The 288,358-nt window shown below is 37.3% G+C and overlaps 1 protein-coding gene across 1 annotated transcript; it reads right to left on the reverse strand.

Moving 5' to 3' along the window:
* Positions 1 to 206,728: 206,728 nt before the first annotated feature.
* LOC118892887 (cytochrome c) lies at positions 206,729 to 207,183 on the reverse strand. The gene has a single exon (XM_036847920.1). The coding sequence runs from the start codon at positions 207,136 to 207,138 to the stop codon at positions 206,821 to 206,823; it is 318 nt and encodes a 105-aa protein (XP_036703815.1). The 5' UTR covers positions 207,139 to 207,183; the 3' UTR covers positions 206,729 to 206,820.
* Between the last annotated feature and the right edge of the window lie 81,175 nt (positions 207,184 to 288,358).

Below are 288,358 nucleotides of genomic sequence, written 5' to 3' on the forward strand. Positions count from 1 at the left end.
CACGGGACCCTGGCTGTGGCGGGCTGCACAGGCTCCCAGGAGGGGAGGTGTGGATAGTGACCTGTGCTTGCACACAGGCTTCTTGGTGGCTGCAGTAGCAGCCTTAGTGTTTCATGCCTGTCTCTGATGTCTGCGCTGATAGCCGCAGCTTGCACCTGTCTCTGAAGTTCATTTAGGCAGTTTTCTGAATCTCCTCTCCTCGTGCACACCGAAACAATGGTCTCTTGCCTCTTACGCAGGTCCAGAGTTTTTCCCAGACTCCCTCCTGGATAGCTGTAGTGCACTAGTCCCCTTTAGGCTGTGTTCACGCAGCCAACCCCAGTCTTCTCCCTGGGATCTGACCTCTGAATCCCGAGCCTCAGCTCCCAGCCCCCACCCGCTGTGGCAGGTGAGCAGACAAGCCTCTCAGGCTGGTGAGTGCTGGTCAGCACCGATCATCTGTGTGGGAATCTCTCCACTTTGCCCTCTGCAGCCCTGTTGCTGCGCTCTCCTCCGTGGCTCTAAAGCTTCCCCTCCGCCCACCCCCCATCTCTGCCAGTGAAAAGGGGCTTCCTAGTGTGTGGAAACTTTTCCTCCTTGACAGCTCCCTCCCAGAGGTCCAGGTCCCATCCCTATTCTTTTGTATTTTTTTTCTTTTCTCTTCTGCCCTACCCAGGTATGTGGGGAATTTCTTGCCTTTTGGGAAGTCTGAGTTCTTCTGCCAGCATTCAGAAGGTGTTCTGTAGGAGTTGTTCCACGTGTAGATGTATTTTTGATGTATTTGTGGAGAGGAAGGTGATCTCCATGTCTTACTGCTCCACCATCTTGAAGGTCTCCCTAACTTGCTTTTTCAAATGTAAATACACATTGTTAAAACTTTTTAATGGATTTAAGTTTTATTTAATAGCATTATTTTTAATGGCCACATTAATACTTTTGCTTCATAAATTTATTCAAAAATATTTTTTGAACATCTACTGTGTGTCAGGTGATGAGGATAAGGCAGTGAACGGGAGAATAAAACTTCTCATCTTCGTGAAGCTCACATGGTATTTCTTTATACAGATGTATTATAACTGTCTTAATCATCACTTTTTTGGTCTATTAGATTCTTCTTTTTTGTTATTATAAATTATAAATCATGTTTAATTGAACATCCTTTTATTATAGCTTTATGCAGGTCATGATTGTGTCATCAAGCTAAGTTCTTCAAAATGAAATTATTAATTGATGGCAATTATTAATTGCCAATTTCTGTCTAGAAGAGCTAGGTCTTCCCAAACTCTTACCGCTGGTTGTTATCACTTAAAATTATTTTTCTATTTCTTTCTTAATTAAAGCAAGCACTCTTTCTTTCTTGACTTCCTATCAGATGAAGGACTGTTTACATCCTATATATCCTATATATCTCCTGTATTTTTAGTTACACATCTCCACAAGATAGTAGCAAACCCAACCATAACCTTAGTTGAAAGAGCAAACTGCTAAAAAAGTAATTTGTGTCAATGGCTTTAAACTGATAGTATTTGTTTCTGTATCACTAGAAACTGGCACAAGGCCTGGTATACAGTAGGCATTCAGTAAGTGTTGACTTTAACCTGCATTCTTATTATTAAATATTGGTTCTGCTTTAAATGAAAGAAACTCGCAGTGTTTAGTCTCATTCTTTTGTTTCTTTACCTAGGAATGATTTATGAACAGAGTTTGATATTACAGTTCATTACCATGGTAACAATCATAATCTCACAAACACCAGTCTTTTAAAATGACACTTAATAACTGACAAAAGGGCTGAAAAAGCTTTTCATTTGTATAGTATCATTAGCAGTGATAGAAAAGGAAATCATGTAGATATTCAGATAAAAATATGCAATTTTGACTACTTTTTGAGCCATGGGAGATTTTTTGAATCACTGGATTGCAGATATATTTGACTTATCTACAATCGATAAAACATTGTATAATAAAAATGGCACAGGATTTATAGGATTTAGAATCGCGAGACCTGAATTTTAGGTTCCTCTCTGCAGTGAATTAATGTCATCATTTAATATTTCTGAGTTTTAGTTTTCTCATTTATAAAATATGGACAGTTTTCTCCTTATTATAGCATAGGGTTGTATTGGGATTACCTAATGAACTCATTGATGTGAATGCATACTTTAGAGTATGATACAAATTATAAGATATTACTGTCCTTATGGAAGCTGATTTACTGTAATTTTGCATGACCTGAGTATGATGGAGATTGGATCCTTGGTTTGCAAATATATGTCACTCTACCTTGAAATGGAGTTTTTAATAAATGTTTTAAAATTGATTATGGTGATCATTGTGCAGCTCTGTGAATATAATAAAAATCACTGAGTTGTACCCTTTAAATGGAGAACTGAGTGGTATATTAATTAATTCTCAATAAAGCTGTTTTTTTTAAAAAAGCCCATCAGTATACCTGCCACTGAAGAATTTTAGCTGGACATCTTTTCATGTGGAGCTCAACTATCTGGTCATAATAATGGGTTTCCATTCTTAGCCTTCCCTTTTGCTGTCTTTCAAAAAATCAGACCCTCCGACTTGATAAAACAAAAGGATTCTGCTTCCTTTAGCCCCTGAGAAGGCAATCCAATGTACTGGTTAAAAGCAAGGGTGTTGGAGCCTGGGTTCAAACCCTAGCTTTGTCACTTTAAACTGTGTAATGATGATGTTCTGGTTACTCTCTCTGTAGTGAGGATGATAGGAGTAACTCTTCCATAGGGATGTGGTGTGCATTAAATGAGTTAATATAGTACAGTCCTTAGAGCACTGCCTGCCAAATAATGGGTATCATTTAAGAGCAGCTCTTACTATGATGATCTTAATCTAAACTGTGGCCCTACTTGTCGTATCCTCAAACTCATTAAGGTGTTCTGGTAAATAAAGAGCTCTCCCTTGAGGACTCCATCATTTAGTAGTAGAAAACATGGATAGACAATTTGAAATGAAAACATTTCCTTTTATGTTTGCTCTGATTTCCTTTTCCTTTCATGTTTCCTCTTATGTTCGCTTAGATTTTCTTTTATGTTTACTCAGATTTTTATTCAAGGATATCTTTCTCTGATCCAATGTTTCCTATAGAAGGAAGAAACAGCTATAGTCCTTTAGTTGTTTACTTTTGTGTATGTGTGATGGGAGAATGTTTGTATGTGTTAAATAACCATATTTTCCTTTTTGATACATAATACATATTATATGTATAAAATCTCCAGTGTAGACTTTGTGTGTACCCAAATGAATGTGCCTGGCACACAGTAGTGTTCAATAAATCCTTGAAAAACTAAGTGGATGAATGGGCTCAAATAATATGAAATTATCTTCAGTTTCACTGAGGTCATGCCGTGGTGCTTAGCAGCAAACTGGCTGTGATGTTATCACCATCACCTGTGTTTATATATTGCATTTTTCTTTCCAAAGCACATTTATATCTTATTTTGACAATAGCATAATACACGTAAATATGTATTTTGTGATTCCAATTATACATATTATAATTGAATATGCTTTTGTAATGCATCTTGCTTAGAAACATTTCCACAAGTTGTGTATTAACTCATTTCATCCTCAGAACAATTTTATGAGATAGATTGGACAGGTAACACAGACTTTCTTTTCAAAGGAGAAAAAAATTACTGCACAACTTTAAGGAACTTAATAAAAGAATTAGACAAGTTGTGGAGTTAAGACAAGAATGGAGACTTAATGCTTCACTTTGACTTGGTTTATATACCCATTCTGGTACCAACCTCCATGGCCTAAAGGAGATAATGTTTTAATTGTCCAGACCTGGCACTTAGGCTCTCTGTGGAACTTTTGAACTACATAGACTAAGAGAGAAGGAGGGAGAATTCTTCAATTGAAAATGTGGTTCTGTTTTCAGAAGAGGGATTGGAGGCTGGGTTGGCAAAAACAAGAGCTGAATGTTGTGACATCTATCCAGCTTTTTACCACAGTTGCCTGTGATTTAGCTTTCTATTTTCTATAAACGCTTGTTAGTGAAAGGTCAGTTCCAAGTTGTTTTATCACCCATTCCTTTCCTCTAATGTCCCTGATGGACCATATCCTGACTATATAAAACATTCTCATAGATTTGGAGCAGTCATGCTTGCTGAAACCTTTTTTTAAAAAATTGAAGTATAGTTGATTTACAATGTTTTAAGAATGAAATAATGCCATTTGCAGCAACGTGGACATTGATGGAACTAGAGATTATTATACTAAGTGAAGTAAGCCAGAAAGAGAAAGACAAATACCATATGATATCAGTTATATGTGGAACCTAAAATATGAAGACGTTTTTAACTTAAAAAATTTATTTTAATATCTTCAGCAAATTTAAATTTTGCAACCAGTAAATTTGTTGTTTTTCAATTAACAAACAAACAAAATAACGTGTGAGAGCAAGTGGGTAATTTTTTAAAATGGTGAATGGAGTAGAAGTACAATGGCTGGGATCTTTGAGACGTAAAGAGAATTCCAAGTCTGTTTAAGAGAGCTAAAAATTCTCAAATAGTACGTGTTATACTGGATTGAATGAGCAACAAAAATAGCAGAAATACTTCACTACATAAGATCATAAAACTCACATATATGTTTAAAAATCATTAGGACTGGCTGCCTGGGCGGGCTCCCACCTGGGTGGGCTTGTGCGCCGCAACCGCCAGCTTGACTGGCTCTTGCAACCCAGCTGCTGCCTCTGCACGCTCCTGTGCCAACCGCTGCCTTGGTGGGCCCCAGGAGCAAATGCCCGCAAGTTGCCCACTTGCAGAGGCAGGGATGAAACCACAGCTGAGCCCCAGGGGTCGAGTGACTTAGGAAGCAGGGCTGAAATCTCTCCCCACACCTGCATGAGCCACAGATTTATACCTCCACTGCCGACTTTGTAAATACAGCACCCGCACAAACAGCCAACGGATGCTCCTGCAGCTGAGACAGGTTGGCCTTAGCAGCTGGGGGTTTTGTGGGTGTGTGCATCTGGGGGCCAGGCCAGGATCTGAGCTGCCTCCATAGCTCTCACAGCAGGTCCAGGTGCATGACCACTGTGGTCCTGGGACCTGGCTTCAGTGGATCTGCACTGGTGGCCTTGTGAAAAAAATGCCTGAGGGACACCAGGGCTAATTGTTGGCATTCCCACAATTGAGGTGGGGCCAAGGGCAGTGCCAACAGCAGTGTACTTTGTAAGCCAGCACAAAGGGTGAAAGGTGATACAACAGAGCACACTCACCAGTGAACGGCTCTGGCAGAGGAATATTTAGTGGCTCTTCTCCCAGTGGGACTGTTCCATTTCCACCTACCTCACATTGCAGCTAAGAAATGGATCTGGGGGCTTCTACTCCAACAACTAGGGAGCAGACTCTTCCCCTAACAGGGCAGTGACAACCACAGAGCAAAGAGGAGGCCCTGGGCTTCCCTGGTGGTGCAGTGGTTGAGAATCTGCCTGCCAATGCAGGGGACACGGGTTCAAGCCCTGGTCTGGGAAGATCCCACATGCCGTGGAGCAACTGGGCCTGTGAGCCACAACTACTGAGCCTGCGTGTCTGGAGCCTGTGCTCTGCAACAAGAGAGGCCACGATAGTGAGAGGCCCGCGCACCGTGATGAAGAGTGGCCCCCGTTTACCACAACTAGAGAAAGCCCTCACACAGAAACGAAGACCCAACACAGCCAAAAATATAAATTAATTAATTAATTAATTTTTAAAAAAAGTTGTATTTAAAAAAAAAAAGAGGAGGCCCTGCTCGATATCCAGTGCAGGCTCTGGTCACCACAACACCAGTCACACCCCCTATCAAGGGGATAATGGCGAGCATATACTGAGGAAAGAGACAGCAGGCATCCATACTAAAAACAGCCCTTGCACCAAAAATACTAAACCCATGCAGGCTACACAGGGACAGATGCTCCCACATAAAAATAACCCTCCAAGACCACAGTAGATAATTGTTTCTCCTAAACTCATAGAGTGAGAGAAATAAAGGTAAAATGAAGAAGCAGAGGAACCACTTCCAATGAAAAGATCAAGAGAATTCCCCTGAAACAACAAACAATGAAACAGACTTCTTCAGTATAATAGACACTGAGTTCAAAAAGGAGACAATGAAAATACAGAAGGAATTATGAAAGGCTATCGACAGAAGTGCAGATTACTGTAAAAAGAAACTAGAAACTATAAGGAAGAACAAAGAAAAAGTAGAAAATTCATTTACAGAGATGAAAGCTGAACTAAAACCAATGAATAGCAGAATGAATAATTCAGAAGAACAAATAAGTGATCAGGAAGATAGAATAATGGAAATCACCCAATTAGAACAGCAGACAGAAACCCAAATGAAAAAAGAAAGAAAAAGAAAACAATATAAGAGACCAATGAGGTAATATAAAGCATGCCAATCTATGCATAGTAGTGTTCCCAGAAGGGAAAGGAGATTGAAAATATATTCTAAGAAATTATGACTGAAAACTTCCCAAACCTAAAGAAGGAAACAGATATCCATTTACAGGAAGCATAGAGGGTCCCAAATAAGATAAATACAAACAGACCTACACCAAGACATATTATAATGTAAATGGCAAACGTTAAAGATAAATAGAGGATTCTAAAGGCAGCAAGAGAAAAATAAAGCATTAGTTACAAGGGAACCCCCATAAGGCTATCAGCTGATTTCTCTACAGAACGTTGCAGGCCAGAAGGGAGTGACAAGGTATATATTGATACAAAGTCCTGAAAGGGAAAAATCTGCAACCTAGGATACTCTACTCAGCAAGATTAACATTTAGAAAAGAAGGAGAGATAAAGAATTTTCAGACAAGCAAAAACGAAAAGAATACAGCAATACTAAACCTATAAAAAAGGAAATATTGAAAAGTTTTCTCTAAATAGAAAAGAAGTAAAAATCTATAGGACAGAGAAAATCACAATTGAAAAGTAGATCACTTAAATAAGCCAGTGTGCAGATTAAAAACAAATTTTGTGTGTGTGTGACAGCAATGATAACCACAATGAACAGCAAAAGGATGAACATGAAGATATAAACGAGGGCATCAAAATCATAAAATGTGGGGAAGAAGAGTAAGAAAATGTAAATTTTTTTTTCTAGAATGTGTTTGAGCCTATATGACTACCAGTCTAAAGCAAGTAGGTATTGAAAGGGTTTAACATACTTGAAAAACAGGGCAACCACAAATCAAAAACATACATTAGATTCACAGAAACCAAAAAGATGAGAATATAAGCATAATACAAAAGAAAATCATCAAACCACAAAAGGAAAAACAAAAAAGAAAGGGACAAAGAAGAAATATAAAATCCAGAGGAAAACAAGGTTTAAAATGGCAATAAATACATATCTATCAATAATTACCTTAAATGTCAATGGACCAAATGCTCCCATCAAAAGACACAGAGTAACATTGGATAAAAAAACAAGAGCCTAAATGCTCCCATTAAAAGACACAGACTGGGTGAATGGATACAAAAACAAGACCCATATATATGCTGTCTACAAGAGACCCACTTCAGACCTAGGGACACATACAGACTGAAAGTGAGGGAATGGAAAAAGATATTCCATGCAAATGGAAATCAAAAGAAAGCTGGAGCAGCAATTCTCATATCAGACAAAGAGACTTTAAAGTAAAGTCTATTACAAGAGACAAAGAAGGACACTATATAATAATCAAGGGATCAGTCCAAGAAGAAGGTATAACAATTGTAAATATTTATGCACCCAACATAGGAGCACCTCAATACATAAGGCAAATACTAACAGCCATAAAAGGGGAAATTGACAGTAACACAATCATAGTAGGGGACTTTAACACCCCATTTTCACCAATGGACAGATCATCCAAAATGAAAATAAATAAGGAAACACAAGCTTTAAATGATACATTAAACAAGATGGACTTAATTGATATTTATAGGACATTCCACCAAAAAACAACAGAATACTCATTTTTCTCAAGTGCTCATGGAACATTCTCCAGGATAGATCATATCTTGGGTCACAAATCAAGCCTTGGTAAATTTAAGAAAATTGAAATCGTATCAATTATCTTTTCCGACCACAACGCTATGAGACTAGATATCAATTACAGGAAAAGATCTGTAAAAAGTACAAACACATGGAGGCTACACAATACACTACTTAATAACGAAGTGATCACTGAAGAAATCAAAGGGGAAATCAAAAAATACCTAGAAACAAATGACAATGGAGACATGACGACCCAAAACCTATGGGATGCAGCAAAAGCAGTTCTAAGAGGGAAGTTTATAGCAATACAAGCCTACATCAAGAAACAGGAAACATCTCGAATAAACAACCTAACCTTGCACCTAAAGCAGTTAGAGAAAGAAGAACAAAAAAACCCCAAAGCTAGCAGAAATCATAAAGATCAGATCAGAAATAAATGAAAAAGAGATGAAGGAGACAATAGCAAAGATCAATAAAACTAAAACCTGGTTCTTTGAGAAGATAAACAAAATTGATAAACTATTAGCCAGACTCATCAAGAGAAAAAGGGAGAAGATTCAAATCAATAGAATTAGAAATGAAAAAGGAGAAGTAACCACTGACACTGCAGAAATACAAAAGATCATGAGAGATTACTACAAGCAACTCTATGCCAATAAAATGGACAACCTGGAAGAAATGGACAAATTCTTAGAAATGCACAACCTGCCGAGACTGAACCAGGAAGAAATAGAAAATATAAACAGACCAATCACAAGCACTGAAATTGAAACTGTGATAAAAAATCTTCCAACAAACAAAAGCTCAGGACCAGATGGCTTCACAGGCGAATTCTACCAAACACTTAGAGAAGAGCTAACACCTATCCTTTTCAAACTCTTTCAAAATATAGCAGAGGGAGGAACACTCCCCAACTCATTCTACGAGTCCACCATCACTCTGACACCAAAACCAGACAAAGATGTCACAAAGAAAGAAAACTACAGGCCAATATCACTGATGAACATAGATGCAAAAATCCTCAACAAAATACTAGCAAACAGAATCCAACAGCACATTAAAAGGATCATACACCATGATCAAGTGGGGTTTATTCCAGGAATGCAAGGATTCTTCAGTATACACAAATCAATCAACGTGATACATCATATTAACAGATTGAAGGAGAAAAACCATATGATCATCTCAATAGATGCAGAGAAAGCTTTCGACAAAATTCAACACCCATTTATGATAAAAGCCCTGCAGAAAGTAGGCATAGAGGGAACTTTCCTCAACATAATAAAGGCCATATATGACAAACCCACAGCCAACATTGTCCTCAATGGTGAAAAACTGAAACCATTTCCACTAAGATCAGGAACAAGACAAGGTTGCCCACTCTCACCACTATTATTCAACATAGTTTTGGAAGTTTTAGCCCCAGCAATCAGAGAAGAAAAAGAAATAAAAGGAATCCAAATCAGAAAAGAAGAAGTAAAGCTGTCACTGTTTGCAGATGACATGATACTATACATACAGAATCCTAAAGATGCTACCAGAAAACTACTAGAGCTAATCAATGAATTTGGTAAAGTAGCAGGATACAAAATTAATGCACAGAAATCTCTTGCATTCCTATACACTAATGATGAAAAATCTGAAAGTGAAATTAAGAAAACACTCCCGTTTACCATTGCAACAAAAAGAATAAAATACCTAGGAATAAACCTACCTAAGGAGACAAAAGACCTGTATGCAGAAAATTATAAGACACTGATGAAAGAAATTAAAGATGATACAAATAGATGGAGAGACATACCATGTTCTTGGATTGGAAGAATCAACATTGTGAAAATGACTCTACTACCCAAAGCAATCTACAGATTCAATGCAATCCCTGTCAAACTACCACTGGCATTTTTCACAGAACTAGAACAAAAACTTTCACAATTTGTGTGGAAACACAAAAGACCCCGAATAGCCAAAGCAATCTTGAGAACGCAAAATGGAGCTGGAAGAATCAGGCTCCCTGACTTCAGACTATATTACAAAGCTACAGTAATCAAGACAGTTTGGTACTGGCACGAAAACAGAAACATAGATCAATGGAACAGGGTAGAAAGCCCAGAGGTAAACCCATGCACATATGGTCACCTTATCTTTGATAAAGGAGGCAAGCATATACAGTGGAGAAAAGAAAGCCTCTTCAATAAGTGGGGCTGGGAAAACTGGACAGGTACATGTAAAAGTATGAAATTAGAACACTCCCTAACACCATACACAAAAATAAACTCAAAATGGACTAAAGACCTAAATGTAAGGCCAGACACTATCAAACTCTTAGAGGAAAACATAGAACACTCTATGACATAAATCACAGCAAGATCCTTTTTGACCCAACTCCTAGAGAAATGGAAATAAAAACACAAATAAACAAATGGGACCTAATGAAACTTAAAAGCTTTTGCACAGCAAAGGAAACCATAAACAAGACGATAAGACAGCCCTCAGAATGGGAGAAAATATTTGCAAATGAAGCAACTGACAAAGGGTTAATCTCCAAGATTTATAAGCAGCTCATGCAGCTCAATAACAAAAAAACAAACAACCCAATCCAAAAATGAGCAGAAGACCTGAATAGACATTTCTCCAAAGAAGATATACAGATTGCCAACAGACACATGAAAGAATGCTCAACATCATTAACCATTAGAGAAATGCAAATCAAAACTACAAGAGATATCATCTCACACCAGTCAGAATGGCCATCATCAAAAAATCTACAAACAATAAATGCTGGAGAGGGTGTGGAGAAAAGGGAACCCTCTTGCACTGTTGGTGGAAATGTAAATTGATACAGCCACTATGGAGAACAGTATGGAGGTTCCTTAAAAAACTAAAAATAGAACTACTCTATGACCCAGCAATCCCACTACTGGGCATATACCCTGAGAAAACCATAATTCAAAAAGGGTCATGTACCAAAATGTTCATTGCAGCTCTATTTACAATAGCCAGGATATGGAAGCAACCTAAGTGTCCATCATCGGATGAATGGATAAAGAAGATGTGGCACATATATACAATGGAATATTACTCAGCCATAAATAGAAACGAAATGGAGGTATTTGTAGTGAGGTGGATGGAGTTAGAGTCTGTCATACAGAGTGAAGTAAGTCAGAAAGAGAAAAACAAATACAGTATGCTAACACATATATACGGAATCTAAGGGAAAAAAAAATGTCATGAAGAACCTAGTGGCAAGACGGGAATAAAGACACAGACCTACTAGAGAATGGACTTGAGGATATGGGGAGGGGGAGGGGTAAGATGTGACAGGGTGAGAGAGTGGCATGGACATATATACACTACCAAATGTAAAATAGATAGCTAGTGGGAAGCAGCCGCATAGCACAGGGAGATCAGCTCGGTGCTTTGTGACCACCTAGAGGGGTGGGATAGGGAGTGTGGGAGGGAGGGAGATGCAAGAGGGAAGAGATATGGGAACATATGTATATGTATAACTGATTCACTTTGTTATAAAGCAGAAACTAACACACCATTGTAAAGCAATTATACTCCAATAAAGATGTTAAAAAAAGAAAACAAGATCCTTCAATATGCTGCCTACAGGAGACCCACTTTAGGGTAAAGGACACACATAGATTGAAAGAGATATTTAATGCAATGGAAATGACAAGAAACAGGGGTAGCAACACTCATATCAGACAAAATAGACTTAAAAACAAAGGCCATAAAGAAAGATAAAGAAGGACAGTATATAATGATAAAAGTATCAATACAAGAAGAGGATTTTACACTTATCAACATATATGCCTCTAATATAGGAGCACCCAAATACATAAAACAAATACTGACAGACATAAAGGGAGAAATTTACAGGAATTCAATAATAGTAGGAGACTTTATCACCCCACTCACATCAGTGGACAGATCTTCTAGACAGAGAATCAATAGTGAAACAAAGATCCTAAATGATACAATAGAACAGTTACACTTAATTTATATTTTCAGGACATCACATCCAAAAAAAACAGAATACACATTCTTTTCAAGTGTACATGGAACATTCTCTAGACTTGACCACATACTACAGCACAAAACAAACCTCAACAAATTTAAGAGTATAGAAATTATCTCAAGCATCTTTTCTGACCACAACAGCATGAAACTAGAAATCAACCACAGAAAAAGAAATGAGAAAAAAATAATTACATGGAGACTAAACAATATGCTACTAAAGAAACCAGTGGGTCAACAATGAAATTAAAAAATACCTTGACGCAAATGCCAATGAAAACAAAACCATATAAAATCTATAGGATGCAGCAAAAGCAGTTCTTAGAGGGAAGTTCATAGCGATACAGGCCTTCTTTAAGAAACAAGAAAAATCTCAAATAAACAACCTAACCCACCACCTAAAAGAATTTAAAAAAGAAAAATAAACAAAACCCAAAGTAAGCAGAAAAAAGGAGGTAATAAAAATCAGAGAGGAAATAAATAAAATAGAGATTAAAAATCATAGAAAAAATCAATAAAACCAAGAGCTGGTTCTTTGAAAGGGTAAACAAAACTGACAAACCTTTGGCCAGGCTCACCTAGAAGAAAAGAGAGAAGACCCAAATAAACAAAATAAGAAATGAAAGAGGAGAAATCACAACTGATACTGCAGAAATACAAAAAACCATAAACGAATGCTATGAACATTTATATGCCAACAAATTTGACAACCTAGAAGAAATGGACAACTTTCTAGAAACATACAGCTCACCAAAACTGAATCAAGAAGCATTTAAAGCATTTAAAGCTGAATCAAGAAGAAATACATAACTTTAACGGACTGATCACTAGTGAAACAGAACCTGTAATTTTAAAAAATCCCTATAAACAAAAGTCCGTGACCAGATGGCTTCACAGGTGAATTCTACCAAACATACAAAGAACTTATACTGATCCTTCTCAAACTCTTCCAAAAGACTGGAGAAGAAGGAAACTCCCAAAGACATTCTATGAAGCCACCATCACCCTTATACCAAAACCAGATAGACACTACCAGAAAAGAAAATTATAGGCCAATATCTTTGATGAATATAGATGCAAAAATTCTTAACAAAATATTAGCAAATAACAACACATAAAAAAGATCATACACCACGACCAAGTTGGATTCATCCTAGGGTCACAAGGATGGTTCAACATATGCAAATCAATCAATGTGATACACCACATTGACAAAAGGAAAGACAAAAACCACATGATCATCTCAATAGATGCAGAAAAAGCATTCAATAAAATTCAACATACATTCATGATAAAAACCCTTATGAAAGTGGGTATAGAGGGAATATATCTCAACATAATAAAAGCTATTTATGACAAACCCACAGCCAATATAATAGTCAACAGTGAAAAGCCAAAAGCCTTCCCACTAAAATCTGGTACAAGACAAGGATGCCCACTCTCTCCATTTCTCTTCAACACAGTATTGGAAGTGATAGCCACAGCAATCAGACAAGAAAAAAGAAATAAAATGTATTCAAATTGGTAAGAAAGAGGTAAAATTGTCATTATATGCAGATGATATGACACTATATAGAGAAAACCCTAAAGACTCCACACAAAAACTAGTAGAACTGATAAATGAATTCAGCAAGGTAGCAGGATACAAGATTAACAGACAGAAATTGGTTGCATTTCTTTACACTAACAATGAAATATCAGAAAGGGAATGTAAACAAACAATCCCTTTTAAAACCACATCAAAAAAAAAAGAACTTAGGAATAAACCTCACCAAGGAGGTGAAAGACATATCCTGAGAACTACAAACATTAATAAAGGAAATTGAAGATGATTCAAAGAAATGGAAAGATATCCCATGCTCTTGGATTGGAAGAATTAATATTGTTAAAATGGCCATATTACCCAAAGCAATCTACAAATTTAATGTGATCCCTATCAAATTACCCATGACATTTTTCACAGAACTGGAACAAATAATCCTAAAATTATATGGAACCATAAAAGACCCAGAATTGCCAAAGCAATCCTGAGGAAAAAGAACAAAGCAGGAAGCAAAACCCTCCCAGATTTCAGACAATATTAAAAGCTACAGTAATCCAACGAGCATGGTATTGGCACAAAAACAGACATACTGATCAATGGAACAGAATAGAGAGCCCAGAAATAAACCCACACATAATCTTTGACAAAGGAGACAAGAATACATAATGGGGAAAAGACAGTCTCTTCAGCAAGTGGTGTTGGGGAAGCTGGACAGCTGCATGTAAATCAATGAAGTTAGAACACTCCCTCACACCATGCACAGAAATAAACTCAAAATGGCTTAAGGACTTAAATATAAGGCAAGATACCATAAAACTCCTAGAAGAGAGCATAAGCAAAATATTCTCTGACATAAATCGTACCAATGTTTTCTTAGGTCAGTTTCCCAAGGCAGTAGAAATAAAAGCAAAAATAAACAAGTGGGACCTAATCAGACTTATAAGCTTTTGCACAACAAAGGAAACCATAAACAAAACGAAAAGACAACCTATGGACTGGGAGAAAATATTTGCAAATGATGCAACTGACAAGGGCTTAATTTCCAAAATATACAAACAGCTCATACTATTTAGTAACAAAAAAACAACCCAATCAAAAAATGGGCAGAAGACCTAAATAAACATTTCTCCAAAGAAGACATACAGATGGCCAATAGGCACATAAAAAGATGCTCATCCTTGCTAATTATTAGAGAAATGCAAATCAAAACTACAGTGAGGTATCACTTCACATCAGTCAGAATGGCCATTATTAAAAAGGTAGACTTTTTGGACTTCGCTGGTGGCTCAGTGGTTAAGAATCCACCTGCCAATGCAGTGGACACGGGTTCGAGCCCTGGTTTGGGAAGGTCCCACATGCCACGGAGCAACTAAGCCTATGCTCCACAACTACTGAGCCTGTGCTCTAGAGGCCGTGAAACACGACTACTGAAGCCTGTGTGCCTAGAGCCAGTGCTCCGCAACAAGAGAAGCCATCACAATGAGAAGCCCGCGCACCACAATGAATAGCCCCTGCTCACCACAACTAGAGAAAGCCCGTGCACAGCAATGAAGACCCAATGCAGTCATAAATAAATAAATAAATAAATAAATTATTTTTAAAAAGATAGACTTTTTAATAAGTAATAATAAATGCTGGAGAGGGTGTGGAGAAAAGGGAACCCTCTTACACTGTTTGTGGGAATGTAAGATGGTGCAGCTGCTATGGAAGACAGTATGGAGGTTCCTCAAAAAAATAAAAATAGAGTTGCTATATGATCCAGCAATCCCACTTTTGGGCATATACCCAGACAAAACTGTAATTTAAGACCCAGCACAGCTTATACAAATAAATAAATAAATATTAAAAAAAAGAAATAATGCCATTTACAGCAACATGGATGGACCTAGAGATTATTATACTAAGTAAAGTCAGACAGAGAAAGACAAATACTGTATGATATTACTTATATGTGGAGTCTAAAATATGACACAAATGAACATATCTACGAAACAGAAAGAGACTCATAGACATAGAGAGCAGACTTGTGGTTGCTAAGCGGAAGGGGGTATGGTGGAGGGAAAGATTGGAAGTTTGGGATTAACAGATGCAATCTATTATATATAGGATGGATAAACAACGAGGTCCTACTGTATAGCACAGGGAATTATATTCAATATCCTGTGATAAAACATAATGGAAAAGAATATGAAAAAGAACATATAACTGAATCACTTTGCTGTACAACAGAAATTAACAAAACATTGTAAATCAACTATACTTCAATAAAAATTTAAAAAAATCATTAGGACTGGAAAAAATTATTTAGTTTTAGAAAATTGGTCACATATAGATTCAAAGCTCCATCTGAATCTCTGAAATGTAGGCTGGCTTTTTACTACTTCAAGTAAGAAGAAATTAGAATAGAGCAGAAATAACCATAAGCAGCCAAAAATCTTGATTCCAGTTCAATTTCTCCCTCTTGGCAAAACCACAGAAGTTTTCTGGGCTTTGAATGGATGGGGTTGGGTAGTGTTGGCTCTCCTTGAACTCTGCAATTCTAAGTAGTGTTTTTGAATTTACAGTTGGAAAGGATGTTAAAGACCATGTGTTTTATCCTCTTCATCTTACAAATGTGGAAACTGAGGCACAGAGGCATTAATTGACTTATCTAAGTGAGTATGTAGCTGGTTATTTTTAAAACTGGCTAGCAAATTGCCAAAAACAATTGATGAAAACTTGATACAAAGGGGAAGAATAAAATGCTTCTCTCTCACCTCTTCAGCCCAAACGTTCAACCATTTATGTCTCACCACTTGTAGAGAAAAGGGATCATGTAAAAAGGAGGAGGAGGGCAACCTAAGGAGAAAAGACACAGCAGGAGAATGTGAGGGATGCTGGAAAGGGCTCATCCCCTGATGTGATAAAACAATGAAGCTCTTTCCAAGGAATTAGAATAGTCTTACCTTGTGCCCCTTGGTCAAGATTCAAACTGTAAGCTTTATTTGCCTCATAAGTATACTTTCTGATGGTGCTTGATAAATAGCTCTTAGGAGATACTTTGAGCTGTATTCTCATATAATGCTTCCTTATCTTGGCTTATCTTGGAAGCCTATTGGAGTGAAAAACTATAAATATATTTCCAAAACATTTTCAGATTTTTGAAACTGTTTGAAATGAAGATTTATACTTTTCTTTTCTCCACAAGTTACTGAATCACTGAGCTAATGTTCTCTAACCACTGGAGAAGAAATCTCTCCTCTTGTTCTCAGCCCTCCATCTGAACATTTTATTGAGTACTGGCTACTTTTCAGAGAATAGTTCTCTCAACTGTTGGAGAATTTTGCTTTAGGATATTTTTATTATTGCATCTTAAGGAAGAGTATTTCCTCCACAGTCATTCCAGCTGCAGAGAAATTGATCGAATATTCTTTCTGTGCTGTCATCTCTTCCTCACCAATAGGGGACACCTGAGGATTTGAACCAAACCTTTTAATCCATTTCTGTTCCAAAAAGTCATTGGCCAAGTTGTATCTAGTTTTAACCCCTTTGGATTCCTCATTCAAAAAAAATCAACATATAAAATATATATATATATATATATATATATATATAAATATGACCCTCTGTTTCCTATCAGTAAATTCTCAACCCCTTAGCTTGGAACTGAGGACCCTCTGTGATCTAACATTTCCTGGTGAAGCCCTGCTTCTCTACTCTTCCATGCTTATCAAGTGCTGTCATGTAACGAGTGTTCCAAATGTTTGGCACTTTTTGTATTTCTGCACTTCAGTGTCTTTTACCTTGGCCTGAAGCACTGCCCTGAGTTTTCGTGAAATTGAGTCATGAAATCACAGTTCAACTTGTACTTTTCTATCATCTCTCCACTGAGAAGTACTGGCATCTGTACTTAATGTCATAAACAATTTCTAAGTCAGAAGCTCTGCATGAAAATGCTAATCCAGAGTTTATTTCCCATTACGTTAAAGGAGAAAAATTGTAATGTGTTTTATATCACACCCAAATCCCCCAATCAATTTTCGAAAATGTTGCTATAATATAAATGCCTATGTATAAGCAAGAAACTATATTAATATTTGAAACACTTAAACCAAATAGTAGTTACTTTATATGAAATAACATGTGTAATATACTGTGATCCAAACACCTTTACAATATGGAGGGGCAAATAACACACAGCAATAAATAAATTTGTTATAAAAGCACAGACAAAAATTACACAGAAAACCAGTCAACTTCCTGTGTGAGTTGATATTTACCAAGTGATATATAAATATAGCATTTAAAGAAAGTTGAGAAGGAAGCAAAGAAGAAGGATTGTAATAGCCATTGTTCAGCACCGGTTGTACAAAGTGATAGTGCTGACAAATTGGGTAGTGATGGAGAAATTTCAGACAAGCCATCAATGTCAGAGAAATTAACTGAATCCCACTTACATTGGTTTTGCTGAAGAAACACAAAGCAATGCTTTGGTAAATCTTCATAAGAGGTTGGTCAAGGCTTTAAGGTTAAACATTTGCAAAATGGAGCTTTGTTTACACTCCTAAAGTTCATGTTGATAAAGTTTTTTTTCTATTTGTTTGTTTTTGTTTGTTTTGTTTGTAGCTTGTTATGGATTGAATTGTTTCCCTTGCAATTCATATGTTGAAATCTAAACCCTCAGTACCTCAGAATGTGACATTATTTGGAGATAGGTCTTTACAGAGGTAATCAAGTTAAAATGAGGTCATTTGGGTGGGTCCTAATCCAATACGACTGGTGTCCTTATTAAAAGGAGGAATTTGGACATGCATAAAGAGATATGCATAAAGGCAAAATGATGTGGTGAGACACAGGGGAAAGATGGCCATCTACAAACCAAGGAGAGAGGCCCCTCCCTCACAGTCCTTAGAAGGAAAAAACCCTGCCAATCTTAATTTTGGACTTCTAGCCTCCATAAATGTAAGACAGTAAGTTTCTGTTGCTTAAGCCACCTAGTTTGTGTTACATTTTTACAGCAGCCCTAGCAAACCAGTACAGTGCTCTAAGAGACTGAAAGCTAGTTTAAAACAAAAAACTTATCATCTTGTCATATCAAATATGACACTGTTGTGTCTCTCAGGCACTATATGTAGATGTGATTCTGAGGCCCTAGTTATTGTATTTGAATGTAACTTGAGATTTTTTTTCTGCACATCCTTTTGTTAAAAATGTCATTTGGAGTTTTGAGGATGTAAATATGAATGAATAGAAAATACAAATATTTTCTGGAATAGAGATTGGTAAACTTTTTCCCTAAAGGGTAAGATAATAATATTTTAGGCTCTGTGGCCATAAGGTCTCCATTGAAACTACTCAGTTCTGCCACTGTAGCATGAAAGCAACCATAGATAATACATAAATCAATGAGCCTGGCTGTGTTCCAATAAAACTTTGTTTATGGACTCTGAAAGTTGAATTTCATATAATTTTCATGCATTCTTATGATTTTTCCCCTATTCATTTAAAAATATAAAAATAATTAATTTTTAACTTGTGAGTTATACAAAAACAGATGGCAGGCTGAATTTTGCCTGTGGGCTATAGTTTGACTATGTTTCCTATAAAGACCATCTGTGAAGTTTGGTGGTAAATTTTATGTGTCAACTTGGCTAGGCCTTGGTACCCTGATATTTGGTCAAACATTATTCTAGCTGTTTCTGTGAAGATATTTTTTAGATGAAATTAGCTTTTAAATCAGTAGACTTTTAGTGAAGCAGATTGTTCTCCATACTGTGATTGGGCCTCATCTAATCAGTTGAAGGCCTGAAACAAAAAAAATACTGAGCCTCACTCACCCCTCCCCAAGAAGAGAAATTCTGTCAGCAGGCTGCCTTCAGACTTGAACTCTAACTCTCCCTTGGGTCTCCGGCCCGCTAGCCTACCCTGAAGATTTTGGACTTGCCAACCTACACAGTCATGTGAGCCAATTCCTTAACATAAATCTTTCTTTCTCTTGATATATGTGTATACATATATATGTACACCCCCCCCCACACACACATATCCTATTGGTTTTGTTTCTCTGGAGAACCTTTACTAATACGTTTAGTCACTAAAAAAAAAAAAAAAAAAAAAAAAGCAGGTATTCTACCAGGAAAATGTTTATTAGAGAGATGGTTTGAAGGGTAAGTCCTTCTTCCTCTGAATTTTTATAGCTTGTACCTATTTTATGATACGAATTTCCTAGAGTAGTGTTCCATTACACTTTACACAAGTCATTTACTTTACACAAATTAATGGGCATAGTTTAGCAACAGTTTCACAGTAAAAATTCAACAGAAGGTCACTGTAAAAGGATCTTTTGCTTGTTTGTTCTTTATTACATTTCATATATTAATGTTATATTGTGCATTTTAAAACACTGCAATTAAACTGTGTATGCTGTACCTTTTGGATAATTTAAGAGCTTTTCAAGATATATTTTGACTACATTTTTACTTTCACAATCTAGGAATTGACTTTAAATTCTAAGCATCATGTGAGTTGTAAAGAGCCGCAACTGACTTATGTTAAAATTATTTTAAAACTATTATCCACTCCCTAAGATTATAAATTTGCAAACTCCTCAGGAGTGGAAATCTATATTATTCTTTCTATTCATCATATGAAACATTCAGTAACTATTTACTAACTGAATATAATCCATGGATAAGTGTTACATCTGAGAGGAAATTTTTATATTGTAAATATGCCTAGATGAATCCCCCCAATCACTTTCTTTATCTACTTATCTTTCACAGGTGGTCAATACAAATAGTTTTAATGCAACATTCATTTTCACCTAGAGCTAATGAACATGATTCTTAGGTAGTCTAACTCATTAGGCATTAATAGTCTTACTTATAATATATTGGATTGGTCAAAAAATTTGTTCGGGTTTTTCCATAACATCTTACAGAAAAACCTGAACGAACTTTTTGGCCAGCCCAATACTTAAATGTTATTGTGAAATTATATAATATTGTATCTTTTCAAACTTAAATAGCAAATCCATTCCACTGGTTGAGTGGAATCAATACATAGTAGACTTTCTTCTAGGTGGTCCATTTATTGGCATATACTTGTTCATAGTAGTCTCTTATGACCCTTTGTGTTTCTGTGGTGTTGGTTGTAACTTCTTTTTCATTTCTGACTTTATTGACTTGAGCCCTCTTTCTTTTCTTCTTGATGGGTCTGGCTAAAGGTTTATCAATTTTGTTTGTCTTTTCAAAGAACCAGCTTTTAGTTTCATTGATCTTTTCTATTGTTTTTTTTTTTTTAGTCTCTATTTCATTTATTTCTGCTCTGATCTTTATGATTTCTTTCCTTCTACTTGTTGTGGGTTTTCTATGTTCTTCTTTCTCCAGTTCCTTTAGGTGCAAGGTTAGGTTGTTTGTTTAAGATTTTTTCTTATTTCCTGAGTTAAGTGTGTGTTGTTATAAACTTCTCTCTTAGAACTGCTTTTGCTGTGTCTGGTAGGTTTTGGATCATCATGTTTTTGTTTTCATTTGTCTGTATGTACTTTTTAATTTCCTCTTTAATTTCTTCAGTGATCCTTTGGTTGTTTAGTAGTGTATTGTTTAGCCTCCACATGTTTGTGTTTTTTGCAGTTTTTTTCTTGTAGTTGATTTCTAGCCTCATAGCTTTGTGCTCGGAAAAGATGCTCAATATGATTCCAATTTTCTTGAATTTACTGAGGCATGTTATGTAACCTAGCATGTGATCTATCCTGGAGAATGTTCCATGTGCACTTAAAAAGAATGTGTATTCTGCTTCTTTTGGCTAGAATGCTCTCTATATATCAATTAAGTCCATTTGATCTAATGTGTTACTTAAGGCCTGTGTTTCCTTTTTGATTTTGTTTCTGGATGATATGTGCATTGATGTGAGTGGTGGTGTTAAACTCCCCTACTATTATTGTGTCACTGTTGATTTGTCCTTTTATGGCTGTTAATATCTGCCTTATATATTTAGTTGGGTGCATATATATTTACAATTGTTGTATCTTCTTGGATTGACCCCTTGATCATTATGTAGTGTCCTTTTTTGTCTCTTGTAACAGTCTTTATTTTAAATTATTTATTTATTTAATTTTATTTTTGGCTGTGTTGGGTCTTCGTTTCTGTGCGAGGGCCCTCTCCAGTTGCGGCGAGCGGGGGCCACTCTTCATCGCGCTGCGCGGGCCTCTCACTATCGTGGCCTGTCTTGTTGCGGAGCACAGGCTCCAGACGCGCAGGCTCAGTAGTTGTGGCTCACGGGCCCAGTTGCTCCGTGGCATGTGGGATCTTCCCAGACCAGGGCTCGAACCCGTGTGCCCTGCATTGGCAGGCAGATTCTCAACCACTGCGCCACCAGGGAAGCCCAACAGTCTATTTTAAAGTCTACTTTGTCTGATGTAAATATTGCTACTCCAGCTTTCTTTTCTTTTTTAAAAAATTTAATTATTTTGTTTATTTTTATTTTTGGCTTTGTTGGGTCTTCGTTGCTGTGTGCGGGCTTTCTCTAGTTGCAGTGAGTGGGGGCTGCTCTTCGTTACGGCGCGCAGGCTTCTCATTGTGGTGGCTACTCTTGTTGCAGAGCATGGGCTCTAGGCGCACGGGCTTCAGTAGTTGTGGCACATGGGCTCAATAGTTGTGGCTCATGGCCTCTAGAGCGCAGGCTCAGTAGTTGTGGTGCACAGGCTTAGTTGCTCTGCGGCATGTGGGATCTTCCTGGACCAGGGCTCAAACCCGTGTTCCCTGCACTGGCAGGTGGATTCTTAACCACTGTGCCACCAGGGAAGCCCCTCCAGCTTTCTTTTGATTTACATTTGCATGGAGTATCTTTTTCCATCCCCTCACTTTCAGTCTGTATATATCTCCTGATCTGAAGTGAGTCTCTTATAGGCAGCATATATACGAGTCTCATTTCTGTATCCATTTGGCCACTCTGTGTTTTTGGTTGGAGTATTTAATCCATTTATATTAAGGTAATTATCCATATGTATGTTCTTATTGCCATTTTGTCAATTGTTTTGGATTTGTTGAAATTAGAACACTCTCTAATACTATATACAAAAATAAACTCAAAATGGATTAAAGACCTAAAAGTAAGGCTAGATACTATAAAAATCCTAGAAGAAATCATAGGCAGAACACTCTTTGACATAAATCACAGCAGTACTTTTTGGATCTATTTTTTAAAGTAAAGGAAATAGAAGCAAAAATAAACAAATGGGACCTAATTAAACTTAAAAGCTTTTGCACAGAAAAGGAAACCATTGACAAAATGAAAAGACAACATACTGAATGGGAGAAAATATTTGCAAATGATATGACTGATAGGGGATTAATATCCAACATATATAAACAGTTCATACAACTCAACATCAAAAAAACAAACAACCCAATTAAAAAATGGGCAGAAGAACTGAATAGACATTATTTCCAAAGAGGAAATGCAGATGGCCAACAGGCACAAGAAAAGATGCTCAACATCGCTAATCATCAGGGAAATGCAAGTCCAAACCACAATGAGAGATCATCTCATACCTGTGAGAATGGCTATCATCAAAAGAATACAAATAACAAATGTTGGCAAGGATGTGGAGAAAAGAGAGCCCTCATACACTGCTGATGGGAATTTAAATTGATGCAGCCACTGTGGAAAACAGTATGGAGGTTTCACAAGAGACTAAAAATAGAGCTACATTATGACCCAGCAATTCTACTCCTGGGTATATATCCGAAAAAACCAAAAACGCTAATTTAAAAAGACACATGCACCCCAATGTTCATAGCAGAATTATTTATAGTTGCCAAGATATGGAAGCAAACTAAGTGTCCATCAACAGATGACTGGATAAAGAAGATGTGGTATAAATATATGCAATGGAATACTACTCAGCCATAAAAAAGTGAAATTTGCCATTTGCAGCAAGGTGGATGGACTTGGAGGGCATTATGCTAAGTGAAATAAGTCAGACAGAGAAAGACGAATACTGTATGTTATCACTTATATGTGAAATCTAAAAAATACAACAAACTAGTGAATAAAACAAAAAAGAAGCAGACTCAGATATGAAGAACAAACTAGCCATTACCAGTGGTGGTGGTGGGGGGGGAGGGACAATATAGGGGTGGAAGAGTGGGAGATACAAATTATTGGGTGTAAGATAGGCTCAAGGATGTATTGTACAACACGGGGAATAGAGCCAATATTTTGTAATAACTGTAAATGGAGTGTAACCTTTAAAAACTGTACAAAAAATTTTAAAATTAAAAAAAATTAAATAAAATTAAAAAACAAAGTAAACTAATCTCAAATATTTCTAGAATTGGGTGGTGATAAGGGCTGCTCTCTGGTTAGTATTCACACATGAAACAAGATCCACTCAAGCCAGTTTCCTGTTTCTAGTCATTTGCCTGTATTTGGTACCATAAGAAACTTAACAATTTGGAGTAGCCATTGAGAAGGGGAAGAACAGCCAGAAGGAAAGGAAAAGAATGAATAATGGACTTGAGAAGAATCACATGAAGATGACTTTAACTAGAAAACAATGAGACATTGTGGTGTTACTGCTAAATTATTGCTAAGAGATTTAGAATTCCAAGAAGCTGGAGTCTACTGGGTAATGTGTGAATAATAAGAAAGAAATTGGTCACATATTGGCTCAGGGATAATTTCAATTAATGATGCAACAAAGTCAATAGGTCATGGGCGTTCCATTATTTTACATTCAGCTGACCTCTTTTAATGAAGAGCTAAGTATTGACATAGGCCTAATCAAGGATGCATGACTGATCCTTTTTTAGAGTTTTTGGGACTAGACATACCAGCTTGATTTCTTTTTGTTTTCCCTCCTCATCCCAGAATAGGCAAGTCTGTAACTAGAGCTACTAGAAGTAAATTTGGGCAGACTAATTGAAAATCTTTTCAGATAATTTGTTTTGATAATGCAGTGTGTTCAGGGCTGGATCCCTTTCCAGACCTCTGGGCCCCAGTTATTTGTCCTGATTTCTTCCATCCCCTTCATGATACTGACTGTGACCCCTAATACTCTGTGCCCTGGGACTTTGTACTTTGTGTCTATAGACATATCTAACTAAGTGAGAGTCTCATAGGAACCATGAGCATTGTCCTGGTGATATTACTTTGTTGAGGCGGGGGGGTCTCTTTTTGTCCTACTGTCCAAAAGAGCCTTGGATTCCTAGCATGGATTTTATTATTCAACATTAGTATTGTTATATTTTTTCTAAAAAAAATTACCACAGAATTTCTGCTCGAATTTCTAATGTGTGATATGCAGCATTTTTGCTTTTAGCACTCCAAGTTTCTAAATATGTAGTAGTAACTATAGAACTAAGCTGATCTCTGTTCCTACACTGTCTCAGATTGATGGGAGATCCTGAGCTAGCTCCACCTATAATGTCCTACGTCAGACAGGGGCTTTCTTTCCTTCCCATATTACTATCAGTTGTGCAGAGCTCTGCCCTTTTTTCTAGGGAGATACAAAGATCCTGAGCTGCTGAAAGGGAGATTATTCTATATAGAATAGTCTATACAGAATAATCTATTATAGAATATAGATTATGGGTTGGATGGGGATTGAGCAAGTTTTGAAAGCATATAGGTATCATTCTTGCTGGATTTCCAGTGGGTAACCTGCTCTCTACCATCAATCAGAAGAGCAACTAAAGCAGTGCTTCAGGGCAGGTGTTGTGCCGTTCTGAGAACATGCAGACTATATTGTTTTCAAGCACTTAACGCCTGATCTGGCCACTGACTCTGCTTCTAGCTGCTTCCTGTTCTCCCAGTCCATGTGACAATCGATTCCCTGCAAAGCATTGCCCAGGCCAATAGTTCAGTGTCTACACTTCAACTCCTGTACTCCCATCACTTCCCGTCTCTCTATCCTCCACCCGTGGAATCTTTACCTAGTTTGAGAATCTGTGTGTGTTGGAGAGGAAACTTGAATCTTTTAACTATTTTCTGCCCCTCTTTTGTACTTTGACTGTGGAAATTGAAAGCCAAGAATTTGTTACCTTTCTTCTCTGATTCCGAACTGCCAGGGCTAGGGATACAAGTGACTGCATCATAGCAGGCTGAATGGTGCTCAACAGTTAACATTTCAAAATGGTAACACCTTCTTCTTTATTTTCTGACTTTAAATAAAGAGACTACTATATTTAATTGTTTGCTTGTCATTCTTCCTCCCACAACAGACTAAATGTTTCTTTCTTTAAAGCTAAAATTTTTAAAGTTGTGGTAAAATATACATAACAGAAAATTCACCATTTTAACGATTTTTAAGTTGCATTTCAGTGGCATTAAGTAGATTCACATTATTGTGCTACCATCACTACCATCTCTCTCCAGGACTCTTTCATCTTCCTAAACTGAAACTCCATACCAATTGAACCGTAACTCCTCATTCCTCCCTCGCAGCAGCCCCTGACTACCATCATTCTACTTTTTATCTCTATAAAGTTGACTAGTCTTAGTCATTTTTTATAGGTGAGATCATACAATATTTGTCCTTTTGTGACTGACTTATTTCACTTAGCATAATGTCTTTAAGTTTCATCCATGTTGTCACATGTCAATTTCCTTGCTTTTTAAGGTGGAATAATATTCCATTGTATGTATAAACCACACTTTGTTTATTCGTTCATCTCTTGATGAACACTTGGGTTCCTTCCACCTTTGGCTATTGTAAATAATGCTGCTATGAACATAGGTATGTAAGTATCTGTTTAAGTCTCTGTTTCAATTTGTTTGGGTATATACCCAGGAGTGAAATTGCTGGTAAGTCATTTTTAATTTTTTGAGGAACTGCCATACCATTTTCCACCAGTGGTTACACCATTACACATTTCTACCAGCAATGTACAAGAATTCAATTTTCTCACATCCTTGCAGCACTTGTTTTCTTCTTCTTTTTAAAATAATAGCCATTTTAAGGGGTGTGATAAAATGATTTTTGATGGCTGGAATAATGTCTTCATCTTCATACTCCCACCATTTGGCTCATGTGCCTGACTCATATAGGTATTAAATAATTATTTATCAAATTATTATTAGATGATTATAGCTGATATTCATTATAATAAGAAACTATATTATTCATGGATTTGGGTTAACTCTAAGGAAGGATGTCCTGGGTTAACTCTAAGGAAGGATGTCCTAATAAACTTTCTGACATATTCTCACCTCTAATTTAAGTCCCATTCCTAGGTAGGATGTGTACAATAAGGGAAAATTTTAAGATTTGTTAATTAAAGATATGACCATGTCAAATTTGCCAATGGCTTCTTTCACCTATGGGTATACATTCTTTGTTTTGGGAAGGATCACTTAAATTCTTTCTTTTACATATGTGGATGTGAAACAATTAAGCACTTTCAGGAAGCAACAAATATCATTTTTCTCAAATGACTTAATATGCTAAGCTCAAAATAAGTTGGGGAGAAATTCAGAAAAGTTAGTAAATTTACATAGGAGTCAAATAGGCCTCAAGAGGAAAGGTGCAGAGACACTGGATTGCTTTTTCCTTGAAGTTCAACATAATTAGAAACTCTGATGGGTTCAGGAACTCTAACTTAGAGAAACTGTCAAGAATTAGACACCAGGGTCTTCAAAAGGAATTCATGGCTCTGTCTTTAACAGGTGGTCTGGGCATAACTCCAGGGACTAGTTTGTCCTGGGAGAAAGCTGGAAACCCTGGCTCTACAAATGCTTCTTGAGTAAAATGAGAGTGTGTGCGTATGTGTGTGTGTGTGTGTGTGTGTGTGTGTGTACATGTGTCTGTGTGTCTGAAAGATCCATGTTACTAAAGAGCTGTAACATTGGATGCCCAGGCTTGATGCAGAGACATACTCTGAGAAATTTGTGTTTTTCCAGTGAGAGTGGAGAGGGGAATCTTTTATTAGGCACTGTGTTCAGTGAGTTGGGACTCCTCTATGATCTGAGCCCCTAGATTTTGGTGGCAATGAATTATGAGTTTGGAAAGCAAACCAGGACTGTGTTGGGTTTCTACAATGTTGTGTCGGGGGTCAGGCACGCCTTATGTCACCACTGGACTTCCAGCAGAGAACAAGGGTTGCAGTGGGTTGCTTCACTGCTTGTTCCCAGCAGCATCACCAGATGCCAGAGCTGTCCATAAGGACAGAGGCATCAGGGTGCCAGAGACAAAGAAGGAAAAGGTCTCTAAATCTAGGTGACTTGTGTGTAACTTATGACTCTCGACTTTGGTGTCTTCATAAGAAAAATGGGTATGATGATAGCTCCTTCTCATAGGTTTGTTGTGAAGATTAGATACATTAATGCACGTGAAAGACTCACAGTGGTGCCTACAATAAAGCAGTGCTCAGTAATGTTAGGTAGGAGAAGCAAAGAACAGAAACCCTATAGGGAATTGACTAAATTTTCCACTTTTTCTCCATAAGTATCTAGAGTCACACCTGAGACTGAATGGTTTATTATGGATTCAAGATTGTGAGAGGAGAGAAGACTCTGTAGTTATTTGATTCAAATATTAAAAGGAGGATGAATGCCACTTTTTACCCTAATTTGGTGAAATTGAACATATATTTTCATATTTCCACATAGGTGTCCTTATCAGTTCTTCTAAAGTACTTCTCCTCAAATTGTCTTGTTGGCTGGTATTTCCATCAAGTAATAATAACCATTCCCAAACCACTCAGGCTAAAAGATTTGGATCTTGCGTTAAGTCCTTTTTCTTCCTTGGTATCCACCCAGTCAGTCCCCATACACTCTCAAATTTTCCTTCATAATGATCCTTGAATCTGTCCTTTCCTCTCCATTCTCACCTTTATTTGTCCAACTAGTCCAGAAAAATTCCCATTAAGCTGCATATGCTCAAGTGCCACAGGACAGAAATAGGTTTTATAAGCTTGTGCTGAGTTGGGAGCAAACAGGGCTGTACCCTGGCAAAATGTGAAGTAGGTAAGGTTTGGCTTTGACACCTCACTCTTTGCCAGCCTTTCCCCAGAGGTGAAGAAAGCTGACGTGGCTTCTGGCCAGTACTGCACATCAGCAAGGAAATTCTCCATGAATTCAATGCTAGCTAATGACTTCCTACTCAACTGCAAAAATAAGGCAAGAATCTAAGATTTGTCTATAAGCTTCCCTCCAAGACCATATGCTCCATGAAGAAAGACTATATAGCTTTTTTTTTTTTTTACCACTGTAGCCTAATCATATTATAGGATAACTAGATGGAATTACAAGGAAGACAAAAATATCAAGACTGCCAGTGTCTTTAGAAAGACAGAGATTTGACTTACTTGGCTGAGACAAGTGTGGTTTCTTTGTTAAGGAGACGTAATGAGGAGACTTCCCCACGTCACCCTCACCCTGCTTCTGTACCCTCACTTCTCCATGCTTGGGTCTAGGACTTTTGATTTGTTCATTGTGATTTTTAACATTCTGGAGAGAACTACACTTATTACTTCCTGCAGCTTCTGACCCTACATATACTGACATTCTCCTTATCTGTGGGTATAATATTTGAGAATCATTTTCAGTAACTTGTCCTATAAAAAAAGTATATTTGTGAAATGTGAATATAAAATAATTTTATATTGTTGAATATGCTTTTAAAAATTCCCATCCTTTCATTCTGCATATTCTGACATATATCTCTAACTGAGAACAATTTCTTTAAAGCACATAGGCATTTTAGGTTCAAATAGGTCTGAATTAAAATCCCAGCTCCACAATTTTGCTGGAACTCTAGAGTTCCTTCAGCATGTTATTTAACCTCTCTGCATCTGTTTTCTACCCTACTTCATTAGGTTTTGTTGTTGTTAAACAAATAACATATGTAAAATGCTTTAGCTCAATGCCTGGCACATAAAGAGCCCCCAGAAAAGAAAGTTCAATGTTTTAGCTAAAATGGATCTTAGTTATCAGTTCACCTAAGCCTGCCCTTTTTCAGATGAGGAAAATGAGGTTTGGGACTAGAATCCACCTTATGACTCCCTACAAGCTAGTTGGTATTCATCAGAGAGCATGGGTTGGGAACCTGAAGGATCTGAGTTTAATTCTAGATTTTTCTGATCACCTCACTAACTTTAACTTTTCTCAGCCTTAGTTTTTTCATCAATAAATCAGGAATAAAAATATCTCCTCTGATATGTCATATAAAAAACACTGAGATAATTCTTGGCACAATGTGAACATACAAAAATCTTAGTTTTCCCCAGTGGCATACCAAGGATGGGGCAGTAGGCACGATGTGCTCCAGGTACAGACAATAAGGGGTGGGGGAGTATTATCTGTAGAGGATTTAGAAATGGGAATAAAACCAACTATAAGTCTTATTTTTATTATCATCACTATACATAGCAACACTAAACAATGTGATACCATTATCAATAAATATTCTTCTCTGAAAAAAATCTTTTGTTGGTCTGAGTTCTAAACAATTGTTGAAAATACTGTTGAGATTAATTTTGTGTGTATAGACTTCAAACTGGCATGTTTTATTACTTTTCCTTAAAAAAATTGTATTCTACATTGAACTTAATTCAGAGAAGAGCTGGTCCTTGAGACATACAGATGATGTTACGATTGTTCATTTTGAGAGTGATTTTGTAATGAAGTAGCCTTTGCCTTCTTCATACTCAAATCAACCCATACCTTCAGGTTGATGATGCTCCCAATTTATTAGATACACTCATATTTATCTGAATCTCTTATCTAAGCACAAGTGTGCTAATATGACACTCTCCAAATGTCAATTCTACTACAGGCAGAGGCTGGGAAGAAGATTCAGTTCTTGACTCTTTCTACTCTGGCAGGCTAATGGTCAGAAGGAATATGACTAAACTGATATTGCCAGAGGGAAAAGTATGCCATGGAAACATAGGACTGAAGTGTGTTTTTGGAAATAATAGGAGAATGGAGAGTCTGATCTCATGAGAGTCTGTTTTGAAACAAGTGACTGAAAACATCTCAAGTGTGATAAACCATTTGGAATGTGGTGACCACCTAGTATTTATATTAGAAACAGAGACTGACTTGTCCTCAAAGTGATGGCACAAAACAAAGCCAAGCAAGTTAAAAGGGAATGGCTAGGATGCACTCAGTGAATCAGGAGAAACATTAAAAGTGTGTTTGGATAGAAATATTAAGTCCTATTAAGGAAGAACTGATATCATCTTGGGGAGTACAAAGGAAAGATGGAAAAAAGCAAATACATTAATCAATTAAAATAAAAATAGAGCAGTGAGCCAGGGAAGTGTTAGTTTACAATCTGTTAGCCATTCCCAATCCCCTTTTCCATTGCCCACCTCCAGCTATAGAGGCTGAAAAAGAGATACTTTCTTCACCTTTCTTGCAGCCAGAGGTGGCATATAACCCAGTTCTGATTAATGGGATAAAAAGAGAAATATGTTGGGGGTTCTGCAAAAGATAATCCTCACTGCTGAAAGGAGAGAGGTCTAGGAGGAAAGCTCTATTTACCCCCATCTTTATCTTTTCTCACTGGTATGCTGTTACAGGTTTGCATGATGCTTAGAACATCAATAGCCATCTTGCATCCATAAGAAGAGACATAGTTGAAGCATCAAGGGTAGCAGAGTAGAAAACTAAAAAGTCCTGGATCCTTCTTGGCATAATCAAACCACAAACCAACCTTGTAGTCACCTACCTAGGGACTTCTTTTTATATTTTTATATAAACAATATTTTTATTTTGTTTATTAGTGATACAGAAACATATTTTCACTAATATGTTAAAATGTTATTAACACAAAACATTTTAAGAAATAAAAGTTGAACATGCAACTTTTTTTGAAATTCTTTTTTAAACATTTTTTGATACAAAAATTTAATGGTCAGATTGTAAAGTCATATTATTTTAATATTTTGTTGTAATGGCTGTTATATTTGAAAAGGATAACAATAGAAGAGCTGTACAGTTGGCTCTGGTTACTAAATACTGACACTCAAACCTTTTCTTTTTTATTCAACCTTCTTCACTGAAATAAAGGTCTTTATATTTCAGGAATGTTAGTCAGATAATGTGTTACTTGCAGCCAAAAGTATTCTAACTGCTAAAAAGACCAATAAGAAATCAAAGCAGGAAATTGATTAAGAAGCAATGTTTAGACAGTGTTTGAAATGATACTATTTTTTGCTCTACACTCCAAGCAATAGAAAGACCAGAAGGAAAGGTGTCTTTTTTGTTAAAATTAATTAGTTTATTTTTGGCTGTGTTGGGTCTTCATTTTTGCTCACGGGCTTTCTCTAGTTGCAGCGAGCAGGGGCTACTCATTGTTGCAGTGCATGGGCTTCTTATTACAGTGGCTTCTCTTGTTGCAGAGCATGGTCTCTAGGCATGTGGGCTTCAGTAGTTGTGGCACACGGGCTTCGTTGCTCCGTGGCATATGGGATCTTCCCGGACCAGGGATCAAACCCGTGTCCCCTGCATTGGCAGGCAGATTCTTAACCATTGCGCCACCAGGGAAGTCCCTGGAAATGTGTCTTTTATCTCTAGTTCATACTGGGAGACATGAAGAAAGCAATTTAGGATCTTCCTATTCACCAAAAAAAAAAAAAAAAAAAAAAAAAAAAAAGGGAGAACTAGTTGATTCTAATTTATTTATGTCCACTAGAGACTGAAAATAGCTGTGCCATATATGCCTGAGGGAAATGGAAGCAACCACCCTAGAACACAGTCTGTCATCATACTTCCACCTGGCATGGGGCCTCAGGCCATGCAATTCTTAAAAGTCTGCAAATGGTGTCAGGACAGGCATCAGATGCTGAAAACCAAGCATGTGTGACACAAAAAAATAAAAATATAGATAAGTGCAAAAATACTGGTAAAATATTAGTGAATTAAACTCAGAAGTCCATTAATGAATAACATAAAGGAATAAAAGTAAAATATTAGTAAAATTCTCAATGCAATTAACTAGGTTAACAGTTAAACAGGGGAAAATTATATGATTATCTTAATAGATGCCAAAAATAGATGTCTATTACTTCCATTTTCTGTTGTTTTAAAGTGTAGCAAGAATTTAAGGAAATTTACCAGGCAAAGGAGTACAGAATTCTTCTATAATTTTATAGTATTTTTCCAAACATTTACAGTCATCTTGCCCACCTGTAAATCAATGGGTTTTTTAAAGCGGTTTTCCTTTATAAAATTTTCCAAAACAATGAACATTTTCATGTTTATTTTTCACCGTTATTTTGTAATGTTGATTGAATTGCACAATTACAATAATAAAAACAAAGAGATCAAACAGATTTTGTAACAATACAACTTCATCTTTGTAAATATAAGACTCAACTGGTGGGGAAAATGCTGCTACTGCTACCAAAAGGTAGATTTTTAGCTATATTCAACTTCTTGTCAGTCAGTATGGTGAATAGAGAAAATAGAAAGCTTTGGTTAATCACATTAATTTATATCTATGCTGTCCAAAACCATAGCCATTAGCGACATGTGGCTATAGAGCATTTGAAATGAGGTTAGTGTAAGAAAGGAACTGAATTTCGTATGTAATTTAATATAAATAAATTTAAAGTTATATTCAAAAAGTAATACCCGATTCAATCACTGAAAAACTTTTAAGTATATTTGGAACAAGTTGGGTATTTGAATCTACTTTTACAACTACAAATATATGAACTTTAAATATAGATCAAGTATTTTCAACAAAAATTTAATGTCTATTCAGGGTCTTTTGAGTTTCCATACAAATTTTAAAATGATTTGTTCTAGTTCTGTAAAAAATGCCATTGGTATTTTGATAGGGATTGCATTGAATCTGTAGATTGCCTTGGGTAGTATAGTCATTTTGACAATATTGATTCTTCCAATTCAGGAATATGGTTTATCTTTCTATCTGTTTGTGTCATCTTCCATTTCTTTCATCCGTGTCTTATAGTTTTTGGCGTACAGGTCTTTTGCCTCCTTAGGTAAGTTTATGCCTAGGTATTTTATTCTTTTTGATATGGTGGTAAATGGGATTGATTTCTTAATTTCTCTTTCTGATACTTTGTTGTTAGTGTATAGAAATGCAACAGATTTCTGTATGTTGATTTTGTATCCTGCAATCTACCAAATTCACTGATGAGCTCTAGTAGTTTTCTAGCAGCATCTTTAGGGTTTTCTATCTGTAGTATCATGTTATCTGCCAACAGTGACAGTTTTACTTCTTCCTTTCCAATTTGAGTTCGTTTTATTTGTTTTTCTTCTCTGATTGCTGTGGCTAGGACTTCCAAAACTACGTTGAATAAAAGTGGGAAGAGTGGGCATCCTTGTCTTCTTCCTGATCTAAGAGAAAGTGCATTCAGCTTGTCACCATTGAGTATGATGTTAGCTGTGGGCTTATCATATATGGCCTTTATTATGTTGAAGAATGTTCCCTCTATTCCCACTTTCTGGAGAATACTTTTTATCATAAATGGATGTTGAATTTTATCAAAAGCTTTTTCTGCATCTATTGAGATAGTATTCTTCAATTTTTTAACGTGGTTTATCACTTTGATTGATTTGTGGATATTGAAAAATCCTTGCATCCCGTGATCCCCACTTGATCATGATATATGATCCTTTTAATGTATTGTCAGATTTGCTAATGTTTTGTTGAGGATTTTTGTATCTGTGTTCATCAGTGATATTGCCTGTAATTTTTCTTTTGTGTGTGTGGTATCCTTGTCTGGTTTTGATATCTGGGTGATGTTGGCCTTACAAATGAGTTCAGAAGTGTTCCTTTCTCTGCAGTTTTCTGGAATAGTTTCAGAAGAATAGGTGTTAACTCTTCTCTAAATGTTTGGTAGAATTAACCTTTGAAGTGATCTGGTCCCAGACTTTTGTTTGTTGGGAGTTTTTAAAGTACGGATTCAAATTCATTCCTGGTAATTGGTCTGTTCATATTTTCTATTTCTTCCTGGTTCAGTCTTGGGAGATTGTATCTTTCTAAGAATTTGTCCATTTCTTCTAGGTTGTCCATTTTATTGGCTTATACTTGTTCGTAGTAGTATCTTATAATCCTTTGTATTTCTGTGGCATCAGTTGTAACTTCTCCTTTTTCATTTCTGATTTTATTGATTTGGGCCCTCTCCCATTTTTTGATGAGTCTGGCTAAAGGTTTATTAATCTTGCTTATCTTCTCAAAGAACCAGCTTTTAGTTTCATTGATCTTTTCTATTTTTTTTTTAGTCTCTATTTTATTTATTTCTACTCTGATCTTTATTATTTCTTTCCTTCTACTAACTTTGAGCTTTGTTTGTTCTTCTTTCTCTAGTTCCTTTAGGTATAACATTAGATTGTTTATTTGAGATTTTCGTTTCCTGAGGTAAGCTTGTATTGCTATAAACCTCCCTCTTAGAAATGCTTTTGCTGCATCCTGTAGGTTTTGGATTGTCATTTGCAAATGATAGGACCAATAAGGGATTAATATCCAACATATATTAACAGCTCATACAACTCAACATCAAAAAAACAAACAACCCAATTAAAAAATGGGCAGAAAAACTGAATAGACATTTTTACAAAGAGGAAATGCAGATGGCCAACAGGCATAAGAAAAGATGCTCAACCTTGCTAATCATTAGGGAAATGCAAGTCAAAAACACAATGAGATACCACCTCACAACTGTCAGAATGGCTATGATCAAAAGGAACACAAATAACAAATGGCAGCAAGGATGTGGAGAAAAGAGAGCCCTCATACACTGTTGATGTGAATGTAAATTGGTGCAGCCACTGTGGAAAACAGTATAGAGGCTTCTCAAAAAAATAAAAATAGAACTACCATTTGACCCAGCAATTTTGCTCCTGGGTAGATATCCAAAAAAGCCCCAAAACACTCATTCAAAAAGATACACACACCCCAATGTTCATAGCAGCCTTATTTACAATTGCCAAGATATGGAAGCAACCTAAGTGTCCATCAACAGATGAATGGATAAAGAAGATATGTTATATATATAGACAATGGAATAGTAATTAGCCATAAAAAAGAATGGAAATTTGCCATTTGCAGCAAGATGGATGGACTTGGAGGGTATTATGCTAAGTGAAATAAATCAGACAGAGATCACTTATATGTGGAATCTAAAAAGTACAACAAACTAGTGACTATAACAAAAAAGAAGCAGATTCACAGTTATAGAGAACAAACTAGTGGTTACCAGTAAGGAGAGGGGAAGGAGGGGCAATATAGAGGTGGAGGAGTGGGAGGTACAAACTATTGGATGTAAGATAGGCTACAAGGATGTATTGTACAACATGGTATAGCCAATATTTTGTAATAACTGTAAATGGAGTGTAACCTTTAAAAATTGTATAAAAAAAATTCAGCATCTGAACTAAGATGTACTATAAATGTAAAATACATAATAAAATTTGAAGACTTAGTATGATAAAAGGATAAATATAAAAATACCTCATTAATAATTTTTATGTTGGTTACATGCTGAAATGATAATATTTGGGGCACAATGGGTTCAATAAAACAGATGCTGAAAATTAATTTTACATGTTTCTTTTTTTTTAATTTATTTATTTGGCTGCATTGGGTCTTAGTTGTGGCATGTGGGATCTTTGTTGGGACATGTGGTATCTTTTGTTGCAGTGTGCGGGCTCTTCATTGCGGTGTGTGGGCTTCTCTCTAGTTGTGGCATGCAGGCTCTAGAGCATGAGGGCTCAGTAGCTGTGGCATGTGGGCTCTCTAGCTGTAGCATGCAGGCTTCTCTCTAGTTGTGGCACATGGGCTTAGTTGCCCCGTGGCCTGTGGGATCTTAGCTCCCCGACCAGGGATTGAACCTGTGTCCTCTGCATTGGAAGGCAGATTCTTAACCACTGGACCACCAGGGAAGTCCCTTTTATCTGTTTCTTTTAATATTTTGATGTGGCTACTAGAGATTTTAAAATTATATATTTAGATTTCATTATATTTTTTTGGATAGCAAGAAACAGAATTTTATCTGGGAGAGTTTCTACTATATCTTTTAACATGTATAATCCATTTATATTTTGACTAGAGAATTTTTATCCTACAGAAAAACTTATGTACCTTTACAAATATAACATACTGGGTATTTATTTTACTAATGTTATGGCAAATGATAGGAAACAATCTCAATGATCTTTCAATCGGGTTAAATAAATGTTGTTTCAAATACAAATGGAATGCTAATCATCAATTAAAGAAAATAAAATACATATATATACAGAGAGATGGAAAGATGGCCATAACACCTCAGGAAGAAAAATGCCATGGAACAATATATATAATGAAGTACTATTTCTAGTAAATAATTAAAACTCTATAAAAAGAGTATGCACATTTTCGCTATTTTCTATAGATTTCTATGTTCTTTTCATTTTCAAAAAGCATGTATTATAGTTAAAAAATGATTAAGTATGTAGAGGAGATTGGTTCAAGATGGTGGAGTAGAAGGACGTGCGTTCAGTCCCTCTTGCAAGAGCACTGGAATCACAACTAACTGCTGAACAAGCATCGACAGGATGACACTGGAACTCACCAAAAAAGATACTCCACATCCAAAGACAAAGGAGAAGCTGCAATGAGACAGTAGGAGGGACGCAATCACAATGAAATCATATCCCATAACTGCTGGGTGGGTGACTCACAAACTGGAGAACACTCATACCACAGAAGTCCACCCACTGGAGTGAAGGTTCTGAGCCCCACATCAGGCTTCCCAACCTGGGGGTCTGGCAAGGGGAGGAGGAATTCCTAGAGAATCAGACTTTGAAGGCTAGCGGGATTTGACTGCAGGACTTTGACAGGACAGGGGGAAACAGAGACTCCACTCTTGGAGGGCACACACAAAGTAGTGTGCACATCAGGACCCAGGGGAAGGAGCAGTGACCCCATGGGAGACTGAACCAGACCTACCTGCTAGTGTTGGAGGGTCTCCTGCAGAGGTGGGGGGTGGATGTGGCTCACCGTGGGGACAAGGACACTGGCAGCAGAAGTTCTGGGAAGTACTCCTTGGTGTGAGCCCTGCCGGCGTCAGCCATTAGCCCCACCAAAGAGCCGGGTAGGCTCCAGTGCCTCAGGCCAAACAACCAACAGGGAGAGAACCCAGCCCCACCCATCAGCAGACAAGGGGATTAAAGTTTTACTGAGCTCTGCCCACCAGAGCAACATCCAGCTCTACCCCCACCACCAGTCCCTTCCATCAGGAAGCTTGCACAAGCATCTTAGATAGCCTCATCCACCAAAGGGCAGACAGCGGAAGCAAGAAGGACTACAGTTCTGCAGCCTGTGGAAGGAAAACCACATTCACAGAAAGATAAACAAAATGAAAAAACAGAGGATGATGTACCAGATGAAGGAACAAGATAAAATCCCAGAAAAACAAATAAATGAAGTGGAGATAGGCAACCTTCCAGAAAAAGAATTCAGAATGATGATGTGAAGATGATCCAGGACCTCAGAAAAAGAATGGAGACAAAGATCAAGAAGATGCAAGAAATGTTTAACAAAGACTTAGAAGAATTAAAGAACAAACACCTAGAAGAATTAAAGAACAAACAAACAGAGATGAACAATACAATATCTGAAATGAAAAATACACTAGAAGGAATCAATAGCAGAATAACTGAGGCAGAAGAATGGATAAGTGACCTGGAAGACAGAATGGTGGAATTCACTGCCACAGAACAGAATAAAGAAAACGAAATGAAAAGAAATGAAGACAGCCTAAGAGACTTCTGGGACAACATTAAATGCAACAACATTCGCATTATATGGGTCCCAGAAGGAGAAGAGAGAGAGAGAAAGGACCCGAGAAAATATTTGAAGAGATTATAGTAGAAAATTCCATAACATGGGAAAGGAAATAGCCACCCAAGTCCAGGAAGCACAGAGAGTCCCAGGCAGGATAAACCCAAGGAGAAAGAGGCCAAGACACATAGTAATCAAATTGACAAAAATTAAAGACAAAGAAAAATTATTGAAAGCGACAAGGGAAAAATGGCAAATAATAAACAAGAGAACTCCCATAAGGTTAACAGCTAATTTCTCAGCACAAACTCTACAAGCCAGAAGGGAGTGGCGTGATATATTTAAAGTGATGAAAGGGAAAAAACTACAACCAAGATTACTCTACCCAGCAACGATCTCATTCAGATTTGATGGAGAAATTAAAACCTTTACAGACAAGCAAAGGCTAAGAGAATTCAGCACCACCAAACCAACTTTACAACAAATGCTAAAGGAACTTCTCTCAGCAGGAAATGCAAGAGAAGGAAAAGATCTACAAAAACAAACCCAAAACAATTAAGAAAATGGTAATAGGAACATACATATCAAATTACCTTAAATGTAAATGGATTAAATGCTCCAACCAAAAGACGTAGACTGGCTGAATGGATACAGAAACAAGACCCATATATATGCTGTCTACAAGAGACCCACTTCAGACCTAGGGACACATACAGACTGAAAGTGAGGGGATGGAAAAAGATATTCCATGCAAATGGAAATCAAAAGAAAACTGGAGTAGTAGCAATACTCATATCAGATAAAATAGACTTTAAAATAAAGAATGTTATAAGAGACAAGGAAGGACACTACATAATAATCGAGGGATCAATCCAAGAAGAAGATATAACAATTATAAATATTTATGCACCCAGCATAGGAGCACCTCAATACATAAGGCAACTGCTAACAGGTATAAAAGAGGGAAAAAAAGGAAATCGACAGTAGCTCAATAATAGTGGGGGATATTAACACCTCACCAACACCAATGAACAGAATAGAAAGGAAGAAGAAAAAGGAAGAATTAGGGATGGTTTTTAATATGAGCACCCAAGTAGATCACAGTGCCATTTACAGAAGTTGGGGAGACTAAGTGGTATGACGTAGTTTATTTTTATTTATTTATATATTTATTTATATATATATTTATTTATTTAAACATATTTATCGGAGTATAATTGCTTTACAATGGTGTTAGCTTCTGCTTTATAACAAAGTGAATCAGCTATACATATACATATATCCCCATCTCTCCTCCCTCTTGCGTCTCCCTCCCACCCCTCTAGGTGGTCACAAAGCATTGAGCTGATCTCCCTGTGCTATGTGGCTGCTTCCCACTAGCTATCTATTTTACATTTGGTAGTATATATAAGTCCATGACACTCTCTCACTTTGTCCCAGCTTACCCTTCCCTCTCCCTGTGTCCTCAAGTCCATTCTCTACATCTGCGTCTTTATTCCTGTCCTGCCCCTAGGTTCTTCATAACCTTTTTTTTTTTTAGTTTCCACATATATGTGTTAGCATACAGTATTTGTTTTTCTGACTTACTTCACTCTGTAGGACAGAATCTAGGTCCTTACACCTCACTACAAAAAACTCAATTTCGTTTCTTTTTATGGCTGAGTAATATTCCATTGTATATATGTGCCACATCTTCTTTATCCATTTATCTATTGATGGACACTTAGGTTGCTTCCATGTCTTGGCTATTGTAAATAGAGCTGTAGTGAACATTGTGGTACATGACTCTTTTTGAATTATGGTTTTCTCAGGATATATGCCCACTAGTGGGATTGCCAGGTCGTATGGTAGTTCTATTTTTAGTTTTTGAAGGAACTTCCATACTGTTCTCCATAGTGGCTGTATCAATTTACATTCCCACCAACAGTGCAAGAGGGTTCCCTTTTCTCCACACCCTCTCCAGCATTTATTGTTTATAGATTTTTTGATGATGGCCATTCTGACTGGTGTGAAGTGATACCTCATTGTCATTTTGATTTGCATTTCTCTAATGATTAGTGATGTTGAGCCTTCTTTCATGTGTTTGTTGGCAATCTGTATATTTTCTTTGGAGAAATGTCTATTCAGGTCTTCTACCCATTTTTGGATTGGGTTGTTTGTTTTTTTGTTATTGAGCTGCATGAGCTGCTTGTAAATTTTGGAGATTAATCCTTTGTCTGTTGCTTCATTAGCAAATATTTTCTCCCATTTTAGGGGTTGTCTTTTTGTCTTGTTTATGGTTTCCTTTGCTGTGCAAAAGCTTTTAAGTTTCATTAGGTCCCATTTGTTTATTTTTGTTTTTATTTCCATTTCTCTAGGACCTGGGTCAAAAAGGATCTTGCTTTGATTTATGTCATAGAGTGTTCTGCCTATGTTTTCCTCTAAGAGTTTGATAGTGTCTGGCCTTACATTTATGTCTTTAATCCATTTTGAGTTTATTTTTGTGTATGGTGTTAGGGAGTGTTCTAATTTCATCCATTACACGTAGCTGTCCAGTTTTCCCAGCACCACTTATTGAAGAGGCTGTCTTTTCTCCATTGTATATTCTTGCCTTCTTTATCAAAAATAAGGTGACCATATGTGTGTGGGTTTATCTCTGGACTTTCTATCCTGTTCCATTGATGTATATTTCTGTTTTTGTGCCAGTACCATACTGTCTTGATTACTGTAGCTTTGTAGTATAGTCTGAAGTCCAGGAGCATGATTCCTCCAGCTCTGTTTTACTTTCTCAAGATTGCTTTGGCTATTTGGGGTCTTTTGTGTTTCCATACAAATTGTGAAATTTTTCGTTCTAGTTCTATAAAAAATGCCACTGGTAGTTTGATAGGGATTGCATTGAATCTGTCGATTGCTTTGTGTAGTATAGTCATTTTCACAATGTTGATTCTTCCAATCCAAGAACATGGTATATCTCTCCATCTGTTTGTATTGTTTTTAATCTCTTTCATCAGTGTCTTATAGTTTTCTGCCTACAGGTCTTTTGTCTCCTTATGTAGGTTTATTCCTAGATATTTTATTCTTTTTTTTGCAATGGTAAATGGGAGTGTTTCCTTAATTTCTCTTTTAGATTTTTCATCATTAGTGTATAGGAATGCAAGAGATTTCTCTGCATTAATTTAGTACCCTGCTACTTTACCAAATTCTTTGATTAGTTCTAGTAGTTTTCTGGTAGCATCTTTAGGATTCTCTATGTATAATATCATGTCATCTGCAAACAGTGACAGCTTTACTTCTTCTTTCCCGATTTGGATTCCTTTTATTTCTTTTTCTTCTCTGATTGCTGTGGCTAAAATTTCCAAAACTATGTTGAATAATAGTGGTGATAGTGGGCAACCTTGTCTTGTTCCTGATCTTAGTGGAAATGGTTTCAGTTTTTCACGATTGAGGAGGATGTTGGCTGTGGGTTTGTCATATATGGCCTTTATTATGTTGAGGTAATTTCCCTGTATGCCTACTTTCTGGAGGGTTTTTATCATAAATGGGTGTTGAATTTTTTATGACTTAGTTTAGGGTAGGAAATAGAGTGGAATCTAGAATTCTATTTTAGAGGTGTTAAGTTTGTAATGCTTGTTACACATGCAAGCTGGAAGCTGGCTTTATGAGACCATACCTCAGTCAAGAAGTCATGATTAGAGTTAAAAAATTTGGAGTAATCAACATGAAGACAGTTCTCCAAGCCACGGATTAAGCTTATCATTTAGAATTGTGGCAATAACTACCAGAAAATTAAAAGCAGAATTAGTAAAAATTATTTTCTCCAGTGAAAGAGATTGGGGTTTGTGGGATTGGGTGGGACACTTTAACTTTTTATTTGGTACTGTGTAATTTTTTGTGTGTATTTTAGTTTCATACATATATTTTAAAAAGAAACAGAATGTGAAAGAACAGCAATTGAGAAAGAATAAAATGGGACACAAAAATCAGATAAAAACATATGCTTTGGTGTATTAATTTCACTCTTTTCCTATGTTGATGTAAATCGTCATGCTGGTGGTGGGAGCCACTTATTTCAGAAGGACAAACTAGATTATTTGGTTTTAACAAAAGCTAAAGAAAACTCATAGATATTTTAGTATTCAGTACCCTACAATTAGCAAGTTGGTTTCTTTCACAGTCTGGGTTAATTTTGGAAACACTTTGGCTACATCTTTCTGTACAAGCAATTTTTATTTAGCTTTTAAATGATCTCAGTGACACAAAAGGTTTAAATGAATTCTGTGGGGGCTTGGGTCCACTGTGTGCTTCAGACTGTCTCAATACACTCTCCTTAAATGCCCTTCCTTTACCTTCTTATAGTGACTCCCCCAAACCCTCTGGAACTTCTAAGTAGATGGTTGTAGTCTTTTGGGAAGAAAGAAAATTGATATCTGAGGGAATACCTCAATTATAAATATGGAATTAGCTGATTTTATTATTGAGCACAGCAAATACCGAAATGCTTGCAGGTAGCCAGAAAGCAGTTACAAAGCTGTAGAGGATTTTTAGCTCTGTTTATAAAGAATTAAAGCTATAGCTTTTACACATAATCCTACTTTTAGTAACAATCAGCTAGTATTCAATTTGCCTCAGCAGTTACATTGAGTTTACTCTGACGTCCTGTAGTTCATAATTCTTTATCATGTTTACTCTGACATTGTTTTTTTCATAATTCTTTATCAGATTTTTTTCTGACATCCTGTTTTTCATAATTCTTCATCAGTACATCCTACGGTTGTCCCTGACAGCAAATCTTACACATATGATTAGTCACATCCTTCAGTATTCCTCAGTGAGCTTAGATTGTTCTGTTTACCCACACAGAAAAGCATGGGGGTAGCTGGGGAATAAAACCACACAGTCTTCTGACACCCCCCAGAATGTTTTGGGTCATTGGGATGAGATAGCTAAACTGTGAATGGTATGGGAGTGTGTGGATGAGGGAGAGGAGAGAAGCTCAGGTTATTTGGATATTCTACTTTTAGTTTCTCCATGAGAAGAACATAAGCAAGCAAACAAGACTCAGATTATTTTGCAAGTAGATAATTAAAAACAAATACCAGATTTAAAAAATGAAATATAGATGTCAATTTCCATAATGGTATCCAAGTAACTGCCAATATCAAGTATAAATATAACAAACTTCGATCTTCTTATCTATACAGTAAGTCCCCTACATATAAACCTTCAAGTTCCAAACTTTCAAAGATGCAAATGTGCATTCGCATGTCCAATTATGTAAGTTAGTTCACGTGTCTGGCACATATTGTCACATGTGTGCATCACCTACAAGTGGTTGTGCTTTTGTGTACTTTACAGTACAATACTGTATATAGTACAGCAGTAAAGTATCTTTATTTCAAGCCCAGGATGTCCAGAAGCAAGCATAAAAGCAGTGGTGATGAGAAAAAAGCTGTGGCCCAGAGAAAGGATGAAGAGAGACAAGAGGAAGAAGTAACTGATGAACCAAAGAGATTCACGATGCAGGAAATGGCAAGGGAATTTTCTTTATTTGAGGAGGCACTGTTAGTTTTTGAGGAAGAGGACCCAAATGTAGAAAGGTACACAAAGTTTGCAGCAGCCGTTCAGAATGCAATCCGGTTCTTCCGTGTCATCTATGATGAGAAAAAAAGTACTACTACCCAGACATCACTGGATTGTTTTTTCAAGAGGGTAGACAGAATTGAATACAGCAAGGAACCAGAATCTGTGCCATCAACGTCAGGTGTGAGTGAAATTGCACCTTGCCCTCCGTCTCCTATTGCTGACGATCCTTCAGCTCTACCATCTCCCACCTCCTCTCCCTCCTCCAGTCAGTAACTCTTGCCTGTTCACTCGATTCCAGCCCCTGTATGCCAACTGTTGTACTGTACTACTGTACTTTTCAAGGTACTGTACTGTAAGATTAACAATGTTTTCTTTATTTTTTGTTTTTGTTTTTTTTTTATGTATTATTTTTGTGAAAAGTATTATAAACCTATTACTATAGCCGATAGTATATAGCCAATTGTGTTAGTTGGGTACTATAACTAACAGTACTATATGGCCGATTGTGTTAGTTGGGTACCTAGGCTAACTTTGTTGGACTTATAAACAAACTGGACTTACGAATGCTCTCTTGGAACGGAACTCGTTTGTATGTAGGGGACTTACTGTACTTTCAGATCCATTGTCTGAATTTGAATGTCTTCCCAGCTTTATTCCCCTATAATAGTGATTTGGGGCTGTGGAGAGAGGAGGAGAGCATGAACCCACATTGTAGGACCACATAGCTGAATATCTTAAGGGACTTTTCAGAGTTTCAGACATCTTCCTAGAAATTGTCATACTAGGATTGAGTTTTATAGTTCATAGATGGTATGTATAGTATTAGATGTAGTATACACCTCAAATATTTTGCTCTAATAAACCCATGGAAAAGGTTGAGATCAATTTTTATAAGGTAATCTGCTATTTTATCGCATTTCTGTTACTTTTGAGGATAACCCCCCTCCAATTCCTGTGTACCTCTTCTCCACAGACATCACAGGATGTGGGCACCTGCTGAGGGCAGAAGAAATTATAACAGCCTCATCCCTCTGGGTACAGTAGTTAGTTCATTTGGGTACAAGATCTATATTAAGCCAATTATTCTTCCCTGAATTGACATTCAGGTGCTGTGAGAAAGAAGTACTTTCTTTCCATGGACTTTCTAAGCTAAGTGTTTATGAATATGGTAATGTCAGTGGCCATTTTTGCCATCAGGCATAGATAGCGAATTTACAGATTGAAGTCAGACCACAGAGAGGAGCAAAGTGGAGAGATGGAGAATGACAGAGAGCCCTGAAATAATAACACCAGCCTGTAGTCCTAATCGTGTCTGAAGATGCGGCTTCTGCCACTGAGTTTATAGTTAACAGAATTCATCAGTCCCCCATTGGAGTTGGGTTATGTCTCCCTTGCAGTCAAAAGAACTGTGACAAATGCTGCTGTGCTACACACACAAACCCTTTTCTTCAACTGGGTTTGCTTACTGTTGTCTGAATATGTACGTGCATTCTTTGCTTACGTTGTGACCTTACTGGTTCCTCAAATTTATTGGAAAACCCCACAGTCTATTTATCTAAATTCTATTAATTCTTTTTTAAATATTTATTTATTTATTTATATTTTTGGCTGTGTCGTGTCTTAGTTGCAGTGCGCAGCCTCTTTGTTGCAGCACATGGGCTTCTCTCTAGTTGAGGCACGGGCCCAGTAGTTGTGGCGCATGGGCTTAGTTGTCCCACACCATGTGGGATCTTAATTCCCCGACCAGGGATTGAACTGGTGTCTCCTGCATTGGAAGGTGTATTCTTTACCACTGGACCACCAGGGAAGTCCCTAAATTCTATTAATTCTTTATATCCAGTGTAAAGTCCTTTCTCCCTCAGTCTTCACTGACAACCTACACAGCCTTCCTCTGAACTCTTTGCATTTATTTTTTGTGCCACTATATGGACATTTAATCCAATATTGCCTTATCATACTTCTTGAATTACAGTTTGTACTGTTATTTAATTTGTGTGTGTACCTCACCAATTAATTTATAAACTCATTGAGGAGACATATATTACATTTTTCTTTCTCAAAGTTCCCCATAATGATAGGCACATCATAAGAACTTGGCAAATATTTGTTGTCTGTTTGGCAGAATAAACTGGAACAGTGCCATATAACAAATAAATCTAAGCAGAGACTTTGGGGTGAGAGCCAGATCTATGAAATAATCAAGTCCGCCTTGGTATAATGATGCTATTTCATGTGTTCCTTGCTTGTCTTCTGGTGGGTATGTAGGGGCAAAGTATAAGAGCAAAGTTATGTCTACAGGAGAAAGAGGACATTAGAATATGAGATTAGTCTATGTTACTGAGAAGAAAATAATGCTTTGATGAGGTGTCAGTAAACTATACTCGTCTGTCACCTATTTTAATGAATAAAATTTATTGGAACACAGTGCAGAGACCATATGGCCTGTACAGACAAAAATGTTTACTGTCTGGCCCTTTAAAGAGCAGTGGTTTGCTGACTCCTGGCTTAGATAAGTGTGCTTACTTCTCAACTGAAACAGGGAGAAAATCAGCCACAACAATTTACTGTGGGAAAATTGAATAGAAATTTATACATCTACCAACAGCCTTTGAGTAGCCTCTGTTTGCATCTCACCCTGACATGAAGCTCTCAAGTTATAACATATAAAATGGCTCAAGGAGGGGTCAGGACCACCTTCTTGGGTGGGGAAAGTTGGAGTTTGCACAGGATAGAAGTGAGATACTAGACTGGAGAACAGGAAAAAGGGATTGAAAGAGATAAAGAGGAGACAGAGATATAAGCAAGAAACTAAAATACAGGCCAGTAAGCTACTTCTATCACAGGTAGACAAAGTTACAAGCATTTTTTTTTCTTTCCATATTGTAATTCTTTTTGAGATATACCTGATCGTTGAGTAAAGAATTTCATCTTTCCAGGGTGGTGCTCTGATATGTCTTGGGTCTGGGGAATATTTGGGAGGTAGAGGGTAATAAAGAAAAGCTAATCTTATTCCTCTATCGTCATTTGATTCTGCTGACTGTGAAGAAGCAACCTACCCTGAGTTCTCCAGCTGCAAGGAACTGAATTCTGCCAACCTGGGAGAATTCTGAACTTGAAGAGGACCCCAAGTGTCAGATGAGACCTCAGCTCTGGCCAACTCCTTGATTGCAGCTTTGTGAGATACTGAGCAGAGGACTTTCCTAAGCTGTGCCTGGATGATGGATGTAGTTTCAAGCTCCTAAGTTTTTGATAATTTGTTATGCAGCAGTAGAACACTAATATACCTCCCTGACTACACACTCTGCCCCCTGTCCCTGCTTTGTTTTCTTCCATTACCTATACACGTTTTCAATTCTGAATAACTTGCTGTGCATGTGTTTTCATCATCAGTTTCTCCCATTTAAGTGTAAGTGCTGGTATTTTGGTCTCATTTGTTTACTGCTCTGTCACCAGTATTTAGAAGAGAAACTGGAACATAATAAAAATATGTATTTGTTCAATGAATGTTCTTCTGACTTCTTTTTTTTTTTAATATTATTTATTTATTTATTTATGGCTGTGTTGGGTCTTCGTTTCTGTGCGAGGGCTTTCTCTAGTTGCAGCAAGTGAGGGCCACTCTTCATCGTGGTGCGTGGGCCTCTCACTATCACAGCCTCTCTTGTTGCGGAGCACAGGCTCCAGACACGCAGGCTCAGTAATTGTGGCTCACGGGCCCAGTTGCTCCGCGGCATGTGGGATCTTCTCAGACCAGGGCTCGAACCCATGTCCCCTGCATTGGCAGGCAGATTCTCAACCACTGCGCCACCAGGGAAGCCCCTTCTGACTTCTTTATTCTTGCCTTCATTCAACTGACTTCCATATTTCCAAGTTTCCCAAAGCAAAACTTTTATCTCTTCAACTTCTATCTTAAGAGGAACTTATCTCTCAGCAAAGGAGAAAAATATGGCAGTCAATTTCTCAAAGACGGAGGTTCGCAAATAATCTCACTGCCCAAAGGACAGGACATAAGAATGAGATTGAGATTAATTATGAGTGAGATCAGGTTAATTACTACCTATGCACAGGTTAATGAATGAGATCAGGTTAATTACTACCTATGCACAGAATAATTAATTTTTAAGGAAAAAAGAATCAGAGTGAATAAACTCTACAGTTTCAATTTTTTAATGCTTTCCCCAGAATGAACAGTTAAATAATTTCATACACAAATGTGAAATTAATTGCTTATGCTTTTAGCAAGTTTAATGCATGAAGAAGTTAAGGACTGGTTTTCCTTTAGATATTCTAAGAGGCATATCTGGAAAATATCATGAGAATTGGTGTGTGAGGATATCAGTAACTAATCAAAGGTATTTACCTAAGATACATGATGTGTGGATCTAAGATGGTGGGAGATGAAGGGAGATGAGGAAAGAGTAGGAATAGGTACTGTGTTAGGTACAGTTATGATCTCTGCTGAGGAACTCTTGCCGTGGCTTCAGGGTTTTCTAGTCAGCGGGCCTATCAGATGAATACATATTGGCAACAGGTGGTAAACATAATAAAGCAATTAGTGAGTGAATATTTTTGGACCTGCTATTCAGTTTCATGGCTGGATGATTGATCTTGTTCAAGATGACAAAGCAATCCAGGGTTGTGCTAATTTTATATTAGGGTCATACAGGCAGTATTGCCCTCAGCCTAGGGCAACCTGGGGCCTTATGCTTTAGAAGACCCACTTTGGCCCTCCTATGTCTGGATTCCTCAATACAATTAAAGACACTAGGAGGCTGAGAGGACATGCCTAACTGGAACCTTTACAAACTTGCACTCTACTGCCACCCCACCGGTATCACACCATCAAAGCTGATATGCAAGGAAAAACAAACGAAAGAAGTCTAATATTGTCTAGTATTGACTGGACTGATCAGTCCTCCTTTAGATTTTATGAAATAATGGGAAAGCTTTGACCACTCAAATAATTTCAGCCAATAAACAGCTGAATCCAACATGAATCTAGAATGACATTTGAACTTGTGATCCTCCTAGTCCTGACTGAGGAGGGAGATGAGACAGCAATTAAGAAACTCTCATTTGGGAACCCCCTTGCACTGTTGGTGGGAATGTAAATTGATACAGCCACTATGGAGAACAGTATGGAGGTTCCTTAAAAAACTAAAAATAGAACTACCATACGACCCAGCAATCCCACTACTGGGCATATACCCTGAGAAAACCATAATTCAAAAAGAGTCATGTACCACAATGTTCATTGCAGCTCTATTTACCATAGCCAGGACATGGAAGCAACCTAAGTGCCTGTCGACAGATGAATGGATAAAGAAGATGTGGCACATATATACAATGGAATATTAGTCAGCCGTAAAAAGAAACGAAATTGAGTTATTTGTAGTGAGGTGGATGGACTTAGAGTCTGTCATACAGAGTGAAGTAAGTCAGAAAGAGAAAAACAAATACCGTATGCTAACACATATATATGGAATGTAAAAAAAAAAAAATGTCATGAAGAACCTAGGGGCAAAACGGGAATAAAGACACAGATCTACTAGAGAATGGACTTGAGGACACGGAGAGGGGGAAGGGTAAGCTGGGACAAAGTGAGAGAGTGGCACGGACATATATACACTACCAAATGTAAAATAGATAGCTAGTGGGAAGCAGCTGCATAGCACAGGGAGATCAACTCAGTGGTTTGTGACCACCTAGAGGGGTGGGATAGGGAGGGTGGGAGGGAGGGAGATGCAAGAGGGAAGAGATAATAGGGACATATGTATATGTATAACTGATTCACTTCATTATAAAGCAGAAACTAACACACCATTGTAAAGCAATTATACTCCAATAAAGATGTTAAAAAATAAAATAAAGAAACTCTCATTCACATGCTAGCAGCAAGAAATGGGACACAAGTTGAGGTTTCATTTATTTTAAGAGGTGCCTTGGGTCCAGGATGCTGTGTGATAATGTTCTTAATCTGACAAAATTGGTCAATTCTGCTATACCTTAACTCGTAGGATTTATACCTGTCAAACTCTGATTGACTTGGGAAATCCAACATTGTACAATCATAGTATCCTATATTATAACATCCAAATGACTACATTTCCTGTAACTCTAAGAACTTGTTAGGATATACATCACAGTGAATAATCTCTTATTCCTGTATGATAACATTGTGTTTTATAATATGCACACACACACACACACATACACACAGGGTGACCCTTATTTTCAAGCTTCTTTATGTGCTCAACAATACAATTAGGTCTGGACAAGTTGAAGATATAGTTTTGATCTCAGTTAGCATCCAGATGATGTCTTCTGAATTTCCTGCGCAATAGTAATGAGCACAAATGCACAGAAAGAGTAATTAGAGAAACAGAGATTCAAACAGGGCTCTTCACCTCTGTTATTCTGCTTTTCATAGTAGAGTTTCCTGATTAGAAACCAAGGGGCAGCAAAAGAGCACTGGACACTTGACAAGGGAAGGGAAGAAAGGAGAAGGGAAGAGAAGTCGATAAATGAAAGAATGAGGTATGCAGACAGGAAAAGATGGTGCACTGTGGAGGAGCAATGAGACAGATTTTTTAATGTTATAAATTCATATATGACTAACCCTATGCACTGGGATACAGGGATATGTCTGTTTATTGCCATTCATTCATTCAATAAATAATTACTGAGTAACTACTATGTGCTAGGCGCTATTATGTGTGTATTTCCACCATGGACCAAAGAGGAAAAGATGGTGCCCTCAAGGGTCTTATATCTGAGTGGGGGAATATAAAATGAATAGGGAAACCAAATAGTAGGTTAAAGTGCTGTGGGCGAAAAAGGTAGAGGAGGGTCAGGAGGATCAGGGTGGCGAGGATCAGAGAAAGGATCAGGTTGCAATATTAAATACGGCAGTCAGGGCAGGGCAGGACGCCTTAGGGCAGCAGTATTTAAACAAAGACTGTAGGAGGTGAGGAGGTTATCCAGGCAGTTCTCTGGGGGAGGGGAGGGTTTTCCAGCAAAGGGAACAGCTAGGGCAAAGGCCTCTGTGGAGGAAGAGGAGGAGTTCAGTTTTGAACATGTCAAGTTTGGCATGCTATTGGACATCCAAATAGAGATGTCAAAGCAGCAATTGTATATATGAGTCTGGAGTTTGGGGAGCAAGGTCTGGACTTGAGATAAGAATTTGGGAGCATTAGCAAAGAGAGGGTATATCTCAAACCGCAAGCCTGAATGAAATCACCAAGAGAGTGACTGTAGCTAAAGAAGTCTGAGGCTGTCCCGAAAGGCTTTAAAATTAAGAGGTTTGGGAGACTCTGGAAAACAAGCCAAGGAGATGGAGGAGAGGTTCACTAAGGGAAGGAGGAGGAGCACAGTTACTTTCTTCTCCCCATTGTCAAAACTGGCTAATGTTGGTGAGTTGCAGACAGTACTTACTCTACCTAACAAAAGTCATCTCTTCCCCTGTAAGAGGCAATAGAAACCACAGGACTCCGGCCAAAAAAAAAAAAAAAAGAAAATCTTGCTCTCAAGAAGTCTACCAAAGAAAAGACATGTTTTAAATGTGCCTAGAAATTTAGAAACATCTTTTGATTATTATCCTAGGGATACTATCATCAGAGCTCTTTACCTGAAAAACCCAGTTTACTTATTTTTAAAGCAGTAATCTTATTTCTAATACTTTTAGTAATAGCACGGCTCTGTCAGCTAATGTATTTTTTTTTAATTCTCAGATTCTAATGAAAAAAGACATTTGTCATCTAATGACTCTGTTAAATTAGCTAGAAATGAAGGCTGACCACTTCTTTTATGCTTGATAGAAACGTGCACATAAAATTAGTAGTAACTCAATTTCATCTCTTGGTAAAAGTGGTTAATAATTTGTATTTACATGTCTTTTAAATTGAAAAGGCTAAGGTGTGTATAAATGCAAAACCAGTCATTTTATTGTACCAAGTATCAAAAGCTTAGATTAATTACAGACAGAAGCATTCAGCTCACTGCTAATAAGAGCTATTTCAAATGATTAGCATAAACTAGATAATGGAAATTATCTTGATTTACCATTGCTCAAAAGAGAAAATATTATCTCAATTATTCTTGATTTATTTGCCCAAATTTTAAAAAGCTCAGAGATTGCTTCAGTTAAACAGTTTTTTTGTGTGTGCAGGGTAATTTCTATACATATTTTATGAAATCTACAGCAAATATCCCAAGGTACTACAGGCTTATCATTTTATCCTAGTTAATTCGATCAAATAAACATATCTACTCTTTGCTGTGAAGCAACTCATGATCAAATGTGTCTAGCAGGTTGAGTGTAGTTTGAAGTTAGTTTGGAAGAAAGCCTAACAGAGATCAGAGAAGCTGACCTCATTAGACACAGTAATATGTTTTGAGAAATTTAATTTAGGTTTAACAGTTATTCTATGTATAAATGTCATAGGAACTCATAAGACTGTTTGTAATAAGCAATAAACAGAGGAGAATTAAGAATAAACTATAAAAAGATGTTCTTCATTAGATTTTCGAGCTAGAAAAATATTTGACCTGGCAGTCAACATAGTCAAACAGTTGTGAGTGACTGAGGAGTTGCTGAGAGATCCCTGATGATTGCTAGTGAATGGTATTCTTGGTCAACTTGGTTCTGCATGTTTATTAACATCTGAGGAGTAATACCCATAGCCAAAAGCACTGGTAAATTTTTTCCAAGGTGTTTGTTGGCTCAAACTGTAGATGGCTTTGCTTAGGAGGCTTGTTCTCTGATATTTGTTGAAATACAAAGACAGCTATTCCATAGATAATTGTCCTGTATTTATTTACATGACATGTTTCCATGTTTGGTTGCTATTGATGTGTTTACTGGCTCTGAGTTGATTTTTCATTCAGATTTTTAGCACTAAATAAAATACCAAAACCAAAACAAAATAAGTAAAATAAGGGATGCTTTTAATTTTGGATTAATTCTGACTAAACCAGTTTAAGAAAAAAAGTCTTGCTTTGTTTTTATCTATACATAGGAACAGGGCCAGGAGTAGGGTGAAGTGAATGGGGTACTTGCTCAGGTACAAGATTCAGGTGGGCTGGGCCAGAGAATGAAGGATCTTTCTCCTATGGAATCTGAATGTTACTCTATAGGTGAGGAGTTAGCTAGGATGTTTGAAACAAAGTAGTGATGTGATCAAATCTTCCTTTCCCAAAACCTGCTCCTTCTCCAAAACTTATTGAAATAATAAATAAATAACAAGAGTAGGGAGTAGTAACAATGGTATGCCATGAATGTAATGTCAGTGGATTTCTAGTAGATAGAGGATGGATGAGACCAGATTAAAGAAGCCACCAAAGACTCTTAAACTTCCTAAGAAAGTAGTGAGGTGTTACAGCCTTTGCAGGAAATGAGGAAATGCTGGCCTACTCCTTTAAGACTTCCTACTTTGGAGGGGTTAGAGTTAGTTGGTGCCAGTGATGAGAAGGGTCAAGACAGGGACCATTCCTCTAGGTTCCCCTAACCATAAGAATCACTTGAAGACAAACTCAGTCAAACAAGAGATACATCTAAATAAAAACTCATCATCTATATCACGATAGGAAAGGACCTGATGTTTAGCCCTGAAACTATTTAAATAAACAAAGTATAAACAACTGTTGTGTGTTTACAAAATGAAACATACTTTTTGAAATTGATGATAATGCTTAAAAATAATCCCAGATAATAATAAAAATATTCCAGATTATAAACAAAAAACAAAACAACACTAAAGAGAGGATATGGGTATTAAAGATGGTATAGATATGCTAATTATTTTGTCTATCATTGGAAGAGCAAATAAAGGCTGTTTTTCATTCTTGACATTAATAATTAGAGACTAGTGATTTGATTGTAAGACTTACAAGTAAAACAGCATGTTTACCTTCCAAGTTACTGGAGCTAAAAGATATCAAAGAATATATGGACTATATAGCACAAGACTAAAAACAAACAAACAAGAAAGGCAAGGAGGCAAAGCATAACATGACACTTAGGATATTACATGTAAATGGGAACACGCAATGAGATAGGATGGGGAAGAGGCAGTAATTAGCAAGTCCTGTATCAGACTTGCCCCAAATCTTAGATACTGTGTCAGGGGAAATGTATAATTTCTTTTAGGTTCATCTGTGAACACTCACTCTTTTATGAGGGTAATTTGAAGGATGCTCTGAAAAATGATTTCCTTCTCATGATTCAGTTTCTGAGGCCCAAAAGTCCACCAACAGAATATACTCCCTCTTTCCTTTAGGTTAGAAGTTCTTTCTAGAAAGCCATTAGACATTTTCCAATTTCATCATAAATCAATCACCCAAATTATTATTTTTTTGCTTTCAAATATATTTTAGTGTTTTTATCCAGTTATCAACTACCAATGCCTTAGCTGAAGCAGTTTATCGTAAAGTTTCTCAAGATTAAGTGTGAATAAGATAACATTCTGGCATGGCTCAGATAAGTGTTGACAGCCAATATATTTGGAGTAATGATTTCCTTGCTGAAGTTTCCACTAGTATGAAATAAGAAAATAAGAAAAATATAGTGAATTTCTAGAACAGTTAAATATACTCATTTGTTTCTGATGTAATGGATTATTTTAATTTATTTTTATTTTTTAAAATTTATTTTAACTTTTTATTTTATATTGGAGTATAGTTGATTAACAATGTTGTGTTAGTTTCAGGTGTACAGCAAAGTGATTCAGTTATACATACACATGTATCTATTCTTTTTCAAATTCTTCTCCCATTTAGGTTATTATAGAATACTGAGCAGAGTTCCCTGTGCTATAAGTAGGTCCTTGTTGGTTATCTATTTTAAATATAGCAGTGTGTATATGTCAATCCCAGCCTCCCAATCTATCCCCACGCTTCCCCCTGGTAACCATAAGTTTGTTCTCTAAGTCTGTGAGTCTATTTCTGTTTTGTAAATAAGTTCATTTGTGTCATTATTTTTAGATTCTGCACATAAGCAGTATCATGTGATATTTGTCTTTCTCTGTCTGACTTACTTCACTTTGTATGATAATCTCCAGGTCGGCCCATGTCACTACAAATGGCATTATTTCATTCTTTTTAGTGGCTGAGTAATATTCCATTGCATATATGTACCACATCTTTATCCATTCAACTGTTGATGGACATTTAGGTTGCTTCCATGTCTTGGCTATTGTAAACTGTGCTGCAATGAACGTTGGGGTGCATGTATCCTTTTGAACCATGGTTTTCTCCAGATATGTACCCAGGAGTGGGATTGCTAGAGTCCACTGGGTTTCAGTGTTAAAGATTCCTTTGTTTTAGGCAATGAGTCACTATTGGGTAGCAATTTTCAAAGTGTCCATACTTGGCAAAATAGACTATTTCTATTAGTAACTCTGCTAGTTTACCTTTATTTCTTTTAATATTTTACTGTTAATTGAGGTCAGAGAGACTCCCATTCATTTTTTTACTTAAGCACCTGATATCTATTGAGGTCCTACTATGTGTCAAGCACTGGTCTTGGTCCTGGGAACACAGCAGAGAATAACAAAAGTGTTTACTCTCATGGATCTTAAATGCTGCTGAGGGTGGAGTCAAGCTACAAGCAAATAAATGTATAATATATCGAATGGCCATAAGTTCAAAGAGAAAAGTGAAGCAGAGTAAGAACACAGTGAGTGGTGAGGTACCATATTAGATAAGGCATATTTGAGTAAGTATCTTAATGGTAAGAAAACATTCTAGAACAGGGACAGGGGCATTATCTGCTTTGCATATTCGAGGAACTGTGAGGTGGTCTTTCAGGCTGGAACATAGTGAACTAGGAGGTGGTAAATGAGATGAGATTTAAGGAATAGTTCATATGTCTTAATACAATGCCTTGCATACAATGTAATTCAATGAATTTCTGTTTTCCTCCCATACTCTATACCTGTTTTTGTGTATTGATAGAAAACCCAAATTATAAGAACTTTGAACAGTCAAGGAAAGAGGCAGTAGGATGACTGTGCTAATTAGGTTATATGACAGACATTTTCCACAACTTGAAGAAGTTAAATTTATAGTGCTAACATCTTGACAAAAATATATGTAAAACTCATGATAAAATAAAAATAAGTAACTAAAAAATTATATTGGCTAAGATGTATTGAAGATGGCAATATTTTGAATTTTTTCCAACTCTTTTTGAGTTTATCAGTTTGAATAAGTTGCTTCTGGGTAAAAGAGTAAAAGATACAATTAACAGTCATTTTGGTCCTGATAAGTCCATCTGGGCATACTTTCCGGAAGTTGACAAATACATTGCTCTCTTGACTGTGTAACAAATTCCTTTGCAATTCAGGCCAATTCTTCTCTCTCAATGATACTGAGGAGCACACATTGAGTGTCAGACAACGGATCATCGAAAATAACTTTTGATGATGGATGAGTGTGACGGTTTACTAATATAATCAGAATGTGATTTTTACCATATAACTTGGAAGGAGTTCAAAGAATTGAGTGACATTGGTACACAAAACTCCTTCCATTTCTATTCATATAATTTCTCAGCAATTATGTCTATCAAAAATGTGTAATAGGCATGGAGTGTCTGTTACACCCTGTCTCATCCTAGAAATAAGCAATATTTATCCATAGTGAACCAGTTGCAAAAAACAACTATACCCACTAGCTTATATTTTCAATAAAGTTTTACTTTTCTATATCTAATAATTATCAGTGTGTAAGTCATACTGATTGTTTACTGATAATTGTAATAATAAATGAATTAAGAAGAAATATTTTAATACAGCTTTATGGTCTTAATAAATTTTAAAACAGCATTTTAATTTATATACAGATTTTTGTGCCCCAAAAGCAAGATAGACTGATTAACAAAAGAATTTCAAATATAACAATAGATTGGATTAGGGTAAAATTCTATGGGGAAAAGTGGAATAGAAACACAGTTTCAAGCAGAAAAGGAAGGAGTGTAAAATTTCTGCTTGTAAAGAAGAGCTAAGTCAAATATTTAATTAAAATAGACAATGATGTTTATCCTTTTGGACATATTTAGAAGAAAGACTGTAACAATTTTATTTACATGTCAATATTTAAATATACCAGAAATTATATTGTTTACAAGTATTTAAGCTTATGATAAAATATAATAGTTTTTAAGTTAAAAATGTGCAAAGAGTTACACAGTTTGCCAAAATTCTTTCTAGTAGTACAAGGGAAAAAAAGAAAGTTGAAGGTCATTGTCCTGTGGTATTTCTTGATATAGCCCTTATATGTAAACACTTTCCAATTCTCTCCTGTCTCCCTTGCAGTAAAGGAGCTGAAATAAAATCGAATCCTAAGGAAACTCCAGCAGTTATAATAAAACTAAAAAGGATTTCCATTTCTTATCATTGACAATGAAGTCAAGCAAGCTATGTGCTCTTGAAATCCTGGGATTCTCTAAGTTGAAACAAAATGTTCTGAGGCTAAAGCTGAATAATATCAATTTTCTTACTTTTTAGAAAAAAATATCTTAATCAATAGACTTTTTCTATTTTTTTTCCCTCCTAAAATTTTATTAAAACCTTTGGTGACAGCTGGTTTTAGTCTATTAGTGACGTTTAGCTATTGAATTACCTAACTTAGTATTATTTATTATACTATAAAATAATATATAAATTTATTATTTATTTCTTATAGTATATAATAGGTATGTATATAATTTATTATTTATATATTGTTTATTATTATTATAAGTAGGAAATAAATATTTGTAGGAAAACTTGGAAACAGTTCATCATATTTTATTTGTTAAGTCATTTTTCTTTTCAAAGTTTTTATACCAATGATTTTTACTTTATATTGTGTGTGTGTATAATTTTTTTTTTTTTTTGGCTAAGAAAGTAGTTTTTAATTTGCTTAAGTGAATTAAATGTCCAGATTTCAAAGTGTGGTACAAAGATCATGGTGTTCTGAAAAGACCTCCATGAATTCTCTACCATCTGAACAAATTTGAGAACCATTAAGATGGATCATTGTTTATAAACTATTAAACAATCTAAAGAAACCAGCTAGTTTTATTTAGGGTGTCAAAATGACTAAAGTTTTGTCCATATGCACAATACATTTAGTTTAGAACAATACACATTTCTTTATAAAATTATTATACACGTGGAATTTCTCCAGGAGGACTTAGTCTCCAAACATGATGCTTATTTTCTTAAATAATTATAAAGACAACTCAAGATGAAATTCTGGATTTTCAAGGACTTCATTAAGTAGTGTTGTATAGAATAAAGTTTCCTATATTAATGAAGAATTATTAAACATAATTTCCTCTCACTAGTAAAAAACCAGAACTCTATTACTTTATGTCCCCCCAGCATGTGCTTTTTTAGTTCTGCCTGTGAATCAATAGTTTTGTTTAAAACTTCATGTCCATTGACAGGTGTTCTTGATGAGCTAGCTTTTTGCATTAGCCTGTTGCAGGAAGCATCTCCTTTTCTACTACATTATCATATCTTTAGAGTTGACTCAATGTATCAACTGTATATAGCTTTATAATGAAGATGAGGTGATTTGAAATCACTTAAGAAAAAGCCTGCTTATGGAATTTATGGAAACATCCCAAGTGTTCCAATTTTCACTTTCTCATGAATTCTGAGTGAAATGTCTTCTTATTTGAGTTACAGATGCAGTTCTTTTTCTTTTTTTAAACAGTGTGTCAGGTCAGAGGTGGATTTCAATGAATCTTACATTTTTTCTCAGCTTTCATTAATGCCCAACTGGTACATTTAAGGATTTCTTTTTAGGTGTAACACACATTTGATGGCTCAATCTTAATAGTACCGCTTGATCAACTTTTATGTATGCGTGTATATGCAGAGACAGAACATTTTTAGCCCCTCGAAGGTGTTCTTCCCAGTCAGTATTGCAACTCGAGTAACCACCTCTCTGCGTTCTGTCACCATTGATTAGGTTTACTCGTTCTTGAACTATATAAATGTTATCATGCAGTATGTCATCTTTGTGTCTGTTTTCTTTCACCCCACATAATGGCTGTACAGAGTATAGTTCATCTCTTTAAAGGCAAACATGAGGCTAATAAATGAGAGAAGATTAAAAAGATGTTATTTTTTTTTCCTAATTGAAAAGAAGATAATCCCCTAGACAAGATTCTGGAAATCTGTCAAGGCCTGCCTCTGGAGGAGTTCGTCTTAGGGTGTGGTAGTTTGTGCTGGCTCCCCAGCTTCTGGGCACAGGGCAGGATGGCACTGACTGCCACCTTGTGGTTACGCGGGGCCACTGACTCGTTTTGGAAAATGTGTGTCATGTACAGAAATGACACGTGTCACTTTTGAGGGGGAACATTTAGTTGCTGCTGCCTGACTCTCCAGAGCTTCTCTCTCTGTCTGCCAGGGTAACCAACATGTTCCAGACAGGGGATGCTTCATTCGCCTGGGTCTTGAATGAGGATGGTGCAGAGCAAAACCACCAGCTGGTGGACATTCATGTGAGAAAGAAAGAAACGTTTGTTGGTTTAGGCTGCTGGAGTTTGGTGGTTCTTTGTTACCAAAGCATAACATTCTATGCTGACAGATTCCAAAGGTGAGAAGGAAAAGTTGGGTAAGACCTCAGCTTATATTCCTGGCTGATAAAAGTTTCAGACATGGTATTGGGACTTACGAACAACCCCTGAAGGGGTCCATGTCTCTTCCGTTGCTTTGTGTACAGTTCCTTAGCAGACAGCTCTTTAGCAATCACTTTATTCAAAGCTCAGTGACATTCTTGGGCTGGTTCTTTTATCAGCACCGCTCTCTGATACTTTCCTCTGACTTGCCCTAAAAAAATAATCCCCCAAGAGGAGAGGTTGAGATGACAGTTTGGGGAACACTTGCTGGTGGACTGATTCACATTCTCTAAGTCCCCTCAATGAACTGTCCTCACTTTTCTCCAGGATGCCATAGCCAGGCTGGTCTCCACATATTACTCTCTAACTGTGTAACACTGATATTTTCCAAGTGATTGCATGTTACAGATTTTTGAGTCTTATTACTGATGAGGATAATTGCTCCTGCCTTTCCATGAATTAATTAAATAATTTGTTCACTGGACATTTATTGAATGCCCTGTGCCAGGGACTGAGCCAGGGAATGTGGATTCACCAGTGAATAAATTACAGACTGTGTTCTAAAGGATCTCACTTTCTGGGAAGTAAGGTCAGAAGGTAATAAAAGGACAGCGGAATGTGATAAGGGCAATAAAGGCCATTTGCAGAGGAAGTGATTAACTGTATTGTTGTTAACTGTGGTAGTGTGGAGGTCAGGAAAAACATCACAGAGTTGTTGGTTTTTTTAACTAAATCTCAAAGTTATGAACAGTTTTGTCAGGAAAACAAGCATAAATAAGCATTAAATTTGACACAAGCCTCAATATTGGCAATATAACACAACTCAGTATCTCAAAATTTTCAAATTCTCAAAATTGAGTAAGATATAGACTAAATATTTCTCAAGGAAGACATTCTTAAGAACCTCTAGTTTTGTCTTGAATTACTTTTATTGTAATAATGCTAACATATATTTAAAATTTAGAATAAACTACTTATAGTCCTTTTACTGCTTCAAAATCAAAGCAAATTAAAAGTGTGTCATACTTTAATAAAAAGTTTAAAAAATTCTAGACAAATTTGGGGGTTCTATGTGAGTTCATTAAGTTGTGAGAAATCATCATATTACATAGTCTGGTTAAGTTTAAAGTTGTTTTCACTAAAAATGTTTACCAAAATACCCAAATTAATCAAAGGAAACTCCCAAACTAATATTCAAATTAATATGATATAACAAACACTTTAATTGCTAAAGTTGAGTTTAATGGTACAAAAATGTGCTTGGATATTTTCTATTTCACTTGTGGTTAACTTGATTTCTTAAGTTTTGCTTATGGTGAACCACTTTCTAAGTCATTGTCATTAACACTGCTGATACTTTTTTCTTTTAAACAGTAAACTGTTTCAAAATTACTTTTACATTATTTTAGCAACCCAATCATTCTAATGGCTGTGTTCCAAATTATAATACTGAAAAGGGTTTAACAATCTACTAACAAAATATTCTCCATATTCTTATTACTACACTTAATGCTAATGAATGGTTTGCAAGTTGGTATCTATACAGATAGAATCAGTATAGTGTATCTAGTCTTAATATGTATATGGATTCAGTACCATAAAATCAGTCTTTTTGAATAGAGCTTGCTTATGTTCCTCTGTGTCCTCTCATCACTCAATTCTCCTTTGCTGAATTCTACTCATCGCTGTTTGAAATATTCGGAAAACATTGTTTTCACATTTGTCACTTCATTTATAAAATACACCTTAACACATCAAGGTCACCTCTGCTTTTTACCCACTAACCTGACATAATTAAGATAACACATTATTCTGCTGCATGTGTTGATTCATCACAGCAAGTCAAAGTCTAAAATTATTAAATCGTAAGCAAAACTTGTACTCAATGAAAATGTCTTTTAATTATAAATTATCACTACAAGAGAGAAGTGTAGCATTTATATCTGGGAACATGTTTCAATATGAGTGCAAGGTCAGCTATGGAGTGTTTATTGTCATTTTCACATTAGGACAATGTCTACTATTGAAAGACTTCTTGGGGCTAAAATTCCAATCATGTAAATTAGTATTTGGTCACACTGGTAGCTTTGTCCCTTTATCTTTCATTGCTAAGCAACCAGAGAAAGGGGTCAGGTAACCTTAAGAGTATGGTGTAAATCTGCCTGATTTTGTTTTATTTTAATTATGCTAGGAGATTACATATGTGAACAAAATAATTATGGTTACAAATTAATTAGCATATCACATATGCCAGAACATTTACATACATTATTTTATTTAACTCTCACTTTACTTATGATGGTCAAATCCCACATCGACATCTTACTAGGTATTTTTATGTTCAAAAGTATTTAACAAGGCTTAGGAGTCCTGGTTGACCAATGTAGAGGATGCTATAATATGCCACCAGGTTCCCTTTTAGAACTGAGGCACTTCTCTAATATTCATTGAAGCAGATGTGGGGCAATTCTGCAGAGCCATCCCAGCTCCAGAGCTCCCCAGTGAATCCAGTGACGACCTCTATTTTAACTGCAACACAGTTCTACTTCTTTCTTAAACCAGTGCTTCTCAACTGAGGGTGATTATGCCCCACCCCCTGACCAGTGGGCATTTGGCAAAGTTTGGAGACATTTCTGATACAGATAGGTGAAAGTTTTGCTACTGGCATCTAGTGGGTAAAGGCCAGGCATACTGCTAAACTCCCTATAATCCACAGGACATTCCCCCACATAAAGGATTATTTTGTCCAAATATGAATAATGCCGAAGTTGAGAAATCCTGGCTGAAATCCACAGGTCTTGTTCCTATTAGCCTTTTTTGATACACCTTTTGCCCTCAATTCTCAGAGTCTCAGAATCTTATAATCAGATATAAGCCAACTTATATCTGAGAACTGTGAAGCAATTCCAGTGTCCTGGTTGGTATTTGTGTTTATGATACCACTAGCATCCAGTGTTCTAAGCATATCTGTCTGGTAAGGAAGAGGTTTACTATTGTAGTCCTTATTAGTACTTCCTAGGTGCTAATCAAAATAAACCAGAAAAAGAATCAGTCAAAGAGTAATGCTATACATCAAGGCCCTGAGTACATTACTTGTATGCCTTTGAAACCTTAAGGGAACAAATTCTGCTAAGGATTAGCAAGGAGAAACTGTTTTAAACACTGTTTCTCCCTTAAATGTAGCAAAATAACATAAAGAAGGACAAATGGTAGAAAAGACTCTTTATTGTTCAGTGAAGCTAGCTAGTTATGTAAAATAACTCCTTAGTCCAAATGGTTGAAGAATGTGTGCCAAAACCAAGGGAAAGAGGACACTGATTGCAGATCATTTATTTTTCAGATCTTTGAGCATATACATGGGGAAAATGTTTGTTATTTGGCTCTGAAGAACCTAACCACAAATCCCCTGCTTGGAATGGCAAAGTCTGAGGCTATGCATGGGCTGTATGAGAGACCTTGGGCCAGTTTCTCTATTGCAGGGTAACACAAATGACAGGATGGAGAAACTATGCAAACAACTAAAATTTGAAGAAGCAGGCTACCAGTGGGTTAACAAAGAGGAAAGATAGTGGTAGCAGTCAACCTGACAAAAGTCAGTTGAAGAGAAATAAATAAGTTAAATCACTACAACTACCCTTCTCTTCCAAAGAAATAAAAACAAAATTCTATGACATGTAGTTCTCCACAGTAAGCCAAGAAAACTTCCTGTTCACCTTGAGGTGGAGAGCATGTATATGTTTATACTACGTTGATTGCTGAGGACAATGTCTTCACTGGTGTGGACAGAGTGGTGAGGTGTCCCAGGGCAGAGCATACAACCGAGTTGAGGCAAGTGTTCCAAGATAATATACCTGAATTTAAGTTGCCTTCTATCCTGTCTCACTCCCTGTCTTCCTAACACTATTTTTCAGGTATTGACTAACCAGGAAAGAATAGCTCCCATTCAAAACCAAGTAATAATTGGAAATTAACTAGGATATGAAAGTGACATTGTAAATAGGGCAAAGAGTCAAATGTTTTTTCTTTATGAAGTTTTCCTCCTTTTTAGGGGAAGGCAAAACTTTCCCATGAACTCATGTCTACTCCTATTGGCCAAAGAAGTGTCAAATGTCCATCTCTACATGTAAGGGAAGTTGAGAAGTCAAACCTCCACTCTAATGGAAGGCAAGGGAGAAGCGAATTAGAACGAGTACATGTCTGCTGCACAAATCCAAACACGACAAGGATGGATCAAGTTCGAGCTCTGCCATTTACTAACTCTGTGATGCTGGACAAGTTACTTAACCTCTCTGTGTCTCAGTTTCTCCATCTTTAAAATAAGGATGATGATATTAATAGTATGTACTTCAGAGGATGGTCATCAAGATTAAATGAATTATTGCATAGCCAGCACTTAAAATTATTAGCTCCTAACAGGAGTTAATAGTTACAGTTAGGAGTTAGGAGTTAACAATTATTGTTATCTGCACTCTAAGGAACTCTTTGGCACTAAAATATTGTAATTCCATAAATGATTATTTGATGATAAAAGATAGGATTTACAAGAATTACAAATGATTTAGCTTTGCAGTTAGATCATGTGCTTAAAAAATATTAAAATGCTCACTTCTCATAGAGGAGAACCAATGCCAGTAAATATTTTTATTGGCTTAAAAGAGTTTTTATTAGAAAAGAAATATGACATGTAGTTGGATGAACTCTTGAACAAGGAGACTAGTGAACATTGAATGATTATAAGGCTTTACTTTAAAAACATCTGGAAAGAATCTCTTTAAGGGAGTCATTCTACCTTATTTTCCTTCAAGTTTGTAAACTATATTTAAGTTTTCCTAAGCAAGCAGCAATGTGTCCTGAGGGGAATTGTCACAGCTCCCTTCCCCATCAGCCAAAGTTAACTCACCATGAACTGCAAATTTATGAAGACTCTCTTTGTCCTATTACTTAAAACTAAGGTTTATCCTAAGGAAAGAAGTCAGCTAATAGATAGAAAGGCAAGTTCATTCTGGATGAGAACTTACTAATGACTGAAACAAAAGCTCATATCTGGGTTAAAAATTTGTCTTTCAACGTGCTTATAGTTCACTGAAAGGAGAAGGTAATTCACAAAAACCAAAAATATAGCAGTTAAAGCCTTAAGAGAAAATAGAGCAATATTGGTAGCCATGTTTTGAGAAGGAGAGATTACATGCTTTGGGATGATCGAAGAAGGTTCTAAGGAGATGGCATTTGAGCTTGTCATTAATGGATAAGCTGGTTTTGGACAGGTAGCATTGGGAGGAAGTGTATTTACATCAGAGGGAAAGAAAGAGCAGGCATAGGGGAAGGAAATTATAGTACAGATACTTCATGAGACATTGGGAACAGATTAGGATCACGAGGAAGCTATGAATAGTCCTTCTCTCAGGGAGTTTACCTTTCAATAGGAAAGACAGAAAATAAGTAAGATGACAACTTAACACAAAAACAGAATGAAGGTTGTGAAGCAAATAGAGTGATGGAAAAGTTGGTGACTGGGTACGGGTCCAAGCTGGTGCAGAGGTGGAAGTTGCTGTTTTATATAGGGTTGCCATCACATCAGCCTTTCTAAGAAGGTGACATATGATAAAAGACCTGAAAGAATTGAAAACTGGAGATCTAGACTTCCCAGTTAAAGGGAAGGGCAAATATAAACGCTTTGGAATGAGAAGAGCAGGAATACCTGTGGTGCTGGAACACAGTGAAGCATGGTAGAAGATGAGTTTAAAGAGGGAGGCTGGATCCAGATTACCCAGGGCCAAGTGAACCAAGGTCAGAGTTTGGATTTTCTTCTAAGTGTAATGGGAAACTGCTGAAGAATTTGAAGAGGCAAGCAATATGATCTGATTTATGTTAGTAATAATCATAAAAATCACCTTGTTTTCCTGTATAACAGACAACAGGGGGTAAGAATGGTGGCAAATGAAAAGACAACCCTTAGAATGGGAGAAAATATTTGCAAACGAAGCAACCAACAGGTGATTAATCTCCAAAATACACAAACAGCTCATGCAGCTCAATATCAAAAAAACAAACAACCCAGTCAAAAAATGGGTGGAAGATTTAAATAGACATTCTCCAAAGAAGACATACAGATGGCTAAAAAGCACATGAAAAGATGCTCAACATCACTAATTATTAGAGAAATGCAAATCAAAACTACAATGAGGTATCAACTCACACCAGTCAGAATGGCCATCATCAAACAATCTATAAATAATAAATGCTGGAAAGGGTGTGGAGAAAAGGGAGCCCTCCTACACTGTTGGTGGGGACTGTAAATTGGTTGTAGCCACTATGGCGAACAGTATTGAGGTTCCTTAAAAACTAAAATAGAGCTAACCATATGATCCTGCAATCCCACTCCTGGGCATATATCTGGAGAAAAACCATGGTTCAAAAGGATACATGCACCCCATGTTCATTGCAGCACTATTTACAATAGCCAGGACATGGAAGCAATCTAAATGTCCATCAACAGAAGAATGGATAAAAAGATGTTGTACATATATACAATGGAATATTACTCAGCCATAAAAAAGAATGAAATAATGCTATTTGCAGCAACATGGATGGACCTAGAGATTGTTATACTGAGTGAAGTAAGTTAGACAGAGAAAGACAAATATCATATGATATTGCTTATATGTGGAATCTAAAAAAAGGGTACAAATAAACTTAGCTACAAAACAGAAATAGAGTTAAGGATGTAGAAAACAAACTTATGGTTACCAGGGGGTAAGCAGGGGGAGGGATAAATTGGGAGATTGGGATTGGCATACACACTACTATGTATAAAGTAGATGACTAACAAGGACCTACTGTATAGCACAGGGAACTCTACTCAATACTCTGTAATGACCTATATGGGAAAAGAATCTAAAAAAGAGTGGATATATGTATATGTATAACTGATTCACTTTGCTGTACACCTGAAACTAACACAATATTGTAAATCAACTATACTCTAGTAAAAATTAAAAAAAAAAAAAAAAGAGTGGTGGCAAGGAGGCTGCTGCAAGAGATAATGTTGCATTGGTCTAGGGAAGATCTAGGTTCCATATGTTACAGGTATTGACTCTCAAGGATCTGGTAGGAGCCCTGCTGTGCCAGGTGTTAACTGTTTAGTTTCTCTATCAAGGGCAGTCATAGGACGTCGCAGCAAAGGGCTCAGAGTGGCTGGCAGGGGCACCTGGCAGGCTCAGTGTAATGGCTAATGTACCAGCTGGTCAGAAGTGGCTCAATATTTTAGCGACCGGTACAGTTGTACATGTGCATGCTGGCTATCTCAGCCCTGGTCTTGGGTGAAGGTTATGGAGATGGTGAGGAGCGGTTAGACTCATGATTTATTTTGAAGATAGAAACTATAAATAAGTTTGCTGATGAATGTTATAAATAGGATCTATGCCTTTTAAAGGTAAGTGTGATAAGACTTGGTGCTTAACATTTGTTATAAATTCTAAAATATATTGCTTCACTTTACAGTCTCAGTAAAAGTCTATAACATTTGTTATAAATTCTTCTAAAATATATTGTTTCACTTTACAGTCTCAGAAAAAAATAGTTTTCCTTTGTTGAGCTGAATGTTTACAGAGCTTCAGGGTTATTCTCATTGTATAATCATGTAGGGGTAGAGATACATGATACTGGGATAAATAACATTGCTTCAGGACAAAAAGTACAGCATCCTTTTAACTAAATCTTGGTTATTGACTCAATTTCTTCTGATTAATCGTTTTCTCTTTAAGTCAAATATAGGAAGGAACTTTGTTTACTGGAGATTCTAGCTAATTATTTTCTGATTAAAAGATAGGATGTGAACTCCTGAATCTAAAGAACTTTGAAAATGGTAGTACTAGTCTTCCTATATATCCTAACTTTTGGTAAACCACCATTTCTTTAGTATTCCGTTGCTCTTCTTTGATTTAGCATGCATTTTCACATTGCAAACCACACAGCCCCAGAGTGTATACAAGACCTTGGCAATGAGTTAAAGGATATAAATCAATCTGTAAGCAGAACTGAAAAGCTTCAGAGCTTCATAAAGAAGCTATTTTTCAAGCTGGGCATTTTTAAAGGCACTTTTTTGAAAAGCACTATTAAACAAACTCTCCTCCTTCAAACTTTTCCCCCATTTTAGTTTTAACACTTTAGTCATTGAATTTCCTTGGCAATATTAGATCATGAAAGCAGGATACCTAGCCACGATAAGTAATTCCATCTCAAATTAGTCACAAAATTCCCCTTGCTTGAGATATTGAGAGAACTCTAACCAGTCAGAATCAGATCTTGTTTACCAAGTAGATATCATTTAAGAGAAATCGCATTACCATCTTTATTGCTATAACTTAGGGGTCAGTGTCCACAGGAATTTGAAAATGTACAGACTATTTGATGTTTGCTAAGAAAAATTTTGAAAGCCTTTTAATAGTTGTGTCTTGTTTTATGTTATGGATATATACCTGAAAAGTTGCATGTAAATCAAACTTAGTATTAATTTAGTAATATTCAGAATAAGAAAGGAAGAATACTGTTCAAATATAAATGCTGATCAGTTCTTTCTAAAACAAATAGACAATCTCTAGTTCAGTTATTCTGAGTTTGTGTAAATCTTGGTTTGGCTTGAAGTGGAGTACACCTCTAACAAATGGTAAAAATCCCCAGGAGGTCGTTCACGAAAGACTATGACATTGTAGTGTTTGAATAACCAGTTAAACACGGTGGAAAGCAACTAAATAAATCATTTAATATCTTAAAGATAAAAATAATTTGGGTATGTGACTTAATTCAGATTTTTAAAGTTTATCTTAGGTCAGATTGAGTTTAGGAGTCTATTGTCTCTTATTTTGTTTTGTTTTGCTAAGAAATAAAGTATTTACGGTGCCATGGGATGACAACAAAGGTCACCATGTTAATATCTTGGGTTCAGGGAAAAGAACATCATTGAGGTTTCCATTATAAATCTCAACAGTGGGAAGAGGGTAGAGGACATACACTTCTGGGGTTTTTTAAATTCTCGATTTTAAATCTTACCTATTGACCCATGGTCTAAGCAATACATCTAGAAATGTGCATACTGGTTATACTTTATTTGAAGTGCAGTAACTATCTATTGAGCATTTACTATATGCTAGGATGGTAGAATCATTCATTCATCTTCAAATATGAATTGAGCAAAAACTTTGTATAAGTCATTGTTCTACAAGGCAATACAGTATGTGAACAGGTCACATTCTCTACGATTGTGTTGGGGAAGGCAGACAAGTAACCTGGAAATTACAAAACAGAAAAATAAGGACTTCGAAAGAGAAAATCCAAAGCAATGAGAATCTCTAAACTAGTTGTAGGTAAGGGTGGGGTTGAGGAATATGTCAGGGTAAGCTTCCTAAAGAAAGTGACAGCTAACTTATAACCTAAAATATGAATAGGAATTAGTGCATTTATGAAAGTTTGGTGAGCCCCTCCCCCCAAAAATATGATTTTGGTGATTGAAAATTATAGCAGTGAAAATAAATATTTCATGTTTAGAGAATTATAATAAGTTTAGTGTGAATGGACTGTGATGGGAAGAGAGGTGAAATGGGTTTTGGAAATTGTATAATAAACAATGATTTTATATGGGTCATCTGAGGCAACATCATGAAGGGTCTTAAATACTTTGTGTGGATTTTATTCTGAGAGCACTGGGGAGCCATAGGAGTTTTTTTTTTAATCATGATATATTAGGTTTGCACTTTAGAAAGATTCCTCTGGCTGCAGTGGAGAAAATAAATTGGGGGTAGAAGAAGACTTCAAGATCAGAGACCAGAAAAACCTGCTGAAAAATTATATCAGTCATTCCTATTAGAGATGTTGGTAGCCTGAACTAAGGTAGTAGAAGTAAAGATAGAGAGAAGTGGATGGGATGGAGAGTCATTAAAGAGATTGGATCAACAACTGTTCATTTGATTGAGGCATAAGAAGGAAGAGTTAGAAACAACACAAGAAGAGAATTAGGCTTCGGGGCAGGACATTACACCACTTGTGAACATGTTGCGTTTGAGTTAACTCTGGGACATCCATATAGTGATGTTGAGGATGAAGTTAAGTAGATGAGTCTGGAATTTACAAAAGGAGTCTGCATTAGAGGTATAAATTTAGGAGTCATCAACATTTAGTTGGTAACTGAAGCCTGGATATGGACGACCTTGCCCAGGGAGAATGTAGACTGAGAGAAGAGCACCTAGCTTAAAACTCTGAGGAACACCAAGAGTTAATCCTGGGCAAGAAACATGAAAGATAGCTACAAGGAGGAGGAGGAAAACCAGAAGAGTGTAATTTCAGGAAATACAAGGAAAGAGGAGAGGAGAGGCTGGCAGAGTCAAATGCTACACACCAGTAAGAAGAGATAAATAAGGGAAATTAAAACAAGGAAGTGATTGGTGAGTTTGGAACCAGCCGTTTTAGAGAAATGGTTGTGGGGGGGTCGGTGGGTAGAATCAAGATTCCAGTGGAATGAGAAATGCTCAAGAAGTAAGAAATGGTGTGGCTCCTGTTTGTCTGGGGGAAATTCTTCTCTGAAGGAGATAGCTGTGAATTAGTATAAGACAAAACTCACACAAGCTATGGGAAGAGTGTGCTAGCCCAGTAAAGGGGATCCAATAGCAGCCACCTCATTTGTGGAGGGAAAGAGAATGGTTCAGTATCTCAAGGGAGATCTGGCTAAAAATATTTTTGGTTTATCATTTTTGTTTGTTATTTTAATGTTGTCATTTTTGTTGATAGTAGGTGTGTGTGCATGTGTGTGTGTTAAGATGGTAATTCTTATGCAACTGTTCTCAACTTTAGATGCACATTAAAATCACTTAGGAAGCTGTTTAAAAAAAAATCCCAGAGATTGTCATTAAATTGTTCATGGGTATGGCCTGAATATTTTGGTGATTTTGGTGTACACCAAAGTTAAGAATCACTGATCTGAGCCTGTATAAATGCTGATGAGAAAGAGTCAGAATAGAGGGAGTGTTTGTAGATAATTGGGAGGGTAATTAATTGAGGGCTATCCCTGGGAATGGGCTGAAATACACAATCAGGTGGGGAGATGGGGCACAAAAAGGAAGAAGGAAGGGTGGAAGGCAGAAAGAATAGATGACTATTCTGGCGACTTTGAAGGTCTGATGTCAGAAGGTTGACTGAGTTCCTTTCTAATGTGTTCCATTTTCTCTATGAAGTAGGAAGGGTAAGTTATGGAGGAGGGTTTTAAAAAGAATCCTTCAAAGAAAAACTGGATGACTTAATTTAAGAGTGGAAAGTGGCAACTTCTGTTTGCTTTGAGTGCATGCCACCTTCACTGTAATCAAACTCAGTCAAAGATGACTGACAGGACAATGGCTATGTAAGAAGACTACTGACCACAAAGCATTGACCCATATAACTAGGACCTTTCTAAACGAACTTTCTGAACTAACAAGCCACAGCCAGTTTTCTTTGAATTTCACTAGAATTGATGATTGCCTATAACTCCCATAGATACTCTTGTACAAAACAAAACCTCTTTTGCATTACACTACTATTTTTATCTGAAACTAATTTGGTATCAGTTTTTCTAGAAAAGGTACAAAGTATAGTAAAATCTATCCAACTTAGAATTCCCAAGTTTTCAACAAATCATTCCTTCATAAAGAAACATAAATTGTATTTACTTTGGAGATATTATAGCTTGCAATCTTAAAAGACAGAAGCAGTTTAGGATAGGCTGAACTTGAAGCAGTAGGGTTCAAATCCCAGCTGTGCCCATTACTAGTTATGTAACATTGGGTAACTTCTCTGTACCTCAGTTTTCCAATATATAAAAATGATAAAAATAATGCCTACCTCCTGGGTTGTTGTGATAATTAAATATAATGAATACATTCAAGGCACTTAGAATAATACCTGGCACATATTAAAGACCCTATAAGTGTTGGCCATTATTTTTTACCAGAGTGTGGCAGATACCTTCCACGTGGCTATATAATCATGATGTATCTCAAATCAGTCACTTTTACATTTCACGAAGACATATAAGTTGGGCCTCAGGACTTATAGGGAGCATCAGCATCAAAACGTTTACCCTTGGAATTAAGGCCCAAGGGTGAATTGCTAGGGGTTAGAGCTCAGAATGGTGGAGTAAGGAGCTTGGCAGAAAGTCTAATCAGCAAAACAATTTAACTGGTGAAAATTATAAGATAAAATTATTTAAGGTCTCTGAAAATTGTCCTAGAGACATACAGCAAATGGAGAAACATTCATTCAAGAAAATCTATTAATTTTTGGTAAGAACAAGGTTCTATGGAATTTGAGCCATGACCTACTCCCTTATCCCACCTCCTCCCCCAGCTCCATGTTATAATAGCTTTTTGACCCTGGACACTGTACTCCAGGTATGGCTAAAAAACAGGTGTTCCCTGCTCCCAGCTTGCATCTGGGGCTCTGGTTTCAACTGGGGAGGGGGAGGCTACCGGTGTTTATCATCCCCCCAGCCCTGTGTTGCAGCCCTGTCGCAGGCAGGCTTGACTGAGAGGATCTGGTCTCTGCCCTAACCCAGCTCCCAGTTGTAGGGTTGGAAGCTCTACTCCAGGCATGGCAGGCTGAGAAAACTGGGACCTCAATTACCCCAGTTCACTCAAAGGTAGAGGCCCCATGCCAGAGGGCAAGCCAAGAAGACCAGGGGATGCCACCTGCTAATATCTTCTTGCTGAGCAGGGCTCTCCCTCTGGGAAAAGCAGGTCCCCTGCCCTAGCTCTGGTGCAGTGGCACTGGAGTTCTGCCTGGGGGAAAGGCAGAACTCCGTATGTATGGATGAAGAGCTCCAAAACTGCCTGAAAGGAATGACTTCATTTGGAACAAAGCTTGGAGAACTCCATGCCTAAAAGAGTTGTCAAAAACAATGGAGATGTTGGTGAATAACAATTAAAAGGAGGGTGATAGCTCCGTGATATGAGGAAAATGGCACAGCAAGCCAGAAGCTTAACAGAACCAGAGAAAGAGACAGCCTTTTGGGATCACTGCTCTATTAGTTTGCTAGAGTGGCCATAGCAAAATACCACAGACTGGGGGGCTTAAACAACAGAAATTTGTTTTCTTACAGTTCTGGGGACTAGAAGTCCTAGGTCCAGTTGTTGGTAGGTTTGCTTTCTTCTGAGGTTTCTCTCTGTGGCTTGTAGAGGGCCTCTTTTCTTGCTGTGTCCTCACATGGTTGTTCCTCTGTTTGTGTAAATTTCCTCTTCCTATAAGCACACCAGTCATATTAGATTAGGACCCACACTAACAACCTCATTTAACTTTAAGTATCTTTTTAAAGGCCTTATCTCCAAATACAGTCACATTCTGAGGTACTGGCGAAGGCTTCCACATATGAATTTGGAGTGACATAGCTCTCCAAATGCTCAGCCCGTAACAACTGCCAACCTTGGGGTTGGGGAGGCCGTGTGCATGCCCTAGGCTTCACCCACTCAGGAGAAGCCAAGCACAGTGAGGGGCAAACAAGCTAGCATTCCCAGAGCCTCACACAGACCTATTTATTGACAAAGGGGGAAACTTTTCTGGCAGAAGGAGCTTAAACACAACCTCTGACCAAACACTGACTTAACAATAAGCTGCTTGGATGCAGGGACAGTTCCCAAGAAGCCAGGCTCAAAATTAAACTCACAGTCTCCTGGCAATCTGAAAAACTGTGTGCAACTCCTTCTCAGGAGCAAGCAAAGGGGGATCACCTGAACTCCTGGTTCCTGCAAACAATGTTTGCCAATTACCAATTGAATTATATCTGAATAACACTATTATTAATAATGTGAATTACAAAATAACACACAAAATGTTTCAATATTAGGGTATATATCAAGACTTCAACTCCCTTTATAGAACTTACTTATACATTTGCCCTCTACTTTAAGATAAGAATACCTTAGTTTTATTTCAAGTATTATACTAAAATGCCCTCTCCGACACAAATAAATTTATTTCTTATGTTTGAATGCTGACATTTCCACTCTTCCAATGCGTAGAAAGAATTCTGAAAGAGTGGGTATTTTAGCATAATAATTAGAATGCTGATTATCATTGAATTGATTGTTAAACAACCTAGTCCAATAGAGTAAGATTATTGGAGTCTATCCATATTGCAACCTATTGCTTATGTAGTTTTGGTCTAATAGTGACAAAGACTCTCCATGCTTGTTGCCCAATCAGTAAATCAGGTAACATTCAGACTGGGTTCAGCATTATGATTCCCTCGTGTACTAAGTCAAATGGGCACCTCGTTTTTTAGCATGTTCATATTACAGGCCCACCATTCTGTGAACATTTACTTCCTGCATTTTAATAGCTGAAGGCTTAAAATGAATTTAACCTTGAAAGCAGCCATTAGAGTTAAGTGAACCAGTTCAGTTCAACAAACAAGATGTACAAACCATTAAATGTCCAAAATCAGGGTGATGTTGACCAGCTATTTGTTCTGTTTCCTGGTAAGTTAACCAGCAATGTTCCCTGTTTAAAACCCAAAACAAATAATAATGATTTTAACCGTTAGATCTGCCCTGCTCCTGAGATCATTTTTCACATATAAAATTTAGCTTTATTAGCTATTAGCTATTAGCAAGAAGCTTCCCCTACCATGCTCTATTCATCTTAAAGAATAAAGTCAGTCAGAATCTAAACAACTCAGAAAAATTACATAGAAAGCAAAGATTTAGTTTGCTATCAAAACTAATGAATGATTTAGATGTCATAGTCTTTCTGTGGGAAATGGGTAAAATACAAAAAACAAACAAAAATGACCAGGAACTAGTAATGACTCTGCTAGTATGTAAAGTCATGCCAGTATCATCTAAATTGATACACAGAAAAGGAATAAATTTTATTCAGAAAATAAAGTGCTGATGCTGAGGGAAAAGATGTGAATAGACGTTGAATTAAAAGGGATATATGTTCCCATTTTTTCTCAGATATAATTTGTGAGTCCCAGAAAAAGAACAGTGTGCTTATTTGATGTTCTTGCCTCACAGATCATAAAATATCTCTGCTAGAGAAACAGAGAGGTCTTCTGTGAGTTTCTGGACAAACTAAGTCAATACCCAGACATGACCAATCCTTGGCAAAACTATGAAGGACTTATAATTTGTGTTTGCCTTCCTCCCTCCTTCTTATTGTTGCCTTCTGTTGTGACCTTCTCCTTGCCTCAAGGAGACGGACCAGCCTGAAGACCCTCTGATATGCTGTCACTGCCACCAGAAGTATTGCTTTACTTTCATTAAGATGTACATTTATTCTTTCAGAACTTGATAATCTCTAGAAGTTGGAAGTGATTTTTGGATCCAAAGTGAAAGACTAAACCTAAGAGATCCTGCATTCAAAAAGAGTAAATTTGTCCATGGCATGTAGTGAATATTTAATGATTTACCCATCAATAATTGAAATGGGGAAGAGGGTTGATCTTGGAGGAAGAAGATCTCCTTTTACCCCAAGACAGCTCTCTAGGAGGGAGTGTGGACACCATTTCTGTGAAGTTGGGCTTTGAGCATTTCTCTCAGTTTAGTCCTTTTTATGTCTAATTAACGAATGTACTTTAGAGATCATCTAGTCCTATGGGTTTTCATACATTTCTCTATGGACAGAGACCTAGTATTTCAAGGTTGTTCCTTAGGGGTCATTTTGGATGCTGAGAAATTGCGAGACCAAATAGGTGGAGCTAAGAGGTCCACCTGTGCTTCAGGAACTTTGATCCAATAAAAAAATGAATTTATTATATTGACGACCCTAATAAGATTTAGTTTGAGCAAAATGTTGATAGGTATTCCTGCCAAAAGACTTGAATCTGAGTTTAATCAAACTTCTAAATCATGAAAGAAATCCTAAGGATACTATTAGCCAAATTTAGAATGTGGAAATTCTGTGACAAAAGAAGATTCAGATTATTCAGCAAATAATATGACATGAAAAGGGGAAGGTTAGATGTTAGAGATTAAAAGAGACTTAAAGAGACAATTGTAACCAAATAAATGTATGGACCTTGTATGGATTCTGATTTGAATAAGTCATTAAACCTCTATTTGAGATAATAGAGGAAAATTGCACAGACTGAACACTATAAAATATTAAGGAATTATTGTTGATTTTTTAAAGGTTTTGATACTGATATTGTGGCTTTGTTTAAAAAGAGTCAGTTAAATGTCCATACCAAAGTAGTTTTGGTTAAGTAATATGATATTTGGGTTTTGCTTTAAAATACTTGAATAAAAAACCTGCAGGGCGATAGATGAAAAAAGAATGGTAAAATAGTGACAATCACTGAAGCTGAGTTGTGGTACATGAGTGTTCATTATGCTATTGTATTGGTTTTGAGTATATTTGAAATTAAAAATTTCCATGATAAAAAATAGTGATAGTACCATTCATTGTACAATAAACAGATCCGAGGATTATGAAGTCTTAGCTCACAAAAAAAAATATGTTAGTTTTGTTACTCTAGTACTTTGGTTTTAGACATCTGCAAAAAACAAATGTTGCAGAATTCAAATATATGTTTCGAAAGACCTTGCTTCTTGTTATTTGAATTGTTTTCAACTATAAATTTAAAAGCATTTCTATCATAGTGTTTCTAAATTTACTATTTGTACTAATATTTCAATTTACTTCAGTTTGTAAATAAGAATAGCTTGGTAGTATGGAAAATAAAATAGCTCTTCTACTTAAACTAACTAACAATTGAAATTTTTTAAAAAAGGCATAAAAAGGTGTGACAATGTTGAACTTTATCTGAGCCCTGTGCTCCCACCCTTTAGTGTTCTGAGAAATGGCTAACTTCAAAGAACCATTCTGCCCTCACTGAAGATAAGACTCATCTCCTTCCTTCCTCAGTGACTCAGATAGGACTTAGCTCTAACCTTCATGAATCTTAGAACTTGCTGATGACTCTCTTGTTTACCTGCCTCTATAAAGCTGCAGGCCCTCCCCCACTTTGCTTTTTTTTTTTTTTTTTGATGTTTCTCATTAATGAACATTCTCTCTATTGCAATAGCCTGAATAAACTCATTTCCTTAATTGTCCCCTGCATTTTGCCTTTCACAGGGTAGATCTCCATTATCCTGGGCTCTCAAGCTATTTGCACATCAGTTCTGGTTATTATCAAATGAAAGAAAGGATGGAAAGCAAATCCTCTTTGTGACCCCATCAACAGCAATAGCATAAAAAGTGTCCAGGTCCTTTCCCCTTTTTCCAGACCCACACACTGTTGATAAATTATAATGAATTAAACTTGTTCAAGCAAACTGAGCCAACAGTGTGAAACATTTCTACTTAGAGATTAAGGATTGTTTTATCTGATTCAAAGCAAATTGATTAGAACATGGTAGAAACTTCAGTAAAAAAATTTGCTTTTACTGTATCTGAGCTTTAGTTTTAAAGCATCTCTTGTTTTGATGGGCAAACATTGACCCATAGGCAGGGTTCTAAAGCATTGTTAATCTCTTTAGTTCTTTTGGTTGACTAATGGAGCTTTTACAAAGTTCGTAAAGAAGTAAGATTTAGAAATACCTACATGGTCCAAATTTACCTGACCCTCTTCCCATGTCCGTTGTTTATTCTGTTTTTCCTCTCTCCAGTAGTCCCCCAAAGACCCAAATCGCATTTGTTGAGTGATTTATCTGAGAATGGTTTCTCTTGATACAGTAGGATCGACTTCACTGGGATCCTTTCCTATTCTAATTGCTTTGCTACATTATTAGAATGCTGTGGACTTGTATGAATCTGTTTCTATTTTGAGTAGTAATCAGCTATATACATAAGCTTTTGCTTATTTGTACTGTGCACATATTGTTTAAATCTTTCATTTCCATGCTATGCTATGCTATGCATTTGTCCTAGATTTTCATTACTAAATTCTGTTCACTTGTGTTGCTACACAAATTAAGTTCAGACTTCAAAGGGTAACTTTTTTGGACCAATCTTTTGGGTTTTTAGCAATGTATAAGGAAGAGGCATTTGATTTTTTTCTGCATTAACCTAAGTCTAGAACTAGGTATCACCTTAGGTCCTCACTGTTTTTAGCTGAGGCTAAACTGATCTAATACAACTATTTTTTTCCTCTAAGTACGAGTGTCTTCTAGATTGAGCTCAGGAAAATTCTTAAATAGCTCTGTCTTGGACACGATATTCTCCTTTTGGGGAGATCCTCCTTGAAGACTCAGATCTTCAGAAAGAGGCTGCACCTTTGACAACTACAGCAATTTACCTCAGTCTGACCAGAACTATGGCCAGGCCCTATTTTGTTCTAATTTAGACTTTATATCTTTTTTCTGCCATTGTAATTGTCAGTCCTGGCTGATGAGGCACTCTGACAGTGCATGGAAATCACCAGTTTTGCTCACCATGGCTGATACGAGACTCTGTATTTCTAGCCCAGGTTCATTACCACACTGCCATTTATGTTTCAGTCTAATTTGAACCTAGTGGTGCACCTTGTCCCTCACGTCTGAACCTCTGTCAAGTGACAGAGCACCTTGTCCCTCATGTCTGAATGTCTGTCAAGTGACAGAGAAGCTCACCTAATATATCTTCTACCTGGACTTCTTTCTACTTCTTCCTGACTCCCTTCAGTACCTTTATACCCTGAAGCTTCACACTTCTGGGTTTTGAGCCTTACCCCTGAATTTTTGGAAGGCATCTAGCATGGTAATAATCCTATCCTTTACATGTTCATGTTTCATTGATCTTTACATGTATCATCTCCAACTAAGATGCCAACTTCACGAATTAGGTATGCTCTGACAGGTTCCTGAATATAAGTATAGCTCATGAATGCTCTAGTAGTAATATTTCTTAGAAAAGTATCAGGAGGAAATCCAGATTGCCATCAGGTATAAATTAATGTGAAACAAGTATCCCACGCAAGAGGGTTCTCAACAATTGTGTTCCTGTCCACAAAATATTAAAGGCTAATAGTAGCAGCTAATGATTGTTGAGCACTTGCCTAGTATTAGGGCACTACATCGTTTGCCATGTTTGACCTTTGTTAACAGCCCTGTGATATGGATATTGTTATCTTCATTTGACATATGAGGAAACTAATAATTAATTAGTTAAGTAACTTGCCCATAGTTACCCAGAAGGGATAAAACTCAAATTTGGAATTTGGCTCATCTCAAGTCCATGTTCTTAATGCCATACTGCTTCAAAAGAAGATAACAAGGATGAAAATTTCATCTTGTTCATATATGAATCCCCAGTCAGCATCTAGCATGACGCCTGGTTCAAGAAGTTTCCAAATGACTAAGAATTAATTGCAGTACAATTGGACTAGGATATAAAGCCCTTTAACTGCTGTGAGTGGCTATTCCTTATAATATCATTGAAACCACAGTTTCTCACTCTAATCACTACCTTAGAATATGCTCTGGTCTTTAGATTATAAGTGTTATGACAGTGTACCTACAGTAGCACTTTCTGCAGTGAACTTGCTACCTGGAATTAAATATGAGGACTTGCATTTCCCATGAACTACTACAGAGCTAACAAATTCTATCTATCCAGAAGGTGTTGGTCATTTCCTCCAGCATCAGTGTATTGGAGAATTACTCTAAGCAGGTTCAGTGTCAGTTCTGTTTCTCTGCATCAGGCAGGTCCACTGTCCAGTTGAATCTGTGCAATTTTATACTCCTAGCTCTATACCTTAGGCTCTGCTATGTGAGGTCAACAGCCCTTTGACTCCCATCACCAACTACAGTTTCAGACCCAACACTACTCCCTTAGCTTCTCTCTCACACCACTTGATTAACCTTTACCTTCTGCTCTGGCGTGGACCACCTTCTCTTTTGGATGATCTGAGGGTCTTGCTGCCACCCCCATGCCACTGCACTTCGTGCCCTTGTAACCTAACAACCCTCTCCTTGGGTTTTTGTCCTTTGTGTCTGCTTTTTTTTTTTTTTTTTTTCTTCATTCCTGAGGCTTATATCCATTCTAAGAGCTTTTAGTTCTTTTGGGGATGAGGCAGGGCAAAAATACCCAAATAAATGAAATGTGTCCATTCCATGGATGAATTATGTATATTATGAATATCAGTTCAGTTATAGCCTAAGTGCTTAGTACAGAGCCTAAGTCATACTAATCATTCCAAAAATGTTGAGGAGTAAATGAATGAATGCAGAATTTCTATCTAATAATAAGCCTATTCATCTATGTGCAGAGGAATGGAACACAGATTCAAGCAATCACAAGTGGCCTGCTTTTGTGTTATTTCTGTGTGTTACGCAGGTAAAATTTTTCTCAGTACTTAAAATATGTACTTTCTTTTTTACTTGCTGATATCTGAAATGTCCTTGATCTAAAAATCAGAGTTGGCTGTAAGTCCATGATATCATATTATTTCCTTGGAGCAGATATTTCTTTTCTTTGAAAGAGAGAGCATAAGAGGCCTAGATACCTGTAGGAAAGGGTAACTAATTCAGAAATGAGTTGCTTGGGGAAATCAAAGTAGATTTTGCTTATTAGTAGATTCTGCCAGTGATTGGGGTAGACAAAATTCTCCCCTTCTGTCCTTGGCAGCATTTGAGGGAAACTTCGACAATGACAAATGCCAGGAACTTTTAAAGTAGGGCCTGGAGATGGAGGTGGAAAGCAGGGGATAACTGAGGAATGAAACCATAGAGTCTAGTGAACTTTTCTTATTTAAGTCATGTGGTTCTTAATGAGGTCAAGTTCTGATAAAGCATATAACTAGTTGTTATACACAAACACTCTTTCTGCATAATATTATTATGTTAATCAATTTTTCTTTGCAACTGAATTATACTGGGCCTTTTTTTCTTTATCATTTACTTTCCTTATAGAACACAATTATTTATAATTCAAGCAAAGTTTTTTTATGGCTCTTGAAAGCTTTCGCGTAGGATTTAGCATATTCATTATTCCTTATTACCATTGCTATGGGGGTCAAATTATTAACTTTAGACTCATCATGTAGCTTATAATATTTTGTAACATGTCTGTATTAGGGAAATTTTATTTGATGTGCTCTTTATGAAATCAGTCAGTAATAAGGCCTAGTCTCTTTTGAATTTTTATATTTGTTAGCATATTTACTGAGTCTATTCAGTCTTCTACATAAAATGAATGGAGGAATATTTAAAGTAGAACATACTCTTGGGAAATTTTTGAATTTATTATGAGTTTCTAAAGTTCCACATAATAGAAAAAAAAATTTCTTTAAGATGTAGACTTTATTTAGCATATTGATGAAGCTCTGTTAATCCCAGATAGGATAATGAAAAGGGACACGCAGCTAGACCTATTTCTGGTAAAATTATTGTATTTCTAAATTTAAAAAGAATATTTCACAAGCTTTTATTCAGAAAAATAGTTATAAAAGTGAAAAGTCAAAATGGCTGAAAGCTAGTGAACAGTTAAATAACACCTATACACAACAGAGAGGAAGTGACTAGGAAGAGCAGTCCTGAGTCACCCCAAATTTCAATCCCCTGTTAGCATCAGGAGGAATATTACTCGTTTACCTTTACAGATGAAGAAAATAATCACAACAGGGCTCTGACTGAACAACAGATTAAGCACAACAGAGATCTCTAATGAAGAGCAATGCCTATGAATAAGTTAAACTTAAAAAGACAGTGTTAGAGTGACTGAGAGTTTGCAATATAAATGCCAAACAAGTATTCTTGGAGTAGAAGCAACACTGTATTACCACTAACTGGATCACAACATGCTAAACTGATAGCATATCCTGTGTTTTAAGATGGGTGTCAGTGAGGGTGGGAGGTGAGGAGTAGTGGGGGAAATAAACCATTCTCAAGGGCTCATTTTTGGGGTAGGGAAGCAGGCAGGGAATAGAACACGTTGCTGAGAAGAAAACAGAGGGTTTCTTTTTTTTTTGTCTCTCTTTTCACCATTTTTATTTGTTTTTAGTAAGTTTCCTATTCTTGATGACATTTTCCTTTAATGTCAGAATTTGCTTTAGCATTTTTTTGTAGTGCAGTTCTGCTGGCAACAAATTCTCTCGGCTTTTGTTTATCTGAAAATGTCTTTACTTCACTTTTATTTTTGAATGAAAGCTTCAGTAGATATAGAATCCTAATATTCCCCACCCCAGCACATTTCCCTTTGGCTTTAAAAAATATTTTTTCCCCTTAATCTTTGGCTTTCAACAATTTGACTACGATGTGTCTAAGTGTGTAGTCAATATTCATGAATGTCTCATGGCTGCATGAGGGCAATAGTTTATCCCTTCATTGTTGGGAGCAGTGTTTTATATACGACCACAGATATTTTCCTCCATCCAAACAATTACCAAAAGAGACAAGCCACCTTTTTAACTCCTTCTTCCAGCAGGATTTTTTTTTCACCTTTCACTGAGGTGTGGTCTTTCAATGTTTTCAGGTTATATTGAGAACTATACAACCTGTATGGAGCTTTTTCTCTGATATCACAGAGCCAATGAAACCCAGGGCTCTAGGTTCCTTTTATCAGATAATATCCTCAAGTGATAGATTCAGCTGTTATGTATCCCTCTTGTTTTCAGCATCTGAGGAGTTCCTTTTCATTTTTGAAACTCAATTATGCAATTAAAATATTTGCTGATATTTTATCCAGCACTTCTAGGTGTTTTTCATCGGGAGGTTTTTTCAGAAAATCTAATTTATTTTTTCCCCTCCCCCTCCCAGTTCCTGTGTAGTTCTCTCTCATTATTTAGGTCATAGATCACAATTTACCTCTTTGTCAAGGCCTTCCTAAACCACCCTAGCAAAAGAAGCCAAACCGCTTCATCCTACACACTTCATTTTCTATCACTTGTTGAAAGTAAATTACTTATATATTGATGTGCTTATTAATTTATTTATTAAATTTAATAAGTATAGAAAAAAAATAGAGATTTATTAAATTGTTAATTAATTTATTAACATGACCATTTTTTGTCACTCTATTCTACTCAGAATCCTCAAAGTACAGGACCTTGACTCATTCATGTTAGTATCTTTAGGACTTATGAAAGTGCCTGATGCATGTTGGTATTCACTAAATACTTGTTTAATGAAAGAATTACCCAACCAAATATTGGTTGTTTATCAAGGGCTTTGCTTGATTTCCTCAGATGAGACAGATCATTAACTATTTGACAAATATTAGACTAACATAAGGGTTAGGATTATGGCTAGAATGTTAGGAATAGCTTTATTAATAATTTAGAAATAAATATGTCAATCAGCATGAAGGAGTCAACCTTAAAACCATGTGGAATTAGTACCAAGCAAATGAAATATCAATAAGAGGCAAAATTATGGTGGATCAGAAATTGACAGCCTTTCAGAGGATGTCAATCTACAAAGAAGTGAGTTGAGCAAAAGCACAGAGAGAAGCACCAGCGAGACATTACACGGAGAGAGACTGAGAGAAGATAAACAGAAATACTAGATGACCTTCCCTTGTCCACTGGACATGGCGTTGCTTCTTACACGTGGGTTCCATAAGTTTTCCTAGTATGTTTTCAATAAAGGTATTTTGAGAGTTTTTGTTTCTTTCAACAAAAATATCCTGTATTTTATAAAAATTGAGAATGTTACATAGTTTGTGAAATGACTTCAGATGTCTTTTTGTTCTCAGGGCTGACTGACATAGCTTGCACTGCTTGGTAAAATGTCACTTACTTGTAGCAAACTACTCAACAGAGATGGACCTGCCCTAGCAAGAAGAGAGATGTGTTTGTTTCTCTGTTCTTGTATCCTTGATTAAGATCATGAGCCCAGTTTACACTCTGCAAGAAATGTAATAAATGGAAATGAGATAAATGGACTAAAATTTCCAATTTATTTCAGTGATATTTTAATAGCTCTTCTGCTGTTTAGGTGGAGCCAAATCATGCAATGCTTTGTAAGGCATGGTGAAGACTAGATTTTATCAACTTGAAATGAAACACCATTGAAGAGTTTTAAGTTGGAAGTGACATGGTCTGATTTATTTTGTAACAAAATTGCTAGAACAGATTGGAGGAAGCCAGGAGTAGAAGCAGTGAAATCAGCTGGGGAGTCTGCATGGTCAACACCAGCTATACTTTAGATTATGACAGTAGCAGTGAGATGGAGTTGTATTATGGAGGTAGAACCAAGAAGACTTGTTCTAGAATTGGATGTGAGGAGTGAGGGAAAGAAAGGAGACAAGGATAGTTCTCAGGTTTCTAGCTCTAGGAACTGTGAATTGTGTGGTGTTTATTAAGAGGGGAAGGATTAGAAGACTAGCTTGGGGGAGAAATAGTTTCAAAGAATCAAGTCAGTTGTTATATAGGTGGTGTGATGGTTAATTTTATGTCAACCTGACTGGGCTAAGAGGTGTCCAGATAGGAGGTAAAACTTTATTTCTGGGTGTGTTTGTAAGGGTGTTTTCAGAAGAGACTAAGCATTTGAATCAGTAGACTGAGTAAAGATCACCCTCACCAGGGCAGATGGGCATCATCCAATCCATTGAGGGACTGAATAGAACAAAAGTGTAGAGGAAGGGCAAATTTATGATCTGCTTGAGGTGGGACATCCATCCTCTCCTATCCTTGGACATTGGCTCTCCTGGTTCTTGGGCCTTTGGACTTGGACTGGGACTTACACCATTGGTTCCCCTGGCTCTCAGGTCTTCAGATTTAGACTTGAACTACACCACTGGCTTTCCTGGATCTCCAGCTTGAAGACAGCATGTGGTGGGACTCCTTAGCCTCCATAATTGTGTGAGTCAATCCCTCATAATAAATCTCTTTCTATGTATCTATATATAGCCTTTTCGTTCTATTTCTCTGGAGAACTCTAATACAATAGGCAAGTGGATATTCAAGTCTAGACCTGAGATACCATACCTAAACTGGATAAATTTTTGGAAATTATTGGCATATAAATGATACTTAAAGCCAAAGACTGGATGAGATCACCTGAGAGTCAAATCTAGAGAAGAGTAAAAGACGCAGGGCAAGACCTGATGATAGTACTCAAATATATGTTTTAGCTTTCTTTCCAGTTTCATCCATCTTATTTTTATATTAGTAAGATATTATTTTAATTATAATAGCTCTACAATAAATCTCTATACCTGTGAAAACAGGTCAGTACTTGTTACTTTTTTCTGTTTTTTGGATGAGATACTTTTATTTTTATATATTTTTAATTGATGTATAGTTGTCTTACAGTGTTGTGTTAGTTCTACTGTATAGCGAAGTGGAGTCCCTGTGCTATACAGCAGGCTCTTATTAGTTATCTATTTTATACATATTAGTGTATATATGTCAATCCCAATCTCCCAATTCATTCCACCCTCCCTCCCCCCGCCCCGCTTTCCCCCTTGGTGTCCATACGTTTGTTCTCTACATCTGTGTCTCTATTTCTGCCTTGCAAACTGGTTCATCTGTACCATTTTTCTAGATTCCACATATATGCGTTAATATACAATATTTGTTTTTCTCTTTCTGACTTACTTCACTCGGTATGACAATCTCCAGGTCCATCCACGTCTATGCAAATGACCCAATTTCATTCCTTTTTATGGCTGAGTAATATTCCATTGTGCATATGTACCACATCTTCTTTATCCATTCATCTGTCGATGGACATTTAGGTTGCTTCCATGACCTGGCTATTGTAAATAGTGCTGCAAGGAACATTGGGGTGCATGTGTCTTTTTGAATTATGGTTTTCTCTGTGTATATGCCCAGTAATGGGATTGCTGGGTCATATGGTAATTCTAGTTTTTCAAGGAACCTTCATACTGTTCTCCATAGTGGCTGTATCAATCAGTACTTATTACTTTAAAATCTTGTTTTTGCTTCTTCTCATCTATATTTTCTTACATAGAAACTTTATATCATTTTACAAAATCAAAACTTCCTTTTGATATATGACACTAGTTATAATTCAGTGAACGTTGGGTATAAAAAATAATAACATTGATATTTTATTTGATATCACTGACTTAAATGATTTTTGAGCTAAACAAGTTATTAGACTTCGCCTGGCCTATCCAGATGCGGATTATATGGGTCCTGGGACTGGATGGGTGGTCAAGACATGGCCCAGAGAGAGAGAGATTTGGTTCTGGGATTGGCAAAGGTGGGGAGGCACAGGGTCACACAAGGCAGGAGCCATTGGAAAGACATCCTGGCAAATCATTGGCAGTTAACACTGCCCCATCTCAGATGGTGCCAAAGCAAATGGAATATTCGGCACCATTAAGGGAAAAGTCCATAATTTACATTTAAATTATGAGGAACTTGATTAAATTTGTACCCTATTTCTGATAATGGGTTTCAATTTTTACTCTTACCATTTAAAAGCCCAAAATGCCATCCAAGCTCAATGGATTTGAAAAAATTCAAGCTCTAGAAAAGTGATATGGTCAACTTTTAACTCATTATTCTTGATCTGTAATATTGTGTTCAGGTTAACTTTTCTCTGCTCTGATGAGGGAACACTCCCTTTCCCACCTCATTTCTCCCAACTTGAAATTTGGAGCATGATGTTCAAAGAGCATGAAGCTATCTGTAATTTTGCAAGTTCTTCTTGCTCTTCCTTTCATTGTCTCTGTGCTTGCATCTCTCTGCCTGCTTTACTCCATTCTCCTGTTTTCTTATCTGGCTAACACCTACTCGTCTCTCAAAACCCAGCTCATAGATCACCTTCTTTAAGAAACTCCTATGCTTCTCTCTATCATTTTTGTGTGCTTCCCAACTGTCCTGTACTTCTCTGTATCATAATATTTATGACAATTTATTATAATATCTCTGTTATTCCTGTGTCCTTCATTAGAGTGTGACCTCCTAGAAACTACAGGAGGGTCTCTTTGATCTCTGCATCCCCAGCACCTAGTATTAGGCCCAGCACAAATTAGACATCCAATAAATATTTGTTGAATCAATATACAGCTAATCTACCTTTTTAAGAATAATTCCACTTGTAAGAAGAAAGAGTTAAAGCACTCTCCAAATTTCACACTTCACTAGAAATGTAACTCTGAAATACGAAAAAGATTTATGAATGTAGGGGTTGAATACATTAGCTTAAAATTCATTTTCTCTTGTCATCGACATGGAACCATTTCTAAGAGAAAGAGATGTCAGAAGCTTATGGAGTGTGACTAGGACAGCCATATAAAAATTCATCATTTTTTCCAGATTCTGAACATGATGATAGATTTTAGAGGTGAGAAGCATGATGCAGTGGAAAGAGTGCCATGCTCTTCAAGTAGAGGTAGCTCAAAATGTTGCCCCTGGGACATTTCAACAAAGACATCTCTTTCACAATCTGGAAAGATGTTCTAAATAATCAGAGAGGCAAGGGTGTGAAGAGAGAGCCTGCAAACAGAGAAAATAATGATCTGTTTTCCACTGTTATGTCTAGTGTTTTCAGGAACTCAAAACTTGAATTTTGTCTAAATATAAACACATGGCAGAGCAGTTTTCTTGCTTTTTCTTCTCTGCTTTTGTCAGGTTGTGTTGGAAGACAGCATCCTAACGTTACATAACAGAATTTTCCCTAATTGAGCCTGGTACAAAGATGAAACCATACTTTGCTATACGAGAGAAGAACAGAACAGTATTTTTTTTTCAGAAAAACTAATACATGTTCCAATTAAGTTCATAGAGTAATAGAGTATCAAAGCTAGAAGGAAATTTCAGTATCTTTTCATTCAACTTGTTGATTTTACAAATAAGGACACATATTAAATAATAGTGAAGTAATTTGATCAAGTTCTCAAAAACCTTGGTATTCTGAGGGTATCAGATATGTAAACAAATAATATAAAGCATGATAAACATATATTATAGAATTGATTGAAAATAAATCAGTGTTAGTTACTAGCACTGTACTTTTATTTTGGAGGGGAAATATCTCCCTATCCATGAAGGCAATCATCAAAATGTCCTTATTCATTAATGATAAATGATATTTTGGCACATGTATACCTGGAAAGCAGGGTTCTATTGAATTGCACGTTTAATCTCTTTAAAAGTAGATTAAGAGAGTGAGTTAGAAAATGGGGAAAATATCCAGATCACCAAATTGTAAGTTCCATGGGGCACTGAGAAGTCCTCATGTAACTTCTGCTTTTGGGATGGATGATACTTCAAACACTCTCTGAGAGTGACACTCTTGTTATATTTCTGGAGCAAATATCATAGCCCCCTCCAATCAGGAAATCCTCTATGTATTCACCATGTATACACGAAGCCATTTTGCTTAAAGATAACCATATAATTTCTATACAAAGCAAAGTAACGTTAATGAATAATGATGACAAAACTTTATTTTTTTGTTTTATAAAACTCTTTCACATAATTACTCTGTTTGATCTTCATGAAAGCCCAGTACGGTACTTATATTTTCCTCATTTTATGTGTGGAATCCTAAGGCTGATAAGTTAAATGACTTGCCTTAGAGCTGATGAGGACTAAAGTCATTGGCAGTGGCAAAAAGGGAGGGTGGGTTAACCAATACTTGCCCATGGGAAGGGAGCCTTGGATTCCAGATGAGGACTGATGTTTGGAAACACTGACTACTAACTCTCCTAAGATGAATATTTTAGAAGGAGGAACAAATTTTTGCATTTAATTACAGAGCCTATTATATACTTGATATTCTCCTAGGTATTTCACATGTTATTTTATATATTTCAACAGTGAACATTTCCTGTGATTAAAGCAAGCTGGTACAATTTCAACAATAGTTATTGGCCTAAGCAACCATGAACTGAACAACTTGGTTCCATACAGGTTTGGGTTAAGTAGAAAATTAGTTATTTGTTTATACACACACACAATATGTATACATATAAAGGCAGCCTAATGAAGTGGTTGTGAACAAAGGTTCTGAGTCAGGTAGAACCAGTTTAAATCCCAGCTCAGCTCTTTACTAGTTGTTGGACCTAACCAGATGTGTGAACTTGGTCAATCTCTGAGTCTCAGTTTCTTTATCTACAAAATAGGAATAAATATAATACTTTTAAGATTGAAGTGAGAAGTAAATGAGATAATATTTATAAAGTGCTTAGCATATTTTCTAGCACACAGTAGTCTCAATAAATGTTATCAATGATAACATATATGATATATGGTTCCAAAAATAGATTTGAGGCAGCTGTAGATAGTCATTAAATAGTGGCTTACTCATACAGCTTAATAAGTATGTGAAGAAATTGAGGGGATGGGAAATGAGGATAATGAATAACATGATGTTGACAATAAGATTAGTACATAATATTTGTGACAATATGCCCTGTGCATTGCTCTGTGTAAGCCAGAAATATTGTTTCAAGCTTCCTAGCAATTAATACAGAGGAAAACGAAGTTAGTTAAATTTTGCTATGCCCCCCAAACAAAAACAAAACAATATTTCAGGAGAAGACTAGGTTTTTCGATGCTGACCAATTCAGTGGCTTTCCTCATTTGGTAGACATTGTGACATTGTAAACAATGTCTTCAACATCTTCCCAATAAATAAAAAAATAAATTCTGTATTTCTTATACATTGATGTAGGCAAAGGCCTAAAACCAAAGAATAATTCAGTAAAACAATTTCATGAGTGAGGGGAACATTTGACATATGCGTAATTCTCTGATGGCCTGGCTTAACCCAATCTTGGCTCCAAATTTAAGGTGCCTAGAGATATAAGTGAACTCAACTCAGCAAATCTTCCATAAATATTATTTATTAAAACCAACTTTTTGAGAATTTATTGCCCAGAACAGATTAGAAATTATACTTCCTGAGAAGTATTTTGGAATTAATTTTTTTGGCCTAATTATGAAAGATCCATACACTTTAATTGTTAAATGAGCTGGAAGGTAGGTTGACATTTACTTACTAGGTGTCTAGTCACACTACATGCTGATATAAATCAAACCACCTAATTAGAGAGGGGCATTTTTTTTTTTTTTGGCTCAGATTTTTCAAAATCGTAGAAATCTTTATTGAAACAACAAATGTGATAAAAGTGTAAGCTCCATGAGGGAAGGAACTCTATCTTATTTAGGGCTTTATCCCCAAACTTAAAATATTCCCTGACACATGGTAGTGATAAACAATGACTTACTTTTAAATAATGAGGGAATCAATAGATGGTGCAGCTGGTTCAAAGGAGAATCTGAAGAGCAGACAAATTTATAGGCATCAAGACCTGAAAGGAATTTACAAGTAAATGCAAAACTGAGGACGCTGGTCAATATCTACAGGGAAATAATTGATTGTATTCCACCAGACACAACTGCATTTCTATGAATAAGAATCATTTGTATTACTGTCAATTTTCTACAACTTTGTTGTAAAATAATTCAAAGATAGCAATAGGCTGAGATAACTCTGGAGTATGTTCCAGACAGGAAAGCCAGTAATCATTTTTGTGTGTTTCACAATTTTTCCCTTTGAGTATGCACTCCAAAATATTTTTAATATTTGTAAAGACCTAATCATACATACTAATTAGGTAATACATTTAAATTGAATGTATCATATAGAGACATATTTAAGGAAATTCAAATGTATGATTTTTATCTTTCCTCACTATTCTTAGCACTGTGAATATAAATTCTTTTCTTAATTTGGCTTTAAATAGATAATTCTCTTCTTTTGCTTATTTGTGTCAAAATCTTTTGTGCCTATAGCTATTTCTTTGGGCCTTCAGTGTCATTTCATTTTTCTGCTGCAGGTGCTCTCCTCAGAGGAGTATATTACTATTTATTACACACTTTAACTTCAGCTCCCTTGCTATCTAACTACTCAATTTCTGCTTACCTCTTTTTCCGAGGGGGAAAAAGGTCAGAAATATGGGTGACCCAGGGACTTACAATTGGTGCCTGAAGTGGGGCAGTCTTGTTGGACTGAGCTCTCAAACCTGGGGAGTCTGACGCTAACTCCAGGTAGTTAGTGTCAGAATTGAATTGATCACTGGACGCCCAGTCAGTGTCCAGAGAACTGGAGAACTGGTTGTTGGTGTTGGAAAACACCCTAGATACCTGATGAGCAGAGAGGGCTGTGGAGAAGCCGAAGGAGTTAGAAGAAACTGGGGAGATAATTGTGTGGTGAAAACCAAGAGAGAATTTTCTTGGAAGTGGTCATGGGCATCAATGCTGCAAAGAAATCAAGTAAGGAAAGGCTAGAAAAGTATGAAATAATTTAGTACCCCCTTTTGAAAGCACGTCCAGGGAAGAGTCAGGGCAAGAATAAGGAACGGGTGAGGGGAGTACTCAAAAAGGGGCTTGAGGAAAACCAGACGCAGTGAATGTAAAAGAGAAATGAGGAAGTGAAATAATGTGGAAAGTGCATATAAACTTTTTGACTCTTCATGTGCCAAGCAGCAATTCCAGGTTGTTTACACACTTTGTCATCCTCGGAAAGCTCAGTATTTTATTCTTGGCTTTGTAGATTATGGTGACAAAATTACACAAATAGCACAAGGTAGAGAAGATAGGATATGAACCTAGGTTTGCAGGACTACAAATCTGCTCTGTTTTTAACCACGACAGAAAAGCTGAGTTTCTCTGTATTAGAAAAGTCTCTAATTCAGAACTTCTTATTCCCCCAAGATACTGAACAACTGAGATAATTATGTAGGGGTCTCTTGGGTCTCATCACAATAATCCAATTTAGCTAGATCTAAAGTGTGGCACCTTTATATTTGTGACTTTGTGACCAATCTTTTTCTTCAATCACTTCTTGTAATGCTATTTTTGAGTTAGGTCTGAGAAGAAAATTGACTCTAAATGCCTAATGTAGTTTCAAAATATCATAAACTTTTAATAAGACTTCTAAAAACAGTTTTATTTTAAAATAAATGTTCTGCCCTTGAGATCACAAATGAAAGTTTAGATACAGCTAATGCATTAAACACAAAAGTGTGAGGCAGAAATCATTTAATGAAGAAAACTTTTTTTTTTTTTTTTTAATTTATTTATTTATTTATTTATTTATTTATGGCTGTGTTAGGTCTTCGTTTCTGTGCGAGGGCTTTCTCTAGTTGCGGCAAGTGGGGACCACTCTTCATCGCGGTGCGCGGGCCTCTCACTATCGCGGGCTCTCTTGTTGCGGAGCACAGGCTCCAGACGCGCAGGCTCAGTAATTGTGGCTCACGGGCTTAGTTGCTCCGCAGCATGTGGGATCTTCCTGGACCAGGGCTCGAACCCGTGTCCCCTGCATTGGCAGGCAGATTCTCAACCACTGCACCACCAGGGAAGCCCAAGAAAACTTTTTATAGGCACTATAAATTTAGTGGCTTATGGCTATGCACAAGTTTACTATGAGAAGATATAAAAACACCAAAATAATTCATTTCTACAGTTCTCTTATTTATCTGAATTCATCTTCATGTACCAGAGTTGGCAATTAATGCAGAGATCACAGAAATTGCCTATTAGATGGCAGCTCTCCTGCTCTTTGAGCTAATTAATTGTTAAAAAAACCATTTTGATTAACATCCATTCTTTACAAATGTCAAGTTAGAACAACCATTTTAATTTTATTCAAGTCATCCATTCACAGAGCCACCTGAGATGGAGAAGATATTTTTATTCTTTATTTTTTCTTGCTAATTGATATGAGTTGGTACTATAAGGTAATGAGGTTTATTTAGGTAAAGGATGCATTTTTTTCTTAGAAAGAAATGTTGTTTTACCATTTTAAACCAAGATTCAGTTTCATCTATAAACCTTTACTACTTGGAAAGAAAAAGAAAACCTTAAAATTCAATTGAGAATAAGTCTCCAAAAGACTGGGTACTACTATAAGAGAAAACCAGTAATTGTTTCACCTCTGTTGAAGCACAGTCAGTGTGTTGCAGGGGGAATGCAAAGGCAGCATATTCTATTGGCTAAGGCATTTTTTGTTTTTGAGATGAACCACCACCATTTATGGCAGTTTTTGACATTGGCAAAATTCATATAATTTTAGAGTAGAAAATATTTCATAATCTTTTTAGTGCATTGCTTCCTAAAATAAAGTATACAAACTGAAGGGGTAGTGTATAGGGTATATGAATTCTCTAAGAGAAATTTTTAACTGTTTATTTTCATTTTGTTGCTATTTTAGAATGTGACATAAGTGTATTTGGGATCATGATAGGGCCTTCTATATAGCTGCTTAATTTCAGTGATCATATTTGCCTCTATGTTTCCAATAGTACTCCCACAAAAGAAATTTCAAATGATGTCATGGTGTACCCCATGAATGAATGTGGCATAGCACATCAAATTGATAAAAGCAGTAAGAGCATTGGATCTTCCTGAGGCACGCAGAACAGATGAACCAAACTCAATAGAGCCTGCATCATTTTATTCTGAACCATTACCTAATGAGGGAGAAAGCTTTAAAAAGTTACAAATAAGAACTTGTTACCATTGCTACTGGAGAATTTTTTTGCTAGCTGAGTTTTAATTAAGAATAAGAACTGATTGTCCTGAACTAGTATAAAAGCCTGGAAGTTATTAATATTTTGTAGAACATACTTAAACACTAACAAAAACAACAGCATGCTCTGAATTTGTATTGTTGAGGTTAAAAATACAGGAACAGACTAAATATAGAACCAAATCTGGGGCTACATCTTTGTGTTTTTAAATCCAACATCAGCAATTTAGCTTCAGAAAAATATAAATCTGTCACATTACATTAATGTTGTAAATTTAAATTTTATTTTTGCTTTGGTTTTTTTTTTTTTTTGCATTTCTCTATTTTATAATAATATATAAATCTTATAGATTAAGATACTAGATTTTTCAAGAAACACTTTGGAAATATGTCACTTATTATAATCATTGTTAAAATAGAAACACCTCTATTAATGCAAAAGTCTTTTTGTTTGCTTTGGTTTTTAATCTAATTGGCAAGTTTGTTTAGCTTTTATAGTTTTATTAGATCCAATCACATAAGGAATCTATAAGTACCTTTACATCTAAGCATAGTTAATTAACAGTAAAATAAAAGTGATTTCGTCAGCAACAAGAGTCTGGAAGAAATGTTTTCGTCTTAAAGGCGTCTGTGGCTGAGAGGATTGTCTGCCAAATGATCCATTTGTTATCTCTCTTAGATGGCGTTTCCTACAAGCAGAGCCAGGGCCTGGGATTCTTGTGCAGTGATTTATTGAGCAGGTGATTTCAGGAGAAGAAGAGGAGTGAGAGAAGGATAGGCAGGGGGAGGAGCTAAGCAAGGATGTGGTCTCAGCTGGAGACCAGCTGGAACGAGTTTGGTTCCACTGGAAGCTATGGAGCATGAATTTCACCTCAGTTTGTCCAGTGCCAGCATGGGTTGCTGTGCCTGGGGTTATTATAATGGCTTCCATTAGGAGAAGGGAAATAGCTGTGAGCTACTAACAGTTGCTAAAGTGTGACTGCTGGGGTATGGGTGTTCCAACCCAGTTAAGTGGATCTAGGCAGGGCAACCATGGGGTCCACTACAGTATCTGCCTTGCAATACTCAGACCCACTTGCCTCTCAAATTAAACTAACTGCATCCAGGCACAGCTTTTCCAGGGTTCTGAATTTTCTGGGAACACTTACAAGAAGAAGATTATTTAGACAAACGACAGCTCCCACTGTTGCAATTGGGCCCAAGATACCATTATCTGCCTCCTCTACCGCCTATTCTAGACTTCCCTCTCCCTTGGCTAGCACCTTTTGGGCTAGTTGGGTTGACCTGTGGCACCCAAGACTCTAGTTACCATGCTTTTATTAGCCCATGGTTATTAGACTTGCTCATTATAGTAAAATTGGTCATGGAAATACAAAGAGACATCCCAGTGAGTCACCCTGCTTGCATTAGCTAGCAGTACTTTATTTCCTCATGATCAACAGGGTCAATTACCCCTGCCAGTATGGTAACTGCCCTTTGTCTGATAGTCTACTGGCTTGAGGAGCCCAAAGTGACCAGGAGTTTGTCATATCTTTTTTATGGGGACTCTCCTTGTATCTCCTGGAGGGAGCATCCACCCTCTAAGAATCAGGACTCACAGAGCCTAAAATTGCAGGAGTGAGGAAACACAAATTCTCTGAGGGTGACTGGGAATGATGCGTGGGCACACTCCTACTTCTACCCCTTTGTTCTACTTACTGGGGACACCACACTACTAAAGTCCATTAGTTTAGGGTATATACTACATGCTGAAGAAGAGCTCTTCATCCTTGCCCTGAAGAGTAGAGGGTAGAGCTCCAACTGTGCCCTGAAGAGGACTTTCTACCAATCTATCAAGTCAGCAGCTTCTGGATGATCCAGTATATTGTGGTATCAATAAATAGATCCCATGACTACATGCCACCATGCCATAAAGTTTGCCTCTTGGTCCCAAGCAATGCTATGTGGGATTTAAAGTCTTAGATTAGACAAGCTGAACCCTTGGAGCAGTGCTAGCTGGACAGTGTGAGCAGGGACTGAGAGTTGATTGACAGTCTGGATGAAATATTGCCCCCTGTAATGTGGAATAGGTTCAATGTAGTCAGCTTGCCACCAAATAACTGATTGGTCTCTCTGAAGGACGATACTGTATTCTCAACGTTACCTGTTGATGGCATATTGGACATTCAATGGTGGCTGCAGTTGATCAGCCTTTGTGAGAGGGAACCCACGCTGTTTGGGCCATTACATAGCCTTCATCTCTGCCACCATTACTTCTCAATTCTAGAGCTCATTGCATGAACAGTGAGTTGGCCAACAAAAAGATACTTGTTGCCATCTACTGGTCAAGTCACCTTGTCAGCTTTGTTATTTGGTTCTTCTTCCAGGGCGGATGTTCTCTTTGAGCACTGACTGATGATGCAAAGGTCATTATATGTTGTACTCACTCCTGAAACTCCATCCAAATGCTTCTCCCCCAAACTTCCTTGTGCCTAAATCTAATCTTGCTCCTTGCAGCCTTCTAACTAACCAGAGAAACCATTTATCACTGAGTCAATTTTAACCCTTACTATATACTACTTCTTTGTGGATAACAGGTGCACTTCTCTGAGTTCCCTCCAGTGGAGGATTTCCACTCATCACTGTCTTTCAGGGCCATCCCAGAGTGGACTGTGGTTCAGTGGCAGTTAATTTTTTTAAATTAATTTCTATTGGAGTATAGGTGATTTACAATGTTGTGTTAGTTTCTGCTGTACAGCAAAGTGAATCAGTTATACATATATCTATTCTTTTTTAGATTCTTTTCACATATAGGTCATTACAGAGTATTGAGTAGAGTTCCCTGTGCTATACAGTAGGTTCTTATTAATCTATTTTATATATAGTAGTGTGTATATGTCAATCCCAGTCTCCCAGTTCATCCCCCACCTTTCCCCCTTGGTAACCATAAGTTTGTTTTCTACATCTGTGACTCTATTTTTTTTTTTTTGTAAATAAGTTCATTTGTACCATTTTTTAGATTCCACATATAAGCGATATCATATGATGTTTATCTTTCTCTGTCTGACTTACTTCACTCAGTATGACAATCTCTAGGTCCATCCATGTCGTTGCAAATGGCATTATTTCATTCTTTTTTATGGTTGAGTGATATTCCATTGTATATCTGTACCATATCTTCTTTCTTTATCCATTCCTCTGTTGATGGACATTTAGGTTGCTTCCATGTCCTGGCTATTGTAAATAGTGCTGCAATGAACATGGGGGTGCATGTATACTTTTGAACCATGGTTATCTCCAGATATATGCCCAGGAGTGGGATTGCAGGATCATATGGTACCTCTATTTTTAGTTTTTTAAGGAGCTTCCATACTGTTCTCCATAGTGGCTGTACCAATTCACAATCCCACCAACAGTGTAGGAGGGTTCCCTTTTCTCCACACCCGCTCCAGCATTTATTGTTTGTAGATTTTTTGATGATGGCCACTCTGACACATGTGAGGTGATACTGCATTATAGTTTTGATTTGAATTTCTCTAATAATTAGTGATGTTGAGCATCTTTTCACGTGCTTCTTGGCCATCTGTATGTCTTCTTTGGAGAAATGTCTATTTAGGTCTCCTGCCCTTTTTTTGGTTGGGTTTTTGTTTTTTTGATATTGAGCTGCATGAGCTGTTTGTATATTCTGGAGATAAATCCCTTGTCAGTTGCTTCATTTGCAAATATTTTCTCCCATTCTGTGGGGTTGTCTTTTCATTTTGTTTATTGTTTCTCTTGCTGTGCAAAAGCTTTTAAGTTTAACTAGGTCCCATTTATTTATTTTTGTTTTTATTTTCATTGCTCTAAGAGGTGGATCAAAAAAAGTATTGCTGCGATTTATAGAGAGTGTTCTGCCTATGTTTTCCTTCAAGAGTTTTATAGTATCTGGTCTTACATTTAGGTCTTTAATCCATTTTGAGTTTATTTTTTGTGTATGATGTTAGAGAATGTTCTAATTTCATTCTTTTACGTGTAGCTGTCCAGTTTTCCCAGCACCACTTACTGAGGAAGCTGTCTTCTCTCCATTGTGTATTCCTGACTGGCAGTTCATTTTTAGCTTGCAGCCACATACTGAGCCAATCCACCTGCGAAGGAAGCTCAGGCTTTTTTCTTCACCACCAGGGGTAAATAGACTCTGCCTCTGATCCCCCTTTCTATGGGTTGGAAAATAATGCTTTTGCAGATAACAGGCACATACTACATGCTATAATTTGTGTTAATTTGTTCTGGCAATTGTACCATATCTGGTATATTTGTCTGACACAAAAACTGCATATGGGGCTATCCTTGGTTAAGCTCTGGTAGTCCTCCATCATATGTCTTGGTCTATGTAGTTTTTGCAAGGGTCACACTAGTGAATTAAATGGGAAATGATGGGGATCATCACCCCTGCATTTCAGCCTTTCCCACTACAAATGCTCTTAACGCCACAGTTTAGGGCACCAATGTGGAGATTCTGCCAATTGCTAAGAATGTCCATTCTGATTATATGGCAGAAACCAGGAAAATAACACCAGGTGGGCCCATTGACCTAGTGGTTCTACTGTGGGATGGACCTGGGAAGGGCTTTATTTATTACCTGAGTGCCATATGCCCTTACTGCAATGGGGCTATGATAGTTCCTTGGGTCCTTAGGTATCAGTGTCAAAACAAATGCTGTATTCAACAGATTTCTAAAGATCTGGATATTCCTGTCTTTGCAGGATACAATTACAGGCATCACTCATTTTATTGTTCTCCACTTTATTGTGCTTCTTGGATATTGCACTTTTTACAAATTGAAGGTTTGTGGCAACCCTGAGTCAAGCAAGTCTATTGGCACCATTTTTCCAACAGCATTTGCTCACTTAGTGTCTCAGAGTCACATTTTGGTACTTCTCACCATATTATAAACTTTTTCATTATTACTATATTATGGTGATCTGTGATCAGTGATCTTTGATGTTATTATTGCAAAAAGATTATGACTTGCTGAAGGCTCAGATGATGGCTAGCATTTATTAGCAATAAAGTATTTTAAAATGTTTAGCAATAAAACATTTTAAAATTAAGCTACATACATTGTTTTTTTAGACATTAATACTATTGCACACTTAATAGACTACAGCATAGCGTAAACATAATTTTATGTGCACTGGGAAACCAAAAAAATTCATGTGACTTGCTTTATTGTGATATTCAACTTATTGCAGTGGTCTGGAACTGAACGGGGGATATCTCCAAGGTATGCTGTATTCAAATAAATGGCCTTAGTTCTCTTTTAAATCTCTGCCCAGTCATATCATGTTGGTACTTATGGATTTTGTGGCCAGGAGGGAAGGTGGGGGCAGATGCAGAGGAGGGCAAGCATTGTTTTACTAGGCATATACCTAGGTAATATTTTCAGATAAGGTGAGAGCCTTTATTTTCTAGCAAAGGAGAATGGATCACTTCTAAAGGCCCAGAGATTTCAGGGAAATATGGAGGTTCAAGATTTCTAAGTGCATCTACCCAGATATCCCCATCTCAAGACTAAGGGTTATACTTCTTCCTTATCGGAGCCCAGACTTATCCAGGCTGAAAGTTCATCTTTCTTTGATGTTCTGCCACTCTTACAGTAAGTGTTGTGTGTGCTATTAGCTCTGCTCTCAGCTGAAAAAGATGAACCAAAAAGTCCTCTAATTCTCACATTTTGCTTTATATTGTGTTTTTAAGCCAACATCCAATACACTAATACATATATATGCATTCACACATATGACTCAAGTCTTTTTTAGGTACTATTGGTGCCAAAAGCTCGGCCTCTATGCTGTGGTGCCAAATCGAATCTCGGAGACAGTTTTGTGTGAAGCAGAAAAGGATAGCTTTATTGCTTTGCCAGGCAAAGGGCCGCAGGCTCCTGCCTCGAAAAACTATGTGTCCCAACCCGGGAGGATTTGATGAGGAGTTTTATAACAATACTTCAAGAGTAGGGTTGCTGATAAGATTAGGGTGTGTGCAAGGTCTCAGGTGGTTGGTCTCCTAATCTTGATGAGCTTCTCTGGTCCCTTTAATCTTGCCTCAGGTGGTTTATTGGCTCCTCCTCCCTTGATTAGCAACTGTTTGAATCTGCCTTTGGAGCTCAGGGAAGGTCATGGAGGCTGGAGGACAAAAAAAAAGGCTTCTGTGCCCAGGAGACCACAAGCCCCCACCTCCCCCCCACCTGTTTCACTATCACATGGGAAAATTGTCTATTTACTTTTCATCTATGCTTTCACCTGCAACGAGAGCAGGTGCTGGTCACTGGCATGAACTCAGCCTGCAGCTTCGCACATTATTTAATACATTTAGCTGGGTTGTGAGTCCTTCTATCTCAGTTAAATATCTGCATTTTTTTAAAGTTTTTTTAGCATTAAAATTTAGAAGTCACTTTATTGGAGCTAACTTCCTGGCATTCCAAAGAATATACGTCTCAAGTTGACTAAGGGAAGAAAGCCACCTACTAAAAACTCATTTAAAAATTCCTCAGGCTGTTCTTTTTTTAAAGGAATTCCTTTATTTTTATTATTTATTTATTTATTTTTGGCTGAGTTGGGTCTTCGTTTCTGTGCAAGGGCTTTCTCTAGTTGCGGCAAGCGGGGGCCACTCTTCATCGCGGTGCGCGGGCCTCTCACTAGCGCGGCCTCTCTTGTTGGGGAGCACAGGCTCCAGACGCGCAGGCTCAGTAATTGTGGCTCACGGGCCTAGTTGCTCCGCGGCATGTGGGATCCTCCCAGACCAGGGCTCGAACCCGTGTCTCCTGCATTGGCAGGCAGATTCTCAACCACTGTGCCACCAGGGAAGCCCCCTCAGGCTGTTCTTATGACTGGCACTCCATCATTACCATCATTCATCTATTGATTCCATTAATACATAACTAGCATTTATAGAGCTCTAACTCAGCTACAGGCTGGGGATAATGATGTGAAAAACAGACATGGCCACTGTCCTCATGGACACCTTACAGTCAGGTGGCATAGATGGACATTAGACAAATAATCACACAACTTAATGAGAAATGTCAACCAGGGGTGATCATGTGTTGATCACAATCATGCATATGGTTATCGCCATTGTCAGCAGCAGCTTCAAACATGAGAGATGTTGAACACCATCTCTCATTTTCTGTAGATTCTAAAGTGCACATCTTTTCCGTATTTCAACATCTCTGAAGTAAGGATGCACCTTCTGGTTTATAGAATCTCAACGTGAAAAAGTTTTAGGAAAACTTTAGCCAACTTACTTTACTTGATATTGATGCCGAGCAGGGCCCTGTGGGGCTCCCGGGTATGGAGACCTTTTTGTCCCCCATTTCTTGTAGGCAAGACTCCAGCCTCCATGACCTTCCCTGAGTTCCAAAGGACAGATTTGAACATTTGCTAATCAAGGGAGGAAGAGCCATGAAACCACCAGAGGCAAGATTAAAGGGACCAGAGAAGCACATCAAGATTAGGAGACTGACCACCTGAGACCCTGCACATACCCTAATCTTGTCAGCAACCCTGCCCTTTTGAAACTTTGCAGAAGAAAGAATTCAAAACTCTTACTGCCTTGATCCTTATCACATACCTCTGATCACTATCCCTGACTATATAACCTCTCCCTATTCCCCAGTGTCGGGGGTGGAGGGGGGCACAGTTCTTGAGGTGCTAGCTTACTGTGTTCCCCCTTTGCCTGGCAAAGAAATAAAGCCACTCTTTCTTTCTCCTGCATAACTGTCTCCGTATTTCTGTTTGGCATTGGTGCACAGAGAGCCAATATTTTGGCAACAATATGAGCAATGAATGAAAAATCTAAGTCTCATACAGCTTTTTCACTAGGAATAAACCATTGGTTTAATTGGCAGTATTTTTTTCTTCCTTAGTGGTATATAAAATAATGGTGCATTAGGATACGGGGAGGAGGAAGGGGAAGCTGGGACAAAGTGAGAGAGTGGCATGGACATATATACACTACCAAACGTAAAATAGATAGCTAGTGGGAAGCAGCCGCATAGCACAGGGAGATCAGCTCAGTGCTTTGTGACCACCTAGAGGGGTGGGATAGGGAAGGTGGGAGGGAGACGCAAGAGGGAAGAGATATGGGGACATATGTATACGTATAACTGATTCACTTTGTTATAAAGCAGAAACTAACACACCACTGTAAAGCAATTATACTCCAATAAAGATGTTAAAAAAAAATAATGGTGCATTTTAAATCAGTAGCACCTTAGAATCTATACAGCAGGGCCTTTCACCTACTATGTGCTGGGACTACAAGGATATACCTCATAGCCTCCATCCTCAGAAAAGTCACTTAAACTTCAACTAAATTTAAACACTATCTGGCAGAAGTCATTGAGTGTTCTTAGGCTGGGGCCCCAAATATGAAATGGATAATAGCACTATTTCATGTGCTAAACAGGATTACCTGCGCTTATGTTTTTGGCCCATCTTCATTTGCTAAGTGTTCACCTTTTTTCCCAGTTTTCCTAACATATCTGTAGCCAAATAATGCTTTAAAACAGCAAATATCACAGGCTGATTTGGTTTATGATAGTATTTTAGTAGCTTCACATAATTAAGTAACACTGTCTGAGATGTTAAAAGCCAAATGGGAGATAAGGAAAAGAAAGGACACTATGTGCAAATATTGCTGTGATAAAATGAACTAATTTGGTCAGAAGCACATTTAGCCCAATACTTGATAACACCCCTTCAGAGAGGACAGCTTGAAACCTTGATTCTGGTTAGAAGGGAGGCTGACCAAGAGGAGAGGAAGAGTGTTTAGTCTGGGTGGACAAGTTTGTTAAATGTGAAGAAGATGAAGAAAAAAGAGCCTGTGTGTGTGTGTGTGTGTGTGTGTGTGTGTGTCTGTGTGTCTGTGTTGCAGAGAGGGGGGCATGTGTATGACTATGTTTGAGCATTTGATCGCCAGACTTTTTAATTAGCTTCTGAAACATAGTATATCCTCAATGAAGTTTTATTTAATGTGTGACTGATAATGAAGTCTGAAATACCCTTCTGAAACCCAGGTTATTCTTTATTGTTCACCAGTCTAGACAGAATACTTGGTAATGGTAAATTTTAGGGACAGAGAAACCCTAAATGATTTCATTTTCTTACTTTCATTGAAGGTTTTACTCTGGAACTTCATCATACCCTTGTTTTTTCGTTCTTGTTTTCCTTGGGGGATTCACGTTGTGAAAAAGCCTAATAGCTAAAGCTAGCTACTGATAAGATACTTCAGGCATGTCAACAAATAAACTCTCTTGACTTCAAGCCAAAATGGAATTTTCTACTGTTGTCTACAGTGTTTGAGAATATATCCCTTTATTTCTGTTAGGTGAATGCAGTGGTGGTCTGAATACACAATTTCTGGTTACTAAGGGGTTACCTTACCAACCTACGTTGGTTAAAAGAATTGGCAATTTAATGGATTTGGATAAGCAATCGATTTGGAGGTGTCTTCCCACCCTGTTACAATTTAGGAAGTTTGGTTTCTTTATTAGCTTTTGAGACAGAATTCTCCTCATGAAATGATTTCTTTCTTTGAGATCAAAACTAAACCAAACAGACAGGTATCAAAGGGAATAGAAAATATTTGGCATTCCAGAATTCTACCACTGTGAAAAAGAAACACCCTGATTCCAAGTCAGCAATGCTACCTCTGGAGTCTGAAAGTGGTTCCTGAACCAACATCACACACTCTTTAACACAAATAATAATATAATGCAAAAAGCTCAAGCCCACATTCTCAAGGTCCAATTTGTCATTGCTTTAAGGAAAAGAGAAAGATTTCAATGAGAAAGAGTATTGTAAAAGGCTCGTTTCTAATCTTTTATGAATTAGAAAAACATCTGTAGGGAGGCACCAGGGAATATGGGAATAAACATTGACTAGAGACCGATGATCTGGCCCTAAAATTCTACCTCTCACCACCAATGTGACCTTGATCAGGTCACATCGCACCCCTGGGCCTGTTTCCTTATCTGTACTTAGATCCCACTCACTGAAGAATATAAAACCATTAAAGGTTGGAGGAGATACTCTCTTAAGATATTCTTTAGCTCAAATATTCTTTGATTTTACAAAAAGGATGATGGTTGAAATTAAAGAAAAATTCTTTGAAAAGATTTGTATGGGGGTGGTAAATGGTAAGCTGTTGATAAGCCCAATAGTTATAACATAGTAGGAGAGAACAACTAGTATTTATTGAGTGCCAGCCATGTGCTAAACTTTATGCCAAACACTTAATATCTTAAGATTCACAACATAGCCAGGCAGGGTTATTATCTTTATCTGATAAATGAAGAAAATAGGTAGCAGTTAAGCAACTTACACAGCCAGTAAATGGAGGAACCAGAATTTGAACTCAGGAAAAGTTCATCAAAGCCACTGTTCTTTTTAGAAAGCAAGGAAGAAGGAAAGAAAGATATACCTGTTAGATAATAACTAGGCTATTTGGGGGGAAACAATTTCCTGAGTGAATTTATAATATAGGAGCTTCAGTGTTGTGCTGCTGGCTTCTGAAACCCTTTGCAAAGTGCACATTTTGTTTGGGCAATAGAATCTATGTGATAGCCGTGCTGTTTATTTCTGCTTGGTAACCTTCGCAAAGCAAAAAAAAAATGCATTCACCCTTTTACTCATTCCACCCACAGGGGCTCTTTGGTTATTTCTTGTTATTTCTCTTCAGAAGGGAGAAGATAAATATTCTTTTCTTGATGATTAGCATTTTTTAGCAATAAAGTATTTTTACTTATTTTTAAACTTTATTATTTTTTTGAGGTAGAGTTGATTTACAACATTATTTTAGTTTCAGGTGTACAACAAAGCAATTCAAAATTTTTATAGATCATACTCCATTTAAAGTTATTGTAAAATAGTGGCTATATCCCCTGTGCTGTACAATATATCCTTGTAGCTTATTTTATACATAGCAGTTTGTACCTCTTAATCCCCTACCCCTATCTTGCCCCTATCCTCTTCTCTCTCCTCACTGGTTCTCTATACCTGTGAGTCTGTTTCTGTTTTGTTATATTAATTTATTTTTTAGATTCCACATATGTGATAACATACAGTATTTGTCTTTCTCTGTCTGACTTATTTCACTAAGCATAATACCCTCCAGGTCCATCCATGTTGTTGCAAATGACAAAATTTCATTCTTTTTAATGGCTGAGTAGTATTCCATCGTGCACACACACACACACACACACACACACACACACACACACACACACAATATTCACAGTGAGAAAATGGAAAAAGAGCAAAGCTTCAGATCTGAGCCCATTACATTGCAATACTGTCTCTTTCCCAAGACACTTTAAGGGCCCAGAAGTCCTACATTCTGCCTCATCTTCTATATATATTACAGGGTCTGCCAATAGTAAGCACTCAGTAAGTGGAGTCTCTTTCTACTTACAAACTAGATTCATATTTTAAATAAAAAATAAAAAATGGGGATAATAATGGCCCATGTACGTCTATAATTCAGTAGCTGTGCAAAGGTCTTAAAATTAAAAATTATGAATTATACAAATATGAACATAAAAACAAATCATGTATGTTTGCATTTTATGTACAGCATACTTCTGATATGAAAACATATGTGCCAATTTTAGCACCTGGAATTTTCAGGCAGACTCTAGCCTATTTGAAATTCCTCAGCAGTGTTAACCAACACTGAGCACCCCTGTAAATTGCCAGGGTTTTATTCCCCATTAAAAGTCAAGAATAGCTCCCTGAGTTATTTTCTTGGCTCAGGTTTTGAAAAGAGACCAGAGCAGCTGCACAGGAGTGTTGGGTGTCCACATAGTTCACCCCTTGAGTGATGTTTCTTTCATTTACTGCTACTTGTTCCTATTTTTAAATCATTGTCAGTATTTTTTCCTTGGCTCTTCTCATTGTTTGCACTTTCCTGGCTTTTCTACACAAATGGTTTCATGTCCTTTTTCTCTTGGATTTAGCATTAGTTGAACTGATTTGCACATTTTTAGTCAAAGTTGAGTAAAGATTTTTTTAAAGCATACAGCAGATGTAGACCCTAATTGTACTGTTATGGCTGCAAACAATGTAAAATATTCCATATATTAAACTCTTGGATGTTGTATTCCAAATTTTCTTTTTAATTTGTGTTCTTCTTATAGCAACAACACAGCATTCTTGGAAGGATTTGTTTTAATATTTTTCGTCTCCCTTCTTTCATTAGAAAAATTTATGTCTTCAGGGAATACTTTCTTTTCTTTTGTTTCAGTACTGTCTTGCATTTTGTGAATTATGAATACATTAAAGACATAGAGACCTTTCTCCTTTGAGCTATTTAAGTTGTAGATTAGAGATAGCCCCCTCAGGCTGGTGTTAATTGGGAGCAAAGTCATTATTAAGTTAATCATTCAAAGGTTTAGAAATTAATCGAGTGAGGCATTCACTTACTGGCCTCCTTAATACCATCCACTTTCATGACCTCTTCCTACTTTCATCAGAACCTAAGATTCTTTCTACACCCAGGGAACTTACAACTTTCACTATTTCTACCAAATCCAAATTCCAGTTGGGCCTTCAGTTAACAGTATCAATCTCAGAAAAGACCTAAGACTACATAGCTGGCCATGAAATAGTTATGTAAATAAGGAACAACTAGTTTCTGTTTTTGAAAGATTTATTTTGAAGGTTTAGTTTTGAAACCAGAGGAAACTGTAAGTCACATTAGTATATTTGATTAATCTTCTCAGTTGCAGATAAAATGGACCATACTTGGTAATTAAGGTTCACATGTTTTATGTATTGAAGACCCAGAAACAGATATTTTTGGCATAGGGCTAGAAGGTAATCTTCTCTAGAGGTTGTAAATTCTTTTGTGAAAAGGACTACCTCTCACTCATCTGTGTTCTCCTATCACTTATTCTATTTCCTGGTGTATAAGAAGTGTTCAGGAAGTGTTTGATGATTGAATGAGTAAAGCAAAAGAGAATCAATGTGTAACCTGAAGTGTTTGCTTTTTTACAGAAAAAAAAAAAAGGAGGAGCCAAACATTTAATAGGTGGCCATTTAAGAAATTATAATCACAGTAGCTGATATAATAGGGGTGTTCTGAAACAGCAAACCCACATGCAGAACCTTGATTGCTATGTGTTTTAAAGCCAAAATTATATCTTATTCTTTTAAATGACAAAAAGCCACTGTGAATATAATCTATCAATTTGAATATTTATTCAAACCAGCAAAAGTAATCTGAACTTCATTTTAGTTTACAGAGAATCTAATATTGACCAAACAGGCAAAGTTTTAATTTCATGCTTAAGGTGTATCAAAATAGAAATCTATGATCACATTAGCAGTTAGACTTGTTGGTATGCGACTTAGAAGATATTATGAAATTTGTTCAAGAATCCCAGAAATTGTTGAATTATTCTTTCAGCTACCATTGCCTCACTTCAGGGTCACCACCTAGCAAACGAAGCAAGAAAAATGTTACACTTTATTGCTAGCAGAGGCCTTGGTCCCAAATACCAATGGAAAGCCCTGGAGAGCTACATTAATTTTGATGGAAAATGTGTTATCTAATCTTGGCTTGCCTCAATTGATTTGAATGAAGTGGCAGAGAAGCCTGCTTAACCTATTTAGCCTCTATGCAAAGTCTGATGTTTCCACCCTTGGAAGGTCTTAAAGAAGTAGAAAAGAGTATAAGAGACTAAGGGAATTTGTCCAAATGTGTGGGTGGTGTGGAGGTGCACACCCAAAGTGAGAATGACCTCCATTCTGTCTGCCTTAGCTGAGTGTTGGAAGAGAAAGTATCTCAGTATTAGTGGAAAAGGGAGTTCAACTGAGATCCCACACTTTTGAATTCTCTATTTTTTAGCTTGGCCTGTAACTCTACCCACTCAATGACCAATTAATCCAAATTAATTGGTTTGTCTTCAATCCAAACCAATCACAGCCCATTCCCTCTGGATATAAAAGGAAAAAGATGGAAGAGATACCCAGAAGTCCTCTTAGAGACCAACACTAAGCCAAACCAGTTGCCTTCTGCAATGCTTCAAATGCTATATTGGAAGAATAATCAACTTGCAAAGAAATAAAGTATCTGTTCAATATAATTCAATATAACAAAGGTATTCCTATGCCCTGCTGCGAAGGACATTATAACTGCATTCTTGTCATATTATTCTAAAATTCCAATTAAAAGAGTGTGTTATTGGTGAAAGAATAGAAAAATAGATCAAAGGAGAGAGCAAAGAAATAGATTCACACAAATACCATTAACCGATCTTTGACAAAGGAGCATAGGCAACACAATGGAGCAAAGATAGATTTTTCAATAAGTGGTGCCAGAAAAACTGGACATCCACATGCAAAAAGTGAATCTACACACAGACTCTACACCTTTCACAAAAATTAACTCAAAATATATCATAGACCTAAATTTAAAATGCAAAGCAATAAAACTCTTAGAAGATAAAATGGGGAAAAATCTAGGTGATCTTGGGCTTGGCAATGGCTTTTTAGATACAACACCAAGAGCACAATTCATGAAATGAAAGATTGACAACTTGGACATCATTAAAGTTAAAAACTTCTGCTCCGTGAAACACACTGTCAAGAGAATGTAAAGACAAGCCACAGTCTGGGAGAAAGTATGCGCAAACCACATATTTATTAAAGGACTGGCATCCAAAATATACAAAGAACTCAAAATCAACAACAAGAAAACAAACAATCTGGAGACTTCCCTGGTGGTACAGTGGTTAAGAATCTGCCTACCAATGCAGGGGACAAGGGTTCGAGCCCTGGTCCAGGAAGATCCTACATGCCGCGGAGCAACTGAGCCCGGGCGCCACAACTACGGAGCCCACACGCCACAACTACTGAAGCCCACGCGCCTAGAGCCCGTGCTCTGCAACAAGGGAAGCCTCCGCAATGAGAACCCCGTGCACCGCAACGAAGAGTAGCCCCCGCTCACCACAACTAGAGAAAGCCCGTGCGCAACGAAGCCGGCGCAACGAAGACCCAACGTAGCCAAAATAATAATAATAATAATAAATAAATAAATAAATAAATAAAATTAAGAAAACAATCTGATTACAAAATGGGCAAAAGGTATGAATAGATCCCTCATCAAAAAGGGCTTCCCTGGTGGCGCAGTGGTTGACAACCTGCCTGCCAATGCAGGGGACACAGGTTCGAGCCCTGGTCTGGGAAGATCTCACATACCTCAGAGCAACTAGGCCCGTGAGCCACAACTACTGAGCCTGCGCATCTGGAGCCTGTGCTCCGCAACAAGAGAGGCCACGATAGTGAGAGGCCCGCGCACCGTGATGAAGAGTGGCCCCCGCTCGCCGCAACTAGAGAAAGCCCTCGCACAGAAACAAAGACCCAACACAGCCATAAATAAATAAATAAATAAATAAAGGAGTTCCTTTAAAAATAAAAATAAAGATAAAAATAAAAAAAAGAAATTGGGTCATTAAAATAAAAAGATGTACAGGTAGATGGCAAATAGGAATTCGGAGAGATGATCAAAATCATATGTCTACAAAAATGGTATAAATGAACTTATTTACAAAACAGAAATAGAGTCACAGATGTAGAAAACAATCTTATGGTTACTAGGGGGAAAAGGGGGGAGGGATAAATTGGGAGATTGGGATTGACATATACACAGTACTATGTATAAAATAGATAACTAACAAGGACCTACTGTATAGCACAGGGAACTCTACTCAGTACTCTGTAATGACCTATATGTGAAAAGAATCTAAAAAAGAGTAGATATATGTATATGTATAACTGATTCACTTTGCTGTACAGCAGAAAGTAACACAACATTGTAAATCAACTAAACATCAATAAAAATTTAAAAAATCATGTGTCATTAGGTAATTGCAAATTAAAACAATGAGGCCAATGAGATAGACATATTTATTAGAGTGGCAAAAATCCCAAACACTGACACCACCAAATGCTGGTGAGGATATGGAACAACGAGACTACCCATTCATTGTTGGTGGGAATGCAAAAATGGTACAGAACTTTGGAAGACAGTTTGGCAGGTTTTAACAAAGCTAAACATAAACTTATGACTCAGCAATCAGACTCCTTGGCATTTACCCAAATGAGTTGAAAACAAGCTGACACAGAAACCTGCACATGAATGTTTGTAGCAGCTTTATTCATAATTTCCAAAAACTACAAGCGACCAAGAAATGCTTCAATAAGTGAATGAATAAACAAACTATAGTATAACCATTCCATGGAGTGTTGTTATTCAGTGATAAAAAGAAATGAGCTATTAAGGTACCAAAAGACATGGAGGAATCTTAAATGCACATTATTAAGTGAGAGAAGTAAGTCTGAAAAAAATATAAACTGTATGATTCTAACTCTATGACATTCTGAAAACTATAGTGAAAGTGAGAAGATCAGTGGTTACCAGGGGTTCAATGGGAGGGAGGAAGGGAGGGATGAATAGGAGGAGCACAAGGCATTTTTAGGGCAGTGAAACTATTCTACATGATACTGTAGTGATGGATACATGACATTTTGCACTTGTCAAAACAACACAAAGAGGGAACACTAAAGTAAACTATGGACTTTGGTTATTAGTAACATATCAATATTAGCTCAAATCGTAACAAACGCAACACATTTGTACACTTACTAATAATGGGAGAAGCTGTGTTGTGGGGACGTGGAAAATGAGTTAAATGGGGACTCTGTATATTCCGAGCAGTTTTTCTCTGAACTTAAAACAGCTCTAAAAAATAAAATCTAGTAAAAATATCTCTGAACACATATTGTATATTTTGCATGAGTCCCTGCAATAAAGGCATCAACTTCACATTCATATTCATCACTATTTAGCTGTAAAACAATGTGCTGTTGTGGAAGGAGCAGGAAAGAGAATCAGACAGGCCTGGCCTTCAATTCCCAGTTATACCATTTACCATCTAGGTGATATTTAGAAAATTGTTAACACTTCTCTGAGCTGCTTTTCCTTATGTGAAAAATAGACATCGTATATAATTTATAGGGTTATTGTGGATATTAAATGAGATATGCACAAAATTACCTAGGAGAGAACCTGGCATACATCAGGTACTCCAAAATGTTAGTTATCTTCCATAGATTTTAAAGACATTGTTTTACGATCTGTCCTAAAATCTTAAATCCCTCAGAAGGTTGGTGTGCTGATTTTCAGAGTTGGGAATTAATAGTACTTAATGCATTTAAAATGGTACATTTTTATTGAATGAAGGAAATGAAAAGAATCTTCATTCTCAAAGAAACAGGATTCGACTCTCTTAGGGTGGAGAATATGGTGATTATTACAGACAGCAGGAGAAAGTGTGAGAAAGAGGCACTTCTTAAACCAGCTCATCTGAACATGAGCAATAATTAATTGAGCAGGAAAGCTGGTAGGTGAAGGAGAGAATAGAATCCCAGCAGTGTTCTTCACTTAGAAATAAGCAACAGAATAAGAAGTTAAATCTATAATGCTATCGTCCTTTGTATGATGCCTGAGAAGACCTGCACATCATCAAAATTCAAATATGACTAAGTAGTTTTGTATGCTGTGAACACAGTCAAAAGAGGTTCTCTTCATAGCAGAGGCTGGAAGATGAACTTTCTCCCGACTGAGCATCTTTTCCACCCCAAGCTCAGGTTTCCTCTAAGTATCTAGAGGTCCTAGAAACACAAGCCCAGATGTGAACACGACTATCTCCCCAGGAACTGAAGCCCTCTCAGTTCTCAAGATTCTCTATGACTATATCATCATCATTATAGTCTAATATAACTGGAATAGGTCAAGTACTGCTCAGATGTTAGGGATAATGAAAGAGAAACAGGAAACAGTCTGAAATTTCCCCTCTATTTGAGGAAAAATCCAGGTTAATTTTTAAAAAATACTAATAAGTTCCTTTATTCTGAAAGCGAAAAGGTAAAAGAGACAGAAGATATCTAGATGAATATATTAGTTTCCTACTGCCGCTGCAACACATTACCGCAAACTCAGAAGCTTACCACAACACGAATTTCTTATCTGACAGTTCTGCGGGTCAGAAGTCTGAAATGGGTCTCACTGGCTAAAATCAAGGTGTTTGTAGGGCTGTGTTACATTCTGAAGGCTCTGGGGAAGAAGTTTCCTTGCCCTTTTCATCTTTTTTTTTTTTTATTTTTATTTTTTTTAATTCTCTTAACAACTGGTGAAGTAGACACATATATCATCACATTACACAGATAAGAAAATTGAGGCTCAGAGAAGGCAACTTGCCCAATATCACATAGCTAGTAATTAGCAGAACTGAGAATTAAACCCAAACAGTCTATCCTGTGACCTAACACTGTTTACTACTAAGCTGTCTCTCCTTCTGTTTGGGTACTTCCCTTTGATTTATTTTTTTTTCATTAATGAATATTGTCTTCTTGATTAGATCTTTTTTTTTTTTTTTTTTTCAATCCAAGGCCATGGAAGACTTTTCCATTTATTTGACTTCTTCAGTCTCTTTTTTTTTTTTTTCACACACACACACTGTATTTTATTTTTTACAAGAGATAAATAAACTGACACCAAGCATTGTACATGGATGACCACAACAAAAGCAACAATGATTGCAATTACCAAACATGAAACACACTCATACTATGTCATAATATTGACATTCAGTCCAGTAATCCTCCACTGTAACAGCTCCTTTACTTTGCAGTGAAAATTGATTTGTATATTCTTTGCCTCTGAGTCCTTGTGGGATTTTTTTTTTTTTTAATTCAGACAGAAAGTCACAAAAATTATACTCATCCTCATCAGTTCACTCAGTCCCATGTAATTAATTTTTTTTTCATCTTGATCTTTTGTCAGCACTTTTATGAGTTCATCAGTTTTTCATTAGAGTTCTGAAAATGCTTATTCATTCAGTTCAGCAGTACAGTCAGTTACCAGAAACCTGTACTTGTCAGAGTCTTTTCCATGAATTTCTTGAAGATGAAACCCTTTTATAAGAACATATTTGCAAAAGCATCAGAGTACACCCAGAACTGTCTGTAAATGACAAAAGACTTAAAAATGACCACAGTTAAAGATTTGATGAAAGTTCATAATAATGCAGTTGACAAGAAAATTAGTTATTTCTGAGATATACATTTTAAAGTAATAACTAGGATTATTACTTATAACATTATACCAGAACATATAAGATTTTTAGAAATTTCATGTAATGTCTGAAACATTTATATTAACATATTTCCATACATATTTCCATACAAATACAAATATAAGATTTTTAGAAATTTCATGTAATGTCTGAAACATTTATATTAACATATTTCCATACAAATAACCCAATGAAAGTTTAGTATTAGTTGTTTTGTTTGTTTGCTTTTTTATACTGCAGGTTCTTATTAGGCATCAATTTTATACACATCAGTGTATACATGTCAATCCCAATCGCCCAATTCAGCACACCACCATCCCCACCCCACCGCAGTTTTCCCCCCTTGGTGTCCATATGTCCATTCTCTACATCTGTGTCTCAACTTCTGCCCTGCAAACCGGCTCATCTGTACCATTTTTCTAGGTTCCACATACATGCATTAATATACGATATTTGTTTTTCTCTTTCTGACTTACTTCACTCTGTATGACAGTCTCTAGATCCATCCACTTCTCAACAAATGACTCAATTTTGTTCCTTTTTATGGCTGAGTAATATTCCATTGTATATATGTACCACAACTTCTTTATCCATTCGTCTGTTGATGGGCATTTAGGTTGCTTCCATGACCTGGCTATTGTAAATAGTGCTGCAATGAACATTAGGGTGCATATGTCTTTTTGAATTACGGTTTTCTCTGGGTATATGCCCAGTAGTGGGATTGCTGGGTCATATGGTAGTTCTATTTTTAGTTTTTTAAGGAACCTCCATATTGTTCTCCATAGTGGCTGTATCAATTTACATTCCCACCAACAGTGCAAGAGGGTTCCCTTTTCTCCACACCCTCTCCAGCATTTGTTGTTTGTAGATTTTCTGATGATGCCCATTCTAACAGGAGTGAGGTGATACCTCACTGTAGTTTTGATTTGCATTTCTCTAATAATTAGTGATGTTGAGCATCTTTTCATGTGCTTTGTGGCCGTCTGTATGTCTTCTTTGGAGAAATGTCTATTTAGGCTTCTGCCCATTTTTGGATTGGGGTGTTTGTTTCTTTAATATTGAGCTGAATGAGCTGTTTATATATTTTGGAGATTAATCCTTTGTCTGTTGATTCGTCCTTTTCATCTTTTAAAGGCTGCTGACATCTCTTGGCTCATAGCCCCCTTCCATCTTCAAAGCCAGCAATGCCAAGTCAAGTCTTCACAGTGAAGTACTCTGTCACTTACTCTCTGCCTCTCTTCCACTATTAAGGAATCTTCTGATTACATTGGGCCCACTTGAGTAATCTAGGCTACTCTCCCTTTTTTTTTTTTAACTCCCCCCCCCATTTTATTTAATTTAGTTAATTAATTTATTTTTGGCCACGTGGCATGTAGGATCTTAGTTCTCTGACCAGGGATCGAACCCTCACCTCCTACACTGGAAGCGTAGAGTCTTAACCACTGGACCACCAAAGAAGTCCCACTACCCTCCCTTTCTTAATGTCAGCTGATAGTAACCTTAATTCCATCTGCAACCTTAATTTCCCTGCCATGTAAAGTAATATATTCACTAGATCTGTGGGTTAGGATGTGGGCATCTTTTGGGAGGTTGGAGAGGCACTACTCTGCTTAACCACAGTAAATAACCAGTCAGGAGTTGCTGCCCATATCGGTAGAGATGAGTTATGCTCTAACACCTCAGCCCTTCATATTATTCTCTAATACCTCAGAACTTCATGGGAGCAGTATAAATGATCTCATTAACTTGATTGAGGTAACTAGTAAAAAGGTCATTTGGCAAACCCTACTTTGAAATTCTTTCCACAGAAGTTTGTGGCAGCAGGCTGGGGTGGACATAGCTTTTTGACATCAGCTTTTACCTACTGATCCGCTTATACCTCCTAGTGAATTTAATGTCTTGCTTTAGCACTGTTTTTTCTTTTTTAAAAATGAAGGACATGTAAAAAAAAAAAACTTTATTTTCAGGAGGCAGGTCTCTCCTTTGCATAGACATTGGGAGGGAGCAAAAATAGACAAGAAGACATAGAAAATATTCTTACTAATTATCTGATAACAAATGAAATATTTTATTTATGGCTACAGATCTATTCCCAACTTCCTTAGAAATGCTTTGGTGTGAAAACAGTCACCAGCCGAGAAATATCTGAGCCTGAGCTCTAGGCAGTGACAATTTCAGAGACTAATGAAAGGAAAAGGATAAAAAACAGAAATGTTTTGTTTCTCTTGGGACTGACCAAATTGGGAATGGATTCCCTCGTCTCACAGACACACCCTTCTGAGAACAGTAATCCACAATATGTGAAGTTGCCACCCTCCCTAAGGTTGCCTAGACCAGGGACTTGACAGGCCCACTTCTGAACATCGTTTATCAAGCAGAGAACTTTAGAGGTGGAATTTGAATTGCCCTATAATTTTGAAATTAATCCTTTCATACTTAGGTTGAGTCCTTTTTGTTGAAAGGAGGAGACATTCATTGGGATGTTTCAAATGTAGAATAATGAAGTTTTAAGATTTCCACCAAAGACAGTGGTGTAATATGTTTCCTAATTGTGTCCAGGACAGAATTTTTATGATTATGCAATTGTTTTCCAATTCTCAGCCTCTGAAATAAACATCTGGACAGGATTATAATACTCTCTGGGTAGAGAGTGGGTCCTTAATTACTATTTACCAATGATGTACTTTAGGTTCCCAGCTCAATAGCACTTCCTTCTCTGTTCTATAACCTTTATCTTTATGTAAAGATGACTCAGGAGAAATGATGCCCGGAGAACTTTAAAACTTTAGGATGTTTCACAGTCACTAATCTCCTCAATACTTGTTCTAACTGCCTATTCTCTGGCTCCATCACCAGTGATTCTGATTCTTAAGGTCTAGAAGGGTACAGGGAATTGGCATTTTTAACAGGCTTCCTGAGATAACTCTGGTCATGCAGTTTTCTCAGCACACTTTGAGAAACACGGCCCTAGTTCCTTGAACCATTCTGGATGGGCGCTGTGTGCATCCACTTTGCACAGCCACCTTCATTGAAGAACACACTCTCACACCACACTCTGGGCCAATTAATCTGATTTCTCTAATCATGAGTGTTCTAATCGTTCAGTCTTCAAAGTGGCGAGATATTTCTCAGAAACCACTTTGGTTTTTGGAGAAGTGGAGTGACTCCATCAACACTGATTTTGTTTTTGTAATGTGGGCAGAGAACAAAATTAACCTTTTGTTTTCTGGTTTAGGGCAATAATTTAGTCCAAAAAGGAAAGCCAGTAAAATATTCACTGTATCATTTCATTTGTGTACAAACCCTATTTGTGTTTGTACTTATATTTTTAGTAATTGAGATTTTTGACGAGTGTCATTGTTCAAAGTCCCAATGTCCAAGCTGGGAAGAGATGTTGCAGGGGAAGAAAGGGAAGGAGTGAGAGTGGGTGAGGGGGTTATTCAAGACATTTAATTTTGGGGACATCTGCCAATATTCCTGACATCAACTCAAGCATTCCACGAACAAGTGGTTCTTGATATTTTGGGGGGAGTCATGAACTCTCTTGGGGATCTGATTAAAGATCTAAAGCTCCCCAACAGGAACATATATGTAGACACACTTACAAAAATTTTCAAACAATTGTAAGTATGTCATGGGTCCCCCGCTCCCAAAGCTCATCTAGAATTAGAACTTGTGTTCTGAGAAGATTGCCCCGTGACCCTTCCTTTAGGGGAATCTTTTTGCTCCTACCACAGACATTCTTGCATTAGTCCTTATTAGTTCTATAAATAAGGATCACCTGGGGGTAACTGTTTAGCATGTACATGTCTGGCCTCCACCTTCAGATATTGATTCATCAGGTCTGGGGTCCAGCCCAAGACACTGAAGTTATTTTACAAGCCTCAGATGATACTGATGCAGGTAACAAATGATCACAGTTAGAGAAATTGTCACAATTGAGAAACTGGGCAGTGACTCAGAAAGAGGTGGCTCAACTAGTACAAAAATACAGAAAAAACAATCAGACTACTTCCCTCTAAGAGACAGAAACCTAGTTGAAAAGAGTGGGGCTGGCTTTTCCCATACCAGACCCTCTCTCTATCTGCCCTTCTGTTCAGCTTGGCTATCCTAGGACATTGTAGTCATTTTTTCCAATGAACATTGCACATAATGCCCATTTTAACTTCATATTTTCTGTATAAAATATTGAGAATGGGGATGGGGAGGCATATAAAGACTTTTCTCTCACCCCAAACTCTTACAAGAGGGGCCTTTGGACACATTCTTTCTCTTAAAAGGGACTTCTTTGTCTCTGTGTTCATGGAGCTGTACTGCTTACAACTCAAAGGAGATACAGGCGTGTTGAATAGAAAGGCTGTAGAGACTCTTCCTCACCAGCCTCTAAATGTTTCCAGACAGTGACTTGGCTGGAAATTTTGAAACAGCGCAGAAGACCTGTAGTTTGGCAGCAGCCACTGGTGAGCAATTTCCAACATTTGTTGAGAGTTCCGCTCGTGCCAGTGGATAAGAGTACTATAGAAGGAAACAAAAGAAGTTTAGACCCTGTCCTGCCTTAGAGGGCAGGCTCATCATGTACCTCACTGATGTATCAAAACAGCGGTCAGAATACAATACAGATCCCTCCACCCCACTCTGACCAAACAGGACACTAGCTGGAAATTCTATCAAAATAGCTAAATATCAAATTTTAATTTTTCCTTTCAGAGAACAAATGCATGCTGTTTCTATGGCATTGACCTCAGCTAAGTTTCACAACCCAGGCTTGTCAAACTCCCCGCTTTCATCCCTCACTGTAAATAAAGATTGCTTTCAGATCGTGTAAGAAGTAATGAGAGAAAAGATTGGCACTTGTGCTCTGATGCAAGAGGACATTTCAGTGGCTCTTCTGAAGGCAAAAGAAAAAAAAAACAAATCTGATGAGTCTTTTATTGTTGACTCAGTGAGATGGTTCCCTTGGCAACTAACATGGGAGGTGATAGAGCTGGAAGAGCTGAGCACTCCTATCCAACTTCGCCCACAGCTGATTAAAAGGTTTTCAGACAACAGTGTTGATGGCACAACAGTGTTGAATGCAATGGTAGGGAGAAGTAGGGGTAGCAGGTTGGGGAAGCAGGACACCTGCTTAAGTATCATCAAAGTCTGAGTGAAGCAAAGCATAGAGGAGGCACTGTTTCATTAACATTCAAATCAATTAGGTTCAATCAGATCTAATTATTGTATGTTGCTGTTTGTCTCCTAAGTGATCCTTGAGACGCAAAGAACAGAACATTCTCGATTAGAAAACAACGAACACATATTTTATTAAACACCTAATGAGAGTTGCACTGTGGTAGGCCATGGTGCTTCAAAGAACAAAAAAGACAGTGGGGGTTTTGAAAAACTTGGGTAATATGAGCTTCCAGTGGAAGTGGTATGTGAGAGGCTGTAACACTCTCGGCTTGGCATTGGAAAACTTGAACTCATGGCTGGCTTCTCATGAATATGTTTCTGAGGAAAAAAAAAAAAACAATTAAGTGTAGATGTTCTCTGAGGTACTAACAGAGTAGAGATGGAAATGCTCAGATGCCTCCATTCCTTCTGTGTCCATGATAGCCATGAGAATTTGAACATGAACTTTCTTCTTGCTTTTCCAGAACTCTTTCCATAAACTTAGCACACAAATCTAGGTAAAGCTGTCAATTCAAATTCACATTCCACCTTGTCCCTTGATTGGAGGCATTGGCTACACTCAACTTCATCCTTGAAAATATGCACCAACAATTCCATTGTTAGGTTTCTGCTTAGAAATATGAATTTAGTGAGTTAAATATGAGTTTCCTGTGTATAAAGACAGAACCCATTAAAGTGTACTCATTTTTGATGGAATTTAATGTCATATCTGTGAAGTCATAACAACCTAGAGAAATAAACTGAATGGTCAAAGACTTATGTGCAGCAATGCTCATCACAATAGTGTGAGTTATAATATTGTAAACTTGAACATGATATACATGTCCAACTGTACAAAATTGGGTAAATAAATTATGACCCCTCCGTTATAGCTATTGAAAATCACGTTTGCAAATATCAAAGGATACAGAAACATGCTCAATATTATACATACCGTAGAGTGAAAAAAAAAGCAGATTGTAAAATAGTATAAAAATAGAAAATAAATGATATATTTACTCATAACAACCTGGAAGGACATGCCATTTAAAATTTTATTTAATAGTAATTATCTCTAAGTAGTAGGATGAGGGTAAATTCTGCTTTCCATTTCATGTGTCTAAGTTTCAAAATATTTGACAATAAGCATGTGCTATATTTGCCCATTTTAAAAATTGAGTTGTTTTCTTATTAATGAGTTCTTTATATATCCTGACTCAAGTCTTCTATCAAATACGTGTTTTGCAAACATTTCCTCCCAGTTGATTCATTTTCATTTTCTTAGTATTGTCTTTTAAAGAGCAAAAGTTTTTAATTTCAGTGAAGTACAATTTCTGACCTTTTTTTTTTTTTTACATTATGCTTTGAGTGTTGTATCTAGGAAACCAAACATATAGTGGAAGGGTATTCTACTGTGCTAATTTTAGCAAAAAGCCTCCAAATCAACAACTTATTCTTAAATTTTGTTAAACTTAATGTTCATAATTTTTTGTCATATTTCAAGCTAAAGTTTTATAAAGCCCTTTTAAAAAACAATTTAACAAATAATTTTGGTTCCCTTTTGAAAGTGAATTCACTTAAAGTGTTTTTTTTTTAAAGAACCAATCCTTGGATAACGAGGACTCTCTGTACAGAGAGAGAACCTAATGAAGGGTCTTCATGAGGAAGACGGCAGGCATCACCAACAAGGAGGAGATTTTCTCTGCCTTCCTGGCATCAGTTCCAGGCCCTTCTCTCTCACAACATTAACCTTAGCCTCACCATTTAGAGATACTTGCCATTAACAGGGAGCTCTCGACCCCTCCCTAACAACATGAAAACCTAGATTTTTGATTTAGTCTATTTGAAGTGAAAGGGCAACATTTAGTAGCCTTTTAAAGCACTTGGAAAGAGTGTAGTTTAGAATTCACCAACATTTGAAAACAGTCCTGGAGAATTATGGACTGGTTTTTCCTTCTTTAGTAGATTAATGATGCTCTAATAGTATTAGGGGGACTTCCCTGGTGGTCCAGTGGTTAAGAATCCACCTTCCAATGCAGCGGACACGGGTTCAATCACTGGGCGGGGAACTAAGATCCCACATGCCACGGGGCAACTAAGCCCGCACGCTGCAACTGCTGAGTCCGTGCGCTCTGGAGCCTTCGTGCCACAACTAGAGACAAGCCCTCGCACCACAACTAGAGAAGCCCACACACTGCAACAAAAAGCCCGTGCACCACAATGAAGATCCCACGTGCGCAACTAAGACCCGATGCAGCCAAATAAATAAATAAATAAAAATATTAAAAAATAAAATAAGTATTAGGGCCACTTCCTAAAGTGCCTCAGACTTCTCAACACTCTAAGGCATTTGGCTCTGGAATTCTGGTGTTGACAGGAAGCTCATCACTCCATCTGCTCTCCCCACCACCCTCCATGATGAAAAATTGAGACTGGTTTTGATTTTTTTGGAAGAGAAAGCAAAATCAGCACAAGAACAGAAAACATTGCTGGGCTCCACCCCCTTTCTACTGATGATAAAAGGGAAAGCCTAGAAAAAGAAAAATTCACATATTCCACCAAGACAAGGTAGCATGGCCACTGGAATGCTGTACATAGCACAAAATGGCTCTGAAATGTGGCTTGGTTGGGTCTTAGGACAGTGTCAGTAAGACAGAGAGGATGCTGTACACATCTCAAACTGCATAAAACAAAGTTAAAGTTATATAAAACACCACTTTTAAATTTCATTGCATATTTATTGTTTCCTAGATAATAACAATTTAGTCAAACAGTAAGGTTACAGTTTCTGTAACCTTTAACCAGTTTACAAGTACTGGTTAAAGCAAGTACTTGTTTTACTTTTCTCCAACTCTTTATTTGGAAAATGTTCAAACTCACCAAAATGTTGGAAGAATAGTACAATGAACATTCAAATACACTTTGTTTAGATACACAAGTTTGCCACATTTGCACTCTCTCTTTCTCCCCCCTCCTCTTTCTCATTCTCTCTCCAAACTACTTGAAAGTAAGTTGCACACAGCATAACCCATCATCCCTAAAATTTTAACATGACCCCATTAAGATTAAGGGCATTTAGGGAATTCCATGGCTGTCCAGTGGTCAAGACTCCTCGCTTTCACTGCCGGGGCTTGGGTTTGATCCCTGGTCGGGGAGACTAAGATCCCCGCGCATCACAGGGCAGCCAAAAAATAAAAATAAAAAAGATTAAGGGCATTTTAAAAAGAGCCATAGTTCCATTTTTACATCTAGTGTTTTTTTTCCTCAAAGATTCAACCCAGGTGCAAAAATTACATTTAGCTGTTTTTGCTAATTTAGAATAGTCTTCCTGCTTTTTGATTTTGCTTTTTATGATATTGACTTAAAAAAAAAGAATCCAGGCCAGTTGTCTTGCAGAATGTCCAACATTATGAATTTGTCTAATTGTGTTCTCGTGCTTAGATTCAGGTTAAACATTTCTGGCAAGATTAATATATAGGAGATACTGTGTACTTAATGCATCACAGCAGAGAACGTATAATTCCAGGTTGAACTACTACTATTAATGCTAAGTTAATTACTTGGTTAAGGTGATGACCATTTGCACTCTTTATTTATAGTTCCCCTTTATATTTAATAAGTAATCTATGAGTGATATTTTGCAACTATGTGAATATTCTTTTTCCCTACAATCCCACATCCCAATTTTAGCATTCATTGATGATATTTACCTAAATAAGTTATTACACTGGAGATGGCAAAACAGCTAATCCTATCTGTTAACTGGAATTTTTCTCAAAAGAAGAACTACCCCTCCCTCCAATTCTTGCTCCTTTTGAGTATCACAATGGACTTACTTTTAAATTTAATTTATTATAATGTATCACTATCTTTATACTTTTCAGTGCTCCAACTATATCAAATTTAGTCAAGAGGAAACCTTTAAGTATGTTCCTCTGTCCTTTTGATATGACCCCATTAGTGTTTGAGTACTTCTTTTTAGTAGGGTGCCAATTTTTCTGGGCTATTCTAACGGATGGAGCTAAGAAATATACTTTTAAAATGAATTCATGTTGATATTTCCAATTCAAATTTAACATTACATAATTTTTCCTTAGCTCTTTAAATGCTATATTTACATTTTCTTTTTCTCTCATAGTGAAAATCTTGATCCCTTATAATAATATATTCACTTATTTGTCATCTTATATTGTAAATTCAGCAGTTTAAGAATTAAAATAGTATTACAACTAACAATAAACCAATTAGGTAAAGTTTAGCATTTCTTTGCAGTTCTCTTTCTTCTTAGAATTGATCCCACTAGGAGTTTTTAGTTAAAACACTGTTTCCAAAGGTACTTGAATTAATTCCTCTTCCTGTGCGGCTATAGTATCAATTTAATATACAGTTAGATTAATTTATTTCTCTTTGTATTAAATTTTAGGGTTTTCTTTTTACTTTTTAAAATTTAGCTTAATTTTTGAATATACAGAACATTTGCATAGCTCAGATTACAAATTATATTTAAAAATTCTGTATCCTTCTACCGATTCCCATTTACACCCAATAGGTGACCATTTTCAGTAGTTTCTGTCTATCCTTCCTATGCTGTTGGTTTTTTGGTTTTTGCAAAAATAAGCAAATATGTGATATCTATTTCTATTCCCCCTTCTTTCTTGTACAAAAGGTAGAATACTATATACAATTTGCACTTTGAATTTTTTTGCTTAAAAATATACCCTGGAAATCACTCCATGTCAGTTCATAGACATGTTCCTCATTCTTTTTTATGGCTTTATAGAAATCCATTGTGTGGATATACCACAGTTTGTTCCACTCTTTCCCACAGATAGGCATTTTAGTTGTTTCTCATTTTGCGATTACTAACAATGTAACATTGAATAATGTCCATTTCCCTTTTATAAGTATTTCCCTCTTCTATCCTCAGGATAAATTTCTAGAAGAGAGATTGCTCTGAACTATGAGCTTCACAGGGGTTCCTCAGTATTTTTTCCTCCCCGCTTAGGGGGCACAGGATAGCTAGCGTAGGCTGGAGTTGGGTATTTCCCTTCTTCCAGGTCAGTTAGGCTCTGATAATGCCCCAGTGGGTTAGGCTCTGGTTAACTAACTTCTCCTGAGGTTGGGCCTTGTTAAGAACAGAGTGCTCTGGTATATTTCAGAATGGTTCCTTTTCCTCTTCCTCTGCCAGAAGCATGAGGGGATTTTTCTCTGACATTTACTATGAGAATCTAGTCAAGCTCCTGGAGATAAATCTGTAAAATTGTGGGTGACCACCTATGACCAAGCCCCCATAGATTTTTTAATTCTCAGAGTTGTTCATACTGAGCCTCCACAATTCATCAATTACAGTTCAGACTATACTCTCTGTTGTGCTTCCTTGATCTATATTTCTACTTTTATCCCCAATACTATACTACTTGATTTTGTTAGCCTTATACTTAAGTATTGAAAGCAAGTTATGTAAGTAATTCAATTTTTTTCCTTCTTTTTCAAAATTTTTAAGCCATTCGAGGCCGCTTGCATTTTCATATATACACTGGGATCAGCATTTCAATTTCTTTTTTTTTGGCAATGTGCCTTGTGGGATCTTAGTTCCCCGACCAGGGATTGAAGCTGGGCCCTCGGCAGCAAAAGCACAGAGTCCTAATCACTAGACCGCCAGGGAATTCCCTTAACTTCTATTTTAAAAGTCTCTGAAATTTTGTTTGGGATTGTCTTGAATCTATAAATCAATTTGGGGAAAATGTGTATCTTAACAAAATTATGTGCTCCAAGGCATGAGCTAGGTATATCTCTCCATTTATTTATTTATTTATTTAAATTTATTTATTTTATTTATTTTATTTTTGGCTGCGTTGGGTCTTCGTTGCTGCTCACAGGCTTTCTCTAGTTGCAGTGAGTGGGGGCTACTCTTCATTGAGGTGTACAGGCTTCTCATTGCAGTGGCTTCTCTTGTTGTGGAGCATGGGCTCTAGGTGCGAGGGCTTCAGTAGTTGTAGCACGCAGGCTCAGTAGTTGTGGCACATGGGCTTAGTTGCACCACGGCATGTAGGTCTTCCTGCACCAGGGATCGAACCCGTGTCTCCTGCACTGGCAGGTAGATTCTTAACCACTGTGCCACCAGGGAAGTTCCTCTCCATTTATTTAGATGTTCATTAATTCTCTCAGTAATATTTTATAGCTTTCATTGTAGAAGTTTTACACATCTTTTATTAAATTTATTCTGAAGTGCTTTATGTACTGTGTGCAACTGTAACTGGTATTTTATTGCATTTTCGAAATGTTTGCTGCTAATATAGAAACAGAATTATTTTGTATAATGACTTTGTACCCTGCAAACTTTCTATATTTATGTTGTCAATTTCTCTCTCTAGATCTGATAATTTTTGCTTTATGGAAAAATTTTAAAAATTTTAAATTTTGTATTGGAGTACAGTTTATTTACAATGTTGTGTTAGTTTCAGGTATACAGAAAAGTGATTCATTATACATATATCTATCCTTTTTCAGATTCTTTTCCCATTTAGGTTACTACAGAATATTGAGTAGAGTTCCCTGTGCTATAGAGTAGGTCCTTGTTGATTACCTATTTTATATATAGTAGTATGTATATGTTAATCCCAAACTCCTAATTTATCCCTCCCCCCTCACCTTTCCCCTTTGGTAATCATAAGTTTGTTTTCTAAGTCTGTGAGTCTGATTCTGCTTTGTAAATAAGTTCATCTGTATCATTTTTTTAGATTCCACATATAAGTGATATATATTTGTCTGTCTCTGACTTACTTCATTTACCATGATAATCTCTAGGTCCAGCCATGTTGCGCAAATGGCATTATTTCATTCTTTTTTATGGCTGAGTAATATTTCATTGTATATATGTACCAATCTTCTTTATCCATTCATCTGTTGATGGACATTTAGACTGTTTCCATGTCTTGGCTATTGTAAATACTGCTGCAATGAATATTGGGGTGCATATATCTTTTTGAATTATGGTTTTCTCTGGATATATGAACCAGCAGTGGGATTGCTAGATCATATGGTAGCTCTGTTTTTAGTTTTTTAAGGAACCTCAATACTGTTCTCCATAGTGGCTGTACCAATTTACATTCCCACCAACAGTGTAGGAGGGGTCCCTTTTCTCCACATCCTCTCCGGCATTTACTGTTTTGTTTTTTTTTTAACATCTTTATTGGAGTATAATTGCTTTACAATGCTGTGTTAGTTTCTGCTGTATAACAAAATGAATCAGCTATACGTATACATATATCCCCAAATCTCCTCCCTCTTGTGTCTCCCTCCCACCATCCCTATCCGCCCCCCTGTGTGGACACAAAGCACCGAGCTGATCTCCCTGTGCTATGTGGCTGCTTCCCACTAGCTATCTATTTTACATTTGGTAGTGTATATATGTCCATGCCACTCTCTCACTTCGTCCCAGTTTACTCTTCCCCCTCCCCGTGTTTGTAGACTTTTTGATGGTGGCTATTCTGACTGGTGTGAGGTGATACCTTATTGTAGTTTTGATTTGCATTTCTCTAATAATTAGCGATGTTGAGCATCTTTTCATGTGCTTTTTGGCCATCTTTACGTCTTCTTTGGAGAAATGTCTATTTAGGTCTTCTGCCCATTTTTTGTTTGGTTTGTTTGTTTTTTGATAATGAGCTGCATGAGCTGTTTGTATATTTGGAGATTAATCACTTGTTGGTTGCTTCCTTTGCAAATATTTTCTCCTATTCTGTGGGTTGTCTTTTTGTTTTGTGTATGGTTTCCTTTGCTGTGCAAAAGCTTTTAAATTTAACTAGTTCCCATTTGTTTATTTTTGTTTTTATTTCCATTACTCTAGGAGGTGGATCAAAAAAGATATTGCTGCAATTTATGTCAAAGAGTGTTCTGCCCATGTTTTCCTCTGAGAGTTTTAGAGTATCCAGTCTTACATTTAGGTCTTTTATCCATTGTGAGTTTATTTTTGTGTATGCTGTTAGAGAATGTTCTAATTTCATTCTTTTACATGTATCTGTTCAGTTTTCCCAGCCCCACTTATTGAAGAGGCTGTCTTTTCTCCATTGTATATTCTTGCCTCCTTTGTCATAGATTAGGTGACCATAGGTGTGTGGGTTTATTTCTGGGCTTTCATCCTGTTCATTGGTCTATATTTCTGTTTTTGGGCTAGTACCATACTGTTTTGATGACTGTAGCTTTGTAGTATAGTCTGAAGACAGGGAGCCTGATTCCTCCAGCTCCAGTTTTCTTTCTCAAGATTGCTTTGGCTATTTGGGGTCTTTTGTGTCTCCATACAAATTTTAAGATTTTTTTGTTCTAATTCTGTGAAAAATGCCATTGGTAATTTGATAGGGATTGCAATGAATCTGTAGATTGCCTTGGGTAGTATAGTCATTTTGACAATATTGATTCTTCCAATGCAAGAACATGGTATATCTTTCCATCTGTGTCATCTTTGATTTCTTTCATCAGCGTCTCATAGTTTTCAGAGTACAAGTCTTTTGCTTACTTAGGTAGGTTTATCTGTAAGTATTTTATCCTTTTTGATGCAATGGTAAGTGGGATTGTTTCCTTAATTCCTTTTTCTGATCTGATCTTTCATTGTCAGTGTATAGAAATGCAACAGATTTTTGTGTATTGATTTTGTATCCTGCAACTTTACTGAATTCATTGATGAGCTCTAGTAGTTTTCCAGTAGCATCTTTAGTTTTGTTCTGGAGAAATGTAGAACAATTTTGAGCAACATTTTTGGTGAATTGTTAGGCAATTAACTACCTTTTTTGCTTTATCTTACTCTGTAGAGACTTGGGAAAAGTCTTGCCATTCCTCATATTATGTGAGTGATTTTGATACAGGAGGTAACTCTGTCAAAATTTTTGTTTCAAAAAACTTCCCAACTAGGCAGATCTGGTAAGCTAAGTTTCAGCTCAAGAAATAATTACTTAAAACAAAAAATAATTTTAAATATATGGCTAATATAATTGCTTATAAGAGCCTTCCTGGATTTATTTATATTTCAGTTTTTTTGGCTCTGGAAAAGCAGCCAAAATGCCACAAAAGAAGTGCAAAAACATGACTTTCAGTGGCCAAACTATCTGATTTAAAAAGTGAAGAAAATTGTGGGAAAAATAAACAAAACAAAAGAAAACATTACCTCCATCCTCTCTTATGTTCCACACTTTAAACACCCAGCACATTCATGTTTTTCCTTTATCAGGACAATGCTCTCTTCAGAGAATCTGGCACCTTAGTTCCCAAAGGCTGGAAAATCATTTTACCTACAGCAGCAATGACACCAAACTGTAAGGGCATGGGGCAGTCAGCATTTCTGTCTTGACTTTGGCCTTTGTAGCACAGACCTGTCCAAAAGGCAGTCCTAATTGTCAAGTTTTTAATGTGAGTGTAAAGCCTCATTCCTGACCCATGCGTATTGCTGTGAGAACTTTGTAAATCAATTAATGAGCATATCTCACCCCAAGAGAAATGAAAAATCTTTCTTACACGAAGAGATCCTACTCAGGAGGTGGCCTCCCTCTTTCCTGACTGGAATTTGTGTTTGTCTGCCAAAGCTACTGTGCCTATATGAAAGCCAGATTAGGACCTCATGGGGGAGCTGGGGTCTTTGTTCACATCAAATACTACCTCAGGGCTGCACTCACACTTTTCCCTCTGGGTGGAATGCTTCTCCTGGCTCCTCATGACTAACTTCTCATCCTCAGGTCTCCATTTAAAGGTTACCTCCTCATAGATGTCTTCTTCAGTCACCCAATAGAAATGGATTCTCCAGATACATTCTCTTATAACTCCATGTTCTTGTCCTTCAAAACATTTATCACACTCTGCAAATATGTCATTTATGTCTATTTGTTTATTGCTTGTCTCTTCCACTGAACTCTATGTTTCATGAGGCCAGGAATCATTTCTATTTGACTAACCACAGCAAGTACGGTACCTAGCCTAGAGCCTGGCTCATAGCAGGCATTCAGTGTATGTTTGTTCACTGAATGAATGAATCACCTTGCTTTCACTCGTACCCCACAGAGGAGACTATGGCAGACGCATGGAGACAGCTACAGCAACCAGGCAGAAGCAAGGGCAAATTCATCTTATTCAAAACTATGCAGAAGATTCTCTAAAGCACCCCATGGCAGGGGTCAAAAATAGGCAAGGTGACTTGTGAAAAGCAAGGTCTCTGCTCTTTGCAACCTACTAAGGAAACCAGAATTCACACAGGCCACATTTAGATAGGCACCTTGTACAAACCCAGAGGAAAGGGCAGGGCCTTTATTGCTTATTTTATAAATTGAAGTTTTTAAAAATTTATACACTGGTATTAATATCTTCCTCCCTGTGGGTAGAATAATGAAAGTAACTAGCACAGGGAAAAGTAAAACCAAAGACAATCAGCTTACTGGGATAAGAGCTTCCAGAGCTGGGGCAGAGAGTAAAGCATTTGACACCATCTCTCAGCCAAGTGGGGAAATAGTTGTCTGAGTAGGCTCAAGTGAAAATTGAGTATTCAACTAAAAGGAAGGAATGTATTAAACAAAAATATCACACCATCTTTCCGGTGCAACAGAGAACTTTTGGAAGCAGTATTCTAATTCTAATCCAGAGAATTAATTCTTGAATTCACCTTTAATTCTAATCCAGAGATAGCAAAGAAATTGTATCCAATGGGCTAAGTTTGATCTTTTGGCAATAGTGCCCAGAGTGCTAGACTATGACAAATTCTAAGGCTAAGTCTGGGCTTGGTGAGGAAATGAGCCGTGACCAGGTAGTAATGTCTGATGGGCAGAGAGTAGGGAATTAAAATATTCATGCCACGTTGTTGTCGTTACCAGTTAAACTGAAAAAAGAAAAACAGAAAAAAGATTCTAACGATAAAAGAGATTTCTGAGTTGGATTGTGGATGAGGGTGACAAGAGGGCCAGCTTGAGGGAAATATTAACCAATAGGCAGAGTCCAGTGGTAACATTAGCAACAAACCCAAAGAGGTGTCATTTTTCCCCATCCCATAAAGAGCTGGCTTCATTCAAGGTCCCTGGCCTTCAGAATGCCCCCTTTTCTCACCCTTCTTGGACCTGCCTTTCATCTGTGTGATCCTTGCCCCTCAGTCCATTCTAGGTCTTCTGCAAACCCCTAGTGTAACTATACACGAAGCATCACTGCTCTAGGCCTCGGATACAATGGTCAGAAGAGAATATGGACTCAGATAACCTGTGAAGTCCCATCCTCAAATACTAAATTCTTTGACTGCAGGGCTCTCATACCTCTAAGGCAGGTGTAATTTAAGAAGTGTGGAAATCTCTCCATTTTTTTCCCTCAAGAAACCAGGACAACTCCAGAATCTAATTCTAACAGAAGCAGAGTCATATAAAGGCTGCTATTTTTCATAACACCAAGAGGAAAATCAGCTGCAGGAACAGGGCTCAGTTCATAATTCCTAGTCTGAGGCCAGGAAACTGGACCACTCATACTTTTTAGGAAAATATACTTCTTGATTTTTAAATAAAATTTTTGAAAGCTAACAACAAAGCAATGAAAAATGCAGAGATTCCTTTTTATTTTTGTCTTGTTTGATTTGTTTCTTTAAATATAAAGGAGTGTTTCACAGAAATTGAAAAACACTTTGTCCCTGTTTAAACTATATCCCCAAAGGAGATATATTCATCCTTCATTTTCTAGACAAGCAGTTGAATAATATCCCATAGGCTTTTACAACTACTTGCTTGCTGCTATGACATAAATAAGCCAAACCCAAATCTTGGTAGAGGGTAAACAGGAATCATCTGTCATATTAAGGACGTTTAATCATGTTCTTCTGAATTTTCATAAATCTTTCATCAATGAGGTAAAAGTTGAAGCTTTGACAAAGGGATTTACATAAATTTCATAAGGTTCCTATTATTTATTTTTTTAAAATGAAAAATATTTTCCATAAACCTGACAGAATGTTTTATATGTACTTGGTAATGTATAGTAGAGTACAGCACAGCAATGATGTTACTAATTACACTACACATTACCCATGCCCTGCTTTAAACTCTTTGTTGCATCTCCATTGTCTGTACAGATTAAAGTTCAGCCACCCAAAATGGCTTACAAGACCCACTATAATTGTTGTATCCTATCTCCCTAATCTCATCTCCCCTTTGCCTTTCACTATGATCTCTGAAAGCACCAAATTACTAGCAATTCCTGGCACACCGGCCTTTCCTTGCTTCCTTGACTTTGGCCATGTGGCCTCCTCTGCCTGAAATTACCCCTTCTCCCTTCTTTGCCAGGTAATTTCAGTTTATCCTTGAATAATGCCACATCCCCATCCAAGCTTGGGTAGGCGCACCTCCTTTACCTCATAAATTGCCAAGTTTCTATCTCTATCATTACACACATAATCGTAAGCATTTTAAATGTAAGTCTCTCCCTCTGGAAAGTAGGCACTCTCAGGGCAGTGAACAGTGTCTGGTTGCACTTTGTTTACTCAGTGCCATACCAGTGCTGATGTTCAGGTCATTGTTGGCCCACAGGAGATGTAGCTAGTTGGATAAATTAATCAGTGGAGGAAATTCATCATTTCAGATAATGAAGGAGAAAGTGCACAATAATTGTATTTTGTTGTGATAAGCCACTAAAAAACCCTTTTAAAAACCCTCCAAAATGACATGATTGCTTACTAATGACTGAATAGTTTATATAAGAAATAGGATGAGTGACTGTCCAGGCAGATTGTAGAAGAGAATTGAAGCTGGTTTGATGTCACTTCTGCTCCTTGATTCATTCTCCTCTTGTCCCCACTGCAGCCACACCACCATCCTCCCTTCCCCAATCCTTTCCCTGATAACCAGATCATCATTTCACAATAACTTTTGCTTACAGCTAATATTCCTTCCTCTTAACTTTTACAGCATTTTCTGTCTACTCTACTGACTTGGCACTTAAATATGACCTGTCCTCTTAGACAATTTTTCTGTGTTCTCTTTCTTCTATTAGGTCATCAGCTCATGGAGACGGAAACCATGCTTCCAACATATTTGTTCCCCTTATAAATCCAGCAGAGTGCCTTGCACATGGGCACTGTCTTGCACAACATATAGTCCATTACATAACAATGTGGGAGCAGAAATAGCTTGAGTTGAGAATCAGGAAGCCTGAGTTGAGAACCTAAGCCTTCACTTAAAAGCTTTGTGACTTTGGGCAAATTACTTAACTTCTCTAAGCTTCAGCTTCAAGATATGTAAAATCGAAGAAAATATACTTCTCTAACAGAGTAGTTGAAAGAATAGCCTGAGATTATGTCTACAAAGTCCTTCATCAACTGGGAAATGTCCTTCAAATATTGAGTAATATTATTGTTTTAGAAGGAACACCTCATTTTTCAGGATCCCTTTTTTTCTGTTAACTCCTATGTCTGTTCCCTGTAGCTATGCATAATATCTTGGTTCCTGGTTGTCATTTAGTTTCTCAGGGAGGAAGAGAGCCATTTACCTCCGCCAACTTCACTTTCTCCTCCAAGAGTTCTAGAGGTGCTGGTTTCTTGCTTTTTTTCTGGGTCCTATATCAATGTGTGAACCAGTAACCATTTCAAGAGAAACAAGTCTTTATAACATTTGAGGTTTATGACAAAAATATAGTCTTTTTTGTTCCAACTTTTAAAAACATGCTTTTTTTTAAATTACAAAAGTAATACAAGTACATGAGAGATCACTTGGAAAAAAAAATGGATAGAAAAAATCAGACTAAATTTATCCATAGTTCCATTACAATCACTAATAACACTTTGGCATATTTATTTCCAGAGTTTTTTCATGCATATATGTTTTAACACAGTTCAAATAATTAACCATTAATTAATTATTGTTCCACAATAATTCAAATGTTTGATAAACCAACAGTCTAATGGTTACAAAATTTTCATGTGGAGATTTTCCTTAACCTTTCCCTGATTCTTAGACCTTAAGTTTATTTTCAGTTTTCATCATTATGAATAATGCTAAGGTTAGTATTGTTGTATGTGTCAGTTTTGTAAATTTCTTTTTTTTTTATCCACATAAGATGACTTGAGGAAAAATCAACAGAAGTGGCATTCCTGTGTCAAAGGCCCAAGCATTTCTAAGCCTCTAATGGCCTGTTCTAATTTGATTTTTCTTGAAGGATCCTACCTTACACTGAGTAGGGCAGCTTTGATGGAGGGCATATAATATCAATAGTTCAACAGTTCACTGTGATGATGGTTAATGTCAATAAGATGAAAATAGAGAAGTGGGCAGAATTGAGGTCACATTATTTAGAAACAGAAATGGCTGTAGTTCTACTCTCCAGTATAGAAGATTATATGCCAAAAGAAATCTTAGGCTTTTTGAAGCATTTTTCCTTACTTAAAAACTATTGGTTAAATTGAATTGAATAAGATTTCACTTTGCTTCCCTAAACCAGAACTCTGACTTAAAAGCTCTCAGTCAAATCCATGCATGAACTTTAGGAAGTGCTGTAAGAAAGCAGAACCAAAATCCAACTGGATTTGAGTTTCAGAGCCAAGAAATACAGGGCAGGGTGATATTTTCAGAGAAAGACTAAGTTGAATCTTAAAGAGATGAGGCCAGTAACCAAGCTATATCACTGAAACTACTCCTTCATTGGAACTTTTTCCACAATCTGGGAAATAGTAAGGTCCTGACATCACTAACCCAGCATGTTATTTTTAGTTATTTGTTTAATTAAAAATGGAGGAGAAGCAATTCTACCATTACATGCAGTATTTTGATAGAGATTTTCTGCTGAAAAGCAAGCAACATGCGTTTTATTTGGACTCACTCTCAAGATGTTTGGAAAGGAACTTTCCAAGAAAATGGTGTTTTCTTCCTTTACCCCTCCAAAACGGTGGAGTTCTAAGCCTTCCTTTCTTTTTCTTCCAAAATAAAATTTTTGACAGATATATACAAGTCATGGTGAGGTTTGGGGATTTGCTGTGGTTGTTTTTGTTTGCATGTTTGTTTCTTAAAATGAGAGCTAAAGGGGCAAGGAGAGAGAAATTTGGTATTTTTCTCAGCAGTGATTTGGAATTGTGCCTTCTGCCTATCCTTTGTCTTATCATTCTGGAAGAGCCAAAGCAGCTAGCCAGGAAGATGTGCATCCTAACTCAGTTCAGGCAGCGGCTGCTGCAGGCCCCAAGCTGAGAGGCATTTTCATTTCTACACTGAATCTTGATTCAAGGAAAAGTGAGACCATCTTACAATCAGGGATGCCATGAGAGCTCATGGATGGGTAAAAATTTCTCTTTAATTATATTCTGTGAAGTCTTTAGGTGTTTAGTTTGGTATGAATGAAACTGTTTTATTGTTCTCTTAGCCAGTAATTTGTTAGGACTAAAACCAGAAACTAATAAAACATCCTTTTCTTTGAGATCCTCTCCCATGTTTTTCCAGCCTTAGTGGGACATTGAAAGACTTCTGCATGGCCAACTGTTAGAAATCAGCTCAGCTCTTTGAGGGTTCAGGTGAGAAGCTGAGTATGAGGCTCACTGTGTATTACATAAATCTTCTTCCCTGTATCTTTTAATTATCATTTCCCCTTCAAAATCTTGCTAATGAGATTTTTTTTTTAGTTCTTTACTTTCTCTTTAGTGATGTTCTCATTTTGACAATAGCCGACAGCCAAAGTGAGCAATAAATGATAACTCACATTAGAGTGAGGTTTTCTGCCACTGGTTTCTTATTATGAATGTTTCTCCTCTTGTCATTATGGCTGTTTTGTTTCTTAACCTATCTAATTATTTGAAAAATAAAAGTAATTATATGCATATGGGAAAAATTCAATTAGTAGAGTAAGTTAAAAAACGAAAAATCTTCCTGCTGCCTTACCCAAACCCCCATTCCTCTCTTCACAGATAAATTCTTTTCTGGAAGTTGTTTTCCTAAGTGTTATTCTAAGTGGCTTTGATGACAATTAAAAGAGAGAGGGGACACCTTTGAAAGCAAAGGTCAATATGGAAGGTGATGAATTTTCCTGGACACAAACACAAACAAAAAGAAACATGAAAAGATGTTCAATATCATATCTTATAGGGAAATGCAAATTAAAACAACAATAAGATACCACTACACACACCTATAGAATGGCTAAAATCCAAAACACTGACAACACCAAATGCTGGTGAGGATGTAAGCAACAGGAACTTTCATTCATTGTCAGTGGAAATGTAAAATGGTATAGCCACTTTGGAAGACAATTTGAAAGTTTCTTACAAAACTGAACATACTCTTACCACATGACCCAGAAATTCCACTACTGGGTATTTACCCAAATGAGTTTAAAAATTATGTTCATATAAAAACCTGTACAAGAATATTTATAGCAGCTTTATTCATAATTGCCAAAACTTGAAAGCAACAAGATGTTCTTCAACAGGTAAACAGATAAGCAAACTGAATAAATACCCAGACAATAGAATATTATTCAATGCTAAAAAGAAATGAGCTATCAACCTATGAAAAAACATGGAAGAGCCTTAAATGCTTATTACTAAGTGAAAGAAGCCAATCTGGAAAAGCCCCATACTGCATGTTTCCAACTATGACATTCTGGAAAAGGAAAAACCATTTCCTTTTTTTCTTCTTCCAGTTTTATTGAGATGTAATTGACATACAGCACTGTATAAGGTTAAGGTGTAAAACATAATGATTTGACTTACGTACATCATAAAATGATGACCACAGTCGGTGTAGCGAACATCCATCGTCTCATATAGACACAACATTAAAGAAATAGAAAAAACTTTTTTCCTTGTGATGAGAACTCTTTGGATTTACTCTCTTAACAACTTGCATATATAACATAGAGCAGTGTTCATTATCTTTATCATGTTGTACCTTACCTCCTTAGTACTTCTTTAGCCTATAACTGGAAGTTTGTACATTTTGACCATCTTTATCCAATCCCCCCTCCCCCACACTCCACCTCTGGTAGCCACAAATCCGATCTCTTTTTCTATCAGTTTGTTTTTTGAAGTATATTTGACCTACAACATTATGTTAGTTCCTGGTACACAACTCAAAATGGATCAAAGAGTTAAATTTAAGACCTGAAACCATAAAAATTCTAGAAGAAATTATAAGAAGTATTCACTCTGACATCAGTCTTCGTAATACTTTTTTTGGATATGTCTCCTCAGGCAAGGGAAACAAAAGCAAAAATAAGCAAGTAGAATGACATCAAACTAAAAGGCTTTTGCACAGCAAAGGAAACTATCAACAAAATGAAAAGCCCGCCTACTGAATGGGAGAAGTTATTTGCAAATTATATATCTGACAGGAGGTTAATACCCCAAAATATACAAAGAACTCATAAAACTGAACATCAAAAAAAACAAACAACCCAACTAAAAAATGGGACAGAGGACCTGAATAGACATTTTTTCAAAGAAGACATACAGATGGCCAACAGGCACATAAAAAGATGCTCAATATCACTAATCGTCAGGGAAATCAAAACCACAATGAGTTATCCTTCACACCTGTCAGAAAGCCTAGTATCAAAAAGATAAATAATAGGTATTGGCAACAATGTAGAGAAAAGGAACACTTATGCACTGTTGGTGGAAATGTAAATTGGTGCAGTCACTATGGAAAGTAGAATGTAGGTTCCTCAAAAATTAAAAATAGAACTACCATATGATCCAGTAATTCTACTCTGGGTATTTATACAAAGAAAATGAAAACACGAATTTGAAAAAATATATACACCCTATATTCATTGCAGCATTATTTACAATAGATAAGATATGGGAGCAACCAAAATGCCCATCAGTAAATGGATAAATAAGATGTGGTGTGTATACACACACACACACACACACACACACACACACTGAAATATTACTCAGCCTTAAAAAGAATGAAATCTTGTCCTTTGTGACAACATACATGGACCTAGAGGGTATTATGCTAAGTGAGATAAGTCAGACAGAAAAAGACAATACTGTATGGTTTCACTTATATGTACAATCTAAAGAACAAAACAAATGAGCAAATATACCTAAACAGAAACAGAGTCATAGATACAGAGAACAAACAGGGGGTTGCCAGAGGGGAAGGGAGTGGGAAGTGGGGAGAAATAGATGAGGGAGATTAAGATGTACAAACTTTCAGTTTCAAAATAAATGAGTCACTGGTATGAAATGTACAGTGTGGGGAAGATAGTCAGTAATTACATAGTATGTTTGTATGGTGACAGAAGACAACTAGACTTATCATGGTGATAATTTTGAAATGTATATACTTCTATTTCTTGGTTTATCAACTTTAGACAGTATCTGTTAATTCCCAATAAGAAATAAACAAACATTCTAATATGTATTTATTACAATATTATTTTTGTATTGTCTGGGCTTATAGAAGTTATAATCTGTAAACTTTTCCCTACCACTTTGTAAATCAGTTCTATATTTCACTGGAGTCTGTGTTCCACACTAGTTCTATTTTCATGTCTCTACTGGTGGGAGACATTAGTTGGCAGGGAGTTCGTCAAGCAGATTTTTTATGAACAGCTCATGCCTACTATATTCTCAGAGTTTTTGTCTTTATAATGTCTATCTGTTTCTTTATATATGAACAGATGTATAGCTATACAAAAAAGTCCTTGAATTATATTATCTTTCCCTCAGAATTTGAGAGATATTAATCCATTGTCTTTGGTATTTACAGTTGCTGGGGAGAAACATGAAACCACTTTTCCCCTTTAGAGATGACTTACTTTTTCTACCTAGGTAGCTAAAGTATTTTTCTTTATCTTTAAGATTTTGTTAAATTACAAGGATATGTCTTAGTGTTAGTCATTTTGAATCATACTTTCCTTGGACACAATTTTCCCTTCAGATCTACAAATTTTCTTCTACCTTACTTTCAGAAAATGTACTAATTATGGCTTTACACATTTTTATCCTTGGGTTTTCTACTTCATTGGCAGCAATTATTCTTTTATTTATCCATTTGTCTATCCTCTCTCCCCACTAAATGCTTTAGCTTTTATTTATCTTTTTATTCTTCTTTCACTATGTTTCTCTTAAGTTTTCCCTCTATATCATTAATTTGGTTTTCAGTTCTTTCTGTTCTTTACTTGCTGATTATTTTTTTCAAACTTGAAATGGCATATCCTTTGTTCTTAATTTATTTCCTTGGCTCTTTTGCCTCCATTTTATTTTAATAATTAAAAAAAATTTATTGGAATATAGTTGTTTTACAATGTTGTGTTAGTTTCAGGTGTACAGCAAAGTGAATCAGTTATACATATACATATATCCACTCTTTTTCAGATTCTTTTCCCATATAGGTCAATACAGAGTATTGAGTAGAGTTCCCTGTGCTATACAGTAGGTCCTTATTAGTTATCTATTTTATATATGGTAGTGTGTATATGTCAATCCCAATCTCCCAATTTATCCTGCCCCCCTTTTCCCCCCTGGTAACCATAAGTTTGTTTTCTATATCTGTGACTCTATTTCTGTTTTGTAAATAAGTTCGTTTGTACCATTTTTTTTTTTTAGATTCCACATATAAGTGATATCATATAATATTTTTCTTTATCTGACTTAATTCACTCAGTATGACAATCTCTAGATCCATCCATGTTGCTGCACATGGCGTTATTTCATTCTTTTTATGGCTGAGTAATATTCCATTGTATATATATATGCCACATCTTCTTTATCCATTCCTCTGTTGATGGACATTTAGGTTGCTTCCATATCCTGGCTATTGTAAATAGTGCTGCAATGAACATAAGGGTGAGTGTGTCTTTTCTTTTATTTATTTATTTATTTTTGGCTGCATAGGGTCTTAGTCATGTCACACAGGATCTTTTGTTGCGGTGTGCGTGCTCTTCCTTGAGGTGAGCAGTCTTCTCTCTAGTTGTAGCGCGAGGGCTCCAGAGCACGAGAGCTCAGTAATTGTGGCACATGGGCTTTGTTGCCCCATTTCATGTAGGATCTTAGTTTCCCGACCAGTGACTGAACCCACGTTCCCTGCATTGGAAGGCAGATTCTTAACCACTGGACCACCAGGGAAGTCCCTGCATGTGTCTTTTCAAATTATGGCTTTCTCTGGATTATGCCCAGGAGTGGGATTGCTAGAGCATATGGTAGTTCTGTTTTTAGTTTTTTAAGGAACCTCCATGCTGTTTTCCATAATGATTGTACCAATTTACATCCCCACCAATGGTGTAGGAGGGTTCCCTTTTCTCCACACACTCTCCAGCATTTATTGTTTGTAGACTTTTTGATGATGACCATTCTGACCCGTGTGAGGTAATACCTCATTGTAGTTTTGATTTGCATTTCTCTAATAATTAGTGATGTTGAGTTTCTTTTCATATGCTTTTTGGCCATCTGTGCGTCTTCTTTAGAGAAATGTCTATTTAGATCTTCTGCCCAGTTTCTGATTGGATTTTTTTTTTGTTTTTGACATTGAGCTGCATGAGTTGTTTGTATATTTTGGAGATTAACCCCTTGTCAGTTGCTTCATTTGCAAATGTTTTCTTCCATTCTGAGGGTTGTCTTTTCCTTTTGTTTATGGTTTCCTTTGCTGGGCAAAAGCTTTTAAGTTTCATTAGGTCCCACTTGTTTATTTTTGCTTTTATTTTCATTACTCTAGGAGGTGGATTGAAAAAAATATTGTTGCAATTTATATCAGAGAGTGTTCTGCCTATGTTTTCTTCTAAGAGTTTTGTAGTATCCGGCCTTACATTTAGGTCCATTTTGAGTTTATGTTTGTGTATGGTGTTAGGGAGTGTTCTAATTTCATTCTTTTACATGTAGCTGTCCAGTTTTCCCAGAACAACTTATTGAAGAGACTGTCTTTTCTCCATTGTATATTCTTGCCTCCTTTGTCATAGATTAGGTGACCATAGGTACATGGGTTTATCTCTGGACTTTCTGTCCTGTTCCATTGATCTATATTTCTGTTTTTGTGCCACTACCAAGCTGTTTTGATTACTGTAGCTTTGTAGTTTAGTCTGAAGTCAGGGAGCCTGATTCTTCCAGCTCCATTTTCTTTCTCAAGATTGCTTTGACTATTTGGGATCTTTCATGTTTCCATAGAAGTTGTAAAATTTTTTGTTGTAATTCTGTGAAAAATGTAATTTGATAGGTGTTGTGTTGACTCTGTAGATTGCTTTGGGTAATATAGTCATTTGGCAATATTGATTCTTCCAATCCAAGAACGTGGTATATCTCTCCATCTGTTTGTGTCATCTTTGATATCTTTCATCAGTGTCTTATAGTTTTATGAGTACAGGTCTTTTGCCTCCTTAAGTAGGTTTATTTTTATTTTCTTTGATGCAGTGGTAAATTGGATTGTTTCCTTGATTTCTCTTTCTGATCTTTCATTGTTAGTGTATGGGAATGCAAGAGATTTCTGTGTATTACTTTTGTATCTGGCAACTTTGCCAAATTCATTGATGAGCTCTAGTAGTTTTCTGGCAGCATCTTTAGGATTTTCTATGTATAGTATCACGTCATCTGCAAACAGTGACAGTTTTACTTCTTCTTTTCCAATCTGGATTCCTTTTGTTTCTTTTTCTTCTCTGATGTGGTGTCTAAAACGTCCAAAACTATGTTGAATAAAAGTGGTGAGAGCAGACATCCTTGTCTTGTTCCTGGTCTTAGAGGAAATGGTTTCAGTTTTTCACCTTTGAGAATAATGTTAGTTGTGGTTTTGTCATATATGGCCTTTGTTATTTTGATGTAGGTTCCCTCTATGCCCACTTTCTGGAGAGTTTTTATCATAAATGAGTGTTGAATTTTGTCAAAAGCTTTTTCTGCATCTATTGAGATGATCATATGGTTTTTATTCTTCATTTTTTTCATGTGGTGTATCACTTTGATTGATTTGTGTATATTGAAGAATCCTGGTATCCCTGGGATAAATCCCACTTGATCATGTGTTGCTGCATTCAGTTTGCTAGTATTTTGTTGAGGATTTTTGCATCTATGTTCATCAGTGATTTTGGCCTGTAATTTTTTGTTTTTGTGGTATCTTTGTCTGGCTTTGGTGTCAGGGTGTTGGTGGCCTCATACAATGAGCTTCAGAGTGTTCCTTCCTCTGCAATTTTTTGGAAGAGTTTCAGGAGGATAGGTGTTAACTCTTCTCTAAATGTTTGATAGAATTTGCCAGTGAAGCCATCTGGTCCTGGACTTTTGTTTGTTGGAAGATTTTTAATCACGGTTTCAATTTCAGTACTTGTGATTGGTCTGTTCATATTTTCTGTTTCTTCCTGGTTCAGTCTTGGAAGGTTGTACCTTTCTAAGAATTTGTCCATTTCTTCTAGGTGGTCCATTTTATTGGCATATAGTTGCTGTAGTAGTCTCTTATGATCCTTTGTATTTCTGTGTTGTCCGTTGTAATTTCTCCTTTTTCATTTCTAATTTTATTGATTTGAGCCCTCTCCCTTTTTTTCCTGATGAATTTAGTTAAAGGTTTACCAATTTTGTTTATATTTTCAAAGAACCAGCTTTTAGTTTCAATGATCTTTTCTTTTGTTTTATTTGTCTTTTTTTCATTTATTTCTGCTCTGATCTTTATGATTTCTTTCCTTCTACTAAATTTGGGTTTTGTTTGTTCTTCTTTCTCTATTTGCTTTAGGTGTAAGGTTAGGTTGTTTATTTGAGATTTTTTTTTTGTTTCCCGAGGTAAGATTGTATTGCTATAAACTTCCCTCTTTGAACTGCTTTTGCTGTGTCCCATAGGTTTTTGGTTGTTGTTTGTTTGTTTTCAGTGTGATCTTAGTTCCCTGACCAGGGATCGAACCTGTGCCCCTTGAAGTGGAACTTCAGAGTCTTAACCACTGGACTGCCAGGGAAGTCCCTGTGTCTCATCGGTTTTTGATCATTGTGTTTTCATTGTCACTTGTCTCTAGCTATTTTTTGATTTCCTCAGTGATCCATTGGTTGTTTAGTAACATATTGTTTAGCCTCCATGTGTTTGTGTTTTTTACATTGTTTTCCTGTAATTTATTTCTAATCTCTTTGCGTTGTGGTTGGAAAATATGCTTGATATGATTTCAATTTTCTTAAATTTACCAAGACTTGATTTGTGGCCCAAGATGTGATCTATCCTGGATAATGTTCCATGTGCACTTGAGAAGAAAGTGTATTCTGCTGCTTTCAGATGAAATGCCTTAGAAATATCAATTATGTTCATCTGGTCTAATGTGTCATTTAAGGCTTGTATTTCCTTCTTGATTTTCTGTCTGGATGACCTGTCTGTTGGTGTAAGTGGGGTGTTAAAACTCCCCACTATTATTGTGTTACTGTGAGTTTCCCGTTTTGTGGCTGTTAGTATTTGCCTTATATATTGAGGTTCTCCTATGTTGTGTACATATATATTTACAATTGTTATATCTTCTTCTTGGATTGATCCCTTGATCATTATGTAGTGTCCTTCCTTGTCTCTTGTAACAGTCTTTATTTTAAGGTCTATTTTGTCTGAGGTGAGTATTGCTACTCCAGCTTTCTTTTGATTTCCATTTGCATGAAATATTTTTTTCCTTTCCCCAACTTTCAGTCTGTATGTGTCCCTAGGTCTGAAGTGGGCCTCTTGTAGACAGCATATATACAGGTTTTGTTTCTGTGTCCATTCAGCTAGTCTATGTCTTTTGGTTGGAACATTTAATCCATTTACATTTAAGGTGATTATCAATATGTATATTCCTATTGCCATTTTCTTAATTGTTTTGGACTTATTTTTATCAGTCTTCTTTCTTCCCTTCTTCTTTTGTTCTCTTCTCTTGTGGTTTGATGACCATCGTCAGAGTGGTGTTTGGATTACTTTTTCTTTTTTTGTGTGTGTATCTATTTTTGATTTGCACTTCCCATGAGTTTTTGATATAGCAGTCTATAAATGTAGAAGGTTGTTTTAAGTGGTCTTAATTTCAAATGCAATTCCCATTTCCTTAATTTGTACTCTCTTTTCATGGTTGCTGGCATTGACAGCATATTTGTGTGTGGATGATTTCCTACTATAACTTTATATTTGCCTTTACTGATGAGCTTTCAGATTTGTGATTTTCTTGTTTCTAGTTGTGGCCTATTTTTTTTTTTCCCCCTGCCTTGAGAAGTTCTTCTGGCATTTTTTGTAAGGCTGGTTTGGCAGTGCTGAATTCTCTTAGCGTTTGCTTGTCCGTAAAGCTTTTGATTTCTCTCTCTAATCTGAATGAGAGCCTTTCTGGGTAGAGTATCCTTGGTTGTAGGCTTTTCCCTTTCATCACTTTAAATATATCATGCCACTCTCTTCTGGCCTACAGAGTTTCTGCTGAAAAATCAGCTGATATCCTTATGGGGGCTCCCTTGTATATTATTTGTTGCTTTTAATATTTTTTTCTTTATATTTAATTTTTGTCAGTTTGATTAATATGCGTCTCAGTGTGCTCCTCCTTGGGTTTATCCTATATGGGATATGTGCTTCCTGGACTTGGGTGACTCTCTCCTTTCCCATTTTAGGGAAGTTTTTGGCTATAACCTCTTCAAATATTTTCTCAGGCCCTTTCCCTTTCTCCTCTTCTTCTCAGACCCCTATAATGTGAATGTTGATGCATTTAATGTTGTCCCAGAGGTTTCTGAGACTGTCCTTATTTATTTTCATTCTTTTTTCTTTATTCTGTTCTGTAGCAGTGATTTCCACCACTGTCTTCCAGCTGACTTACTCATTCTTCAGCCTCAAGTATTCAGCTATTGATTCCTTCTAGTGGATTTTTCATTTCAGTTATTGTATTGTTCAACTCTGTTTGTTTGTTCTTTAGATCTTCTAGCTCTTTGTTAAACATTTCTTGTATCTTCTCAGTCTGTGCCTCCATTCTTTTTATGAGATTTTTGAATCATCTTTACTATCATTACTCTGAATTCTTTTTCAGGTAGATTGCTTATCTCCCCTTCATTTAGTTGTTCTTATGGGTTTTTATCTTGTTCCTTAGGCTGTAATGTATTTCTCTGTGGTCTCATTTTGTGTAACTTTCTGTGTTTGTGGTCTCCCTGCTGCAGGCTACAGGATCATATTTCCTCTTGCTTCTAGTGTTTGCTCCCTGGTTGGTGAGGTTGGTCCCAGGGCTTGTGTACGCTTGTGTTGTGAGGGACTAATGCCTGCCCTCTGGTGGGTGGAGCTGGGTCTTGTCCCTTTGGTGGGCAGGGCCATGTCAAGTGGTGTGTTTTGAGGTGTCTGAGAGCTCAGGACGAGTTTAGGCAGCCTGTCTTCTGATGGGTGGGGCTGTGTTCCTATCTTGTTGGTTGTTTGGCCTGAGGCTTTCCAGCACTGGAGCATGCAGGTTGTTGGGTGGGGCTGGGTCTTGGTACCGAAATGGGGACCTCTGGGAGAGCTCACACCAATCAGTATTCCCTTAGGCCTCTGCTACTGGTGTCCTTGCCACCACAGTGAGCCACAGCTACCCTTGCCTCCCCAGGAAACCCTCCAAGACCCCTAGGTAGGTCTAGTTCAGGTTCCTACGGAGGTACTGCTTTGTGCTGAGTCCCAGTGCATGTGAGACCTTGTGTGTGCTCTCCAAGGGTGGAGTCTCTGTTTCCCCCAGTCCTGTGGAACTCCTGTACTCAAGCCCCACTGACCTTCAAGGCTAAATGCTGTGGGGGTTCTTCCTCCCGATGCCAGACCCTCAGACTATCTTGGAGGGTATTTTTATGTGGGAACATCCTGTGTAGCATGCGTGGGTTTAATATATTTTGGTGCAGGGCTTTTTTTAGTGTAGATGTCTGCCACCTCTTTCCTCAGTGTATGCTGGCCTTTATCCCCTTGATAGGAGTTGTGACTGATGTTGTGGTGACCAGAGCTTGCACTGAATATTGAGCAAGGCCTACCCTTTGCTCCGTGGTTGTCACTGCCCTTTCAGGGGCAGGGTATGCTCCCTAGTTGTTGGAGTAGAGGCCCCCAGATCTGTTTCTTAGCTGTGTTTCTGATATGCGGTGCAAAGTAGGCAGGATTGGAGCTCTCCCACTGAGAGAGAAGCCAGTGAATATTCCTCCTCTGAAGCTGTTCCCCTGTGGGTGTACTCTGTTGTGTCATCTTTCACCCATTTCACACAGGCACTCCCGAGGATGCCACAGAGCAGAAGAGCCCACCACAGTGGGGTGAGGAGGAAGCATCGACCTGGGATGCAAGATCCTGCCCCGGCAGGTGCCCTTTCTAGTGCCCTGAGAGGCAGGGGCCAACACATGGGGAGAGAGGCTGCAGTGGCAGCCCTGCCCTTCATGTGTCACTCAACAATGGCGCTTCACTCCTATGGCAGTATGGGCTTCCTCCACGAGCGTTCCTGGCTGCAGAGCTCCTGTCCCCTCAGGTTGTCTCCTTGCAGCCAACAGCAGTCCTCTCCCTGATCCGCTCTCCAAACCACAGACACACGTCTCAGGCTGGGACACACGGGGCTGTGGCACAGACCATCTGTGTAGATCTCACTTTGCCCTGCCTGCCACAGACCGGTTGCTGCCCTCTCTTCTGAGCCCCCAGACCTCCCCTTCTGTCCCAGATGATCTCCCTGCCAGTAAGGTGGTTTCCCTGGATGCAGGAACCTTTCCTCTCCTTCAAGTCCCCCCCCAAGGGCACAGGTCCCATCCCACTTCCTCTCCTCTTCCTTTTCCCTCCTTTCTTTCATCCTACCTGGTTATGCGGGGATCTTTCTTCTCCTTTTAGGTGTCTGAGGTACTCTGCTAGTGTTCAGCAGGTGCTCTGTGAAAATTGTTCTGTTTGTAGATATATTCCTGATGCATTTGTGGGGAGAGGTGAACTCCACGTCCTCCTACTCTTCTGCCATCTTGACTCTCTCTCTATTCTCCATCTTTAAAAACGCTGATTCTGTTGTTTTGTCATTTCATTTTTGATATTTACTGTATTAAATTTATATTTTATTTTAGGTCTTCTATAGAAAAAAGACAAGGGTGTATTTTTCTTTGGGGATTAATTTTGTTTTCCTTTGCTTTCCTTTTTTTGCAGAATAAATTTTCTTTCTGTCTTTTTCATTCTTTGTTTCTTCTTTCTTTTTTAATTTTTAAAATTTTTGGTTGGTTCTTTTGCTGTAGTAGTTTTGCAAAGGGTCACACTGTTTTTTTAAAGCATTAATGTTTAAAGTAAGTAGCTATGTCAAGACCTTTGTTTGCTCTGATATAACATGGGTGAATTTTTCAAGTCAATTTTAGTTTTAGAAACACACATCAATGATTTAGGTCAGAAGACCATAGCCCACTAGAGCTTGAAAGGACAACAGAACTAATGTTTTTAAAAACTGAAGCCCAGAGAAGCAAATTTCACAGTATTCCGGACTTTAATATACTTTTCTTCTCATTTTAGTAGTGCTTCTCAACATGTTGAAAGGTGAGTAGTTCAAAATTTTAAATGTACGAAAGAGATTAGGGAGACATTGATCTCAGGTGATGTGTTGACCAATACAACCCTTGAGCTTTGGTTTGTCCTCTCCCTAAAATCACCCATCTAAATCCAAATTTATCACCCACCAAATGTCACTTATTTCAAGGAAAACTTTTTCAACTCCAACTACTCATTTTAAGGAAAACTTGTTCAACACCAGCCACCCTCTTGTCCATATCTAGATTTGGATACTCTAGTGATTCTCACATTTGTTTGACATTTACTCAAGCAGTGATTATATTAATAGTAGTAATAATAAGAGCTATTATTATTGTTGTCACTGATAGCATTTATTGGGCACATGTCAAGTACTGGCTGTATACTTTACAAGTATTATTTTATTTAAACCTCATGACAACACTAAAAGGGATGTACTATTATTATCCTCACTTTACAGAAGAGAGTTCAGACATCTGCTAGAGTGTTGGAGCTGTAATTCAGGTATCTAACTATGAAATTATGTATTCCTAACCACAGTGTTACTGGTCTCCATGCATGATTATACGTGGGAATAGGCTGTGCAGATAGCTTATGTAGATATGTAGATGGGTTACTTTGTCTATCTGGATATTATTCTCATTCCCTCTTTCTTTTTCTCTTTTTGATAGCTCTAGTGTTCAAAGAGTTGAACAATTACTAAACAGCTCTCCAAGCACTTTAAATTGGTCATCTCCTCAACAGATTTCTTTGCATGAAATCCAGGTAGTGGCCACTATTAGTCACCTGCTCACAAATCTCTGATGACTTCCATTGTCCACATGGGTCAGTCTCCAATCTAGAGACAACATCCGCTAGCCTGTGTTCTTTCTCCACCCTGGAATCTCCTCCTTCCTCTTTCCTCTGCTCTCATTATATTCATAGTTCATTTATGTTTCATACATCTATGCCTATTTATTGCCTATAAAGTTTCTCTGACTACTTGGCTTCTTGAGATTAATTCTCAAGACACTAATTTTATCTTTAAGCAAATAAATGGAAGGTCCATGAGTGATTCATAGAACTTTTTTTAAACATTTTTATTGGAGTATAATTGCTTTATAATGGTGTGTTAGTTTCTGCTTTATAACAAAGTGAATAAGTTATACATGTACATATATCCCCATATCTCTTCCCTCTTGCATCTCCCTCCCTTCCACCCTCCCTATCCCACCCTTCTAGCTGGTCACACAGCAACGAGCTGATCTCCCTATGCTATGCAACTGCTTCCCACTAGCTATCTATTTTACATTTGGTAGTGTATATATGTCCATATATACACTACCACGCTCTCGCTTTGTCCCAGCTTACCCTTCCCCCTCCCCGTGTCCTCAAGTCCATTCTCTAGTAGGTCTGCATCTTTATTCCTGTCTTACGCCTAGGTACTTCATGACCTTTGTTTTTCGATTCCATATATATATGTTAGCATACGGTATTTGTTTTACTCTTTCTGACTTACTTTACTCTGTATGACAGACTCTAGGTCCATCCACCTCACTACAAATAACTCAATTTCTTTTCTTTTCATGGCTGAGTAATATCCCTTTGTATATATGTGCAACATCTTCTTTATCCATTCATTTGTCAATGGACACTTAGGTTGCCTCCATGTCCTGGCTATTGTAAACAGAGCTGCAATGAACATTGTGGTACATGACTCTTTTTGAATTATGGTTTTCTCAGGGTATATGCCCAGTAGTGGGATTGCTGGGTCATATGGTAGTTCTATTTTTAGTTTTTAAAGGAACCTCCATACTGTTCTCCATAGTGGCTGTATCAATTTACATTCCCACCAACAGTGTATGAGGGTTCCCTTTTCTCCACACCCTCTCCAACATTTATTGTTTCTAGATTTTTTGATAATGGCCATTCTGACGGGTGTGAGATGATATTGCATTGTAGTTTTGATTTGCATTTCTCTAATGATTAATGATGTTGAGCATTCTTTCATGTGTTTGTTGGCAATCTGTATGTCTTCTTTGGAGAAATGTCTATTTAGGTCTTCTGCCCATTTTTGGATTGGGTTGTTAGTTTTTTTGATATTGAGCTGCATGAGCTGCTTGTAAATTTTGGAGATTAACCCTTTGTCAGTTGCTTCATTTGCAAATATTTTCTCCCGTTCTGAGGGTTGTCTTTTTGTCTTGTTTACGGTTTCCTTTGCTGTGCAAAAGCTTTTAAGTTTCATTAGGTCCCATTTGTTTATTTGTGTTTTTATTTCCATTTCTCTAGGAGCTGGGTCAAAAAGGATCTTGCTGTGATTTATGTCATAGAGTGTTCTACCTATGTTTTCCTCTAAGAGTTTGAGAGTGTCTGGCCTTACATTTAGGTCTTTAATCCATTTTGAGTTTATTTTTGTGTATGGTGTTAGGGAGTGTTCTAATTTCATTCTTTTACATGTAGCTGTCCAGTTTTCCCAGCATCACTTATTAAAGAGGCTGTCTTTTCTCCATTGTATATTCTTGCCTCCTTTATCAAAGATAAGGTGACCATATGTGCACGGGTTTATCTCTGGGCTTTCTATCCTGTTCCACTGATCTATATTTCTGTTTTTGTGCCAGTACCATACTGTCTTGATTACTGTAGCTTTGTAGTATAGTGTGAAGTCAGGGAGCCTGATTCCTCCAGCTTCATTTTTCTTTCTCAAGATTGCTTTGGCTATTCAGGGCCTTTTGTGTTTCCATACAAATTGTGAAATTTCTTGTTCTAGTTCTGTGAAAAATGACAGTAGTAGTTTGATAGGGATTGCATGAATCTGTAGATTGCTTTGGGTAGTATAGTCATTTTCACAATGTTGATTTTTCCAATCCAAGAACATGGTATATCTCTCCATCTATTTGTATCATCTTTAATTTCTTTCATCAATGTCTTATAATTTTCTGCATACAGGTCTTTTTTCTCCTTAGGTAGGTTTATTCTAGGTATATTTTTCTTTTTGTTGCAATAGTAAATGGGAGTGTTTTCTTAATTTCACTTTCAAAATTTTCCTCATTACTGTATAGGAATGCAAGAGATTTCTGTGCATTAATTTTGTATCCTGCTACTTTACCAAATTCATTGATTAGCTCTAGTAGTTTTCTGGTAGCATCTTTAGGATTCTTTATGTATAGTATCATGTCATCTACAAACAGTGACAGCTTTACTTCTTCCTTTCCGATTTGGATTCCTTTTATTTCTTTTTCTTCTCTGATTGCTGTGGCCAAAACTTCCAAAACTATGTTGAATAATAGTGGTGAGAGTGGGCAACCTTGTCTTGTTCCTTATCTTAGTGGAAATAGTTTCAGTTTTTCACGATTGAGGAGGATGTTGGCTGTGGGTTTGTCATATATGGCCTTTATTATGTTGAGGTAATTTCCCTGTATGCCTACTTTCTGGAGGGTTTTTATCATAAATGGGTGTTGAATTTTGTCAAAAGCTTTCTCTGCATCTATTGAGAGATTATATGGATTTTCTCCTTCAATTTTTTAATATGGTGTATCACATTGATTGATTTGTGTATATTGAAGAATCCTTGCATTCCTGGAATAAACCCCACTTGATCATGGTGTATGATCCTTTCAATGTGCTGTTGTATTCTGTGTGCTAGTATTTTGTTGAAGATTTTTGCATCTATTTTCATCAGTGATATTTGTCTGTAGTTTTCTTTTTCTGTGACATCTTTGTCTGGTTTTGGTATCAGGGTGATGGTGGCCTCGTAGAATGAGTTTGGGGGTGTTCCTCCCTCTGCTATATTTTGGAAGAGTTTGAGAAGGATAGGTGTTAGCTCTTCTCTAAATGTTTGATAGAATTCGCCTGTGAAGCCATCTGGTCCTGGGCTTTTGTTTGTTGGAAAATTTTTAATCACAGTTTCAATTTCAGTGCTTGTGATTGGTATGTTCATATTTTCTATTTCTTCCTGGTTCAGTCTCAGAAGGTTGTGCATTTCTAAGAATTTGTCCATTTCTTCCAGGTTGTCCATTTTATTGGCATATAGTTGCTTGTAGTAATCTCTCATGATCCTTTGTATTTCTGCAGTGTTAGTTGTTACTTCTCCTTTTTCATTTCTAATTCTATTGATTTGAGTCTTCTCCCTTTTTTTCTTGATGAGTCTGGCTAATGGTTTATCAATTTTGTTTATCTTCTCAAAGAACCAGCTTTTAGTTTTATTGATCTTTGCTATCATTTCCTTCATTTCTTTTTCAATTATTTCTGATCTGATCTTTATGATTTCTTTCCTTCTGCTAACTTTGGGCTTTTTTTGTTCTTCTTTCTCTAATTGCTTTTGGTGTAAGGTTAGATTTTTTATTTGAGATGTTTCTTGTTTCTTAAGGTAGGATTGTATTGCCATAAACTTCCCTCTTAGAACTGCTTTTGCTGCATCCCATAGGTTTTGAGTTGTCGTGTTTTCATTTCATTTGTTTCTAGGTATTGTTTGATTTCCTCTTTGATTTCTTCAGTTATCTCTTGTTTATTAAGTGGTGTATTGTTTAGCCTCCATGTGTTTGTATTTTTTACAGATTTTTTCCTGTAATTGATATCTAGTCTCATATCGATGTGGTCAGAAAAGATAGTTGATACAACTTCAATTTTGTTAAATATACGAAGGATTGATTTGTGACCCAAGATATGATCTATGCTGGAGAATGTTCCATGAGCACTTGAGAAGAAAGTGTGTTCTGTTGTTTTTGGATGGAACGTCCAATAAATATCAATTAAGTCCATCTTGTTTAATGTATCATTTAAAGCTTGTGTTTCCTTATTTATTTCCTTTTGGGATGATCTGTCCATTGGTGAAAGTGGAGTGTTAAAGCCCCCTACTATGATTGTGTTACTGTCGATTTCCCCTTTTATGGCTGTTAGTATTTGCCTTATATATTGAGGTCCTCCTATGTTGGGTGCATAAATATTTACAATTATTGTATCTTCTTCTTGGATTGATCCTTTGATCATTATGTAGTGTCCTTTGTCTCTTGTATAGTCTTTGTTTTAAAGTCTATTTTGTCTGATATGAGAATTTCTACACCAGCTTTCTTTTGATTTCCATTTGCATGGAGTATCATTTTCCGTCCCCTCACTTTCAGTCTGTATGTGTCCCTAGGTCTGAAGTTGGTCTCTTTCAGACAGCATATATACGGGTCTTGTTTTTGTATCCATTCAGCCAGTCCATATCTTTTGGTTGGAGCATTTAATCCATTTACATTTAAGGTAATTATCGATATGTATGTTCCTATTACCATTTTCTTAATTGTTTTGGGTTTGTTATAGTAGGTCTTTTCCTTCTTTTGTGTTTCCTGCCTAGAGAGGTTCCTTTTGCATTTGTTGTAAAGCTGGTTTGGTTGTGCTGAATTCTCTTAGCTTTTGCTTGTCTGTAAAGGTTTTAATTTCTCCTTCAAATCTGAATGAATTCCTTGCTGGATAGAGGAATCTTGGTTGTAGGTTTTTCCATTTCATCACTTTAAATATGTCCTTCCACTCCCTTCTGGCTTGCAGAGTTTCTGCTGAAAGATTAGCTGTTAGCCTTATGGGGATTCCCTTGTATGTTATTTGTTGTTTTTCCCTTGCTACTTTTAATATTTTTTCTTTGTATTTAATTTTTGATGGTTTGATTAATATGTGTCTTGGCGTGTTTCTCCTTAGATTTATCCTGTATTGGACTCTCTGTGCTTCCTGGACTTGATTAACTACTTCCTTTCCCGTATTAGGGAAGTTTTCAACTATAATCTCTTCAAATATTTTCTCAGTCCCTTTCTTTTTCTCTTCTTCCTCTGGGACCCATATCATTTGAATGTTGGTACGTTTAATATTGTCCCAGAGGTCTCTGAGACTGTCCTCATTTCTTCTCATTCTTTTTTCTTTAATCTGCTCTGCAATAGTTATTTCCACTATTTTATCTTCCAGGTCACTTATCCATTATTCTGCCTCAGTTATTCTGCTACTGATCCCTTCTAGAGAATTCTTGATTTCATTTATTGTGTTATTCATGATTGTTTGTTTGCTCTTTAGTTCTTCTAGGTCTTTGTTAAACTTTTCTTGTATTTTCTCCATTCTATTTCCAAGATTTTGGATCATCTTTACTAACATTATTCTGAATTCTTTTTCAGGTAGACTGCCTATATCCTCTTCATTTGTTAGGTCTGGTGGGTTTTTACCTTGCTCCTTCATCTGCTGTGTGTTTCTTTGTCTTTCTATTTTGCTTATCTTCCTGTGTTTAGGGTCTCTTTTTCTCAGGCTGCTGGTTCATAGTTCCCATTGTTTTTTAGTGTCTGCTCCCAGTGCGTAAGGTTGGTTCAGTGGGTTGTGTAGGCTTCCTGGTGGAGGGGACTAGTGCCTGTGTTCTGGTGGATGAGGCTGCAACTTGTCTTTCTGGTGGGCAGGTCCACGTCCAGTGGTGTGTTTTGGGGTGTCTGTGACCTTATTATTATTTTAGGCAGCCTCTCTGCTAATGGGTGGGGTTGTGTTCCTGTCTTGCTAGTTGTTTGGCATAGGGTGTCCAGCACTGTAGCTTGCTGGTCGTTGAGTGGAGCTGGGTCTTGGCGTTGAGATGGAGATCTCTGGGAGATTTTCGCTGTTTGATATTACATGGAGCTGGGAGGTCTGTTGTTCACCAATGTTCTGAACTTGGCTCTCCCACCTCAAGGGCACAACCCTGATGCCTGGCTGGAGCACCAAGAGCCTGTCATCCACACGGCTCAGAAGAAAAGGGAGAAAAAAAGAAAGAAAGAAAGAAAAAGATGAAATAAAATAAAATAAAAGTTATTAAAATAAAAAACAAAAAATAATTCCTAAAACAAATTTTTTAAAGTAATTTTTAAAAAAGAAAGAAAGAAAGAAGTGTACAACCAAACCAAAAACAAATCCACCAATGATAATAAGCGCTAAAACTATACTAAAAAAAAAAAATTTGGACTGACAGAACCCTAGGACAAATGGTAAAAGCAAAGCTATACAGACAAATTCACACACAGAAACATACGCATAAACACTCACAAAAAGAGAAAAAGGGGGAAAAAAATATATATATATCGTTGCTCCCAAAGTCCACCTCCTCAACTTGGGATGATTCGTTGTCTATTCAGATATTCCACAGATGCAGGGTACATCAAGTTGATTGTGGAGATTTAATCCGCTGCTCCTGAGGCTGCTGGGAGAGATTTCCCTGTCGCTTCTTTGTTCGCACAGCTCCTGGGATTCAGCTTTGGATTTGGCCCTGCCTCTGCGTGTAGGTTGCCTGAGGGCATCTGTTCTTTGCTCAGACAGGATGGGATTAAAGGAGGAGCTGATTCAGGGGCTCTGGCTCACTCAGTCGGGGGGAGGGAGGGGTATGGAGTGCGGGGCGAGCCTGCAGCGGCAGAGCCCAGCATGACGTTGCAGCAGCCTGAGGTGTGCCATGTGTTCTCCTGGGGAAGTTGTCCCTGGATCACGGGACCCTGGCAGTGGCGGGCTGCACAGGCTCCCGGGAGGGGAGGTGTGGAGAGTGACTTGTGCTCGCACACAGGCTTCTTGGTGGCTGCAGCAGCAGCCTTAGCGTCTCATGCCCATCTCTGGGGTCAGCGCTGATAGCCACGGCTGGTGCCCATCTCTGGAGCTCCTTTAAGCAGTGCTCTAAATCCCCTCTCCTCACGCACCAGGAAACAAAGAGGCAAGAAAAAGTCTCTTGCCTCTGCGGCAGTTCCAGACCTTTTCCTGGACTCCCTCCTGGCTAGCCGTGGTGCACTAGCCCCTTCAGGCTGTGTTCACGCAGCCAACCCCAGTCCTCTCCCTGGGATCTGACCAAAACCGGAGCCTCAGCTCCCAGCCCCCACCTGCCCTGGCGCATGAGCAGACCAGCCTCTCGGGCTGGTGAGTGCTGCTCGCCAGAATTAAGTCCTGGTTTTGTCACTTTCTGTTGGCAACAACTTGGGCAAACTTTAAACCTCCGTTCCTCATTTCTAAAATGAGGATAATTAGGAGTATGTACCTTACAGGGAAGCTGTGAAGATAAAATGAGCTGATGCATACAAAGTGCTTAGGGCACTGGCCCACTCCCAGTAAACCCTAATTAATAATAATCAAATTGTTGAGGCTAGAGAAGGCCCTAGTTGGGTGATCCTGCATTAATTCCTGCCCCTGATTTTAAAGACATGGCTTCTGATGAAAGGCTAAGCTCTTGTCATTGATCAGCAAAGCACTGGGTTGCTTGTTACAGATACACACTGAGGTGAGGTCTATGAGTATGAACACTTCTCAGATTGAGAGCCATGCCCTGAACATCTGCAGGTCCCAGATGGGGTGGCATGTTTTTCAAATCAGGTATTTAAATAAATGAGTTGACATTCAAAATGTTCTACAGTGAAGTCTAGGAACTGCATTAACATACAGTGACCAATTCAGAGGCATCATGGCAAAATGTTTTCCTTTAACAGTGTACTCATGCCTCTGCTGTTGAGCCCTAACGGACGGTATATGGTGTAGTTATTTACATGTCTGTGTCCCTCCACCATGAGCAGGGGCTGTGTTTCATTTATCACTGTATCCCTAGTACATACATAGAACCTAGAAGCTGCTTCATAAAGGCTGGTTGACTAAATGAATTAAAATATGAATTCCAGCGATGTTATTTTAATACTCCCTAGATAATTTCCATGTTTTACCACACTGTCTTTGCCTATATGATAGAGGCTGCTAACTAGTCTTCAAGGATAGATCAAGCACGAGGTTTGTATTCTGTAGAGTATGATTTCAAATATGCAGAGACACACTCCCCCTACCCCCCTTAAAAAGGTGATGTAGTCTGCAGGTGGGAGCGTGATCCCCAGAACGAGCCTACCTGGGTTCAAATCCTGACATTGCCATTTGCCAGCTTGTGACTTTAGGCAAGTCACACCTTGCCTAGCACCTCTGTGCTTTAGTTTTCTCATTTCTAAAATGGAGATAATTATTGTACCTACATTACTAAAGTCATTGAAAGGATTAAATGTGTTAATATACATAAAATGCTTAGATTACTGACTACCACATAGTAAGTACTATATATAGTGTTTATTATTAATATTTTTATAGAATAGTTGTAAGTTCATAGTGCTAACCATAAGACACTAAAATAGCCAGTTAGCTCTCTGAAAGAGTAAAGAAACATAAAATGATGGTTAAGCTGGAAGAAGCTCTTACTTGTCCCACATTTGGACTGTATGGTATTCTGTATTTTATTGTATTCTATTTCCTTAAAAATGAAACATTCCTGTGGCATTTGTGTTTATTAAATTTGATTAAGCATAATACTCCCTTATACAACTTTTAGGATAATTCCTTGTTTCATATACTAGTCTTAGGCAGTCTATGACAGATGCTAATTTAACACTAAATTGTAAATTTTGGATACTAAATTTTGGATAAATTTAGGTACTAAATAATACCTAATAGAATCAAAAGATATATATAAAGAATATACATTAAACAGGTTATGTGCTCAATCAGGATGATATGTAAGTTTGCTGTGGAAATAGAAATGCAATATTATCAACATAGCTTCCATATCAGTGCTGGTTCTACTGTGCCCATTGTATTTAATTGAAGGATAAAATTAAATTCCATTTGTATGCTTAAAATATCTAATGGAAGTACTCTTCTTAAAAGTAGTATATTCTGCAAATATACTTTTGCAGAAGTATATACTTTATATAACAAAAGTATATACTTTATATAACAAAATTAAGAACTTTTAATAGGTATATTTTGCTTAACAGTTTTCTTAACTTTAATTTTAAAAAAAGAAGAGATTTTCAAAGTCTGTAAATAAAAAGGAAAAAAAAAACCCAACCTTCAGATGGAAGATTACGTGACACAATCTTGAACACAACAGAAAGAAGGCAGTGGGAATTGATGTCTTTATAATCTATGGGCCAAGCAGGTCATTTTTCCTCAAATGTCAGGTACAAAAATCAGTGAACCTTATGTACTATGACTGGACAAAACTTGCTCAATAGATAGGTGGATTGATAGACAGACTGATGATAGATAAATAGATAGATAGATAGATAGATAGATAGATGATAGACACCCAATCTATAATTACACTTAACTTTTCTAAGTTTCGTCTTCTTCCAGCCTCAACAGAGCCTCCACCCAGAAGTAAATGAAAACATCCTCTTAGACTAGGAAAATGTTGCTTACAGCAGTTATCAAGGTGATATCATTTTATTCCTGTTTAAAAAAATGCAGTTGCTATACTAGGTTAAGTAGTGTCTCCACAAAATTCATGTTCACCCAAAACCTATGAATGTGACCTTTTTGGAAACAGGATCTTTGCAGATGTAGTTAAGATGAGGACACACTGGATTAGGATAGGCTCTAAATCCAATGTGACTGGTACCCTTATAAGAAGAGGGAAATTTGGACACAGGGATATAGACACACAGAGAGTATGTGCTGATGGAGGCAGAGATTAGAATGACGTTTCCGTGAGCCAAAGAATGCTAAGAATTGCCAGCAATCATCAGAATCTAGGAGAGAGGCAAATTTTTTCTCTGAGTTTCCAATAAGGAACCAACCCTGAAGATAATTTGATTTTGAACTTCTGGCCTCATGCACTGTGAGAGAATAAATTTCTTTTGTTTTAAGCCTCCTACTTTGTGTTAATTTGTTATATCAGGCCTAGGAGATGAATACAGTTGCTTAGTTACCTGCTTTCCCATCTCATGGTTGACTAAAGCAGCTAATGAGAAGGGGTAAGAAGGTATATTTTGAAACAGGCTTTAATGCTCTAAATGGTTTAACAGTTGTCCCAGTTCAGTAAAATGGGAATTCCCTTCTTGGCTGTTGGGACTCCCTAAGTATCTATTTGCAAGTTGATATGAATGAGAACGTTTGATTTTGGCTGATAGAAAAATTAGAAAAATCAGAGCAAATGTTTGTGGGGAGAAGTAAGAGAGAGGTGGACGATGGAAGGAAGTGACATGGTAATTCTCCCCAACTCATGGCGTGCTGGACTGTTCATCAGTGCTTCTGGAGGGAGGGGTTTAAAAGCAGAACCCAAATCAGCTGTTTTCATGAGCAATTTCATGAAACTTTGGTGTTTCTAGGATCAGCTAACAAAGTAGAAATCAAGGTGAAGAAAAGTCTCTTCTTCCACATTTGGCATGCAGCTCTTCTACTATAGTGGTTCTGAGGACAACATAGATGAATTAATGTACATTCAGTGCTTAGAACAGGTCTGACATGAAGTAAGTGTGTGTTTTCTAAAATTATAGAAGAGAAGAACACAGACTTATTTCCACGCACATGGAAGACTTCCCTACAGATACCCCCAAATAACTGGTCATGTATCTATAAGTAGACGCAAAAAGCCAGAGGAATTTGTGTTATTAATTAACATTTATTTATTTATTACATATGTGTTGAGTACCTTCTTAATCAATAGACACAATGAAGGGAGAGACCATGTTTAGTCACTGCTACCCCAGTGACAAAGCAGACAGTGAGTGGTGACTGACTGAGTACTGGATATACCTTGTATGACACTAAATGCCAAAAATACAGAGGAACAAGACATCATTATCCCACAGGCCAGCAGAGCTGAGAGGTGTTCAGGATAAAATGATGAACTTGATCCAAGTGGAACATTTTTTAATAAAATTTTAATTTTTTCCCAGTATGACCAAAATAAACAGTTTTGCTAAAATTACCTGGAAAATTAATTGATGTGGAAATGCTCGTTTCTCCCAAACTCTCAGATAAATCAAATGAGAATGAAATTAGAAAAAGCAACAGAAAATTAGTCATGTCAAACAAATGCACTGAAATGAATGCATTTCCTTTGAAAACTCTTGGAACATAAATCCTTAACCGTTAAAGTAGGTTTTCCTAAATACAGGCAAGGCACTTCACTGTTAGAGCTCTCTGAATATAGAAACACATTGTAGCACACCCAGTCACAATATTTTTGTTAAAGGAGCCAACAAGGGATTTATTTCTTCCTGTAACTTATAGCAGAAATAAGATCATTTTCCAAGCAATGTGATTAAGAATATTACTTTGAAAAAGTCTAATAGCCACGTCTGATCTTCCTCAGACAGAAAGAGAGTAGAAAACATCTACTATACTATCCCTTGGGCTTTTGGTTCAACTCAGGATATTTTGGCAATCTCTCTTTCTGATCTCCCCACCCTGTAAATATTTAATGTTACCAGTTTCCTGTAATGTAAATGCATTATTAGAACAACCCGACAGCTGTGTGTACAGAAAATTCTGACAGAGCTGTGCCAATGGAAGAATTCTTTGAACAAGGGAGATGAAGTCAATAGAGTTTTAATGATAAATAGAAGGGGGATTGAGCCTCTCAACTCCCATGCCAACTAATAATAAATTTCCTTCCAGACTCACTACAAAACAGAGCTGGGTTCTGAGGTCCGGGAAGGGCGTGCCCAGTGCCAATCCTTATCTTAAAGAAGGGAAGTCCGTTGCCCTAGGGGAAAGTGTGACTCCAACTGATTTCATTGTCCACTTTCTAATGGGGATGTGATCCTAGTCAGAAGGTCATGCTCTAGACTGCAGCAACGCGGTAGCTTGCCGCGACACTGCTCAGAAGTTAGAGGGACCATCGCATAGTTCCAGAGTGAAGACCATGATTACAACAAACAGTAGAAAAAAGATTTGTCACACATCTAACATAGTAGCTTAAGCAAAATACTTGATATGTATCAGCTCCTTTCCCTACTTCTCCTTATCCTCTGTCAAGCTTTCAAAGTGGGAGTACTTACTTTCAAGCTTTAAAGCAAACAAACAAAAAAACAAACACAAACTTTTATTCTCTTTTGTACCTGAAAAGTAAAGGAATGGCGAAAGGGGCACCGTTAGGATTAATGCCTGACAATTATTTTGAAGGAACTCACTAGGTAGTGGGACAAGTAAATAATGTCCTGAGTGTTAGAGCTGAGTAGGAAGTTTAGTGGGAACATGAAGGAGGAAATAGCCATGAACCACTAAGAGTAGACTGCTATTTTAACTATAGTGTTTCATGGAGGAATGAGCCTTTTAACATTTATGATCTCTTACAGATATCTTATTAGTTAAAAAATAAAAACAAAAAAGCCCAGTGATTTCCTTTGCTTCTCCTTTTCCTTTCCCTAGATGAATACACTGTCTTTTGTTGGTTTCCCTTAATTCTCCTGACACCTATGTAAATAGGCTTTTTTTTTTTTAATACTTTTTTTTTTTTTCACACTATTTTAAATATTTATTTATTTATTTATTTTTGGCTGTGTTGGGTCTTCGTTTCTGTGCGAGGGCTTTCTCTAGTTGCGGCAAGCGGGGGCCACCCTTCATCGCGCTGCACGGGCCTCTCTTATTGCGGAGCACAGGCTCCAGACGCACAGGCCCAGCAGTTGTGGCTCATGGGCCCAGTTGCTCCGCGGCATGTGGGATCCTCCCAGACCAGGGCTCGAACCCGTGTCCCCTGCATTGGCAGGCAGATTCTCAACCACTGCGCCACCAGGGAAGTCCCTGTAAATAGGCTTTTTATTAAATTATCCTCAATTAACCTGTTTGAGTGGCCATCTGTTTCCTATCAGAACTTTGGTACATCCATCACTTTTTCTTCCTTTTGTTCAAATCTATTTCAGGAATTTGGAGGTAGATATATATGCCATATATATATCATATATCTTACAATTCTATGAGCTGACATTGGTTAACATTCACCATTGACACAATATGAAGAGTAAAGTGGGAAACAAAATATTTGATTTTTAATTCAAGTTTTTATTAAACACCAATACTTCATAGAGAAGCAGGGCATGACCACACTATATTTCCATATTTTCCACAGAAGTGTGAGGGACCATGTTTTCCTTTTTGCCTGCCATTAGTGAATTATTTTTACTCCTGTATCATCTCTTTAGCCTAGCCCCATAATTTAGGTGAAGGTCTAGTGCTGGCTGTGACTGAACACAGCATATTATGGCAAAAAAGATGAGTCCAGTTTAAATCAAGGATACATGTGTTCCTGGGAGGAAGGAAAAAATCATGGGAAATGGAAAAGCGCAAAAGTAGTGTCATGCAAATCTCACTTATCCATTCAGGAAGTGTGTTGTCTTTCTGAAATGAATATTCACTCCAGAAGGCCAGATGAGATTTACCCATCTGACAATTTCTACTCACTTTCACTGATTCATACGAGGATTAATAATAGGAGAGAAGAAAGGGAGGAAGCTCCCTTCAGCACTGGGAAATCTTGGGCAGAAAAGTGAGGGACTCTTAGGTACCTAAGTGCTGCATTTCACTCTTTCTTTCAATTGAAGAATGAGCCTACTTCAGTACTCATAATCCTCAACAGTGATTGAGGATTGTGCTATGTGCCAGGAACCAGACCAATTACTTTAAATAAATACATTACCTCATTAATTACCACAATAACTCCACTTATGTTATAGGAACCCTATTCCCTTTCTACATGAGGAACCTGAAGCACAGTGTTTAAGCAAGTTATATGGAGTTAAAGTGAGAATGCAAAAAACCCAGAATGTAAACTCCAGCCACCCTAGTCCCAAAGCTGTGCTCTAGTACTGCTCCCAAGAAGTGGGAGGATTTATGAAGAAAAAAAAAAAACAGCCAGAGAATAAAGTTAATTAGAATTTATGGAAATTATGAATATGCCTATTTTAGTGAAAGGAGTGTAGTTGATTTATATTTGAAAGACACATACATGACTTAAAATCTAATTCATAGACCAAATATTGACTAAAATATTGTGGCTAACTTTGTTTCTCCATGGTCTGAGAGTATTGAAACAACCCACAGAATACTAAACTGGACAACCATGAAACTAATGGTAAATTTTTATTTTAAGATTTTAATTGCTGGAAGATTCATCTTTCCTTAACTACACAAACAACAGCTCCATCTTCCCACTCAGAAGAATAATGGGTCATCACATTGGTTTTTTTCCTGTTCAGAAACGAGAGGAATTCACCCTGCCCAAGAATCTGACTTGGGCCCAAATATAAAATCTGAAAACTTCTGCTCTGTCTGAAAAGAGAGGGATGACTACTCTCTTAACTTGGAATGCCCGGAAGCAGATCCTAAGACAAGGATTCAAGTGCAAGTAAATCGTTTGGTTGGGGATCACAATAAGCCCTCCTAGGGGAATAGGGACATAAGATGGTAGGAAAGGTGGTTAATAAAGGGTAGATTACCACGTCAGCTACCACTGAGGCCACCAGAACTTAGGTCCATTAAGGAATTCTGAAAGACAGCAAAGAACCCTCCTTAAATTAATCCATCCAAGCTGAGGTATTTATTCACCAAGTCTTTGTCAGTCAGGACAAAATAATCCTCCTGCAGAGAATCACTGGTATTTACATAAAGCACTTTTTGGGCTGGGCTACAGTCATCAAAGTTAGAAGTCACTGGAATTGTCTGTTTTGTATGTAGTGAAAGGCTCATGGGTACAATATGAAAACAGGAGGATAAACAAAGGAAAACTCTTACCCCTGTACATTGTGTTGTCAAGTCCAGGGACAACTATACCAATTATTTTGTAATTAGTAAAATGTTTCTCTATTTCCATAAGGATTTATATTATAGTCTTTCTAAGAATTAATGTTTATCCTAGGAAGATGTTTGTGGATGTGTGTTTTTGATCCATTTGGATTATCAGGAAGGATAAGGAGACACGCTTACAACTAACAGATTTTGGAGAGCCATATCCCATTCTCAACCCCCAACTCTTCAATCCTTCTGGTGTTGCTTTAAGCTGAATAACTCAGAATTTGGGATTTACACTACTGGTGGTTTATGGGATCCACAGATTTCCTGAGGGTAAGGAGTGGGTGGTTTCCAGATTCATACCAACCTGTGTAAATAGAGAATGGAGTTGCCCCCCAAGAGAGGTAGAGATCTCCTTTGGGAGGTTCCTGTAAAGAGTTTAATACTCCAGTGTTTTATTGTTTTGTCTTTTTTTTTGGTAATGGAAAAAGCCCTATTTGGTAGACAGTTTTAAATGCACCTGATCCCCATTGTAATTTCTTTTATTGATGTGCAATCTTTCAGTAAAAGCTGATACACCATATAGACTTCTATGGCAATCACGGGAAGTATACACCATCCTGTATTTATTTTGCCACTGAGAACAGCAAAGAGAACTGCATCATTTATTTCACCACAGAGAATGGTACGAGAACTGCATCTCGTTATGGATGGGAGATTTTAGTCCAAGAGTTTCAGGGCAGGACTAGCAGCAAAAGGAGGGACAGCCCATGGGAGACCTGGGACCAAGTAGAGGAATATATGATAGGATGAGTGACTCAGGGTGGATATGAAACAAACCCACAATTTTTTCTAAATATACCAGAGAATGGAATGAGGGAGTTTATAAGGGAGCCTTATAATTAGCAAGCAAGAACAACAACTAGCAATCATGACCGACTCAAGATCCAATAATGATGCTGCCCTGATAGCTAATCTTGTTATTGTCTTCATTGCTAAGCTTTGCATGAGAGCTGGCTCTATAATTGAATACTGAATTAGAGCTCAGGAAACTCAAGTAATGAGTTAATTTTGGTTTTTATATGTAAAGTTTAAGATCTATAATCACTCCCTTAGTACTTATCTCAGTAAATACTCCTTATACATGGATAAAAATTAATTCCCATGGAATTGTGTGCCATTCTCTTGTATAATAGTGAGAAAGCATTAACTTTATGTGATCACTTCTTAATCAGGCAGCAACCTAGGAGACATGACCAGATTTTGACAAGCACTATTATAAGTTAGGAATCAGTTATTATAACCAACACCTTCTAAAACATGGAAAAGAAGCATAAGGTATGGAAGGTAGTATGAAAAGATGAATATGTCAAGGTTTTAATGTATTTGGAAGCCACAGATCCTAAGAAATATATGTTATACTATAGGATAGGAGAAGTAAATGTAATAAATGGGAATATGAATTGTAACTGAGTAGTAAATAGTATCTCATAACTATCACTGCATATTATGACGTATTATGTAGAATTGTTTGGATAAAATAAAAAATGGGAGTATAACAAGGAAGGTCTACCTTATTCAAAAGAGTCAGATCAGTTAGAAATGAAGATAGAATAGCATTATATGTCAAAAAGATACAACTCAATATAGCTTTATTACTTTTTCTGTTTATTAAAGTAATATATGGTCTTGCAAAAAAAAAAAAACCAACAACCAGCTAGGTGACTAGCTGGTGCCTAATTGATATGAGGGCTGACAGTTCACAAGCTAGTAGAGGCAAGATATAATAGTAATGGAAATAGTCACAGAATAAGTAATAGAAATTGTAATGACAATAATAATAGCTACTATTTATAACAGACTAACTCTATGCCAGGCACTATACATGTATTATCTCTTTTAATATGACAAACCAGTGAGCTAGATACTATATTGTTTATGATGCTAAGTAATTTGCCTCTGTATGCACAGCAGGTAAATTATATTAGCCATCAAGGACTTCGACTCCCAGATATGTACTAGAAGTTTCATTCAGCACAGCATATTAAATGTTCACTAGACTGCTGACAGTCTCATGACCCTTGTAGCTGGGGAAATCATCAGGGACTCCTTTTTACCACAGGGAAGGAATTAGTTGTTGAAGTGATGGAAGAAATAGTGACCTTGGAGAAACAGGACATTTCTGAATTGCTCTTGTATCCACTATAGTAGCTTCTCTACTACATCTGCTTCTCTGGGTCATGAGCATCCTAAATCTTATTCTGGGTTGGAGATACCATATCTGGCTGCTGCCAAGACTGTACTCCACCCACCAGAAGCTTGGGAAGGGAGCATCTGACTTGTTTGGCTGTTAGGCTAGAGCCCACCTATGCCTCTCACCACGGTGCAGAGTGAAGGGCTCCAAACACCAGAGGGAGGTCAGCTCCTGGGCTGCCAAAATACAACAAATATCCAGTAGACATGCGGCGTGGGGGAAGGCTACTCTTGTTAGAGGAATACTCCATGGAGGGAGGAAATAAAGCGAGGCGAAAGACTTAAAAGAAAATAAAGTAAAAGGTCTGCCATATATCAACTCTTTCTTCTTATAATTTCTTTTGTTCTCACTTTTATTTTTTTAAATCTATACATAGTCATTTATTTTTCACATATTTTTTCCATTTCAACACAGGTAGTCCCTGACTAACAAATTTAAAATGTGTTGACCTGAAAAAAATGTATGAAAAATAAGTAACTTCTGTCTCTTTATAGCAGTGGTTTTCAAATTGTCCTCTAAGGAGTTCCACAGGAGTCCTGAAGAGATTCCTCAGGACATGAGAGGGCTCTAGGCCATTTGATTGATTGATTGATTTCAGCTTTACTGAGGTATAATTGACAAATAAAATTGTAAAATATTTAAAGTGTGCATTGTGGTGATTTGATATTTGTATACATCGTGTGAAAGGATTCCCACCATCTAGTTAATTAACACATCCATCACTTCTCATATTTATCTTTCTTTTCTTTCCTTTCCTTTTCTTTCAATCTTTTTTATTCTTTTGATGAGAAAATTTAAGTTCTACTCTCAGCAAATTTAAATTACCCAATACTTCCTTTTTAAAAGTTTATCCAGATGACTCATGTAGGTGGCAACTCTGTAGAAGCAATAAAATATTGCTCTGAGGGTGCAGATAGGAAATAAGCAGTAAATTAGTTAAAAGGGTTTAGAGTCTGTTGGGTCTCTGCAACCAGAAGACAATGGCACGATGTGTCTTTGAACTCCAAATCTCTTCAAAATGGGGCATGGTGGGAAGAGGGAGGACCATAAAGATTGGGTTTATTTGTTTTTGAAGGGGTTAGGATCCAGGTGGAACTATGCAAGGAAGCTAATTCTTATAACAGCAAACCAGAGGAATAGATCATTGGCCCTCCCATCTTAGGTCAGTTAGAGCTATGAATTCCTGATGGGTTTGTAGGGAGGAAGTTACAAATTTAGGATTGAAACCCACCTTCAATTTGTCACAGTGTCAAAAAACGCTTATAGACATTCCTAGGTCTTACATTTTCAGCTCTTCTTATAGCTATTAATGTGTCTAAAAGTCATTAACATTTTAAATAGATGAACAGTTTATATTTTACTCAAGCTATATTTCATTGTTTTGAGGTAGAGTAAAAACACACACACGTACGCACACACACATATATGTATATACATATATCTCCGTGAAAGATTTGACATATTCTTCAAAGCTGAAACTTAAACCACTGTTTTGTTCCTTCTCTAGTCATAGCAATATAGTAGTTTTTCTCTTCATTTTCTACAAACACCTACCATACTGTCAAGCAATTTTACACAACAGTGCTGACTCAAAGAATAGGCATGTAATGAAATGCCTTTACACTAGGAAATAGCCTTTCCAATAAAAATGCTTCTATTTAGGTCTTTTTTATACTACTGAATTCTCCAGTGTTTGGTTGGTTTTGTTCTTCAGATAACAGAGCATTAACACAGCTATGGGCCATTCTACACTGAAAACTCTTTTGACTTGGGTCTCCCACTGGGCCAAATTCACATACTTTATTTTATTTCCTTTGTTACAATGGCACACATTTACAGTTTACTTGATTGGTGCCATACACTTTTTGGTATATCACTTAGTCTCTATGGAAAATATCTTTAGTGACAGCAGAATTCAATGTCATGTTTTTTGCAACAGCTTTTCTCCCTGTTTGTTCTAACACCAGCCTTATTTTATGAGTATGGCAACATTATTAAAACATTTTTAAGATTTCAGCACTGACATTCATTTGAAGAACATAAAAACATGCATTAGAAAACATGTATGTTTCTTTTTTCATATTCACAAATAATATATTCCTTTAAAATATGGTAGGTTATGTGGAATTACAAATTACATTCTTATTTCTTTCTGTTCTTCATATTTTCTATGAGCCTCAAGTTCAGCTGACTTGTGGGATATTAGACTGACATCAATGTTTCGGTGAGTTCAAGTTCATTGGTGAGGTATTTCTTCTGTTTATTAAAAAAGGCCAATATTTCAGTGACACAGCTATTTCAGGGACAGCTGAAAGCATTATGATTATCTCAACCATCTAAATAAATTCCAAATCATTGCTAAAACAGCCCTTTTAATACAGCCATTTTAATGTGTTAATCATATAACACAAACGAGTGTCCAATAGATTCTAGCCATGTAGTTTGGTAATGATGATATGGAAATTGATTAACTATAAACAATGAAGAAATTTGCATTGCAAGTTAATAAGGCAAGTTTCTAGAAAGATAAAATCTCTATTCTTCCCTATATCTCAGGATATTTTAGAATATAAAAGAGAGGAGGGTATTTTTATTTTGAAAGTCTAACTTCAAGGTAAGAACTGAAAGGAAATGAAATTTTATTTAGAAGTAAGCCAAACCAAAATCAAATTATAAAAAGCACACATATAGTGGAATAGAAAAATTTCAACACTGCCTAGAGGCACATAGTGAAAACCTTTTTAAGGAAATAATCCACTGGCCAAGCTCCTTATATCATCAATGGCTTTTGCCAGCAACTTACCCACTGGCACCTATAAATTTCTGCATGTGTTTGTTTTACTCTGTCTCTCCCTTTAGCTGCCAACTTACACATACATCATCTTTCTGTCTATGTCATACTAAAAAGGATGAAATGAATCTCACTGTCAATGCTGACTATTAAGTTATATTTTCTTGTGCAGAGAGTACAGAAATAATCTGATGCATATCTTATTTATCCTAATCCATGACATTTACATTGGAAATGTACTTTCTTGTATCAGAACTTTAGTGTAAATGGCAAAATATTTTAAATTTCTCTTTCTAAAAATGTTGAAATTTCAAACGATCAAGAAGGAAGTTATCTTTTTTTTAATTGCACAGAACTTTGCAGATATTCTTTTCCAATATGCCACCCAGAATGTTTCTCCTGGAATGGTTTTTCTTCATCTGAATTCTCATTCCTTGAAACAAAGCAAAGCTTGATTTTGGTTCCCAATGTATGGCCAACTTTTTCGATGACATTGAGCAAACCATTTTGGTTTTATTTGTTTTGTTTCTTAAATAGCAAATGACTTGGAAAGATATAATGAGAAACAAATTACAAAAAAACTTGTAAAAGCAAAATAACACTATCCTATAATTTTATAATAAATCTTCTACATCTAAAATCCCAAAAGGATTTCCTGAAGTATTTTTAATGCCACATCTTTTGTATTGTAAATGGATACCCAAAACATTAACTTTTTTTTTTTTCAAAATATAGCACCAACGTTTTTTATCCACTTTTTACTGTGGACTAATCCCTTTGGGTAGACTATCATGAAGTTTCCAGTTGGTCTTTACCACTTACAGGGTACTGGGTGGCTAGTGGAGAAATTTGGCAACATGAAAAGTTAAGAGAATTCTGTATCACTGAAGTTGGAGAGCTGGCTTTCATCCTTGACTCTGTCTGTAATTATATTGTAATGACTAAGTCAAGTCTTCTCTGGATCTCTGTTTCCTCACCTGTTAAGTAAAGGATTTGACTTCATGATTCCTAGAATCCATCCATTTTTTTTTGTAATTTAATTTAATCTTGATATAACATTGTCTTTGATGATGCAAAAAAATCAGAGGGATAAAGTATTATGGGGATAAAGGGGAACATGATATTTATATGTAATTATCTATACACTTAATCAATTGGTGACAGGGACCTTCTTATGTATATACCGGTCAAGAAGGTATTATCCTCATTCTCTTAAATGAGGAAAACAGCAGCCTTAAGAGGCAAAGAACTGGTTTGAGGTTACAGTCTTAAATTCTGGAATGAAGATTTCATCTCAGTTCAGACCCCACTATGACATCTGCCTCTAAATGTGTACACACTCCTGGCTGTTAACCTTTATGTGTCACAGACCTCTTTAGGCATGATGATAATTATGAACCATCTTCCCCAGAAAAATCTCACATGACACACCATAACTTGCATATTCAACACCTTCTAAGGGTAGGATCATCGAATACCATAGTTTATTTCTATTGTTCTGGAGTAAATATTAACAGAGCCACCTTTCACTCTCAAAATTGTTCTGCTTGGGACTATAAATTATATGGTTATCTTTAATTACAGGCCAGACATATTCTCTCCTTTGTTCTCTTTTTCACAATCTCACTGGTTTACCCTTAAATATCACCACTAGTTTGACTTCTTTAAATAAAGCAACCAAAATGGAGCATTTTCTCTACCTACACAGTGTGGGCAGGGAACTCGTGCCCCAGTGACTGACCATCTACCATCAACCGATACCCTATCTGGTACCATGCAAGTAGCTCACCTTGGGAAGTTGAAAGTGGAGCCCTGAAAAAAATTGAACAGCAGGCAGTGGGTAGGTTTTGGTTGGGTAAGGGAAAGTTCTGGACATATGTACAACCTCTGGTCAGAACTCACTAGCTGCTGGCAGTGGGACCCTGAATACCTGGTGAGGGTTAGGAGAAGGTGAGTCCTAAGGTGACAGGGCAAGCAATATGGCACTCGGAGAAGGTCACCCCCCGAAAGGTAAAGTCTTCACAGACACCCCAATCATGCTCCATGTCCACACTTAGTCTCCCTTCAAAGTTGTCTCTTTAAAATTGCTTTATTCCATCCCTTCACAATGATTTGGTAATATTCTCAGTCCAGATTCAGTAATGAATCTATAAGGAAACTACAATAAAATATTGTTCAAAAATTTTTCTGTTTTAATTTTTATATACTTAAATTCTTGCCACATTTTGTCAAATGCTCATAATACATTAAACATGTATCATCAGCGAGATGAATAAAATTTTGATATATTCATTCCAAAGAATGCTGACTACAGCTATACACAACAACATGGGTGAATCTCACAACAATATTCAATAAAAAGAACAAGACACAAAAGAATATTTATAGCTTTGTTCTTTTGTAGAAATTTTAAAACCAGGAAAAACTAAATTATATTGTTTAGGGAATGCATATGTAGGTTATAAAACTATTTTTTTTAAAGGCAAGGAAGCTACTATTCCAAAGGTCATGTAGGAGTAAGAAGTAATCTTCCATTAACACTTTTGATTTAGTCTGCATGGTATCTGTGGGTTCTGTCCACTCCTAGATAATATTGTTTATTTTGCTGGGAACACTGTACTGGCTCACCTAACGATATATCAAATTAACTTGGTCTGAGTAAATGAAACGGAAAGAAGTAATCCAATAATCAATATTAGCATAGCTATGTCTATAAGACTCTGTTTTTTCTTACAGGGACAGGCACTAATTTTGAAGTCTATATTTTCCTAATTTCAATATGATGATTTCATTTGGAAGATATAAGAAGGTAATTTCTGTTTGATTAGGTAGGGATAACTCAAAGCAAATTTATCTTATCAAGATTTTTGGTATTGAACAACAAAACATATTGCAGTAAAGATATATTTAATCTCAATGATCTCATATTACATAATGTGAAAAGGAACATTATAATTTAATCCCTCTTTTCCTCCCTCCTTTCTCTCTAAAGGATAAAGATAAGTATTAGAAAGTGCAGAGAAAATAAAGAAAGGCAGCTAACAAATTACCTATGGGATGCTTATATATGGGACCTTATTTGTAATTTTGACAAAATGATGACTAAATTTTCACCTTTTCTCATGTCTTCATGACTTTAATAAAGCCATTAAATGATGGCCCAGATTCTCCATTGTGAAATTTTACTTGTCCAGGTGGGTCTATATGTCTATTCCCACCCCTTAAAAATTAATATTCGAAATTCCATTCCATAAGGAACCTGATGTCTGCTAAGACCATATGGCCAGTTAATTTGCACAAAGGTGTTAATGGATAAATAATTATATGTCATTCCATTTTTCCCAGGTCACATTTCTATTTTGATAAATACCTTCAATATGCAAACCAAAGGATACACTAATTTTGGAAATTTCAGCCTCTGAGGCTGGATGGTAAAAGATACACTTTTACCAGGATTTGGAGACGGTATTCTTTGTTCTAATAGCCAAAAATTTTAGTGAATCTTTTACATAATTTTAATGTATATATTCCATATATCCAAAGCACTATCCTACCCAAAACTTTCCTCAGTGTTGACACCACCTAAATTTTCATTTATACAATAAAATTTTATTTAGTTCATTTTTGCTACAAGCCCTGAGTTAGACACTGAAGACATTAAGATATGATCTCTGTATATTAATTTTGTATCCTGCAGCTGTACCAAATTTATTGATGAGCTCTAGTAGTTTTCTAGTAACATCTTTAGGATTTTCTACGTATAGTATCATGTCATCTGCAAACAATGACAGTTTTACTTCTTCTTTTCCAATTTGGATTCCTTTTATTTCTTTTTCTTCTCTGATTGCCATGGGTAGGACTTCCAAAACTATGTTGAATAAAAGTGGCAAGAGTGGGCATCATTGACTTGTTCCTGATATTAGAGGAAATGCTTTCAGTTTTTCACCATTGAGAATGATATTTGCTGTGGGTTTGTCATATATGACCTTTATTATGTTGAGGTAGATTCCCTCTATGCTCAGTTTCTGGAGAGTTTTTATCATAAATGGGTGTTGAATTTTGTCAAAAGCTTTTTCTGCCTCTATTGAGATGATCATATGGTTTTTATTCTTCAGTTTCTTAACGTGGTGTATCACATTGATTGATTTACATATGTTGAAGAATCCTTGTGTCCCTGGGACAAATCCCACTTGATCATGGTGTATGATCCTTTTAATGTGTTGTTGGGCTTTGGTTTGCTAGTATTTTGTTGGGGATTTTTGCATCTATGTTCATCAGTGATATTGGTCTGTAATTTTCTCTTTTATTGTGATACCTTTGTCTGGTTTTGGTATCAGGGTGATGGTGGCCTCATAGAATGAGCTTGGGAGTGTTCCTTCCTCTGCAATTTTTTGGAATAGTTTGAGAAGGATAGGTGTTAACTCTTCTCTAAATGTTTGATAGAATTTGCCTGTGAAGCCATCTGGTCCTGGACTTTTGTTTGTTGGAAGTTTTTAAGTCACAGTTTCAATTTCAGTACTTGTGAATGGTCTGTTCATATTTTCTATTTCTTCCTGGTTCAGTCTTGGAAAGTTGTACCTTTCTAAGAATTTGTCCATTTCTTCTAGGTTGTCCATTGTACTGGCATATAGTTGCTTGTAGTAGTCTCTTACGATCCTTTGTATTTCTGAAATTCACACATAACTGCAATGAAGTATAAGTACAACTGTACAAATAAAGCAAGTACTGTAAGAGCTTTGAAAGGGGAGCACTAACAATCTGGGAGAGTTGGGAAATAAGGCAATCTGTAGAGGGCCTCACTATGCCTGCCTAGTACCTAATAGACCCTCAGGCTACCCTTCATCCCACTTTCTCCCTGTAATTAATTTGCTGAGAGGCCTTAGGCAAGCAAATTTGCAAACTTAGGCTTTAAGGTGCACATATATAAAATAAGGGAATTGGAAAAGCCATCTCTGAGATCTCTATCTATTCTAATACATAACACAGTAAGGTTTAAACAGAAGGATTATATGAACAGTAATAAGCTTTATTTTGCAAATCTTAACCTACTTGTTATTTATGTAGCTATTAAAGTCTCTAACGGGTATTCTAAGTATCTCTACAAATGTCTCATGGACACACTTTATTGACTACCATGTGGCATCTAACCTTTTCTTCCCTTCTTTTGGTATAATCTCCTTATTTTAGTCAGGCTAAGGGAAGTTATGCTACAGTAACAAACAAACTCTGAAATCTTAGTGACTGCACATAAAAGTTCACTCTTACTCAAAAATCATGCCAAGTTCACTGGGGATATGACAGCTTTCCTCGGCAGTTCCCCTCCAAGTTGTGACTTGGAAATCCAATCTAATAAAGGTTCCACCATTTATCATGTTTCCAGCTCAACAAGTGGCCTGAAAAGTCATAAATGTAGGAAAAGAAATACTGAAAGATCTTGCAGTGGCTCTTGAATGCTCTGCCGAAAAGTAAACAGGTCACTTCTGCTCACAGAGTATTGACAAGAAGTAGTTACATAGTCTCACTTAATTGCAATGAGACTGGATTATGTGGAGAGCACACGACTATGTGGGAAGAAGTTAGTGTTTCTGCTTCATTCTCCATGATAATTTCCATGGCCATTGCTGCCATGAATTCTTTGCAGTCTAAAAGTGCCAGAGCGGTGCTATGTATTCTGGAGACTCAAAGCACTAGAACCAGACAGTATGCTATCCTGCAGTATGGAGCACCCTCCTCCCAGGTTGTGTTACACAGTTTTCTTGGACACCAAAGCAATGCTACTTGCGAACCAACCCCACAAAGCTTTTAATGGGAATGCTTTTCAGTTTCTTCTTGTAAGGCCTCAGAGATGTAATTAGCTGTTGGGTATCCAGAAGAGATAGGTCTCTCTTCTAGCTCTTATACTCCTTCAACCTCTAACTTTTCTTTTAGTCATTCTCCTTCTTCTAGAGTCCCACATTCAGGTCCTCTGGCACAAGGCTTGTGTTTCCCTCTAGGGTTCTGCCAATAAAAATATATCAAGGTTTTATTAAAGGCATGAGCTGGAAAATACATACCAGGCGTTAGTCCAGATAAAGGTTTAATTCAGACCAATTCAAGGAGATGTTAGCCTGGAGAACAGTGTTCTCACTATTTCTAGGCACATTATATTTCAGGAGATCAATGTAAATAACTTCACAATCAATTTATGCCTGGGAGGGATATTACATCTTAGAATTTTTTTTCCCTCTTACCAGAGCTTCTCACAAGGCATTAGAAGGCAATCCCCTTCCTCGTGCATAGGGAGAAAAGAGTGAGGGCTACGTGCCACATCATTCTACCTTGGATGATTTTCTCCCCATTATGTTTCTCTCACCAGAGCTAAATTCACCTTCAGCGTTCTTTGAAAATTTCATTCCAACTATAACTCTTAAAAGACTGTTAGCAAGAATGTTAAATAACCATGCTTTATGAAGCACTGGACAAGTTTTCTTTCTTTTTCTCTCCACTATGGAGCCTTAAATCCACTGGACTCTAGTTAATTCATGTCAGTCTGAATTAACTAATATACCAGCTGTCAGAGATGGATTTATAGCAATGCTGCCTCTGGAAAGTTCCCGTGCTGTAGATCACAGGGCAGCCTCTGGTCTCCTGTTTGAGACACCTTCCACATGGGAAGGCCACCCAAGATGGGACTGTTTGTCGCTAGGCCTGAAAGAGGTGGAGCTGGGATGAGCCAATTCCCCAAACTGCCAATTTAAACAATGACATGATTTTACATGCCAAAAATCTATTTGTACGCAATCAGGAAGAGAACAGAAAAGGAAACTATAATAAGGATAGTTTCTGCTGAGTGTGAATCCATGCCTGTCCATATTTGTTTATCCTCTTTATCCCTCTATTAAATTTTAGAACATTAGCTCTTTGAGGAGAGAACAGAACTTTTCAATATTATGTACACAATCTATCCCGATGTGACTACTTAATATATGATTACGCCAAAATTGTCACTATAGCTAAAATGAAAAGCAGGTCTCTGTGTGAATAGCATAGTCCTATTTAACAAAAGGAGAGAAAGAAAAAAACTTTTACATTTTCTTTCAAATAATCATTGGTTTTAGCTATGGTGTGTGTGTGTGTGTGCGTGTGTGTATGTGTGTGTATGAAAACTCAGTTTTGTTAGTACACATCAATTGAGCTCTCTCCTAAGTACTGATGTCATTTCTAAATAAAGCAGGTAATAAAACTAAACAGAATATTATTATTAAAATTTAGTGTTTTCTTTTTTAAAAAATTCATTTATTTTATTATTTTTTAAATTTTTGGCTGCGTTGGGTCTTCATTGCTGCATGTGGGCTTTCTCTAGTTGCAGCAAGTGGGAGCTACTCTTCATTGAAGTGTGTAGGCTTCTCACTGCGGTGACTTCCCTTGTTGCGGAGTGTGGGCTCTAGGCACGCGGGCTTCACCAGTTGTGACACGCAGGCTCAGTAGTTGTGGTTTGCGGGCTCTAGAGCGCAGGCTCAGTAGTTGTGACACAAAGGCTTTGTTGCTCTGTGGCATGTGGGATCTTCCTGGACCAGGGTTCGAACCCGTGTCCCCCGCATTGGCAGGTGGATTCTTAACCATTGTGCCACCGGGGGAGACCTAATTTAGTGTTTTCAATGGTAGCAGAAACACCCTCAATTTGGAGAAATTTAAACATTTAAACATTTAAAGATATACACAAATATATGAAAATAGGAATTTAAGCCCATATGAAGGAAAAGATCTTGAAAAGAAGAGGAGGATCTAAAGAAGGGAAAAATATTACAAGTTTTTAGTAGTGACCAGGATAATCTTAAGAGTTTACAAATCAGTTAATTACACTATCCTAGCAATAAACTCAGAAATTGTCAATCAGAGAACATTCAAATATTTTGACCACTTTGTCTGAAGGTGGTGTGAATTTTTATCCTCTTTTATTCCCCTCTCTGTTTTGTGTGTGTGTGTGTGAGGTAATGTATGTTTGTTTTATTTTATTTTTAAAATTTATTTTATTGAAGTATAGTTGATTTACAATGTGTTAATTTCTACTGTACAGCAAAGTGATTCAGTTTTATATATATACATATTCTTTCTCATATTCTTTTCCATTACAATTTCTTTTTTTTACATCTTTATTGGAGTATAATTGCTTTACAATGGTGTGTTAGTTTCTGCTGTATAACAAAGTGAATCAGCTATACGTATACATATATGCACATATCCCCTCCCTCTTGAGCCTCCCTCGCACCCTCCCTATCCTACTCCTCTAGGTGGGCAAAAAGCACCGAGGTGATCTCCCTGTGCTATGCAGCTGCTTCCCACTAGCTATCTATTTTACATTTGGTAGTGTATATATGTCAATGCTACTCTCTCACTTCATCCCAGCTTCCCCTTCCCCCGCACCCCGTGTCCTAAAGTCCATTCTCTACGTCTGCGTCTTTATTCCTGTCCTGCCGCTAGGTTCATCAGAACCATTTTTTTTTAAATTCCATATATATGTGTTAGCATATGGTATTTGTTTTTCTCTTTTTGACTTCACTCTGTATGACATACTCTAGGTCCATCCACCTCACTACAAATAACTCAATTTCGTTTCTTTTATAGCTGAGTAATATTCCATTGTGTGTATGTGCCACATCTTCTTTATCCATTCATCTGTCAGTGGACGCTTAGGTTGCTTCCATGTCTTGGCTACTGTAAATAGAGCTGCAATGAACATTGTGGTACATGTCTCTTTTTGAATTATGGTTTTCTCAGGGTATATGTGCAGTAGTGGGATTGATGAGTCATATGGTAGTTCTAATTTTAGTTTTTTAAGGAACCTCCATACTGTTCTCCATAGTGACTGCACCAATTTACATTCCCACCAACAGTGCAAGAGGGTTCTCTTTCCTCCACACCCTCTCCAGCATTTATTGTTTGTAGATTTTTTGATATTGATTCTTCCAATCCAAGAACATGGTATATGTCTAGATTTGTCTGCATCACCTTTAATTTCTTTCATCAGTGTCTTATAGTTTTCTGCATACAGATCTTTTGTCTCCTTAGGTGGGTTTATTCCTAGGTGTTTTATTCTTTTGTTTGCAGTGGTAAATGGGAGTGTTTCCTTAATTTCTCTTTCAAATTTTTTGTTGTTAATGTATAGGAATGCAAGAGATTTCTCTGCATTAATTTTGTATCCTACAACTGTACCAGATTCATTGATTAGCTCTAGTAGTTTTCTGGTAGCATCTTTAGGATTCTCGATATATAGTATCATGTCATCTGCAAAGAGTGACAATTTTACTTCTTCTTTTCTGATTTGGATTCCTTTTATTTCATTTTTTTCTCTGATTGCTGTGGCTAAAACTTCCAAAAATATGTTGAATAATAGTGATGAGAGTGGGTACCCTTGTCTTGTTCCTGATCTTAGAGGAAATGCTTTCAGTTTTACACCATTGAGAATGATGTTTGCTCTGGGTTTATCATATATGGCCTTTATTATGTGGAGGTAGTTTCCCTCTATGCCCACTTTCTGGAGACTTTTTATCATAAGTGGGTGTTGAAATTTGTCAAAAACTTTTTCTGTATCTATTGAGATTACCATATGTATTTTGTTGTTCAGTTTATTAATCTGGTGTATCGCATTGATTGATTTGTGTATATTGAAGAATCCTTGCATTCCTAGGATAAACCCCACTTGATCATGGTGTATGATCCTTTTAATGTGCTATTGGATTCTGGTTGCTAGTATTTTGTTGAGGATTTTTGCACCTATGTTCATCAGTAATATTGGCCTGTAGTTTTCTTTCCTTGTGACATCTTTGTCTGGTTTTGCTACCAGGGTGATGTTGGCCTCGTAGAACGACTTTGGGAGTGTTCTTCCCTCTGCTATATTTTGGAAGAGTTTGAGAAGGATAGGTGTTAGCTCTTCTCTAAATATTTGATAGAATTCACCTGTGAAGCCATCAGGTCCAGGGATTTTGTTTGTTGGAAGAGTTTTAATCACAGTTTCAATTTCAGTGCTTGTGATTGGTCTGTTCATATTTTGTATTTCTTCCTGGTTCAGTCTTGGAGGGTTGTACTTTTCTAAGAATTTGTCCATTTCTTCCAGGTTGTCCATTTTTTTGGCATATAGTTGCTTGTAGTAATCTCTCATGATCCTTTGTATTTCTGAAGTGTTCATTGTTACTTCTCCTTTTTCATTTCTAATTCTGTTGATTTGTGTCTTCTCCCTTTTTTTCTTCCTGTGTCTGGCTAATGGTTTATCAATTCTGTTTATCTTCTCAAAGAACCAGCTTTTAGTTTTATTGATCTTTGCTATTGCTTCCTACTTTTCTTTTTCATTTATTTCTGATCTGATCTTTATGATTTCTTTCTTTCTGCTAACTTTGGGGGTTTTTTTGTTCTTCTTTCTCTGATTGCTTTAGGTGTAAGGTTAGGTTGTTTATTTGAGATTTTTCTTGTTTCTTGTGGTAGGATTGTACTGCTATAAACTTCCCTCTTAGAGCTGCTTTTGCTGCATCCCATAGATTTTGGGTCATCCTGTTTTCATTGTCATTTTTTTCTATGTGTTTTTTGATTTCCTCTTTGATATCTTCAGTGATCTCTTGGTTATTTCATAGCATATTATTTAGCTTCCATGTGTGGTTTTTTTTTTTTAACAGTTTTTTTTTCCTGTAATTAATATCTAGTCTCATAGCATTGTGGTCAGAAAGGATACTTGATACAATTTCAATTTTCTTACATTTACCAAGCCTTGATTTGTGACCCAAGATATGATCTATCCTGGAGAATGTTCCATGTGCACTTGAGAAGAAAGTGTATTCTGCCACTTTCAGGTGGAATGTCCCATAAATATCAATTAAATCTATCTGGTCTATTGTGTCATTTAAAGCTTGTGTTTCCTTATTTATTTTCTGTTTGGATGATCTGTCCATTGGTGAAAGTGGGGTGTTAAAGTCCCCTATTATTATTGTGTTACTGTCGATTTCCCCTTTTATGGCTGTTAGCATTTGCCTTATGTATTAAGGTGCTCCTATGTTGGGTGCATAAATATTTACAATTGTTATATCTTCTTCAATTGATCCATTGATCATTATGTAGTGTCCTTCTTTGTCTCTTGTAATAGTCTTTATTTTAAAGTCTATTTTGTCTGATATAAGAATTGCTACTCCAGCTTTCTTTTGATTTCCATTTGCATGGAATATCTTTTTCCATCCCCTCACTTTCAGTCTCTATGTGTCCCTAGGTCTGAAGTGGGTCTCTTGTAGACAGCATATATGCAGGTCTTGTGTTTGTATCCATTCAGCTAGTCTGTGTCTTTTGGTTGGTGCATTTAATCCATTTACATTTAAGGTAATTTGTTTTTTTTTTTTTTTTTTTTGGCTGCATTGGGTCTTCATTGCTGTGCATGGGCTTTCTCTAGCTGTAGCAAGCAGGGGCTACTCTTGGTTGTGTTTCATGGGCTTCTTACTGTGCTGCCTTCTCTTGTTGCAGAGCACAGGCTCTAGGTGCATGGGCTTCAGTGGTTGTGGCACATGGGCCTCAGTAGTTGTGGCACATGGGCTTAGTTGCTCCGCAGCATGTGGGATCTTCCTGGACCAGGGCTTGAAGCCATGTCCGCTGCATTGGCAGGCAGATTCTTTTTTTTTTTTTTTTAACATCTTTATTGGAGTATAATTGCTTTACAATGGTGTGTCAGTTTCTGCTTTATAACAAAGTGAATCAGTTATACATATACCTATGTTCCCATATCTCCTCCCTCTTGCATCTCCCTCCCTCCCACCCTCCCTATCCCACCCCTCTAGGTGGTCATGAAGCACAGAGCTGATCTCCCTGTGCTATGCTAACCTCTCTACTTTTGCCAATGGTAACAACCTCATCATAGTTCCCTAAGCTTTATATCTTGGGTTGTCTGGATTCCCTTGTATGTTATTTGTTGCTTTTCCCTTGCTGCTTTTAATATTTTTTCTTTGTATTTAATTTTTGATAGTTTGATTAATATGTATCTTGATGTGTTTCTGCTTGGATTTATCCTGTATGGGACTCTCTGCACCTCCTGGACTTGACTGACTATTTCCTTTCCCATATTAGGGAAGTTTTTAACTATAATCTCTTCAAATATTTTCTCAGTCCCTTTCTTTTTCTCTTCTTCTTCTGGGACCCCTATAATTCGAATGTTGGTGCATTTAATGTTGTCCCAGAGGTCTCTGAGACTGTCCTCAATTCTTTTTTTTTTTTTTTTTTTTAATTTTATTTTATTTATTATTTATTTATCTGTTCATGGCTGTGTTGGGTCTTCGTTTCTGTGCGAGGGCTTTCTCTAGTTGCGGCGAGCGGGGGCCACTCTTCATCGCAGTGCGCGGGCCTCTCCTGTTGCGGAGCACAGGCTCCAGACGCGCAGGCTCAGCAGCTGTGGCTCACGGGCCCAGCCGCTCCGCGGCATGTGGGATCTTCCCAGACCAGGGCTCGAACCCGCGTCCCCTGCATTGGCAGGCAGACTCTCAACCACTGCGCCACCAGGGAAGCCCTGTCCTCAATTCTTTTCCTTCTTTTTCTTTATTCTGCTCTGCAGTAGTTATTTCCACTATTTTATCTTCCAGGTCTCTTATCCATTCTTCTGCCTCAGTTATTCTGCTAGTGATTCCTTCTAGACAATTTTAAATTTCATTTATTGTGTTGTTCATCATTGTTTGTTTGCTCTTTAGTTCTTCTAGTTCCTTGTTAAACATTTCTTGTATTTTCTCCATTCTTTTTCCAAGATTTTGGATATCTTTACTATCACTACTCTGAATTCTTTTTCAGGTAGACTGCCTATTTGGTCTGGTGGCTTTTTACTTTGCTCCTTCATCTGCTGTGTATTTCTCTGTCTTCTCATTTTGTTTAACTTACTGTGTTTGGGGTCTCCTTTTTGCAGGTGACAGGTTCGTAGTTCCTGTTGTTTTTTGTGTCTGCCCCCAGTGGCTAAGGTTCATTTGGTGTGTTTTGTAGGCTTCCTGGTGGGGGTGACTGGTGCCTGTGTTCTGGTTGGTGGGGCTGGATCTTGTCCCTCTGTGGGCAGGGCCATGTCCTGTGGTCTGTTGTGGGGTGTCTGTGAACTTAGTATGACTTTAGGCAGCCTCTCTGCTAATGGGTGGTGTTGTGTTCCTGTCTTGCTAGTTGTTTGTCATGGGATGTCCAGCACTGGAGCTTGCTGGCTGTTGGGTGAGTTGGGTCTTAGTGTTGAGACAGAGATCTCTGGGAGAGCTCTCACCGATTAATATTACATGGGGCCTGGACGTCTCTGGTGGTCCAACATCATGGATTCAGCTCTTTCACCTTGGTGGCTCAGGTCTGACACCCAGCCAGAGCCCCAAGAGCCTTCCAGCCATATGGCTCGGATGAAATGGAAGATAAAAACAAACAAACAAACAGAGGGAAACCCAAGACAAATGGTAAAAGCAAAACTAAACAGACAAAATCACACAAAGAAACATACACACAGTCACAAAAAGAGAAAAAAAAAAAAGGAAAATAGCACCCAAACGAATAAACAAACCCACAAATGAAAACAATCACTAAAAACTAAACTAAGATAAACATAAAACCAAAAACAAATCAAATACAGTAAGCAAACCCCAAAATCTACCCCAAAATTGCCCCCAAAATCCACCACCTCAATTTTGGGAACACTTGTTGTCTATTCCGGTATTCCACACATGCAGGGTTTACCAAGCAGATTGTGGGGATTTAGTCCACTGCTGCTGAGGCTGCATGGAGAAATTTCCCTTTCTCTTCTTTGTTCGCACAGCTCCTGGGGTTTGGCTTTGGTTTTGGCCCCACCTCTGTGTATAGGCTGCCCTCAGGTGTCTGTTACTCACCCAGAGATGAGGGGGTTAAAGTAGTGGCTGATTAGGGCTCTCTTGCTCACTCAAGCCGGGGAGAGGGAGAGGTACAGTAGTCTCAATTGGAATGCGGGGCATGCCTGCATCGGCAGAGGCCAGAGTGACGTTGCAACAGCCTGAAACATGCTGTGTGTTCTCCTGGGGATGTTGGCCCTGGATCATGGAACCCGGGCAGTTGCATGCTGCACAGGCTCCTGGGAAGGTGGCAGTAGTGACCTGCACTAGCACACAGGATCCTTAGTGGCAGCAGTGGCAGTGGTAGTGTTCTGCACCCACCTCAGGGGTCCGAGATGATAGCTGTGGCTCACGCCTGTCTCTGGAGCTCGCTTAGGGGATGTTCTGTCGTCTGTGGGCACACGGAGCAGGAAGCCCCTCTCCTTGCACACCCTGGGACAATGGTCTCTTGCCTTTCCGGCAGGTCCAGACTTTTTCCCGTACTCTCTCCCAGCTAGCTGTGGTGCACTAGCCCCTCCAGGCTGTGTTCACACAGCCAACCCCAGTCCTCTCTCTGGGATCTGACCTCCGAAGCCCAGGCCTCAGCTCCCAGTCCCCACCCGCCTCAGCGGGTGAGCAGACAAGCCTGTCAAGCTGGCGAGTGCTGGTCGACACCGATCCTCTGTGCAGGAATCTCTCTGCTTTGCCCTCTGCACCCCTGTTGCTTCACTCTCCTCTGTGGCTCCGAGCTCTGCCCTAACCATCCCTGCCAGTGAAGGGGCTTCCTAATGTGTGGAAACTTTTCCTCCTTCACAGCTCCCTCCTAGAAGTGCAGGTCCAGTCCCTATTCTTCTGTCTTGTTTTTTTTTCTTTTTCTTTTGCCCTACCCAGGTACATGGGGATTTTCTTGCCTTTTTAGAAATCTGTGGTCTTCTGCCAGTGTTCAGTAGGTGTTCAGTAGGAGTTCTTCCACATGTAGATGTATTTTTGATGTATTTGTGGGGAGGAAGGTGATCTCCACGTCTTACTCTTCTGCCATCTTGAAGGCCTCCCTCCATTATGGTTTATCCTCTCTGCTTTTTCACCTTGAGTTTATTTCCAAGGGAAGTAGTTTCCAAATATTCCTTAAATTAGAAGCTCTGATGAAGAGATTAACCAGTTGTTAAGTATATAATGCTGAAGAACACAGTTCTTGAAATTTAGGAGGCAGTCAGTGTTAGAAGACAATATTGCCCAAAGACCCTGGGCCTTGAACTTTAGAAGGCCTTGCTAGTCTTCTCCCAGCTATTGCCCTCTCCATTGGCTGAGAGTCTTCAAGGTCCAGGGGATACACCCACCTGCACCTCCCTTAATCTAGACCATTCACTGAGTACCTGGGAGCCTGGAATTCTCTGACCTAAGGCACTAGGCCCATGGGGGCCTGTGCAAACATCTCCAACAAGTCTCCCATGTGATGGCTCATTTTATGTGTCAATTTGACTGGGCTAAGTGATGCCCAGATAGGTGATAAAACATTATTTCTGGATGTGTCTGTGATAGTATCTCCAGAAGAGATTAGCATTTGAATCAGGAAACTAAGTAAAGAAGATCACCCTCACCAGTGCGGGTGGGCATCATCCAATCTGTTGAGGACCTGAATAGAGAATAAAAGTAGGGGAAAGGCCAGTTTGCTCTCTTATTGCTTGAGCTGGAAAATACATCTCCTGCCCTCACACATTGATGCTTCTCATTTTTGGGCCTTCATACTGAGACTGGGATTTACACTATTGGCTCTCCTGGTTCTCAGGCCTAAGGATTTGGACTGAAACTATACTGCCAACTTTCCTGGTTCTCTAGTTTGCAGATAGAAGATCATGGGACTTCTTAGCCTCCAGAATAGCATGAGCCAATCTCTCACAATAATCTATCTGTCTATCTATCTATCTATCTATCTATCTATCTATCTATCTATCTATCTATCTATCATCTATCTATCTAGATAGATATAGATACGCTATTGAGAACCTTGACTAACACAACATTCAACAAATATCTGTTAATGGATGTATAGATCTATAAAAACATGGGAAAGGAAGTGTTGCAGGGCATAAACAGACTGAATATTTAGAAAAGAAAACAATGTTCTGAGGTACAAATTTAGATAAAGAACTCAAATATACTTCAGGGCCTAGACTGAGACAATGGATGGCAAAGGAAGGTTAAGTAAGGATATTGATCATGAATGTGTGTGTCACACATACAGGTAGCTAAGAAGACAAAATTGGCAGGATTTGATAACTTTTCTGCTTAGAGGAAGGAGTGATTGGAGGAGGTCTGCCTCTGTAACCTGGACTGTGATAATTCCCAGGTTGTTTGCTCCCATGACCTGGCAAACTGACATAGAAACCACTAGAAGCAAATAACAATAACAAAAGTTAACATTTATTGGGCACTTATTTTGTGCTAAATGCTGTGCTAAGTTCTTTAAACACATAACTTTATTATTCTTTACTGCAACCTAAAGATGGTCCATAATATAATTAACCACATTTTTACAAATGAGGAAATAGGCTTTTCAAGAGCTGACCAAGATCCTGAAATTTCTGAATCTCTTTGCACTCAGAATAAAACAGATGAATAGAAAAGTTTACATTACATTTACATTTAACTTTTATATTCTACATTTTTATATATGGCAGTATTTTTAAAAGATAAGCTGGTATAGTTTGGAGAAACTAGAAGCCAAGAGACCAGTCACAAAGACTTGGCGAAATCATATGGAAGCCCTTGGCTTGAATGGTACCTATAGGAATTAAATGTAGGGAACAAGTGTAAGAACTATCACGAAGGGAGAATCATCAAGGTTTGATTGAACGTGCAAGATAAAGAAGCCCAAACAGAAAAGAGCCCAGACAACCCAAGATATAAAGCTTAGGGAACCATGATGAGGTTGTTACCATTGGCAAAAGTAGAGAGGTTAGCATAGCACAGGGAGACCAGCTCTGTGCTTTATGGCCACCTAGAGGGGTGGGATAGGGAGGGTGGGAGGGAGGGAGATGCAAGAGGGAAGAGATATGGGAACATATGTATATGTATAACTGATTCACTTTGTTGTAAAGCAGAAACTAACACACCATTGTAAAGCAATTATACTCCAATAAAGATGTTAAATTAAAAAAAAAAGTAGAGCGGTTAAGTAGAGGAGCTCATTGAGTGAGGTAGGTGGGGGATTGGTGTGTGTTTATTCTCCCATAACTCCATGGAAATTATTCAAAGACTAATAGTCATTATGAGACAGCTAGTGGTCTTTCCTAAAATTCCGATTTTTCTATTTGATTTGAAACTGACCTCATTAAAGATGTTACATTGTCTTCTGGCTTGTGTAGTTTCTAACAAGAAGTCTATGATTACTCTTAATTTTTTTCCCCAGTATTTAATATCTCTTTTTTTCTTTGACTGCTTTAAAAATGTTTCTCTTTATCGCTGGTTTTCCCCAATTTGACTATTGTGTACCTTGATGTGACTTCCTTTATGTTTATTCTGTTTTTTTAAATTGTTATTTTTGGATCTTGGTTCATAGTTTTATCAAATTTGGAAATATTTCAAAAAGTATTTCTTTAAATATCTTTATGCCACCCCTTTTTTGGGGGGACTCAAAATACATATATGGTACCCTTGATATTGTGCTGTAGGTCACTGAGGGTTTAATTTTTTTCCATCTTTTTGGGTCTCTGCTTCAGTTTAGAGGGTTTTTACTGTTATGTCTTCAAATTTATTGATATTTTCTTCAATGGGATAAAAGCTATTGTTAAACACTTCCTTTAATTTTTTATTTCAAATATTGTATTTTTTACAATAATTAAATAATAATTCTAGTTCCATTTTGTTTCTTTTTCATATTTTTCTTTTACTATCCATATATAATCATGTTTTTCTTTAAATCTTTGAGCATATTTCTCATCAATGTTTTAAAATTCTTGTTTGGTGATGATATTATCTTTGTCATTTCTGGGCTTATTGCTATTGTATGATTTTTCTCCTTCTTGTGGGTCAGTTTTCCCTGCTTCTTTACATACCTAATAATTTTATATTGGATGGGGTACACTGTAATGTGCTATATTGTGGAGGAACTGGATTTTATTATCCTCATTTGAAGAGTATTAACTTTTTCAGGGCATGCATTAAAATTACTTGTGAAGCAATTTGATCTTTTAAAGCTAGTCTTAAGCCTTTTAAGATTAGGTCTAATTTAGTATTACTACTAAGGTATGTGTCTACTGGGTTCATTACTGAGTGTCACAAGTCTTCAGTAAGATCTTCTCACTCCAGCTATTCAGAAATCAAATGTCTTCCAACCAGGTATAAGTTCTGGAAATTGTTCAGTGTATAGATCCCTGGTAGTTCTTTGCCTTGTCGCATGGAGTTTCACCATATATATATACACACCTTAATATTCACCAATAGATTAAAGAGTCCTACGAAGATTTCTAGAGGTTTTTGGTGTTTTTTTTGTATAATTCTCCTCTGTCATTTGCTCTAACCCACCAATTCCAGCTGCCTCAGGCTCTCTGAAATCTAAACTTGGTCGCTTTAACTCAGCAAGACTACTTAAGTCTGCTTCAGTTTCCCTTCTCTGAGCTACAGTCCAGAGAGTCCCTCCAGGCAAAAACTAAAGTGAAAGGATGTTCTTCATTTAACTTCCTTCTTTCAGAGATCAAACCAGTGCAACCTTTTGCCCAGTGTTTAAAAACTTTAAAAAAAAATTGTTTTTCAAGATGATAAAGTATGTCTACAACAAAATTACGCAGTTAACATTATACTTATTAGTGAAAGATGAAATGAACATCCCTCATTCCCTAAATCAGTAATAAGGCAAATATATTCATGTTTACTACATCTATTCAACATTATACTGAAGGTAGCCATTGTAGTAAGATAAGAATTTTTTAAAAAACATAAGATTTGGAACAAAAGAAATAAAACTGTCTTTGTTTTCTGATAATATGATCATGTATAGAGAAAATCTTAATGAATCTACAAGATAAAGCTCCTGTAACTAATGAGTTAATTTAGAAAGATTGTAGGCTACAAGGTGATATACAAAAACAACTATATACTACCAATAAACACTTGGAAAACAAAAATCCAAAACAATACCATTCACAGTAGCATCAAAAAACTGACATACTTGGAGAAAAAAATTTTTTTAATGTGCAAGTTCTGTGTGTACTATAGGCTGTGAAACATTGCTGAGAGAAATTAGACATAAATGTAGAGATATACAATGTTCTTGCATCAGATAACCCCAAATTGTTAAACTGTCATTTCTTCACAAATTGTTCTACAGTTTCAATGCTATTCCAATCAAAATTCTAAGTCTTTTTTTGTAAAAATTGACAAGCAGACTCTAAACTTTATATGGAAATGCGAAAGATCTAAAAGAGCCAAAATAATTCTGAATAAAGGAAAAATAAAATTTACTATAAAGCTACGGTAATCAAGACTGTGGTATTGGCATTGGCATAAGGAATGTATATATATATTTGATCAACTGAATTTTGGTCTCTCAGTTGGGCTGTAAGCATAACCTGTCTTTAATGTGTTTCCTAGACACTACCAGTTTTGTTGAGCTTAACCTATGGTAGAGCACTTAAAAAGGACAATAAGAGAAATAAATGAACACTTGCCCCAGATTTCTGATTGTTTTCTACCAGCAACATTCCCTAACAAAGTGTTCATTGACATTCCTTCCCAGAGACACTAAATATAATAGGGAAGAAAATGCAGACTTTGCAGAACATTCTATTTTTGTGGAAGGCAAATGATTGGAGGTCCAAGTCATGCCATTTTCCCTGGACTCACTTTGCTCTGAATTGCACCTAAACTGCCAATGGGAAAGTAGTGAACTTTATACATTCTGTGGGTCACTCTGTCAACCTCATGAGCCCTGATGTGATTTCCTTCAGCTCTTGCAATTCTTTCAGTTGGATCTGTTTTCACTTTCCCTTTGGCAACTTTCTGTCCTGAGTCACATTGACCTCTGTCTGCCCTGAAACAAGGAGGGGTCCAGCTCGGCTGTTTGGACTCCTGCTATGAACATGTGGGGTGAAAGAGGTAACATACTTCACAGGGCCTAGTTTGCGGCCTCCCTGAAGCATCATCTATACACAAGAGGTCACCCACCAACATCTTTGTGTTTTCTCTCTTCCTTAGACCATCATTTTTATCTTACTATGGAGAGAAGGTATTGTACAAGGAAATGTTTCTTGGTTTCAGTGGTTCCCTGATATTTCCTTAGCCCTTCAGAGTGTGTGTTCTCCAGTTAAGGAGAAGAATTTATAGCCTGGCATTTGACCAAATTCTTTATTCTATAGATCTGATAACCACCTCCAGTATGCTCTATAACATATCAGTATCTTGTTATCCTATGTATTTGCTTCTCCCTTTGGCTAAGCCTTCTGAAGGATTTAGCTAGGTCACCAGCTGTTCCAACTATGCTATCAAACCACGATGGCTTATATAAACAAAGGCTTTTTTCCTTTCCTTTTAAAAATGGTTTTTTAGGGGGGAAAATGATGACAAATAAGGGTAGCTAAATCACTAAACTATTTGTCTCTTTATTCATCCCATATGTTTGAAAGAAAAAAAGGAAGTTGGTTGGTCTTGGGCTCTGAATTCACAAAATCACAGTCACTCTCTCCTGTAACAAATGTCTCCCAAGTTTCACAAGCAAACTTCAATTGCCTTCTTCTGAAGGATCATGCTCCAATTTGCACAGAGGCCAGACAACAAGCAGCTGATTAGGAGGGAGATTTTCAAATGAGCAATCTTTGCCCAGCTCATAGGAAACAGCCTGTGAAGTGTTTCCAAGCCAAGACTACCAGGGAAAAGTTTTGCCAGCTAGTTGTGGTCCCCTGGTGTCCAGGATTCTCAAGGTCTCTCCCTCACAGCTGACTAAATGCACAACAAAACCCCTGAATATTCCAGGGGCAGGTTTTGGCATACACAGCACGGGCTATGGAATAGAAACAGGAAGGAAAGAGGAAGACAAAAAATAATGTAAAAGCACAGGAAATTCCAGACTAACTAGAAAGTACTGCATAGATGTAAACAGTTTGGGACATAAAATAAAACTATGTTAGTTATATTTGAGACATATTTAGGTTGAAATGGAGCATAAGTAAGGGAATCCAAAGGTTAATCTTGCAGGACAATGTAGGCTGGGGAGTCTTTAGGTGGAGATTATATCTTTATGGGTGTGAGGTGAATGTCAAAGAGAAGTAATACAAATAAGAGAAACATTATAGGTAAAAGAACCCAAAGTTCTTGGAGGTTCATTTGGATATAGTTTGAGGGGATGAGTCAAAAAAGATTTAGGTACTAAGCAAATGCAACAGACAATGCTGGTTTCAATGGACTCTCCTCTAATTTAGGTTTTGGAATACATGAATGAAAGTTTGTCTAAAAACCGTATAACTTTGAATTTCCACCAAATTAGTATCATTTTAATGCAGACTGTTACACTATATTATATGATAGTTAACATTTCTAAGAAACCTTATGTTTTGAAAATAGTAACAATGGAGAAAGAGGAGGGGATAAAAAGTATAGAGTTTCCATTCTTTACCAGCTGATACTTCTAATGTATTTACTATTGCTTTTTACACTAATCTGTATATATACTTAATTCCCTCCTTACCCAGTTTAGATCCCATAATCATTACTTTAATCACTCCTCTTCATAGACTCCTAGTTCTGCTGCTTTTCTCTCCTGTCGTCATACTCACTGGCAAACCCCAATCTTGGTTAAATCCAACTGTCTGCATTCTCTGCCTCTGGCTGAACAGTTGGAGATGGCGGGAAGAAAACCCAGAACCAAGCTGTAGTTCCCAAACACCATATGGCAAGACTACAATTTTCCCTAGTCAGTTCATTCTTCCTCTTTCCAAGACCACTTTTCACACCTTTCTCTTCTCCGGTCTCCAACTTCCCAATCTGTCAAATCACTCTGATGCAGTTTCTTCTCATTTCACTAATAAAATAGGGATAAGCGGAATAGACTTTCCTTGCCATTTTACCACTAAAGTTTACAAAATTATCTGCCTCTATGCTGGTGCTCCCTACTTCTCTCCTATTACAGTGCATGAATTTTCCACGCTTCCAACTGTGGTCAATATATAGCTTGTACACTTGATGCCATTTAAAAAAAAATTTTTTATTGCAATATAGTTGATTTACAATGTTGTGTTAGTTTCTGCTGTAAGGCAAAGTGACTCAGTTATACCTATACATATATCCACTATTTTTTAGATTCTTTTCCCATATAGGTCATTACAGAGTATTTAGTAGAGTTCCCTGTGCTATACAGTAGGTCCTTATTAGTTATATATTTCATATATGGTAGTATGTATATGATGCCATTCTTTAACTCAAGGACTTTGCTCCTGTAGTTATTCCTTCTTGTTTCTGTACCATCAGTATTTCTCCCTCTATTATATTATTCTCAATAGCATACAGACATGCTGTACTATATCTCATGTTTAACAAAGCAAACAAACCAAGTTTATCTAAACAAGTAAAACCAAACAAAACCAAAGAGCTTGATCCCGTATGCCCTTCCAGCTACTTTTTATTTGTTTACTTCACTGTTTGACAAAAGTGCTAGAACTCATTGTTTACCCTCTTTCTTCAATTTCTCATTTCACATCTCTTCTCAAGTCATTTCAACTAGAACTTTACGTCCAATAGAAATCTCACTTTTCACAGTCATTAATGAACAGCATGTTGCAAAACCCAATGATCTAGTCTTAGTCATCTTATAAGAATTCTTGGTAGCAGTTGATAGATTTGATCATTATTTTGAGAACGTCTTGAAATGCTTTCTTCCCTTGGCTTCTGGGACACTACACTGTATTCCTACTTCCCTGACTAAACCATTTTTTTCCTATGGGATCCTATTGACTTAGTGCTTCCAATTGTTAGTCCTCAGAAATCTTCTCAATTGCACCTTCTATCCAGTGATCCCATTTAGTTCCCTCCCACCCACATTTCTATCTTTGGCTCTGATCACTTTCATGAGTCTTAGTCTAAGATACGTAATTGTTTACATGATATCTCCACCTAATGAATATTAGGCACCTTAGGCTTAACATTTTCAAAATCAAATTCTCTGTATTTCATTCCCATAAACCTGTTCTTCCTATATTTCTCATCTTGGGAAATGATTCCACATTCACCCTGCTGTTCAGACCCAAAAGTTGGGATTTAGCCTCTTTTGCTGATAAATTACATAAGTAATTTATCAGCAAAACTAGCCAGCTCTACTTCCAAAGTATATCCTAAATCCAATCCCTCTCACTATCTCCATGACTACTACTAGTAGCCAGCTTTGTGTTCATTTGTAAACAGTATACTCTAGGGAGAGCTGGCTGACAGTAGGATGTTATGTTTTTCTAATTTTCTTTGCAAGATTGTATCCATCTATTTATTTTAGTCTCATTTGTTTCAGAGTTAAATGATATTTTCAAAGACTATCACAGGTGAAAATTTAAAGTTTAAAACTATTAAGAGCCCATCTTAGCTAATCAGGGCTTTTAGTCATTAGGAGAAAAAGGTGAGAAATTCTTCCTCACCACATTTTAAGGACCTAAACCAATCCTTGTGGTGATCAATGTTCGTGAATGTCTTAGTGATTAGTAATTAATATTGTTTGGTAGCAAAATGGTCTTACGCTACATGGTAGGAGAATCAAGTGCCAAGTGACAGAGATTCTAATTCTGTTCCTGCCAAGCAGGCAAGTCACTTAACCTTTGTATGTTTTTCTTTCTATGCCCTGGGAACAGTAACTGCCCTTTATTACACAGAACTATTGTGCAGATAGATGATGAATATGTGTGGAAATGTTTTACACTTCTTAAAGAAAAGAAGAAATTTAAAACCTCAATTTCCTGAAACACAGCTAAAGGTTACCCAGCTATTTATTTATTTATATATTTTTCCTTCTTTTTATAAAGAAAAATGTACAACAAATGTAAAAAACTTTATAATAGAAAAAATAAACTGGGTTGAAAATAAAGGAAATCTTCAATCACTTAGTAGTCTTTCTGCATTCTACCTTACAATGGATAGACCACTCATGATGTCTATACTACTGCTGGCTGTACATGCACAGAGCATTTTCACTGTGGGTCAGGCACTGTACTGAGTGTTTTACAGAACTGCCTGTAAATTTCTTTCCTTAAAAGCACTTACAGTCATAACATTTACGTTTTGTCAAATATTTTCCCCTTACTACACTGCGAATTGATACTTGGCATATTATATTATAGATACTTTTAGCTGCAAAGAGTTGAAACAAAATGGACTAATTGGTGAACTCTTAGTTAATAGAAAAAATTTAAAGCAATGAATGCAACTATTCCCTAAGAATTCAGATCAGTTGAGATTTGGGAGGTTTTAGTTTTACTTCTGCAATGGTCTATGTAGATCATATGGAAATTTCCAGGCTATTAAGTAGTTTTAGCTGAGGCTTCATATTATTGATGTTTCACAGATTTCCAAGGAGAAAAATTTAGAGTTGATAATTCCTGCATTAAGTGACAAAGTTCTAATCTAGTTAAGTACCATCTAATGTATTTATTCAGTTACTTTTTATTTACTCTCACACTTTAGTTTTTGCATTTTGTAAACTTTTTATAATACCTTATTTTACAAAAAGTTACATAAATAGGAATAGTCATAGCCAGTATGAACTTTCACTTTCCTATTTCCCAACACCAAGCATTTTGCTTTTGCTATGTAAGGAAATGGTTTCCTTGGCATTCTTGGCCACTCTTGGCCTCCTTTTAAAGGGCTGTGTGCTTTTCTAAATTTATAAATCAATCTGCTGTGTTTTGTCACATTCTCTTACTCAATAATGTTTTATTTCATGTCTGTTGACCTACTTTGTCATATATTCCTATACCACAACATGATATGAAATATTATTTCCATCTCCCCCACATTGTTGTTTGAAATTTATACTGTGCCTGCTTTCAAAGAGGAGGCTTAAAATATCAAATCTATATTAAAGTAGAACAATTAAATATTGAAAGATGAAGTGCCATGTTCAATCCTTATACAGGTCATATTTTATCAGAATCTAGGAATAAAATGGTTCCCACTCCTGAAACTAAATTTAGCTTTATGCCATTGAACACTTAGGTCACAAAAGGAAGCGTGATGGATATTTTGGCCTCTTTGTCTGATAAAATGAGGCATCCCAGGTCACCAGGTGGGATTTACCTTTTCCTTCAGTTCATTTGGCCAAAAAGAATAATATATTGGTAAAGATTTATTATCATTAAAAACATATTAATTTTTTTAATACATTTAGCAAGAGCTAAAATGTGATTTGATGTGGCACAGCAAGACAAGAGTCCCAATAAAAACAGGAAGCAGCCCCAGGCTAGTGAGTCAGCTCCCTTCTCAGTCTCTACAGAATTCCTGCCCCGACTCTATGCCCAGTCATATATGCGCATGATTCACCCTCTCATCACCTCCTTTCTCTTTCCACTTCCGTCTATTGCTCCCGTTCCTATCCTTTGAAGGCTTCTGCTTACAGGCTTCTGTCTGAGACTCTCTGACTTCTACTTCTGACTCTGTCTCTTTTGTCACATTCAAATATTGTGATTCGATTGATTGGCCAGTATTCAGAATACAGCATCACTGGATAGATTTCTCATCTAATGCCTCTGATAACCTACTGGCCTTCCTCATGTCTGGACTAGAGAGAGCTGCCTTTGAGTCCAGCATTAATTCTCAGTGCAGTCAGTTATGAACAAAGTTGTAGCCTAAGACAAAGAGAATCTGTGTTTTTCTTTTTTAACTAGGTAAGAAACTCTAGAGCTTTACTGAGTGGGTTCAAATCCCAGTCTGCCATTAACCGTGTAACCTTACCTTCTCTGTGTCTCAGTTTCTTCGTCTGAAAAAGTAAGTGTAATAATAGTGTCTCTATCATGAGGTTGTTATAAGGATTAAATTAGTTAATACGTGAAAAAACCCTTATGGGAGATGAATGCCACATAGTGTGCACCACATTATCATCATCACCATCATTATAGCCTATAATGATTATTATAATTATGCAGGCCATGATAGACTGCACAGTATGCTTCCCCTAGAACTAAATTATAGGAGAAACTTAACGCATGGTACTTATACATGGGTGCTGCAGAGGCTGTTGTAGCCAAGCTCAGATCTCAGGAATCTTTTTTGCTGCTTTGATAGTCCAGATATCTAGCTGTTGTAGATGTTGCTGCTAGCAATTTTCTCTGGAGGGCTGATCATGGGCAACTGGACCCATCATTCCTAGGTTACCTGAGAGTCGCATGCCTCCCCCTTGGAATGACCATATCCAATGACTGACAGATAAAGGGGTATAAAATCCCAGCCTCTTTGTCTCTAGGCAGAACAAACTCTGTTGTACAATTACCCTCTAAATCTCCCATTGGGATCAGGCTGAGACTAAGATTTATCTGAAATCACCTCTTTGCTAATTTGCTTTTCTTCACTATCCTGCTTTCCTCACTCCCACATAGGATTTTCCGAGAGTATTCTCTCAATAAATCACTTGCACTCAAATTCCCATCCCACACTCTGCTTTTAAGAAACCTGACATAAGAGAATGGATAACATAAGAGACCCTATCTTCTTTGGTGGTTTTGTATAAGCTGTTTTATTCAAACTTAAAATATATTATCAATTCTTAATCAAATCTGTGGTTGTGATACTAGATTTTTTTAAATCTCATAGTTATATATGGTAATATTCACTTTTTTGTTTGTTTGTTTTTTAACACCCTTATAGGAGTATAATTGCTTTACAAAGGTGTGTTAGTTTCTGCTGTATAACAAAGTGAATCAGCTATACATATACATATATCCCCATATCTCCTCCCTCTTGCATCTCCCTCCCACCCTCCCTATCGCACCCCTCTAGGTGGTCACAGAGCACGGAGCTGATCTCCCTGTGCTATGCAGCTGCTTCACACTAGCTATCTATTTTATATTTGGTAGTGTATATATGTCCATGCCACTCTCTCACTTCGTCCCATCTTACCCTTCCCCCTCCCCGTGTCCTCAAGCCCATTCTCTATGTCTGCGTCTTTACTGCTGCCTGCCCTTAGGTTCTCAGAACCTTTTTTTTTTTTTTTTTTTAGATTCCACATATATGTGTTAGCATACGGTATTTGTTTTTCTCTTTCTGACTTACTTCACTCTGTATGACAGTCTCTAGGTCCATCCACCTCACTACAAATAACTCAATTTCGTTTCTTTTTATGGCTGAGTAATAGTCATTGTATATGTGTGCCACATCTTCTTTATCCATTCATCTGTCGATGGACACTTAGGTTACTTCCATGTCCTGGCTATTGTAAATAGAGCTGCAATGAACATTGTGGTACATGGCTCTTGTTGAATTATGGTTTTCTCAGGGTATATGCCCAGTAGTGGGATTGCTGGGTCATAGAGTAGTTCTATTTTTAGTTTTTTTGTGGAACCTCCATACTGTTCTCCATAGTGGCTGTATCAATTTACATTCCCACCAACAGTGCAAGAGGGTTCCCTTTTCTCCACACCCTCTCCAGCATTTATTGTTTGTAGATTTTTGATGATGGCCATTCTGACTGGTGTGAGGTGATACCCCATTGTAGTTTTGATTTGCATTTCTCTAATGGTTACTGATGTTGAGCATCCTTTCATGTGTTTGTTGACAATCTGTATATCTTCTTTGGAGAAATGTCTGTTTAGGTCTTCTGTCCATTTTTGGATTGGGTTGTTTGGTTTTTTTTGTTTTTTAAAATTTATTTATTTTTGGCTGTGCTGGGTCTTCGTTTCTGTGTGAGGGCTTCCTCTAGCTGCGGCAAGTGGGGGCCACTCCTCATCGCGGCGTGCGGGCCTCTCACCATCGCGGCCCCTCCCACCGCGGAGCACAGGCTCCAGACGCGCAGGCTCAGCAGCCGTGGCCCACGGGCCCAGTCGCTCCGTGGCATGTGGGATCCTCCCAGACCAGGGCTCGAACCTGTGTCCCCTGCACCGGCAGGCAGATTCTCAACCACTGTGCCACCAGGGAAGCCCCTGTTTTTTTGATATTGTGCTGCATGAGCTGCTTGTACATTTTGGAGATTAAGCCTTTGTCAGCTGCTTCGTTTGCAAATATTTTCTCTCATTCTGAGGGTTGTCTTTTCGTCTTGTTTATGGTTTCCTTTGCTGTGCAAGAGCTTTTAAGTTTCATTAGGTCCCATTTGTTTTTATTTCCATTTCTCTAGGAGCTGGGTCAGAAAGGATCTTGCTGTGATTTATGTCATGGAATGTCCTGCCAATGTTTTCCTCTAAGAGTTTTATAGTGTCTGGCCTTACATTTAGGTCTTTAATCCATTTTGAGTTTATTTTTGTGTGTGGTATTAGGGAATGTTCTAATTTCATTCTTTTACATGTAGCTGTCCAGTTTTCCCGGCACCACTTATTGAAGAGGCTGTCTTTTCTCCATTGTATATTCTTGCCTCCATTATCAAAGATAAGGTGACCATATGTGCATGGGTTTATCTCTGGGCTTTCTATCCTGTTCCATTGATCTATATTTCTGTTTTTGTGCCATTACCATACTGTCTTGATTACTGTAGCTTTGTAGTATAGTGTGAAGTCAGCGAGCCTGATTCCTCCAGCTCCGTTTTTCTTTCTCAAGATTGCTTTGGCTCTTCCGGGTCTTTTGTGTTTCCATACAAATTGTGAAATTTTTTGTTCTAGTTCTGTGAAAGATGCCATTGGTAGTTTGATAGAGATTGCATGAATCTGTAGATTGCTTTGGGTAGTATAGTCATTTTCACAATGTTGATTCTTCCAATACAAGAACATTGTACATCTCTCCATCTGTTTGTATCATCTTTAATTTCTTTCATCAGTGTCTTATAGTTTTCTGCATACAGGTCTTTTGTCTCCTTAGGTAGGTTTATTCCTAGGTATTTTATTCTTTTTGTTGCAGTGGTAAATGGGAGTGTGTCCTTAATTTCTCTTTCAGATTTTTCATCATTAGTGTATAGGAATGCAAGAGATTTCTGTGCATTAATTTTGTATCCTGCTACTTTACCAAATTCACTGGTTAGCTCTAGTATTTTTCTGGTAGCAGCTTTAGGATTCTCTATGTATCGTATCATGTCATCTGCAAACAGTGACAGTTTTAGTTCTTCTTATCTGATTTGGATTCCTTTTATTTCTTTTTCCTCTCTGATTGCTGTGGCTAAAACTTCCAAGACTATGTTGAATAATAGTGGTTAGAGTGGGCAACCTTGTCTTGTTCCTGATCTTAGTGGAAATGGTTTCAGTTTTTTACCATGGCAAACAATGTTGGCTGTGGGTTTGTCATATATGGCCTTTATCATGTTGAGGTAAGTTCCCTCTATGCCTACTTTCTGGAGGGTTTTTATCATAAATGGGTGTTGAATTATGTCAAAAGCTTTTTCTGCATATATTAAGATGGTCATATGGTTTTTCTCCTTCAATTTGTTAATGTGGTATATCACATTGATTGATTTGTGTATACTGAAGAATCCTTACATTCCTGGGATAAACCCCACTTGATCATGTTGTATGATCCTTTTAATGTGCTGTTGGATTCTGATTGCTAGTATTTTGTTGAAAATTTTTGCATATATGTTCATCAGTGATATTTGCCTATAGTTTTCTTTTTTTTGTGGCATTTTTGCCTGGTTTTGGTATCAGGGTGATGGTGGCTTTGTAGAATGAGTTTGGGATGTTCCTCCCTCTGCTATATTTTGGAAGAGTTTGAGAAGGATAGGTGTTAGCTCTTCTCAAAATGTTTGATAGAATTCGCCTGTGAAGCCAGTGGTCCAGGGCTTTTGTTTGTTGGAAGATTTTTAATCACAGTCTCATTTTCAGTGCTTGTGATTGGTCTGTTTATATTTTCTATTTCTACCTCGTTCAGTCTTGGAACGTTGTGCTTTCCTAAGAAGTTGTTCATTTCTTCCAGGTTGTCCATTTTATTGGCATCTGGTTGCTTGTAGTAATCTCTCATGATCCTTTGTATTTCTGCAGTGCCAGTTGTTACTTCTTTTTCCTTTCTAATTCTATTGACTTGTGTCTTCTCCCTTTTTTTCCTTGATGAGTCTGGCTAATGGTTTATCAATTTTGTTTATCTTCTCAAAGAACCAGCTTTTAGTTTTATTGATCTTTGCTATCATTTCCTTCATTTCTCTTTCATTTACTTCTGATCTGATATTTATGAATTTTTTCCTTCTGCTAACTTTGGGGTTTTTCTGTTCTTTCTCTAATTGCTTTAGGTGTAATGTTAGGTTGTTTATTTGAAATGTTTCTTATAACTTGAGATACGATTGTGTTGCTATAAACTTCCCTCTTAGAACTGCTTTTGCTGCATCCCGTAGATTTTGGGTTGTCAGGTTTTCATTGTCATTTGTTTCTAGGTATTTTTTAATTTCCTCTTTGGTATCTTCACTGGTCTTTTGGTTATTTAGCAGTGTATTGTTTAGCCTGTATGTGTTTGTATTTTTTACAGCTTTTTTTTCCTTTGATTGGTATCTAGTCTCATATCGATGTGGTCAGAAGAGATATTTGATACGACTTCAATTTTGTTAAATTTGCAAAGGCTTGATTTGTGACCCAAGATATGATGTATCCTCGAGAATGTTCCATGAGCACTGGAGAAGAAAGTGTAATCTGCTGTTTTAGGATGGATGTCCTATAAATATCAATCAAGTCCTTCTTGTTTAATGTATCATTTAAAGGTTGTGTTTCCTTATTTATTTTCTTTTGGATGATCTGTCCATTGGTGAATGTGGGGTGTTAATGCACACTACTATCACTGTGTTACTGTTGATTTCCTCTTTTATGGCTGTTAGCAGTTGCCTTATATATTGAGGTGCTCCTATGTTGGGTGCATAAATATTTACAATTATTATATCTTCTTCTTGGATTGATCCCTTTATCATTATGCAGTGTCCTTCTTTGTCTCTTGTTATAGTCTTTATTTTAAAGTCTATCTTGTCTGATATGAGAATTGCTACTCCAACTTTCTTTTGATTTCCATTTGCATGGAATATCTTTTTCCATCCCTTCACTTTCAGTCTGTATGTGTCCCTAGATCTGAAGTGGGTCTGTTGTAGACAGCATATATATGGGTCTTGTTTTTGTATCCATCCAGCCAGTTGATGTCTTTTGGTTGGAGCATTTAATCCATTTACATTTAAGGTAGTTATCGATATGTATGTTCCTATTACCATTTTCTTAATTGTTTCGGTTTTGTTTTTGTAGGTCTTTTCCTTCTCTTGTGTTTCCTGCCTAGAGAAGTTCCTTTAGCATTTGTTGTGGAGCTGGTTTGGTTCTGCTGGACTCTCTTAGCTTTTGCTTGTCTCTAAAGGTTTTAATTTCTCCATCGAATCTGAATGAGATCCTTTCTGGTTAGAGTAATCTTAGCTGTAGGTTTTTCCCTTTCATCACTTTAAATATGTCCTCCCAGTCCCTTCTAGCTTGCAGAGTATCTGCTAAAAGATCAATTTTTAACCTTATGGGGATTCCCTTGTATGTTAATTGTTGCTTTTCCCTTGCTGCTTTTAATATTTTTTCTTTGTATTTAATTTTTGATAGTTTGATTAATATGTCTCTTAGTGTGTTTCTTCTTGGATTTATCCTGTATGGGCCTCTCTATGCTTCCTGGACTTGATTGACTATTTCCTTTCCCATATTAGGGAAGTTTTCAACTATAATCTCCTCAAATATTTTCTCAGTCCCTTTTTTTTCTCTTCTTTTTTCTCTTCTTTTTCTGGGACCCCTATAATTCGGATGTTGGTGCCTGAGGTCTCTGAGACTGTCCTCAATTCTTTTCCTTCTTTTTTCTTTATTCTGCCCTGCAGTAGTTATTTCCACTATGTTATCTTCCAGGTCACATATCCATTCTTCAGCTGCAGTTATTCTGCTATTGGTTCCTTCTAGAGAATTTTTAATTTCATTAATTGTGTTGTTCGTCATTGTTTGTTTGCTCTTTAATTCTTCTAGGTCCTTGTTAAACGTTTTTTATAGTTTCTCCATTCTATTTCCAAGATATTGTATCATCTTTGCTCTCATTACTCTGAATTCTTTTTCAGGTTGACTGCCTGTTTCCTATTCATTTGTTTGGTCTGGTGGCTTTTTACTTTGCTCCTTCATCTGCTGTGTATTTCTCTGTCTTCTCATTTTGCTTAACTTACTGTGTTTGGGGTCTCCTTTTTGCAGGCTACAGGTTCGTAGTTCCTGTTGTTTTTGGTGTCTGCTCCCAGTGGGTAGGGTTGGTTCAGTGGGTTGTGTAGGCTTCTTGGTGGAGGGGAGTCGTGCCTGTGTTCTGGTGGATGAGGCTGGATCTTGTCTTTCTTGTGGGCAGGACTGCGTCCGGTGGTGTGTTTTGGGGTGTGTTTGAACTTAGTATGATTTTAGGCAGCCTCTCTGCTAATGGGTGGGGTTGTGTTCCTGTCTTGCTAGTTGTTTGGCATAGGGTGTCCAGCGCTGTAGGTTGCTGGTCTTTGAGTGGAGCTGGGTCTTAGCATTGATATGGAGATCTCTGGGAGAGCTTTTGCCATTTGATACTGCATGATACTGGGAGGTCTCTGGTGGACCAATGTCCTGAACTCAGCTCTCCCACCTCAGAGTCTCAGGCCTGACACCCGGCCACAGCACCAAGACCCTGTCAGCCACATGGCTCTGAAGAAAAGAGAGAAAGAGAGAAAGAAAGAAAGAAAGGGAGGAAGGAAGAGAGAAAGACTAAAATAAAATAAAGTTATTAAAATGGAAAAAATTATTAAAAATAAAAAATTTAAAAGTTTTTTTTAAAAAAAGAGAGAGCAAGAAGAGAGCCACCGAACCAAAAAACAAATCCACCAATGATAACAAGTGCTAAAAAGTATACTGAAAAAAAAAAAATGACAGTCAGCACCCTAGGACAAATGGCAAAACCAAAGCTATACGGACAAAATCACACAAAGAAGCATAAACATACACACTCAGAAAAAGAGAAAAAGGAAAAAAAAAGTATATATATATGTATAAAAAAAGAAGAGAGCAACCAAATCAATAAACAAATCTACTAATGATGATAAGCTTTAAATACTAAACTAAGATAAACATAAAACCAGAAACAAATTAGATGCAGAAAGGAAACCCCAAGTCTACATTTGCTCCCAAAGTGCACTGCCTCAACTTGGGGATGATTTGTTGTCTATTCAGGTATTCCACAGATGCAGGGTGCATCAAGTTGACTGTGGAGATTTAATCTGCTGCTCCTGAGGCCCTTGGGAGAAATTTCCCTTTCTGTTTTTGTTCGCACAGCTCCTGGGGTTCAGCTTTGGATTTGGCCCTGCCTCTGCGTGCAGGTCGCCTGAGGGCAACTATTCCCCGCCCAGACAGGATGGGGTTAAAGGAGCAGCTGATTAGGGAGCTCTGGCTCACTCAGGCTGGGGAGAAGGGAGTGGTACGGAATGCAGGGCGAGCCTGTGGTGTGACGTTGCAACAGCCTGAGGCACGACATGTGTTCTCCCGGGAAAGTTGTCCCTGGATCACAGAACCATGGCAGTGGCGGGTTGCACAGGCTCCCAAGAGGGGAGGTGTGACCTGTGCTTGAACACAGACTTCTTGTGGCTGCAGCAGCAGCCTTAGCATCTCATACCCGTCTCTGGTGTCCACACTGATAGCTGCGGCTTGCGCCCATCTCTAGAGCTCATTTAGGCGGTGCTCTGAATCCCCTCTCCTCGTGCACCCCGAAGCAATGGTCTCTAGCCTCTTAGGCAGTTCCAGACTTTTCCCTGGACTCCCTCCCAGCTAGCTGTGGTTCACTAGCCCCCTTCAGGCTGTTTTCACGTAACCAACCCCAGTCCTATCCCTGGGATCTGACCTCTGAAGCCCGAACCTCAGCTCCCAGCCCCCACCCGCCCCAGCAGGTGAGCAGACCAGCCTCTCAGGCTGGTAAGCACTGGTCGGCACCAATCCTCTGTGCAGGAATCTCTCCGCTTTGCCCTCCGCACCCCTGTTGCTGTGCTGTCCTCTGTGGCTCTGAAGCTTCCCCCCCCACCCACCCCCCATCTCTGCCAGTGAAGGGGTTTCCTTGTGTGTGGAAACTTTTCCTCCTTCACAGCTCCCTCCCCGAGGTGCAGGTACCATCACTATTCTTTTGTCTTTGTTTTATTTCTTTCTTTTACCCTACCCAGGTATGTGGGCAATTTCTTGCCTTTTGGGAAGTCTGAGGTCTTCTGCCAGTGTTCAGTAGGTGTTCTGTAGGAGTTGTTCCACATGTAGATGTAGTTTTGATGTATTTGTAGGGAGGAAGGTGATCTCCACGTCTTTCTCCTCTGCCATCTTGGAAGCCTACTCATTTGTTTTTACCTTATTTTCCCCTTATATTTGATTTTAACTTTTTCTTTTTATACATATATATTTTTTATATCTTTATTGGAGTATAATTGCTTTACAATGTTGTGTTCATTTCTTCTGTACAACAAAGTGAATCATGTATATGTATACATATATCCCCATATCCCCTCCCTCTTGAGCCTCCATCCCACCCTCCCTATCCCATCCCTCTAGGTCGTCACAAAACATCGAGCTGATCTCCCTGTGTTATGCAGCAGCTTCCCACTAGCCATCCATTTTACATGTGGTAGTGTATATATGCCAATGTACTCTCTCACTTCGTTCCAGCTTCCCCTTCCCTGCCTGTGTCTTCGAGTCCATTCTCTACATCAGCGTCTTTATTCCTGCCCTGCCACTAGGTTCATCAGTACTGTTTTTCTAGATTCCATATATCTGTGTTAGCATACGGTATTTGTTTTTCTCTTTCTGACTTACTTCACTCTGTAAGTGATGGACTGTAGGTCCATCCACCTCATTACAAATAACTCAATTTCATTCCTTTTTATGGCTGAGTAAGTTTTAACTTTTTCAAATATTTAAAAGAATAATATGATTCAAAATACCAAACTATATTAAACGGAATACTTGAAGAGGTTACATTCCCTTTTCCTTTCATCTCATCTCCACACACTCCATGTAGATGACCAATTTCATTAGTTTCTGGTTTAACATTTTTTTTCCAGTTCTCTAACCTTTTGTTTGGCCGTGTCCTTGCGTCCATCTATTGAGTTCTTAATTTCATTTATTGTATCTTTAAATTCCAGTGTTTGTGTGGACATTTAAAAATTAGATTCTACTTCTTGGCTGAAATTTTTCATCTTCTCCTGTATTTTCTTGAATGTATTAATAATATTCAATATCCCTGTGTAATAACTTCAGTATCTGGATCTCCTATAGATCTTTCTCCTAGTTTTCAGTCATTTGGTCTTGTCTTCTGGTATGTCCAAAGCAATGAAAGACATCAAACCAGAGATTGAAGAGACACTAAGACATAAAAATAAAATCACATTTTAGGCACATCATAGTCAAACTGCTGAACAACAAAGATGGTTTAGATTGAATGCGGGACCTTGCTTATAAAAAAGCATTTCTAAGTCAGAGATCCTATCTTTCTCCAGAGAGAATTTGCTCTTATTTCTGGGTTGCAGCTTATCTAGGGCAAGTTACCATAATCCCATCAGAGACTACCATGCTTCAAGGCTCTATTTCAGTTTTTCTGAGAGCTGATCTATCACTGATTCTCCTACTCTTAGGATCCAGTCTTCTGGGGTCTCAAATGCAATATACCAGGGTATTTGCCAAGGCTCTCCTAATTTGGCAAAACTTGAACTCTAAAATTGTGTCACTAAAACTCTAAGACTGCCAAAAACTCTACTCAGCTTTTCAACCTTCCAGTTTTAGGAGAAAAGAAAGGTCACATGGTTTGGTTAACTTCTTTTTACTTACCTTCTATATCATATCTTGGCTTCTTAAGTCTTGATAGTAGTAGTAGTAGTTCTCTAATGCCTTCAAACATTAAACAAAATTTTTAGTTGTTCTCTCCAGGAGGGTTAGTCTTTTATAAGCTAATCCAGCAAGACCATAATGAGAACCCTTAAGACAATATTTTAATGATGTGAATTCTTTCTAGTTTTAACTTTGTATTAAATATTAACCAATTAATATAGTACTAAGAATTTTTTATGGTGGGAGAATGAAGGGAAACTTTACAAAATAATACTGGGAATCATCTGGAAGATAAACATCTGAGAATTGATGTGAAAAACTTTTAAAGGAGGCAGTAACAAACTTGGGATGTAGTTTATCTAATCCTGCCATAGTTTAAATATTTTGATGGAGTTAGAAAAATGGAAGCAGTTTGATACTGGAGATCAAACAGGTAGATTAATAGAACAGAATTCAGAAATAGATCTAAAATAAAAGTAGAAATTCTAATTTTATATTCCTGTTGGTTCTGTTTCCCTGAAGAACCCTGACTAATACAGATTTTGGTATCTGGAAGTGGGGTGCTGCTGTAACAAATACCTAAAATTGTGAAAGTGGCTTTGGAACTGGGTAATGGGTAGAGACTGGAAAAGTTTGAGGTGCATATTAGAATACAACCTACATTCCCTTTAAAGGGCTGTTGGTAGAAATATGAATGATGAGTTCTTCTGGTGAAGTCTCTGATAGAATTCAGGAACATGTTAGTGGAAACTGGAGGAAAGCGGATCCTTGTTATAGAATGGGAAAGTACTTGGCTTATTTGTATTCCAGTGTTTTGTGGAAGGTAGAACCTGTAAGCGATTAAATTTGATATTTAGCTGAGAAGACTTTTAAGCAAAGTGTTGAAAGCACTGCCTGGTTTTTCATTGTTGTCATAGTAAAATGTGAGAGGAATGAGGTAAATTGAAAAAGAAATTGTCATGAAAAATGGAACCAAAACTTGAAAATTTAGAAAATTCTGTGTTTCCATATTGCAAAAACGGATAAAGTGTGTACTAGAGGAAAAATCAAGGGTATGGCTGGATAATCATTTGCTCTAAAGAGATTATGAATGTGATTTATGGAACCAACCAGTCAACCATCTCAGCAGAAATGCTGCCAGCTTGGAATGAAAGGGAAGGAGACAGGACAAAACGAAGTTTTCTCTGGCTGCCTTGGCATCCCCTTTGACCTAGCATTTACAATACCAGAAACGTACACTCTAAATATGAGAAAGAGGAAAGCAGCTCCTGAAATCCCAACTGACACGTAGCTAGAACTCTGTGTTGTTAGGAGTTGGCCTGATGCTCACAGCTAGATCATGTTCTCCTGTGGGACATAAACATTCTCACAAAATACCAAAGTTGGACAAGGTCATTCTGAGAACTTGATAAAATGAGGCAAAATAAAGCTACTTTATAATTTTGTCTAAGTGTAGACAAAAACTATCACTGTGCAAAACACAAAATACCAAATATCCCCCTCTCCCAGCTAATATAAGTGACTGCTGCTTCTTACCCACCTATAGCTTTAACTTCTTTCCAGTAAGCCCTTTCCATAGATAAGATTTGTTGAGATACCCAGCTACAGAATTATTCACGATTTTTGACAGCACCCAGTCTAGAGCTAATCCCCCTTCTTTGGACCTTCTACAAAATCACCCATGGTATGTTTTCTCCCTCACTGCAATGAGTAATAAACTCAATTTTTTGACCTGTATATATGTTCCTGGTGGTCTTTGGCTGGAGGTAAATGACAGATATTAGTCAAGAGTACATCAAGTAGAATGATATTCACTACAGTAATGTTTATAAAGCAAAATACTGTAAAATAAACTAAAGGTCCATCAGTTGGGGACTGATAAAATAAATTCCAGTACCCCTTTTGAATGGAATATCATGTAGCTATTTAAAAGAATGAGGTAAATCTATGTGTGCTGATATAGAAAGATCTCTAAGTTATCAAGTGATAAAGCCAAGTACAGAAAAATGTGGACATTATGGTTCAATTTTAGAAAGTAATTAAGTGTTTCAAACACTTATATACATGATAGCATTTTACTGGTTCCAGAACCCTTGAAGTGCTCTCATTTTTGTGTATTATATCAATTAATATTTGCCATTTTAGAAATTAGAATTGCAAATTTAAAAAATCTATATATTATTTCATTTAAAAATAACAATATGAAACCCAAAACATGTTAACATACATATTTTATGAAAAATAATTATTTTTCCAAAACAAGAAATAAATTAGTGAGAAGTGTCATTATTTTACATTTTTGTAAATTATATTAATATCTGTCTTAATAGAAGACAAGTTGATTCAAATATGTGCTTTTGTATTAAATTTGTTGCAATATAACATTTTGTTTGAAATATTGGAAGAAAACTTGGCCCCACAGAGATATGTAGTTTGAAAAAGAGCAGAATATTTTAATAACCATTTCAGATAGTTATTATATTCTTTTTTTAAAATTTAATTTTATTTACTTATTTTTTAAACAGCAGGTTTTTATAAGTTATCTATTTTATACGTATTGGTGTATATATGTCAATCCCAACTCCCAATTCATCCCACCACCACCACCACCCGACCCCACCCCCACTTTCCTCCCCTGGTGTCTATACGTTTGTTCTCTACAACTGTGTCTCTATTTCTGCCTTGCAAACCAGTTCATCTGTAACATTTTTCTAGATTCCACATATATGTGTTAATATAAGATATTTGTTTTTCTCTTTCTTACTTCTTTCTGACAGTCTCTAAGTCCATCCATGTCTATACAAATGACCCAATTTCATTCCTTCTTATAGCTGAGTAATATTCCATTGTGTATATATATATATATATATATATATATATATATATATACACACCACATCTTCTTTATCCACTCATCTGTTGATGGGCATTTAGGTTGCTTCCATAACCTGTTTATTGTAAGTAGTGCTGCAATGAACATTGGGGTGCATGTGTCTTTTTGAATTATGGTTTTCTCTGGGTATATGCCCAGTAGTGGGATTGCTGGGTCATATGGTAATTCTAGTTTTAGTTTTTTAAGGAACCTCCATACTGTTCTCCATAGTGGCTGTATCAATTTACATTCCCACCAACAGTGCAAGAGGGTTCCCTTTTCTCCACACCCTCTCCAGGATTTGTTGTTTGTAGATTTTTCTGATGATGTCCATTCTAACTGGTGTGAGGTGATACCTTATTGTAGTTTTGATTTGCATTTCTCTAATAATTAGTGATGTTGAGCAGCTTTTCATGTGCCTCTTGGCCATCTGTATGTCTTCTTTGGAGAAATGTCTATTTAGGTCTTCCACCCATGTTTTGATTGGGTTGTTTGTTTTTTTGATATTGAGATGCAAGAGCTGTTTATATATTTTGGAGATTAATCCTTTGTCCATTGTTTCTTTTGCAAATATTTTCTCCCATTCTGAGGGTTGTCTTTTCATCTTGTTTATGGTTTCCTTTGCTGTGCAAAAGCTTTTAAGTTTCATTAGGTCCCATTTGTTTACTTTTGTTTTTATTTCCATTACTCTAGGAGGTGGATCAAAAAAGATCTTGCTGTGATTCATGTCAAAGAGTGTTCTTCCTATGTTTTCCTCTAAGAGTTTTATAGTGTTGGTCTTACAGTTAGGTCTTTAATCCATTTTGAGTTTATTTTTGTGTATGGTGTTAAGGAGTATTCTAATTTCATTCTTTTACATGTTGCTGTCCAGTTTTCCCAGCACAACTTATTGAAGAGGCTGTCTTTTCTCCATTGTATATCCTTGCCTCCTTTGTCATAGAGTAGTTGACCATAAATGCATGGGTTCACCTCTGGGGTTTCTATCCTGTTCCATTGATCTATATTTCTGTTTTTGTGCCAGTACCATATTGTCTTGATTACTGTACTTTTCTAGTATAGTCTTAAGTCAGGGAGTCTGATTCCTCCAGCTCTGTTGTCTTCCCTCAAGATTGCTTTGGCTATTTATGGTCTTTTGTGTCTCCATACAAATTTGAAGATTTTTTGTTCTAGTTCTGTAAAAAATGCCATTGGCAATTTGATAGGGATTGCATTGAAGCTGTAGATTGCTTTGGGTAGTATAGTCATTTTCACAATATTGATTCTTCCAATCCAAGAACATGGTATGTCTCTCCATCTATCTGTGTCATCCTTGATTTCTTTCATCAGTGTTTTATAGTTTTCTGAGTACAGGTCTTTTACCTCCTTAGGTAGGTTTATTCCTAGGTATTTTATTCTTTTTGTTGCAATGGTGAATGGGATTCTTTCGTTAGTTTCTTTTTCTGATCTTTTGTTGTTAGTGTATAGGAAAGCAAGAGATTTCTGTGCATTAATTTTGTATCCTGCAATTTTACCAAATTCATTGATTAGCTCTAATAATATTCTGGTAGCATCTTTAGGATCTTCTATGTATACTATCATGTCATCTGCAAACAGTGACAGTTTTACTTCTTCTTTTCCAATTTGAATTCCTTTTATTTCTTTTTCTTCTCTGTTTGCTGTGGCTAGGACTTCCAAAACTATGTTGAATAACAGTGGTGAGAGTGGACATCTTGTCTTCTTCCTGATCTTAGCGGAAATGCTTTCAGCTTTTCACCATTGCAAATGATGTTTGCTATGGGTTTGTTGTATATGGCCTTTATCATGTTGAGGTATGTTCCCTCTATGCCCACTTTCTGGAAAGTTTTTATTAGAAATGGGTGTTGGATTTTGTTGAAAGCTTTTTCTGCATCTATTGATATGATCATATGTTTTTATTGTTCAATTTGTTAATATGGTGTATCACATAGATTGATTTGCATATATAGAAGAATCCTTGCATCCCTTGGATAAAACCCACTTGATCATGGTGTATGATCCTTTTAATGTGCTGTTGGATTCTGTTTGCTAGTATTTTGTTGAGGATTTTTGCATCTATATTCATCAGTGATATTGGTGTGTAATTTTCTTTTTTTTTTTGTACTATCTCGGTACTAGTTCTTCTCTAGATGTTTGATAGGATTCACCTGTGAAGCCATCTGGTCCAAGGATTTTGTTTGTTGGAAGATTTTTAATCACAGTTTCAATTTCATTACTTGTGATTGGTCTGTTTATATTTTCTATTTCTTCCTGGTTCAGTCTTGGAAGGTTATACCTTTCTAAGAATTTGTCCATTTCTTCCAGGTTGTCCATTTTATTGGCATAGAGTTGCTTCTAGTAGTCTTTTCAGTTGCTTTGTATTTCTGCAGTGTCATTTGTAACTTCTCCTTTTTCATTTCTAATTTTATTGATTTGAGTCCTCTACCTCTTTTTCTTGATGAGTCTGGCTAAAGTTTTATCAATTTTGTTTATCTTCTCAAAGAACCGCTTTTAGTTTTATTGATCTTTGCTATTGTTTTCTTTGTTTCTGTTGCATTTATTTCTGCTCTAATCTTTATGATTTCTTTCCTTCTACTAACTTTGGGTTTTGTTTGTTCTTCTTTCTCTAGTTCCTTTAGGTGTAAGGTTAGATTGTTTATTTGAGATTTTTCTTGTTTCTTGAGGTAGGACTGTATTGCTATACACTCCCCTCTTAGAACTGCTTTTGCCACATCCCACAGATTTTTTTTTTTAAGATGGAGAATTTTAATTAAATTGGCATGGTTAAGACCAAAAAGATAAAGTGGACATTGTCAGTGTATCTTCAACCCTTGCCTTAACAGGTGAATGAAGACAACTTGAAACACAGGTGAATCTTGCTGTTCTATGAGACAGTGAAGTGAGCTTCTCAATATTTAAATATATTAATATAACCAGTTATAGAAATCTAAATATAAAACCAATCTCCTATAGGGTTTGAGAAGGCATTCATCATATCCCTGAAAAGTTTAACATTCCTTATTCAAGTTTAATCATCTCTTTAGATGGGGAAAACAGTGATAGTACTTGCTGAACCAGAATTAATATCAAAATTCAAAAAGCTGACCATATTCATTTAGCCACAAGCCAATCTTATTTAAATCAGGACAGGAATATTACATCAAGTATTCATGATCTGAATTCTAGTGTATGAGATCAATTTAAATATGGTACACATAAAAAGTCATGAGACATGTGTTTCATAATAAATAAGGCAGTGGCCAACTATTACTCATTAGTAGCTTTTTTGAGATAAGCTATCAAGTCTGCCCTTTCTCCCTTCTTCTTAATGCCAGTGAAGATCATTTTTGTTCCAGGGATGTACTTCTTGGGATTCTCCAAATACTCCATCAGTGTCTCCTCTCCCCAGGTGATGCCTTTGTTCTTGTTGGCATCTGTGTAAGAGAATCCAACAGCCTGACCTGTCTTTCGCCCAAACAGACCATGGAGATTTGGCCCAGTCTTGTGCTTGCCTCCCTTTTCCACAGTATGGCACTGGGCACATTTCTGAATAAAAATCTTCTTGCCCTTCTCAACATCACCCATTTTTAAATCGTTCTTTCTCCGTGTACGACTAAGACGTTCCCGCTCACAAGCTGAATGTCCTGCTCTCTAATCCCCCATCCCATAGATTTTGGATCGTGTTTTCTTTGTTATTTGTCTCTAGGTAGTTTTTGATTTCCTCCTTGATTTCTTCTGTGATCTCTTGGTTATTTAGTAACGTATTATTTAGCCTCCATGTGTTTGTGTTTTTTATGTTTTTTCCCTGTAATTAATTTCTAATCTCATAGTGTTGTGGTTGGAAAAGATGCTTGATATGATTTCAATTTTCTTAAATTTACCGAGGCTTGATTTCTGACCCAAGTTGTGATCTATCCTGGACAATGTTCTGTGTGCACTTGAGAAGAAAGTGTAATCTGCTGTTTATGGGTGGAATGTCCTATAAATATCAATTAAATCTATCTGGTCTATTGTGTCATTTAAATCTTGTGTTTTCTTATTAATTCTTCTGTCTGGGTGATCTGTCCATTGGTGTGAGGTGTTAAAGTCCCCCACTGTTACTGTGTTACTATCAATTTCCTCTTTTATAGCTGTTAGCATTTGCCTTATATATTGAGGTGCTCCTATGTTGGGTGCATATATATTTATAATTGTTATATCTTCTTCTTGGATTGATCCCTTGATCATTATGTAGTGTCCTTCCTTGTCTCTTCTAACATTCTTTATTTAATAGTCTATTTTATCTGATATGAGAATTGCTACTCCAGCTTTCTTTTGATTTCCATTTGCATGGAATATCTTTTTCCATCCCCTCACTTTCAATCTATATATGTCCCTAGGTGTGGAGTGGGTCTATTGTAGACAGCATATGTGTGAGTCTTGTTTTTGTATCCATTCAGTGAGCCTGTGTCTTTTCATTGGAGCATTTAATCCATTCATATTTAAGGTGATTATTGATATGTATGTTCCTACGACCATTTTTTAAATTGTTTTGGGTTTGTTTTTGTAGGTCCTTTTCTTCTCTTGTGTTTCCCAATTAGAGAAGTTCCGTTAGCATTTGTTATAGAGCTGGTTTGGTGGTGCTGAATTCTCTTAGCTTTCTTTTTTTTAAAACATCTTTATTGGAGTATAATTGCTTTACAATGGTGTGTTAGTTGATACTGTATAACAAAGTGAATCAGCTATATTTATACATATATTCCCCCCATCCCCTCCCTCTTGCGTCTCCCTCCCACCCTCCCTATCCCACCCCTCTAGGTGGTTACAAAGTACCAAGCTGATCTCCCTGTGCTATGTGGCTGCTTCCCACTAGCTATCTATTTTACATTTGGTAGTGTATATATGTCCATGCCACTCTCTCACTTCGTCCCAGCTTACACTTCCCCCTCCCTGTGTCCTCAAGTCCATTCTCTACATCTGCATCTTTATTCCTGTCCTGCCCCTAGGTTCTTCAGAACTTTTTTTTTTTTAGATTCCATATATATATATGTGTGTTAGCATACAGTATTTGTTTTTCTCTTTCTGACTTACTTCACTCTGTATGACAGACTCTAAGTCCATCCACCTCACTACAGATAACTCAATTTCATTTCTTTTCATGGCTGAGTAATATTCCATTGTATATATGTGCCTCTCTTAGCTTTTGCTTGTCTGTAAATCTTTTGATTTCTCCATCAAAGCTGAATGAGATCCTCTCCGGGAAGAGTAATCTTGATTGTAAGTTCTTCCCTTTCATCACTTTAAATATATCATGCCACTCCCTTCTGGCTTGTAGAGTTTCTGCTGAGAAATCAGCTGTTAACCTTACGGTAGTTCCCTTGTATGTTATTTGTCATTTTTCCCTTGTTGCTTTTAATCATTTTTCTTTGTCTTTAATTTTTGTCAGTTTGATTACTATGTGTCTTGATGTGTTTCTCCTTGGGTTTATCCATCCTGGGACTCTCTGTTCTTCTTGGGTTTGGGTGGCTATTTCTTCTCCCATGTTAGGGAAGTTTTCCTCTATAATCTCTTCAGATATTTTCTCAGGTCCTTTCTCTCTCTCTTCTCCTTCTGGGACCCCTATAATGCAAATGTGGGTGCATTTAATGTTGTCCCAGAGGTCTCTTAGGCTGTCTTCATTCCTTTTCATTCTTTTTTCTTTATTCTGTTCTGCGGCAGTGAATTCCACCGTTCTGTCTTCCAGGTCACTTATCCATTCTTCTGCCTCAGTTATTCTGCTACTGATTCCTTCTAGTGTATTTTTCATTTCAGTTATTGTATTGTTCATCTCTGTTTGTTTGTTCTGTAATTCTTCGAGGTGTTTGTTCTTTAATTCTTCTAGGTCTTGGTAAACATTTCTTGCATCTTCTCAGTCTTTGCCTCCATTCTTTTTCCGAGGTCCTGGATCATCTTCACTATCATTATTCTGAATTCTTTTTCTGGAACGTTGCCTATCTCCACTTCATTTAGTTGTGTTTCTGGGGTTTTATCTTGTTCATTCATCTGGTACATAGTCTTCTGCATTTTCATTTTGTCTATCTTTCTGTGAATGTGTTTTTCATTCCACAGGCTGCAGGATTGTAGTTCTTCTTGCTTCTGCTGTCTGCCCTCTGGTGGATTAGGCTATCTAAGAGGCTTGTGCAAGCTTCCTCTATGATATTTTTTTGATACTATTCTAAAACTTGATAAATTTTTCCTATTCCATTACATTAAAGTCTTCCAGTCTACCTCTCACTTTGAGTATATCTTTTATCCATGCATGATTCTGTCAATCAAGCATTAGTCATTTGGAAAATATTCACTGTGTCATGCAGATCTTCCAAATGTTGACATATTTTATACAACACAAAAAATTGCTGCATTTATTATTATCAGCACTGATCTCATCAAAAATTCTTTAAATATTGGTAGGCTATTATGCTGATAGTGGCAGACACATATTTTGCAAAATTCTAATTTTCTCCTGTAACCTTGAATTTTATCACTGTCAATAAATACTGTCAGTTGTTATCTGTGAAGTGATAATCTGAATTACCATAATTTGTTTTAGTCTTTTTTCAAGTAAAAATAATTACTTGAAAAAAATGGCTTTTTTATCTCAAAATTCAAAAATTGTACTTTCCTTGAATAGTCATCAGTTTTGATATGTGGTAGAGGTGCTTTATGTGCAATGTCCATTTTTTTCACATAGAATGGTAAAAAATTGTGTGATCATAGGTTAAGATTTAATAAATTATTTTGTTTTTGTTTTTTACTACTTCATCAAGAATATTCTTAAATAAAACTTTTTCTTTTTCCTGTGAATACATGGCAATGAAGAATATAATTATTACTTTAGGTACTTCTGCCTGATTCATGTTGAGATGCCAGCAGTTTTACTGACCACTGTTTTTGCACTCTCAGTGCAAGTGTAAACACAGTAACAAAGGTAAATAACATTTTAATATCATCATGAAAATAGATTTGATCTAAATGGGTCTTGGCTGGAGTTCCTGGAGGGGTATGCGACCACACTCTCTGAAATGCTACATCAGCATATCAATTAAAACTAGGGAATGGGGCTTCCTTGGTGGCGCAGGGGTTAAGAATCCGCCTGCCAATGCAGGGGACACGGGTTCGAGCCCTGGTCAGGGAAGATCCCACATGCCACAGAGCAACTAAGCCCGTGCACCACAAGTACTGAGCCTGCGCTCTGGAGCCCACGATCCACAAGTACTGCATCCCGCATGCCAGAACTACTGAAGCCCGTGCGCCTAGAGCCCGTGCTCCACAACAAGAAGCCACCGCAATGAGAAGCCCGCACACCACAACAAAGAGTGGCCCCCGCTCCCTGCAACTAGAGAAAAGCCTGCGCGCAGCAACGAAGGCCCAATGCAGCCAAAAATAAAATAAAAATAAATAAATTAAAAAAAAAAAACAAAAAAAAAACTAGGGAATGGACACAGTTATATCACACCATTTAAACTGAAGTATTCAAAAGTAAATAATAGATTATAAATTCGATTAAATGGGTAGAAAATTATACCATACACAGAGCTTCTTAACTTTAATGAACCCCTGAAAATACACACAGATGTAAAATTTGCATACAGCCTCCTGGAAATGATCTGTGGATCCCAGGTTAAAAACCTGTCCATAGGTACTAAGCATTACTCTTCATAATTTTTGTCTCTCTCAGTTTCATTTTAGCTTAGACCACCCTCCCTCTGTCTAAAAGTTAAAATCTCAGTGTTTCATAAGTGCTGTTAAAAACATACTCAACTTTTGCAATTTCTCTTTTTGTTGAATCAACTTCAAGCAGGGAGATGCAGGCTCCTTTTGTGTTCTCCCAACTTTGCTTCAGTCCTCCTTACTTAGCAATGACCCTGTGGTGCCTTTCTTTACTGTCATAATCACTGAAAAGGGCAATTTCACACTGCCTCAAATTGTTACAATGCTTGTTGTCAACATTTAACACTAATCACTAAGTTTCATTTTTCTCAATTGCCTACCATTTCACCTCAATACCTAAATCCACTCCATCAGGGTTAAAGCTGACAAACAGTAAGTCCGTGTTCAGCCTAAGTCATAACTGTAAATTAAGAAATAACATTTTCTATGAAAGTCAGTAATGCACGAGGCATAAGCATTTGCATTAGAAAGGATTACAGAAAGTACACGTATAAAAGTTAATGGCTGTGCATTGTGCCAATCCTTTTCAGTTAAGAGGACATATTATGGAGTCTAAAGCTTCCACAAGGTTCTCAAAAATAGTGGGGAAAAAGTAAAATCAGAGAACTCTACATACATATGAAGGAAGATCAAGACTTCAGGATGAAACAAAGTTCATCAAATATGGCTCTTTTCCACTTTTCTCTATTTTCCAAATGTTTTATAAACAGCATTAATTTTTACAGAAAGTTGCTTTAATTATAAGATACCATTTTTTGGGTAAAAGATTGAGATCTTCATTCAGACTATTTGGAGTTTTCCAAAATAATATAATAATATCTCCCCAAATAGCAGGAGGTTCTTATCTGGACTTCATGTGGCATATTTCTTCTTTAAAAGAAAGTTAATCTTTAAAAATATTAGGGGACTTTTGGATTCTGTCTGCAATGTTACATAATACCTTTTCTGTTATCTGTTGCCTTTTTTTTGAGCAAAAAAAAAAAAATCTTTAAAAGAAAGGAAACAAAGGAATGTATTTGACTTTTTGTTTTCTACAGAAGCCTGGTGTTAACATGTTTCAATAAGAATTTATGAGACTCTTGCTAGACACAAGATACTTTGCTAGGACCCATAGGAAATGAACAAGATTCCTGCTATGTAGGTCATAAAATCTGGAAAGAGAGACATATATGTTTAAAAAAAGTATGAGGTAACCTGAAATATGATAAATTTTAATAAAAATGCAAAGTTCATGGAAACAGAAAGTATCAGATAAATTCTATTTGAGGCATCACTGAAAGATTCATGGAAAAAATGGAATTTGGGGAGGAAGTTCTAGGTGAAAGTAGTGGATGTAGGGAAAGTGTTGGGAGTGTTAAATGAAGTCCTTCAGTTGAGAGAACTGGGTAAGGGGAAAATCAGAGAGGGTAAGACAATGTGTATGAGGGGAGCCCTCCTCACCTTGCCTTGTCCTACCTTCTCAGCCTTATCTCCTATTGCCCTTCCTTTTGCTCTCTCATTCCAGCTACTCCAGGCTTTTTTGAGTTCCTTAAACTCAGATGGTCCTCTGGCCATATGGACTTTTCCCATGCTGTTCCCTTTGTTGCATGTTTTTGCCTGGCTAAATCCTACCTATTTTGCAGATCTCAGCCCACTTCCTATCCTTAAGGAAGTCTTTTCTGATTCATCTAACTAGATTATATTATACCCACTCATAGTATGCTATCATTTTCCTTTGTAACACTTAACACTTAAAATGCAAATTTATAAGGATGTATGATATTTTCATTAATGCCTGTCTTTCACCAGACTAAGAATTCCAAGAAGTAGGAATGGTGAGCACTTGTGTTCATCCTTTTATCTCCAGGTCAGAGCACAGTACCTTGCACATAGCAAACATACAATAAATACTTATTGAATGAATGATGAATGAAGGTGGAAATGAACTAATGATGTACAAAAAGAGGGAAGGTATGCAAGGTGACACAGTTTGCCCACTCCTACAAAAATAATGTGAATATGAAAAACAAAACATTTGCTTTTGAGTTGTGAATTTAACTACGTGTTTTTCAAGTGTTTACAACTGGTTTCCAGTGTTCTCTTGAAAAATTCATAGTTTGCAATTTTGACATTGTGCTACGATGCAAGGAATTTGGATCAAATAATTAATGAGTACCCTTGGGAGATAAAACCCTGTGGCATAATTTAAAAGTTTCACTTATTTTGAGGAAAGTTTAGAATCTCCTGATTTACAAGAAAACACAGGTCAAGTCTTTCCCACCTACCCCAGAAGAGCACAGGGCAGGCACACCATGAATGCTTAATATTTGTCAACTGGAAACATCCTCCTGTATGAGCCCCTCAGCAACTGATTCTTGACCTGCCTGATTCTTCACTCATTCCATTTTGCCCCCATCAGATTGAGTAACACTGCCTCTTTAGCTATGTGCTCCCTGACCCCCAGTGTGAGGTGGGGAACTTCTGCATGCAGCTCAGACCTGGAGAATGGGCTTGTGGAACCAGAAGATTTAGTACTCCAACCCAATACTCCAAATTGCCAGTATAATCCAAGACCTATAAAAATGTGATTTAAAGTGTCCTGATTGGTCTGTGCTGGACCACCTAACAAGAGAGGAGGGGAAGAGAGATGACCCCAGTCCTTAAGAACCATTCGAATATGGCAGAGAAGAATGCAAGAGAAACAGCTGGGAACTTCTAAGAGCTACACTTCCACAGTTTTAGGACGTGAAATGTTTTGAAAACATGTATCAAGGCAAGCCTAGTTACCCATTTAGGGAACCTGGGCCACACCCAATTTGTTTAGAAACTTAAGCAGTAGCTCTGAAATGTGGTTATATATGTAAATAGCCTGGAGTTTTTTCAATTATACATGCTTGGGTCCACCCAGAGAAAGGAGTCTGATTCTATGACGATGGGGGCTAGGTATGTGTGTGTGTGTAAATATACATATATATGTACATATATACATATGCACATATATATTTTATTAAATATTAAATTTATTTTATTTCTTAGAAATAAGTCTACGTCAAATATCAATACATAATTTATCATTATCATGAAAAGTTATTCTGGAATAAGAGGGAAAGACAATCTCAAAATTCACTGATCAATTATCAGGATGTTCCAATGACCAAATCAACCTCATGTTCACCTTGCTCATCTGCAGAACTCAATAATATTAATATAGCCAAATTTGCCTCACAACTATATATATATATTTATTTAAAAATTATCTTTGAGATGTGATGTTGGCTTATTGTTATTTTTATTGAAGTACAGTTGATTTACAATGTTGTGTTAGTTTCAGGTGCACAGCACAGTGACTCAGCCATATATATATATATATATATATATATATATATATATATATATATATATATATACATATGTATATATATTTTTTTGAAAAATCTTCTCAGGACATCTGAATATTATCCCTACTTAAATACTAGACTTGAACAAATTAGAGGTACTGAATGTAAATCTCATCCATCTGCCCAAGGAAAATAGTCTAGATTGTATTTACCAGTGGGGAAAAAGAAGATCTGTATCATTTGGATTGTTATGTAAGAGACTAGGAAAGAAGGAAGAAAAGTAGTGTTACCATTGGAATCCCCTGAGTGGGACCAGGCATTGAATGTATAAGTCTCTAGGTCCAGATATTTCTCTTGTGTGAGGGGGTGGAATCGGGGAGGTGGTGAGAGGCAAGGGAATGACCTTTAGTGTAACCCCCCGTTTATAATTCCTTTTGGATAGCAACAGTAAAGAAAAGGTCATTTGAGCAGTTCGGGTGGGACAAGGACTTTCTTTACGGTGGTAGCAGCAGGGATACCATAGCCATCACTGGTGACAACAAAAATTTGGTAACAGAGCACCTGTTGTTTTCCCATGGCCACTCCTGGTCCACAGATCTTAGGGAAACTAAAGTAGCAGTCACAGCTTCTATACCAAAGAAGCTGTTATTGGGAAGTAAGGCTCTACATTGGGCATTGGGGAAGTGATTCACTGGAATCGTGGCGTTACTGCAAGCTTTCCCAAGCAATTCAGTTTTCTTATATTCTTCTTGGTAGAAGAAAGTATCTACCAATAAAATTTGAGGAAAGGGCTAATCTCCCACAGTCTTGCTACATGTTTTATAATGAAAGCCAGTGTCAAATAAAGTTTTCCACACATATAACATTTATTAAATATTTATTAAGAAGGCAAGTATCACAGTTAATAAATATATTCTGTAAGCTTGATGAAGTTCCATTTCTATGTCATCTAAGTTACTTAAGCATACTTGGTATTAGAGATTCATATGAGGCAGATTCCCAAGTCTGTGTCCTCTAGTGGGCATGAGGCAAACAGATGTACCCAGACAGCTGGATATAGGATCTATTAGGGATCAAGCCGTGGGTGATGTTCTTAATGGGTACAGGATACAGACCTTGGTGAATCCTTCTGTCTAGATAATGCAAGATTGGAAATGCCTCATTTCACCAACAAGAGCTACATATAACGTCCATTATGTTATTTAGCAAGACGTTGGTTTCAGCAATAAAACCTATTTTTTTTACATTCAGTATGTTAAACATATCGATAAATTTATTGATAACCAGCGTGGCTTCTGGTACTTGACACAATGCTGGCTGACCTCTCCTAAACAGTACATTCTTGATCACATGCTAACTGACTACCTCTAGATATAAAATTTTAACTGGTCCCTGTATAATATTATACTGTCTATAACAAAGTATTTTAAAATAAATTTCCTGTATTGATTTAGGAGTCTTTCGTTTTTCCAGTGAGGAGTAAACCTAAATACCTAGGATGGAGGCTTATTTTATTTAGGATACTGATAGACTCATCTCTTCTATAAAACCATATGATAAAAAAATTAATAATAATAATTATAACATTACTTAACATTTATCAACAATGTAATATATTCCAAACACTGTGCAAAATATTTATACTTACTTTCTAGTTTTAATCCTTATAACAACCCATAAGGTAAGTATTATTATCTCCATTTTGTAGATGAAGGAATTGAGGCAAAGAGAGGGTACACAATTTGGCTAAGATCATGCAATGAGTATTTCACAGAATGGCTCAGTGTTCAGATGTTTCTGTATTTCTCTGTCATACCAAGGAGGTGAGTGTTATTTTCCTTTAAGGAAGATCTATTTTCTTCGTCTAAAACAGCTCTCAAACCTGGCCATTTCTCTGGGTCTCCACCACCACTGGCCCTATCCAAGTCACCATTTGTCTTCCCTTCAATCCTTGAACATTCCAAGTTCTTTACCCCTCAGGGTCTCTGTAACTCACTGGGCCTCTAACTAGAAAACTCTTCTCCCTCCCCTTTGGATGCCAAGCTCCCTCTCCTCTTTCAGGGGCCAGTACAGTGAGGCCCTCCACGAATATCCTATGCAAAGTAGACACCTGATTCCATCCCCACCAAATTACTTTCTATCATCTCATCCTGTCTGTGTCCTTCATGGCACTTATCCTAACATGTAATTGTTTGTTTGTTTGTTTGTTTTGGCTGTTATTGTTCTACCTGCTGCCCCCCCCCCTTCCAGAATTAAGTACCACAAGGACAGAGATTGTGTGTGTGGTGTTCTCTTCTCTATCCCCAGTGCATGTGACAGTGCTGGTCATAAAAAGGCCTCTTGGTGAATTCTTGAATGTTGAATGAATGATTTCAGTCAAGGCTTAACTGACATATATTAGATCTACTCTTCCTTTGAGATGTTCAAGATGAGACAGTCCTTTGGTTAACTGACTTTAATGGTGAAAATCTCTTTCAAAATGTTCAAACTGAGCTCTATAGCAAATCTTCTATGTGATTGATTTTCTAAAACTTCACAGAGGCAAAGATCTGAAGGGAGTCTTAAAGATACTCTGATCTAATCTTCAGAGGAACAGACTGAGGCTCACAGGATTTTAACAGCTCTGAAATAGACAAGAGTTGTTAAATTTAAGAACTCCTAAATAGACAGGAAGACAACAAGGGTCCTTTCCCTAATGTTTCTGGAACTTTCAAACTGGGGTGATCAAAAGTGGAATCTTCAAGATATGAATTCCTGTCCCCACTCCATCCTCAGCAGATTTGGGTCTGCGGATATGTATGATTTAAAATCTCCCCAGGTAATCTGACCATCATTCTGGTTTAAAAGCCTATCTCTCCAATACTATTTATCTCTAAAGACCACACTATTCATAATAAAACACAGGGAAGAAGGGAAGGAGCAGTATCACCCTCTCACTCCCTGTCACAGTAAGATTATTGTACTTCAAAGAAGCACCAGTGCTCTTTCCCAGAACCAGTCTGAAGTATAGTTTCCAGCTTCTGTGCCCAACACCCAGGTGCACATTTCTGCTGCAGTTTTTAGCATGAAGCAATAATCACTTTCTCTCAGCCTTTCTCTTCTGAACACTTCTACTTAGTACTTTCTAACTGCCTACTTTAAGTGTCACTGCTTCCCAAATATTACTTGCTGTTCATCACTGATCCATTTCTGGGCCTTAAATATGATTTCCAAGCAAATCCCACGCATTACACCACAGCATGACTTAAATGCACATCACAAGAAGTTACCTAATTTCCAAAGACTGCAGTAAACATGAGATGACCTTGGATAGCTTAACCTATCATCTTACTTTAAAACCTTGCATCCTTAGTTTCCTTTTGTGTTTCTCACTTTACACCCTCTACATGTATTCTGATTTCATTGCTCTCATTCTCCTTTTCACATAGAATTAAACATAAATGCTAATATCATTTTTTTCATTTGGCACTTTAAATTTTTAATTCATCTAATATTCCATTTTATCCCATTAGCTATTGTATGAGGTGAGTAGGAAAGACTTTTTTTTCTCCCCATATTACAGATGATGATACCAAACCTAGAGGGGCTCCTGCACACTTCATCTAGAGACACCATCTGGAGTCCTGGCTGTTGTGAAAAATACAAAATAAGACTTGTATAAATAGAGTGACTTTTCTTAATGGAAAGACTTTATTTTATTTATTTATTTTTGGCTGTGTTGGGTCTTCGTTTCTGTGCGAGGGCTTTCTCCAGTTGCGGCAAGCGGGGGCCACTCTTCATCGCAGTGCGCGGGCCTCTCACTGTCGCGGCCTCTCTTGTTGCGGAGCACAGGCTCCAGACGCACAGGCTCAGTAGGTGTGGCTCACGGGCCCAGTTGCTCCGCGGCACGTGGGATCCTCCCAGACCAGGGCTCGAACCCGTGTCCCCTGCATTGGCAGGCAGACTCTCAATCACTGCGCCACCAAGGAAGCCCAATGGAAAGACTTTACATCACAAACATGAGAGTACATCCCCACTAATGTATACATTGTAGTAATTTTACTTAAAATCTTCACAGTTTTAAGATTATTGCTAGTGGATACTAAAACTTTTATTACCCTTGAGAATGGTACCTTTTTTGCGTAATATTTTCTAGTTAGCTAATTAATGAGCTACAAGAAAGTGTTTCTTTTTTGTAGTTGTCCTATAATCTTGCATTTTACTGAACTCTGTCATCAGTGCTAGTACTTTTCTTTTCACTGATTTAATTGGACTTCCTGAGTAGACAATAATATTACATTTTTTTCTTACCAATTTTACTATATTGTTTCATTTAAAGAAAAATCTTATTGTATAGGTTAGAACAAGTGTCAGCAACCTTTTTCTGTAAAGGGCTAGGTAGTGAATATGTAGGTTTTTGTTGGGCTATATTGTCTCTGTCTCAACTATTCAACTTTGCACTTGCAGTGCCAAAGTAAGCCATAAAAAATACATTAATGGGTGACCATGGCTGTGTTCAAATAAAGCTTTATTTACAGTGTGGAAGTAGCACCAGATTAGAAATATCAGCCAATGGAAGAGAATAGAAGACCCCCAGAAGACCCACACACATATAAACACTTGCCAGTGGAGACACTACAGAGCAAAGAGTAAAACATGATATTTTCCATAAATTGTACTGGGACAATTTCCCTATAGCGAACAGAAAATGAATCAGATAAATCAACCTCTGCCTCATACCACCAGAAAAACCAATTCCAAGTGAGACTTGAATGTGAAAACCAGCAAAATGAAGTTTTTAGAAGTTAATATAGGGGAATAGTTTCATTATACCAGGTAGGAGAAGATTTTATTAAAAAGAACACAAGAAATACTAACAACAGAATAAAAGACCAATATATTTGATTACATTAAATTTTAAAACTTCCTTTCATCAAAAGAAAGTGAAATGGTAAACCAGACAGTGGTAGAAGATATTTGCAACATACATACTTGACATAAGGCTTCCATCATATGTTGTGTTCCTACAAATCAATAAGAAGACAGATACCGAGTAGAATCCAGTAAGAAAAAAAAAAATGGCAAGGGAATTTAAAAGGCAATTCATAAATTAGGAAAACAAAACAACCAAGAATGTCACATGAAAAGGTGCTCATCCTCATTAAACATCAGAGAAATTCAAAATAAAACCACAAGGACAGACAGTTACTCATTCACCAGAATGGCTAAAATTAGAAGACTGAATATCAAGTGTTAGTTGTGAAGCAAGATTTAATACAGAGAAATGCACATGTGTACCTAGGGACATGTGCAAGAATTTTCATAGTAATATTATTCAAATAGTAAAGAACTGTAAACAATTCTAATGTCCATTAGAAGTATAAAAAATAAATTTTGCCAATTGAATTTTATTCAATATATAAATGAATGAACTACAGCTATATGAAACAGCATGGGGAAAATCTCATGAACAATACAAAAGAAACCGGACATAACAGCATACATAAAGCATGATTCCATTTACCTAAATTTCAAAATCAAGTGATACTACACTATAAGGTGTTTAAGGATGAGTATTTGGATGGTAAAAGCATAAAGACTAGGAAGCAACATGACATACCTAGACCTGAATCCTTTCTCACCTACTTACCTGCTACTTATGCCACTGAAATTCTCATTATCATTTGTAAAATGAGAGTAATAATGTCTATCTCTCAACGTTGTTGTAACAGTTAATCAGGATAATGCATGTAAAACTCTGAGCATAGAGCCTTGTGTTAAGGGTTTCAGCCTTTGAGAGGTAATTTTACTGTTGTCCCTCACAGTTTTGAACCAACTGACATTGGAAAAGAATAAAAATAGGGACTTAATGACTGATAAATCTGATAACCATAGTTAAACCACAGTGACGTTTCATAAATCCTTTTGGAGATGGAGTCTCCATAGGCAGCTTTAATGTCCTTAGAGCTTTGTAAGTGGAAATAGAACAAGTGAGGACATGTATTTAGGGGTCTGACAACTTCACTCTATCTAATGAAGAAACATCATCCAAAAGATGTCAGAATCTTTCCATCTCAACATCAGATAGATGCATACTTCTCCCATAGAAGAGGACTGTGTTATCTCATTAAGGTTCCCTCCTCACCTCATGGAAACAGGAGGGCAGTTTTCCCAAACATATGACACATACTGAAGACTCAAAACATGAACATAGTCTTCATGGTTGTGAAAGTAGAAGTGGTGATTATTTTTGCTAGGATGATGATGAGACTGATGATAATTTTAAAAAGTAAAATAACAGGCCACCACTGAATAAAAGATATATAAGTTATAACTCTACAAAGTAATTAAAAAACAATGTTAGAAGCCAAACTGGCAGAGTGTTTCACAAGCATAAACATTCAAATCATACCTTAAGAAAGAGCTTTACACAATAGGTGTAAACAGTCATCTGGTGGCTAAGACCTGGGAGCCCCAAGAAGGGGTCCTCCTGAGAATTGTCTCCTAAGCGCCTTGCTGTGTGGGGCGTACCCTTTCAAACATCCATTTCTCTGAAGACCATGGCACTAGAAAACTCCTGTTGAAAGGGTCACTAATAGCATTCATTCTTTGTTGTTCTTAATTAGACTTGAAAGTTTGATCAGTGTACCAAGAAATTAGCCACCATTTTAGAAAAAAAACCAAAAATGAGCCATGTCCAGGAGAATGGTAAACCTGTAACTGAATTCTGATAAAAGGAAGGAGTAAGAAGAGTCTGGAGCTTGGGAAGTTGACTGTTGGAAATAGTATCAAATGTGGTGCCCAGGGGAGGACATCCTTTGGGTATCTGAGGCAAAGGGGAGATGAAGACAAATTTTGCATACTTCATGATTTGGCCAAGGTCTATTCCCATTTTGAGTTATTAGTTTTTAATGCCTTGATGTTAATAATGACGTAATCTGTACACAGATAATAAATTCTGTACGAACGTAAGGAGGCAGAAGTTCATAGCATCACTGGTTTATAATGTGCACTGCTGGGAAATACATGGGACCCTAGAGACCAAATACTTCATCTTTTCCAGAGATGCTTAATGGAATGACTGAGTGGGTTGCATGTCTATTTAAAGCCTTTCTTTGCTATTGTTCTTCCTCCCTCCTTGTATTCCCCACACTATGCCCTATCAGAACAGTTTACAAAGCATCACAGACACAAACCTGACAAACTTTTCAGCATTTCTGTCATTCTTAATATTGTGGGCAGGTGAGAAGACTTCTCATTTCACTCAAAAGAGACACTTTGAAACACATCTAATGGATTTAAAATACAAAAAGCAAATAGGAAAAGTTACTGTTGTGCACATTACACAACTTCACTCAACTCATTGATTTGTTGGTACAAGAATAAAAACGATGCAGCCACTATGGAAAATAGTATGGAGGTTCCTCAAAAAATTAAAAATAGAACTACCATACGATCTAGCAGTCCCACTTCTGAGTATTTTTCTGAAGGAAACAAAAACACTAATTTGAAAAGATTGTATGCACCCCTATGTTCATCGCAGCATTATTTACAATATCCAAGATATGGAAGCAACGTAAGTGTCCATCAACAGATGAATGGCTAAATAAGATGTGATATATATATATACACACATACATATAAGCACACACACACATATATATAGCAGAACATTACTCAGCCATAAAAAAAGAATGAAATCTTGCCATTTGTGATAACACGATGAACCTAGAGAGTATTATACTTAGTGAAAGTCAGACAGAGAAAAACAATACCATATGATCTTACTTATACATGGAATCTAAAAAGCAAAACAAATGAACAGACAACAAAACAGAAACAGACTCCTAGATACAGAGGACAAACCAGAGAGGAGGGGGATGGGGAGATGAGTGAAATAGGTGATGGAGATTAAAAGGTACAAACTTAGAGTTATAAGATAAATAAGTCACAGGGATGTAATATACAGCATGAAGAATATAGTCAATAATATAATAATAACTTTGTATTGTGACAGATGGTAGCTGGGTTTGTTATGGTGACTGTTTTGTAACGTATAGAATATTGAGTCACTATGTTGTACACCTGAAACTAACATGATATTGGAAGTCAGTTATACTTCAATTAAAAAATAAGTAAAATTTTTAAAAAAGAATAACAACAGGAAGTAAGTCAGAAAGAGAAAAACAAATACCATATGCTAACGCATACATATGGAATCTAAATAAATGGTACTGATGAACCTAGTGGCAGGGCAGGAGTAAAGATGCAGATGTAGAGAATGAACTTGAGAACACGGAGGGGAAGAGGAAGCTGGGACAAAGTGAGAGAGTAACATTGACATATATACACTACCAAATGTAAAATAAATAGCTAGTGGGAAGCTGCTGCATAACACAGGGAGATCAGCTAGATGCTTTGTGATGACCTAGAGGGGTGGGATAGGGAGGGTGGGAGGGAGGCTCAAAAGGGAGGATATGGGAATATATGTATACACATAACTGATTCACTTTGTTGTACAGCAGAAACTAACACAACATTGTAAAGCAATTATACTTCAATAAAGATATTTAAAAAAAAGAATAACAACAACGGCAGCAACAACAGAGCAAACGAAACAAAACTCAAAAATCAAAACAATAGCTTAATGTATTTATTTGCCAGGGAACACACACTGAAGAAATTCACTCAGTAGTACTCTAAAAGCAAAATGTCAATGTAATTTTAGAGTTGAAATATGGGGGGCATTCATGGCACTTATGCCAATTAATTAAAACTAGTACTCTGGATAGACTGAAGTGAATCCCTACCTCTAATTTTAATTGTTAAAATAAGTCCCATTTTTTACTTGTCAGGAAAAAGTCTTCTGTTAGCTTCATTGAGAATCTAGTCTGCTGGGGTAGCCCAACATTCATAGTCATTTATCAGCTTCAGCTAGTCAGAACCAGTTGTGTGAACCACAGCATTGGTTTTGACATCTAGGAAAGCACTGCTGTAGGTAGGTAATTTTCCTTGCGCATGTATTGGGAAGAACAAATCTGACTTCATATTGGATCTGTTTCTTTTGCTTTAACCTTTGTATTCTAGTGCTTTTGCTACAAGTTAATCACTAAAGGGATGTTACCTATAGCTTAAAGTATACATAATGGCCCATCTCTGGGAACTCTGCCTCCCATGCCTGAACATTAAGCTAAAATACCTTTGTTTAGCTCACAGAAAACATCCTGACCAGGCCCACCTGTGAATGGCTGCAGGAAAGAAGAAATTAACAGAGGTTCAGAGTCTGGCTGGAACCAGGAGATATTTGCAACAATTTATCCCCTTTGTACTTTACCTCCTCACATCCCCCCCCTTTGTTCTATGAAAAAAACTAGCATCCAAACCGAGGCAAGATGGTTCTTTGGGACACTAATCCACCATCTTCTCAATCTGCCAGCTCTCCAAATAAAATCACTATTCCTTGCCCCAACAACTCGTCTCTTGATTTATTGGCCTGTCATGTGGCAAGCAGTGTGAGCTTGGACTTGGTAACATACACAGGGAATTTTGTCTTTATGTTCCTTTTAATTCTCCCTTAAGATTAGCTCCAGACTAAATAAAAATGTCTGCTCTATTTGTTATCCAAGGCACAATTCTGAAAAGCCTGCTTCCCACTAAAGAGCCTTTCATTTAACTAGGGCATACTTTCGTATAGTCCCTTCCTTCCAGTACTGTTACATCCCCAGGGGTTGGTCCCATTCCCAGTAATTCCACCCTGTTCCTGCTGTCTGCCTGGGGACGTGGAAACAAGTATATGATTAAAACGACCAGTAAAACAAATTTAGAAAATAGACTCTTTCTTGGTTTCAAGAACATGTACAAATGTTTTGGTATAACATAGAGTTAAGAGTAAAAGAAAATTTTTATTAATAGGATAATATTAACTATATGAAAAAATATTACTTGGTAAAAAAATGGAAGGAATAAAGCCCTGAGATTAACAATGTGCAAACTAGTTTCTTTGTGGTGGTAGGATGACATATGATTTTCTCCTGCTTTTTTTTTTTTACTATTTTTTCCTGAAATTTGTATTTCCTTTCTTTTAAGGTATTTTCAGTACTCTGATAATCAGGAAGGAAAAAAAAAAAAACTGATCCCAAAAGGCTAATGTCAGTGCAGTAGACACAGGTTACAATATTATAATTCAGAATTTGGAGTCTCATTTAATGATATTTATACTACGTAATAGTAAAATAATAACAGAAGAAATTGACATTAATAATTCTTTTAAAAAATACATTTATGTAGGCTTCTAAAGAAAAAATTCTTGTTGTTTTCAGTGTTTTTAACAAATAAATAAAAAGAGGACTTTGCAATGCAGATTTTTACAGGTATTAAAGGATTTCTAGAGTCTTATTGGTTTTGGTCATGATTTCATACCATGGTTGTTCTTCCTTATAGTTGTCTATACCTGCTTTACTTTGGATATTTCACTCTGGAAAATAAACATGTTAGTCTTTCCAACTTATCACAGCCTCTCATGGATTCTCTGTATCTGATATTCTACTGTTACTGAGTCCAAGCTCTACTGGTCACCCTACGACAGGCCAATAAATCAAGAGATGAAGTGTTGGGGCAAGGAATAGTGACTTTAGCTGGAAAGCCAACAGACTGAGAAGATGGTGGACTCGTGTCCCAAAGAACCACTTTATCAGAGTTAGAGTTCAGGCTTCTTTTATACTAAAAGGGGAGGCAGTGAAGCTGGTTGTTGCAAACTTCTTTGTGCAGGAATCCTTTGTTCTTGCAGCCGTCCATGCTATAAACCTCCAATAAAACAATTATTTTCTGTTCTAAAACTTTTTATTTCTATATGAATGGAAAATTATTATACCTTTAAAGGCCAGAGCCCTGAGAATGATGTATCATATATATTTCAGGCTCTAGGCAACATTCTTCTACAAAAGTGCAGAGCCAGCATGACTAAGCTCAGGCAACAGAGCACAGGGATTAGAGCTAAAGAAACAGATCCAATATGGAGTCAGGTTTGTTCTTCTCTGTTACACTACCACATATTTAGTTCCACTTTGACCATTGGAAACTCTCTCCTTTCCATACCATCCCCATCTCTCTGGGAGTACTGAGACCTAGAAATTATAATATCCCAAGCTCTTAAAAGTGCAGTTCTCTTAAAGGTGTGAGCTATTTGAAGAGTCAAGCATAGCCTTAGGGGACAAGAGGGCTTTACTCCTACTGTACAATCAATGGGTGATGGGATACAGTTGATTGGCAGCTCTCATTAGATGGAAACAAAAGATTCAGGTCACCGCAACCCTGAATAGTTAGGTTGGACTCTCAGTTCTGTTTTACATCCACTTAGTTCCCTGTCTCTGGACCCTCCTGCTATCTTCTTGAGGGTTGAAGGTTTCTTCTCTCTACTTGGTCTCCCTCCTCTCCCTTTCCCCTAGCAAACTCTTTTTATCTAGATAAGGAACAGGAATATTCTGTCTGTACATATGCATCCGAATATTTCTTGTTTACACCTAGACCAGTGGCTTTTAAACTTAAGAGGCAGGATTTGTCATCTTTGTTTACTTGGTTATTCAGTGATCCCTTTTCCCCAACATCAGCAAGTAAAGGCTAAATAGAAAGAATAAATGCAGGTAAATTCCTTATTGTTTTGAGCTATTAGAAACTGCATGATGCACTGGTCTGGCATCCAGTTGCCTTGTAGCTTCACTACTAACTCTTATCCAACCACGCTGGACCATTTGCAGTTCCAGGAATATGCTATGCTGTGTCCTTCCTGCTATTCCTTCTTACTTGCTCTTCTCTTTACCAGAATGATCTTCCCCTTCCTCGTTTTGCTAACTCCTTCAAAACTCAATACCAACATCCTCCTCCAGGAAGCCTTCTCTGAATCTCCATGCTTTTCTCTGCACTTCTAGAACAAGAAGCAAGTTCAGATGGCCCTTGAGGTTAATAGTCTTCTCCTTTGTAATTTGGCAAGTTGCTGGCTCAGCAAGTATGAGTAACTCCCCTGAAGAACAGATGGATGTAGTGCCCAATCTTTGTATGCTGCTCCTTTATAACAAGGCCATTCCCTTATAGAATAGCCCACTGTTACATAGTCACCTAGAGAGCCCCTCCCTTTATAAATATGAAGAGTGTTTCAGGGGCAGACTCCCACGGTCTGTCCTATCGCACTGTGGCTGGCCTAGGCACACCACCCCACGACACAACTAGAACCTAGAGGATCACGTGGTTCTGCTGCTTCTCTGCTAGTAAATTTGTCAGCAACCATCTCTGTTTTATGTTTCAACCACGTGATGGCTGTGACATGGTCTGGGTGCCCATTGTGCCTAGGTCTATTAGGTGAGCACTTTATATGTTGTAATAATCAATTTATGCATTTGAATTTCCCACTAGATTGTAAATTTCTTGGGGGAAGATAATGCTTTGTTTTTGTATGCCTAGGATTCAGCACAGTTCTTACACATAATTGATGCTCAAAAAGAGATTAATGAATATCTCCTTTTATTCATTAAGCCCCATATACATGACTATTATTTTATTGAGCTAATGATTCCCCAGTGCTTCTGTTGAATACAATTCTTGAATGAAGAATGATAATCCTTAATTGAGGAGATTAAGGCCCTATATGTAGATAATAAGGGATGACACTAAATCAAACTGAAAACTTCAGAGATGTCTCTGATTGCACACAGTTAATATTTATTCCTCATATTTTTTTATGTTCAAGAGCCATTTCTTCTTAAAATTAATTACATGGTCCTGGTTCAGCCAAAATGACCTCTGTAATGACTCATGGATCATTCATCACTCTTGTTTATGAGCTCTCAGAGTAATTTTAGGGTTTTATTTAAACCTATAAATTATGTGTGTGTGTGTGTGTGTGTATGTACTTGTTTTCTTTTGCTTTATTTCAGACTGAGACTGCTAAAAGTCAAATATTTTCATCTGAGATAAACATTAAGATAAGTTGTGTCTACACAACTTGGCATAACTGGACAGTTGTGTCAGAGAGAATACAATACCAACTAGGAAAACATCTAAGTACCCTTTATTTAATGGGTCACAGGAATCCATAGGAATTCTGATTCTGATAAGTTTCATTCTAATCGAATGGTACACAGGTGTGGTTTCCTATGTTGTAACATTGTTAGTACTGAAAATAATTTTTCTGTGGTATTCACATATGTTTTTGAATATTGGAAAAAATAATATGCAGCCCTTCTAAAGATCAGGGCTCTCCAAACTGCTATTACATGCCTTGGAGAAGGACCCAGGGAAGTAAACTAAAATTATATGCAGAGATGTCAAGCACATCTGCTTGGTGGAATCTTGTGAGAGTAAATTAACATATGTAGTAGGGGACAGTAGGGGGGGAGAATAATTTTAGGAAGAGAGACAGCTAACACTTATAAAGAGCTTAGTTTGTAGCAAGACTTTATGTCTTTATTTATTTATTTGTTTATTTGTTTATTTTTTGAGCCTTTGCAATAATTTTTTCATGAAGCATATTAAGTTTTTGTTTATGACTACAGGAATGCATATTGATAATAAAAAATCTTGGAGAATACAAGGGAAGCATGAAGAGGGGCAAAAAAAAATCACCCTTAGTTTACAACCAAAGACAATCAATGTCTATATTTGGTATATTTTCTTTTATTCTCTTTTATATCTTGCATTGAATTTTTTGGCTTTGATTTTTATTGTTCATATTATTTCATGAATAGTAAAATGCTAATCATATTTTATTGATTGATAAATAATTTGCATCTATTGATACTGAGTCTTTTTCCTGGACAGAGAGTCTGTACTACTGTAACAGTGAACAACTTACAGATCTCTTTGCATATTTTTTCTAAATAATATAATTTAGTTATCTATTTTATATATAGTAGTGTATATATGTCCATCCCAATCTCCCAATTCATCCCACACCCTCCTTCCCACCTTGGTAACCACAAGTCTGTTTTCTACATCTGTGACTCTATTTCTGCTTTTCAAATGAGTTCATCAGTACCATTTTTCTGGGTTCCACATATAAGCTATATTATACTATATTTGCATTTCTCTTTCTGACTTACTGCATCTCTGTATGACAATCTCTAGGTCCATCCATGTCACTGCCAATGGCATTATTTCATTCCTTTTAATGGCTGAATAATATTCCATTGCATATATGTACCACATCTTCTTTATCCATTCCTCTGTCGATGGGCATTTAGGTTGCTTCCATGACCTGGCTATCGTAAATAGTGCTGTAATGAACATCGGGGTGCATGTATCCTTTTGAATTATGGTTTACTTCTGATATATGCCCAGGAGTGGGATTGCTGGATCATATGGTAGCTCTATTTTTAGTTTTTTAAGGAACCTCCATACTGTTCTCCATAGTGGCTGTACCAGTTTACATTCCCACCAACAGTGTAGGAGGGTTCCCTTTTCTCCATACCCTCTCCAGCATTTATTGTTTGTAGATTTTTTGATGATGGCCATTCTGACCAGTGTGAGGTGGAAGTAACTGCCAAGGAGCAGAATAAAGAAAAAAGAATGAAAAGAAATGAGGACAGTCTCAGAGACCTCTGGGACAACATTAAACGCACCAACATACGAATTACGTCATTATTTAAATTAATTGTCACAAGAACCTGAAGTATAATATGCATATCATTGTCTTCACTTTACAGGTGAGGAAATTGATGCTAAATACTACCTAGCTAATATGTGGCAGAGCAGAGATGTAAATATAAACTGATGATTATTCTTCTACCCTGTAAAATTATTTTACTTACACTGATATGTAGCCTGTAACATGGCTTTTGAAGTTAGGCAATTCCAGATTTACCTTTCTGCTCTACCACTTACTAGCTAGCTGCAGGATCTTGGTTAAATTGCTTACCTCAGCTTACTTGTCTGTAAAATAAGAATAATAATACTCATCTTACAGCATTGTTGTAAAGCTTTCATGGGACGGTATAATTCAAATCCACACTTCAGCGCTTGGTGGTAATATGTCATGGAGACATCTTTTAACCTCGTTTGCCTATACATGGAGATAATAATAATACGTGTCTCTCACGGTTATTGTGAGGATTAAATGAGGTAATCAATGTAAAGTACTACACATACAGTAAGTGGCTTGATAATTATTAGCTAACATCACCATCAACATCATCTTCATTACAGTGATCAATAAATTGTAATAAATGAATCTAGCCATTCTTAATGAAATAAATGGTTGAGTAAGTTATTGTTTGGTAGCAGGGCACTGATGGGGTACCTGACTAGGATTAAGAAGTTTATATTTCTTTCTTCTCTTATGCTAGAAAAAAATAGATATTTATGTGTCATTATAAAAGGCAGGATTATATTTTAAATAAGATACACCGGTTGGAATGCTCTTTCCTGTATATGAATGTCTCACCATCATTTGTACACGGAGAACTAACTGAGCAGCTGAACTGAGGACCGCAGAGGCATCCGTCCCATGGAAGCATAGAGAGCTGAGCTGAAGAGTTCGACATTTGTTAAGTGTGGGAATGTCAGAACCTTCTCCTTTTCATTCCATGCTGATCAAACTACCAACCCTGCTCTGATTTCCTCCACTCTCCTTCCTCTTTGCCTTCGCTTATATCAAGCACAGATACTTCTCTCTTTCCTACTTAAGAGATTTCTTCACTCCCTCTCTGGTACTTTGCATTACAGTTTACCTTATGAGTAGTAGCCTCCTATGTGGCATGATTCCTGGGATGGCAGAAATGCTTCCTGCTCCCAAATACTTCCCTGATCAACCATTGAGCCATGTATTCCAGGGTTAGACCTCTGTTCCCTTTTCTGACCAAACTGGGGACTGTTTAAAAGTTCCAAAAAATGTGACTCATTAGGCCTTATCAGAAACCTATAGCAGTGGTGTTCCAGCAGTGCTTCAAAAATTGATAGGGCTTCCTCAGCAGTCCTCAGATGTAGCAGGGGAGAATGGAGTTGAAAGTGGAGGTAACTCTGGACTTTCCCTTGTGCTGCCTAAATCAGAATGTAACATTTCTATCCACTGGGTATCCCTATAAAATTTTGTTGAAAAAATACTCTTCCACTAGATGTACACTATCAGATACATTCTTAGGCTGAGCCTGTCAGAAGTTGAGACAGGTCCTTTTGTTTTCAGGGCCCTATTACATTAAAAAATGAAAAAACTGCTCAAGATATGGTTAAATTTATATTAAATGTTTAACTTGTCAATGTGACTGTATATATACTGTCATTTGGAGAGAACCTCAAAATGCTAAGTTTGAAGACCATTGTGAATGTCTCACTTTGATAGGTCCTCATCCTAAGTAAGATTTGATGCTGTGAGTTGGGAGCTTATAAAGTGACTACAAGTTTTAAGATGGGATGAGGAAAGGAAAGAAGAGTCCTGAGGTATCTAAGACAAATCACCACTTCTAACTATGATTCTATCTGGTTGACCCTGCTTGAGGTTGCTCTCCAAACCAGGACAAACTTCTCCTGTATTTCCAGATTGATTTTGAAAAAGCCCTAGATAATCTAACCCTTATTACTGCCCCATCCTGTCTCATCAGGTCTATTAAAACAATTCTTCTCGATACATTGTGGTAGATTAGATTATTCCCAACTATGCTCTCCCTCCCTGTGATAAAATTATTCACCCACACCTTTTTCTGTGCCTTCCAGTGGGTTGAATATGTATCCTCATCCATTGACTTTGAGCTTGGCCATGTGACTTGCTTTGACCAATAGAAAGTAGGTAGAAATATCAGTGTGTGCATTCTGAACAGAGGCTTTAGAGGCACCACAAGTTTCTGCTCACCCTCTTCTACAACCTTCCCTCCATGAGAATAACACTTCCTAGGTGATAGCTACTCTTTTAGCCTGGGTTCTAGGATGAGAAAATGCATGAAGCTAAGCCCAGGCAAGCCTGCCTGTAGCCCATATGTGATGAGAGCAAGAAATAAATCTTTGTGAGTTGCTGAGATAGTTTGTTATTGCAGCAAAGCTGACTAACATGTGCATTTTCTGCTATAAGTGTTTCTGCGCCAACTCTCGGTTTCTCTGTCAGACTTGGAATATCTTTCCACTCTTGTATATTCATTCAAGGTTCTCTTTAAATTCAAGCCTCTCACAAGTAACAGGAAGGGAGGAAACTGTCCATAAGGTTTCTACTATTATTCAAACCAACAATTGCCCATCCACCTCCAAACTCCCATTGATGACATCACATAATAGAAACACACTATTGGGACTTCCCTGGTGGTGCAGTGGTTAAGATTCTGTGCTCCCAGTGCAGGGGGCCCAGGTTCAATCCCTGGCCAAGGAGCTAGATCCCACATGCATGCCGCAACTAAGAGTTCGCATGTTACAACTGGGTAGCCTGCCTGCGGCAACTAAGACCCGGCACAACCAAATAAATAAATATTTTAAAAAAAAAAGAAACACTATGTAATAACGGCCATATTCAATACCTGTACAAATGCCCTTTCATGTCCTTCTGGATCTATATTAATCTATTTCCATTTGCCATCCTGTGGGCTATGAGATGACATATTTTTGTAATGAATTGATGTCAAAACTTGTGTATGGACAGTAAATACATTATTTATTCAGAAGTGAATTTACCTCACCAACTGTTGCCACTCCTTTCTTCTATCAAAAAATGTATCTGGCACTCTTTGTGGAGCATACTGGATTCCAATTATATGTCAGAAATTTTGTCTTGTGTTCTGAGATAATACCATTGATAATGAGGCTTCCAAATTCTCAGTTGAATGGAATGAGTTCTAACAAATTGGATTAGCAAACAGAATAGTTAAGATTTTTTTTTTTAAAGTTCAGCTTCATCTTGTGTTCCCAGAGGCTCAAGAAACTGACAACTTAAAAAAAAAACAAAGTAATCTTCCAGTGAGGTTAGTATTCCTAATCAAAACATTCTTTTAGAGATTGGGTCAAATTTTGAAGGATCGATCAGCCAAAAAGTGACTGAATAGAGACAACAGGTTTAAAACACAGGTTTGTGTGATTAGGTGGTTGACAGATTTTTAAACATGTATACTCAGTTCACAGCAGAAATTATCTACAGATTCAGCCCTAGAATTTTCCTCTCTATCTATCTTTTCTTGTCTTTTTCCTTTCCTTCCTTTTTTATTTTTTTTAGCAAATATATTTAAATTCTCTTCAGCTTCTGAGTCCAGTAAATAAACCCTGTTCCCATCTGGAATGCATTCAGATCTACATCATTCTTTGCTGAGAATCATTTTAGACATTTTAGATATGTCATCTGCATGGTGTTTGAATAAAATCCAGCCCGGGATAAGCATATCCCTTTGTATTATTTCCAAGTCTCACTTGATGTACAGTACTGTGATGTTATCATCTCTGGTGGATCTCCTAACTTTCCCTCAGAAGAGAACTTTGTGACCAGGAAGTCTTCACTGACCTTAGGAAAGCTTTTTCAGCTATTATTTTTTGAACCATCTTTAACCATGAATGATAGGAACTTCATGTAAATTCATCAAAGTTGGGACGACCAACAGTGATAATTATAAAGTATGCTTATTATTTTAATTTAGAAAATATGCTCCAGGTTAACCAACACACAGCCCCCCCACACCCGCAAAATACAAAGGTGCCTGTTTAACTAAACAATGTCATTAGAAAAACTTTATTGAATTCTTACGCATATGCAACACCACTGCTAGTGAATGTCTTCATTAATGAAACAGAAACCCATCTAGACAGAAGCCCTTCCATTGCACCATAAAGGGCATCCTTTGTGAATGTGATGGGTCTGAGAAAGGAACACACTTGAGAGGGCTGAAGGTTGGGGGTTTGACTCAGGCTGCAGATAGGGGGTTTCAAAGAATCAAGAGAAACTCATGATGAGGTTTCATGGCCCACAACCAGTCTCTTAGGCTCCATTATTTTGTGCTTTGAATAGTCATGCTCTGTGCAGAGGTCTTGAAGTTGTTGTGATACCTCCTGAAAATGAGAGTTAACTGCTCTGGAAGCTCCAAGGACCCCTGAAGGGAGCCCTTTCACCACAATGAAAGTGGTTCTAATGGTTGTAAAGGGATGGGATCTCTGTTCCCTGTGCAGTAGAGGCCTGGCTGATGGAGAGTTTAAGTGGTGTGCAGTGGCAGCATGATTTTTACTAGAATAGTTTCTTGTCTAAAAGGCATTTTTCCTGGCTTCATTGTTCCTAGTTGTGTAGCATACAAATTGTGTAGCATACAAGCCTCTAGTCTTCCTGGAGATTATATGAGCTAATTAGTATTCTGCAGTAAATTCCTTACTGCTTAAACCTGCTTAAATCAGACAGAATGGATCTTATTGTTTGCAAACCAGAACCTTGACCTATGAAAGGCTCCTCTCTTCTACTCAATATTCTCAAGCAAATAAATAAACAAACAAAAAAAAACCCTTGAACTTCTTTAAATCATATGTTTCCTTGAACAGAGGACGATGAAAGATGAATGGTTTTTGCAAAGAACCCCAAGGACCTCACTCTAGTATATAGACACAAAAACAGGAGAATGACAAAGATTGTAGCTTATCCAAAATGTCTGTGACAGGTATGTACTGAAAAAGGCTTTTGCCCAAAGCATTGTACTATATCAGAAAGCCAATATGAAGAGGGATCATAAAGGCACAGATAGTTCAGTCTCCGATATGAGCTAAAAAAGCCTCTGGGCTGGGAGTCAAGAGTACTGATGTTTAGGATCATCACTGTTAGGAACCAATTATGTGACTTTGAGAAAGTTGCTTAACCTTTCTGAGCCTCATTTTCCTCATTGGTTCAATGTAGTGATTGGATTAAATGATTGCTAAGACCGCTTTGAGCTATAAAGCTCCACAATCTAGACAGAAAGAGGTACAGGGTGTAGAAGATAGAGACATAGAAGCAAACATTTCCAAATTAGCTTCACAAACATTGCCCTTTAATCAAATACTTGCATATGTTATGTACACACACATTTTAAATTTTTCCTCAGTTTGAATTTTGAGACTCTAAGAAGAAATATTGGGATGCACACAATGTGTTTTTTTTTTTGCATCAATCATAAAAGCATCCTTCAAAAAATATACATCTTAATTAGCACATAGTCTTTCCCCATTCTTCTACCACTGCCCCTTGGGAAGAAAAATCTTCCCAAACATTTGGAGAGATGAAGGCAAACAACTGCTTGCTGAAATGCTGGTGGTTCACACTTGGTGATGATTCACAAGGTAGCATCAGTATGGCTTTCAATGGCTTTATCTGATTTTGGAAAAGCTGCGCTCATCACATCATCACTGCTTGTTTCCAAACCTAGGTCTTAAAATGGATAACATTTTGGAGACATGTAGATCTTTCACTCTTATAACCCACCTGAAGTTGGAATTCTTACCACAACATCCATGCCAAAAGGTGGACCAACTTGTACCTAGACATTGATGGTGGAGAGTCCTTTCAGGAGGATTTTGTATCACCAAATCAAATTATTTCTCTCCATGGTTTCTCCATGTTAACAACTACCTGTTAGTTCTTTCTCTGAAAACATTTGTATTTGCATCCAGAAATTCCAGGTGTGGTCTTTAGAGCACATAGGGACTTCCTCATTTTGACATTATTGATACAGTCTATTGTTTTATTAAATTCTGAAGTACACTCATTAAGCTCACTTTTATCTATACTAAAAGTATTTTTTGTTTCTTAGCTTTCGCTTCCTTTTTTTTTGTGAGCAGAGAAAGGGTTATTGCAGGGCCATTCAAGGAGAACAAGTGGCTCAAGCCCCAAAAAACCCCAAACTTCTTGTAGCTATGAGATACATTTTTGACCCAAATTAAAAATTTTGCATAATCTCATTACATTTATTTCAATAAATTTTATTTGCTTCTTAAACATAATAATTCTTATTAAAAATAGAGATGCACATGACATATATATGAAGAATATAAATAAATCACCAAAAAACAGCTACAAATTATCCAAAATCTCAATACCCCAGAACAACTTTATGATATTTGTTAAACATGATTCCAAATATAGCTCTGTATATGTGCAGTTGGGTAAATGAATATCTAGATATATTCAGGAAAAAAATAGTAGAAATATAATCATACTATGCATACTATTTTAAAACTAACAATATAAAAATATATTTTGACCTTTAAAAAGGAAAATAATTAAAACAGAAGTTAGTTGTGAACTTCATATAAGTATTTCTTTATGCAAGACAATTTTTTTTTCTTTTAAACATTTTATCAAGAAGGCACATTTTTTTTTATACAGCAGGTTCTTATTACTCATCAGTTTTATACACATCAGTGTATACATGTCAATCCCAATCTCCCAATTCATCACATCACCACCCCCACCCCCCCGCCGCTTTCCCCCTTTGGTGTCCATACGTTTGTTCTCTACATCTGTGTCTCAATTTCTGCCCTGCAGACCGGATCGTCTGTACCATTTTTCTAGGTTCCACATATATGCGTTAATAAATGATATTTGTTTTTCTCTTTCTGACTTACTTCACCCTATATGACAGTCTCTAGATACATCCACGTCTCAACAAATGACTCAATTTCGTTCCTTTTTATGGCTGAGTAATATTCCATTGTATATATGTACCACAACTTCTTTATCCATTCATCTGTAGATGGGCATTTAGGTTGCTTCCATGAGCTGGCTATTGTAAATAGTGCGGCAATGAACATTGGGGTGCATGTGTCTTTTTGATTTATGGTTTTCTCTGGGTATATGCCCAATAGTGGGATTGCTGGATCATACGGTAATTCTATTTTTAGTTTTTAAGGAACCTCCATATTGTTCTCCATAGTGGCTGTATCAATTTACATTCCCACCAACAGTGCAAGAGGGTTCCCTTTTCTCCACACCCTCTCCAGGATTTGTTGTTTGTAGATTTTCTGATGATGCCCATTCTAACTGGTGTGAGGTGATACCTCATTGTAGTTTTGATTTGCATTTCTCTAATAATTAGTGATGTTGAGCAGCTTTTCATGTGCCTCTTGGCCATCTGTATGTCTTCTTTGGAGAAATGTCTATTTAGGTCTTCTGCCCATTTTTGGATTGGGTTGTTTGTTTTTTTAATACTGAGCTGCATGAGCTATTTATATATTTTGGAGATTAATCCTTTGTCCGTTGATTTGTTTGCAAATATTTTCTCCCATTCTGAGGGTTGTCTATTTGTCTTTTTTGTGGTTCCCTTTGCTGTGCAAAAACTTTTAACTTTCATTAGGTCCCATTTGTTTATTTTTCTTTTTATTTCCATTACTCTAGGAGGTGGATAAAAAAAGATCTTGCTGTGATTTATGTCAAAGAGTGTTCTTCCTATGTTTTCCTCTAAGAGTTTTACAGTGTCTGGTCTTACATTTAGGTCTCTAATCCATTTTGAGTTTATTTTTGTGTATGGTGTTAGGGAGTGTTCTAATTTCATTCTTTTACATGTAGCTGTCCAGTTTTCCCAGCACCACTTATTGAAGAGACTGTCTTTTCTCCATTGTATATCCTTGCCTCCTTTGTCAAAGATTAGTTGACCATAGGTGGATGGGTTTACCTCTGGGTTTTCTATCTTGTTCCATTGATCTATGTTTCTGTTTTTGTGCCAGTACCATATTGTCTTGATTGCTGTAGCTTTGTAGTATAGTCTGAAATCAGGGAGTCTGATTCCTCCAGTTCCGTTTTTTTCCCCTCAAAATGGCTTTGGCTATTTGGGCTCTTTTGTGTGTCCATACAAATTTTAAGATTTTTTGTTCTAGTTCCGTAAAAAATGCCATTGGTAATTTGATAGAGATTGCACTGAATCTGTAGATTGCTTTGGGTAGTGTAGTCATTTTCACAATATTGATTCTTCCAATCCAAGAACATGGTCTATCTCTCCATCTGTTTGTATCATCCTTAATTTCTTTCATCAGTGTCTTATAGTTCTCTGCATACAGGTCTTTTGTCTCCCTCGGTGGGTTTATTCCTAGGTATTTTATTCTTTTTGTTGCAATGGTAAATGGGAGTGTTTCCATAATTTCTCTTTCAGATTTTTCATCATTAGTGTATAGGAATGCAAGAGATTTCTGTGCATTAATTTTGTATCCTGCAACTTTACCAAATTCATTGATTAGCTCTAGTAGTTTTCTGGTGGCATCTTTAGGAATCTCTATGTATACTATCATGTCATCTGCAAACAGTGACAGTTTTACTTCTTCTTTTCCAATTTGTATTCCTTTTACTTCTTTTTCTTCTCTGATTGCCGTGGCTAAGACTTCCAAAACTATGTTGAATAATAGTGGTGAGAGTGGACATCCTTCTCTTGTTCCTGATCTTAGAGGAAATGCTTTCAGTTTTTCTCCATTGAGAATGATGTTTGCTGTGGGTTTGTCATATATGGCCTTTATTATGTTGAGGTAGGTTCCCTCTATGCCCACTTTCTGTAGGGTTTTTATCATAAATGGGTGTTGAATTTTGTCAAAAGCTTTTTTGCATCTATTGAGATGATATATGGTTTTTCTTCTTCAATTTGTTAATATGGTGTATCACATTGATTGATTTGCGTATATTGAAGAATCCTTGCATCCCTGGGATAAATCCCACTTGATCATGGTGTATGATCCTTTTAATGTGTTGTTGGATTCTGTTTGCTAGTATTTTGTTGAGGATTTTTGCATCTATATTCATCAGTGACATTGGTCTGTAATTTTCTTTTTTTGTAGTATCTTTGTCTGGTTTAAGTATCAGGGTGATGGTGGCCTCAGAATGAGTTTGGGAGTGTTCCTTCCTCTGCAATTTTTTGGAAGAGTTTGAGAAGGATGGGTGTTAGCTCTTCTCTAAATGTTTGATAGAATTCACCTGTGAAGCCATCTGGTCCTGGACTTTTGTTTGTTGGAAGATTTTTGATCACAGTTTCAATTTCATTACTTGTGATTGGTCTGTTCATATTTTCTATTTCTTCCTGGTTCAGTCTTGGAAGGTTATACCTTTCTAAGAATTTGTCCATTTCTTCCAGGTTGTCCATTTTATTGGCATAGAGTTGCTTGTAGTAGTCTCTTAGGATGCTTTGTATTTCTGCGATGTCTGTTGTAACTTCTCCTTTTTCACTTCTAATTTTATTGATTTGAGTCCTCTCCCTCTTCTTCTTGATGAGTCTGGCTAATGGTTTATCAATTTAGTTTATCTTCTTAAAGAACCAGCTTTTAGTTTTATTGATCTTTGCTATTGTTTTCTGTGTTTCTATTTCATTTATTTCTGCTCTGATCTTTATGATTTCTTTCCTTCTGCTAACTTTGGGTTTTGTTTGTCTTCTTTATCTAGTTCCTTTAGGTGTAAGGTTAGATTGTTTATTTGAGATTTTCCTTGTTTCTTGAGGTAGGCTTGTATAGCTATAAACTTCCCTCTTAGAACTGCTTTTGCCACATCCCATAGGTTTTGGATTGTCGTATTTTCATTGTCATTTTTCTCTAGGTATTTTTTGATTTCCTCTTTGATTTCTTCAGTGATCTCTTGGTTATTTAGTAACGTATTGTTTAGCCTCCGTGTGTTTGTGTTTTTTATATTTTTTCCCCTGTAATTCATTTCTAATCTCATAGTATTGTGGTCAGAAAAGATGCTTGATATGATTTCAATTTTCTTAAATTTACTGAGGCTTGATTTGTGACCCAAGATGTGTTGCATCCTGGAGAATGTTCCGTGCACACTTGAAAAGAAAGTGTAATCTGCTGTTTGTGGATGGAATGTCCTATAAATATCAATTAAATCTATCTGGTCTATTGTGTCATTTAAAGCTTCTGTTTCCTCATTAATTTTCTGTTTGGATGATCTGTCCTTTGGTTTAAGTGAGGTGTTAAAGTCCCCCACTATTATTGTGTTACTGTCAATTTCCCCTTTTATAGCTGTTAGCAGTTGCCTTATGTATTGAGGTGCTCCTATGTTGAGTACATATATATTTATAATTGTTATATCTTCTTCTTGGATTGATCCCTTGATCATTATGTAATGTCCTTCCTTGTCTCTTGTAACATTCTTTATTTTAATGTCTATTTTATCTGATATGAGTATTGCTACTCCAGCTTTCTTTTGATTTCCATTTGCATAGAATATCTTTTTCCACCCCCTCACTTTCAGTCTGTATGTGTCCCTAGGTCTGAAGTGGGTCTCTAGTAGACAGCATATATATGGGTCTTGTTTTTGTATCCATTCCGCAAGCCTTTGTCTTTGGGTTGGAGCATTTAATCCATTCACGTTTAAGGTAATTATCGATATGTATGTTCCTATGACCATTTTCTTAATTGTTCTGGGTTTGTTTTTGTAGGTCGTTCTCTTGTGTTTCCCACTTAGAGAAGTTCCTTTAGCATTTGTTGTAGAGCTGGTTTGGTGGTGCTGAATTCTCTCAGCTTTTGCTTGTCTGCAAAGGTTTTAATTTCTCCATCGAATCTGAATGAGATCCTTGCCGGGTAGAGTAATCTTGGTTGTAGGTTCTTCTTCCCTTTCATCACTTTAAGTATATCATGCCACTCCCTTCTGCCTTTAGAGTTTCTGCTGAGAAATCAGCTTTTAACCTTATGGGAGTTCCCTTGTATGTTATTTTTCATTTTTCCCTTGCTGCTTTCAATAATTTTTCTTTGTCTTTGAGTTTTGCCAATTTGATTACTATGTGTCTCGGCGTGTTTCTCCTTGGGTTTATCCTGTATGGGACTCTCTGTGCTTCCTGGGCTTGGGTGGCTATTTCCTTTCCCATGTTAGGGAAGTTTTCAACTATTATCTCTTCAAATATTTTCTCCGGTCGTTTCTCTCTCTCTTCTCCTTCTGAGACCCCTATAATGCGAATGCTGTTGCGTTTAATGTTGTCCCAGACGTCTCTTAGGTTGTCTTCATTTCTTTTCATTCTTTTTTCTTTATTCTGTTCCGCAGCAGTGAAGTCCACCATTCTGTCTTCCAGGTCACTTATCCGTTCTTCTGCCTCAGTTATTCTGCTATTGATTCCTTCTAGTGTATTTTTAGTTTCAGTTATTGTATTGTTCATCTCTGTTTGTTTGTTCTTTAATTTTTCTAGGTCTTTGTTAAACATTTCTTGCATCTTCTCAATCTTTGCCTCCATTCATTTTCCGAAGTCCTGGATCATCTTCACTATCATTATTCTGAATTCTTTTTCTAGAAAGTTGCCTATCTCCACTTCATTTAGTTGTTTTTCTGGGGTTTTATCTTGTTCCTTCATCTGGTACATAGCCCTCTGCCTTTTCATCTTGTCTATGTTTCTGTGAATATGGTTTTTGTTCCACAGGCTGCGGGATTGTAGTTCTTCTTGCTTCTGCTGTCTGCCCTCTGGTGGATGAGGCTATCTAAGAGGCTTTTGCAAGTTTCCTGATGGGAGGGACTGGTGGTAGGTAGAGCTGACTGTTTCTCTGCTGGGCAGAGCTCAGTAAAACTTTAATCCGCTTGTCTGCTGATGGGTGGGGCTGGATTCTCTCCCTGTTGGTTGTTTGGCCTGAGGCAGTGGAGCCTACCCGGCTCTTTGGTGGGGCTAATGGCTGACTCTGGGAGGGCTCATGCCAAGGAGTACTTCCCAGAACTTCTGCTGCCAGTGTCCTTGTCCTCATGGTGAGCCACAGCCACCCCCTGCCTCTGCAGGAGACCCTCCAACACTAGCAGGTAGGTCTGATTCAGTCTCCCCTGAGGTCACTGCTCCTTCCCCTGGGTCCCTATGCGCACACTAGTTTTTGTGTGCCCTCCAGGAGTGGAGTCTCTGTTTCCCCCAGTCCTGTTGAAGTCCTGAAATCAAATCCTGCTAGCCTTCAAAGTCTGATTCTCTACGAATTCCTCCTCCCATTGCTGGACCCCCAGGTTGGGAAGCCTGACATGGGGCTCAGAACCTTCACTCCAGTAGATGGACTTCTGTGTCTAAGTGTTCTCCAGTTTGTGAGTCACCCACCCAGCAGTTATGGGATTTGATTTTACTGTGATTGCGCCCCTCCTACCATCTCATTGTGGCTTCTCCATTGTCTTTGGATGTGGGTCATCTTTTTTGGTGAGTTCCAGTGTCTGCTTGTCGATGACTGTCCAGCAGCTAGTTGTGATTCTGGTGTTCTCACCAGAGGAGTGAGAGCATGTCCTACTACTCCGCCATCTTGGTTCAGTTGGGAGACAATTTTTTCTAAAGTTAAGAAAAAGAAATGAAAACTCTTAGGGATGGAGTCATATGAATTTTTTACTATATGTTTCAATTTTAGACAGTATCAATTAAATTACTGCTTTAAATTATGTGAAAAGGCAAAACTATGGAACATTAAAAAGATCAGTATTTGTAAAGTGGGCCAGGGGACGGAGTGGGGAGGGAAGAATAGATGGAGCACAGGAGATTTTAAGGGCAATGAAACTATTCTATATGATCTTGTAATGGTGGATACATGTCATTATACATTTTTCAAAACCCATAGAATGTACACCAAGAGTGAACTCGTATGTAAATTACAGACTTTAGTTAATAATAATCTATCATTGTTGGCTCAATTGTCACGAATGAACCACACTAATACAAGATGTTAAAAATAGAGGAAACTGTGTTTAAGGGGAGGGGTATATGAGAACACTCTGTATTTTCTGCTCAATGTTTCTGTAAACCTAAAACTACTTTTTTTAAAAAAAGGCCATTAATTAAAAACAAAAACTAACAAAAATAGATCTAAAACATTTAAAAAATAAAATAGATTATTCAATTTACAATTATGTATCTTTTCCCTAATTCCAAATGTTTATAAACTATTTTCTTAAAGTCTAAAGAGTTTATAACATTTTTATTCTATTCTTCATCCACCAATGTATTATTCGTAGGTTTTATGTTTAAATGAATTCAATGCTCAAACTCAGTCCTTTCCATATATACACTACCAAATGTAAAATAGATAGCTAGTGGGAAGCAGCCACATAGCACAGGGAGATCAGCTCGGTGCTTTGTGACCACCTAGAGGGGTGGGATGGGGAGGGTGGGAGGGAGGGAGATGCAAGAGGGAAGAGATATGGGAACATATTGTATGTGTATAACTGATTCACTTTGTTATAAAGCAGAAGCTAACACACCATTGTAAGTCAATTATACTTCAATAAAGATGTTTAAAAAAAAAAAAAAAAAACTCAGTCCTTTCTTCATACATTCCCAAGTAGAGTTCTTTATTTTAAATTATCCTTTAGTTGGATATTTTATTTTCAAGGAGAATTCAGAGGAGTGAGTTGTCTTAACATCATTCATGTCTCAGAATGAAGGTTCTGCCTTTATTCTTTCTCAACAATTTGGCTGAAATTAAGATTCTTGGGTCACTATCATTTTCTCAAATTTGGGGACAAGTATCCTTTGTCTTTGAGAAGTGAGCATCACTAGAGAGAAAACTGAGCCAGCCTGATTCTTCCCACTTGAAGATGACTTACTTTTTGAAATTCAGTAACTAGAATATGTTTTGATATCTAAAATTCTCTTGAAATTAACCTTGACATTCAGTAATTAGAATGTGTTTCAGTGTCCAACCTTCCGCTTCAGTTTTTCCTGGCACACAATGTAAAGAAAAGCTTAGCTCCCTGTTTCAAAAAATGAGCTATAAAATTTAGCTCTACACATATTTCTTTTTACACTTATTACAGCTTCTACTTTGAGAATAACGTTATCCTTATGTTAGATAATTTTAATCTATTATCCACATCGTTCATCTTCTTTCTAATAGCTTTGATCTGTCTGTTTCCTTACAGCCTGTGAAAATCTTTGGAGCTCCTGAGTCTGTCATTTGATACTCTCTAATCCTCCATATTTGATTTTCTTCATCCTCAAATTGGATGAGCATACCTTCTATATCTTCTCCAAGTCATGATAAACATTGGCTAGGACAGAACCCTGTTATAAGCTTAGAGACTTTGCTTTTTTTAAAAAGTTGATTCAATTGAATTAACTGTACTTTAAACAGTACCATATTATCCCATCGTTTGTTTATACACAATGTTATAATGATAGATTTTGTCAACTGTCTTGGTAAAATTTAGATTTCCATCAACTGCTTCTCTCTGTTCTGTTAATCAAGTAACCCTATCAAAATAGGAATTCATCACTTTTTGGTGAATCCCTAGTAATCTCTGCTTTTACTTCTAGGTGCTCACCAACTGTTTCTTCAATAATGCTTCCTGAAAGCTTAATTGAGATTGACATCACCTTACTAGTTAATATTTTATAGAAATGACATCTTAGTCTTTTTGAAAACCTGAAGATATTTCCCTGTCCTGAGTCTTCTAATAATATTCCCATTCTCAATGATCACCAGTAAAGGCTAACAGTCTTACAAGTTTGTTCTCTAAAAAGCAATGAGCTTGGGCCAGGAAATAAAGACTCATTTTGATTAACCATGCCATAAAGATAAGAAGAGAAGATTCAGATTTTGAATCTGCCTCTGAAACACAGTTTACCTTATTATCCCCCAGTTGTCTGGTGCTTGTTGTCTCCCCAGTAAACTGTAAATTCTTTGAGGACAGTGGCAGTGTTTTACCCATTATAGAGTCCTCAGAGCTCAGCACAGTGCCTGGCCCACCGCAAGTACTCAATAACTAGCTGTAGATTGAATGAATTACTGAAGTATTGATAGTTTGGAAATATAAAAGGTAGGCTTTTGTGGATGGGGCTAGCTACTGACCAACCAACCATCACAACATTATTTCTCTAAATGAATTATTTTCCCAGTTATAACTAACCAATTTTCATCATATGACTCATTTTTCTTTTAAATATTTTCTCAGATTTGCTTGGGGGATTTTCACAGGGGAAATTTTGTAATTTCATAATCTTCACTTGAGCCCAGGGACAGACCTGCAATATAAAGATAGAAAGGATGAACAAGTGACAACAGAGGAACTAATGAGAATCAAGAAAATTACCGGGCATTATTTGGTGAAAGATTATTCTACTCACATGGAGCATTATGCTAAATTTGAAGACAAACCAAAACATAAAACTGCACTGCTAAATAGGCTTACATCAAACTCCCTCAGACCAGGGATCTTGGGTTGTGTGTGGCTTTTCAACATCCAATGTTTCTTTTTCATGACCTTTCATCTTGGCAGTATTAATATTGGCCTTGTTAAAAACAGGACCCCATATAGCGTCCTTGAGTGCCTTTTGGTGAATATAAATTGCAGCAATGATTCTAAAGGGACGTAGCTGTGCGTACCACAGGCATGTCTTATTGTACTGCTAATTGCAGCCATTTGGAGAATAAGAATTCAGATGAACCACATTTTGTCTAGAAACTGAGGTTGGCTTGCTGCAGATTGCCTTCCTTCTGTCTGGTTTCTAAGAAGAGGGATTAATCTGGAATCTTCATCATTTGTATCTCCTCTAATGATACTATACAATTTATAAGTTCCAAGGTTCTGTCTTGACAGGCATAAGAGAAGAAAATAAACCATAGAAAATTAAGAACACATTCCTAATTTATAATACCTTTCACTAGAAAAAGGTTACTGACTGGTAATTCAATAGAAAAGCTGCAGGACGTAACTTTTCATTCCCATTCAGGTACTCACACATCTCTCAGTAACAGATGGAAAATAAACTTCACACCCAACCTCAGACCACAGCTCCTTCTTGCACTGAAACAACCTGTTCTGCTTATTAGAAAGCCAGATAGCTGCTGTAGACTGTCTGCTATGCCAAATGCTGAAGAATATTTTAGAGTCTTAAGAATCCACTGTTAAAAGGGAAGCTTGCAGCCAGCCATGGGAGCCTTCATTATCTCATTCATGGGAGGCCTATTTCCAAACCTGAGAAATCAGAAGCCACATGTGGAATCCAGTGAATGGATGGAATTATTTGGAAATGCAGCTGCAAGGAAAAGAACTCAGCCTGATGACACCACAAAGGCCCAGTGTGGGAGTGTTAAATCAGTTGAAACTGCTGAGAGTTCTAGACAAGTTGTTGAAAGAGGATGTCCACAGATTCTGCCAAAGTGGCATGAAAAATAAAGGACAGTTTGGAATATCTTTATTAATAATATTATTGCTATTTTTGTATTCTGGGAAGGAAGAAAAGCCAAAATTAGTGGCAAAGTTGATGAATTATAGTATATGCTTAAAGAAATGAAGCTTTGTTTCTTTCAGAACATTTAATTTTATAGCTGCCAGGCCTGCTGGTGTGAACAGATGTGGCCGTTTACCATTCCCAGATGAAGGCACCATGAGCTTCCTAATGAGAAGCTCACGAAGTACGTGCATTGTGACTCTTCATTGGCTCTGCAAGCCATTCTTTCCCATCAACAGGGATTTTTCAATTTCTGAATGGTCACAAAGTCCAAATAAAAAAGGCCTAAAGCATGAGGTGAAACGTTAGCTATATAAGGTATCATTGTTGCCAATCCTTACATATTTTAAATCTTTACAGGACAAGTGTTATAAGCCTGATCTTCCATGAATTTGCTTTGAATTATTATAGTTAGATTGAGATCTTAAATTTGGGAGATGCCTTAATTCAATCTTAATTCAAACAGGTACATGATGCAGGACTACACACTCAATCCTAAAAAGCAGGTATCCCACTTCTGTTCATATTTCTATCTGTGCCAGGAAATCTACTTTTCTTTTTTTGATTGTTGCCACTTTTCCTCACATTGAGCCAAAGTATTACTTTTATAAGCAAGGTGTTGTTCTAAATAGTTTAGAGATGGCTTTTTTGGTCCTCCCAACACTATGAGGTAGATAGTAATAGCTCCATTTTATTGAAGCACAGTGAGGTTAAGTAACTCATCAGAGCATACACAGCTAGTAAGGGGCGGAGCTGGGATTCAAAATGGGGTGGTCTTGCCCCACATGCTATGCTTCCAAGCACCATGCATATTGCCAAAATTTATCACTCTCTAGCTTTGAGATGCATTGCCATGCTGCTCTTCCTATCAACATCTGGCATTGCTTTTAATGGATTCTGTAAATATGCAAGTTAAGCAATTCTGTAAGAAGTCTAAGGAGAAGGAGCAAGCACAAAAGAACATTGCCTGTATTTTTGAAAACTGTACACCATTTATTTTCTTCCATTTATAGGATGGAAGTTAGCAGGAGGAGGATTTCAGCTCATCATAAATGAGCAAATAAAACTTACTTTTATTAATTAATATTAATATTCTCCGCTCTGCCAAGGTACAATGAATCACTTGAGGTATCTAAGCAGAGACTTCAAAACAATAGGTCAAGGGTTGCTGTTGAGGGGATCCTGGGATTTGGCCGTGAATTGGGCTCAGTGACCTCAAAGGTTCATATGATATAGTTTTCACAGATACACACACTCATTGGGTAGCTAGAAGGTATCTCTCATTTATCATCATGCTCTAAACCTGCCAGATTTGACCTGGCCTCTGTAACGTTTTGTCATTTAGGGTTTGCTGGGATTCTGATGAATGAAAACAAACCAAATTACTCCTCAAATTACAAAAAGGTTAAGGCAAATTAACAGTGTAGTATTTTGGTACCCCTTGAGCACAACAAATTGGACAGACTTTAATAGTATCTTAGATTCATGAGGCCTAACAAAACTCTTTTGCAATTGCATTTTAGGAACCACTACTGCTGACTCAACTGCAATAGCTAATGTGTCTAACTGGGCATCTAGACGTTTTAGTAGCACAAGGCTCTATTTCAGAAATTTTTCATCAAGGTTTTGAGGGGTTTCAAGATCTTTCCAACTTGCTGAACTTTTGGCAAATTATTGTCTAAAATGCATTCTTATTTTTGCCTCCATGTGTCTCTCAAAGAGATGGCTTGGGAAAGTTTTGGAGTTACTAGAGGGTGTTAGATTTAAACCAGGATTTGACTCCAGGTTTGATATGTTCCAGGGTAGAAAGAGCCATTCCTGTTACAATGGATTTAATTTAGAAATGTCAGGGGTAATTCAGCCAAAGGCACAAATTCCTATCTTTAATCGAAATATTTCTGCAAAGGAACGCTAAGAATCCAACCCTCTGTTGAAATTAACCTTTGAAAAGAAGGATTTTAAAAGAGAAGTCCTGGATTTCCAGTAGCAGGTTTTGATCAGGTCTTATTTAAATGCTAGGATTAACTTTTAATTGCTATTATTCCTTGACTGCTCACAAACATTTTCTATTTGCTGAGCAATTAAAGAGGGGAATTCAAGCCACTTTTTCTCAGGGGCAGCATTCTTCATGTTATGATCAAGATCAAACAAAAAGTCTCATTTATTTTCTTAATTTTCTCTTGGTAGAAATTGTCAAATTTTGTTACTTTTAGATTTGGAGACTATTTCTTCTTCTTGTATTTTTTACCTCTGAAAAGATTTCAGTTTGCTAGATTTATAGCAGCAGTGAGTCTAGCTACATTTCAGGATCTAAAATGTCATGGTGTCAACAGCATAGATGATTTGCAGAATCTTCTTTGATAACCAGAAACATCATAGTCTCCTTAGGATCCTATAAAATGACCAAATTTTACCTAAGTTCTAATTTTACCCTATAAGGGACTGTAATGGCTACTATTGTCCAGAAGCCTAAAAGAGATATTTCTTGTGCTACTAAAAAGAGACCTCTGGGGAGATATTCATGGGTAATTAGGTGCAGCTTTTAAAATCCAATGTGTATTTCATTTAACTCCATCTCTTATAATTTTATAGACTTCCACCAAATGGCTGAATGAGGATGACTAGATGGCATTTATGAAAGGATCTGAGACTATCATGCCTCCAAAAGAAATCATGTACTGAAAGGTCTAGGCATCAAACTCATCCATTTTACAACATATAGGCAACAGTAATAAAATCAAATGGCAATGCTCTGTTCTTAAGCTCCCCATGGTCACATCACTTTAACTGGATGCTAGTTGCAATAAAAATGACCTAAAAGCTAAATGCCTTTGCAAAGACAACCACAAGTAGCCTGGTTCACATTTCCCTCTAGCTCCCTTATGCCAGCTTGCCTCTCAAGTCCCAGCATCCATTGAGGCTGAGGTTACATGTGTTCCCACAATGACAAAGTCAGCTATAAATATTGCTCTCTCCTGTGCTATAATTTAGAACTGGAAAAGTTTAACTAGCCATGGGAATGAGGAATTTGGATAGAATTGTTTTTAATTTAAAATTTCTTTGCAAAATTGATATTTAAACTGGATTAGTCTTCATCCATGTCATCAGTACAACATTGTCATTATTCTTAAAAGAGAAGAGATTTGGATTTGAAGTGATGGGGGTGGAAGCCTTGAGAGAGCTAGTGGTAATGCCACTCTGATGACCATCTGGAGTCTTGAACTTTTTTCCTCTTTTTACCATGCATGCAGCATTCCAGAGTGTTTTACCCAGTTCCTCCATCTTTTCCTTTCTTCTCCTTTCTCCTCTTTTCATTGTCCTTCACTGCTCAAACATAGTGAAGTTTGAACAAAAGAGGAATAAAAAATATTCCACTCTTCAAGTCCCTGGTTTTAGCTTTCATAATAAACCTTGGACAGGAGCTTTTCAAAGGGCGTGGATCATAGAGAAGCTTCCAGAATTTTAGTCTCTGAAGTACATTCATACATATGTTCATGCATTCGTGCTGTCAAATACTTTGGAGTACCCCATTAGTTCCTGGGGATAGATAAGGATACATGCTACTGCCTCTAAGGGACACATTACCTAACATCCCTTCCATAAAATGAAAACCAGGACTTAAAATGAGGAACAAATAAACAAATAACAACAACAAAATAGAACTGGAATGATTTCTTATTTCCTCTCACCTCAGATATCAGACCTCACCATGTCACTATCTAAGACCTTAAAGTTCAGAGGAGACTGAATAGTTAGACAGATGGATATATGGATTAATGGACATTGACTGAGGCCTGAGTTTCAAAGTCCTTAGCACATAGTCGTGGGTCTTCCAAAGAGAGAGCCTGAGCTTACAAAGAAATAATATATAAAGTTTGAGTTTTCTGATGGCAAATTATATACATAAGACCCACTATATATACACACATACTTTTATATACACACATATATACATATATGCATATATACTCATATAATAAGTTCTAACATTCTATAGTTTACAGAACCAATTCAACTCAATTTTTCAGAAGTTTTAGGTGACTATGTCCAAAATAGTCAACTGAGCCACAGGACGACCAACTTGGAGCAGCATTAATGTCACAGATGGGACTCAGCTCTGGTCCCTGGATACAAAATGCAATGTTTTTATTTTATTTTGTTTTTTCATTTGAATTTTATTTTATTTATTTATTTTTTATACAGCAGGTTCTTATTAGTTATCTATTTATACATATTACATATTAGTGTCTATATGTCAATCCCAATCTCCGAATTCATCCCCTCCCCCCTGCTTTCCCCCAATGCAATGTTTTTATTTCTGGATGTTTCACCTTTACCCTTTCAGATACATTTTTCCTTACTTCATTGTTGAACATATTTGAGATAATTTAATAATTATCATTATTCTAATCTGGCCTCAGAAAGCCAGCCACTGATTTTTCTCAAAGGGATACAGACAATGTAGTATTAGAATTTCTCACCATGGAAGAAGTGGAAAATTATTTGTCATAGAGAAGACCAGTGACTACAACATCTTCACATTTTCACAAGTCTTTGCTATGTCTCAAAAGGATTCACTGTAGAATGTGTGCAGAAAAAAAATCTGTCATACTGAGATATGGAAATGCTGGCATCATATAGACCTTTTCCAACCAGCTACAAAAGCTATGAAGAGAAAATTATATAGATCTACTGAACTGTACCCATAAAAAGTCATTTTTATGTTAGCAAGATTTGAGAAACCAAAGCCATCAGAGTGTTGCAATTGACAGAAGGGAACAGAAGCATAGTCTGAAATCACACATACTTACCTGAATTCCACAGAATAATTAAATAAATAATTATTAATTAAATAATTAAATAACTAAATTTAAAAATCTATCAAGTTGTTTGCGCAAACCTAATCCTAAGGTATACAAATTTGTTGACATATAGGCCACAGTGGGCTCTGACTGTCTTCTTGAGTCTCAAAAGTATCCTGTCCAGATATCAGGGGGTTCTAGCTTTTTCTCTGAATTTATAGCCAGGTCACTTTCTCTGTTTCTCTCATGTGCCCCAGTGTGAGATGTCAAGCAAAGTTATCATGTTCCCAGGTGAAAATTAATGTGTATGTAAGTGGTTCAATTAAAAAGAGAAAGGCCCAAACATGTTTACTCTGGCTGTCTCTTGCTCACCCTCTGTGGTTTAAAGAAATATGTCTCCCCCTTGCTTCCCAAGAAGAGATTTTGAATCATGTGGCTGCTCCCCTACTCCATATCCCCACCATTTCTCACCAAATTAATTAAACCAGTGATGGCAAACTGAGCCACAGGACGACCAACTTGGAGAAACAAACACAACTGCCTTAGCCAGTTAGATTCCCAGTTTGAAAAACTGAATGGAAATCAAGGAAAGAAATACTCATTTTAGGCAGAAAAGCCAGAATGCTCCAGACAGGTTGAGAGCAGGGAGTGTTGTTAATGGCAAAGCACCAGTCTTTAAGTTTCTGTTTGTAGACATTTAAAGCCTCCTTTAATCCAGAAATACCATCATCCATCTCTAAAACTGAGCCCTTACATTTTTGTAGATTTCATCCACTTTTCACTCCATAAGCATCCTTACAGTAACCTTCCCTTTGTTCGAACTAGCCTGAATGGTTCTCTACTTTCAAACCAAAGAGCTCTGATTAAGAAAATGCCAAGGAAGATATCTCACAAAAGTCCTCTCATTATACTGTGACTAACCTTTGACTCTGAGGGTGAGCCCTGCAGTTCTTGAATTCATCCTTCTACTCAGAACACAGCCCTTAGAACTCCCCAGAGAGACCCCTGTGTCCTCTTGTGATGCTTCTCACCGATTCTCACCATTTGCCCTTTGCTCTTGTGTTACAGACTCTCAAGTAAGCCTGTCTCTATTATACTCATCTAGTATGAACCTGGCATCCTGCTGGTCTTCATACTCTGCCTGATCAGAATCTTTCACATACCTCCTGATAGGACAGCCAGTCCTATAACTGGGTTTACTTTAGCTTTGATCTTTTGTTGTTTTACCAGGAACAAACTTAGTTTTCCAGGATATTCTCAAACAACGAGGATAGAGCTAGCTAAAAATTGGTTTTTTATAGACATCATCCCAGAGAATTTGAGTTCAATGAGCCTGAGAAGGAGCCCAGAAATCTATATTTTATCTAGCTCCCAGGTTGTGCTGATACAAGTGATTCTTGAACCAACTTTGAGAAACACTGCTCTGGAGCACTGGATTCCAAATCCAACAGGAAACTAATGGATTATTATAACCCCCTTGGTAGCATTTAAAATGATCTCTTTTGGGATCACACCCATGAATGTTCTGATTCAGTATCTCTGAAGAAGAGGATGGAACCATGCTAACTGACCTGAAAAATTGAACGGAAAAGCAAAACAGACACTCTTTATACTGTTTACCCCAGGTAGAGTTTCTTCTAGTGTGACTCAGACTGTGGACCATTTGCATCAAATTCATCTGCTGTGCTTGTTGCATGTGGGTTTGTTCTTCTCTAGACATAGTGGTCATACTTTCTGGCAGAAGGTGGGGAATCTACTCATTTGAAAAATTCCTCAGGTGAGACTTATGTGTTTCTGCCTTTCCCTTCTTCTAATCATTTATCATCACTGATCAATGTAATGCATGAGCATTACAGTATTTTATAGCTTGTTTCCACATTTGAAAATGCATCCCTTGTTAAAAATCACTGGAACTGAATTAAGCTTTCTCATTTCATGAGGTATAATTCATGAAGTATCCATCTGGATCCTCAGAAAATTTTCCATTTAAATGCTCTTATTGACATGAATAATGTGTAAGTAGCCCTGTCTGGTTTGGAAGGATACTTCAGTATTTCACAAGAATCTCTTAAAAGTATATTAATTTACTGTGTCATTGTGGATTCCTTTTCTTCTGCCCAAACACCAAATACCACTGTATAAATCACCCCCAAATAAAATTTTTGTGTATCCCTCCCTTCCAAGAAGCTCCAAAACCTGCCCAAAGTCAGCAGAAGAAAGGAAGTAATAAAGATTAGAGCATCAATAAATGAAGCAGAGAACAAAAAAACAATGGAAAAAAAATCTATGAAACTAAGAGTTTTTTTTAAAATAATTAATATCAACAAATTCTTAGCTAGACTGATCAAGAAAAAAATGAAGACTCAAGTAAAGAAAATCCTAAATGAAAGAGAAGACATTATAACTGATGCCATAGAAACAAAAATCATAAGAAACTATTATGAACAATGATACACAAGCAAATTGGACAACCTAGAAGAAATTGATGAATTCCTAGAAGCACACACCTACCTAGATAGACTGAAGAAGAAATAAAAAGCCTGAATTGACAAAGGAGACAAGAATATACAATGGAGAAAAGACACTCTCTTCAATAAGTGGTGCTGGGGAAACTGGAAAGCTACAAGTAAAAGAATGGAGTTAGAACATTTTCTCACATCATATAAAAAAAATAAGCTCAAAATGGATTAAAGACCTAGGTATAAATCCAGAAACCATAAAACTCCTAGAAGAGAACATAGGCAGAACCCTCTTTGACATAAATCGTAGCAATTTTTTTTTTGGATCTGTCTCCTAAGCAAAAGAAACAAAAGCAAAAATAAACAAATGGGACCTAATTAAACTTAAACGCTTTTGCACAGCAAAGAAACCATTGACAAAGTGAAAAGACAATCTACTGAATGGGAGAAAATATCTGCAAATGATATGACCGATAAAGGGTTAATATCCAAAATATATAAACAGCTCATATAACTTAATATCCAAAAGCAAACAACCTAATTAAAAAATGGGCAGAAGACCTGAATAAACATTTTTCCAAAGAAGAGATACATATGGCCAACAAGCACCTGAAAAGATGCTCAGCATCACAAATCATCAGAGAAATGCAAATCGAAACCACAATGAGATATCAGTTCACACTGTCAAAATGGCTATCATCAAAAAGTCTACAAATAACAAATGTTGGTGAGGATGTGGAGAAAAAGGAGCCCTCTTACACTGTTGGTGGGAATGTAAATTGGTGCAGCCACTATGGAAAACAACATGGAAGTTCATCAAAAAACTAAACATAGAACTACAATATAATCCAGCAATTCTACTCCTGGGCATACATCTGAGGAAAACAAAAACACTAATTTGAAAAGGTACGTGCACCCCGATGTCCCAATGTTCATAGCAGCATTATTTACAATAACATAGATATGGAAGCAACCTAAGTATTCATCCAGAGATGAATGGACAAGAAGATGTGGTATGTAGTAGTATGCACAATGGAATACTACTCAGCCATAAAAAGAATGAAACTCTGCCATTTGCAATGGTGTGGATAGACCTAGAGGGTATTATGCATAGTGAAATAAGTCAGACAGTGAAAGAAAAATACTGTATGTTACCACTTATATGTGGAATCTAAAAATTTTTTTAATGATTGTATATAATAGAAAAAGAAAGCCTGAATCAATAATAAATAAGGAGATTCAATCAGTAATCAAAAACTTCCCAATAAAGAAAAGCTCAGGACCAGAGGGCTTCACAGGTGAATTATACCAAACATTTAAATAAGAATTAATATTAATCCTTTCAAAACTCCTCCAAAAACTGGAAGAGGGTACACTTCCAACTTATTTTATCAGGCCAGCATGACCCAATACCAAAGCCAGACAAAGACACTACAAGAAAAGAAAACTACAGTCCAGTATCCTTGATGAACATAGATGCAAAAATCCTCACCAAAATACTAGCAAACTGAATTCAACAGCACATTAAAAGGATCATACACCTGACCAAGTGTGATATATCGCTGGAAAGCAAGGTTCAACATAGGCAAATCAAGAAACGTAATACATCACATTAACAGAATAAAGAATAAAAATTATATGATCATTTTCATAGATGCAGAAAAAGCATTTGACAGAATTCAATATTCGTTTGGATAAAATCTCTCAACAAAGAAGGATGTCATACCATTTGTGACAACATGGATGAACCTGGAGAACATCATGCTAAGTGAAATAAGCCAGACATAGGAAGACAAATACTAAACAGTACCACTTATGTGAGAAATCTAAAATAGTCAAACTGATAGTAGCAGAGAGTAAAATGGTGGTTAACAGTGGCTGGGAGGAGGGGTATATGGGGATGTGCTAGTCAAAGGGTACTAAGTTCCAGTTATGCTAGTTGAATAAATCCTAGATATGTACTGTACATCATAACCTATAGTTAACAGTACTGTATTGTATTCTTAAAATTTTGCTAAGAAGGTAGATCTTATGTTAAGTGTTCTTGTCATACATAAAAAGTAATAATAAATAAAGAGTCAGGAAGAAACTTTTGGAGGTGATGGATATGTTAATGGCATGGATGTGGTGATGGTTTCAAGGGTGTACACTTATCTCCAAACACATCACATTGTATATATTAAATATGTACACCTTTTCATACGTTAATTATACCTCAATAAAATGCTTTAACAAGCGAAATAAATTAAATGAGTGGAAAAATAAAACAAACCAGTCTTTAACTCTGAAAATCCTTACTAATTGACTGTTACGAGTTTGCTACTATACAACTCATCTGTATGGTTTGAAAAACATGATTTTGTTAAGCTATAATGTGAGAATAAAATTTTTCATCAAATTTTTTCTTGGTCACAGCAATGTTTTCTTCTATGATTAAGAGAAATGTAACAGAAAGGTGAAGGATAAGAAAAGAGTGAAAAGATGTTTGAGGAAGCGGAGCAAGCCAAAGAACTATGTGTACCATTCCACTTTTATTTGGGGTAAGTATGTATTTTATAGTCTTTTTTCCTCAGTTTTCACCAGAGTTACTATCCTGGAGAGAACAGTTTTTATTAATAAAACTAGTGTGAGAGTATAAATATGTGTCGTTGTCTGGAAGAAGATGGAATACAGCAATTGGGATAATAGTGAGAGAGGAGAGAGGAGGGGATGAGCATGGACCAGAGAGCGAGGGAACAGAGTAACACGGCAGGTGACTAGAACCCAAGGAGAAATGTTATTCGGTGAGAAATTCCCCTTGTTAGGATGGCAGAAGGACATTTAAGAATGAGAACGTATTAATATCGAATTCAAAGTGTCTGTGTTTGTGAAAAGCATAACCCCTCCCATAACCCAAATTCTCATTAAAACCGTTACCATTTCTGTAGGTCCCCACAGGGTGAGCCATGGCATGGAAAAGGGACAGTATTTGAGGACAAGGCAAGATAATTTTCAAACTCAATTGTTTTAGCAGAAGCAGGAACTCAGAACCAAGAGACTCCAAGAAACGTAACCCTCCTTTCATTCAAGGAATCCTTGGAGAGAATAGGAGGAAAGTTGAGTCTCTTAATGCACATGTGATTCATTTGAATCTTAAATTATAAGGTCGTATCAGGGGCTTCCTTTTATCTGGGCATTATCAATTTCTTTCTCTTACTTCCCTATGCTCCATGTTCTCTAAATCTCATTCCTCTATTCCGATACCCTCCATCTAAGAATTCTGTACAAAAATTTGCAAATTTGATAGTTTTGGGTACCTATCCCAACAATGGACATAGTATTCAGTAAAATCTCATTTAACCAGGTCCCAGATAACCAGCAATATTAATTCACTTTGATTTTCTACATTTAATAATAGGAGGAAGAGGATACTCATAATTAAGGCTATACAAGCCAGGGATTTCATTAGAAAAGCAATTCTTCCTAATGTATGCCATGCACTGTGCAAAACCTTAGGGGAAAGTTGTGAATGTGATAGATCTGGTTTCTAGACACGTGAAGTTCTCTGGCCATTCCAGAAATACTCATCCTGGTTTATATATCTTCAAACCTATGATTATAGCCAATACACACAAAGTCCTCCATCAACCAAAAAAATTCCCTTTTATATCTACTAAGACAGACAGAAAAGTAGTTGAACGCATTTAGCTCAAAGAAAGTTAAAAAAAAAAAGTGTTAGGGATCAAGTCTCAACTAACAACCCAATTCTCAAGCATTCTTTGATTGAAGTTTTACAAAATAAATACTTTTAATATTTATTAGCATTGTGAAGGAAAGATAAGAATTTGATGGTTTTCAAATTACTTCTAAGTAAGACTAGCTCCTTAATTTGTGGGATCCAGTGCAAAATTAAAATGCAGGCCCTTGTTAAAGTATTCTTAAGAATTTTTAAGAAAGTGACAGCAAAACATTGAAACAAGCACATAGCGTTTCTAAGCCTGGGACCGTGCAAATACAGAGGTCTCATGCCATGAAGGCAGCCTGTCTCTAAGCTTACAATTCACTTAATTTGTTCTAGAATTTTATTTAATATTTGACAAAGCAAATGCCCAATGGAGGAGAAAATATAGCGGTAACCAAGAAAGCAAGTAAACAAATTTTTTCACAGTATCACCTAAGAAACTGCTATGGAAACTTACATTATAATATTTTTTTAAATGTTTTCATCTAATATCTACAACTGTTAATTACCAAAACATTCCAAAGATCAGATTAGTAATCCATTTCATTTAGGACTTTAAGGTTTAGATGGTAATCAGTCTGCAGAACTTACTTTAAAGCAGGAAGAAATCATCAAATTTTCCCTTAAATGTGAATGAATCTAAGATATTTTACTTTCTACTGAAAATAGAAAAATGATTTAGAAAATAGAAGTTTATCAGACAAGATGTATAACTACAAGAAGATATCCTGTAAGATGAGGTGCCTTTTAACAAGCAAGGTTCCTTAATTAATTATGGGCAATTTACTTTCTAGTTAGATGTAAGTAATTGCACGAAAACAGACTGGAAGTAAGTCATATTTGAGTTCTTACATTTTCTCATTTTAATTAGTGCATATTATGTGGTTTGCCTCAGCCCTTCCATAAATAATTTATTTCCTACTGCTCAGAGCTTCAGTTTCTTCATCTCAAAAATGAGAAGTTTCAGCTAATTGAGTTCTGAATGCTCTGCCAGTCCTAATTAAACTCAGCATTACTTATTGTTAACATACTGCCCACAAATTCCTATGCAGGAGACTTCAGAATTTTAAAAAAAGAATAAGCCACAGTTCCTGACCACAGAGAGTCTACAATCCAGAAGGCAAGGCAAGCCAGGCAGTCAATAAGTGTAATGTAAGACAGCTCCAAAATTCTAGACCTTTAATTCTAAACAAAAATCTTACCAAAGAAGCACAGAAACGTTTAAGGTTGAGATATGACGTAAAATTAATAGACTGGAAGCATGTAATACAAATCAATCTCCTTAAACATTTTAGATGTAGATGCTAGAGGCCTGAGTGAGTTTTTAAGCTGTCTTATAGCCAGTACTGGGGGAATTCTGCTGCCATGCCAAACATCCAAATGCCTAGGGTGATATTTACCTTATAAGTGCGCTTCCTCCATATTAGGATGTGCTGACCGAATACATAACATGGACACAATTTCAGACCACATTTATCTTCATCACTGACTATTGCAGTAAAGTGTCCATGAGACAAAACTTGGGCTTCATTATTCCACTTGTTATGTATTCTGGGAAATCTTATTTGGTTGGCAGCCTTTTCAACATTACATGGCTTTCATGTCACACATTTGGTTCAGCTGATATAATCAAGGTTCTAGTGCATCATTCATCTTTGAATAAACAATGAAAATCAGGAAGATTAAAAAGTGACAGCTTAAAATAGAGCATGAAATATAACCAAAGTCACAGAAATTGAATTAATATGGCTTTAACATGATTTTCAAAGGTCTCCAGTCTGGAGTTTGGGCCCAATTTCCTGGCTGGTTTAAAATGAGACCACAGATCTTAACTGATGTGCCTGAGGAGAGGCCATGAGTCAGTGGCTGAACTAGCCAGGCCTGTGAGTAGAGAGGCTGCAATAGATAATAAGCATTATGTGTTCTGAACTTCAAAAGGATCAAGAGCACAATTTTCGTTAATAAAAAATGTGCTTACTTGAAATGGTAACTCCCTAGATATCAACATGGAAAATGTTGTAATAGTGTATGTTATAGGTTGAGATCCCAGGGGAACAGATATGGGGATGGAGATTTGCAAGTGGGTGGCTTATTGTGGAGTGTCCTCAGGAACAGTACCTGTAAGGAAGTGAGGGAGGCAGGACTGGGCAGGGGGAGAAGTCGAACTGTGATGCATCTGCAGCAGAGGCCTCAGCCACTCCCACAGGGAGCCCTGGGGCTGGTTTGGTTCTCTAGATATGTCCCAAATTGAAGCAAGGGGCTAGGCCTCTCTACCCTGAGGAGGGCCTCAGCCTGGAGCAGTCAGTTCCTGACAGGTGAGGGCATGGGTGCCTGGGTCCTGGAGACAGGATCTGGGCTGTGCACCTCAGCATCCACTAGAGTTTACCCCTTGCATCACTCAGGTCTGCTTGCTTCCTCCCATCTGAGAAGAGTTCGTCCAGGATTCTGGATGGTCTCTTTTCCAGGGAAAACTTACCTAAGGAAGGCTAACAAAATGAACTGCAGCCTCCATGGTTACAGATAGTCTCAGGGCTGCAACTAGTGCTTATCATTTCCTTGCTCAACGACCAATTCTAGATCACACTCATCTTTAACTACACTCCTGCTAGTCTATGGGGCTCGCATGATGTGGTGACCCTGACTCTCATCCCTGAGTTTTAGAGCCCATTGACCTTCTTAAAAATATGGCTTCTGAACTTGTCTATTTACTGTCATAATCGGACAATAGAGAACCTGGCTTCTGCACTTGTCCATTTACTATCAAAATTAGGAAAGAAGCAAGAGACACCCTAGTGAATCATCTGGGAATCAAATATATTCTTTCCTGTCCCCACTGTGTAACAACAGCCCTATTGTGTCTCCTGATCATTAGGGTCAATTACCCCTGCTAAGGATGGCTCTTCTTCCTTGCCTAACAGATGGTCTTGGTTCAAGGAAGCAAAAGTGACCTCATGAAAGCCTTCTCCCTCTTGGAACCTGATCTTTTGGACCAGTAGAGCCTAGCAGGGAAGGGAAGCACAAATTTTTCAACTGGATCTCTGAAATCAATGGCAAACGTAGCATAGAGAATGCACAAGACTGAGGGTTAGTATAGAGATTATTAGTATATAATAATATTATGTATAGGGTAAGGTCAAAGATTAGAAGAAGAGTAAAATGATTATTGCAGCAATTCAAGCAAAAACTGAGGAGGGCCTAAAACAAGGCACCAGTAATGAAAAAGAAAGATCAGCATTTGAAACATTAAAAATATGAAATGAACCAGATGAATGCAAGGAGGCTCAAAAGGGAGGATGGGAAATCTCCGATAACTCCCATGATTCCAGCTCAGTTTACTGCTAAGAAGGACAGAGACACAGGATAAAGAGCAGGTTTGATTCTTTATTTGGTTTGTTTTCAAGGTGCCACAGGAGACAATATTTTAGCGTCACTTATTTTAGGTCACTGACCAATCAGTGACATTTAGGGGGCCCTCTGATTCCTTATTTGCTAGTTTCAAACTGCAGGCCTCCTTTAAATGACCTACACTTGGAAGTTAGCTGTGCCTTTGAATTCTGGGAACTGTAACAAGCATAACTTCACATCTTTTAAATGTTTTGTATAGATTACACTCCTATAGAAGAAATTATTAAAGTAAAACTATGTCATTCCTGTGACAATGACTCCCAAATCTGTATTTCCCTCCTGATTTTTCCAACTGTATATTCCAAACTGCCTGCTGGTCACTTTCACATGGAATTCATGCCAGCATCTCAGATTCAACACATCCAAATTCAATTAAGCCCCACCTCTGCTAGTTTTCCCTCATCTGTAAATAGGCTTCAGCTCCTGGAACCTCTATTTCTGATAAAGGACCCACCATCCTCTCAGTTGGGTTTGCAAACTATAACCCACAGGCCAAGTTCAGCCTGTTCCTGTAAATAAAGTTTTATTGCAACACAGCCAAATGAATTCATCTATATATTGTCTATGTCTGCTTTTGTGCCACAGTGGCAGAGTTGAGTAGTTGTGGCAGAGCCCCTATGGCCCCAAAAGCCTTAATATTATTATTGTTGTTGTTGTTGTTATTATTATCATCTGAACCTTTACAGCACAAATTTGCTGACACCTGTTCTAAGTCAGCCAGGATCAAAATCTGAGTCATGTTACACTTACTTTCCCCTTTCTCTCACCTCATCTGCTCCCTGCCCTTTAAATGTTACTACTACAGATATCTCTCACTCTTCTCTCTCTGCTCTCACTGAGCCTAACCTATTTCAACACTCTGCAGACTCTTAACATGCTCTGTTACAGAAGAAATGCCCTCGCAGATCTACCTGGCTTCTCTCTCTACCCTTGGTGATACGACAAACTACAAATAGTCCCTCCATCTGTTGTTTGTCTAGGGGGAAGGGAGGAGGAGGGAAGTGTGAAGGGTGCTGGTCAGGGAAGCTTCACAGAAAAAAGAAATGATTCAGCTGATAAAAGATAAACAGGCACTTTTCAGCAAAACAAAGGACTGAGGGGGAGGTGGCTGGAGAGGTATAGGTGAAGATACTGCATGACTTTAGAGAAGGCATGAGAAAATAAGGTGTGTTTGGGGAACAGCAAGTAGTTTGGTATGGTGGGAAAAAAGGAAAATGTAATAAAAGGATAATGAGAAGCCCATTCTAGAAACTTTGTTTAAGCTACTATTTCCACATTGGTCAGCCCCAGCTCCTACTCACCATTCTAGACCCAGTTGTGACACCTTCTCTGGTTCCTCCCAATCAAGTCTTGCCTCTTTCCCTCGGATTCCCATGATATTGCATCCTAACTTCTTCCATTTATCACTTTATAACTTGTGTGGCAGTATGGCAGAATAGAGTTTTTATAAGTAGATGTAATAAACTATTAGTAGGTGATAATCTCTTCCTCCATTTACTGCCCAAGTGACCATCAGTGGTCCCCTCCTTCTCCTAGATGGTGGCTTCCTCATTTATACTGTGGTTGCACCTTGGGAACACAGGAGACTTCTGCAAACTGTAAAGTGCTAAATAAATGAAAACTAACATTTGTATGGTACTTGGTAGAGATTTATAACTTGAGGAAACACCTAACGTCCTGCAAGTTTTTGCTTGTTTGCTTAAGTATGTCCCTTACTGGACTAAAATATAACTTGAGATCAGACAGTAACTGTATCTTGTGCATTTTTATATCATCAGCACATAAAGAGTATTCAGTATATGTTCATAAAATTAAATTGCCCCACTGAAGTTGACACAAGATCTGATCACACTAGCACTGATTATTTGTAATCTACACACTAAAAAAATTATGGTTCAGCTCATATTGTTCCTAAAGAGTCACATTGGAATATTTAAGTGTTTTTGATATGCAAGATATCAAAAGAAATTCAGACAGTTTTACTTTTTATTGAGTGAGAAACAAATGGTGAACGGGGGTACTTCAAACCTGAAACTGGTACAAAGCTCGGAGGCATGCCATTACAGGATGCCTTATAAAGTGAAAATGAGGAAGTTGTTTAACCTTTACAATGATTGGTTATTAAAATGGGAGTTTTCAGACAGCAGGGGATTGATTAAAATTGATTATCTTATACCATTTTAGGAAGATGATTAGTTTCATTTATGATTATCAGAGGCATTTGCAAGAAATAACCTAAGTTTTGTTTACATTCATGGAGTAAACTAGATGAAGTTTTGCTTATGTGGCTTAACTAGTTTTGTTTGCTAGGGAGAGCTTCAAGCCTGGTTTCCATTTTATTTAACTTTAACAAAGGATATTAAAAATATTCAGGGTAACACTAAATTATGTTGTCATTGATCAAAATGATTTTGAAACTTTTCTTTGGAGTTACTTTAAGGATGTGGCATCTTTTTGCAAGACTATCCTTCATGTTGGAAAACATTCTTTGAGGATGAACTTATTTTTAGAAAACAACTAAAATTATTATAAGCCAACTATGATACTAATTTAGTTAAAAATGATACTTTAGAATGAAATAGTGAATATTATGTTATTTCTCGAGCTTACTTGAAAGGCAAGCAACCCATCCATATAATCCATCATGGCCTGCTCTGACTGGCACAGTTGACTGAGCTGGGCACCATCAACCATAGAAATTTTGGGAAGTAATCTAAAACCTACCATTATAGACCTTTCAGGTAAGTTGGTATTAAGCAAATATTATGGGCCCTTGTTTCTAACAGTTATTATAATAGAGTTTACTGAGGTAAATTAATGCACCTCTATGCTTGTTTCTCAAATCAAATACCCCTTCTCCTCCATCAGGATTCCTGTGGGCTCTAATAAAAATTTGGTGGTTTTCACAGCTTAATTTCTATCTCTGTAACTAGAAATCTTGGACATATCTCTCTATACCTTCAGTTCTTCCAGATTTTTTCGTACCTGCCCTGTCCTGACTTCTCTTTAGAGCCATAGTATTCAATACAATAGTATAGTAGACAGAATAATGTTCCCCCCTAAAGATGTCCAAGTCCTCATTCCCAGAACTGGTGACTACATTACCTAAGATACCAAAAGGGAACTTTGCGGATGTGGTTAAGGACCTTGAGATGGGGAGATTTTCCTGGATCATCCAGGTGATCCCATTGTAATCATGAAGACCCTTATAAGAGAAAGAGGAAGGCAGGACACTTAGAGAAGGAAGTGTGACAATGGAAGCAGAGGATAGAGTGATGTGGCCATGAGCCAAGGAATGTGGGCAGCCTCCTGAAGCTGGGAAAGGAGAGGAATAGATTATCCCCTAGAGCAGGGGTCCCCAACCCCTGGTCCACAGACCGGTAGCGGTCGGTGGCCTGTTAGGAACTGGGCCACATAGCAGGAGGTGAGTGGCGGGCGAGCGAGCAAAGCTTCACCTGTATTTATAGCCGCTCCCCATTGCTTGCATTACCGCCTGAGCTCCGCCTCCTGTCAGATCAGCGAGTGCATTATATTCTCATAAGACTGCAAACCCTACTGTGAACTGCCCATGCGAGGGATCTAGGTTGTGCACTCCTTATGAGAATCTAATGCCTGATGACCTGAGGTGGAGTTGAGGCAGTGATGCTAGCTCTGGGAAGCGGATGCAAATACAGATTATCATTAGCAGAGAGGTTTGACTGCACAGAGACCATAATAAATCAATTGCTTGCAGACCTATATCAAAAGCCTATCAGTGAGTGGCAAGTGACAATTAAGCTGCATGTGGTGGCCGGCTTTATAGTGGCAAGTGAGTAGATGTACTTCAATTGTACACTGCATCTGGTGGCAGGCTTTTAGTCAGAAACCGACATTTATTTTAGTCCGCGTGTGGCGCGCCTGTAATTTTATTTACCGCTTCCATCCGCACCTCTTTCCTGCACCGCGCACTTGTCTTAGTCACAGTTTTGGTAAGCCATAAGCTAACCCTAGCCAAAATGAGTAAAAAAACAAACGTCGCTGGAGAACTTCTTTGTAAAGGGAGAAAGACCCAATAATTAGACAGTAGAAGACCCTAAGACTGCCAACAAAAAGAAAGCTGCATTTAAAAGAAAATATCAAGAGTCCTTCTTAAATTATGGGTTCATTGCAACAGGTGATTGACATTCTCCAAGCCCACTTTGTATAATATGTGGCAACAAGCTATCCAACAAAGCCATGAAACCTTCAAACTGCTTCGCCACATGGAGACCAAGCACCCTGCATTAAAAGACAAGACTTTGGAGTTTTTCAAAAGAAAAAAAAATGTGGACAAGAAGAACAGAAGCAATTATTGAAGGCCACCACTTCATCAGAAGTGTCTGCACCAAGAGCAATATTCTTAGCGGCTAACCACATTGCTAAAGCTAAGAAGCCCTTTACTATTGGTGTAGAGTTTATCCTGCCTGCTGCTAAGGACATTTGTCATGAACTTACAGGAGACGCTGCAGTTCAAAAGGTGGCACGTGTTCCTCTTTTGGCTGGCACCATAACTAGACAAATTGATGAAATAGCAGAGGATACTGAGGCACAATTTTTAGAGAGGATTAATGAGTCACCGTGGCACACAATCCAGGTTGACAAGTCTACCGATGTTGACAACAAGGCAATAATGCTTGTTTTTGTGTGATATATTTTTCAGGAGGATGTGCATGAGGATATGTTATGTGCACTTTTGTTGCCGACGAACACCACAGCTGCAGAACTATTCAAGTCTTTGAATGATTACATATCAGGAAAACTGAATTGGTCATTATGTGTTGGTATATGCACAGATGGAGCGGCTGCCATGACTGGACGGCCTTCTGGTTTCACTACTCGGGGCAAAGAGGCCGCTTCTGAATGTGAATCTACGCACTGTGTCATCCGCAGAGAAATGCTGGCTAGCTGAAAAATGTAACCTGAACTTAACAATGTTTTGCAGGATGTGATTAAAATTATCAGCCACATTAAAGTACATGCCCTTAACTCACGTCTGTTCATGCAGCTCTGTGAGGAGAAGGACGCAGAGCACACACGTCTTCTCTTATACACAGAAGTGAGATGGCTTTCTAGAGGTAGATCACTGGCCAGAGTTTTTGAGTTACGAGAGCCACTCCAGAGATTTCTTTTAGAAAAACAGTCTCCCCTGGCAGCACATTTCAGTGACACAGAATGGGTCGCAAAACTTGCTTAGTTGTGTGACATATTCAACCTGCTCAATGAACTCAATCTGTCACTTCAGGGGAGAACGACAACTGTGTTCAAGTCGGCAGCTTAAGTGGCTGCATTCAAAGCCAGACTGGAATTATGGGGGCGATGAGTGAACATTGGGATTTTTGACATGTTTCAAACATTAGCAGAGATTTTGAAAGAGACTGAGCCAGGGCCTTCTTTCTCACAGCTGGTGCATGATCATCTATCCCAGCTTTCAAGAGAGCTTGAGCATTACTTCCCAACCAGAAAAGACCCCTGAACTGGAAAGGAATGGATCCGTGACCCATTTGTGAATAAGCCAGGTGAATCGACTTTGTCCGTGCTAGAAGAGGATCAACTGCTTGAGATCGCAAATGACGGTGGCCTTAAAAGTATGTTGGAGACAACTTCAAATCTCCATACGTTCTGGATTAAAGTCAAGGTGGAATATCCTGAGATTGCCACAAAAGCACTGAAAAGCCTGCTTCCATTTCCAACATCCTATCTTTGTGAAGCAGGGTTTTCTGCAGTGACAGCAACCAAAACGAGATTACGAAGTAGACTGGATATAAGGGACACACTTCGGGTGTCACTGTCTCCCATCACCCCCAGATGGGATCATCTAGTTGCAGGAAAACAAGCTCAGGGCTCCCACTGATTCTGCATTATGGTGAGTTGTATAATTATTTCATTATATATTACAATGTAATAATAATAGAAATAAAGTGCACAATAAATGTAATGCGCTTGAATTGTCCCAAAACCGTCCCCTCCTCCCTGGTCCGTGGAAAAATTGTCTTCCACAAAACTGGTCCCTGGTGCCAAAAAGGTTGGGAACCACTGTTTTAAACCACTAAGTTTGTAGTAATTTGTTACAGCAACAATAGGAAATTAATTCAGGTAACCACTAGCCTCATGTGTTTATTTAAATTTAAGTGAATTAAATTAAAAGAATTTTAAATTTAATGTTTCATTCTAGCTATATTTCAAGTCCTTAATAGCAACCTGTGACAGTGACTACCATATTGGACAGCACAGATTATAGATCATTGCTGAAACTTCCATCCAGCAGCATTGGATTGTGCTGTTACAGAGGTCTCTTTGCCTTACCCCAGATATCCTACCACCAGAGTAGATTTAGTAAAGCTAAAATAAACAAACTCCTTTTAATTCCAAACCTCCTTGTCAATGGCAGTGGCCCAGAAGACTATCCAAAGTAGTAGATGTGATCTTGGCTCAAAAATTTATGTGATACAATTCTTTCAGGAATCACATGGCAGCCCACAGACAAGGGAAGGGAGGGACAGTCCCACTACAAGTCCTGCTCTTTAGTAGCATCCCCTGCATGGAAAGAATCATAGAGAATGTTCAAGTGGGGTGGAAGTTCACACATGCCATGAGGAACCTCTCTATCCTAACTCTAAGTTCAAAGTATTTATTTGTTTTCTCCATGGCTTATAAGAGTTGGATTGTTTGTTTATTGTTAGGCTGATGACGTTTCTATACCAGAACAGTAGATTGGGTTCATTGGTGATGTCTTCCATTTCTTGATATCCTAAAACTGAAGAGAGATATGTTGGGCTTTTATCTAATTCTGTTCTGAGTAAAATAAAAACTGGAATAATACATTCTGGAATTGTTTTCCACTAAATCCTATAAAAGAGGTTCCTCTTTTGTACTCTTCAATTTATTCACAGTTTAAAACGTAGCTGAGAAGCATTTCAGTAGATAGAAACTAGCTCTAATTCAGTATTTTTCAGCCACAGGAGGTGAACTTTCTCCACACAGTAAATATAAGCCAGGGGATTCATTGTCTTAAGAGGAATCAGACATTCAGATTCATGCGCAAAGACTCAGTTCAACATGATGTGCTAAGCAAGGGGAAATATTTTTTTTAAGTCATGAAATATCTGAATAAGTAAGACAATTATATGAAAATGTGTGAAAATGCATATCATAAGCATTAATGTGCATTCATATGAACGTATGCCCAACATACATATGATTACCGAAGAAGACCATTACAGGCATACCTCGGAGACATTGCAGGTACAGTTCCGGACCCCTGCAATAAAGTTAATATTGCAATAAAGCAAGTCACATGAATTTTTTGGTTTCCCAGTGTATACAAATGTTTTAAGTGTGCAATAGCATCATGTCTTTAAAAACGTGTGTACTTTGATTTTAAAAATACCTAATGGCTAAAATATGCTAACCATCATCCGAGCCTTCAGTGAGTCGTAATCTTTTTGCTGGTGGAGGATCTTGCCTGGGAGTTGATGGCTGCTAACTGGTCAGGGTGGTGATTGCTGAAGGTTGGAATGGCTGCGGCAATTTCTTAAAATAAGACGACAATGAGTTTGCTTCATCAATTTACTCTTCCTTTCACAAACAATTTCTCTATAGCCTGCAATGCTGTTTGATAATATTTTATCCACAACAGAACTTCTTTCAAACTTGGAGTCAATCCTCTCAAACCCTGCTTTACTTTATCAACCAAGTTCATGTAATATGCTAAATCCTTTACTGTCATTTCAACAATCTTTACAGCATCTTCACCAGGAGTAGATTCCATCTTAAAAAACCACTTTCTTGGCTCATCTGTAAGAAGCAACTTGTCATCTGTTAAAATTTTATCATGAGATTGCAGCAATTAAGTCACATCTTCAGATCCATTTCTAATTCTAGTTCTCTTGCTATTTCCACCACATCTGCAGTTACTTCCTCTACTGAAGTCTTGAACCCCTCAAAGTCAGCCATGAACATTGGAATCAGTATCTCCCAAACTTCTGTTAATGTTGATATTTTGACCTCTTCCCATGAACCACAAATATTTTAAAATGGCATCTAGAATGGTGAGTCCTTTCCAGAAGGCTTTCAATTTACTTTACCCACATCCATCAGAAGAATCACTATCTATGGCAGCTATAGGCTTACAAAATGTATTTCTTAAATAACAAGACTTGAAAGTCAGAATTACTCCTTGATCTATGGGCTGTAGAATGGATGTCATATTAGCAGGCAAGAAAACAACATTAATCTCATTGTACATCTCCATTAGAGCTCTTGGGTGACCAGGTGCATTGTCAGTGAGAAGTAAAATTTTGAAAGGAATCTTCTTTTTCTGAGCAGTAGGTCTCAAATGTGGGCTTAAAATATTGATAAACCATGTTGTAAACAAATGTGCTGTCACCAGGCTTTGTTGTTCCATTTACAGAGCACAGATGGAGTAGATGTAGCATAATTCTTAAGGGTCTTAGGACTTTCAGAATGGTAATTAAACATTGGCTTCAACTTAATGTCACCAACTGCATCAGCCCCTAACCCTGTCCTTTGAAGCTTTGAACGAAGGCATTGACTTCTCCTCTCTAGCTGTGAAAGTCCTAGATGACACCTTCTTGCAATATAAGGCTGTTTCATCTACATTGACTATCTGTTGTTTCGTGTATCCACCTTCATTCATTATTTTAGTTAGGTTTTCTGGATTACTTGCTGCAGCTTCTACATCAGCACTTGCTGCTTCACCATGCACTTTTATGTTATGGAGATGGCTTCTTTCCTTCAACCTCATGAACCAACCTCTGCTAGCTTCAGACTTTTCTTTTGCAGCTTCCTCACCTCTCTCAGCCTACGTAGAATTGAAGAGAGTTAGGGCCTTGCTCTGGATTCAGCTTTGTCTTAAGGGATGTTATGGCTGGTTTAATCCTCTATCCAGACCACTAAAACTTTCTCCATATCAGCAGTAAGGCTGTTTTTCTTTCTTATCATTCTTGTGTGTGCTAAAGTAGCACTTTTAATTTTCTTCAAGAACTTTTCTTTTGTACTCATAATGTGACTATTTGTCACACGGGGCCTAGCTCTATTACTTATCTTGACTTTTGACATGCCTTCTTCACTAAGCTTAATCATTTCTAGCTTTTGATTTAAAGTGAGAAGCGTGATGAGACTCGTCCTCTCAATTGAACACTTAAAGGCCATTGTAGGGTTATTAATTGGCCTAATTTCAACATTGTTGTGTGTCAGGGGATAGGGAGGCCCAAGGAGAAGGAGAGAGATGGGGTACAGCTGGTAGGTAGAACAGTCAGAACACACTACATTAATCACTTAAAATGCCATCTTATATGGATGAGGTTCATGACACCCCAAAACAATTACAATAGTAACATCAAAGATCACTGATCACAGATCACCATAACAAATATAATAATAATGGAAAAATTTGAAATATTGTGTGAATTACCAAAATGTGACAGACACCAAGTGAACAAATGCTGTTGGAAAAATGGTGCTGATAGACTTGCTCAATGCAGGGTTCACAAACCTTCAATTTGTAAAAAACACAGTATCTGCAAAGTGCAATAAAGCAAAGCACAATAAAATGAGGTATGTCTGTGGTTTTGGAATCTGCTCCTGGTATATGTATTTTCAGATAGGTATGTCGCTGTCTTTAAAATCACTGTCACCTTTAAAACTTTCCTTAGAAAGACTGTCATTTAAATAGTATTCTCAAATAGGATTTCCTGGACCATTATCACATATTTTTCCTACAATAAACTAATAGTTTGTCTTTTGATAACAGTATATGTCATTTGCATCTTATCTTCAAATCCATTCCCTGCACTCTCTTTGCTCCCATGGGGGCTAATACATTCTCTATTTCCAAAGTTCTCTTGCCTTCCAATTAAGTTTGGCCAATCAGAAACTGTGGCGGATCAGAGGGTTGTAGGAGGGAAAATAACCACATTATTTCTCTTTTGCTCTATGCTTCACATGACATATCTAGCAGTGGCTGCATCTTTTCCATCTCCATTGATCCATTACCTTGTGTGTTCCATGAGATGCTCCTGAATCCTTGTGTGTTCCATGAGATGCTCCTGAATCAATAAGTTCCTTTTATGCTTAATGAGGTTTGAGTGTGTTTTTATTACCAGTTATCACAATGACCTTATCCTTAATTTTTCATCACTTAATCTTATTCCAATGTAGCCTCAGATACTCACCTTCTTCAGCAGGAAGGGATTTATCATTCTCCAGGTCTTATAGTAAATGGCAAGAGCAAAGGTTCACTCATCTTAGCTATTTTCCTATAATAAGTTTCTTTCTAACTCTGAGCTAAGGAAACAAATTAGTTTAGTCTTTCAGGTATCTCCATCTCTCATAATTCTCAATTCACTCTTTATGAAGCCATTGGAGAAAATAGAATCCATAATAAGGCTTAGAAATAAGAATTAAAAGTCACTAAATAACTTTAGTAGAAATATATATATATATACACACACACACTATTTGTACCTGGCAAACATCAAACATTAGTTAACTTCAATAATTTTTTTACCGTATTAGCCATAGGGCACTGTCAAATGCCTTCAGAATTATTACTGAGTTGTAGGGATAAATTTTCCAGGCCCGGGCAGGGGTGAGTCTCAGGAGTCAGTGTTATCTGAATTGAAATACGTAAGTGTACAGTCCTAAATATTGTGAGGCAAAGTCAAAGTCAAAGGTGGGTAGGAAAATAGGTAAAACTAGGTATGCATCTCCTGTGGGTATGATAAAACAATAACTGGGAAGGGGGAGGGAAGGAGAGGAAAGACTTATGCAGAGCTGAAGGGTACTAATTAAAAGGACAGGAAAACACCTTCCACTTTTGGCTATCAGTGGACTGTCTCATTTCATATCCCACTGAAAACAACTAGAAATCTCAAAAAATGTTCTCTGAAAATTTGTTTGAAGGCGTTAAAGGGACATCAAAGCACCAAGGACTTGAAAGGTCCTGATTGCAGAAAGAAGTTCTGAGAAGTGAGTGCAACATCTAGTTATGCTTTTCTTTTCAAGGAACATCAGCATCTTTTCCATCTCCATAGATCAAGTTACCTTGTGTGTTCTGTGAGATACTCCCGAACCATTGAAATAAGTTCTCTTTTATGCTCTGACATGTGTTTGACAATTCATAACTAGAACTAAGAACCTGACAAGCTGGTCAGAGTTTTTGGCAGTCTCAAGGGATTTTTTAAAAAATGAAGATCAAGGTCTGCCAAGGAGGAGAAGCCCTGGAAAATACTTCATATTTTCAGTTGAAACTCCTGAGGAGCAAAACCTAAATAATAAAGGAAATTGACCAGCCTGCAGGAAGGCTGAAACCCAGCTCCTTGTTAGCTCAGTTTGAGAAGAGATGAAATAATCTGCCCTAATCTAACTTTCTTCAAGAAGCAAAAGTAAATTCTCTTTGGAAAAAGATAATGTTATCCAGAATCTCTAATTAGCTCTCAATTTTTCATACATGTTTAGCATTCTTTCAATTACCAGGCATACAAGACAAAAACAAATAATCTAAAACCAAGAGAAGAAAAACAGATAATGGAAAATCTACCATAGATGGATAATTTTATCAGAGAACTAGAATCTGTTAGAGAAAAAAAGACTTGAATTGAAATACTAGAAATGAAAAACACAAAAACTCAATAAATTGTTTTTAACAGAATATCAGACAAAGTTAGGAGAGCATTTTCTAACTGTTTTAGAACTGGGAAGAGAATATCCAGGCTAAAGTACAGAAAGAAAAACGATGAAAATATAGAAAATCATTTAAGAGACAGATGGACACCAGTGAGAAGATCTAACATATGTAATTGGATTTCCAGAAAAAGAAGAGAGAGAGAATGGGTGGAAGCAATACTAGAAGAGATAATGACCAAGGATTCTCTAAAATTAGTGAAAGATGTCAAGCCACAGATCCAAGAAATGCTACAAACAGTAAATAAGAAAAATATAAATAAAATCCACCTAGGAACATCATAGTAAAATGACTACAAACAAAGAAATATCATTGGGTCAATTGGATATTCAAACACCAAAAAAAAAGTTAATCTTATTGGATACAATGTATGGGAAAATATTTTCTCTCATAGTCTTTTAACTCTTATAATGACATCTGAGTAGAGTTCTTATTTTCAATGCAGTCTAATTTATAAATTGTTTTTTAAATAGTGTTTCTCATATTCTGTTTAAGAAAACTTTTGTTATTTTATGGTCATGAAGATATTTTCCTACATTATCTTAGAAGTTTTAAAGAACTAAAATTAAGTACAAATCAAAGAAATTCTCTTCATTAGCATACACTAGAAAGGGAGGGGGAAGACAAGCCACTGAGAAATTTTGATGAGGGCAATCTGCAGAACTGGCCTAAAGTGGGGCTAGTAATAGAAAGAAATGGCCAGATATACTACAGGACAGCTAAACTCTTAGAAATTTTTATAGAATTAAAAGATAATATATTGTTTTGTTTTTGTTTTTTTTGATAAACCTACCCAGCCTGCTCAAGGGCAAAGTGCCTAGACTGACTATTTTTCTAGTTTATCAGTTTACCCCCAAAAATGTAAAGGCAAAATTTACTCTTCCCTGAAATGTTGGCAATGACTCTGTTTGTCCTGAATTGCAGTTCCCTCTCTCCAAACCTGCTTTATTCCCCTTCCCTTCACAGACATTTGTGACCTAAATTCCATCTCAGTGTTTACTTCTGGAGAATCCACCCACCAACATCAATTGACTCCTCCTACATGAAAAACAGAGTAAAACAAAACTTACTGTTCTCAGACTGCTCAGACTGTCCACAGATTTCTCCTTTTCTCTCTTCTTATAAGTCTATTCTTTGCCTTTGTTTCTTAACAACAGTCTAATGACAGCTCTCACTTGTATATGTGAGTAAAATATTTCTATGTCAATGGTGACTAAAAAAATCTAGAAGTTGTTCTTTGACACTACAGAATTGAAGAAAAATTAAACATAACATGTATATCAAGAACCGTAACAAATCTATAGAAGAAACATTTAATACAAAAGGAAACAGGCAAAATAGGCACATCACAAAATAGTATATCAAAAGGTCAATAAATATAAAAAGGTACTCAAAATCGTTAGTCATCAATGTAAATTGAAGCTACAATGTAATACCACTAAACATCCAACAAAATGGCTAAGATGTAAAAGGTCAACAATAATTATGTTGGTGAGGATATGGAGCAACCAGAATTCTCATATGCTGCTGATGGGAGTGTAAATTGGTTCAAATATTTTAGAAAACTCTTTGGCAATATATGCTAAAACTGAACATACACATATGGTAAGACCCAACTACTCCACTACTGGGAGAAATACCAAACAGAAGTGTGTGCATATATTTACTAAAGACATGCACAAGAATGTTCATAGTAACTTCATGTGTGATAACCCCAAACTGGAGTCAACTAAAAGATCCATCAACAATAGAATGGCTAATATATTTTACCCATACAAAGGAATACTATAGCACTGAAAACAAATGGATGAAAGCTGCACAAAAGCAAAACAAATGAATATCTCAGGCATAATATTAAGCAAAAATTTAGGCATAGAATTGTACATACTGAATATTATGGACTAAACTGCACACACACACACACACACCTAAAATTTCATATGTTGAAGCCCTAACTCCAAATGTGACTGTATGTGGAGATAGGGCCTTTAGGTAGATAATTAAAATTAAATGAGGTCATAAGGGTGGAGCCCTAATCTATTGGACTTATGTCTTTATAAGAGGAGGAAGAGACACCAGGAGTGTGTCCACACAGAGGAAAGGCCATGTGAGGACACAGTGAGAAGGTTGCCGTATACATGCCAGGAAGTGTTCTCACCAGAAACCAACCCTGACGACACCTTCATCTTGGACTTTCAGCCTCAGAAGTGTGAGAAAATAAATTTCTATTATTTAAGCCATCCCATCTGTGATACTCTGTTAATGGCAGTTCAAGCAGACTAATATGATTCCATTTACAGATAAAGTATTAAGAAAGAAAAACCTAATCTGTGAAATAGGAAGTAAAGTTTACTCCTGTCAAGGAATGAAGGTTGTAATGACTAGGAGAAGACATGAGAGGGACTTCTGGCATACTGCTGGTGTCCTATTTCTTGACCTTAGTGGTGAATACATGAGTGTTACTGTTGTGAAAATTTATGGAATTTTAGACTTATGGTATGTGTGGTTCGTTAAGTACTATGCATCAATTTAAAGTTTATTAAAAAATAAACAGGAAACATCAGACTCATCAGGGAAGTCTGATGGATAACAGAAGTGTTCAGGGGGGTTGGATAAAATAAAGCCCTACAATCCCCACCTCATCATGGGAACTGATACAGAACAGGTTTTCTGCTTTCCTTTTCTCTTTTTATTTTTCTCTTGTTTCCCAGAGCATACATTCCTTTATGAGAGCCTAAGGAAGCAGCTGGTTCAATGGAGCTGGTTGTAAAAGGATGAGACAGGAAAAAGCAGTCAGCCGGCCAAAGGTTGCAAGTCAAATAGATGTTTTTTTGGAGTCTAATCATGTTTCCAATAACAATTTTCAAGACAGCAAGACTGAGCTTATATGGACACTGTCCAGCCACTTTAAAGAACAGGGGCCTCTGAATGATTTCTCAATAAAAAATTATCTTTAGAAAGTAAGAATTTATCACCAGTTTAGATCCTGCATGCTGTATATATAGTTTAGATAAAACTCTGGAGAATAAGAACTTCATCTTTTTTTTGCTGCTGTTCATGAATGAATTTCTGAAAGTTGTGGCAAGAATTTTCCAAGATCAGGCGAAATATGACATTTGATTTTGGAGTTGTGTAACCATAGATCCTGGCTTCAGGAGAGCATCGGCTCTTGCCCACACCTACCATTGAAGCTGGATTCAGCACTTCCCCACATTCATTCCTAAGAATTGCCTCCATTCAAAGGCAATATTAAGCAATATATAGTTTACTGAAGATTTGGGAAAATATTTGGGAAGTAGTTTTATGTTAAACACCATGGAGAAAGCATTCAACAAACATCCCAGTCAGTATATTTTTTCTGCACTCAGACCCCTTTTGGCTTCATGCCAATCTGAGGTGTTCTCATTCTGATCCTCTCCTTCATTTTCTTGGCTAAATCCTTTCTGCTCCACGGTCTTCTGGAAGTCCAATCCCAGACGGGCAACCATCCTGATGTAAGCACAGCCGACTGGGAAAGCTCATCCAATCTTTGCCTTCCATTTCTTTCTTATCAGTCCTGTGGGCTTTACCAGTCTTCCATACCCCACTGGAACTTCGGGTGAAAAATTTTTGTCCAAAGCATTACATGTACAGGCAGAAAGGTGAGAAACATCCTTTGTGTTCTTGCTTTGATTAATAAAAACTTAGCTTAGAATCAGGACACCTCGAGCCCTTAACTGCTCAGTGCTACACATTCCTCATACATTTGAACATCTGTGGAACATTTGGGGACACTTAAAAATTGTGGTGGTATGAGAATACAAGGTGTTGTTATTCTTGCATCTTGCTCCCAAGAGTCTGACCTAAATGCAGAAAAGCAGTAAGGACACCAGCCTATGACAGCTGGCCATGGTAAACAGCACAGCATGTGCATCCTGTACAGATAAAAGAATCTCCTTTTCATATAGCATGTATCCGAGAAATAACACCTTCACAATTTGTGTCATTTCTTTTTGATGACCCCCAAACAAAACAGTGACTGAGATAATAAATGCTTTTACTTTGGGTTGATCAAAATGCCCTGTGGTGAAACTGCTCTAGTTTAATGCAGTGCCGAGTGAGCCACACACCGTGCGAAAACTGCCATCCTTGGAGGAGAAGTGTCAACACCTGGGTTTTTGTCACTTATCCTATCTTGAAGATTCGGGGTGGTTATGTTGCTTTCTTTGTTCCTATCTGTGCACTAATTCACACTTAAAAACTGATTGTTGACTAACTATTATTTGCAAAGCACCTTGAAATATAGGGGTTATAAAGATAAAATAAGGTAATTTCCCATCTTCCGTAAGTTTACATTTAATCAAGGAAGATATACACAGGAAACAAAACAAAGAACCATAAACATAGAAGAACATATACACAGAAAACAAAACAAAGAACCATAAACCATAGAAGTAGAAGAAGGAGACATTATTTATTGCCTGAGGGAATTAGGGGAGCCAGAATGATCTTTTCAAAAAGCAAATCTGCTCATGTCTTTCCTTTTTTTTTTTTTTTTGTTAACATCTTTATTGGAGTATAATTGCTTTACAATGGTGTGTTAGTTTCTGCTTTATAACAAAGTAAATCAGCTATACATATACATATATCCTCCCTCTTGAATCTCCCTCCCACCCTCCCCATCCCGCCCCTCTAGGTGGTCACAAAGCACCGAGCTGATCTCCCTGTGCTATGCGGCTGTTTCCCACTAGCTATCTATTTTACATTTGGTAGTGTATATATGTCCATGGCACTCTCTCACTTCATCCCAGCTTACCCTTTCCCCTCCCCGTGTCCTCAAGTCCATTCTCTACGTCTGTGTCTTTATTCCTGTCCTGACCCTAGGTTCTTCAGAACCATTTTTTTTTTTTTTATAGATCCCATATATATATATGTTAGCATACGGTATTTGTGTTTCCCTTTCTGACTTACTTCACTCTGTATGACAGACTCTAGGTCCATCCACCTCACTACAAATAACTCAATTTCATTTCTTTTTATGGCTGAGTATTATTCCATTGTATATATGTGCCACATCTTCTTTATCCATTCATCTGTTGATGGACACTTAGGTTGCTTCTATGTCCTGGCTATTGTAAATAGAGCTGACATTGTGGTACATGACTCTTCTTGAATTATGGTTTTCTCAGGGTATATGCCCAGTAGTGGGGTTGCTGGGTCGTATGGTAGTTCTATTTTTAGTTTTTTGAGGAACCTCCATACTGTTGTCCATAGTGGCTGTATCAATTTACATTCCCACCAACAGTGCAAGAGGGTTCCCTTTTCTCCACACCCTCTCCAGCATTTGTTGTTTGTAGATTTTTTGATGATGGCCATTCTGACTGGTGTGAGATGATACCTCATTGTAGTTTTGATTTGCATTTCTCTAATGATTACTGATGTTGAGCATTCTTTCATGTGTTTGTTGGCAATCTGTATATCTTCCTTGGAGAAAGGTCTATTTAAGTCTTCTGCCCATTTTTGGTCTTGTTGTTTTTGTTGTTTTTTTTAACATCTTTATTGGAGTATAATTGCTTTACAATGGTGTGTTAGTTTCTGCTTTATAACAGAGTGAATCAGTTATACATATACATATGTCCCCATATCTCTTCCCTCTTGCATCTCCCTCCCTCCCACCCTCCCTATCCCACCCCTGTAGGTGGTCACAAAGCACCGAGCTGATCTCCCTGTGCTATGGCAGCTGCTTCCCACTAGCTATCTATTTTATGTTTGGTAGTGTATATATGTCCATGGCACTCTCCCACTTTGTCCCAGCTTACACTTCCCCCTCCCCGTGTCCTCAAGTCCATTCTCTAGTAGGTCTGTATCTTTATTCCCATCCTGCCCCTAGGTTCTTCATGACCATTTTTTTTTTTTTTTAGATTCCATATATATGTGTTAGCATATGGTATTTGTTTTTCTCTTTCTGACTTACTTCACTCTGTATGATAGACTATAGGTCCATCCACCTCACTACAAATAACTCAATTTCGTTTCTTTTTATGGCTGAGTAATTTTCCATTGTATATATGTGCCACATCTTCTTTATCCATTCATCTGTCAATGGACACTTAGATTGCTTTCATGTCCTGGCAATTGTAAATAGTGCTGCAATGAACATTGTGGTACATGACTCTTTTTGAATTATGGTTTTCTCAGGGTATATGCCCAGTAGTGGGATTGCTGAGTCGTATGGTAGTTCTATTTTTAGTTTTTAAAGGAACCTCCATACTGTTCTCCATAGTGGCTGTATCAATTTACATTCCCACCAACAGTGCAAGAGGGTTCCCTTTTCTCCACACCCTCTCTAGCATTTATTGTTTGTAGATTTTTTGATGATGGCCATTCTGACTGGTGTGAGATGATATCTCATTATAGTTTTGATTTGCATTTCTCTAATGATTAATGATGTTGAGCATTCTTTCATGTGTATGTTGACAATCTGTATATCTTCTTTGGAGAAATGTCTATTTAGGTCTTCTTCCCATTTTTGGATTGGGTTTTTTGTTTTTTTGATATTGAGCTGCATGAGCTGCTTGTAAATTTTGGAGATTAATCCTTTGTCAGTTGCTTCATTTGCAAATATTTTCTCCCATTCTGAGGGTTGTCTTTTGGTCTTGTTTATGGTTTCCTTTGCTGTGCAAAAGCTTTTAAGTTTCATTAGGTCCCATTTGTTTATTTTTGGTTTTATTTTCATTACTCTAGGAGGTGGGTCAAAAAACATGTTGCTGTGGTTTATGTCAAAGAGTGTTTTTCCTATGTTTTCCTCTAAGAGTTTGATAGTGTCTGGCCTTACATTTATGTCTTTAATCCATTTTGAGTTTATTTTTGTGTATGGTGTTAGGGAGTGTTCTAATTTCATTTTTTTACACGTAGCTGTCCAGTTTTCCCAGCACCACTTATTGAAGAGGCTGTCTTTTCTCCATTGTATATTCTTGCCTCCTTTATCAAAGATAAGGTGACCATATGTGCGTGGGTTTACCTCTGGGCTTTCTATCCTGTTGCATTGATCTATATTTCTGTTTTTGTGCCAGTACCATACTCTCTTGATTACTGTAGCTTTGTAGTATAGTCTGAAGTCAGGGAGCCCGATTCCTCCAGCTCCTTTTTTCTTTCTCAAGATTGCTTTGGCTATTCGGGGTCTTTTGTGTTTCCATACAAATTGTGAAGTTTTTTATTCTAGTTCTGTGAAAAATGCCATTGGTAGTTTGATAGGGATTGCATGGAATCTGTAGGTTGCTTTGGGTGGTATAGTCATTTTCACAATGTTGATTCTTCCAATCCAAGAACATGGTATATCTCTCCATCTGTTTGTATCATCTTTAATTTCTTTCATCAGTGTCTTATAGTTTTCTGCATTCTGGTCTTTTGTCTCCTTAGGTAGGTTTATTCCTAGGTATTTTATTCCTTTTGTTGCAATGGTAATCATGTCTTTCCTTTACTTACACCCCTCCAATGGCTCCCCAGCACATTCAGAATAAAATTAATTAATTAAAATGTGAGCATTTCAAACCAATCTCCAGCTTTTTAGTCAGTCTCAAATCCTGCTATTCTCTCTCTTATTCACTGTTCTTCAGCCACACTGGTCTGAATATAGATTTTTTTTTAATTAAATTGCTAACTGGTTACATTTCTTGTGTTTACTGTATCAAAGGGGCCCCTCTGGTAACATGGAAAAAACAATGGAGCCATCATGTAATACTTTCAGTAAAGAGTTAAAATTCCCAACAATAGATGGTAGGGGAAAGAAGGAAGGATTTAGGCTACATCTTTGCATCACATCCATAGCACTGTGCTTGGGTTTTAAAGTGGTGTCCTTCCATAGTAGCCCCAGAATGCAAAATTAGGAAAGAACTGCTATGGAAAAGCCTTCTCCAACTATATGTCTTTTGCAAGTTTTATGATTTTATAAATGAAATAATACTTTTAATAATAATAATAGTAGCAACTAGTATTCATTGAGCACTGTGCTATGTACATATGCCAAGCAGCAGTGCTAATTACTTACACATATCTTTAGGTTAATTCCCCCCAAACCCTGAAGTACTACTATTACTATTATTATCTTCTAGATGAGAAAGTAAACTGAGTGAGTTCAGTATCTTGCACAAGAAAATAACTTACTATCTAGAGTGGTATTTAAAATTACATTGTATATCACTTAATGTCAATATAATAAATTTTGTTAAACTGTAGCAAAGCTTTCTGGATTCTGGATTATTCCAAGCAGCGTTTCCACCTGTGATATATTTTTGAGACCTAGAAATGCATAGGTGCAATGCATACCTAGAATGATAGTTTGTATTCGTCCCTAGGCCTGGGCCTGGAGGCCTGGAGATGAATAAAACCTATACCTTTGTTTTCTTTTTTTTTTTTTTTTTTTTTAATTTTATTTATTTATTTATGGCTGTGTTGGGTCTTCGTTTCTGTGCGAGGGCTTTCTCTAGTTGTGGCAAGTGGGGGCCACTCTTCATCGCGGTGCGCGGGCCTCTCACTCTCGCGGCCTCTGTTATTGCGGAGCACAGGCTCCAGACGCACTGGCTCAGCAGTTGTGGCTCGCGGGCCTAGTCGCTCCTCGGCATGTGGGATCTTCCCAGACCAGGGCTCGAACCCGCGTCCCTTGCATTGGCAGGCAGACTCTCAACCACTGCACCACCAAGGAAGCCCCTACCTTTGTTTTCTTAAACCAGTTTAATTAAATACAAGTATATATTTTGGCAATTTCTAGGAAAGCATCAGAAATAAATAGTGTTATTTTCAATAACTGAGACTATGATAAAAATTCAGTAGTCTCTAGTGCTATCAAATTTCAATGCTTCCTCAGAATGATACATTCTACAGTAAGAAAGGACACTCACATCAGGTTTTAACTGAGGTCCACATCCTAGGGGTCATTTCTTTACCGTGTTTAAGGCTCTCCTGTGAAGCTTGAGAATCCGATTATTAAACACGACTTAAGTGAGACTCATGAGTTGGCATTTTAACCTTTTAACTGAGTGATCAGAGAGAACATGTTTTAACAAACTGTTCTAGGGCACACTCAAAGTTCTTCTTTGCTAAGGAAAAAAAGAACCCAGTAACATCTTCTTATTTGATTAAGGGAACATAGAAACTGGGATAGAAAATCCTCCATCTCTGACAGAGTAGGGTTGCCAGATTTAGCAAATAAAAATATAGGACATCCAGTTAAATTCGAATTTCAGATAAATAATGGAAATTTTTTTTACTAGAAGTATATCCCATGCAATATTTGGGTGACACTTATAGTAAAAAATTATTCATTGTTTAACTGAAATTCAAATTTAAATAGGTATGTGATCTTTTTATCTGTCAAGTTTTTTACAGAGAGGCCAATTAGATTTCAATTCAATGGGTTTTAAGATTGCACTGATGTTTGTCTAGGCCTGACTGAACCTTATAAAGGGGGAATGGTAGCACTTTTTTATTACAAAAGTTTTTAAAATTCAAAAACAGAAGGAAGAAACCCACAGAAAACAAGAAAAAATAATTCTGCACTATTCATAGCAGACATGTTGCTAGGTGCTCCCTTCCAGTGAGCGTAGTTCAATCTGACAAAGTGTATTGAGATAGAATCCACCAGCATGCTTCATGTTGCCTAGGGGATGATCTGTTTCCTGAGCCACTCTGGGCTGCCATTCTCATCACCATGAATATACAAAAATTAGCTCCCGAGGGGGTAGATCTGGATGCTTTTCAGCTGATAAATTTGAAAGGGATTTATTTTCTGATTAAAATAAAATCCCACTTATCGTGATATCAGACTTCCAGCTGATTCAGTTATTCATTAAACAGTCATAAATTCACAATTAAAGGGGGAAAACTCAGATGTAGAAAACAGCTGGCACTGGCACATGTTCTATACCTCTTGGCATGAGGTTGTGAGTTAGCTTACCCTTCTTGCCTTTAAAAGTGTAATTATAATTTGTTCTGGCCTGCGGTTTAGATAGAGCAGGGGTGATGTTGATTGACTATGAGAATTCAGTGCACTGGGAAACTGTGTTAGATGGAAAATTCTACAAACTAAAAACCATTCAGGGCTGGTTGGGCTGGGAGCATAATGCCCTCTGCCCTTTAATGGTCCTGGAGGACTCCACTCTCAGGAAGATGAACCTTCAGCAATGGGGAAATGGCTACCTGCACTTTGGGGCTTCCCAGAGGCTAGCTCAGGCCTCATCTTCTGATCTAACTTCCTGTTCCTCTCCTTGCCAAGCCTGAGCAGGGAGGGAAACAGAGGCATTGCCTGAGGACCCAGCCTGGGTCCCCTGACTTCTACCAGGCAGCAACTCCCTGCCTTCCTGGTCCCTCCCCAGCTACCACTGTTGAAGTAGTTCCTTCACACCCTAGTCTGTTTTATAGTCACCACCTGCTCTGTCTCATAGCATCTTTTTAAGCATATTGGTTTGCTAGCTGCCATAACAAACTACCACAAACTTAGTGGCGTAAACAATAGGAATTTATCATCTCATAATTCTGCAGGCTAGAAGTCTGATATTAAGGTGTCAACAGGGCCATGCTCTCTCTGACAGTGTGAAGGAGACTCTCCTCCATGCCTCTCTCCTAGCATCTGGTGATTTGCTGGCTATCTTTGGCGTTCCTTGATTTCTGCCTACATGTTCACATGATGTTCTCCCTGTGTGTGCATCTGGGTCCAAATTTCCCCCTCTCATAATGATACCAGCCACATTGGAATAGGAGCTACTCCAGTATAACCTCATCAAAATCTAATTATATCTGCAATGACTTTTTCCAAATAAGATCACATTCTGAGGTACAGGGGTTTAGGACTTCAACACAAGAATTTGGGAGTGACACAATCTGATCCATAACAGTAGAGTTCAAGAGAAATGGCAAATATGAAAGCACCCTAAAAACTTAAACATAATATATGAATACTGCTGGTAGAAGGAGGGGAGAGCCTTCTTTGATTTTTCTGACATTTGCACAAAGGCAGACATTTTCACCACTATCCCTACACAGTGAATTCTTGTTTTTCTCTCTCTACAGGGTCCTCTCCTCCAGGGTGGAAGATGAATCCTTCATAAAAGGCAATAAAAATTTTATATAAGAAAGTAAAAGAAAATTTGGAATACAAGATTAGATAAGAAAGTAAGTACTTGTATATAAGGTGCAAAAGAAAATTGAAGCTACACAATAAGTTCACCTCCTGAATGATAACGTTTATAGTCACTCTATTTGGGGACACGTACTTACTGTGTGCCATACACCATGCTACGCATTGTGTGTTATTTTATCCTCATAACAACTGAATGAGCAAATATTATTATGCCCACTTTTAAAATAAAATGATGGCACTGAGGTTCAGACAATTTAACATCAGAAGTTGCGAGCTCAGAGGCATGGGGGCTGGGAGCAAAGTCTAGGTGCCCTAGCTTGAAACCCATGCTCTTAACCACTATGCCCTGAGGGGGGTTTAGAGTGGGTGGGTGGAAGTGGAAGTGAGGGAGAGAATGAGAGAGACAAGGGGACAAGGGGACAGGTGTGAAAGACATTATAAAAGAGGAATGGAGGGTGGGAGGGAGAGAGATGCAAGAGGGAAGAGATATGGGAACATATGTATATGTATAACTGATTCACTTTGTTATAAAGCAGAAACTAACACACCACTGTAAAGCAATTATACTCCAATAAAGATATTAAAAAACAAAAAAAAGAGGAATGGAGAAGACTGGGAACAGGCTAGATTTGAGAGGGAAGCAGGAGTCGGCATGGTTCTCTCGGAGCTTCTGGGCTTGTGCGACTGGAGACAATGATAACTTTGACAGCAGGAAGTGCAGAGAGGGAGCATGCAGGGACTAGAGGAAAGGGCAGGGGGAGCTCAGGCAGGCCCAGCTTGGGCCTCTTCTTCTCAGGAGCAATAGCCAGAGACACCACGGTGCCAGCAATCCAGAAACCCACCGGCGCAGATGCAGAGGAAAAGTCAAGTGTTGCAACAGACACAGGAGAAGTTGGAAGGAAATGAGAAACATCAGGTTTAAATTTTCCCAGTTCTAACTTTTTAGAACTTTTTCTTATAGGAAGCCACTTCAATCGTGTTTACTGATGATTGTTGAGAGGGTAGGGTATGAATTATATTTGTTCACCACTGCCCAGTTCAAATTTAATCTTTTGAGATTAAATTTCTCCCTCTACTTTTTTTATCCTCAAGAAAAGGCAAAGCAACTTAAATTACAAAGTATCCAAGAAAAATAAACCTCTATTGCTTATTTATTTCCATTAATGTCTGCCTTATTCACCAAGAATCAAGGGGACTTAGCATTTTTCTTGGCTTATTAGTGGTTTGTTATATGATATTAGGTGCTAAATGTAATTTGTTTCTTGTTTTTCTAGTTGCAAAAGAAATCTTTGACCATAAGAGGATCTTGTGAATTTATGAATATGAGGCCAAGTGAGCAGTTTTAACATTAAAGTTTTATGGAATAAATATTTATGTAAATACACACACATACATCTTAAATTCGTATGTGGGGAAAAAGATAGTATTAGATGATCTCTCACAATGTAAATTCTATGATTCACTACCTAATGAATCATGTACTTAAAAATACTGAGAACATTTTGACATCTTAACACCTTATAATGTCTCATCTCTTCTCTCCTATCCTCACAAACACTCCTACCTTCTGCTGTCAATTGCTACACGCCCACAGAACAAAAACTTTCTACATTATCTGTCTTTTATATCTGTCTCTGCTCCCTTATAGTAGCTTGATAACTAAGACTGGTTAGTCTCACCTGTTCTTGTTCTTTGTTTTTGCTTTAATTGGTGTACTGCAGTAGTGTGAAATAGTCACCTTTAAGGAGATTGTTGCTTGTTCTTTGTTGATTACCATTCTCAGCTAAACCATGAGCGGGTAATGGTTGTTTCAGCTTTAAGGCAAAGTGCCTATACAGGAGAGGGACAGAAATTAATCAGCCTCAGTGTATTCCAGCAGTGGATCTTAAAGTGATCTCTAGACCAGCAGCATCAGCATCACTTGGGAAACTTTTTAGAAATGCAGGTTCTTAAGACCCACCCTAGATCCACCGCATCAGCAACTAGGAGGAAAGGAGGGATTAAGCCCAGCAATCTTCATTCTAAAAAGCTCTCTGGATAATTCTGATATACACTGGAGTTTGAGAACCAGTATATTAGAGAAACAATTTGCTCAACATAGAATGGAAGACTGTTCTTGACAGAACAAAGTTAATATTCCCTGACGTACATCAGAAGGGACTGGGATTCATCAGAAGACCTTTTGCTATTTGATTGTTTGTCTGTTTGTCTTAGGAGAAATAGTATCCTCCCTCTGTCATGAGCTGAGTAGAAAGAGGGCAAATTAGAGTCAGCATGATAAGGTAATATTAACATGTGCACATAGCAATGAAACCCACATCCTTGGTCTCTTTAGGTAGCAGTCTACAGGCATATGTTGTACAAAATAATTGTCACATCTCTGTAGCAGAGGTGAGTAAACTTCTTCTCAAATAGGAAGTATTTTAGGCTTTGGGGGTCATTGGTCTCTGTCACAACTGCTCAATTCTGTCACAGAATGCAACAACAGCCCTAAACAATATGTAAAGGAGCATGGCTAGAGTTTCAATAAAACTTTACTTAGAAAAACAGTGGTGGGTTGGATTTGGTCCATGGGCCACAGTTTGCCAACTTGTTTTATAATGCTTCCATTTTAAAAAATTAAAATAAAGGATGTAACCATTTCCCAGTTGATTGTTTAGTCATTAATCTGATATTTAATTGCCGGTCCACTAACAATCCATTAACTAATTGCAATCATTAAAAGCAACCCCCCAAAATCCAATGTCCCTATTCCGCTTTGCTGGTGGTTCATCTGTAAACAATCAACCAAAGCATAGTGTTGAGCAAACTCAACTTGATGCCTGATTTTCCACCTAATGCCCAATGGGAGCAAATGTTCTGCCTTCTTAGACATAATTTTAAATAGTTTGGGTTTACCATTTTTACTACATCATCACAGGGCATACCAAAATATAAATTAATTTACCTCTATAGCTGTGGATCCTGCAACAATCATTTAGCTGCTGTCCTAATGTACAACTCTTATCCAAAGGCTGCCTCTGCAGAGTAGGTTATGGATACTCTGTCTCATCAAAATTATTGATAAGACTTCGTTAACAGGGTTTGTTTAAAACTTGGACTGAAAAAGATAAAGATAACATCGCATTGCTGTTCGAGCAACTCATGACATGCAAGTAAATTCAATATATGCTATCAGTGTCTTTCCTAAATAGCAGGTTAGTGAGCCTGTGTAGAGAAAGAGAAGGACCCAAGATGGTGCTTTAATTCTTAGTTGTGTGAATGCATCCCAGGAACACAAGTAATTGGGCTCATTTCATAAATTGAAAAAGAATAGAAAAACCCTAGACATCTTTCCAAGTACAAAAAGAAAACATGTTGGGTAATTTTGAAATTTCCCACCCTTCACTCTGGTCCCAAATGAAGACATATGCCAGAGCAACAGCTTGAACTTATTCTGAATTTTGAGTTAGACTCATGCTAACTTTCCTTATATTGTTATTCTTTCAGTATTATCTATGTTATCCTTCTGTCAATTTGTAATTAGTAATCAACTGAATTTTTGCAGAATACAGTGCTTAATGAAGAGCCAAGTCTTGGGCTGTTGATGTTTCCACCAACTTGATAAACATCTTGTCACTATGTGCCTAGTGGAAAATGGAAACTGCAGAGATAACGGCCTACTGTTGTGTTTTAGAATGATTTCTTTTTTTTTAATCATTATTATTCTGTATTATTATTATTACTTAGGAAATTATCCCAAAGTATTAAGCATGATACCTAATCTATAAATGCATGCTCCCCTCCCCATATAACAATTTCATAGTACATGGGTCCCTCAAAAAATATCACCCAAATGCTAATTAACAAAAGGTTTGTAATAACATGACAAAATTTGTTATAATGATATATGGGAAGGAAAGAGGTGCAAAATACATAATCTATGAGCATGACTGCAGAATGATTTCTAATAAGCCATATTTCCAAAAAGTATTAGTGAAATGAGGAATGAAGATGGGGTCAAAATGATGTGGGCTTAGGTATATGCATCCTCAGGTGCAAAAGGACACCTCTTGTCCACCTTCCCCTGCTTTTCCTAAGAAGGATGTAATATGGTCTATTTTTATTTCTTCAAAGACACTTCATTAGATAAATGTATCAGATTCTTCAGTTTCAAGAATCACATTCTGTGGCCAGATGCTTTCCAGTGGTTAATGGTTTTATCATAAGACATACTACAGCGACATCACCCAGATTCTGTTCATACTCACTCATTCATCAAGTTTATGCCGCAGCATTCTACTGCAATATCCTGCCACATGGCTTTCTCTCAGCCCATGTATGGCACAGGCTGGAAGTGTCAGGGAATTAAATCACCCAGAAACAGCTCTCAATCAGGGATGCCTGAAGTTGAAGGGTACATATCCTAGCTTCTTCACATTTCAGGTGCAATAAATCTTGGTGTGTTTTACATCTAATTCCACAGAGAGGTTGAGCCCCAGTTGTTCACAGCAATAGCCTGCTTGATAATGCATCTTCTTCACTTTTCTGTCTTGTTTTCTGCTCCCCTACTGATGCCCTCTGAGATCACTTCCTAAATAAAATACTCACACTCAAATGTGGGGAAACCCAAATCACACACTTAAGATATCTTTTACATATTACTACGAACATTCAGTAAATTCAAATTTGACTTTCTTCTCTTCTTGCTGTCTTCTTAGGGAGGTAAACTGAGAAGATGGGGATTAAACCCCCCAAAATGGACTCACTAGAGGGCTCTCAAGTCTCTATCCCTGGAGATGTCACAAGTTGAGACAGATGCTCTGCTGCCTGGAATTGTGGTGGTGAAAATGATCTGAATCTCTGGGAAAAGACTCAGGTTTCCAATTTATACAGGCTAGCTGGGTTTGGCAAATCAAAACACTGAGACCAGTCTGTTAGTCATAATTGACTTGGATCTTTCTTACCCTCTGCTTATTGAATTCTGTGGTCTGAAGATAAAGAGATAAAGCTCTCAATGTTAAAATTACTGAACTCCACTCATGGTTGTCAAAACCAGAGTTAGGATATTTATTCCGAAACATATTGAGTTCATAATATGTGTCAGAGCCTCGTTTGACCTTTACAATGACCTGTAGATTTAGCAAGATTATAAACTCCATTTTATGGATAAGGAAACTGAGGTCAGAGAAGTTAAGTAACTTGCCTAAAATAGCAGCCAGTAGAGCCAGGATTCTGCAAGCCAGAATCCTCTCAGTCTAGTACTCAAACTTTACCCACTAAGCTGTTCTGCCTCTGCAGAGGCTCCTTCCTTAGCTATCAGTACACCAGGAAGTGATATGTGATATGAGAGTATTCTTTCACAGGCCAGAACCACGACACAGGGAGACCAACTTTGCACCCAGAACAAAGAAACACAGGTTTTAGGGCCAGCAAGTTGTGTGACAGACAAATTTTTCTATTCCCATAGGTCTTATTCCTTCTATTAAAATGAAGATGTTGGATTCAATACTTCTAGAGTCCCTTGCAGTTATGAAATTGTACTGCTTTGTCTTGGAAAAAGTTGGAAA

This window comes from Balaenoptera musculus, chromosome 3 (genome assembly GCF_009873245.2).
Source record: "Balaenoptera musculus isolate JJ_BM4_2016_0621 chromosome 3, mBalMus1.pri.v3, whole genome shotgun sequence".
Classification (NCBI taxonomy): domain Eukaryota; kingdom Metazoa; phylum Chordata; class Mammalia; order Artiodactyla; family Balaenopteridae; genus Balaenoptera; species Balaenoptera musculus.

Coding starts and splice junctions, on each gene's coding strand:
- LOC118892887 (XM_036847920.1), bottom strand. CDS start 207,138: ATGGGTGATGTTGAGAAGGGCAAGAAGATTTTTATTCAGAAATGTGCC.